General features: G+C 41.2%; 6 protein-coding genes across 11 annotated transcripts; 5 read left to right on the top strand and 1 right to left on the bottom strand.

Moving 5' to 3' along the window:
* The first annotated feature begins 38,434 nt into the window (after positions 1-38,434).
* Positions 38,435-58,441, top strand: LOC308110450 (uncharacterized protein). Of its 5 annotated transcripts, XM_080464737.1 has the most exons (11): positions 38,451-38,631; positions 39,217-39,402; positions 39,505-39,633; positions 41,172-41,213; positions 42,835-42,914; positions 43,122-43,218; positions 43,325-43,411; positions 45,615-45,668; positions 46,834-47,076; positions 47,808-47,898; positions 57,687-58,441. In XM_080464737.1, exons 1-10 carry the CDS (start codon positions 38,604-38,606, stop codon positions 47,849-47,851), a joined length of 990 nt encoding a protein of 329 aa, XP_080320863.1. In that variant the 5' UTR covers positions 38,451-38,603; the 3' UTR covers positions 47,852-47,898; positions 57,687-58,441. The 5 variants fall into 5 exon arrangements, with proteins under 5 accessions (XP_080320865.1, XP_080320863.1, XP_080320862.1 ...); XM_080464739.1 differs by lacking the exon at positions 45,615-45,668 and having other exon boundaries at positions 38,435-38,631; XM_080464735.1 differs by lacking the exons at positions 47,808-47,898; positions 57,687-58,441 and having other exon boundaries at positions 38,487-38,631; positions 46,834-47,326.
* A 5,911-nt stretch (positions 58,442-64,352) lies between these two features.
* On the top strand, positions 64,353-95,405 carry frem3 (Fras1 related extracellular matrix 3; the record flags this gene model as incomplete). Its single annotated transcript, XM_080463204.1, has 24 exons — positions 64,353-69,372; positions 69,898-69,987; positions 80,927-81,073; positions 82,020-82,250; positions 82,369-82,494; positions 82,633-82,884; positions 86,231-86,380; positions 86,458-86,667; positions 87,289-87,486; positions 87,575-87,739; positions 87,855-88,037; positions 88,136-88,266; positions 89,816-89,974; positions 90,102-90,405; positions 90,489-90,620; positions 90,733-91,064; positions 91,487-91,679; positions 91,768-91,872; positions 92,212-92,339; positions 92,441-92,575; positions 92,695-92,821; positions 92,918-93,105; positions 93,652-93,798; positions 93,876-95,405. The coding sequence occupies 24 exons, from the start codon at positions 64,353-64,355 to the stop codon at positions 94,440-94,442; spliced, it is 9,420 nt and encodes a 3,139-aa protein (XP_080319330.1). The 3' UTR covers positions 94,443-95,405.
* On the bottom strand, positions 94,585-103,501 carry smarca5 (SNF2 related chromatin remodeling ATPase 5). The gene is made up of 24 exons (XM_080463205.1): positions 103,245-103,501; positions 102,041-102,166; positions 101,786-101,952; positions 101,585-101,685; positions 101,379-101,479; positions 101,084-101,263; positions 100,735-100,890; positions 100,488-100,619; positions 100,340-100,408; positions 100,106-100,215; positions 99,787-100,013; positions 99,447-99,568; positions 99,208-99,360; positions 98,403-98,535; positions 97,992-98,140; positions 97,782-97,904; positions 97,567-97,674; positions 97,361-97,474; positions 97,142-97,264; positions 96,916-97,048; positions 96,703-96,821; positions 96,405-96,617; positions 96,191-96,301; positions 94,585-95,888 (listed from the first exon to the last, which is right to left on the bottom strand). Exons 1-24 carry the CDS (start codon positions 103,314-103,316, stop codon positions 95,823-95,825), a joined length of 3,108 nt encoding a protein of 1,035 aa, XP_080319331.1. The 5' UTR covers positions 103,317-103,501; the 3' UTR covers positions 94,585-95,822.
* A 598-nt stretch (positions 103,502-104,099) lies between these two features.
* usp38 (ubiquitin specific peptidase 38) lies at positions 104,100-112,225 on the top strand. The gene is made up of 11 exons (XM_080464817.1): positions 104,100-104,255; positions 105,148-105,838; positions 107,370-107,505; positions 107,746-107,875; positions 108,114-108,215; positions 108,617-108,775; positions 108,948-109,141; positions 109,237-109,330; positions 109,427-109,533; positions 109,773-111,087; positions 111,656-112,225. Exons 2-11 carry the CDS (start codon positions 105,157-105,159, stop codon positions 111,824-111,826), a joined length of 3,090 nt encoding a protein of 1,029 aa, XP_080320943.1. The 5' UTR covers positions 104,100-104,255; positions 105,148-105,156; the 3' UTR covers positions 111,827-112,225.
* A 4,666-nt stretch (positions 112,226-116,891) lies between these two features.
* Positions 116,892-167,837, top strand: gab1 (GRB2-associated binding protein 1). 2 transcript variants are annotated; one of them, XM_080463966.1, is made up of 13 exons: positions 116,892-117,379; positions 117,539-117,668; positions 150,045-150,173; positions 150,818-150,983; positions 154,833-155,061; positions 155,717-156,402; positions 157,813-157,907; positions 158,965-159,265; positions 161,720-161,812; positions 163,300-163,393; positions 164,064-164,187; positions 165,742-165,870; positions 165,958-167,837. In XM_080463966.1, the coding sequence occupies exons 2-13, from the start codon at positions 117,597-117,599 to the stop codon at positions 166,114-166,116; spliced, it is 2,277 nt and encodes a 758-aa protein (XP_080320092.1). In that variant the 5' UTR covers positions 116,892-117,379; positions 117,539-117,596; the 3' UTR covers positions 166,117-167,837. The 2 variants fall into 2 exon arrangements, with proteins under 2 accessions (XP_080320092.1, XP_080320093.1); XM_080463967.1 differs by lacking the exon at positions 161,720-161,812.
* Positions 167,838-172,564: 4,727 nt separating this feature from the next.
* On the top strand, positions 172,565-174,586 carry LOC308109840 (uncharacterized protein; the record flags this gene model as incomplete). The annotated part of the gene is made up of 8 exons (XM_080463647.1): positions 172,565-172,861; positions 172,959-173,029; positions 173,341-173,505; positions 173,620-173,684; positions 173,758-173,835; positions 173,988-174,044; positions 174,123-174,253; positions 174,580-174,586. The coding sequence occupies exons 1-8, from the start codon at positions 172,695-172,697 to the stop codon at positions 174,584-174,586; spliced, it is 741 nt and encodes a 246-aa protein (XP_080319773.1). The 5' UTR covers positions 172,565-172,694.
* Positions 174,587-236,499: the final 61,913 nt, after the last annotated feature.

Here is a 236,499-nt window from a genome sequence, read left to right as displayed (position 1 = left end):
TTGAGTCATTCAATATGTGTCTATGCAAGTAAGACAATAGACTAATGCAAGGGACTACAACCACAGCTCTGCAGCTGCGACAGAGCTGCATGAAGCCTTCAACACTTTGTGTTTCATTTTGTTGCGCAGCAGACAAACTTTTGAAACATCTTGAAATGGTTGAAGTGACAAAGAACAGTTTAGTCAGTTAACTAAAATATGTGTAACGTTCCCCTGTGTCACCTGACCACTACTTTTCACAACATGTGATAAATATTGACTTCCCAAACCAACTGATTCAGGTTAATTTACGCCTGAGGTTAGATACGTACACGGAATTGCAGAAACCCTTGCATCCGTACTCTGCACTCAATTCATTGTTAAGTATTTGCATTTTCTAGAAAATTCAGAATACAGACTTGTGGGGCAGAAAAGAACTATTGGGGAATGTTGGGATTCAGGGTGAAAAATAAATGGCTGAGTTTCTCAAATCATGACTGTGTGACATTTAAAGTATTTAATAGTCTCGCAGACCACTGCTGCCTCCAAATATCTCTCTTTGTCAATATCAGATTAGTATTACCACTTGTCACCAATTTCACTGTTAACATTGATTTTCTTATTCTTCTCTGTAAAAAATAAAATCTTCCTTTCTTTTCTAGTAAGCTAACCATGGATAAATTTAAATAAAGACCATTTCTTTTAAGAAATTGACTTAAATTGAATTAAACATGGTAACACTCATTTGCTTCAATTGTAAATGATGTCAGCATCTAAAGCAGTTAAACACTGCTAAAACAGGTCCAACGACAAAAAAAGCTAAATTGTTGATAACAGCTAAATAACTGAAATGAAACGGTTAAAAATGGCTAAAATAGCTATAATGGCCGAAATGCTATATTTCAATCATATCACATATCATCTCAACTGACTAAGATGGCAAAAACAACTAAAATGGCTCGGAGTGCTGAAACAGCTGAAATGTCTAAAGTGCAAAAATTGCAAAAATGCTCCATGTGCTTACATGGCAGAATATTTTAGAATGGTTAATAATGACAAAATAAATAAATAAATAGATAGATAGATAAATAAATAAATAAATAAATACATTTTATTGCAGTTAAATAAAAAAAAAAGGAACATAAACATTGTAAAAGTGAAGCCTGTTAGATGGTTCCAGATATTTTTTATTTGATGGAACATTGGTAAAAGCAGCCGTGTTGGTCATAAAGGTAACAGACCTCTAAGCTAGTGGGAAGTTTGATTTGGAAATCACACCCTTTGCACATGATGGTAAATGGAATTGACTTATATCCTGCTTTTCCACTGATTAACAGCCCCCAAAGTGGTTTACAATGTTAGTCACATTCAACTATAAAATGGTCATGCAGGACACTCAGTCCATCCACTGGGAGTGCCAATGGTTTTGTCAATACATTATGACTAAACATAAGTATAAGTTATAAAAGAAAAGAAAGAAAAAGTAAACAATCATTTGCAATAATTCTATTCAATGCAGAAATCTCATGATAACCTGCCCGCGAAAGTGCATGTAAACGCAGTGAGTGTGATTGAGCGGTTGCGTTCCCGGCCTCAGACCTTTCTCAGCAGGGTTCATCTCAGACGAATGGGGTCACTGCCCTGTCTGCCACTGTAATGCCCCCACCCATTCCTCAAACCCTCCGTCACAGCGACACATGGACAGACAGGCCGTCTCTCATGGTCTCAAACTCTCGCACATGACCCCCATACATGTGCACAGACCATCGTGCACAAGCAGAACAATATATGCAGACCGTCGCAGGCGTATTATGGCTAAACACTCAAAAACATAAACACCGGCGTCATTATCTTCATACTCCCCTCACAGCCATTTAAAGCACACAACAAATGAGCAAAAGTCAGTGACCATAAACACAGGCTACATGTTTGTTCTTTCTTGTGGGAAAGATCATTTTGTAAATAAATTAAGAAACAAAGGATAAATCAGGACAGTGTAAAACCCAAGTTTATCTTCAGCTAATTATAAAGATACAGAGCAGAACATTGTGGCTGCTGTTCCCATTGTGCCACATTCCACATGCTGATAGCACTATTGGACCACCAAGGATTTTAAGTATACTTACATGACGTGATATGTACAGAGACACTGATAAAACATTTCCACCCTCTTCCCGGTCGAAGAGGCTGTTTTGAATCTTTTTTTTTTTTTTTTAAATGTAACACAACTTTTATTGATGTGCACACTTGTGCAACAGAAAAACTGAGACAAACGTTAAAACACTTCTATTTACAAATCAAATTGCATTCATCTCCACTGTATTGACGTGAATTTAGAAGCCAACGTAAATACGACTTCACGCTAAATACGACCAAAGTGAGACAATATGTTTTTGTATTTTTGCTTCTCCAACTCTTTAATTCAGGGTGATGTTTAAAAAAAAAGCAAAAGTCTATTTGATACAAGTGCCACACATGATTGTGAACCGCAGCATTGTTACATGACTTGAGGCTGGCATGAGCAGGTGCTTGATGTCAGTGCTCATAGATGTACTGTTTGCGGTAATATGCTGTAAATTGCTGTCCCCCCCCCCCCCCACAGCTTTTGGCAGAGGAATATAAAGAAGGAAACGAGGTGACTTGCCAACATCAGGCCACAACTGGAACTAGTAATCCCCAAATACAATGTCTTTGATTAGTAAGGTTGTTACGATTTTACAGGCCAAGACATAGAAGCCATACAGCATGTTTTTTATTAAGATGCTAAATGAACTGAGCCTTTATGTTCTGTTGGCGCACTCGGCCCACCAAAAGAGCTCTCTGAATTCTGATATTCACCAAACTCAGCACGGCATAGTGAGATAAACCAGTAAGCAAATGAGAGGATAGACTGACCGTAAATCATTTGAGTACCAAAGTGCAAGAGTCAAACGAATTTCAACACTTGTCCTTACTGAAGGAAAGAGAACACCCCCCCCCCCCCCCCCCCATTTCAGCCTTTCACAGCCTGCCGCTTACATGCTGTTTCAAAGAGAAGGAGACTGCCAAGTATCACTGCGTACTCCAAATATTTGTGTGGTCATCTGGACAGTGCTGTGCGGTTGGATCACATCAGCTATGTTCAAACACTCTTGAACCTGCTTCATATTCAACACTGCGGCGTTTCAGTGTTGTGCTTTTAGTTTGTTGTTCAATGTGTAAAATGAGGCAGTATTCCAAAAGGACAAGTCTCTCTATTGCCTGACTTCCACCAAAGCAGCATGAACATTTGGTTCAAATTTGGTTGTACTTGTTTAGGCAATAAATTTGGGTTTGATTGCATGCAGATACAATTTATTAAACTTTATATCAGTGTTGCAGAGTTAGTTGAGTACCTACTTTGAAAGTGCTGACATGTTAAGCTTAAGTAGAGGCTATTGTATCTTATCTGCATTATTGGGAAAAATACATTTGTTGTTGATTGCAGATACAAGGTACTTCTTTTATCACTCACTGCAGATACAGTCATTAAGTTCAGATGGAGTTACGTCAGACGGATGACCGAAGATACTCTATAATGAGAATGTAGCCAGTTTCTTAAGGACATGAATTTATGAACTATTGCCAACTGGAAGAAGCAGGAAGAGAACAGCTTAGATAAGCTACAAATATAGAGATAAGAGCTGACTTTTGTTTTTAAAGATATAAGTTATATGAGGCCAATAAAAGCCAGGGCTAAATCCTTTCAGGATTGATGAGTGTGACTACAAGACTTTTGTTGGGTTAATGTTAAAACTTTACTGTCAGTGATGCCACCTAAATTATTGACAATGCAATCCACTCTTGTGTTTACGATTTAACTAATTACCTTTTTCTAGAATGTTTTGTTATCTTGCTTGATTCTTTTCGGAAAGTTTAACTATGATACAAGAGTTAATGTCACTAGATGTATGTAGGTATATACAATGAGCTCAGGAATGCGATTTGATTTGTCTTTTATCATACAAGAGTGAATGAGGTTAGCAAATCTTAAATGCACCCAAGCAACATTTGCTTTCAGAAATTATTTTTGAACTATATGAATAAACCCACCTCATTCCTACCTTATGAAAAACAACTGAAACAGTGCTTGTTCGTTGTTGTTTTATTAAAGCTAATGGTTGCACTGTTGCCATTAAACATGCAGCTTCCAGTTTCTGCCATTATTGTACAAGGCACAAAGTCCCAGCTACAGTGAAAAACGGCAAATGTGAAATAAAAACATGCACATGTGAAGAAAGAATGATAAGAAAATTGGATTCAGTTGAAGTGATGTGGAACAAACATCCCTAAATCACTGTTGGTGAGCAGCAGAGGAAATTAAAGTCATATCTGAGCAAATTTTGCATGTACAATTGTGATACATTACCCTTCGCCAGCAAACTGAGGGCTGTCCAATTTTTGTGGCTGTCTCTGTTATGTGACTCAAACAAGTTGATGACGTTGTCAATAAACCCGGGTATGTTTAAATTTGAATGCTGGAAATGCGTGTTTGTATCAGTGCAATAACGAATTTCCTTCAGAAAGGTTTTGACAACATATTAGAGATTTATATCAACTACTGAAAATGGGTCCTAAATATTTTAATTTTTTCAATGTGGATTCTCGTAGAGTAACTTTAAGCAAAATATTCTAAATCAGCCTACCAATTGAGTGAAACGTTATTGAATAATATGCATCTGATGGTGGCGAGCATCATCAGGGGAGCACCATGAAACAATATTTAAAAAAAAAAAGAAAAGAAAATATAGAATCCTGTTCTCTGCTTTAGAATTTTTGGATTTATATTCAAATTCTAATCATGTCCAGCATCTAATTAGCTCAAATGTTTTTAAAGCTATGCCAATGTTTCCAAAAAGGTTTCTCTACTTACTGGAATTATTGGGTTTTTCTCGTCTAGATTTCTTTTTTTTTTTTCTTTGGTTACTATGTAACTAATGAGACCAACCCAACCCACTGGACGTTAAATATAACTTTGATTTTACAGGGTGAAATCAACGTTATTCTTGTTCTTATACTGACGATGGTCAGTACACAGTTGGTACGATTTCACATTTGCAGCTCACCAAATATCACACAGCGTTTTACAGCTGGATTCTATATTGACACATGGATACATGAAGGAGCCAGTGCAGTATACAGATTATGCCAATGATAATTGTTTAGCAGGTTGTTTGGACTGGCTGTGTGTCACAGTGTGGAGCTCTGGCTAAATATTTACTGGGTGCTGGGGGGGTTTAGAAGGCATGCTTGGCCGAGCTTGTGTCTCTGGTCCAGGAGCAAAGACATGAAGGAGGGGCACGATGCCGAAGTCACTGCCATAGACTGATGTCGTTAGCGATCCAGTGACGTTCACGGCTGACCCTTTTACCATTTAGGGGGCCCTGGACTGATATGAGTGTTATTGACCCAGAGGCCATGTGTGGCATGTTTAGGGTCTGCAGAATATATCCCAGGCTTTAACCTATACAACGGAGCCAATTATAGCCGCGAAAGGCCAAACAATACAATCCATCAGTCAGGTTTCTTGGGTAAACAGGAGTGGGCGACTCATGTTGGGGTGTAAACTCCCAATCCCAGACAAGCTAAGGGTCAGTCAAACTATTTGATTGTCTAATTGGGGGGGGGGGGGGGGGGTGGCTGGACTCTGTGCGTCTGTCTGTGTATGGGAATGAACGGTCAAAACGAGTGTAAAGGAGACTGTGCATGCACATGCGTGAGGATACATATACAAGATATGTGTGAATGAATGTGTGTATGTGGGTATGAGCATGTGGGTGCGATTCACTGCTTAAACACGACAAGTCTCGAGGCACCGAGACACCTAATGAATGTGTGTTTGTTCTTCAGACCCCACACACCTCTGTTTATTTGAACATGGGATAGTGTTCCTGAGCTGTTTTATCCTCCCTGTGTTTGCCACTTAACACATGCACCGCAGCATTGGCCTGTACCGCAGTGTGCATGCCATTAATAAGAGAAAAGTCTCACTCTGCCTGACAGTAATGATAGACAAACAAACTTTATCTTGTAGTTTGTGGACACAGTGTTCTTCTTCATTATTATTCAGTCTTCATTATTGAGCAGGGTTACAATCCAAACAGCTCCGGAGCAGACCGTGCCAAAGGCAACGAGCCAACGGAAGACTGGCGGTCGGTTTAGTGTCAATGATGTGGTGATGTGGGTCAGGGATAGCAGCACCAGCGGTCATTGCACAGTGGCTAAGAACCCGGCCAGACCACCGGGGAGGAGGCCTTCACCTCTTTCCTCAGCCATCAATCACTCATATAGACATAAGCAAAGATAGATACAAGCAAACATAGTCAGAGACTCATCCTCACACCTTGCCATTAAATATCGTTTACATTTATATGTACATCCAGCGAAAGAAAAATACATTCTAATTTATACACACGATGTACAGTGTGTTATTCATGCCACATATTTGATTCTCAAGCAGTGATTGATGCAGCTGTATTCAGTAAGTGACCAGTGTGTAGTTTCTTCATGTGTTCTGCTCTTTATTTTGTTGTCAAAATTACAACTTTATGATTTCAAAAAAACTATCCCTAAAGAACTCAATTTATCTGCTTTTAGGTGTGATGAACAACCTGCTGTTACAGAGAGGAGCAAGATACAATTATCCATGAAATGGTAATGAAAAGGTAACTAACTTTGGTAATTCTTAAAAACAAGGGGAAAGTTCATAATGTACATCAGTTGTACACCTGCCGAGAGCTTTATGGAGTGAGGCTTGCGGGCAGTTTGTCAGAGGTACAACAGTTATGCACACATCTGGGTCAAGGGCTGTAGGTTAACTGTATTATGAAGGATCTCCCTAGTTTGAAAAGATGTTGAACTGTTAAATGTGTATCGTACCACTCTCAATTGTTTTGGCGCATTTTTAAAAGACCGTTTTAGGATGTAGCACTTGACATTTAAAAACTTGTCATATCATCATATTTTTGGTCAAAATTGCTGCATATTATTTATTTGGGGTTAAGTGTATCCATATTTTCAGGTATGTTCTAACAAATGCGAGACATTTTGCTCGTAATATAACATACTAGTGAACACATATATATCTAACTTTGACCCTGGTGTTTCCCATTATAATAAAAGCTCCCTTTGCTCCAAACCTGCACAGCATTAAGTCTGTGATGGTGAAGTGTGTCTTTGACCTTCAGGACCTCAGTGTGTCTTCTGTAGAGGCCTGCTGCTCATCTGGTGTGAGCTTTTTCATGCTGGAATCAAAGCTGACAGTTACTGTTTATGGTTACATGCATAAAATTCACATTCAGAACTAGTGATGAGAGGAATGAGAGTACTGGACATGATGAAGTATTTCTGAAAAAGTACCTTTTATTGCATTTATTGATTCATTGTAATTATTCGTATCAGCTTATATACATTTTCAAATGCTTCATATATATATATAATGTCTTTCAGTAAGTCAAATCTTCAGGAATAGTTTTTATTAATTCACACTTGTACCACACACATATGTAGCACTACACACACACACACACACACACACACACACACACACACACACACACACACACACACACACACACACTGGCTGCTTCCAATATAACACCTCTTTAATTCACACCACCACTTGCCATTCTTTGCTGGTGGTGTGATAGTATTCGCTGAGAGTCATTCCTCCTGAGTCTTTCACTCGCCTGAAACACTCTACTTCAGCGCAAGGCCTTATTGCCCACCCAAAGAGGTTATAGGGATTCTCGCCTGCCCTCTCTCTCCCTAAGTGGGTGGTCCTCTGGGGTATGGCTGAGGCACAGGTGGAGCATTGTAGGGGTGCTCACAAAAATAACCCCCCTCACTCCTCACCAACAACCCCTCTTGCCATCTTTTTTTTGTTGTTGTTGCCACGCCTGTTCTACGAATGGAAAGGTAGAATACATTTTGCAGAATTTTTCACAACAACATTAAGGCACAATTGTTGCCACACACAAACATATATGTCAGAAAGCTAAACATTCATGTGAAAGTCCTGTTTCCATTTTGTTTTTTAAATCAGCCTATCTGATGGCCTTGAAAGTGCCATCAAACAATGTACATCTAAAAAATACTTTGTACAAAAAGTATTTCCGTGCTTTGGTTTTGTAAATAATTACAGTTCAGCTGAATGTGTTTTATAAAGTTTACAAGGTAAGTTCAGGGCACCCTATCTGTTGTTTGGAGCCCTGCAAACCACCAGCAAGATGTTGACATATAGCAGCCCTGGTGTAATGCGCAAGGCATGGATTACTTGGGACCATAATAAACAGCAGCATAAAGAAGGATTTGTGCAGAGTTGGTGCCCTGTGTAGAGTCACTCTGCTCAGACTTCCTTGTTTTAATATCACTGCATCTGTCTCCTGCTTTATGAAATGTAGTTCAATCCACAAGGCAATGCGGGATGCAGCCACACTCACTCTCATCTTATACAGCTGGGCTGTGTGACTTGGCTGGTAAAAGGCTGCCAGCCACCTGCTCATATGTGTTAACAGAGTGATTTATTGTTAAAGGTCTGGACTGCATTGATGAAGATGGACAAAGAACACATGTCTTGGTAAACTTACAGGCCCCGAAATGACAAGATATCAGCGATATAACAGTAAAATAATGAATTTTCACCCTATTGCCATGACATGCATGTGACACATAAACTCATAATAGAGACATATTTGTGCAGAAATGCAGCAGGTGCTCTCCAGAGTGAAATTGCGGTGTTAGTGTGCACAAAGACTTGGCTGTGTGCTCCATCCACCTGCAGTTGGGTAAAGACATGCCAGAATTTCTGATTCAATGAACCATTTATACAAGGTTGGGTAACATGGTTGCATAGGTCTGCATGCTTCCCACCTGTACACCAATGCATTGTGTGAAAAACAAATATAAATAGCTTGGAAACTTTACGCTGAACATTTGATTGCACGAAAGTATCGTGTGGACCGACAAGTTTGGAGTAGCAGCCAAACACTCACTGACAGGTCTTTAAGACAATGATGGGAATGTGGAAGAATAAGCCAACTTCATGTGAGGCTAAGTATCCATTATCAGAGTTCCTATCCTCTGACGTCTCACATAACTTCCTGCTCAGATCTTTGCGAGGGCCAGATGGTTACATTGGCCACTGGGGATTGCAAGAAGCCCAAAGAGACAGTTTTACAATGTGCAATTATGGGACAGATAAACTAAACGCTCAACAAAGCAAGGCATTTCCAGATCCCTGGTTTCTAGACTTTGATAAGCCATCATGCGCCGTTCCTTGGTCAATTTACGGTCTTCAAAATTGAAATACCAGCACTAATGAACACTCTAACTGATGCTTGAGCAGGAGATTTTTGTCTCAGTTTAATGTGGGCATAATACTAAAGATATACTGTAAGGCATGCGTCACCGATCCAACTAGGGAGCCATCAGCGTGTGCTTAAAAAGCTTTGCAAAGCACTCAAAGCCATCTGACTTGTTTTGGGCTTGGTCACATGCCAACTGATGTTAGAGGGGGGATAGAGTTTCTCAACCAATGAGCACGGCACCACATATTGCTACACTCTGAGTTCAGCCTGTTTTCTTCCACATTGACGTTTCACTGGGAGATCAGGCGCCTGCCCTCTGTGTTTTACCCCGGGGAGCAAGAATCCCCCACAAACTGACACTGATACAATCTCCAGGTAATGGCTGCCTGACTGCAAGCCAGAGGGTGTCTGAGGATACCCTCTGTGTGTATGTATGTATGTGCACGTCTGACTCGAGGAGGTACCACCACCACCGGTGTGGTCACAGGGCCAAAGTTCACGCAGAAATGTGTGGCCTGGGGTCGTGAGGTGCTTTGGCCTCGGTTAATGGCGAGGGTAGAGTTTCAACCTCCACCCTCACCCTCACCTTTCTCTCCAGGCTGCTCTGCCACTATCATTTCTCACCATGACATGCATAATGACCTCCACCTTTCGGTCAGGTGACAGTGGCTTCCCAGAGGTGGGGAAAGAACAAAGTGGGACAGGAGGCTCGTAAAAACTAAATAGACGACAGAGGTGGTGTAGATTTGTCGAAATGCTTCATTTATCTTCAAGAACGTTGGTAGGTAATTGTTCCCAAGAGCAGCTGGGTTAACTTATGATGAAAGTCTACTTTAATAGAAAAGCTGTGTTCGCACAATGACTCACTTACTGTACATTCACATAGTTAAAGGCTGCTTTGTGATCTGCTCCTATATCATTGTCATTGATACTGCTGTTGTTCCATACGCTAAGAGAGGATTTTGTACTTTATAGTAGTCAATAAAGTCAGTCAACGAAAGCCCAGTGAGAAGTAGAAAGAATAAAGAGGGGCAGATTAATTAGGTCGAAAATGCTCTGGACACATGTGAAAAGATGAGAGTTAGATGGTCGATGCCAAAGACATGTTTTGGCAATGACTGAATATGGATTTTACTGAGATATAAGGCAGGTGGAAAATGACAGTGGAAGCCAAACTAAATAAGTTTAAAGATGTTAATTGACAGTATAGTGCTGACAGGGTAGTAACAAAAGAGATGGCACACGTGCAGGATGTGGTTAAGTCCAGGAGGCAAAGAGGTTAGCAAAGGAAAGTAGGCACTAAACAAAAGCAGGACAGACAGACTAGAGACGAGGGAAGACACAGAACTGAGTTGCTGCAGTAAAACATTTGTAGATTAGTAAGCTAATTTTAAAAGGTTTAAAACATTTTTGAATGAAGTGAAGGAAGAAAATGGTTAGGTATCACTAACTTACTGAATGGGGGAAGGGGGGGGTACACTGGATAATACTTCACTACAAAGACGAAGAGTAAAACAATGTCAAAAGGTTATCTTGTGGTGATGTCATTATTAACCTTTACCATACAAGTTTTGTATCTTGTCTTGGTGTAAAACAGAGGAGGATGCTGTTTATTCTTGAGTACAGCTGGCTAACTGTTGTTACTTTTCATTTTGAAGGCCCTTGCTTTTGAATTTTGGTGTGAGTGGGTGTGTCCACCAGCTTCACTGTGATGTTTTGGCAAATCAGAGATCAGAGAGGGGGTCTGCAGCCTTTCTTAGAGGCAATGTTCGGGGGGAGCTCCAGGAAAGAAAAGGTCTGGAACCACTGGGCCAACACATATTCTCTAAGATTAGTTTAGCTAAGGGTGAGTGCACACAGAGACAAGATGAGGTACTGACTTGGCCAAAGCCAAGTACGTCAAGAGAGTGCAAGTAAGAAAAAAGTAGAAGAGAAAAAAATTCCCCTTACAACAAGTCAGTTGTTAGAGTTGTAGAGGACGATGGCATGATCTTGTTTAAAGTTTGGGACTTTGTAAAAAAAAACTGCGTATCAAAAGATATGGTGTTGTCACAGCCAGAAGAAAGGTGACAGATAAGATGAACAAAAGAAAAATACAGTAACTTGCCATGTGTGGTTAGGAAAAACATGATCCATAAGGGTGCCTTTTTACAGATGTAGGTCAGCATTCACAGTGATGCCCAATGTCTGAATCTAAAGTCCAGACTTATGGCAAGTGATGAGCTCATTGGTTGAAGCAGATGAACAGGGAAGTATTTGGATTTGGCAAAATAAGAAGTTTGTCAGACAAGGAGGTGTTTGTCAAGCTGAAACCTGTTGCATAGAGTGTGCAGTATTGTAATGCATTAGAAAAGCCGGACTTCAGCAGTATTTAGCATTCATTTAACATTTGTAGAACTCCCATGATACACGTATAAAGATGAGGGCATAAATGGTGAGGGAGAGCAACTAAGTTTGCATGTCAAGCACGTGTGGTAACTGTGGGTATCATATTGATCTCGTCATTACTCCACACCTGCCCGCCAAACATTTTCATTTTGTTGGCTTGTATATATATATATATATATATATATATATATATATATATATATATATTCTTTTGAGCGAAGAAGACAGCTCACCCTGTGTCCACAAACAGTGACTTTCTTTCTTTTGTGGTCTGCCCAAGACATTTATGGTTTTAATCAGTGCATTCTGGACCCAGACAGATGTGATCCTCAGACAGGACAGGCTTCCTCCTCTGGTAGTCAAGACCTGTCTGGAGGATCAGTCTGGCGAGGTCATTCAGAGAGAGAGGAGCTATCGTCTGATCATGTGTTGCTCCTGAAACCAGGATTGAAAAAGCTTTTTCTTTGTTGTTATCGTCATAATTTAAGTTATGGGTAAATGTTGTGGATGTTTTTTCTTTTTGTTTTTTTTTCTGTGTTTGTTATGTTTCTCAGCTTGAGTTTTTCCCGCAGTAATCTTTTTTTTTTTTTTAAGATAATATATTTCATTCCTTGTATATTTGTCTATTAATCTCTGTTGGAGAAATAAAATCCATGGTATCGTTTTATATTAACAACTGATTTGTCGTTGTTTCTAATACAATGTTATGGGTTTTTGTTTTTGTGTTTTGCCTCCTCTGTCTTGCTCGTTCTGTCTCCGTCTCACTGCTGGTGTTTTTCAGAAAAATAACAAGGTCTGGGGCTGTGCGTGTGCATGTGTTTTGCACTGGCTGCATAGGCTGGATGCTCTGACTGCACTGGGCTGGCTTCTTGTGTGGTCCCCCGGCAAACTTTATGATTTATTCAGCTAAAGGCAGAGGAGCACGACCCCCAGTGACCACAGAGAGAGAGCTGCACGTGGGTTTAATGATTTCACCACAAAAATGTCTGCAATGGCTGGGCCTGCATGGAGCTCAGAGCCCCCCCACTGGCTGGATGGTGGGGAGGCACCGAGGGAGAGGAGGAGGAGAGGGGGTAAAAAGAGAGCTGAGCTGACCGTCCTGAGTCAATACAAACTCTTACCACTACACAACTCCTTGCAGGGATTACGAGGGAGGACGAGGATAGACAGAAAGCTACATCCGATCGGCTTGCTTCAAGTGTTTTAAACTCCCGTCTTTCAACACATGCGCTGTGATTCCTTTACGCTTCTTGCTATTCCTTATTACGCATTCTGCTATTTTTCTTTCTCTGTCCCAGCCCCCCCCCCCCCCCAAGCCTTGTTGCCAGTGGGAGATTTCAGAGGCATTATTGAAATGTGGACACTAAGGATGATGTAACCAAGCTTTCAAGAACAGGGAGAGGGGCAGAAATAATAGGTTGAGGGGGGAGGACAAGGTTGGGGTGGAATGGTGGTGGGGGGTAGGGGGGTAGGGTGGGGGTGGGGGGGTATTTGGCATATTTCTCTGTGCTTGTGTCCAGGTCTGCTGGCTCAAGCAAGTGACTGCTGAGGGCCTGGATCTGGATGCTACGCTCAGTGCTGTTTCGCTCTATGTCTGTTTGGCTACAACTCGGCAGAACAAGATGATGTCATTCACAGGGATTTGTGAGCATTCTTGATAAAGAGACAAAATCACAGGGGCGAGCCCAGTTATGCTGCCCAAGTGTGAACAGGTCACAGAGCTGTACCAGTCCTCCGTCCGATTCAGGAAGCCTCAATCCACCTCGCAGCAGAGTGACATTTTGTATTGGATTCTTTGAATATTATGGATATATAAATATGGAAAATGACCATTTAATGTTTGGTTGCAGCAGTGCGAAAGGAAAAGAGTGATGGCTGACTTCCATTGAGCTACTTCAGTTCCACAATCCTAATATTGAAAACCTCAGCGCTTCAGTGCCACCCATGAATTTCCCAATGTATCATATCAGCATTTATAACACATTCATGTGTCAAGCTATTGTTTTTGACTTAGTGCACAACTAAGAATCCGAGGTGAAAACCTCAGTTGCCACCAACGTGTGGTGACTTCTCGCCTGAAACAGATTTCACATCATTGTTTCTGTTGCTTTCTTGCTGTTATAGCAGAAGCTTTTAACCATTAAGAAAAACACCGTAACATTTTAATTCACTATCAAGCAGATCAATTGCCAACAGGGACTACAGCAATAAAGCATGACTGTTAAATCTTTTAGCTGCCAACTTTTCAGGTTTTGTGGTTGTCCTCCTCTTAGGTCATTGCTGTTGCTTTATTGGAGAAGTGACAGAAACGAATCACCATTCATGACATTTCTTCGTGTTTGTCCTGCTGCAGAATATCAATTTAATCAGCTCCAATGTGTGTCTGTGTTTTTGTTAACATGTTTGAAATTAGGTTATTAGTTATAGTTAAAATGTCACATTAAGAATATCCCAGCTTCTTCGCTTAATGTGAGTGCAGTATGGTCGAAAAGATCAGCTGTAAGACACAAGCTAATTTTGTTGGGATTTCAAGAACAGGGATTCTTGTGGCTTTGTGACAAGTATCAAATTGCTCATACAATCATTCATCCCTCCTTCCATATATCCCAAAACCAGCTTTTCAACTTGTGATTGTGGGTGGCTGAATCCAATCATAGCTGAATATGGCCAAAACTGGAGTAAACCCAAGCCAGTTTGTTAGTGAAGTTTCAATACTCACCTGAAAGCGATACAGTCATATTCTGTAATGTATATGTAATTGCCGAACGATTTGTCTGTAAAAAATTTTTTTAATAAAATGTTCTCGGTTGTGTAGTTTAAAAGTTTCATAGAAAATTCAGATAAAAGCAGAGAGTATTTTATCTTTCTCATTTCCTCAAAGTTGAAGCTTTGTTCTACTTGTGCACAGATTACTGCATTCTGTTGAAGCCAAATAGTTTTGATGCAAAATGCCAGCGTCATGCTCTTTAAAGGTTTGCACATGTAAATCTAAGTGCTCCCTTAGAAGCAGACAGAAGCTCCAGTGGGGCAGTATCACTTACATCACAGCAGGTTTTTGTCTGTGTCTGCACGACTGTCTCCCAGTCGTCTGTGCGTGTGTCAAAGAGTGAAACCGTATCAAACCAGGCATCATTACAAACTCATTCCACAACCCCAGGAGGGATTACACAACGGTCAGTGCATAGTGGGTGTGACACAGGCTTCTCCGTCAACCTGAGGCTCAGGGCTCATAGTGAGTAATGAGTCCACCCAGCAGAACCTTAGCACACACCCAGGGCCCAAGGAAATGTATGTGCTCACCATGTCTGGTATGACAACCCCGCTCCGCGACTAGCCAGGAACAGAAACTCATATCTGCTTCTCTGTGTTTGATCCCCAGCAATCCCTCCCACAAAACATATTATGTGGTTTTTATGTGGCGAAGTATGTACCGTTTAATGGCTTATAGCCTCTCATAGCTCGACAGTGGACATATAACTGCACACGCAGACAAACAGACACACATACACTCTTTCGGTCTGCATACTTCCTTCTTCCATGTGTGTCTCTCTATTATTGCATGACACACAACACATGTTCAAACTGCCAAGCGTAGGCAAGAATCAATATGACTCAAAATGCAAAGAAAACATTGACCCAAAATTTACAGCAGTGATGAAGACATTTATTCTCCAAGCAGGGTCTTTGTTGATATTAAAATTGGACATTTGTTTTCTGGCAAAAATGGTGGTAAATTATTTGATGTGCAAGCGGTGCAATTTATTGTTCAGGGAACTAGAGAGTCTATTATAGTTTAGTGGGGATTTCTTGTTGCATGTAGCTCCTGGATTTAGCAACAGGACTTCCATTAATGCAGGAGAAAACTCAATGGATATAGGGAGAAGAAAAAACTGAGTTCCAATAATTTCAAATAATATAATTGGAAAAATCCAGGGAAAAGTGTAGTGCTTATGAACATCCAGGCAATGAAACAGCTCTTGTTGGTCTTTCTTCTCCATCTCACCTCTTGTCGTCCTGGTTTCCTTCTCGCTTCATCCGGTTCCTTGGAAGGAGTTGGTAATACCAATTGGTTCCAAGTGTGACATATCCTCTCTCTTTGGTTCTCTGGCTCTCTCCCCCTGACTCCTACCACCTCCCCCTTTGCTCTCTTGCCACCCTGTTCCTCTGTAAGGAGCGTTTGTTTTGGGCCTTGTCACCACATGCACCGTGTGACTCCAGCCACCATGGTGGTGAACCGTCTCTTGCTAATTACCGCACTCCAGATGAGTCACGGAGGGAGAGAGGCGTTCTCCGCTATTTTTGGCCCCTGACATCAGCCCATAGGAGACTTTCCCCTTCTTGCCCACCCCTCTCCATCCCTCTGATCTCTGGACCTCCTCAACAGATGAAGCGAACATTTCGAAGAGGGCCTCAATCACTAGACCCACTTCTCAGTTTGTCAGCCTGGTGTGAACAGCTGGCTGTTTTAGTTTGTGTCATACACACAAATATTCATACACTGGGTTTGGGCCTCGGTGTCTTATGAGTTATGACAAACGTTATTATGCTCTCTTTCACATTATTTTAGCACATGCTGCCAGAATACGTTGTTGTGTTTTCTTAGATCATGGGTCATTTGGCCATTCAGTGTTTGAACAGCTGTAATGAGGATTCAACAACAATAACTTCACTACTTATATAGACTGTAGAAGGGAGTCATTTTGAGTAGATAACATTTTGTCAGTCAATACTTCATTCTAGTCTTTGTGGTTTAGAATATTTTTAACACCACATTTAAATGCATTGCAGATGTACAATTTCTACAAAAACCCAGTCGTATGTTAATGTCATGTCTACATTGAGCTGTTTCCCAATTCATTTATTCCACATCCACCAGAAGTGATCTGACAAGTGGGAGTGCTTCTTTTCTTAATGTTTATTGGTTGGAGAATGGAAAATACATCCTTAGGGAAGGAGTGCTGGCCATTACAAATTTCCATTTGTCACTAATGGAAATGAGTGCATTTGTCTTATTTTCACAAAGATGCACAGGGAGCAGTAAAAACCGTACTCACGCTGCTTTTCAGCTACTGCAGCATGACCCAAATTAGACCATGTGCCACTGTTGTAATGACTAGCTACGGCCCCAATTTTACCCTTGACAAGATTTAAATAAGGGCCCATTTGCTCTGGCATCAGTGGTGTAGGTAGCAAAGCAACAGGCCGGACATGTGCTTTCAGCCAGAGCAATCTATCATTACCAGTGTAATAAGGGGAACTGATTTTTTTTCTTTCTGTCTTACAATTGAGAGCAAAATGAATGCTTCCACACAAAGTGATAATCATGAAGGCTTGCCAAAGGAGAGGTTGCCAGAAATCCACCATTGCTTTCTTTTCTATGTTTTATCCCAGAGGCTTAGGAGGGCTCATTGTTGGCTGATTACTATCTAATTTAGCACTGACATTTCTGTTCTACTGTAACGTTATCCAAGGTCAGACATCTATGACTATATTTATAGTTTTTAATGAAAGGAACAAGATTGAGAACACAAGTCTCTAAACATGACGGTTCACTAAAGCTTAGTGAGGCTCCCGCTGTGAAACATGCTAAAGAACTGAGACATTGGGTTTAGGATAAAGCATCTCTGTATCAAAGACAGGAAGTGGAGGTGTGTCAAGCATTTATTTGTAATAACCAGGATGCTCTGACTCCAAAAAAGAAAATGTACCAATCACTGAACCCAACACTAGCTACTCCTTGCTGGTTACAAATCAAATTTAATCTACAGGACTATATTTCTTCTTCATATCAATGATTAAATTAAATGCTCCAAAATGCCTGGCAAATTAGATTCTTGTTGAAACGATAACATGACAGAGTTGCTGCACATCTCAAACATCCTGTTCCGTTGATGGAGCTCCTGTGACTGTTGTGTTTATTTGAGTACAGTGAACTTATTGTCATATTTAAGAAAATAGTTTGAGATGAATCGAGATCCATCCATCTATAAAGCTCACCTTTAACCCACTCATGAATATGGTTTCTTCCTAGGGCTATTATATTAGTGTGTTTTTCCCTTTGAATCTGGTTTTAGGTCAGCTCCTGTGTTGGAAATCACTCGTTGTTGTGTGGTCCCTTTCCCATTTTCCGTTGTGTGGTCAAGAGAATTGAGCGCGCCTTGCACAGCGCTACATCGTGCCCAGTCAAGAGAGGAGGGGGGCCTCTCAAAGCAACCAACAGTCATTTGAAGATGAGGTTTGTGGCTAGTTTCCACCCACAATACCAAGCTGTGTCTGATTAGACCTGGGATTTAATTTGAGTAGGGGGCTAAGAGTGGGTTCAGGCCAAGGGGGTCTGTGTGGTGCAGCCATCCTCTCCCAGAGGGTCCTCAGCTCAAGGGCTTGCGTGCTTGACTTTTTCTCAAGAAATACATCCTGATGGTATAAATCAACGTACCTGAAAAAAAACCTGAGATGAATGGGAGTCCTTCATCCTCTCTCTGGTTTCTTTTCCCCAAAATTTAGCAGAGGAAGTCCCTTTCCAAAACTTCAAGCCATGATGTTGAGGACTATACCCCCACACAACATGTGCTCACACACACACACACACACACACACACACACACACACACACACACACACACACACACACACACACACACACACACACACACACACACACACACACACACACACACACACACACACACACACACACACACACACACACACAGGCTCTCCTGATCTGGGTAATCATGATGCAGGTCGACCCTATGACCTAAGTGATGTATTTCTGTGCAGTGTGTCACCTCCCTAAGTGTGCGTTCTGGCTCCAGTCTGGGTCATGCATTGTCAGGAATGTTGATGAAAAATGACAGGCCATTATTACATGCCATGGTTGTCCACCCTTGTCCCTCCCCTACCCCTACCACCACCAATAGAGCAATACTTTTGAAAAATGATCAGGGCTACACGACAAATTTTCAGAGAATAAACCTGACATCCATTTCTTCAGCAGTCATTTCCTCGTGCCTCTTTTATCCTACTTCATTAGGTTTTCATGGACTCAAGTTTCTCTGTGGAGGTCATTGTAGTGCTAATGTTTTGCAGGGTGTGGAACAAAGCAAGAAGCATGTAAAAGAAGCCTGAGTTCCTGAGGGAGGAGACCAAGCAGCTGCAGGCAGCGGGTGTGAAGGTTTAGGTTACCTGCTCGCTGCTTGAACACACTGAATCTTGTCCCCACAACTCAGGACCACCTGGGTAGCTGGTGCTCCTCCTCACGGAGTCATATAGCGTGGACACAAGGAGAGAGAGACATAAAGACATCACACACTCGCACACTACAACCCCCCCCCCCCCCACACACACACACACACACACACACCCACACACGCACGCACACACGCACACACACACACCCATTAGAAGAACCTACGCTTCTTGAGCCTCCACTGACCCATATCTGCTGCTCACTACCCCCAAGGTCTTGGGTGGATGTCAAGAGGTGTGGTGGCTGTCAATGGCGGTTGACCCCGCACCAGTTCTCTGATATCTCCTGTCACACATCACTGCCCAGGAAGCACTTTCCTTTCTTTTCTGGCCTCAACACACTTCATCATGCTGTCTGACTATGACGAGCTTCGAACCACAGACCACTGTCCAGCGTGTGTGCACCTTCATGTATGTGCTGAGTGGCAGTCGTGTCATATGTAGTTTTTGGTCTATACTTTGTTAACTTCTATGTTAACTTTTACAAGTTTTGAAACTGTGATTTAAAAGAAATGACTTAATAGATGCAGTAATGAACTTTTAGCTCATATGTAATACAAGTGTCCAGACGCTGCAACAATATGGATGGATGGACAAAAATTGATAGATGAATGGATGAACAAATGGCAATGAAGACAAGTGCATTACAACATACATTTGTTCAAAATTGTAGTAATACTGTTTTGAATATGAGATCTACCTCGCGATTACTGAATATTACAAAGGCTGTTCCAAATAATAAAGAAGTTTACATCACATTGTTTCAACTGAAACAATCTTTCGATCATGCCGCGCTGGTTAACAAGTGTCTGCAGGCAGCTCCAGAGAATTTGAAATGCTACCTGTATGAAAGTCGCCAAGTGGGCCACACTGCAATTAAGAGCACACTTTACTAAGATAGTGTCCTAAATTGCAAACTCACTTAAATAGAGTGTGCAGTCGGTCGGTGCGTGATTTTCAGGTGATCAACTAAGAATAATATGATGATGGATGATAATTTAGTTAGTTAGTTTTATTTCAGTTGCATTTATACAAAGCAGGAAACAAGAACATTATTACAAAAAATTAACCATCCAGCAACCGAAAAAAGATTTGGCTGAAGCCTGTGGCTTAACAATAAGGGTTTTGCACACATTAGGCTCTGTCTACACAAGAATGGTCAGCTGGAAGCTGTATTGTTTCCTTGTTTGTTTGCTCATGTTCGCCATGGAATGATTGGACGGAGGGCTGAGACCCCACAAGCACAAAATGAAATGTGATCCCATAAATTTGGGAGTGTTGTTGGAGTAAGTTGCGAAACATATCAGTGTGTGACAGCAAATAAATTAGAATTTTGCAAAACCATGAAAAAAAACACAATATGGGAGATGAAGCTTTTACAAACTTAAAGCTGTGGGGGGAAAAATAAGACCGACAGGAGAGATTCAGAAAGACTGGAAGAACCAAGAAGAGGTAGAAAATATCCAAATTAAGCCAATTGCATCAATAATACAAATGCTTTCTCACATTTAAAACCACATTGCACAGTGTGCATTGAAGTATTGGCATAAACTTCTCCCAGTTATTTGAAAGTGAAAGTGGGTTTGTCAACCAGAATTTGGCCATAATGTTTTTCCAAAATTGGAGTCGGAAGCAAGAGGTTTGCCGAACTCTAAGTAGTGACCATCAGTCTCTTATAATAATAATAATGTAATTACTGTGTTTGACTATGAGCTTTAAAATTGAATCGAGGTCAGTTACAGTCAGTTCTTACTTCATGTTTTATGGTTTCAGACAGATTTGATTTAAAAAAAATGTTTTTGCAGTCCTACAGTATATTTTTGATTGGACTATTTATTTTATTTTATTTTAGTTTGAGGATCCCTATTAGTCTCTGCCAATGCAGAGACTAATCTTTCTGGGGTCCAGACTATGCATAAAATAGTAATGCATCATTTATTTTTCTCTCTCCTATAAGTTTCTAAATATGTCAACACTGAGCAAAGGTCAAGGTAATTAATAGTTATAGGCATGCTTAGTTATAATTAAGAAAAGTGGAACACCACAAAGATAGTATCTGTTCATACTATGGTCCATTTATAGCATATGTGTACATATGAATTACCTTATTTCAGTCAGCCATAATTTCCACTCATTTAAAAGAACAAGTAAGACAGAGCGAGCTGAGAATAGCTCTTGTCTTAATATCTGGAAGCATTTAGATGTTGTTTTTGCTCAGCAAACACTTCAAAGTGGAAAGAGTGGTGTGGTTTACCACAAGGGAATAAATATGGTTTCTGATCATCTCACTAATTACCCGCTGCAGAGTAAATATGAGTAAAAAGAGTAAAGAGAAAAACATGGGGAGCCACCCTGGTGTAAATGTTAGCTGTTACACACGAATGTGGTCCTCCGATGCTTTATAATTCAAAGTAGTGTGTGCGAGTATGGTTTGTGGGTTACTACACACCATAAGTGTTCATAAGGCTGCTGCAGTCCCATTTTCCAGCATTATCATCACTGCCATGGCCTGCCTTTCTTGTTGACTAATGCCTTGTTTGACAGAGTTAAGCAAAGGCTGCCATTTCTGGTTCTTCACATTGTATCTGCAACAAGGCTTCTGGACATGTATTCATAGGTGACTCCTACACAATTTTAACTTTTGTGTTTCAGATGATTTTAGTCTAAAGCTGGTTCCAGTAAGACAGTTTCTGTTGCTGACCCATGATGCTTCACATTCACATTCACACAGACATAAACGCACACACATTGCAACTCTGCAACGATCTGTCGGCACTTGGTCACATATCTTGAATTTTCCTGCCAAACTCCAGCTAATGTTGTTCTTGACCACAGTCCAGTTTGGAACATGTGGACTGCGGCTCGACATCCACTTGCGCGTAGGTCAGGATCACGGGGTCAGGATCACGATGTGCCTCTCGTGCACCTTCCTCTCTCTGCAATGTAATGTAAACAGCTTCAAGTGTTTTACACTGGGTTGCTTCCTGCTGCAATGTGTGTGGCATGCTGCGGACGTCAGCTGATGAGACACAAAGTGAGTCTGTTTGCGCAGTTATAAATACACGGACTGTGAATGGAAGCAGCCAAACTACCAAGGACTGTTTTGATTTTGCTGTCGGAGTGTGGCATGGAAAACCTTACAGAAATTGATGATGACATGAAGCTGACAATGATGTGAAAATCTTTTTTGGATAACTTATTGTTTCTTTGAACATAGACGCCAACACTGAACATGTGTTGCGACACGTTTTCCAGGCAGATTGATGGAATCAACCATGTAGAGTCAGAGTCCTGACAGGAGAAAAACTGGTGTTTCTCTTCATTAAATGGACTTCAGGCTTCATTGGATTTCAGTCTTGCTCACTTCCTTTTTACATTTTAACTATAAATGCTTAAGTGACGTAGTACAGGTCATGTTTGGCACAGTCTATTGCACCAGAAAGTCAGCCAAGAAGGCTCTATGAGAAGCATCACCTGCACTAATCTCCTTTGTTTCAGTCATCAAGCTTTCACTGAAGCAAGATAAATTGTCTTCCGTCAGTCAACAGTCAATACATGAACCTGATTTTACCAGATCTTAATAAAAGTGCAGTGTATCAATGTGCAATAAAGCACTGTGATCTGTGAAGCAGTATGCAAAAGACCTGAGCAACAATCAGAATATTATATTTCATATTATATTTACTTGGATGATGACTATTTTTGGGCCATCGGGGGATCCCTGCATTAAATAACCAGCATGACTCAGTACAAACCATTGCATGGGTTTAGAAATATTTACAGAAATAATTGACTTTGAGCAAAGTTTACCATACGATCCACAGATGCAAGTTAAATCTGTATCATGCAAAGAAGAAGCCACATGTAAACACTATTCCAAATTACGACAGCTCTTTATGTGCCAAATCTCATTAGAAATGGACAGAACCATTATATGTGGTCAGAGAATCACAATTTCAAGTTCTTTTTGAAACCACAGACACTACTCCCTGCAGACTAAAAAGAAAAGGCATTAGTGCCGATGGCGTGAGCAGCTTATAAATCTGGAAAAGCACTACCAATGCAGAAAAGTATACAAAGGTTTTAGATCAACATATGCCCTCATCCAAACATTTCTTGAAGCTAAGGTAATGTTCTGTTATTATTCACATCTTGCACATAATCCCAACCTATTTGAAAATGTGGCTGTAGTTATAATATATAAACATAAATATAGGATAAGTGGTGCTCACCAAACATGCTACTCAAAGCAACTCATTCTTACAAACAACATATAACATAATAGAAATGTGCCAAAACTGTTTCACCAATTAAAATGATTAGATTATATTTGAAGACCAGAAGACACCTTTGACGTTATTTCTCAATTAAAATCAGCCTTCCCTCTTAGTTTCCAGGGGGTCAGTGCAGGATTACAAATATCTGGGAGTGCACACTGACCACAAACAGGAAGGGCCAAAGCCATCTGTATTTTTGAGGCGGCTGAGGTCCTTCAACATCTGCCGCACTACGCTGAAGGTGCTCTGTCAGTCTGTGGTGGCGAGTGCTATCCTCAGTGCTGTTGCATGCTGGGGCAGCAGGCTCAGGGTCACAGACACAGGAAATCCTTCCTTCCTGTGGATATCAGACTGTGTAACTCTGCTTTGCAAATAGTGGTGTTTTTTACAGTCACGCCCTTCTCCAAGTATGTATTGTATTATATTTATTCACTGTTTAAACCTTGTACATGATATTTACTTATTTAATATTTTACACTTTCTTACTTGATATTTTAATATTCCATTGATATTCTATTCTGTGTCCACCTCTTAAATCCTACATTTGCTGAGCCTTGACTTTGGTTTATCTCTATACAAACGTCCTTTATTCTCTGTATTCTCTTAATAATACATCAACGAAGCAGAAATATAAACTCAAGTGGGACTCAAAACCTATAAAATATCTTGGAATTTGGATCATCCAGATGATGAAAAAGATGTCTGAAACTGATTTTCATCAAATTAATTACTGTTTTCGCAAGGATATAATACAATTGTATGTGCTAGAAAGGGATTGTTTGCTGTATCTCTTCTTGTCATTTATATTGTCCTTGGAATAAAAAGGTCATTGTGGACACAAAATTCCGATAGGGAACAGATTTGTCAGACAATACACATTGGAAGAGGACAGAAAAGTTGATTCTCTGAGTTAGATTTAGAGCTGGGAAATGCACAAGCAAATGTTTAATTGGGGCTGCGAAATGTTACTTATAAGCAAACATTAAAAAAAGAAGAAAAAAAAAGGCTTCCGCTAACAGTGAAGCTAATAGTCCAGCGAGACACAGAAACATCAGCTACACCTTACCAACTGATTACTTCATAATAGAACTACTACATTACTGCCAAATGTGGCGGTGTTACATTAATTAAGTTACACGTTGCAAAACATAAAAAACATAAAACATATCTTCATGCTAAAACATCAGTTGAAAGGTTGCATGCAATAAAATTTAAAGATAACACGGCTTTTCCCCAAAGGTTTTTATTTGACGTTTGACTAAAAAGATCTTTCCACAACTGAGATTCACATCATTGTTACACTCGTTAAACTGACTTTATCCTTAAAGAAACCACTTACATTAAAGCATAAAGCAAAGATCATCGATAAATTTATACTCAAGCAGTGATGCTTCAATCTGGCAGAACAATTAGACCCCAAAAATGCCAAGTTTATAAGACCACCTCACATTCAGGTCTGTACCGTTGCACTTTGTGTAACTGAAACATCTAAGATATTTTCGACATTTAATTTTACTTCATGACAAGGAAAGCAATTCATCATATTGGTTGTCTTAACTTAATTTTTATTTTATTTTTTTAAAGTAGCTCGCCTCAATGTCATGTTTATCTTTTAACCAAAACTGCCAAAACTCACATTAGTGCCATGATCAATAGCATCTTTGATTTGGAGTCAGCAAAGCCTTAAAACTCAGTGAAGTGTATCTGTGGCGAGACAAAGGCAGAGCAAAGGGAGAAAGTGGCAGAGAGCACAGTGCCGTGACCCGGAGGTCATTGGCAGTAGATAATCTGGTATGAGAACAACTGATAGCCTGTCAGTAATGATGGGGCCCAATGCTGGAGAAGAAAAAGGAGGCAAGCCCTGGAAGAAAGAAAGAAACCTACTGAGAACTCCCCTATGTTTTTTGTCATCTGTGTGCCAAATTAGGGGCGAGAGGGTAGAGGAAAGTGGGGGGGGGGGGCAAGGAGAGCGAAAGAGAGAGTGCAGATGGACCACACCGACTGACTAGTTGGACTAATGTGGACGTTTTCTCTCCAGGGTCAGATATTTACTCTTAATTAGCTGGAGGAATGCGACGCATGAGAGCGGAACAGATACGTTACCGTTTTGGCCGGAATTTCCTCTCCCTCCATGGCATGTGCTGCTTTAACCTGATTAGGTATGGCACTTATCAGAGGAGATGAAAGCACTCAGGAGATCGGTGATGCGTTGTTGGACACCCGCGCTCTGCCCCCCCCCTTTCCATCATGACTCTCCCCGCGGTCATTACTCGCTGTGCCGTGTGCCATGGTTCAGAGAAGCTGGGTTTGTGATTTACAGTAAGGCCAACACGGTGCCCTCAGGGTGGCGCTTGTTGTGGGGCCCAGATCAAAAGGAGGATTTTTTTTTGAGGGGGGGGGGGGGGGGGGGGGGGGGGTAAACAAGCGAGGAGAATTCCAATAAAAATTATTTTTACTGAAGGAGTTTAAAATGAGATAAACAAGTTTTACAAGGCAGAGAGAAGGGCATGCTGTTGTCAGGAAATGAGACGATTTCCACGAGGTTCGTATGCAAGTATTTCAGTGTACCGAACCTGGTGGCAGCAAGTCAAAGCAGATTTCGCGGTTGCACTCCAGCGCACAGAAAAGCTTGTGGCAGTGCTCGGTCTAGCTTTTCCGCTAATGATGGATTAAGGAGGGTTTAAATGGCAGAAGCTAGTTGGTATTGGCAGACTTGTTGTGGTATAGCTTTAATCGACTACATTTGAGGTTTTCTGGAGAAAAGGACAATTTCAACCTTGGCTGTGGGCAGGGGTCTTTTTCACTCTCTGCGTAATGTTTGAAGCCATTTGGTCTGAATTCACCCAGAGGTGTTTGTTAGGGGATGATTAGAATTACATGAAAAACATATTTCCTTACTTATTCCAATGATGTGTCAGTATGTACATGGCGAGATGTTTTTGATGTTGGACTTATAGATTTATAACACCACCTCCACAGTAATTTGCGGTGCTCACAACATGAAAAGTTTTTAAAAACCAGATGGCAGGAGGCACGAAATGAAAATTCACACGGTCTACATTTGAATACTTGTGTGTTGATTGGATGAACTTCACTCATGAGATTGCTGTTAGCTTGCTGTTAGATGGAAATTATTTTTATTTAAGCCAAACCACTGCGTTTTCTCAATCGAAACAAGTAAGATTGATGAACAACACGAACCAAACTGTGGCCCAGTCACAGCCATAACTTCCGGTGTATCAGCTGCAGCTAACCAGGAATAGCAAATATCTCTTTCATGTATAAAACTGAGCATTCATGTTGCCACAGCTTTCAGAGATGTACAATGTGTACGTCTAACTTGAAAGGAATATCTTTAGATGACTGTTTCATGGATAATTGTATCACATTGAAAAAACTGTGTACTTTGTCCTTTAAAGGATTGTTTATATACAACATGAGACATGAATAGAGCCTTCCCTCATCGCCATTTTGTCCACATTTCTTTCCATTTCCTAGAAACTCATCTATATGCCCCCATCAGTATTCTATGGGGTAGTGTTGATATTAGAAGTGAATAACAAATGAAATTGTTTCTCAAAGAGCCTGTGTGACACCTTTGGGTGTTTAACACTCTCACAGACCGTCGCCACCTGCAATGCTGCTTCCAACTACTCAATATCAACATTCTCCTGTTGTCGTCACTTTTATTGTTGATCTTCTTCTTTGTCTCTCCAACAGAAAATCATCTTTTAATGTTGATGTTTGGCCAATATTTTTGATACACATCGAAACATTGGATGCCAGAAAGCATAAAAGCAGTGAAGTATCCGTATGAATTCTTCATAAATCATAAATGAGCTTTGGGACTTGGAAAGAGCCATTATTTAGTTGTTATATCTTGATGTTTCATACAGAAGAGGCATTCTAAGTTATTTTCATAGCATTAATTGTTTAAGGGAGATTATATTAGTCCCACCAAAGCATGAGGAGTAGCCTCTGAGAAGCATGTCAGAGTTTGTTTGTCTTATTGTAGAGAGATATTTATACATAATTGGTTGTATGACTGAATTATACGAACCATACAGAGGAGACATGACGTGAATATATTACAATTGTAAGAGTAAAATAACTGCTTCATCCCGTGCAGATTCGCGTGATGCTAGAGCTAATCCCAGTTAACTATGGGCGAAGGCAGGATACATCCTGGACAGGTCGTCATTCCATCACAGGACAAACAGACTACCACACACACGGGGCAGATTAGGGTCACCAAGGGAGTACTCGGAGAAAAACCCATGCACACACAGGGAGAACATGCAAACTCCACATAGAAAGGCCTGGTCAATATTTGAACCCAGACCTTCTCACTGGGAGGTGAGGTGAGAGCGCTAACCACTGCCAAGGTCCACAGACACTGGTGTCTCTAATTTGAATATATGTGTGATTGTCAGTGTGTCTGTTTTTGTTGCGATGAACTGATACCTTGTCCATGGTGTACAAGAGTTTTTGCCCAATGTAAGCTCATATCTGCTCCAGCCACTGTAAGCCTAGTTTGGATAAGGTGAGATAGAAGAAAGATTGCAATTGTTAACATGTCATTTCATTTGTGTAAAGCCGTTGTTTGATTAAAATAAAACACCTAGTTTGGAAGCTGTATAGAACACATACATGAATTTTGGCAACGTACAGGAAGCTTTGCGTGTGAAGAAGAGGAATGTGTTGCCCTTCATGTAGAGGAAGGAGCCGGTGGTCTTCTGAATAATGAGATCCTGAATGCAGGCTGACCATATTTTTTTCAGAAAACCTCAATGAAATCAAACACCAGCTGTCACACGAACCACCAGTGAAGTGGAACTGTGTGATTACATGCTTTCCTTATCAGTGTCCATACATCACCTCATCAAGAGAAAAACAAAGGTTCCTAAATATTCCTTTATTGCCTCCAAAAAAAACCCCAGTTCTACTTTGTCTCTTTTTACTGGCCATACGTTTCAGAGAGGGAGTGATGTCAGATTTTACTATTACTGCCGTGTGCCATATGAGAACCATCACTTCTGAATGCAAGACCTACCTCTACTTGTAGCCAGCGGCACATCTGCGCACCTTGTGTGGTGGGCTCTGCCTGTGGTGGGATTTACTTAAGTGTGTGTGTGTGTGCGAAGCAAGCATATACACATTGATATACATTTGCCGACAGACAGCCAGAGGTGGATCCTTGCTCTTGACAACAAAATATTTTGTGTTTTTGTCTTCAGTAAAGAAACTGCATAACTGTACAGTATATCCCCAGCTTCTGATCATATGTAACAAACACGCTGTACCTGAGGGCCAAGGAGACCGTGATTATTATGGGAGCCTCAGACCTGATGGTTGTGCTAATGACCAAAATGGATGTGGTATAATGTGTGTTACAGTAAATGACACTGAGGTCAAAGCCCCTAATTTTCATTTTCTTAGCCCACACAGAGTCTGTTCCCAGCTTCGACTTTTACTACTACTACTACAACTACTACTCTTTCCCACACACACGCACACTGATGGTCTGTATTTGCTCAGGAGTTACTGGAAAAGGCCACACTGAAGTCAGGAAACAGAAGGACATCCAGCTTCACGGCCTCCAGGTCTCATGGTTCCACTGATTGACCTGATGAAGACCAAAGACTTCCAATCAGTGAGAGAGAGAGAGAGAGAGAGAGAGAGAGAGAGAGAGAGAGAGAGAGAGAGAAAGAGAGAGAGAGAAAGAGGGGTACAGTATGTGTGTGGGCACGGTCTGTGTTTTGGTGTGTGTGTGTGTGTGTGTGTGTGTGTGTGTGTGTGTGTGTGTGTGTGTGTGTGTGTGTGTGTGTGTGTGTGTGTGTGTGTGTGCCTGTGAATACAGTTGTGTGTTTATCACCACCTGACCACACACACGGTTTGGATGAACCATTATCATCTGCACATTAAACTCTTGAAAATACTCCAGAGATTCTGGGGCCAAACTCTGTCTTGTCCCTCTCTCCACCTTCCTGCTGTCTTCTTTCTTTAAATCCCACACAAGAAGGTCCACATCAGCGGTCTGTTGAGCATGCATGTGTGTAAAGATACGTACCAGTGAGTAACTATCTCTGACAGAGACAGATGGACTGTTGCCTCGGTCTCATCATGCATCACTCACTGTTGAGTTACATGACTTATTTTAATAACTGCTGAGTCTTCAAACATTAATCACTCAAACACTTCCAGGGATGTATTTTCTTGTACAAAACGGATACCTACGGAGCTATAAAAAAAAAAAAAAAAAAAAAAGAGGCTTTTGAAAGCAATGGAAAATATATAAACAAAGGAAATCCTCACATCTGAGACAACAAAACCGATTCCGTTTGAAAAGTCAGCATTGAAGCTGGAAGCTGAGTTTGCAGCCAGGTGTTTTGCTGTAAGATCAATCTTGTGATTAACAAGGAAATATAACTTTCAATTAGGATGAGCATATCTTAGTCAACATAAAATTTGCAAGTAAAGGACAACACCATTGGCTCAAGAAGATAGGGAATATATAACTTTCACAAGGAACAAAACTTGGGGATGACTTGACTGAGCTCAGTGGGCAGCTTCACATATTGCCGTTGGATTTCAGATGAGACCACACAGGAGTGTAGTGATGAGCACTGTCGCCTCACAGCGAGATCATCCCAGATTGTAGTCTGGGTCAGGGTTCTTTTCTCTGTGAAGTTTGCATGTTCTCTCCTTTCAACCTTAACCCTAACCCTAACCTCACACAGTCCAAAGACATGTGCTTGAGGCAAATTAATGACTCTACACCATCCCCAGGGGTGGATGTGAGTGTGTGTGGTTGCTGTTCATGGTAGACCCTGCCCTCTCCCATGTTCAGGTGGGATCAGATTCAATGCTTTGTGGCCCCCTTTACATGGCGATTGACTTTAAAAAACATTGTTTTAAAATTTTTGTTCCTGAAAGGCTTTTCATTTTAGATCAAAACATTCTGGAAACGATCACAGAAATGGTAGAAAAGAAGTAGTTCTCATGTCAGGTCACAAGTTGGTGCTGTGTTTTTGTAATACAACCATCCTGTAAACATTCAAGCAACTTCTTTCTTCATCATATCTTACCCACTCAGGATCTGGTATAAGAAAGACACGTGTTTTCATGTGACCCAGACGATGTCGTAAATGTACCATCTATTTGAGTCGTCACTGTTAAATTCAAAGGCAAACAGGACGAACAGCACAAAGGATTTACTTGGGCATGTGCAGAACTATTTACTACGACAGAAAAGTTCAGTTTTCCCTGTGTACACAAGGAGATGGAGCATTTTCAAAAATTTGCACTCTGGAAGCATTTTTTTTAAAAAGTTCAGTTTCCAGTGACTGCGAACGCTGTTGTTGGTTGTGTAATTAAATGGACAAAACACAATCAAAGTTTGCTCTTTTCACTCTAAAATAATGTAAGTTTGGTATAGCAGTACAGGGATGGCTGCATGGGGGGATGGATTTTGAAGCTAATGACTAATAGAAAAACAATCTTGACAATCGCAGAAGAAGCCACACAAACAATAGATCCTCACTCTGCAGTAAGTGTGAAAACACATAAAATGTACTTTCTAGCATTTGTTCTCAACCTCGTACTTGCTTTCGGCCCGGAGCAGCTTCCTGCAGTTATAGGATCCTTGAAGAGTGTTGCTGTACTGGAAATGAGCACAATTTCTGTTCACTTTACTCTGTTTGGAAAACCTTACAAAGTTCCCATCTCGGAGTAAGTACTCCCTCCCACTCTCTCACAAAGGCAAACTGAGATACAGAGTGAATGCTCAAACATGGGAAGGAGAATAATTAACCACATATGTTCAAAATCCCATTAAAATAGAAAAGAATAATAACTCCTGAATGTGAAAATTTACAGAAACACATCATGTCAGTGTGTAGCTTAAATGATCTAATGACGAAAACTACCTGGCTACTTGATTAGAAATTTTACATTTTTTTTAAAAGAATGAAGTTACAAGTGACTTGGGAAATGTTATTCAACACGACTTTTAAATGACTTAAAATGAATAAAAACTTTAATCGTGGCAAACTACAATCGCTCCTGTGAGGGGAATGCAATCCTTGGCAGGGATGCAGAACACGGTATAACCCATGTTCTTTTGTGTGGGATAATAAACTCTTTCCAAGCCACCGAGGGCTTATCGGGCCGGCGCTTGACCCCCGATTCCATAGTGCGAAGTGGGCAAGAGTTTTTAATTCCCCCTGGATGGGACATTAGTCCATCACAGGATAGTCCTCAGCTTATGCTGGCACTCATCTATACAGCTGAGTAGCTCAGAGTCACTCATACTAGCGATCGAAATTCATCATCTGTCCATACAAATGTTGGTGCGTGGTTTCACAAGATAAACAAACAACAGCGCCAACTCATGGCCTGGCATGCTAACTCCATTGTTTTCAGCATTCCGACTTTTAGTGAGGGATCTAAAAAGTGCATAAAAATTGCAGTAACTGCCAACAACAGAATCCAAGCTCAGCAAAGCCTTTGAAGGCATCAAGGTAAATTGAGAAAAACATGGATATAACATTATTATGTCGTATTTTGTCATTTTCAGTGTACTCTTTGGTGGTGTGACTTACAAAGCCGTCACTCACTTCAACTCCCTACTACTTTCACTGTGAAGTTGTTATGACTTTGAGAATAAATGCAAAAAGATCTGTCTTAAATCATGTAGTTGCAGTACCAGCTACACTCTCTAGTTGTCTCTTGCTTGCCTAGTTCCTGCATAATCCGAAAACATAGCTGAGGAACTTGAGGCACTATTTTAGTCTTGTCTGTACCACACACAAACATTTCCGCCCCAGCTCTTTATTTTATTTTTTTACAATATTACACCAGTGCTTGGCAGTTATAGTGCGATTGTTGCCAGCAGGCAACACCTTTTCTCCTCTTTCTCATGCCTAATACCTATTTATATGGAAGTTTCTGACGTTTCACTTCCCCATCAAACGAGGCAACAAAGCCAATACTGTAAGCTGCTTTCATTCATCAAGCACACCGGCATCAGCTGAGTTATAAATCCACCCAATAGTCTGTGGGTGGTATGGACTGTGTTCACTGGGTGGTCATATTTGGGAAATGTGAAGTCCAATAAAGGTGTATAATTTGGAGGGCATTTTCATCCAGCCTGCACCAGATGTACACAGAATGTCCTGAGGTAAGCAGTTGTTGCAACACTACATGGATATATTTACAGGCATTGTCTTCATATTCCCTTTGGCACGTAAGTCTTAAATTTAATGAATTCTCTTGGGGAATTGTTCACAAACGCAGCTCGGTTTTTCTCAGAAAATTTCCATTTGGCAAAAGATTTGCTGTGTTGCCTGAGCTCCGGAGGAAGTTGATCTCGTGCCACAATGACTCGGTTTTTCTTTTGGCCTCTTGCAGCAAACACCGTGGAAGAGTATCTCGGGTTATCAGTGCTGGTGTCACTGTATGTGAGCAGCTCGGGGATCAGAGAGACCTCCGGAGAGAAATGAGTGACAGAGGGCAGCGAGGAAGGAAAAAAGGAGCGAATGAGTGCTCGGGCTTCTTGACCTTTTAGCATAAGAAGTCTTCTAAGTTCAAACTCCAGTGATTACAAGCTGTGCTGGTATTTAACCCCCCCCCCCCCCCCCCCCCCCCCCTCCTCGCCCTCCCCCATTCACCCCAGGCTCGTGTGAGTTGTGTGCACGAGTGTGACTTCAATATAAAAGTACATACCACATGAACCATGTGTGTGTGTGTGTGTGTGTGTGTGTGTGTGTGTGTGTGTGTGTGTGTGTGTGTGTGTGTGTGTGTGTGTGTGTGTGTGTGTCAGGGTTTAGTAGGGTAGGTGGGCAGGGTCAGGGGTTGCTTGGTGGGGTTCTGGAGCCAGTGGGCCTTTTTTCATTGTTCAGGCCAGAGGAGCCAAAGGGGGGCAATGAGTATTGATGCTGATGGTATTGCCTGCTTACGGCAGGGGGTTAGCAATAAGTGTGTGTGTGTGTGGGTGTGTGTGTGTGTAGTCTCGCTTCAGGAGGAACTCACAAGGGGCTGGAGAAGGAAAGTAATTACAGATGATATAGGACCAAAGAGAGGAAATTGATTAAAGAAAATGGGTGACCAGGAAGTGAGCAGGGATCTTTGTTTCCCCTTCAATTAAACTGAAATGTCTCAGTGGTCTCTCTTTGGGCTGCACATGGTGGAGCTGGACTGTGAGGGAAATGGGCTGAACGTGGGGGGTTCTTTCTCCACGGGGGGAAGTAGTTGGGGGATACAGAGGTGATGTTGATGGATGGATGTGCTCGCAGCCGTCTCTGTAGAGGCAGACACTCATGATACGCTCAGTGCGGGACTATAACCACTGCAGGTATCTGAGGAACAGCGTTCCACTGCCTGAAGTGCTGTAAGGTCCAGTTGCTCAAGTAGGTCATGTAGCTATTGCTTAGATTTTTTAGCTTTGCTATATTGATATTCAAAAGGAAGAAGAAAAAAAAAACACAAGCAGTTGGATGATTGTACACTTTTTAAACATCTCTTGGAGCTATGGGTCATAATAATGTATACACTAAGTAGTTAAGCTCGACACCCCATTTATTACCAACACTTTAGATTTTACTTCCCCATAACATGACTTTATATCATTCTTTCCTTCAAATTTTGTGACAGCCTGATAAAAATTGTGGCATGCTCCCTTTATTAAATCTGTGGAAATACTAACAGTTGGAAAATTGGTGAACAGTGTTGTATAATTCTTTCATTTTTGTTTTAAAATGAAAGAACGTAAAAGAAAAATAAGTGCATCCAAAAACCAAATCCAGAATAATGTTTGCAAAAACCTGTCACTTTTTTGGCTGCACAGTTTCCACAGCCTTCAGTGAACATCATTACACAGAGTCATGCTTCTAGTATGACTCTCATACCGATCATGCTCTTTTGTTTACAAAATAGTCGTAGCTGTTTGCATTCATGGCTGCCATCTGTTGATCAATTCTGGATCACACTGTGTTACATTAACTATCTGTTAAACACAAATATTGTCTGTTAATACTAATAATAGCTCATTTTCAATGTGATAATAATTAATACTATAATATTGGGATAGTATTTTTTAAGTACTTCAATAGCAAAAGGTTCATAACATGATTGACTACGTGCATTTCAGACCCAGGCCTTCACTAGTGCAGGTCTGACTCAATCCAACCCTCAATAACTTTTTTATGGCTACAAAAACCATGTTACCATGCAGAAATGCAGTATAAAAAGTCTTTGGATCACAGATAAGATAGCATGTAGCCAGAATAAATACCTTTACTGATGAAAAAAAATCCAAGTTCAGGTCTCTCCTTCTGCTTTAGCTGCATAAAATAGCGGCTGCTTTCCCCCTAAACTTCTGGGGGTCGAGGACGGTGACAAACGTCAGCTTTTTGTGGTCTTGAAAACAAAGTAATGGCAAATAACATAATCCTGAATCCTGACATTGAGTTTGAAGTGAGCACAGATAAAATGCACCGGACGTCCGGGGTCGAGTGCTGCGGTGCGTTCAAAGACCTCTGGGAAAAGTTTCTCTTGAAAATAGATTTGGCAATAAATCTGCAACTAAATGTCTTTGTCTTCTCTTTTAGTCATTGTAGGTTGACAAACCTGCTATTAAATCAACACAACTATATTCCATGCAACTTGCTACAGATGCGGTGAGCCAGCGCTGGAGCGTGAACTCTCTGACGATCCAATCAGAGGGCTTGAATATGCTGACGTCACCCTAGGCCTTCTGGAAGGCTCTGGAAGCAGCGCAGGCAGGGGAGAAGCTATGAGAGGAAGCAGACAGACAGTTTGGAATTATTTTATAAGTATTCATGGACAGAATATAATCAACATCAGTCTGTGATTCTGATCTTTTTCTTAGGTCTGCAAAGAAGGCCTGGCAGGCCCTGACAGCCCACCACTGAGTCAGAGGGTTACCAATCTACAAAAAACTACATCTCGGAATTATGGGAAATTGGGTGAAGACGTTCACGTCACATGTGAAAAATCTTCATGACTGATATTGCAATATGAACAGCTTACATATCTGGAAATGTACCATCATTACTGAGAAGTACAACACAGACAACATCAGCTTTGTCTCACCTGCCATTTTAAAGAGAAATGTAAAATGTTGTCTTTATTTCCAGTGTGAACCAGTGTGGGTTCATTAGTTTGTTTTAATCGTTGATCCTATTTTCTAACTTTCTACACATCATCCCAGACATGTTTAATTGCGGTTCACTAACCTACACACAAAATGTCAATAAAGATGTTTTTGACAGATATTTTTCTTTGTTGGAACAATGAAAGTATATTCATTCCCCACATTTGTAGGAAACACGCAGCTGGTAGGATATGTAGCAGAGATCAGTATGTGTGATGTGCACATAAACCTTTTTTCTGAGTCTCAGAAAACTGCTTATTTTGCAATTAACGCTTGATTGATGAACTGAATGATTGATGTCTAAAGAAAGAAGACACATTGGCCGTCTAAACAAATGTTTAATTTCACAAACAGAAAGAAGAAACATAGTTTTCTCGCACGACTGTAGGAGCCCAGTCTTCAACCATCATCTCTCCAGAGTGAATCAACATGGTTGCGTTGCTCATTCTGACACCGACAACGCGACCATGCTGATCCCACAAGTGTTCAATCATGTTGAGGTCAAGACGGCTGGCAGGCTCCATCATCTCCACTATCAAATTCTGGAGGTAGTCTATGATAAACCACACTCTGTCAGGGCAAACATTGGCATCTTCAAGAATGGAGGGTTGTTGTTTTTTTGTTCCAGACTGTGGAGATATGGGATTACCACCGGTTGAAGAATTTCATTACGATATCTCTCTGAATTACTTGACTGCCAGAGACTTGGTAAAGAAATGCAGTTTGTCATTGGCAGAGGAGTTTGCCAGTGTCAATGGCAAATCTTTCATGGGTAAATTTCACATGCTGAACTCTGATAAACGCATGTTTCTCAACAAGAGCTACATTTTTGTCTCCCTATATATTAAGGAGCTGAACAGGCTTTCCAGTAATATAACATTTAATGTCAATAACCATTGTTACATTTCAGAAATAATCTACCAAAAACCTTACTGTCTGTGCATTTTAATCATTCTAATGTCAGGTAAATGTCAAGCCTGGACAAAAAACAAACCAGCATGGAGGTTTGGAAACCTCCGTGAAACTAGTTTTTGATGTTATGATGAAAACAAGACTAATGTACTGATGGAGTAGATTGTATTCCTCTGAATGTAAATTTCAGTCAGAACTGAAACACACTTGAAAAGTGTCCTCAACCAAATCTCTCTCTCTCTCTCTCTCTCTCTCTCTCTCTCTCTCTCTCTCTCTCTCTCTCTGCACTGTAGGTATACAGTATGAATAGTTTTACAAGGCCAAGGGAGAAATAACAGTGAAGGGAGGTGGGGGTGGTATTGGGATTCGTGTGTGTGTGTGTTGGAGGGGAGTGGGGGTAAAGAAAGAGAAAACAGGTTGTCAGTGTGGTTGAACAGCAAAATAGCATTTTCTCCCTCGGGCTCAGCCTCCACAGATGTTTCATTCAGGCCCCATGGCAGGGCCACTCTAAAAAGTGCTCCAGTCCGACACAATTCAGCCCCTTTGTGCGCTGAAGGAGAGAAGCTCAGCCCACTGTTTACTGCTCATCCCCCCCCCCCATCGAACCCCCCTACCCACCTCTTGTCCAACCCCCCCCCCCCCTCATGTTAGCAGGCGGAACAATTGGGGAGGGCCTTGCCCAGAGCCGGGGCGGTGTGGCAGGTCAACAGAATGGGCTGTGAATCCTGTGCCTCTGAATCCTCCGGGTGGGTGGTCCAGCGCTCTCCCCTCTGTGTGTCTCTCTCTCACACACATACACAGGGAAACACACCCTCTCCTCTCCTCTCCTCTCCTCTCCTCTCCTCTCCTCTCCTCTCCTCTCCTCTCCTCTCCTCTCGGTGATTAGCTCATCTGCAGGGACCCGGCCTGATGCTCCTGCCCGGGCTCTGTGATGTGGCGATAGGTGGCCCGGAGAGGAAGCCATGTGTGGCCAACTTTTCCCCGTCACTGCGGCTGGGTACCGAAAGAGACCCAGTTGAGCTTGTCAGCAGGAGGGGCCTGCAGTGGCCCACGTGGAGCCTGCCAGCAACTGGGTGGCAGTTAACACTAATCCTGCTGCTGATTACCATTGGCATTGGGAAATAAACAGTAATAAATGAACCTACAGGGCTGAGCTCACATACACTCTTACAACAGTTCTACCCACACAAGCCATGCAGACACGCCTGAATTGTGATAATCACACAGATTTTGAGGAATAAGAATCTGATGAGAAATTCCCACTATTCTGATAACCTTGTAGTTACACTCTCACTTACAGAACTTGGTTATTATTTTTCAATTCACTAGGTTGTATATTTTAAAGGCATTTCGAAACCAAAGCAGTATTATTTGTCAATGAAAATAATGAAAACCCTGACACAGTGGAGTGTTTCACATTTGAATTCAGTCGCAATTTTTTTATTATAATTATGAATTATAATTTGATGATGGCATTTCTAAGTGCATCACAATCTAAAAATGTCATTTTCAAAATACAACATGCGCATATTATGTCTCCATGTTACATGACAACACTATTTTGGATCTTTAGCATCCTCAGCAAACTGTAGAACAACTTATATATATGACTCATACATTTTATGCAGCTTTTGTTTTTCTTATCTGTCAAATAAATGTATTTAGTTTCCTTCAACAGGAAAAGACGACAACTGTTTGCCTTTACTCACAGCGACATCTAGTGAGCATAAAACAGAACTGACAGCAAAAAGAGGAATAAAGAAAACTGTTTTGCAACAATGTGAGTTTTTGAGAATAAGACTCGTAATCTTGTGGTTTTTTTCGTTCTTTTTTTTTTTTTTTTTTTTTAACTTAAAATTAAGAGATATGAAAATCCCAATAGGAATATGAAAAATGTATTCTCACTGTTGGTGACACTGGAACAATTAAGTCATATTTATTCAACATGATGCTAAACCACAACAGTTGCATGTTGTCAGAAATAAGCATCTCTTTTTTGATGTTGCTTTGCAGTGAGATGGAGTAATCACCCAGCAGGTTCCCTTCTCACTCTGTTTGTGCAACACTTTGTTCTACAGCATCATGCTGTGGTCACAGGCATTGATCCTCTTCCCCCCCCCCCCCCCCCCCCCTTTTGTCTCTTTTACAGACATGCGTTGGTCATTATCTGAGAAACTCAGCATATGAATGCATCAACTTTGAACAAAGAGCTTAACATTAATATTTTATTATATATACATACATATATAGTTTAGGCTTGTAGGCTTCCCTCACCTGCTGTATTCAGAAACAGTTGCAATGCCGCCGATTTCCTTCTTTATCTCCGGTAAGACAATCTGTCTTTTATAAAAGTTTTTGCTAATGATATGTTATTGTCATTTTACAAATGGCTTTGCAAATTTTCAGGGTTATTTTTTGTTTGTTTGTTTTAACTGATAAATAACTTGTTTTGTATGTTTTTATTGACGAGTTCAACATGAACACACATTAATTATTGCCTGAAGTGAATGTCAGCATCACAAAAACAGGGCCACACATTTATAGAATCAAAGGATGACAGTTAGCGGCTATTTTAACTCATATGGGTTTATAATGGCTCTGGCTTGTTATGTTGACACAAAAGTTAACACTTTCATAAATGTAATGTGTAGTCAAGCGTGTAAGAATTAGAAGTTATGCCCGTGTACATTTCTGTACAAAGAAATGTGATTTTGGCTTATTTTCAGTTGTCTGCTTTGTTAAATTACAAAAATGATTAGTTAGCCTAACAGCTCATGAACTGGGCGCCATACATCTGCCAGGAGAACAATTTTAGGGTGGGACATTAAACACAAGAGATTAGACTCTGAGATTGTATCTCTGTACTTCTTGTATTGTGGTTTTCATCGGAAACTTCTGTCATTTCTTGCAGTTCTGCTCGTAGCATCTGCGGTCAGCGCTGACGAGGCTGCCACAGATGAAGGGCTTATCGCAACTCCAGTCAACAATAATGAATCCTCCTTCACCACCACTGCCACGGCCAACTTCAGCACCACTGTCACCATCTCATATAGTTCTAGTGGCACGAACGTCACCAACAGCACCATCCTACTGTCGGGTTAGATACTTACCTCACTCTTTTTTTTTTCTTTTTGGAGAAGCATGTATTGGGAAGTCTATTTTGAACCATTGATTGTACATGTCAACACTTCTGCTTCAGATAATGTAACGTCTACACAGAGTAATGCAACTGAAACTGTGACGCCTATGAAGATGGCGACCACATCGAAACCTGCTGTTGTTTCTGAAGTCACAAAGCCGACCACCAAAGGAAGGAACGATGGCCAGAGTAAGTTAGAATTCCATTTTAGAACATACACATAGGGCCTTGGTAAACATATACACCTGGCGGCATGATGATGGAGCAGTTAGCACATTTGCGAGAGCATGTGGGTCTTGTTGGCCAAACATATAATCATACGGTTGACAAATTCAACACTTGTACTCATGTATCAAGGTGTCCTTGCACAGAACAATGAACCCTGAGGTGCTTGGATCCTGCGCGGTAGCCATGTGTGAATGTGTGCATGAATGACTTTGTGTGATCATCTAAAGCAAGTTGAGAGTGCTGATGTAGTACACATTCTCAAAATGAGTAAAGGCTCGGCCATTTACACATTTTCAAGACTCTAAGTTGCCTTTGTGTGTGATTGTGTGACTTCATGTGTCATCACCACATCCTGAATCAAGTGTTTCATCACAAGATCAAAAGATTATGGATAACATCACTTGTTGAAATGCTTAAACTGAATATTGCGTGGTGGGTGGGGGCTAGAGTTGACGAGTGGTGTCGTTCCTCTTTTTGGCCTTTTGGTTTGTTGTACCTCTGGTAGATTGACCAGCTTGTGGGTGTGGCGGGCTCTTGGACTGCCTGGACCCACATGGACATGCATCAGCCTGCTAATAGCCTAATAAATACCTAAATCAATGCTATGCTTAACCACATCATACAGCCTCAGTCCTCCAACTCTACACCAGGGGTGTGAAAGTCATTTTCACCGAGGGCCACATCAGCATAATGGTTGCCCTCAAAGGGCCACATGTAACTGTAAGACTCCGCCCCGTGCTGTGTGTCAGAATGCTGACGTATATTTTACTCTTTGACAACCGACACGCCTCATAACAGAAAAGACCTGCCGGTTTTTCTCCTTGAAGCACAAACAAGTATTCGCCATCCCATCATTCATGAAACAGCTTTCCATCTGCGTCAATCTTTCTCTTCCTGGACATTTTGGGATTATTCCTATTTCTCTGTAGCCTATGTTGTTCATCCCTTCCACGCATTTTCTTAGTTTCCTCCTTCAATCGCTGTAGAGTAGCACTGCTTTCAGTTGCCAAGAAGTGCCTGGTGAAGGTCACAGGCTTCACAAAAACAATTTTCTATAGAACGAGACAATGGACAGATGATGGATAATGATCAATGGGCATATAGCATTAGCAAGAGGTCAAGACGTGACACTGAGGTGTCTAAAGAAAGAAAACAAAGGAAGGAAATTGCCTTCACAGTTTAAAGATTAACTGAACAGATGTACTTAGGCGCAGTGTCTCGTGAAGCTGCTTTCAGCATAAAAGAAATATGACTGTAACAATAACAATCTTGCTTGTCTGCTGGACATAACAGTGTGATACCACATATCAGGCCATATCAGAGCTTTTAATTGTCTGCTGAACACGAACGTTCACTGAAGGGTCCAGGCACAACCGCACGAACCTGAGTAGGAATTTATGCCGAGCACAGAAACCTCTATTGTGCTTTTAGCTGTTACAGTCGTTTACATGGAATAACGTAAAATACTGTGGATTGAGCGGCTTTGACATGTTTTTCAGGAACAACTGTTCAGCCAAAAACCGGAGGAAGTAACGATATTGGTGAGTTACATTTACTTCCACTTCAACAAACCTCCATTACATCCAACAGCCAATGGCACCGACATCTGATCAGCATGGAAGAGGGAGGGCTGCATCTGTTTGATAGGAAAACAGTATTATCCGGACTATTAGGATTTTACATAGACCTCTAGGGATGATGGCAGGTAAAAACTTTGTTTTTGCATGTTTTTAGAGTAGCACTTTTGCAGCCAAAACTTCAGCACATGTCCATCCATCCACCTATTCACAGTCAGAGTCTTTTCAGTTTTTTCCAGAAAACTCAGACAGTCTAAACTCATTTTCTGCTGATCCATAATTAAATTATGTGCAGTAGAGTGACCATTATCTGATTTCCAAAGGAGAGGACACTTGGCTCAGCCTCAAGATATCAAGATGACACTAAAGATTTATACTGAAGCCTTATATATTAATATGCACAAAGTATACTTCCCATGTGGAAAATGTATGGATAGAAAATGTCATAACCAAATAATTGAGTCTAAAACCAGAGATACGTCCATGTAGGCTTTTCAGAGGTTGCTTAACAGGCTTGATCACCTCTAAAATGGTATTTTTGGCAATTAATGGAATGGAATAATGCCCTTTCTGTAAATAAAATCAGTAGAGAGCCAAATAATAGCTGTTTTGTCAAATATTTATTGGACCTTAAGCTACAGTGTGACAAGTATAAGCTAAATAAACTCACTTACAATGACTGAAAATAGTTGTTAACTTAAATCAATGGTTCCACTTGTGTATGGATACTGTAAGCCACTTACATGAGAATGTCTTTTTAAGTTGAGCTATATCAGGATGGATAATAGAGAAATGCATGTGCCGTAGAAACCTCCGGGTCGACTGCTAAAAGGCTGCTCTTGAGAGTGTGGAAAAAGGATTCAGTGCCTAGGTTTGACCTATGGCTGCGTGAACTGGCAAACACACTGTACCTGGAAAGACTCGGGTATGATAGAGATGACAGAGGCAGTGTTTTTGACCAGATATGGGACCCTATGTTTAAATTTCTTCAACAAAGTTACTGATGTGAATGACTGACCTTGCTGTTTCCATCATTAAGTATACTTTTAGTTTTATTTATTCATTTTTTTCTCTCTTAAATGATGTATGTTTACTAATTAGTAGCATATTATTTCATTGCTGTCCGGACTGTGGAACCTCTGGTTCTTTGATTTGTTTTTTTTTCAAGGGGAGGGAGGGGTTGGTTTGTGTTTATGCATTTTTCTATTTTCATACTGATGGGTTTGTTTTTTTGGTGGGGTGAAAATCAATAAATATGTCAAATTTTTAAAAACAACAACAACAACAAAAACCCTCTGGGTCCTCTGCAAGCCCCGAAGCAGGTAGAAAAATTTCCCCCGAGATCTGCAGTGACCTCAAGGTTTTTAAGTGTAAGTCAGCAAAAATAATAATATACTTGATCTCATACGGTTTGACTCAATTATTGATGGCATACTGTTCCTGGGTAAATGATCCTAATGCTACCTGGTTAAGACAAACCGACACAGAGCGGTTTGATTAGGGCTTTGCCCCTTTGCCAGCTGTTATGTTTTGTAAAGTTTGTCACAATGAGGAAGTTTTGATTTCATTTGTATGTCCCCGCCAGGTATCATCATACTTGTCGTCATCATTCTTGCAGCCGTTGCCTTTGCAGGGGCTTGCTATCTGGCACGAAAGAGAAGCAGAGTAAGTTGGAATGTTTTTCCCTTCACCTTCCCCTTTGCTTCACAATTGGACATGTCGGGTTACCACAGATAGCTTAGCAATAAAGCGGGAATCAAAAAGGTACTATCTAGAAAGTGGTTTGGCATCTCAATGTACTTACTGTTTGTGGTTGTGGTTCTTACCAATAAAACTGTGTTTTCTAGTCATCATAATGTTTTATTTCCACAGAACTACTCTGTTGATTTCACTTCTCGGCCTGATGAAACCAACATCCCTCTCAGTGCTGTAGAGCCCGAGGCGCTGGCTGATACTTTACCTTATAATGGTTTGTCCGCCATTGTTGACTCACTATAAAGACAAAACATATCCCTAGTAAATAAATATTCCTCTATATGTTGATTGACATTTCTTCATCCTTTGGTACTTCTTAGGTTTGCAAACCTTTGAAAGTGCAGAAACTTCTGCAAATGAGCTGCAGGAACCAGAAGAGAAACCTGAACCGCAGGAGGAGCAGAAAGGTAAGTTTACTTACTGTCTTGGTGGACTGACTGTTTCAAAGGGAGCAAATGAAGTCTTTGTGGTATAATTGCAGGGTATTTTCCTTCCTGTTTCTTCATATCAGTTAAACTGAGTAAAAGGAAGCAAAGTTTGTATCAACTCTCGACTCTATACAACACATCTCACTGAGATGTAGTGATTGTGACAAAGCCCAGAAGAAAGATTAAGGTGTAATTCACTGTAGACTTCAACATATTTATAAGAATGTGGACAAAACTTAAAACTGCAGCATTCTTATCATAAATAAAAGACAAGAGGATTTCTCATTACTTTAGACTTTTGTTTACAAAAGCCCAATTGACAGTGGCTTAAAAAAACAAAACAAAAACCTGCCTGTGTCCTTGAATTAGGTGTAATAAGTTAATAGCTTATATTAGAGTTGTTTAAATGTCTTAAAATTAAAGGGCATTTACAGATCACGAGAGAATTACCTGCAATACTCGTGTTTCCCACTTGAGGGGAATGAAAGCCAAGTTAACAAATGGGAAGGAGCCTTAAGTTATCCATGATACATCTTACCCTTAATAGTTCATTCGGGGGCCGAAACATGTTATTTTGTTATAAGAACACATGAATTTCAAGTTAATTGGTGAAAATAGATGTGAATGTGATTGTTTCACTGAGTTTGCTTTGTGATGAACTGCGACCCTTCCAGGGTGACGTCTGCCTTCACCCATATTCCGTTGATATTGGCTCGAGCACCCCACAATGCTGAATTGAATTGATAGGTATAGAAGATGGACGGACCAATGATCAGCTCTAAGCTTGAAGCAGATTAACAGGTTTTTCTCGCTCAGCAGTGAGATTAAACACTCTGTGGTGTCACAATGTAAAATGACAAGCTCAGTCAAAATGTGAAAGTGTCTCCCAGAAACAAGCATCACAGGTCAAACCAGCAACTCAGAAAATGTAAAGCAACTTTTGCTTTGTGAAAAACTATAAGAAGGTTTGTAAAAAAAAATTGTTTTTAAATGCATTGTCCATAAGTAAGAACAGCAATTCTGGTTTAAAAAAGAAATCTTTACTTCAATTACAGTGAAGTGCTTTTTTTTTTTTTTTTTTTACACATAGGGAGGTTGCACCATCACTTTGATCTGTCAGGTGATTTCCACCTCCATCTGGAAAGGAAGTTTAACAAAATCTTCCTTTCCCGGGAGCCATGAAGACCTTACACACGTTCACAAATCAAAACTCAATATATCAGTCAAATGAAACAGACCAAGAAGCATCCATTTGTTTGTAAAAGTGTGCACTAATCAGAATTCTTTTATTGTAACTTCATGGGTGCTTCATTGTTTTCCCTTTCTTCAGAATAGAAAAACATGTCCACCCATCCATCTATCCATCCATATTCTATACAAGTGACTCTAATTCAGGGTTGCAGGATGTTGGAGCCATTTCCTTCTGACTGCATGAAGATGGGGAAAACCCTAAACAGTTTGCCCTTCAAACAAACTCTCTTGCAACAGTGTGTCTGACATAAGATCACAATAACGTACATATTTATTAATCTGACCAGAATCAAGTTTACTCTTTGAGTCAATTACTTTATTTTGCTGTGCTCAGTTTTAGGGATTGTATGAGTATCATTAGAAAAAAAAATAATTATAATGTTGTCAAGCCAGAGATACCCTATTCACAGATGTGGATGGAACATGCCGGTTTTTCAAACATGGTGTAAATCATTCATTATACCATAATTCTGTGTATCAAAAAAACATGTAATAAATTAACAGAGTTTACTTACTCACAAATATTAAGAAGAAAAAACTGTACATAGTGTTTTCGAAAACAAATATGCAAAGTTCTTCATGAAAAAGCTGGGTCAAAAAAATGTCATTTAAAAAAGTAGAAATACAATATTAGAATTGATTAGAATATGGTTAATTTGAAGGCAAATTTAAATAACTGTTTTAGGAGCTCTTGAAAAGTGAGCTAAGAAGAGTCTCACTTCCTCTGGACCCTGATAATGGTCCTTTCAGGTGATAGCCCTATTTACACAACAATGAAAACAAGTGTAACTCAAACGTTTTCTCCACTTTTGAGACGTCTGTTTACACAACACTGGTGTTCGAATCCACTGCTACCGTGACTTTGTCATACCGACTCCCACTATGGAACTTTTGAACTTTTGTTTCACACTCGCAAATTTCCTCTCCGCAGAGACCGCCGGAGGCTCTGAGGCGCCATTACTGAACATGTGCATCTCCCCCCATGGTAAATAGTTCCTTCTGCTTATGCGCCGGTAACAAACATGGCGGCCTCCATCGTGGCATGACTCCCAGTCCGTATTCTAGTTTTCCAGGCGATATTGGTAGTTTTAAAGTTGAAACTCACCCCTAATAGCATCCAGTCTGTCATCTGCCCATTTTGGGTAATCTCAATTTTGTTAGCACTTATAGCGTATTGTTCTCTGCACATGTACAAAAGCCAGCAACAGCACCCCCTTGTGGCCTGGCATACTAACTGCATCATTGCGAGTGTGTCGCTGCAGTGTAAACACAATACAGGACATTGCAATTATCTAAAGCCATCAAAACGTAGATTTCTTTGGTAACATTAGAACGAGCTCGACAGACTAAACATTTTCTTTCTGTAGGGTTTAACCTGAGTATTTAACACACAAGCATGACGCCTTTATCTATCTTCTCACTCAACTCTGGGGGGGGGGGAGGAAGTGAACTATTTCCATCTTCAGTTGGAGAAATGTTTTTGGTGTCCTCTGAAACATGACAACAGGTCTAGTTTCCTGTGTCATTATGCAGAAGAATTAACTAAGAGTCAGTTCAAGAGTCCACCTGTGATACAGAGTCCAGTCATCTGTCATAAAAGTGGCAGACATGATGTTTCTCTGAAGACTGGAATGATGCCTGAGGAGTCATCTCAGTCGCTGCAGGATTGTGTCTCGACAACAGCCATCGCCCTTCTCCCCTTCATCTCCGCTTTCCCTCCGCCTAAAAACTGGGTCAGATAATGACGGGCTGCCCTACTTTCCCACAGCCTCCAACAGCTGCACGGCTGCGGCTCATTAGAAACTGGTCAGTAATCAGCCGCCTCATTACCAACATGGTGGCCCCCTGAAATGCCCTCACCAGTGTGAAATCCCTCCTGAGAACGAACCACTTCAGACTATGTGATTGGAAGTGCTGTCGGTATGGTACCTGAAAGCACAACATACTACCAAATATTAAAATCCACAGTGTCACGCAGGGTAAAGATGATGGAGAAACCATATTACACAATCAATTGCAACCGTTCTTGTTGCAAGTTCCTGTTGTAAGGATGCTTTTGCATTTTGTTTCCTTACAAACTAACACCCGAAGAAAGAGAATTACTCTCCTTGAGAAACAGTGCTGTGGTTTGCTTTTGTGTCCCCCCACAGCTGAGTCTGAGAAATCTGTCGCAGACCCCCCCGCTGAGTCTGCAGCTCCACCTCCAGACGGCATGGAGGACGAACCAAAAGCGGACGTTGCTGAGCAGCAGGAGAGCCCTCCTGCACCTGTGGAGACCAGCATGGAGGACAAAACTGATGACGAAGGCATCGTCTCCAACAAGACTTCAGTGGAGTCGCTGAAGGAGACAAATGAGAATAACAGCAACAGCGCTGAGTTCAGTCAGAGGAGAGGTGGATACCCCCCCCCCCCAACACACACACACCCTTTCTCCATTGAGGGCTATCCTTGTAGCGAGGCAGCTATGGCTCAGTTGGTAGTGTTGGTTGTCTCTCAGTCGGAAAGTTGCACTTAGATCCTTCGTATGTCAAAATGTCCTTGAGCAAGACACTGAATCCCAAATTGCTCCCGGCGGATGGGCTAAGCGCCTTGCAGGGCGGCCGCCTCCGTTGGTGTGTGAATGCGACTAACATTGTAAAGCACTATTGGGGCTGTTAAATCAATTTAAAAGTACTATAATATAAGTGAAGTCCGTTTACCATACAACCAGAGCCCAGAGGTCAAAGTGAAGTGATTTGGGCCTCGTTGATTGTTTCTCATTGGAGGTGCATCAGGCAGAGAGGACCTGGAGGAGAGGTTATGTCTCTCAGTTGGCCCATTACAACTCAGGGTCTCACCAAGGGAGCGAGAAAAATTTGCAAAGGAGAGGAATGTCCGAGGTCCTTTGCTCTCCATACGGCCTCCACTGCTCCAGGCGGACCAAGAAAAGAAGATTGATGAATCGTCACCCTGGCTGCAGCTTGTTTAAGCACTGTCTAACTTTGCATTTATTATAACTAAAGAATTTTAAATGTGTCAGTTTTCTTGAGTCTCTGTGATCGTTTATAGTTTTATTTCTGACTTCTGACCATCACCTAAATGTACACCTACACGCTAAGTCCCTGCCTGTTTGCCTTGTAAACAGATTTAAAGATGAGGGACATCCTTTGGGAAGTTTCTCTCAAGTAGGAAGACATTATCCTCATCCTGAAACTCGGCTGTTCCTCAGAGACCCGGTAAGACCGTGACTCACAAACTCTCCTCTGCAGTTGCTGTGCTCGTCAGCCAGCTCAGGTGTTGATAAAATAACAGCTCAGACCAAAACCTGCCAGTCAACATGATATGTATGACCAGTGGCTGTTTAACAACTTCCTGCCCTGAATTGACATATCGAAAATAGAGAGGTCATAGCTATTAAGTCTATATTTATAAAATGTGCTTGTCCTAAATCGGTAGATCACCTTGACACCCAGAGGTTTTTAAATGCACACTGTGGAAACAGGAGCCTTAATGCAATACAGTTTTATTTCATACAGTACTGACAAGATCTAGTTCTTGAAAAAACAGCAGTTTCTTCACTTTTAAAACCCTCTTTTCTCTGAAAAAGCCCCACGTCTACTGACTCCATTCCCTTATCCTTCTGATCCCTGCTGCTCTATTGTCCACTGACGGATGGGATTCTTCCCACACGAGTAGTAACACGGGTCCTCTCACTCTAATCATCATGTGCTTCAGGATGGAAGTCGCACATCTGCACCTGTGCGCCCTCTCCCTCCCTATCAGCTCAGAAACACTCGCGGCTGCAGCCCGAGGCCCGAGGAATTCAGGCCGCTCTTAACAGCTGATGATAAGCTCATATCTGAGAGGAAAACCTCTCAGGAGCTTCGTGTTTGCGGTCACAGATCATCTCCATTCTCACCAAAACAGCGACTCCAAAAATGCCAGGCATCTTCAGCTCGGAAATGGTGCGAATAAAGGCCATTTGTTCACTTTCTGGTTTAATTCTTCAGCATATCTATAAGTGAGGGCAATCAGTAGACACCTTGTAAAATGTATGTGGAATTCGATTCATTTAGATTTCCAATACTCAAACCTGTAACCAGAGTCACAGTTGGCAAAGAAAATACAAAAAATTTGATCTGTAAACAAAAGTGACTTTTTAATTCTATTCTTCCCAGAGGTGCTTTTCATGCAATAAAATCTCGGAACATTTTCTATGATAAATGATCTACTCTCTCGCATATATAATATTCTAATGTGTGTGTGTGTGTGTGTGTGTGTGTGTGTGTGTGTGTGTGTGTGTGTGTGTGTGTGTGTGTGTGTGTGTGTGTGTGTGTGTGTGTGTGTGTTTGTGTGTGAAGTTTGGCTCATGAGAGGATTCAGCACACCACATAAAAAAAAAGCGACAATCAAAAAGACCAAAAATTACACAAAAGACGAAATGCATACGATGACAGTGTGTTTAGTAATTGTTCCAAGCATCTTGGAAAATTAGAACAAACATCCTGCATTAATCGTCCTGTCTTCACTATAAACCCACAAGTTTGTGGGGTAAAGATTAGATTTGCTCGCGAAAGTACAGGCAAATCAGCTGTGGGCTGCTGTCTTCTGTGCTTTGGTTCTACTGTATATCTACCATTGACGTTTATCAGGAAACTCTTGACACCTCAGTATGTTTTGCTGGATCGAAGCTATAAAATTGCATCGCTTCAGGTCCTAAACTCAGTAAATAGCATTGTTTAACAAAACAACAAGTATAATCAAATTGCTATGTTGTGTAAAACTGTCAAAGAGCAAAGGAAAGGCTCTCAGCTCCACCTCATTGTCATTCAGTGTTTTACCATTTTGTGTAAAAGTGTACACCTCCGTGTGGCATCTTTTTATTCTCATATTGATTATGGATTATTTGTTGAGATGACCTTACGATGAATTACAACCTCCACTAGGCATGGTAATTATAATGAGAGAAAATGTAGAAAATTAAAGAAAATGTATTAAGGAATCGAGCCAAGCTGCTTCACAAAATCAATCAATGTCTTTATGATTGTTTATGTAACAAAGTAAATGAGGTAATTTTGTAGTTGGGATTTTGTAATGTAAAACTGAGTAATGTTATGATCGATGTGGGGATGTGGCTGCATGTGAGCAGGGCAAATCAACCTGTCAGAATTATTTTGGGCCTGACTGAACATGAGCAGGTACAGAAGATATATTGGCTGCATTATATTGTAACATCATTTTTGTGGTACAAAAAAAACTAATTAACACTTTGAAAACATTTAAGGACGCCACGTTGCCCGAGGCTGGATTCGTGCAGTCGTTCTTTTCAAAGAACCTTAATTCACGTTGTTGTTTTCTGGGTTTTCAACTGGAAAATCATTCTATTTGACATTTACCAAAGATGACCTCATGAGGAAATGAGTTTAATGGACATTTTGTTATGAAATAAGTATATAAAGATTAAAAAAATTAATCATGACGGGAAGGATTCTTAAAGCAAAATCCAAATCAACAACTTTAATCTCATGTTAAACAATAGTTGTACCAAACCTATAGTTAATCTGTCAGATCAGGTTTCCATTATTGGAAGTGAGGATGCACTGGGTGTAAACTTTAGTTCTTCTGAAATAACTTAAAAAGTACACATAATTGTTTAAAAAGGTGGGCCTCCTGTAAAAATCTCCAATCATTCTTGGTATCCGAAGAGATTAAATGTTCACTTAGTTATTGTAAAAAACACTGAGACCAGATCAAAGAGACTTTAGAAGATTGCTCAGACGATAGTAAAAATATTCTGTGGTTCCCGTCAACATGAGTCAGAATATGAGTGAGAACACATTGAACATGAGCCGTTAAACCGTGAATTATTCCGTCTGGAAACGAAAAAAATAAAAAATAAACAACAGGAAAAAGAAAAAGTGAGCACTTCACTCATTCCCACCTGGTTTGTGGAGTGATGAGCAAGCTGGAGTTGAAAGAAGATAATGGATACGAGCTGACAGGTCATAAAGTAAAGCAGCATAATTAGACCCGGGCCTTCGCTGTGTTATTTTCCAGTCAGAGCACAGCTTTCATGTTTGATGGTTAATGTTGGAGGAAGTGGCCTGGGATGAATATTTCACAGAGAAAAGGTGATTTTACTGTGCTGGACCAGGCAGCGAGTCGCTCTCACTGGTGTATTGCTGGTTCAGAGACAGGTCATGGGGACGAGGAGAGTTGAGGACATGTGGTTTGTCTGTCCTGAGAATTTCTATGTGGCTTTAGAAACATAATTTGTACCGTAGAGAGTAAATAGTATTACAAATGCTCAATGTCTTTAGAGATTGCCCTCGTGCTCTTATTTAGACGACGGAGCCTTCCTTTTTTAATACCATCTTCATGCAGACTAGCGTCGCACAATCCAGCTTACACCAGGCAACATCCTGGATAGGTCGGAGGTCTAATTTAAAGTGTGAACGCTGTAATTTATCGTGGGCCAAATCACAATGGTGCATATGCTGAACGCAGGATCTCTATCTCAGTAATGACAGTGAAGGGAAGCTTCCTGCTGGCGAGGTTTGATGTGGCTCACACTGGCAGGTTGGTCATTACACCTGGGCAGCTCGACAGACGGGAGGGAGGGGCAGACGGGAAACACAGACTGAAGGAGAAAACAGCTGGCGGAGGCCAGGTCTGCCTCTTTCCTCTGCACACTTCCCACCAAGCGCCGGCACATTATGGCCGAGAAACAAACAAAAAAAAGTCAATCTTGTAATGGTACAGTCATGAAAATAGCTTTCAGAGTGGTATCATTACAATGTGTTTGAGTGGTAAATTGAAACGTACAGTGTCCTGCTACGTTTGGATGATGATGTTTGACTAAATGGTTTTACTCCTTTCCCTGTTCTACATGGAGAAACATCACTCGTCCACTGACTTTATACAACTACTCCCAAACCTCTAATGCTCAACGCTCAGTGTGAGAGCAAAAAAAAAAAACTTATCTCTAAAGGTGATGACAGTGAATAGAGGTTCTTCGATAGCACTATACTAGATCATGTAGGTGTTGAGAGCAGACGGGTGCATGACAAGATACCAGTGCCTGATTAAAATGGCAGATCAGTTGGTGTCACTCGGCATCTGGGGAGACAGATCGTCAAGGGACAATGGGTGTCGTATTATTCAGATACTTTCTCACAATAAATATAGACAAGTGGTGATCAACCAGCATGACTTTCAGTAGCATGAACGTGCAGGAAACTCATTTACTAATCCATAAAACAAGTGCTTCACAGATGATACAGTCGTAACATTTTAGGACTTCAACTACTCAAGACATTTTGATTTGAAGAGAAGGTGTAATGACCAAACATGAACCCAATTTAACTTTTTGTGGCTCTTTTGCATTTTCAGCCTCATCTCAAATCATTAAATACAATGAAATTGAATTAAAACAGTGAACTTTTCATATGTTTTAGATTTTGTTTTTATGTCAGGTCTTCTCTGATTTATTGTTAATGGTTGTAGTATTTTAACACATTTAATAACATCAAGGTTTTTTCTTCTTCTTGTTCAACCAAATGTATTAATTATCACAGCAATTTTAGCTGACAAAACAATTAACCCTGAATGATATTAAGAAGATTTGGGGGTTTCAGTTGCAGAAATCACATTTATGTTGAATCAATTAAAAGAAACGTCGCTGTTGTTGGTGCAACTTGTTCCTGCAAGAGGTCAAGTTTAACAATGTTTGGATTGTCTCTCTAAAGGTTTAGTGTTTAAGTGAAGATATTTACTGATCATTCCTGACAGTGATGAAATGTAAAGAGAGTAAATATGTGGTGTTTGGCCTTTGACTTTGGGGGATGCCATTTGCTTTCACACCTTGTAAAATGCACCGGAAAACACCCATTTGAACAGCTTTGATGAGTCCGTTCCGAAAGCGAGTTTTTTGTGAGGTGGAAAAGGATCGAACGGTGACAAATGAGGCCAAGCTGCCGAGCCTCACCGTGTGTTGATGGGTCCTCATACTCATACGTGTTCACTTTCTGGGGGTCCGCGCTCTTCCTGCTCTAGATCGCTGACTTGCAGAGGTTCTCGGTTGAGGTCCTTCCCAAAGGTCACGGGTCAGACAGTCCTAATTAAAGGGTCCGCAGTGACTGCAGGAGAATAATGTGGCCTCAACGTCAGAGTCAGCCGGCTCACATTCTTCGCCTGTCACTGAGCAAGTCTCTGCAGAAGCAGGATGCACAGCGGCCGCTGTGATGTGTCGTCCAAACCGGGGTACATTTCAACCGAGACCGCCGCACATGACAGAACCTGAACAAAGTGAAAACACTATTTGCGGGAAACGTGCAGAGAAAAATGATTAGCAGTCGATATCCGGGCTTAAATATCACTAAGTTGTTTATCTTCATCGTAGATACACGTCTTCAGGTCTTTTCATTTGCAAAGTTTTGTTTGTTTTTTTTATTTCCGACACGTTGCCAGGCCTTGACCTTCACTATTTACACTACACACTTTTGACAACAAGCGTGTCAGATTTTCAGAATGCCTCCGTCCTCTGACAGGTGACTCGACAAAACATTTACAGAGCCGATTTTAGTAGCGTATGTTTCACTCCTTTACACCGTGCTACTGTCTTTCAACAAAGGAAAGGGGGCTCAGGGCGAACATAGTGTAAACAATTTGTAGAGAACACAGAAATAGATTTACTCTGTTCTCTCTCTGAGGGGTCAGGGTGGTTATTTGTGAGCAATCATACCTTTGACATTTTGTGATCCGTGATTGGGCTGTGGGTAGTCTGCCTAGTTACTAAGGGCCTGAACGCGGCTACTGTGTAGTGGCTTTGTGTGCATCATGGAACTTTGTAATGTCACAGTTTCCACTGGATGTAAAATGTTACGAGGGACTTTGGTGATAGAGTATTTAGTCATATTTACGTCACACGTAAGAAGATGAGAATTTTTATATTGGCTTCCATTTTATAATACATTTTTATTTGTTGGTTGTTGGTTATTTGACCCAGAAGTTTATTTATTTATTTATTTGTTTCAGAGCCTGTACAAAGAAAAAAAAAAAAGAAAAGAAACAAGAGAAACAAGAGAGAGACACTCATCCAAATGAGTAATCTCGAGATCACTCGGCACACAGTTGCAACCTGCGATGAAACACTGCAACTCCTTGTTTCTGGGAAGCGACATTATTTTAAATTAAGATTTCAGAGCACCGAGGCAACGAGAAAGCAACATTACTTAGTGAGTTAAGACCTGAAACACTTTGTTAATGCAGCTATGTGTGGGTGAACAATACTGCACAAAAGTTAACCTCTGAAATTAAAATAACTTCTGTGGGATGCATGTATTCACTATTTACATTTATAAATAGCAGAGGCATAAGCTCACGAGTGTGTTTGCCGAATGACATCATGTACTGTACCTGGAACCTCATATCCAATGATTTTTTTTCATGCATCCCTAATTATAAGAGTGAAAATTGTTCAGGTGTACATTAACTTCAGCATAAGGTACAAATGGAAAGTTTTTTTTTTTGTTTTTTTTTTAACCAAATCTTAACCTGTTTCCAGAATGCTGCTAATAAGGTGGAGAAAAAGATCTGGACGTCTTTTTACCACAATGCCAGCCACAGTAAAACTACATCTCAAGTAGTGGATTGGAATTTCAACTGCTGAATTTTAACAAAATAAAAACAAAACTTAACTACAGTTCCAGGAGTAATCATTTCATTTTCAAAGTATTAAATTTGGTTTCAATTTGCTAAAATCCAGTTTCATTGAAATCCAATCTAATCCAAATGATGTTATTCAAATTCAGTTTCTGGAAGTACTTCATAAAATATTTGCAAATACTTCACCTGAGGCTTTTGCAAATGAGCTCACTGTATTGAATCCTGTTTCTGATGTTTTTCAGGTGTTTCTAAACTAAGTCTCGAAAATGTTTGTTGTCTCTAAATGAGAGTCAGTTTCAGGCCGTTGCTGCATCTTGAAACGATCCTGGTAACTACGACTGTTGGAAAACCTATTTCAGACGATACAGTATAATGTCAGACAGCAATCTAAAACCAGATAGCAATGTGTCCCGTAGTTACCTCAGCGTTTCAGTTTGAAATTATAAAAAGAGCAATAGTAAGGCTTCCAAAGTCTCAGTCTGCGCTGCAAAGATCAACACTTTCATGTCTAAAGTCCACGGCACGGTTTCCTCTGCCACTGTCCTCTCCGGGCCGGCTCAAGCATTCCTGCCTCGGCTTTGTGCAGTTGGCAGAGCTGCTGTGATCAGGAGGCCTGCTGACAGACAGACGTTCATCCACCTGCTGGTATCGCCTCCGGCATCGGCTCCACATTCCTCAGGCAGTGTCAAACTGTCAGAGTCGCACCGCGGCTTTATTACATCTCCGTCTGTCATCGGTCACACACAGTTTAAAGTGACCTGAGTCGGAGTCTTACATGATCCTGAAGGGCAGATCCTAAGGATGTTCAAATTTTACTGTCCTTTCATGTGATTGGAGCTTCTGTTTGGACACATGTTGAAACATCCATGTGAATATATCAAACTTGATGAGTTTATTCACCCTTTTTGTTCAAAGGGGCTCCAAACAATACTGTTTCTTTGATTGAGCAAGAAAAATGTGACATATTGATTCAGATTTTATTCTTTAGGCATTCTAATAACATTAGTAGAGCTCTGAAGGAGCACAAAATTAAAAAGATAACAGATTGTACAACAATCTCAAATGACGTCGTTGCAGTGTATTGTTGATTTTGAGTTTTTCTCTGAATCTATTTCACAATGACTGATTCTGCCCTTTGTCTTCCGTGTTGTCCTGTAGATTTGCTTCCATTACGTCACCAGTGTAAATGTGGAGACGCTATGGTCAGTTTCATGAAATGTTAAAGTATACTGTGGGTCAGTTGGTGGGTTTACTTTACTTGTTAATCACAATGTTTACACGCCAACTTAAAAGTACAAATAATTCTTTTAGTCTGGCTAAATCTGGACTGATTTACTCCTGCATATACACTGGGCAATATATGTTTCCTGGGCATGTGTTTGAGCTCCACTCCAAATCCTGACCCAGAGGTCGAACGTGTCAAAAGGTAAACAGAAAGCGACTTTTAGAAAACATGGCGAAAACTAAGTTTTTGTGTCTGTACGGATACAAACACACACTTCATGCTGTGATACCGTACGTCAGCAAGATATGGCCCAATACTGACCAGTTAAGAGTGCATATCAGCCCTGGTTGTTGTGAAAGCAGCATGATTTTACCAATAAAACGATTACACCTCCTTTAATGTGTATCAAAACAAACACAACAGTAATCCAGGTTAGTTACAACTGTAGCTCTACTAAACTGTGAATGTAAATTGCCCTCTATCGATGTGTTGAAGTGTCCTACTGAACCCCACGTTGTTCCTAGTGACGTGTGAGCACTTTGTAAGGTGGTTCTTTCGCCATTTGTACGTGTATGAATGAGTGATTGTGACAATGAGTGCAGTGAAATGTTTAAAAGGAATGAAATGAGGTTAGGATGAGTTATGATGAGTTATGAAATGACGAGCGAGGAGACACTTGGTTTTACAGGAGCCCCGGTGTTGCCTGGGAGGAGTCCGTACATTACAAACTGGTGGCAGGGAACAAAAGACTGAGTGCAGCGAACACCAAAGATTAGACCATCAAACAACTGCAGTTCTGTGTGAGGTATACTGAAACATATCTCTCTTCCTGTGAGTATTAGGATATAATAGCACATCACTCTGACAGTGACACTGGACCAGATCAAACGTTTTCTGAAATTAAAATGAATGAAACTTTTACTTAAAAAGACAAGACATCTAAACTCTCTAACTCCATCATCTGGGCTACTTTAAGTTGAACTCAATACAGTGTGACTTCCGTTCCTGCCTTTCTTAAATTTTGGAATTCGTCCTTCTTTTGTGCTGGCGTTCTTTCAACTGATCTACCCATTGTTTCAACCTGAATCGTAAATTCTCATTTGGTCTGCAGTGTAAAAAAAAAAATCCCTTTCCAGGAAACTTAACCTCAAAGTAATCAATCTGTCAGATCTGAGGCATTTTATCACTCCATTTGTTCTTACTTCTGTTTGTGAGCCCGCCCCCTTGTCGTGTCAGTGGCCCAATAAAACCATCACAAAACACAAACAACAAGAGAAGGTCATTTTCTGAAGTGACAACTAATAGAGTGTCTCGCTGCAATGCACAAGAAGCGTCAAATCTCATTATAGGTACGGTTCAAGTGGATTTTGTTAAACTCCTTGCACAAACACACAGAGTTCGTGAAGTGTCCTGAGCAATCTCAGTATTCGCTGGAAAACATGTTGAAACTTCTGTTTGAGAAAGAGGGGATCTTTGCACAACATTCAGATGAGCACTTTCATCCAAGCCGACCCTGATCAGGAAGATCTCCCCGCAGTGACCGGCTGGTATCCACAGGTCTCTTTCTGTCCCTGTGACTCAGCTCTGATCTTTGTGAAAGCTCACCTGCAGCCTGACACTCAAAAGTCACATTTCTCGTCTTGAAATCAAACGAATTAAAATTTGATTGGAGTTATGATTGAAATGTGAAAAGTAAAAAAAAAACAAAAAAACAAAACAGTGTGAAGGATCCGGCTGTGTCTTTGCGATATTGAAATGGCAGGGGGAACAAAAAGTGCTGCTTTAAACATGTTGAAAGGATCAACATTATTATTATTATTCATCATTTTGCGCGTTCATTTTGTCTGATATTTTTTATAAATGCAAAGATGACGTGCCGTGTCTTGTAGCCATTTCCTGGTTAGGCGTAAATCACATCAATAGATGTGGAGTCGGATTATGTCAGTTTTCTTCTCCCTCAAACAGATGTTTCTCCGCAGAGGTCAGAGGTCATGGCAAAGGCCATATAAATGTGACCAAAGCAGAAGTTACCAGAGGAAAAAGCAGGTGATTGGAGGACATGTGACTGAGAGAGGATACAGTCTTTTCATTGCTCTCTGATTTTTTATTTATTTTTTTCTTGCTCTCTTTCAGACTGAAGCAGAGAAACGAAAGTGATCGCAGTGGACAAGGACACGTCTCTTTAAAATCCAGTTCATTGCTGCCACCATGATAAAAAACAAAAAAAAAGCTTGTAACGAGAGCTCTTTTAAGTTTGCACGTCAGCTGAAACAATGTTTTGCTCATATTATTAGTGACAGTTTTGATGATAAGGTAGAAATGTTCATATAATAATACATAAGCGTAAATCCCAAGAAACGGCAGGGACTGTCATTTCCCTAAGATCCCTTTAAACATGGGCTTCAAATGGGCTTTATCCTCCAGCTGTTTTCTGCTACTGTGATCCTGGAGACCCATTGCCTCGGTTAAATATCACCTTGCTTCAACACATTGTCAATACATCCATTCAAATGAACGGCTCATCATTAAACTCTCCACAAGTCTGATAAAGACACATTCTTTTAAATCCGTAATGGGTTAGCAGAAAGAATTCTAATGCCGATATGTCTGGTGGTCTTCACTCTTTCACGTGTGAAAATGTAATGAAGATGCAATTATTTTATAGCATATTAATTCACCACTTTAGGAGTTGATGATGCTGCATAACTTTTGTAGATGTTGCATTTTCCTGATAGTTTTGCTTATTATTTTTGGTTTGATTTGTGATGATTTTGTTTTGCTGCTCTGCATTTTGCCTGCTCCCTCCCAGAGTCCCAACAGCAACTTGTGACTTTTGCACCATTTTGTTCCAGATGTCCATCCCGATGCAAATAAATTTATTTGAACTGAATCAGATGTGTTTTTCTTTTCAAGACAGTTCTCTTGATACAAATGGTTCTTTTTCAGGCCATCCACCACTTGTTTGACGTACAATTACAAACAAAATGTGAAAAAAAACAGTGCAAACAAAAATCCTCTTGAAACATCAAGGTAAAGTGTGTAAGAGGTGAACTATTGCTTCTGATTAAATAACAAGAATATTGGCAGAGGAATTATTATTACTACTACTACTATTATTATTATTAATAATAATAATAATAATAATGATGATGATGATGATAATAATAATAATAGAAACTACACAAAGAAAAGCATAGCCATTTTTTTCTTCTTTAGCACAATCCACATAGTCAGCTCTGTTTCTCATCCCACAAATGCATGACCCTTACAAGATGGCGCAATGCAAAAAGGAAATAAACAGGTGTTCCAATGGTTTAAGATTTATTGCATTGTCACAACAAAGACAAATGTCCTTACTTACTGGGCGCATACAGAGTTATGTTTGTGAGAAATTCAACACGCAGTAAAGATCAATTATAAACACGGTTTATTTTGAGCGCAACACTGAAGAACCAGCTTGTATGTATATGTACACGTTTCCTGTTTAATGAGGCTTAGAACATTTTTATAATTTCCATCTAGAGAGATGAGTTGCCCAGTGTTTGGGGCCGGCCCAAATGCTATATCCAGCCTGTTTCCATGGGCTTCCGTTCCCCTTTACAGACAAGTGATAGCATCAGCCTATATCAATCTGCCCACAGGATGCTATAATCCACCATTAAGCAGATGAAATGTTGCACTGAGCCAGTGGTGGGGCTGTGACGGCAGGAGCGGTTCTAAAATGTGTGCCTGTGCCCCTCAAACCTGACCGCAGTCATGGACACCCTGCACCAAACCACCCGGTGCAGCAGAACACAAACCTCTTCCTCTTCGGAACTGGATCCAAATGTCTCCGGTCTCAGTATCCTCTATTTATATGCAGTGTATATTTACAACAGGCCGGATGATTAGGATGCTAACCAGAACTGCGAGAGCAAAGAGAATGCAGGGGCAATTTTCTTTGACTATTCTAAGAAGACAAGGAGTTTACCAGGGCTGAGTCACCCCTCTGATGTTTTCTCAGAGTCTGTCAGAGGTTCTTTATCAAGCCGTTTATCGCAGGTTGATCCTTAATAGGTTGATTCTGCAAGGCTGCAGTCGCCGTCACAAGTAGCTCCACAACTCGTACAAACTGAATAAAATATGATGGTCGGCTGGACCAAGTAATTTGATGTTTATATGACAGTGTATTACAATTAGTAGTGAATGGATGTCTTTATTAGTACTGTGTGTACTGCGTTTAAGGTTCTAGCAGCTGTTTGCTTCCGGAACGCTGAAATAGCTGAAGGTCTGGCGCTCTGCGGCTCTTTAAAGCTCAAATACATGCATGCACATACACTTTGACAGTGATGTGTCAACAAGTGCCTTGCACAGCTGGAATGAGCAGGTCACCTGTCCTGTGAAAGACTGAGATGTTCTGGAGTGATAAGTATTGTGGCCAGAGTGTGATGAATGATCACCAAAACCTGGGCTTTCACAAAGGACAGCCATCCATTAAAGATCTTGTCGTTGCGTTTAAGTCAGGACTTGTAATGATTTAGGCTCCGTTGACCTCTTTTCCAACAACTGGATTCCACACTGAAATGTTAGATTATAAGTATAAGTATTAAAACTTAATTGTTCATATTTTGATCCTATTTGTTAAATTTTGAAGTGAAATTAAAAAACAAAAATCATCTGAATCTGAAGGATTAAGTCCAGGATGAAATAATCCCTGGACTCCTGATTTGTACCAAATGGTGGCAGTCACTAGTAATTTATTTTACGAGTAGTGTGATTACTTTATGAAATACTAAAGAACATAGTGACTTGTAAAAATAGCTTTCACCTTTCTTCAGATTGTCTCAGTATAGAACTAGGTATAGTCCTGTGGCGAGACGAACACAGTTCAGCTGATGTGATTTTAATTTATTTGAATCATTATTAACATCCCATATTTTCACAGCTGTTCCAGACAGAAACACTGTCACACTCAGGTAAGCTGTACTTTAATTTCCATACATCAAAGGTGCTCTGATAGCAGGCTGACACTAACTACTGGGAGCAATACAGAGACAGCAGCTTCTCAACCGTTACCCTATACAACCCAAGCAGCAAGTCATGAGTTTGCCAGTTGTAACTGTGTTACCAGGTGTAGAAAAAGTAATCAGTCATTACAGGATGGTGACTTTCCCTGAAGAACTGTGGAAACTCTTGAAGGGGAGAGTGAAACGTCTAATTGCTCGAATAATTTTAATCAGAACCCCAAACCGACTCATGAAGGTAACTGACAATGTTATATCTGTATGACTTTTATTTTAGGACTATCATGAATTTCAATTTCTCGCCACACAAACTGACATGGGGGCCCGGATTAGGCCTGACGTTCCTTGAGTTTGACACTTAAAGGAAGCAGGGCTGGGGACATTCAAAATAAAGACAAATGTGTCGTCAAAAATGAAACCAGTGTGCTTGCTGAAAGAGGGAAGATCTGAGTCTTCCTGTCTTCTGAATGTTGAGCTGTTCAGAATGGCATTGTTATCTATCTATCATGAGGTCATTAGTGGCAGCTGTCATCGTGGGCTTCCTCCTGGATGAAGAGTTAATCCTGGGCAGCAGAGCCTGGCCACCACCCAGCTTCTTTCTGTGTTTACCTTAGACACCCATTAAAGACATGTCATATCATTAATGCCTAGAGAAAGGCAAGTCGATGGCTTAATGGAGGTCATGCTGAAGCTGGAAGAAGCGACGCATTTAGAAGCGAAGTTCCACAAGGTTTGGCAGAAGAAGAAGAAGAAAAAGGACTTTCATTTGTCAAGTTCTGTCAACACCAATCAGGATCTCTTTGAAACGTCTGATTGATAAGTTACAGTTTTAGCTCATGAGTGCATTTTCCTGTCCTCGTTTCAGTATGGGAAGAATGTGTAAAATCCAGGAGTAACCGGGTATAAAAAGCTTACTGTGTTTGTTTCTATAGTTACACCCCTTGGTGAGTGTGTGTGCCCCATTTTTATTCTTGGCTGGTCGAGTGAGGAGGTCAAGATTTATTTCGAGGACGCAATGAAAAGTGTGATACAGAATGCCTGGATGCATATGGTATCTCTGCTATTTGGCCCACGCTTACAGGAAGGTTGCTGAGAGGTTCACAGCGTTGTCTTGGAAGTATTGCCATCCCCAATAAACTCAGGCATTTTGACACAATAAATTATCTAAATTACTAAAAGTATAACAAGGACTTAAACTGCCTTCAAATTAATTGGGTGTCTCTCTGAGAACAAATCTGCTCTGTCTTGCTATAAAATATCCATGACATCCGAGCCAATCAAACAATACGAAAAAATTTAGAGGCAAAATACTGGCAAAATGTTCAGGCGATACGCACATATCACTTCATCAACTGTGTCGGGCTCAACTCAAAAGATGATCCATAAAAGGCTACTAGGTATTTTTATCTTAACATGACCTTGTGCAGCATACTGAGTACACATTCTCACATTCTCACTGCATCCAGTCTGACTGCTTGATCTTTCTCTGCTGAGCTTTTTTAGTGACACTGCAGAAAAAAAACATCTTGCTGAAATGGAATTTGTACTTTACCAACCCATACTGGTATAGAGCTTTTTTCATTCCAGCTATGGCGTATACATCGGCAGTGGAAAACAATAACATTTGCCCACATTCAATTGCTGCACCCGGTTAAAAAATAGATGAGGGGAGTTTCCCAGATAAATTTCACTCGGCTGTCAGTCACCATTACAAACTAATGCCTTGCTACCGATCCTTGTCAAAAAATAAAGAAAAGGCAAATTGTAGTCCAGACCCTAATATTAGAAGATACATTTGATTCTATTTTGGTGTCCATGTGTTATTGATATAATTTTGTTCGATTGCATGTTCTTGAAAAAATACTCTCTTGAGGTTGAATTCGACAAAAAATATATTTAAAAAAATCTGTTTATAGAGGAAGAAATTTCAATTTCACTATTCAAATATTTTTCTAATAAGCATTTTTGTATTTTTGTCTCTGTCTCTATATATACACACACACACACATACACACACACACACACACATTGCACTAAAAGAAATGCAAGATGTGAACTCTTGACCCTAATGTGTTGAAGATATGTTTACTTTTAAACACCATTACAATCCATCCAAATATACAATTAAATATTCTGCACAATAGCCCAAAATTACAGAAGTTTTACCATCCCCTGTTAAAATTAAGTAAAAATCCATATTTAAAAATGTTCATTATGCAGTCCTATTGTCCTACAATACAATGTGTCATTTATAAACAAGGACACAAAATGTGTCTCAATAACAATAACAATGTGTCTGTATTAAAATGGATGCTGCTATTTGCAGTAGTTTTCTGTGCATTGTTATTATGTAAAGCATGGTTTTCCACATATGTTCATGTTTTTTAAGAAAGATGCTAAATCAAAAGGGACAAACACTAATAAGATATGCAAAAATATCAACAAAAACGACCTATTCCATAACCAATTATCAACATTTTCCCCCTGGTATTGAAGTACTTTATTGATTTTCTGAATTATTAAGTTAATCAGTATAAGATCCACATGCTATGGAGTGAGGACAAAATAAATGTGATAGTACTGCTAGAACCGAATATTAAGCAGTGATGAAAATGATTTCCTGCATTGGAGTGGAGTTACCGGTTGAAATTGTTGAAAAAACGACAAATGTGTGAAGAAGCTACGTGAGCTGTGTTGTGTTTACTTTGTGTGCGACACCGTACACACACCTGTCCTGCCAGCTGATACCAGGTTGTTGTCTCTCACTGCAGGACTGACGGTCAGTCCGGTGCCGCCATGTCACGACCTCAGAGGCGCTCAGACACGTGAAGAGAAAACACAAAGCTCTCCACACAACGGAATTTCACAAAGGTTATTGTGTCTGTGGTGATAATGAGCCTTTTCTTTTTATTTGTTTGTTTAAAGTGGTTTTATTGTCAGATATGTACATTTTATCTTTCACCGTGAGGGGATTAATAAATGAATTATCTAATTTTTATCATTGAACATTGTAGAATATTATCCCCATACAGTGTGAATTTGAACAATTTGACCTACACACAGACTTTTAATGTGCTGTAATTAATGACCGCTTTCCATATTCAGACAGTTCCCATCCTTAAGGACTTTGAATTTCAAATTGTTTGTGGAAATATCTGGATAAGAGTTTATCATACTTAAATAATTGAACCAATTAGAAGATAGCAGTGTTATTTGGTGCCATTTAGTAAAGGAAATTAGTCTTTGTGCTAAAAAAAGATACATTACAGTAATATGTGAAAAGACTACACTATACTAGTAATATATACTATAAGTGTTTCGTGCACAAAGAAATGTAAAAAAGCATTTCCAGTAGTGATTTTAAATGCCAATAACCTTAATGTTGCAGTTAAAACTCTTAAATTGATCATTTGACAGATTTTTCTTCTTCCACTTCTACCTTTTTCCAGTGAAGGAGAGGAGCAGGGTAAGTGTTGGTTAGAGCACTTTCACAGTTTTGTCCAATGGCCTGTCTTAAATTAGCTCTGGGGGCTGGAGGCTCCCTCCCTGCACTGACAGAAGGAGGAGTCTGTGCCTGTCACTGTCTACTGTTTCATTATTACCTGCACAGCCCTGCAGCATTCACCACACTTGTGTCTCTGTGGCCACACAGAAACAGAGACGCTGAGGACAGATCCAGGCCCCCAGTCATCACAGAAAACTTTTCTTTTTTGATATTTTTGCCTCGTTCAGGACAGTGATCTTGATTGCCACAGCTGACTTGTTGAATATATTTGCAAGGCAACTAGCAGGGGACATGGCTGGTTGTCTGCAATTTTTGAAGGAGTTGGCATTTTTGAGATGCCTGCTTGCAACTTTTTTTCTCAGCTCCAGTTTAGCATTGGGTAATGCAGAACCTTTTGATCCGGATCACCTATTTTACCACAAGTCTGGACCTAATGAAGATGACATCATCATTGCCAACAATGGGATCAGGGTACCATTTGGGAGGTCTGTGTTTCTGGACCCTGTGAATGATCTGGTGACAGAAGTGCAGCCAGGTGACCGCTGCCACATTACAGTTCTGGACAATGACCCGTTGTCCCAGAAACCTGGGATGTTGACCCCAAAAAAGTTCCCCTGTTCATTTGGAGCAGATGAAGTGAAATACACTCATTTTGGATCTCGGAGTCCAAGCAAGGATCGTGTGAAGCTGCAACTTCGGTATGACTCTCACACAGACACAGTCATCGTCCCTTTCATGCTGGAGGTGGAGGTGGTTTTCCAGCAGCTTGAAATCCTCACCAGGAATATGCCTCTCAATGTTGAAAAGCTCAATGGAGACAGCAACCCCATTGACAAAAAGGCTCTGGAGTTTTCTTATGAGGATGGCGTCACACAGTGTAAGATTGCCACTCTGGTTGGCGCTGGCGGTCTCCCCAGGTATGGCACTCTTTTGAATAACCCCTCCAATGGCCAAATGGTTGACTGTGATGAGTTTGTGAAACAAGGCATCCGCTACAAGCACAATGCTGAAACCAAGTCACCAAACAGAGATTATATCCCGATGATGGTTGAGCTGCAGGATAATGACGGCAACACAATAATGCAGGAACACTTTCAGATGATGGTCAGAATCAAAGAAGGTGCAGAGAATAGTGCTCCAAAACCCAGCTTTGTAGCGATGATGATGATGGAGGTTGATCAGTTTGTGATGACAGCCATCACAGGTGATATGCTAGCTGCCGAAGATGTTGAGTCTGATCCAGATGATTTAATCTTCAATATCACTGCACCACTAAACCCTCAACAGGGTTATATCATCAGTACAGATGACCAAAACCTTCCCATCACTTCTTTTTATCAGAGAGACATCAGAGATCTTAAAATAGCGTACAAGCCTCCTGCCGAAGACTCAGAGCACGAGAGGATTTTCCAGCTCGAGTTTGAAATTGTAGATACTGATGGTTCCGTGTCGGATACATTCGCTTTTATGATTGTGGTGAAGCCTATGAATACCTTGGCCCCAGTCGCGACCAAAAATACAGGGCAACTACTGTTTGAAGGGCAATCCCGAGCTCTCTCCAGCTCCCAGAATTTGGAGATTAGTGATGAGGATAACCTGGAAGATGTGAAAATCACAGTTGTAGATGGTTTGAAGCATGGGCAGCTTACTGTGCTCGGCACACGCAGGAAATTCTTTACACCCGCAGACCTGGACGCCGGCATTGTTGTGTACCAGCATGACGGCAGTGACACGTACAGTGACAACATTATTTTCAGAATGACTGATGGGCGTAATGAAGTGGAATTTTTGTTCCCCATCACTATTGCTCCCACTGATGATGAGCCTCCTATTATTAACGCCAACACGGGCCTGGTTCTGTTCAAGAATGAAATTATGCAGATCTCTCCTTTCATCCTGAGTGCCACAGATATCGATTCAGAAGACTCCACTATCAAGTTTGTCATGGAAGTGCCGTACTCCACTGTAGGGGAACTCCTGCTGAGACAAGTAGAGCAACCTTCCGATCCGTCCCTCTGGAAATTCAGCGAGACAGATGAGATGTTTGAGCAGGTGGTGACTGAGTGGTTTCAGCAGGATATTCTGGATGGAAAGCTATTCTATCGTCACATTGGACCTCATAGCACCACAACTGTGGTTGATCATTTTGTCTTCCGGGTCCATGATGATAATGACCCTCCAAATCAATCTGGCGAACATATGTTCACCATCAAAATCCACCCTGTCGATGATCTACCGCCAGAACTTTTAACAGGCACCACTCTTCATATGACTGTCCAGGAGTATGAGCTCACATACTTTAGAAAGAAATTTTTGTGTTATACTGATCTAGATTCAGATGACAGAGACCTGAAATATACCATCACTAAGCCCCCAACCGATACTGATGAGAACAATCCAGTCCCCTTGGGTGAAATTGTATTGACTGACAGCCCTGATACTGTAATTACAGAGTTTACTCAAGCCCAGGTTAATCACCACAAAGTAGCTTACAAGCCCCCGGACCAGGAACTGGGCATCACTCCAAAAGTGGCTCAGTTCACATTCATTGTGGAGGACACAGCTGGAAACACAGCAGATGGACTCTTCACCATTTTCCTACAGCCAGTTGACAACAAACCCCCTATTATCACCAATACAGGCTTCAGTGTGATGGAAAGAAGTACATATATTATTACCAGGAAGGAGCTTCATGCCACTGATACAGATACAGATGATGAAAATATAATTTTCACAGTGACCCAGATTCCTCGGTATGGGCTGCTGCAGTATTTGGGAATCGACATGCCAAACGATGAAACATTTGTACTTGAGGACATTGCAAATGGCCGCCTAACGTACATTCATGGAGGTGAGGAGTCACTCACTGATTTAATCAAAATTACTGTAAGTGACGGTTTCCACGAGGTTCCCATTAACATCAAGATCACCATTGATCCCGTTGATGATGAAGTTCCAACAATTATGCTCCCGGCCGGCGTGCTCGGAGCCTCTATCGACGTGTTGGAAAATGGAGCGACGGAGATTACAAGCAATGTCATTCAGGGGCGTGATGAAGACACAGATGACCTCATGCTCACTTTCATTGTTGAAGAACCACCTCGACTTGGTGAAATTCTTGTTAACGGTGCTCCTGCTGAGAGATTCACCCAAGAGGACATCATTAACGGGGTTGTGGTGTACGCACACACGTCCGGTGAAATTGGCCCAATTAAAGAACACGACTCGTTCAACCTCACTCTTTCCGACATGTCAGAGCAGTGGGTCATTGGGGGCAACAGGGTCCAAGGTGTGACAGTTCACGTCACCATCCTTCCTGTTGATAGTATTCCACCTGTTGTCAGTGTCACAGGGCAATTTGTTGTACAGGAAGGGGAGAAGAATGTCATTACTCCTGGCCACATTCAAGCTGAAGATGTTGACACCAACAATGATGAAATTCTGTGCACCATCATTGTCCAGCCAACATCTGGCTATGTGGAGAACATATCTCCAGCCACTGGTTCTGAGAAATCCAGAACTGGGACAGCTATCACTGCGTTCACTATCAAAGACATTGCCCTTGGTCATATCTACTATGTCCAAAGCATTCACAAAGGGGTTGAACCTATAGAAGATCGATTCACCTTTCGCTGCTCTGATGGTATCAACTTCTCTGAACGCCACTTCTTCCCCATTGTCATCATTCCAACCAATGACGAGAAGCCTGAGATTTATATTCGTGAGTTTATGGTGATGGAGGGCATGAGTCTGGTCATTGACACACCAATTCTAAACGCTGCTGATGCTGACATCCCTGGAGATGAGCTGCACTTTGAGATCATTAAAAACCCCAAGCATGGTACAGTACTCCAACAGCTCAGCACTGGCACTATCCCTGTAGAGAGGTTCAACTTGGAGCAGATCAAAGAAGCATCGAACATTGTCTATGAGCATGATGACTCAGAGACAAAAGAGGACAGCTTCGAGGTCAGACTATCAGATGGGAAACACAAAGTGGATAAAACAATTCTCATCATGGTCATTCCTGTTGATGATGAGACCCCAAGAATGGCAATAAATGATGGCCTTGATGTTGAGATTGGAGAGACAAAAGTCATCAGCAACAGTGTTTTGAAGGCAACAGATCTTGACTCTGAAGACAAAGAACTGACCTATGTTGTGCGATACGGCCCTGGCCAGGGTTACCTTCAGCGCATCAGCAAATACGGTGATGTTTTAGGAAATATCACCCTGGGAATGAATTTCACACAGGATGACATTGACAAACAACTCATCCAGTATGTACACACAGGCCAAGAGGGGATCCGTGATTTGCTGAAATTTGACGTCACTGATGGCATCAATCCACTGATTGACCGCTACTTTTACATCACCATCGGAAGCATTGACATGGTTTTCCCTGATGTTGTCAACAAAGGTGTCACACTCAAAGAAGGTGGAAAAGTCACTCTCACCACGGACCTCCTGAGCACCTCTGACATCAACAGTCCTGATGAATACCTCAGCTTTAGCATCACTAGGGCACCTAGCAGAGGTCACTTAGAGTGTACCGACTATCCAGGTGTTCCCATTTCCACCTTCACTCAACTGCAGCTTGCTGGCAACAAGGTCTATTACATCCACACATCTGACGACGAGATGAAAATGGACAGCTTTGAGTTTGAAGTGACAGATGGTTACAATCCTGTCTTCAGAACCTTCAGAGTGTCCATCACCGATGTAGACAATAAGAAACCTGTTTTGACTATAAGCAAACTATATGTAGAGGAGGGGGAAACCAAGCTCATCACACCATTCGAGTTGACAGCTGAGGATAGAGACACCCCAGACCGCTCTTTGCGCTTCATAATCACCCAGGTACCAGTGCACGGCCAGCTCCTCTTCAACAACACCCAGCCAATCACAACCTTTACCAAGCAGGACCTTAATGAGAACCTAATCACTTATAAGCATGATGGCACTGAGAGCCAGGAAGACAGCTTCTCCTTCACAGTCACAGATGGCACCCATAATGATTTTTACGTCTATCCAAACACTTTGTATGAAACTCGAAAGCCCCAAATGATGACCATACATATCAACACGGTGGACAATGGCGTGCCACAGATTGTGGTGAACAAAGCTGCAGCCTCATTGAAAGTCCTTCAAACGGGACACCTGGGCTTCCTCATCACCAGCAAGGTGCTTCGATCAGAGGATCGAGACAGTCCCCAGAAGGTCCTGAAGTATATTGTGTCTGAGGCTCCTCTGCATGGCTTCCTGATGAACTCTGCACAGGGAAATGACAGCATCAAGACCTTCTCTCAAGGTAAGCTAAGAGCACATTGTTGATTTTATTTTAAAGCTTTCAAAAGGTAACCTGCACAAATCAAACTTTTTACAAAACTACAACCTTAAATTATTATAGTGATGTTGATAACCAGAAATCACTTTCAGTTCAATGTGCCCTTTTTGTTTTTGGTGCATGGCTCACAAAATTCCAGTTTTGGTTCACTCTCAGCTCTATTAGCTTCTACCTGCTGAACAGAAAGGAGCATTTCTTGGCTAAAAAAGGTTACAAAGCTAATTAACGTTATGAAATAAAACATTTCAGAAATAGTATTCTTATTGCAAAGAGTAATGATATGTGATCAAGAATTATACAATTTATTTTGTATCTGGATGTTACAAATGTTTTGATTGTGTCGAGCAGTCTTGAATGTTTGAAAACACGTGTCCTGTGGCTCCTGTCACGTTATACGCAGCCTAAGGGTTGTAACTCAAACCTTGTAAAAACGGTTCAGTCACAGTTAATTCAGCTAACACAGTCTTTCTATATTTGTCACCCCAACAGCTGATATTGACGACATGAAGATCTGTTACGTGCTTTTGGATGGGAGTAACGCCACCAGTGATATCTTCTACTTCACGGTTGAAGACAACGGTAGGAACTTTGTAATATTTCAATACTTGTAGACAGTGGCACAAAAGTGAGGCCCATTATGACGGATGAAACCCTGGCCTGAAGGTTTTTCTGCTTTTTAATGGCTGCTTAAAGTTTAAACTTCCTGCTCTCTGTCAATCACCCAAGTGTTTGCATCACAAAGACTTAAGGCAGTTGGCCATGACTGACACCCAGTTCAGAGGCACCATCACTGCTCGCCCCACTGGAAGGGGTTGCAGGTTTAAAGGACGGGGGTCAAAGGGGACTTAAGCCAAATACTCCATGTGCTTCAGTAAAAGTGAAAGACTACCATATGCTCAAATCTTCATTGTTAATGAACAATAGGGTCCTTTCCCTCAGGGTCCTCTTCAGAACTTTTTAAATGTCACATATCATCTGCTTGGAGTGATACTGTGAAATGTGTATAGATGTGTACAAGAAGATATTCAGTTCATACTTTCTTCCTGTAATCACCTTCAAAAATATGCTTCCTTTTGGCTTTGTTACCAGTCGTCATTGGCTACTCGTCTGTGAGAAGTGAAACGAGACCTGGTTTTCTCAGCTATACGATATGAAGTCCTCCAAAGAGAAAGGGTGTGTTGTTATTGTGACGTCTACAGGTGATTTAAGCCTCACAGAGAAGTGTATGATGGTTGTGGAGGGCAATTCTTATGTTTAGATGCAGAGAGTAGTGAAAGTAGTAGGGTTAGGGTTACTTAACGTTTTGAAGTGGTCAAGCTCAATTCGGATAGTCCCTGCAGAGCATATCCGCTGAGAACCACCTTAACAGAAGAATATTACATATTTAACAGTTAATATAGTGAGACTTAAGTAAATAAATGTATATACTTACATATTACATCTCAATTCAAATGCTGAATGAATTCAGAAAATTTGATCAAATATAAGAAAAAATACAAATTTGCCAACTTTTGTGATTATATCACAAAGACAAACAACAATCATTTTACAGACTGTAATGTTTTAAATATTACTCAAAACATGTCTAAATGTGATTTTTTTGGAATAAAATGTAAATATAAAATTAGGTGAATCAAAGTTTCAGACCTTGGGTCTTGATTGCTTTCAGTAGCCGTGTATTATTGGAATACTGCATCTTTGTGCAAGATGAGCCTCACCCACAATATCTGGTCCAGATAATATTTTAACAATCAATGTTATTTAGTTTAACAAACTCTCCAAAATAAATCAAACATGTGTGGCACAAAGATCAATAATGACATGACATTTAATATATAAATTATTTGGTTTAAGTCCTTCAAATGCTCACCAGTGTAACAAATATAGCAAATGCAAAGCAATAAAATGTGAGCAGGTTGGCCTGTGCTATTTAAGCGTTGTCTATATAATGCAAAACAAGTTTTGGTAATGTAATCAATGCCGCAGGAAAAGCTTAGTCTATAATTATGCTGCATTGAGAGGCTACAGTGGTGATAACACCACCGCCAGGTCAGTTTAGAACGAAAAGATGTGAGTTTGGCCAAATTACATTCTTTTTGCCAGCGAAGCGTCAGTCAGAAGCTGACTGAATGTCTGTAATTATCTCTTTTTGCCAGACTGCTAGAGATGCAGATGGCAATTAATTTTTTTAACAAATACTAACATAACAAAACAAATCTAAATTGATGTAAGAGTACATCAATATTTGGATTTATAGTTCCCACAGTTGTGACTTCATGAGTTGTCTGGAGTCCTGTGCTGCAGGAAGGGAACGCGCGAGCTTCAATTAGCTCACTGGTCTTTCTTCTGTTTGCTTACCCACTTTGTTTAAGCTCCCAGGCTTCTCAGCTGAGCCAGGTGCAGCCGTGCATGCTGGGACCTAAAACAGAACCAAGTTTCTGCATGACCACAGGTCACTCAAGAACAGGACACCACTGTTTCCTATTTAACTCCCAACATTTGTACAATCATTCTGCCTGCATCAACACACAACACTGATATACTGGTTTGTGCTCGCTTCAATTCTCAACGTAGCACATAAATACAATCACCAGCTCAGCGCCTATATCCACATCTGGGAGAAGATTGGACCGATAACAGATTAAAAAGACGGATGAGCAAGGCAATGAATCACTGATCCAGAGTGTTGAAGAGGGGACTCCTGGGGGAAGGGGGCAGTATCCTGGACATGTAGGGGCATGTGAGTGGAGAGCATGCTGATGGTCAGACTATCTGCTAATAAATCTGGGTGTGAGAAACACAACTCAGGTCAGTAGAGATTTGCACTAAAGGTGATTGATTTAAACACCCGTCTCATAAAGCAAACAGTTTTCATTTGAGAATTGATATCACTGAATTGATGTTTCCATCAAAAATTCAAATCAGAATTAGCTCTAAGAATACAGTATGATTAAATATAATAATAGAAAGAAAAAAATCAAAGATTTCATTTCTATATTAAAGTATTTTACACATTTGTTGTTTCCAAACAGAACAAGACCTAATTTTCTCATCAGCGTTCACTTTAGTATTAATATCGAACTAGAAAACTATATTCTTTGAGAATATTATCATTATCGAAAAAAGTCCTTTACATTTGTTAAGAGTACTTTGGGGTCTACCCTTCAGATGGCCCAAGTTTCTCCTCGGAAACACTAAAATGGGAAGCAGCTCAAGGGGTCTTAGCAGCTTTTACAAGATACCTGCCACTACATGTCACTGCAAGGATGCGTCTTCACAAGTAGGTCAGGAATACACATCCGAACCATTAACACATCTCCGTGAAGAAGTGTAGCAGTGTGGCATACTTGTACAACCATGATCGTCTCAAATTTTGTCAGCATACGAGAACCGATGTTGTTATAAGTAACTGGAGATTCGGTGCATCAAGATCCTCATCGAGAATTTTAACATATTGTGTCGGTGTGGATGAGTGACCAGTGTGGGGGATGGGATGTTGGACACGGGATGCCTGCCCACAAGGCCCGGGTGCCGTAAGTGTCTAACACTTGTGTCCAGAGGCTGGGAATGGATGTTTAAAGGACCCTGTGCCCAGTGGTTAAATTCTAAGTGTGAGAATAAAGTTAGTATCACTGAAATTGTATGTTACTGCTGCTATTGTCCCCATTCGTACTAAATGAAGTCAAATAAGATGAAAGGTGAAACATCTGATATAGATGTGTATCTCAAAAATCGGTGAAATATAATTAAATCTCTCAAATTTTTATGACATTTACATTTACTACGAAAGAATAAGAAATATTAAGACTTTTTTTTTTCCTGCTGAATATTTTGATTGTTTTTGCTAAATGCTCATGAAACAACTGTAAAAAGAAGTTTTCACAAGATCAGCGAGATCATTATTTAGAAAGCACTGCCTAAGTGTTGGGAAGCCCAGTTGGCTTTGAGAGCAGCCTGCAGTTCATCTTTGCTGAGGCTTTTATGACTCTCGTCTTCCTCTGGACTCTTTACATGGCTGAGGTGAGGCAAGCTGACTGGAACATTATACAGAGCTTATAATGAGCTGTCTTTGATAATACACCTTAGTTTGTGGCTCCTCACCACTGCTTGTGCACATTTCCATGCCCACATTTGAGTTCAAGTTCCTAGGAACATGATTTGTGTCATAGCTTATATCTAACTTTCAAGTCAGCTGTAATGCCCGTGATTGCACAAAAGAGTCATAAAATAGATGCAGCAAAAATAGTCATTTAGTGAAACAAGAACAGAAAAACCCAGACAACTCATTGTTTTAGGATATTATTTTGCAAGAAGACAAAACAAGTCGCCTTGTTTCCTGGAGTTAGAAATAAAGTTGCATAATATTCTGTATAGGATGTATCTGGGAGATCTCAAGTGTGGCCGTCTGCTTTATTAATGTGACTCACTGACACATTCTTGCAGTGCAGCTGGAGTACCACGCTTAACCCTCTGGTATAACGATGTGGCAATGACCTCAGACGTGAACTTTTGTTTATGTTGGGTCATTTTTTTGTCTCTGCAGGGAATTTCTAGTGGAGATGTATTACCATGTAAAGTGACCAGGTTAGAAACTCCCTGCAGCCATTCAAAGAGAGGTATACTGAAGCAATAAATACTTGCTTACACAAGTGGATACACAGCTCCCATATATTATATATATGATTGTCCATCCAGCATAAGTCCAGGAAGCTAGATGCAATGACTGATGCATAATAGTTTTTATCTAAAGAGCAGTGAACTGTGTATATTTCAGCTCCTAAACTTTTACTGCGTTTACTGGTCTTCGATAAAAGTGCTTTCTTTTTTTTAATCCGCACTCTTCATCAACTATAAAATATTCTTTTCACATAAGCTGTTCTTTTCACTTTGACGTTTCTAGAAGCAACAATATAATCTTCCAGATCTGCAGCGAGATCATAGACCCGGGTAGGTTTAGTGTTATGTGATCATTCAGAGTCGGGTAGAGGAATGCACTTCCTCGGAGACTCTCGACTCCAGAGCCACAGACAGAGCAGGGCCTGGAAGTGAAGTGGTATCCCACGCAGACAGGTGTGTACGTGAGAGGAAAGGCTCCAGGGGGATCCCCTTTCAAAGCCTGTGGTCACCCCACTCCCTGCCCTGCAGAAATCCAACCCAATCTCAGATAGCCTGATAACCCAAAGACTTCCACCCTGGGGGTGCCGGGTCTGGAGGGGCGTCCCCCAAGAGGGTGCAACGATACTGAAGTAGAAGACGGGGGGGGGGGGGGGGGGTTAGGGAAAAAACGCATCAAATAGATAAAAGGAAGAGAACTATGGATAGATTTTTTCAAGTTTCTTCAGTACAGTGTGCGTGCTTGTACAGTAGAACTGCATGCGAGTCGACATGACCATGCTACACCCCGACTTCCTAAGTGTGTTTTGGGATCTTACATGTCATTCATGTCAACAGTCCCCAAAAGATTTACTGACTAATGGTGCCACTTTCGGGCCCCTGGAGAGGCCTCTCAGCCCTCCTCCACCCCAGTTCTCACTTTCCTTCATCTATAAACCCATCAGGTTATTGCTCTTCTTTTTCTTTAAAATGTGCAACCTTTTACCTCCATTTTTCTCTTCTCAGGTTATCCCATATCCTTTTCAATGATCTGCAAAATAATGTTCTTTAAAATACAATCCCTTCTTCTCTTTTCTTCTTTTTTTCTCCCCAATGTTGATTTATGGTGTTTTGGGGGCTGCAGGGGTGGGGACCTATGATGTACGACCACAGCGGTTATTATTATCTGCTCTCATATGGCAAAGCTGTTGCTGCCACTAGCCAAGCTGTCATTGAGTTACTTGTGCTCTGTTCCTTGTCCTTTTTTTTTTTTTTTTTTAGACACTCGAGTGACGTCGCTGCAAGAATGAAAATGTTGGTTTGTTGGCGTTCGTCCACAGTGAAATATCTCAAACATATTCAAAGAGAATAGCATTAGGGTTTATATAGACGCTCATGTTGTAAAAATATGCAGTGTTGGAATTTTTTATGAAAACTCAAGTCATATTGTCCTTCCATCCTTCTATACCACTTTCCCTTGTGCAGGGTTGGGGGCTGCTGGAGCCGATGCCAGCTAAGAATGGGCGAATGCAAAACACACTCTGAACAGGGCATCAGTCCGTCACAGGACAAACACAGAGAATAGAATAGAATAGAATTGAATAGAATAGAATAGAATATGTCTCATTGCCTTTATACAGAAATTACATTGCAAAAGAGTAATTTAAAAGTGTAAAAATTTATATAAAGAAACAGTAAAAACAGGGGCGCCCGGTTGGTAGAGTACTCATCTCCCAATCGGATGGTTGCCCGTTTGATTCCCCTGTCCACATGCCGAAGTGTCCTTGGGCAAGACCCAAACTCCCAGTGGAGTGATAGCGCCTTGCATTGGTGTGTAAATGTGTGAGTGAATGGGTGAATGTGATGAACGATGTAAAGAGGCGCAGCTGAGAGGCGTTTTATATGAGAAGTTCATTTACCATTTAAAACGGGTAAAAACACATGAAGCTGGCGATTGTGGTTTCAGATAAAAGGCCAAAACATTTATAAGACACTCGTCTCCTTTTTGCCATAACTATTTCCAACTTTTGGTGTTTGACAAAATACAGTTTTATATAGTTTTAACCTCCGAAAGAAACTGAAATGGTGAAAAAGAACCTTTCATATCCGCTAAACATCACTGTGTGTATGATACAAACGTGTTATCATAGTGGCACTTCAGTCAGAGCAAACAGCTTTAAATATTTATTCTTTTCAGTTTGGGCAGACAAAATGACATTTGCATGATCATCTGTAACTTTTTTGTTGCACCCTCCATTCTCGCATCATCACTCCTGCATATGTTTTAGTGAAACATAATATTTTTCACCTGTCACATTTGTTATGCTATTGGATTTCCATGTGTGTCTTCAAGCCAAGTGTTGCAAGTAAGAGGATGTAACTCCTGGATGGAGATTATTTGTAACATCCTGCAAAGATCGTCTCAGTGTCCTGAAATGAAGCAGCAATGTGAAACACGTGCTGCAACTGTCTGAAGGGAATGATTACAGATATTAATACATTACATCGTGCAGCATTCCTGACAAAATAGTTCCTGGAAACCACGAGAGGAATCCAGGCTAATCTCTAATAATGTCATTTTTCAAAAATCGGTTAATAAGTAAGTCCATTTCACTTTTGAATTTCAACATGTTTGCTTAACACAATTATTCAATTCCTGTGTAAGTTGTCGAGTTGATATCGGCGGTATTTAAATTGCGAGCATAGCTGCCTTGAACCCCCACAGTATTTATACGAACAGGATGACTGATGAGGAAACACAATAATGGTGATGCTTGTCACTTGATGAGGATATTCTTAGATAGTTGCTCTTCCTTGCATCATGCGGGTGGACGTCAAAGCCTCATATCGACCTTCCTCACCAATGATATCTCCGGACTGACCCACTATCCTGCTGCATCTATGTATGGTGCCGGCAGCGCTGGTGTGTAAATAAAAGCTCGTGAAGAATGTGCTGCCAAAGGACGCTTGTGCTGGGTGAAGTCTGAGGCTATGATGTCTCGTATGTTACTTTCCCGATCGTAGCACTTTGTGTTTTGAAAACATTGTAAGTTGACTTATGTGCTGGTCTCGGTCAGACCCGAGAAAGAAAAACATTAGTATACTTCTTTATTATTCCTTTGCGCTCCAGTGTCAGCACTCAGCATTAATCTCGGTGAAACTAATTTGTTAAATAGCTGCTAACAGGGTCATTCAGAATTATATGTGCCCTATAAAACGTTTCATCCCAGCAGAAATTATGATGATTGTCAGTTTGAAAAGTTACAGGAAACGTGAGCTGAGCCAGGCAGCTACTGCTCAGATTAGATTGATAGTCAGTCTAATATAGTACAAGTGTCATAAAAACGTTGCCATCAGTCAAATTTCAAATCATGTCAGACAACTTCCGCACCCATAGTAATTTTTTTTACAGGCTACTTTTTGTTTGTTTGTCTTCTATTTCTAGTAAAGCTTAACCCCATTCACCTTCCTTTAGAGCTCCGTATCGATGTTACACAGTGAAGTCTAGCCTCCTGACGGGTTCTTGATTTACTGAGTCCCATGTCATCTCCGACCTCAGTGTCTGACAACATGTACAAAAGAAGTAAGAGGAGGAAGATTACCAACTCTTACACTCTTGGGAACAATATAGAGGCAGGCAGGGAGGCAGGCCGTGGTGGCAGATCTGGCCCACCCAGACTGTGGCCTGCTGTCCCTCTCAGTTGTTCTTCCACTGAGCGAACAATGCCGACACAGGGAGGAAGGGGACCAAAGAGGGGGAGGAAGGTTTGTGCAGTACAGCTGTCACTCTCCTCCACATAATCTGGCGGGAAGGGAGGTTTTGGGGCAACGGTACAAAGACTGAGCTAAATCTTTGATGTAGCTCTGCTGGATTTTCCTCCTCTTGAGACTGTTTCTTGGAGACAGTCTGTGGGTAAATTGTGACTGATATTATTCATGATGGAAAACCACACAGGGAAGTCCAGTGCACGGCCTGAGAAAACAATATGAAAGCGCCATTGTAAACAACAAGGACGGGAGTAATTCTAGACAAAAGTAACCATGTGAACTGCTTGTACAGCAAAGTCCAAGCACCTGTTGACCACACAGTACAAAAACCCCACAGAGCAATCAGAGCACTCACAGTTATCTATAATGTCGCTTTGCAGTCGTTCATTCAGAGGTACTTTTTGTCCATTTATCGACAAATATATTGTCAGTTTGAAGGTCATTTTAAAAATTGCTGTTGAACTAAATGTATATTGTACATTATCTGTTTGAAAGTATAAATATATTAGTCTAATGACAAGGTCCAAAGATGGATGGATGGATGGATGGATGGATGGATGGATGGATGGCTGGATGCATGGATGAAAAGTTTTTGGCAAAGTTGTCACATTTCTTTTAACGCGTCATATTATGCCTGCTTAGAGTTCAGATTAAAAGATGATGAGTATTCAAAAAGTTGCATATGTCTAATATATCGTCCTTTCTTTTCATAAAAGTGCAGGTTATTCAGTACAATGTGTTGCAGCAGCCTACGTGTGGCTGTGTTCTTGTCCCATTCATAATAGCCACATTGTTTCCTTGTAGGAGCACAGAAACCGAAAGCTGCCCAATTGCTCGATGCCAAAACAGAAGCAGCTTTTTGTCTTGGCCGTGTTCATTTGATAATCCTTGATGATAGCCACTGACTAAGCTTCTCCACATATCAGCTTCAAATGGGGCCAGCTGCCAGGACACACTTTCTCCCGCACAGAAACGATCTGATAGTTGAAGTTTATCAAGGCTGATTGTTCTCAGTGACTGTACATGAGGCTGGAATGAAGCATTTTCAATGGTCGACATAGGTTTGATTCCTTTCTATCGTGCAAATTGAAAACAAGATTATCAGTCTTACTAGGTACTTTCATTCAGTTGTTTAATTTTGCAGAATACAGCAAGCCTGTCAGTTTTCTGAAACCTTTTCAGCATATGCATTCACACTTGAGGAATATGCGGCGAGCAGAAACAGACGTGATGCGTGTTTCCTGTATTTTTAGCCATTACTGTGGGAAACCTGAGCAGTGAGCATGGCTGAGGCTGACTTTGCTCACTGGGCTTGGCCGCTACAGGTTGGCCGACTTCACAGTAGGAGTGGTTTCATTCATTGCACATAATAAGCAAGAAGTTCTCCAACTTCTTGAACTTGTCTATAGTCATTTTATTAATGGGCAGAAAAGGAAAGATGGTTTTCTGTTTATAGTCATATCATCACATTTTCCAGGTAATCGATTCCATTCCACATACAATGCGATGCAAGCATTATTCCTGAAGATCCACTTCTTGTTATCAGCTCCATCTCAACATGCTTTTGCCTTTTGGTGGAGTGCGGCGTGTCACCGGCTCAGTTTGGCTTTGTTGTTGACATGTGGGTTTGAGGAAGTGGCCCCCGTCCCCCCCTGAATGCCCACACTCAGCCCCATAGTGTTTTCATTCTCCCCAGTCACGGAGCATAAAGAGTGCTGCCGCTTTCTTTTTCACTGAGGCAAATCTCAGCTCACTGCTGGTTTATTGTGAAGACAAGCAGAGGTTCCTTTTCTCTCTGCGCACTGTGCATCGTCGAGCTCACCTTTATATTTCGTCTTCTTTGGGACCTCAAAAAAATTAAAAACAAAGGGCTTTTGTCCGATTAAATTTGTAAACATTTCCTCTCTTCCATGGAGTTCCTTCAGTCCCACAAGTCATCTTAGAGTCAGGTCATCGGGGCCACTATCAGTGTGACCAGCAGTGCAAAACTAAAGGCAGCCGGCCCCTCTGTAACCTCCCCTGATCCACAGAATCCACTGAGCCTGACCCATTTCACATCATAAGTCACAGGTCACCGGGCTCATCACACTGAAGGAAGCGACACTAGGCCGCTGCACTGCTGCTCTTAAAAAAATATTCAGATTATGGCACAGAACCCGGCAACTTGAATGTCTCTGAAGTGGTCAGTATCGGCCTGTGATCAGAAACTGAAGTGACAGTCAGAGGGATTACGTGAGTCATGAGATAGCGTGGATTAAGGATTGGGTCAATACTGGTGGATCAGAGCTGGACAACTTTAAATGCTTTTCGTTAAAGGGTTCAATTTTACTCGGACATATCTCATTCAAAGAATCTGATAGATAGTGCTGAACCCAGCTGATCGAAATTATTTTGATATCAGGATCATTTGTTCACAACAGAAGTTCAATTTATAAAGAGTTAGTTTAGAAAGCATGTCACACTTTGCTTTAGTTCTGAAAAAATTTAAATCATATGGCTCTCTATATACTCAAAACACCCTGCTCATGCTGAAGATACATCAGGGAAAGCAACATGGCTCACATGTGATTAACTGAGGCCAATTCACAAGATATTTTTGGGGGGGGGGGGGGTTAATAGTAGCTTTACCTTCATCCACACCCTGCTGAGCATTGGGATTGTGATAGAACAATGAAAGAGAGTTTCCCTTTACACTTTCACATATGCTTGCTCATGGTGGATTGTTGAGAGTGTAGGGAGTGTTTTGATGTTTTTCCTAAATGGAAAATGCTGTGAGACGTCGTAATACATACAAAACAAATGAAACAACTGAACAGAAAGAAGTGGTGAATGAAAATCAAAAGAAAATTAAAGTCAGGCAGCTCTCCCGGAGGCACGGTGAAGTGGGGTTTAGGGAAGCCCTAGTATTAAGTTATCATGTTTCCAGTCCAAAATTAAAAAGCCTCTTTGATTCCTCTTATCCTTGAGCCTCCAGCGGATTGCAGTTTATATGCCTCACTGAGTCTTAATATGAACAAAATAGATTATTGTGCACTAAAGAGTTTCAAATGAATCTCTGGCATGTCACGTTTCTCCTCTCTCTCTCTCTCTCTCTCTCTCTCTCTCTCTCTCTCTCTCTCTCTCTCTCTCTCTCTCTCTCTCCTTCTCTCTCTCTCAGGTGGAAATAAACTAAAGCCTCAGCCGTTCAGGCTTAACTGGGCCTGGATCTCTTTGGAGAGGGAGTACTACTTAGTGGATGAAGACGCCAAATTCCTGGAGGTGACGCTGAAACGCAGGGGCTACCTGGGAGAAACCTCCTTCGTCAGTAAGTGTTCACCCACATAACGTCTGTCTTACTGATTTAATGTAATTGCTGATTTTTTTCCCCCCATTCATGTTCGTAAGAATCTGCCTCCAGAATACTTCTCTTGCCGGCCTCTCATAAACTGATATGAAGCATGATCACATTACCCTTAAACTGACATTTTAACAATGAAACATTGGCGCCTAAGTCTGTCTCGTTACTCTTTATTGTGTTATTCATCTGCAAATTTAAAGGCCAGACCCGCGATAAAACATGAACATGCCCTTATATTTAAAATATATTCACATTTCCTTTTTGATGCCCCCCCCCCCCCCCCCCCCCACACACACACACACACACGTCTACCACCAGACTAACAGTACAGCCTATCCCTGAAAGTGCAATTCTTGTTGTCGTCTCGTTTGACTGCTGCCACATTTCCTCCCAAAGTGGTTAAATTGACAGCACTTATAACCTTTCCGCGGAAAGGTCACGATGAAATGTCAGCGGTGCTCGCCTGTTTGGCTGCATCACACACTTGCATGCAAACGATTTATAACGGCATCTGTTACTATCCACCCTAATAATAAACATACGAGAGGAATGCTAAATGCAAAAGTTCTAGATGCAAACTTTATCTTTGAAATAATTTTTTCTTTTAATCATAAATATGTCACTTTAGCTGGATCTGCAGCTGATGTGTTCACTGGTCCTGGAGGGCCAGCATGATTTTAATAATGAGCCTCTGCTCTAACACTGCTGATTGGAATTGTTACGGCCGGCTTGTATATCGTAACAAATGAGGAAACAACACATGGTCTAAAACAGAAAGACAACTTTGTTTACCAAGCGTAACTGAAGTAGTAGCGATTGCAATTGAAATAATAAATAAAAACTAATACAACGACTTAAAGAACACTGTAACCCAAAGCTAAAGCTCAAACCACTTGCCTTCCTGTTCACTCAGGTATTGCTACCAAGGATGGCACCGCCGAAACAGAAAAGGACTTCCGTGGTAAATCACAGAAACAGGTCCAGTTTAACCCGGGCCAGACCACGGCAACCTGGAAGGTGAAAATCTTCACAGACCAAGAGTTTGAGACTTCAGAAACCTTCGAGATACAACTGTCAGACCCCGTCATGGCGGCGCTGGAGTTTCCCGACACAGCAACAGTGGAGATTGTGGATCCTGGAGATGGTAGGAATTAGGTAGTTTCAATCTTTTGAAAAAGGTCTTATGATGAAATGTTGCTTTGATTTTCCGAAAGCTATTCAAACGGCACTGATCAGTGTTTTTGTTTTTGTTTTCAATACAGAATCGACCGTCTTCATTCCTCAAGCAGAATATAAGATTGAGGAGGACATTGGAGAGCTCTTGGTGCCAGTCCGCCGATCAGGAGACGCCAGTCAGGAACTCATGGTGGTTTGTTACACTCAGCAAGGTGAGACGAATCTGTATTGGAGCTATGTGCAACAAGACAAACTGAGTATGAACATTCCTATAATGAAAACCAAAGTTTTCTGTATGAATAGAAGTTAAAAGTATCGCCTCTCCTCCCTCTGCTCCCATTACTCCTCAGCCTCGGCCACCGGCACCATACCGAGCACCGTGCTGTCCTACTCTGATTACATCACCCGGCCGGAGGACCACAACAGTGTGCTGCTCTTTGACAAGGACGAGAGAGAGAAGCTGTGCCGCATCATCATCATCGACGACTCCCTGTACGAGGAGGAGGAGAGCTTCAATGTCAGCCTCAGTATGCCCATGGGGGGCCAGGTGGCCGCCAACTTCCCATCAGCCAAAGTCACTATTTTGGCGGACAGCGATGACGGTGAGCAACTATTCACCTGTGAACCAAAATCACCTGCAGCGCTAAATGCTCTGAGTGTGTTCTGCTACAGTGGAAGTGAGATCTGCGTATAAACAGATGGACAAGTCCAATGATGAAGCGGCCACTTGAAATCCAAGTAATTAGACACATTTTATTTTAGTTTCAATCCTGTTTTAAAGTTTTAAATCTACAAACAAGTCACCAATCAACAAGTGTAGGAAGTGTGAAATCATATGTCATTACTTGTGAGCTTTATTGAGAAACAAAAGGAAAGCGAGACGATGTGTCATCAGTCGGTCCTTCTCATTATGTACATTGCATGTCATAATATCAATAATTGTTATTATAAATATTAATATTTTTGTTAACATTATTGATAATAATAAACTTTTTTCCTGCTAATTAATCTTCAGTAAACAGGTTAATGAAATAAAAACACTGAAATGGCATCAGAGAGCGATGGCAGCTCTGCAGCACAAGACATGTGACAAATGTAATTAGTAAAGTGCCAACTTAGTCATAATAATTATAATACATTTTATTTGTATAGCGCTTTTAAAAACACTCAAATACGCTTCACATCATGATAAAATCAGCGAGCATAAAATGGAGAAACGTCATTAAAAAGCAGTCATAAAACTTGGACTTCATTTGTGATATTAATCATTTACTTTTGAAAGTTTGATGATACAGTAACGTATTATTCCCAGATGTGGCGAGCGGAACCCTAACCCTACGTTTAGGACTTAAAGGACCTAATGATCTATTACTTTCTGACTCATTTTTGCTAAACCAATGAACTCCCATTCTTCCTAAAGCTGTATTTGTCTCTGGCCTTTGACTAGGATTTATAGATACAGATAAAAATACAAGTTTAAGAAGAGGAGCACCGTATGTGATAGTTACTGAGCTACAGAAGGTGGCAGGTGTGTGTGATCCTGTTGCTTCGGGTCCCTTTGATGCCCTGCCTTTCCATTTTGGTATCCGTGTGCCATTAATCCCCCGGAGTTGCACAGACAGCAGCATGTTCACCGCAGTAACCCAAACAAAAGCCCTGGACGCTGCGCTCGCCTCAGTGGCTCGACAGTATATTCAGATTCATTGTCTTTACTGATTCTTACATAATCTATTCACTTATCCACCCCACTCTGCCCATTTTGGACATTACATACGAGGTAACAATGGACAGGTGCTGAGTGGAAAAGTGGCAACCCCTGTGGATGTTATCTCTCAGATGAAAGGACTCGTACTCCTGCAGCAACCCACAGTCTTCATTGGCATTCAAGGGAGCTCAGGGGGAAACAGAGGGCATCCTTTTGTCTGCAGGGACCAAAAGGCAGGTGGTGGAGAGACAGGGCCTATTGTGGCACAAATCCAAATGACTGGCATGTTTTTCTTCTCTGGTAGACTACACAAACTGCAGTATCTCACAACTTAAGTGGGAATAAGGTTTTTAAAGCCCAACAACTAAAAGTCTGTCATTTGACAGATTAATTGAATCAATTTCTTACTCTTCCTGTCGTCGTTTTAGGGCCATCAATGTCTTTTGATAGTGCTATTTGCCACACTTTGTCACAGTACAACTGAACTTTACGTATAAATAACCAGTATCCATTCCCGAACATGTGAAAGAAGAAGAGGTCTACGGGTCTACTTCTTGGTGGGTCTCGAAGTAACACCACCCCATAAATCTGGTTCAGTGTCTGTATGTTTGTGTGCATGTGTGTGTGTAGTAAACCCATCTGTCTGCCTGAGTAAACCTGTGGTTTGGACTGTTGCCAGCGTCGGGCCTCCATTGTTACTGTATTCCTCTGACTCTTCCTTCCACTGATCTTAAGGCTGCCATGTTGGCACTGAATTCTCACCCCTCCATCTCCTCCCCTCCCCTCTGGCTACTAAATAGTTGTCTTAGCTGAAAGCCCTGAAAGCGTGCCAGAACCCCCCCACCCTCAGCTGTCCATCACAGTGTCAACATCTGAGCAAGTCTGAGATGTGATCTGACATTTCTGCTCAAATATCAAATATTTGACAAAATAAACTACAGTTTTAACTAAGATTTCTGCCCAGACACCTGACTCACAGATGGCCAAAGTTTTTACTGATGGAATTAACTATGGGACATGTTACTGTTTAGTTCAGTGATTATGTAATAATTTGGTCAAGCAATCATAAACTGTACAATCTGGATTTGTTTTTTAATTTTGCCACAGTACGATACTCGGATACTATTATGTATTATGTATTATATATTCCAGAGGCGGGCCTGCATGTCAGACCTCGGCCTTCACTAGTGCTGGCCTGCCTTCAATTTGCTCTTAAAATGGTCACATTGAAAGAAAACTGTAGTCATATACAAATGATTACGCCTTAATGTTGTTATTTTCCTGTTAGAGGTTGATACGGCAGATCATCGTCTTCTAAAACCCTCCGCCTTCTGTCTCCACAATTAACACATCCACCCGCTCATCTTCTATACCGCTTATATCCTGTTCACTGTAGCTGGGCGCTTAAGCTAATCTCAGCTAACTATGGCCAGGGCATGATACACCCAGGACAGGTCACCAATTATCATAAATTGTCTAAATACCAGACTATGTCAATGCATACCAATCAAACATGCAACACAAGAAGAGAAAATAATTTACATTTTAAGATTTTGTGGACAAAATACTTTGGGCCACCATTTATTTACAATTTCACAAGCTTCTCGGCCACTACATTTTCTCTCCTTTTAACCATGAAGCCGAATACCTGAATCTTATCAGTCAATCTGTAAGAGCACTGACTGAACACCGAGTGATGAAAACATCCTTTATTCACAAGCGAGGACAGATAAACTGACATTGTGCTCCATCTCGCTGAATTCTTGCCCTTTTACCTTTGCAAAGTGGACGCTTGCCTCTCTGTCACTGCCGTTCGACCCCACTGACCAAGAGCCTTATCAGCTCCTCTATCATCAGAACCTGGGAACATACCATCACTTACACATTATTCCGGGTGCAGGTACAAGCACTGGCCTTATTCTTCAGGCGTATGCTCAACCTTTTGGCATAAAGTTCAGACAGAGCTGTCTGGATTTAGATAAGTGGGGGAAGAAGACTGTGGGAGGACAGGATGAGATGGATGACAGCTCTCTTCCTGTGCTGAGACAAAGATGAGAGGGCATTTGCTCAGCTATTTATGCCGATGTCTTTCTGAATGCAAAGTTGGCTAACAAACCCCCCCCCCCCCCCCCCCCCCCCAAAAAAAAAAAAAACATACCAGCTCTGGAAGAACACTTCCACAGGATAGACATCGTGCTGCATCATTTGCTCATTTGCTTTCCCATTATTTTGAACTCACACAGAGCCATCGCTGTACTTCGGGGAGCCTGAGTATGTCGTGGACGAGAGCTCAGGTTATGTTGAGGTGAAGGTCTGGAGGACAGGTACTGACCTGTCCAAGACGGCTACTGTGACTGTTCGCTCCAGGAAGAGCGAGCCTCTTTCTGCAGAAGGTAACACAAACCCCTTTGACTGGAACGTTGTATAAAAATCAATGTGCCGCTAAAAATGTGTCTTCCCTGTCTGCCAGCTGGACTGGACTATGTTGGTATCAGCCGCAACCTGGACTTTGCTCCCGGAGTGACGATGCAGACATTCAGAGTGACCATCCTGGATGACCTGGGTCAGCCCGAGCTCGAGGGGCCGGAGACCTTTGACCTGGTACTCAGGATGCCAATGAATGCTGTGTTGGGAGAACCAAGCAAGACCACCATTACCATCAATGATACCACCACTGACTGTGAGTGTTAAGTGTAAAACTTTAATACATAGGTTAAAGATTTCAAGCGTGCCACATTTATTTGATGACACTCTACACTCAACATTTTATGTAGAATTCACTTTTCTTTGTGAGTTCATTTTAATGCACAGCTATAAATATATTATTTGAATAATTGAATATCAACTATATTAGCATATTACTCTTTTTTGTAGTTGTAAAAACATAAAAATGCATTAAAGTGCAATTCATTCAATATATTAAGTATAAGTGAAGGTGGTTTACACAGATTCCAAAATTTTAGTAATTATTTTTAAAATCACCAAGTGAGTTTGTATCCTTTTTTTTCTCACAACAATTGTAAATATTGGTTTATTTTTTGGTGTATCAAACATAAACACGATACATCATAATATTAGGTTATACACTGTATTTATCAGCAATCATATCACCGTATTAGTGGTGGATTCTTCCTGTTACTGAGTGAAAATATTCCTAAATGTCTTTACAGTAATAATATAGCATACACTGTTTACACACTGGTATGTGTAAATATGAATTTCCAAAGACTGATTGAATTAAAGCTCAAATTAGAATATTAACAGGTTCTCATTATCATCGCTGTTTGTTGTTTTTTTCCAGTGCCAAAGGTTCAGTTTAAAGAAGGAAGCTACAAGGTGGATGAGTCTGACGGAGGGGTAAAAGCCATCGTGTACCGCAGCGGAGACATCAGCCTCGGGTCCACGGTGCGTTGTTACACCCGTCAGGGATCCGCTCAGGTCATGATGGACTACAGCGAGAGGCCAAACACTGACGCTTCAGTCATCACCTTTCTGCCAGGTGAGACATCTTTCTTTTCTTTTTCTCATTCTTGCTTTAACTGTCGATTTACTGTCAACCCATTCTCTACCATGCATTTACTCCCCAGGTGAGACAGAGAAACCGTGTGTCGTGAGCCTGATGGATGACTCCATCCATGAGGACGATGAGGAGTTCCGCCTGATGCTGGGAAACCCCAAGAGCAAGTCTCCATATGGCGCCGCAATCGGTGAACAGAAGGAGACGCTGATCACGGTGACGGATGAGAAAGACAGTATGTGTTCGCTGGAAATTAATAGACATCTGAGTTCAGAACAATACCTTTGAAAATAAACAAAACAGTGAATTTTCAATATTAAGGATCTTATTTTGTTTTTTTCCTGTTTTAGAGCCCATCATCCGTTTCTCTGAGATCAAGTACAGCGTGCGTGAGCCACAGGTGAAAGGCGATGTGGCCATAGTGAAGATTCCTATTCTGCGCGTTGGAGACACCTCGAAGCTCTCGGTGGTGAGAGTGCACACCAAGGACGGCTCTGCAACCTCCGGCGAGGACTACAACCCACTGTCAGAGGGTGAGAACCTGTTTCGGTGGCTTCAAAGGGCGAACGTAACCGAGACTGTTGATGTGAGCTGATGTGCAAAGCCGCTCATTGACCCGTCTGTGTCTAAGATGTGGAGTTCAAGGAGGGCGAGAAGGAGCACTTTGTGGAGCTCGAGATCCTGTACGATGGCGAGCGAGAGATGAGAGAGGCCTTCACTGTGCACATGAAGCCTGATGACAACATGGTGGCTGAAATACAGGTGAGAGCCGGCGCACACATGAGCAGATGCTCATAAACAAATATACAGTAAATCAGCAGCGAGTCTGCAGATGGACACACATGAACATGCGCTCTGTCATGCCGGCCTGCGTTAAAATAGGCTGGCAGCAGCTGGCAATGCTGTCAGCACGCCTGGACCACCGCCTTATAAAAAGCTTTTCCCTCTGGAGTGAGATGCAGCGGGGGGGAATGTCCCAGTCGAGCCAAAGAGAAGACAACCCTATAAACAGAACTGTGACATTCTACCCATATACTCGACATCAGGCATGCGCTGATCACGTGACAGAAATGGGTTATCGTCTCCCAAACTGTTTGCTGCTTATTATAAGGTTAGAATTTGAGTCCGGTGCTTCCAGCGAGTTTGGTTTCCATCTGCATCTCTGTCCAAATGTGCTTATCGTAAAGAACGACGTGATGAATAGATGTGCTTTGGATAATACTGAATCATGTCTGGGAAATTTAGAGACTTTACTAATTTAATAATTCCTTCTTAACAGTTTCTCTGCATCACATTTGAAAAGTCATTAAACTTTTTCATTCTATCATAAGGCTGGGTTTTTGTGGCACACAAACGGTTTCAATCCTGGAGCAGAAGACCCACGTCTCGATTATGAAAGTTCTGCCTCTGCTTGCATTGCTTTTTGTTGTGGGTATTTTTGCCTCCGCCCCGTCACACAATCCATAGACATGAGGCGTAGGTTATTTGGTGACTCCATAATTACTCGTGTGTAATTATTGTTGTGTTTTTCTCAATCTTAGCTCTGTGAGAGATTGGTAAACTGTGTATCCTGACTTTTGCCCATTTTCACTAAGATAGAGTCAAACCTCCATGAAATAAGAAACTGGAAATTTTTAAAGCACATTAAGAAGTTGTGGTATTTAAAGAAGCGGATACACATAAACCTGAGAATAGCATTGCTGCCAGTGCCGATATCCATGAGTCCTGACCCTGAAGGATAGATCAGATGCTTTACAGACTCTAGTTTCCTCCACAGTCCAAAGACCAGGTAGCCAAAGACAGCCAAAGAGGCCAAGTGCTATTTTTTTTTTTTAACATGCTATCATCCATCACAAATACTCAAAACACATGAAAAATAAAAGTCAAAGATTGCTTCTTCAACAAGTAAATGTGGGAGAAAATGTGAAAAAATTACAATTATTTTAACTGTCTTTTAACAATCAGTGCATGTATTTGTTTTATAAATGATTACAATAACATTTCATTTAAAAAATTAAATGGTTATTTTATAGCAAGGAAGAGCTACTTTAATCAGTATGAAGTCCACAAAGAATAAATCCTCATCCCCCTCAACATCTCTAAAAGAAGAGGCAGAAAGTGAAATTAGAATGGCATTTTTTTATGGAATATCTGTCATTGATATCTGGTGCTGATGTGGTTTATCGACCATCCTGAAAGTAGTTACCAGTCTAACAGAATAGATAAAGTGGCCACGTGTGGCTCATATCTGACTCGGTGTTCCTTTTCAAAGATTTTATCCTGGACATCCTTTCTCTCCTCCTTTTGCTAGATGAACAAGGCCATTGTGTACATTGAAGAGATGGACAGTGTAGCAGACGTTACGTTCCCTGCAGTGCCCCATGTGGTTTCCCTGCTCATGTACGACGATACATCTAAAACCAAAGACAAGCCCAACCCACCCAACGGATACCCCGTTGTGTGTGTGACAGTAAGTGAGACGCACACTTCTGCAAAGTCTACCAACATTTTATTAGTCTAAGTTGTAATAATGTGTTGCAAATAACTTTTTGCCAATTAATTAGATTGATCTATTTTCATATTTATTATCTTTACAGGCTTGCAACCCTAAGTACCATGACTTCGATAAGACGGGCTCTATCTGTGCTGCGGAGAACATCAACGACACGCTCACGCAGTACCGCTGGCTGATCAGTGCCCCCACCGGATCCGATGGAGTCACCAGCCCCATGCGGGAGGTGGACACCAACACCTTCTTCACAAACACAAAGTCCATCACGTTGGATTCAATCTATTTCCAGGCTGGCTCCAGGGTTCAGTGTGCAGCCAGAGCTTTCAATGCCAATGGAGATTCTGGCCTGGAGCTGTCCAGTCCCATTTTTATCATCAGTAAAGACGAAGGTGGGTGGAAGTTAGACGTCCGTTTAGAGAGACAAAGAGATATATGTTGGATAACTTGTCCATTTGACTGGAACTCTTTGCAGGTATGTGTCAGCCTCGTGTACAAGGTACAGTTGGAGCTGAACCTTTCTCTGCAAAGATCCGCTACACAGGCCCAGATGATCCAGACTTCCCCAATCTCATCAAACTCACCATCAACATGCCTCACATGGATGGTGAGCAGTGCCTCGTGCTGTACCCTTTAATAAGAAGAACATTACTTTTCCTCTACTTCAGTAAATGCACAAAATACCTCATGTAATGAGACCAAACTTTCCCCCCAAACAGGCATGTTGCCCGTCATCTCCACGAGACCTCTTTCCAACTTCGAGCTCACCCTGAGTCCAGACGGCACGCGCGTGGGAAACCACCGCTGCTCCAACTTGCTGGATTTCAATGAGATCCCGACTGGCTACGGCTTCATCACAGATGCAACAAAGAACCCTGAAATCATCGGGGAAACTTCGCCTTATCAGTACAGCCCCGCCATGCGTTCAACCAACTCCCTGCGCTTCTACAGGAACCTCAACCTCGAGGCCTGTCTGTGGGAGTTCACCAGCTACTACGACATGTCAGAGCTGCTCAATGACTGCGGGGGTTCCATCGGCACAGACGGACAGGTGGGGAAAGAGTTTACAGATCCAGTTAATGTGATCCTGTAAAACACTTGTGTCTGATTAGATTGGTTATGTTTTGTACATAAGTCTGGAACATACTCACAGTGTTTCCCGAAAAATGGTGACGGTATATAACTCATTTAATAGCTTATATTTTTCCTTTAAGTCTAAGTCTAATCAGCAGTTTGTGTATTTCCCGTAGGCTTGTTGCAGAAAACCCTAAAAAACCACAATACAAATGCGTCTTTGAATTAGTTGTGCAAACCTATTCTGTGATTGATAATTTGCAGTAAGTGGAAGTAACAAAGCTTAGTCTTGATGCAGTCATTCATACAGAAAATAAGGGTGTTTAAATGACGCAGCAAAGTAAAAATATGAAGTACCTCATGAAGTAATTGGGCCTATTTTGTTTTCTACTTGTTTAGGTGCTTAACCTGGTCCAGTCCTATGTCACCCTGCGTGTCCCTCTGTTTGTGTCCTACGTTTTCCACTCCCCGGTGGCCGTCGGAGGCTGGCAGCACTTTGACCTGCAGTCGGAGCTCAAACTTACGTTTGTGTACGACACAGCTATTCTGTGGCAGGACGGCATTGGCAGTCCACCTGAAGCAGAACTGCAAGGTATACTTTCACTGATAGCGTTACCTAAAGATCTTCACACAGGGAAAAAAGACTGAAATATCAATTTGTGGTCATTTTATACCCGCAGGAGCCATGTATCCCACCAGCATGCGTATAAACGAGGAGGGCCGTCTCGTGGTCAACTTCAAGACTGAGGCCCGCTTCAGGGGGCAGTTTGTTATGTCTCATCCAGGTATGAGAGTAGCACCAACACACACGTTACACACCCTAAACTCATCCTGTGGGGTCATTCTATACAAGCAGCCTCCTATTAGGTTACCCTGTGGTCCACGTCCCATCTTCATCTATTTCTGGAGCTGCACCTCTGGGGTCTTCCTGTGTGAAAGTGCCAGAGGTCATTTCAGCAAATGTCAAAATGACCCTGCAGCATGTACTGTACAGTTAGGCTGCAGGTGGCACCAAACAATGTGAGAGGTCGCTCTATAAATAAGGAGGTTGACACAGTCGCTGGTGTAGGTTGCACAAAATGTGCCTTTAAAGATTTATGACTGTATACATGTTTGTTTTTTAGGGACCAGCGTGTCATCCATGGTGATGTGTGCTGACCACCCTGGGCTGACGTTCACTCTCGCCCTGGTCAGGACTGAGCCCACGTACAACCAGCCAATGCAGCAGTGGAGTGTTGTCTCAGATTTTGCAGTGAGCCCATTTTTGTTTTTTTATTATATCACTTTAGCAAGCAAGAACGTGGAAGCAGTAAGAAACTGAACCGATTTAAAGTTATTCTGCGTCTCTTCAAGGTGCGAGACTACTCTGGGACCTACACGGTCAAGCTGACCCCTTGTATTGCATCTCCTAATGGGGAGTTCAGTATCCCACCTGTCTGCCACCCACGAGAGCCACTTACATTTGACATGGACATCCGTTTTCAGCAGGTTAGAGTTGCTCTACTGAATGCCAGTCCAAGTCAGTACAAAGAAAATCTTCATTCATCATAATTCTGCATGTTGCTGAAACTATCATCTGCTCTGTGCAAACTTTTTTCTCTGTCCAGGTGAGTGACCCTGTAGCAGCAGAGTTCAGTCTCAACACTCAGATGTTCCTGCTGTCCAAGAAGGAGCTGTGGTTGTCGGATGGCTCCTTGGGTTTTGGAGAAGGCACTGACGCTGCTTTTTCAGAAGGTAGTGCACTTCTGCCATCTAGCGGTGAACAGTAACATCGCAGCTTGTGATCGGGACACACAAAGAGTCTACCATTTCTTCTTCCCTCTTGCCCAGGCTCCATGATTTATGGCCGTGTGATGGTGGATCCTGTCCAAAACCTGGGCGACTCCTTCTCTTGCAGCATTGAGAAGGTTTTCCTCTGCACTGGAGCTGATGGCTACGTTCCCAAGTACAACCCTACAAACATAGAGTATGGCTGCTTGGCAGACGCTCCATCTCTGCTGTACAGGTTCAAGGTTTTGGTAAGACGCCTCACATCCTATTCATCAAATCATCCACATACACACACTCCAATTCACTTTCTAAAGGTTTTCCAACAGCAATTTGCATCTCCATACCTGGAATGACGCCCCAGAAGTGAAAAAAAACCTGTCCTCTCTCTCCCTGGCTTGTTTCAATTTTTAAAAAGTGCGTTGCTTCAACGAGCCAATCAGAAATCAAACCCTATATAGTGTCATCCGGGGTTTAGCCAGTCACAATCAAGGTAGGCCCTCCCTTTGACCCTTCCACAATTAGGTAGCTCTGCTCTAGCACATGGCACAACGAGAGGAAGTACTTCATTCTCTTCCCAAGATGGGCATGTGTGGGCGGGGCCAGTCCAGCTCACACAGACACAGCAGATTCTGAATGTAGCTTCTATGATTCAATATTCAAATGGAGGAAAATTAAGGAAAAGCTGGATTTGGGGCAATAAACTTAGAAAACAATGTTTCTGGACCAACGAGACCATGTGAAAGTGTTGAAAAGCTAAATAATATGACCCTTTTAATATGTTTGTTGTCTTGCAGGACAAAGCCCAGCCGGAGACTCAAGCAGCGGCCTTTGGCGACGTATCTTTCAAAGCCACTCTGGCTTTGGACACACCTGGAGCTCTGTCCCTGATCAGACAACCAGGGTCAGATGGCTTCACCCTGTCTTCCTCTCCACTTTTCCAGGTACAGTAAAAGTCTCCCCTTACAGGAGGTTCATGTCTTATAAAGACAAAAGGAGGATTAACCCTTGTATCCTTCAGGTGGCTGCAGGTCGAGAATGGTTCATCCATGCTATCTACACCGTCCGCTCCAGAGAAAATGCCAACCGCAACATTGGCAAGCGCAGCCTGGAGTACCTCCATCACAGCATCTCCACGTTCGAGCAACCGGACACCTCCAGTGCAGTCTCTCGCCACCGTCGGGCTGCTTCGTCCTTCTCCGGTCCTGCTCTGGCCCAGGACATCGGTGTGGAAAACAACCGGGGCACCAACATCCAGCACATAGCTTTGGACCGAGCTGACCGTCTGGTGGTCAGCCAGCGCCAGCCCTGGTCCCCTAACCGAGACCCTCTCCTGGAGCGCCCCCTGCTGGAGAGTTCAGGAAGAGAGCCTGCCGACTCCACCACCGTGCCCATGCTGGTGGGCATCGCAGGTCTGATCCTCCTCATCTGCATCATCGTCACCATCATCATCCTGCTGCTGCGGCGCAAGAAGCAGGAGAAGAAGACCCAATTCCCTCCCTATGCCACTTCCTCTTCATCCGCCTACAGCGGCTACAGTCACAGCCCAGCGAATATGTGGAGCAGTCCAGACAGCTCAGAGGTCTAAATCTGTCCTCCCCTTGAAAAGACTTTGAAAGTCTTCGCCACCACTGTGCCTTTGATGCCCAACTTGTGTAGCACTGATTGGAGCCCAGTAAAGCCTGCGGACAGAGTAAGGATGTTGGTGCTTAGGGCCGACACAGAGAATGCAACAGCTTTGAGGCTTAATGATCTCTGATGATGCTTAGTTTTTACTGTACTGCAGGTTAGGTGCAGTCTATGCAAATAAAATAAACATACGGTATGTAAAAGCCCCTATGAACGAAACCCACCTCTTTCAGTATGCCAAGTTGTAACATATTGCTCTTTATAGAGTGTTCGCTGATGCATGCGATGTAGTCAATGAAATGAGTAAATAACGACCTTGCTTGGATTTCATGAACAGAAACAATTTTTCTACATTACCACTTAATTTTTTTTTTTTTATGACTGTAAATTCTTCACAATCGTCATTTTGTTGTGTGGAGAGTAAAGCAAAATGGATTGAATGATGGTTGACACTGACCCAATTGATGATGAATTTAAGTAGTTTGTGATGCTTTAAACAACCTGCAGTCTGTGTGCCCACTGCTGATAACAGAACCACTTCAATTCACTGAAAGAGATTGTAAATGTTATTTTAGTCTTTTGAGAATGCCAGAATTTCATTTTTATACATTTTGTGGCTGAAATCAGACGCGAACCTATCTGTGTACATATCGATATAGGGCTATGACAAAAGGTATTATTACTACACCCTGGTGAAACTTGAAAAAAAATAAAAAATAAACTACAAATCATTTGTTGATCGAGTACAGGAAAATAAAGTGCAGCGGAAACAGTTCCTGTACAGGTAACAGGTTATAGAACAATGTGCCAACTGTTGAAACTTGTTTTGGCGTATTCATATTGTGAGGATTTTAAAAAGTTTGGATGTATGTACACTTAAACTGCCAAATATAAAATGTCCTTTTTTGAAAGTGTCTTATTTACCAGAGAGCATGTGGTCTTTTTCTTTATTAAAAAAAAGAGAGGTTTATTTGCAAAGCTCAAAAATGACATTTTCTACTCCACATAAACAGATGTTTTCTTAAAAATAAAAAGGGTACATTTTGTTTCAAGCAATGGAATGTGGTACAACCAACAGGCATAAATACAAACATTTTTATTAAGTACTAGTACAAAAACAAAAGAATACTAGCAACCAAAAACTAAACCAGCATAGCTGCAGTGTTTAGGTAAGTGACAAAAGAAGCACTTTCTAAAACCGAACACAACCAGGTCGGTCCATCGGGGATTTTTACACAGTACGTCGTCGCAGCCTGCAGGGAAAACACAGACACCAGGACTAAAGACACCAGAGCTGGCCGCCGCTCTCAAATGCAGACAGTGCGGGGCGTCGACAGATTCACAACTTGAGCTTTTTTCTGCGTCCCCGGCCGTCTGCGGTGCCCTCCAGCTTTCGTTTCTGGGCCTAGAAAAAGGAGACTTTATTAGAAAAGAATAAGCTGCGACATGAAGGGTACTGGCTACCTGAGCAAGGTTTCACTCCTTAAGAAAATGAGTCCAAAACAAATTTCACCGTCTGTCTTATTGTTCCCTCATTTAAGAATGTTTAAGTTTATACAAAATAATGTGACTAGTTTTTTTTCTATTTCTTTGAGAAGTAACAGAAGGTCTGCTTGTGTGTGGAAATGTGTTTAGCCACCGTTAAACATTAATAATGCTAGGTTTGTTCCAGCAACTTTCAATAAACACATAAAACTTGCAGCCTACCGAGCCACTCTTTGGGCCACGCTTCTTCTTCTCAGCCTTCTCCCGCTCCTCCAGCTCCATGTTCTCTCGTTCGATCAGTGTAATCAGAGTGTTGCATCGCCTCTGGAGCTCCTACACATCAAACAAAACATTAAGAAATCGGGGGGGGGGGAAACAAACAAACATGTATGTATGTAAATATGGTAGAAATGTAATGAAAGAAAGCATGACTCACCATGGCAGTCCTGGATTTGAGGAACCAGTCGAAGCGGAACTGGGGGGAGTTGCGGATGCACTGGCGGAGCTCGTCGTACACGCTCTCCTTATCGAAGCCCAGCTTGTGAAGCATGCAGATGAGGAAACGGTCCTCCTCCTCTGTGTAGTTTTTGCCCTTGTTGGTTCCGTAGGAGATGCGCAGCTGATGGAAGGGAGCCTTGTAGCGACCGATCTGGATGAGGAGACGAGAAAAGCATTGAGTAGGAGAAGATTATGGTGACGGTGAGGTCAGGCATATACCACTGCAGGTCTGGTACCTTTGAGTCCAGAGCTTTCTTGATGCTGATCCTCCTCTGAATCCTGGCTTCTCCTCTTTCTATCTGGGCCATGATCTTCTCAATATCCTGCAGTTCATTGCAGCGCTCCCAGAACACAGCTGGAGGAATAGACGCAAACATTACAGTCACAAAACATGGCAAATAAAATGCTCAGCATTTGTGGATTTTGTGAAAAATCACAAGACTCGTCACCTGAATATTCCATGACTTCCTCTGGAGTTTTCCCTTCCACCTCTCGGGCAATGTTTTCAATGTCATCTCGTCCCCATTTCTCATTGGCTTTGATGAACTGGTTAAAGTCACGTTTGTTCCAGATAGTAAATCCCTGCAATCAGTGTGAAGTTGGTCAATATTCAAAAGTGCTCACTGTCAGTATTCTAATTGTAAACTGGCTGAATTGTGTAAAAAGAATGTCTACTTGTTGCAGAAGGTTCTCCTTCTCCTCCAGCTCCTCCTCCGTGAGCGCCTCGGCCTCATCGATCTTTGCCTGCTCCTCCTTCTGAACCTGGGCCGAGTTGGGCATGTCTGGATTACGGGGAACCTGAACAGAAGCAGCCAGGGATCAACTCTGAGCGATTGATAAAGGCAATAATACCCTGGGAATCACCCTGACAGTGACAAGAGCTCTGGTCCGTACCTTGTATCCTATGGTCTTTCTGTAAAACAGGATTTCCTTCTCTAGAAGCTCGAAAAGACGTGGAGGGAAGAACTGGAAGTCCTGGACGTTCGGCTGTTTGGGAGGACGGGGAGCCTGGGAAACGCACACCGTCGTTACGACATAGTAACTACATGTGCTTTGTTTCTTTACGTCCTGAGAGAGTCTGTAAAGTGATCCGGTCCTACCTTCGGTGCTTTGGGCTCACTGACTCGAAGAGCCTCTCTGAAGTAGGCGTCCACAGCGTAATTGGCTTTCCTTTCTCTCTTGGGTGGCTCAATCCAGTTGGTAATGACCTGAATGAAGAGAGGGAGCCGACAGAAAAAGTAAAGAGACAAAGTTCTCGGGAGGAAAGGAAGAGCTGCGACAAAACCAAAACACTGACGCTGGCTCGTCTCTTTACCTTTTTCTTCTCTCTGTAGTCTTCTCCCTCAAATGTGTAGACGCTGCTGTTCTCGGTGTCCATGGTGAAGTTCCTCAGCGTGCTCTCCCCCAGTGACGACAGCTTCTCCTTCATCTCCATAGTCTAGGACGCAACATTACAAAGTCATTCACAGGCGATAGCAACGGTTGATGTTCAGCGTCGCCGCCGTGCGTCTGGGTTTAAACTCGCCTTCCGCTCCCCTCGCTCCAGGAGGGAATCGATGTCGTCGTCTGTGATCTCGCTCTCTTTGGACGCAAACACGTGTGTGGCACCGTGACGGATGATGGACAGCATCTCGTCCTTACCCAGCTTGTTGGCGCTTGGATCCACGAGTCGTCCTGATGGAGGAGAAATACAGAGGCATGAGCAGGAAGATATACTAAAATACAATTAGATGCATACTCCATTCATTTCTATATACTTTGATTTCTTGTTAAAAGAAAGGCAGTGACGATACTTCCCCTGACCCCGAGATCGCTCCTGTTTCTGCATAAACAATTCCTCTAGCACCCGTCTCACACTTTCCAAATCAGTGAATTGGAGAGTAGCAGACAAGAGAGGAATAGGAGAAGCTTCTACCACCAGTGAGCCACAGCGTACCTTGCTGTATGACGATAGAGTCCAGACGCAGTTTCATCTCTGCCCTCTCCACGATCCTCTCCTCCACCGTGTTCTCGGTGATGAAACGGAAAACGCGCACCTGCTTCTGCTGACCAATCCTGTGAGCTCGATCCTGACATCGAAAAACAATGTTTAAATAAACTGTATTCACCGGCACTTCTTTGTGTCAGCTTCTACTAGTAACTACAGAATCAGTAGATCATTGAGTGGAGGCAACGTCTATAAATACATAAGAGTAGGAAAAGACAATTTCACCTTACAGAAGTAAAGTGACTTTAAAAAAAATATAAAATGACTGTTTCCTGGAATAATGATTTTTATTTAGGTAGTTTTAATTAATCCAAGTCATTTTCTAACATCCATATGTAAACATGTGTACCTTCCAAATAAATAGAATATCATTGAAGAGCTTATTGTTTTATCAGTGACATCTAGGCTCAAAACACTTTATAAAAAGGTTCAAGCATCACTTCAAAAGTTTAAAACAATTAGAATTATCGGCCTTACTTTAGTATAAAAAGGAAAAACACCTGGTCATGAGAAATACATTTACACAGATAATGAAGTATTTAAGCCACAATTATCAAGATAAAATACTTGAAAATATTTTAGTTTACAAGTAATAAACCTTTAATGTAGAAAATTTACACTGTTTGAAATAAGATATATGATCTTGAAAAATTTAATTTCTGTTGAATTGAAGGTTTTTCCCCAGTGCATCTATAAAGATAAATATGTATATTTAACTGACTGTTCCGCTTGACACACAGCAGAAAGAACTCACCATGGCCTGCAGATCCACTTGCGGGTTCCAGTCCGAGTCGTAGAGGATGACGACATCCGCCGTGGCCAGGTTGATACCGAGCCCGCCAGCTCTGGTGCTCAACATGAAGAGGAACTTTGAGCTGTTGGGCTCATTGTACGTATTAATGGAGATCTGTTAAAGCAAAATCAGACCGTTTGGGCTCGGCTCCTGTCAGACATCTCAACCGCCACACATCGGCTGATGCAACAGTGACTCACCTGTCTCTCCTCGTGTGGCGTCTGGCCGTCCAGACGACAGTAGCCATAGTTCCTCCACATGCAGTAGTCCTCCAGGATGTCCAGCACCCTGGTCATCTGGCTGAAGATGAGAACACGGGAACCTACGAAAGAGAGGTGGATGTGACATTTTAGATTACATTGCAGTCCAAGATCATGAGAAATATCTCAATAGCTTTTCGTCAAACAGAATAAAAAAAATTATATATATATATATATATATATATATATATATATATATATAAGCTTGATTGTTTTTTAAGTGCACACATTGAACCAACTTGTTGAATTGATTGAATTTAACTCAAGACGACCCTCTCACCTTGCTCCTTCATCTTGGGCAGCAGCTTGTCCAGCACCACCATCTTGCCACTGTTCACCACCAGGTGGAGGTCGGTGGTGTACGGCGGACCCGGCTCGGCACCGTCAAACAGGTACGGATGGTTGCAGCATTTCCTCAGCTGCATGAGGACGTTGAGTAGACGCATCTTGTCCATTTTGCCCGCCGAGTTCAGGATGTCAATGTCCTTCATGAGAATCTTTGTGTACCTGAGGAGTTGGGGAAAAAAAACACTTTCAGAATCCGGGGTCACGTTGAACTTTATACGTCCAAGACGTGAAGTGGAAATGAAGATACTCACCACTCTCGCTGCATTTTACTCAGCCCCACATACATCTTGATTTCTTTTTTGGGTAGCAGAGTTTTCTCTACATCCGCTTTAATACGACGGAGCAGGAAAGGACGCAGAACCTTGAGAGAAAACAAACAAACAAACAAACGTCATTCCATTCAGTCCTTTCACCCGAATGAGAACAACATCAATTCAAATGTAGATATTTGTTAAGTATTGCCACACACAACAGTCAATACGTACCGTATGAAGACGTTCAACCAACTTCTGATCACCCAAACAGTTGTTCGTGTCAAACCAGGAATCAAAATCCTGAGAGCAAAAACAAAGTTATTCATCAAGTCAAACAACTTCATTGTATCAGATTATATTTTACTTTGGTTTCCATTACCTCTGCCGAGTTGAAAACATCAGGAAGCAGGAAGTTGAGCAGAGCCCACAGCTCGTGGAGGTTGTTTTGCAGCGGCGTTCCAGTCAACAACAAACGATTGGTGGTCTTGAATTCACGGACGATTTCCGAGAGCTGCATTAAAGCCGAGACAAGTGGACCTTTACTAAATTCACCATATTGAAGTAACAACTCTGGGTCTCAGTGTGTACAACTGAGTTTAAATCTGTTAGTTTAGTGGCTCCCAGACCTTTGACTTCTCGTTCTTGATCCTGTGAGCTTCATCAATGACCAGGTATCTCCAGTTGAACTTCTTGAAAACGGCCTTCTCGATGATGAGCATCTCGTAGGATGTGACACACACATCCCACTCTCCCGGCAGCAGCACGTCTCTGATCAGGGCGGTCTGATTGACGCAAAAACAGATTTTTTTTTTTTTTTTTAAAACAAGGACTACAGTATAGCCTCAAACATTGTGTTTTCCCGACAACAGGTCAAACTTGCATATCCACTATAACAAGCACATAATTACTGATGATTAAAACATGAGATCACACTGAAGGCTTCATTTACAGGCATAACATTTTGACACTACGTACCCTCTCGTTTCTGTCTCCGATCAGGCAGACGGCACGAAGCGAGGGCACCCATCGCTTGAACTCATTCATCCAGTTGTAGAGGGTGGATTTGGGCACCAGAACCATGTGAGGACCAGGGATGTTTCTGTAGTGCTTCATGTAACCCAGCAGAGCAATCGTCTGAAGAGTTTTTCCCAGTCCCTGAAGAAGAACAATATTTTTGTGAGGCAGAGGAGCACCACCACATAGAAACAAGAAAATCAATTCATAATCAATTATAGGTTAACTGAAGCTACATCATAGAAAGAATACACACCATTTCATCAGCAAGGATGCCGTTGATTCCATTCTCATACAGAGAAATGAGCCAGTTCAAACCACGGACTTGATAGTCCCTCATCTTCCCGGCTTTTACATCTGCAGAAGAGACAGAAACACAATAAAGTGTCAATATTGCTCTTTAGTTATTCGTTTGTGTTTCAGCCTGCCTTTTGACTCCATATAAAAGAAGAGGTTGCTTACAGGAGGGGGAATCGTCAAAGCGAGTGCACACATTGGTGGTTTTTGTGCTCTCGTTCAGAAGCTCCTCGTCTTCCTCCTGCTCTGTGCGACGATGCCGGTTGCTATCAAACCCACAAAACAACACAACAGTTCAAAATGGGAATTAAGTTCAGAACGACGCCAAAGTTAAAAGAAAAGTGCGTAGTGGAGACTTGTACTCACTCTCCGGCAGAGAGCAGGTTCTGTTTCTCATCTTTCTTCATACGGGGACGTCCCGGCTTCATCTTCAGGGGAGAGGTGGGAGTCTTCTGGGCAGCTGGTTGGATGAAATGAGCAAACAACTCGGTTTGCTTCAACAGATACTCAAATCTGTTCGTCCGGTCTGTTTGCTGCAGGACAAAATAAAGGCGTTTAGCTCATTTATGACAAATAAGAGTAGTGAACCATTTAAATAACTTACAGAAAAAGTGTACTAACCACTTTCTCCTCATAGCCTGGAGTAGATTCTTTAGCTTGAGACGAGGAAGGGGATGATGCATCCTGTCCATCAGGACCGGCATCCGAGGAAGACTCTTTTCCAGCATCGGAAGAGTCCGATTTTTCCTGAGAAAAAATTAAACTCATTTTTAGTTTATATTTCCAACAAAAGCACAAAGGATGAATGAAAGTTTAGGTCTCAATAACGTAACAAGAGTGATGATGACAAAACTAGGCTATCAAATGCTACACATAAGAGCATCTCCTTCATTCTGCATTTTGTTGAAGTGTCTTGAGGAGGGGTCTTGAGGCTGAAGGCATTCTGTTATCATTAGACTTGACATTACACCCGTTTTAAACTCAAAACAACGAATGTGCCGCAAATTATACAATCAACACACAAAGATGAAAAACTGAAACCCTGAACTTTATCCTTAAAGGAGTTTTGGTCAACAAAATATACATTTTATTTCTTTAGAAGCAGGTGGAAGCCAAACATAAAGTTGGAATAGGCACATTTGTTTTCATCTAACTAAAATATGTTTTAATACAATACTGTGTGATATAATCCGAGATTTGTGCTGGAATGTGTTGTATCGCCTACGTTTACGGTTATCCCCATTGCACTTATATGGAGCATATTTCCATAGTAATGTAGCATCAGTTCTTGAGCCCTCCTGCCTCAGAACATTAAAACTGGTTTAATCTGAGAGAAACCGAAGAGGCGCTCGGGTTTCTTCGTGTTTAGTTGGGAAGTGGAGACAAAGTGCAACCGAAGCCATGTTGCATCCCTCCCGGGTAACGAGAGCCATCGCTGCTGTCCCCGTTCACAACAATAGAAGCGGAGGGACCAGCTGAGAGAAAGAGAGAGAGAGAGAGCGATGCCAATAGCGAGGGTCCGGGCGCCTGTGCCCGGAGAGTAAACAAAGAGTAGCGGGAAGTTGTACAGCGGTGCTCGGCGCGGGGCTAGCGGGGCTAAGCTAGTGCTTATGAAACCGAACCGTAACGTCCCCGCGGAGAGACTCCGAACGAGCTAACAACAGGCAAACTGGCTCACACGTCGACAGGGGGCTAAGTTTAACACAGCCGGAATCAAATGACGAGACCGAGTCGGACTCTTGGGCTCGGAGTCGCGGCGCAGAGGGCCGGTTCGTGAGATCTGAACTCCCCGCCGAGAGCAGACAAAGCCCGGTTTGGACGTTACCTCCGCTCCTCCGGCTTCCTCAAGTTCAGCCTGCTCTTCTGGCTGTTCAACGCTGTCGCCCCTTTCAGACATTTTCCTTGATTTTACGTTTTAATTCGGGTGTTTAGTCCGGTTTAAGGTTCCGTAGAAGACCCAGTGGAGACAGTAGAACTTTCTCCCGGGAAAAAGAAAGTATCGGGTTGTTTTTGATGAAAGACTCGCCGGCTGGGAGCACGCAGCACGTTCGCGCTAGCAAGATTCTTCTCGCGCACCCGCGTAGTCAGTATCGTGTTCTATCGCGAGATCTGAAGATGGTGACTTCAGGACTATTGGAAATAGACAATTTTTTTAATTCATTCAGCGACGTAATGGCAACCGTTTAACTAAGATTATGTACATTTTGCTTTTGTCTTAGGAACAGAATTGTCAGTAGTAAATACATTATTTCCTTGAGTATAAATAGAAACACTTGAACAAAACAATAGTTTGAATATCAACAAAGCAATACAGTATTATTGAGAGGAGGAATAAAAAAACAACATTTTAAAAATGCTAATTACAAAAATTATGCATGTATAAAGCTTCTCAAAGAAAATCGCTCCTTTTGATTTTCCGATTATTAACTTTGCGTGTCGAGTTTGACGAGATGAACAAGATGAACGAGGATCAGTGAATGTAACAATGTGCCTACACATATGCCTACACTGATCGTCGAATATAAGAAGACACTTTAGGGGATGCGTGAGAATATTAATTAAAAAATTACTGTATTTATTACTTTCCTCTCTAAAACCTCCACAACATTGCCGGAATAAAATTGAAACATTTTTACTCACACGATGCAGGCAATGTTTAGACGACATCTGCTTCATACCTAGGGGTCCTACGCACAGGAATGACGTAGCTGGAGGGTTAATCAGCTGTTTCGGATCAAATGAACACAAATATTGTTTTTACTCCTTCAAAACCCGCTTAAATCCTACTGACAGCCAGAGGAGTCAAGCTCGGACTGTGTTGACATGCTCTGTTTGGGTAAGCGAACTTATCAGAGGGTGTTAATAGGGCTTTTAGCTGCTTGTATTTCTGCTAAGTCAGTGGTAGCTGCCGTGAGAGGCAGCCGTTAGGCCCGATTGGCCGCTTTGTTCAACATCTGCGGCAGAGACGCCTCATTAGACACTGTCCATCCACCTGTTTTACCGAGGTATACGTTGATTTTTCAGTCAAGGACGTGTTTCAACAGCTGGACGTTTAGAAAGGTTGAATGAAGTTAGCTGTACAGCTAAATGGTTAGCGAGCTAGCTGCTCATCGGCGTCCCCCCATAGAGACAACAAACAGCTTTCAACGTATGTAATGGAATCGGCGTCCTTCCGATAGACTAAGCCTGGCACACACTGCGGGATTTTTTTTTAAATCTTCACAGATCAAGAGACCACACACGATGATCACAAAAGACAGATCGCACAAGGTCTTCCTTTCTGATCTGATAGTGTGTGGTATGATTGCAGAGCTCACCAAACACTAACCGATTCTTCAGCAGAGTATCCGGCTTTGCACTATAGACTTCTATAAAATATATACAACTTTATACAGTATATGTTCTTCACGCTCAATATTCCAAAATCTCGCGTAGTCAAACGTGACTTCGTAAACAAAGACTTTGTTCCCAAGTCTGTTTAGTTCCATAAGAGTTTTATTTGTAATAACGAGGTTAATAATAATGGTCACGTGACGTGATGCCAGTAACGATTATCCTGTAGTGTGTGCCGGGCTTTACCAGAGACTGAGAGTGCAGCATCTCAATACCTGTAAAATACAACTACTCTGAGAAATACTGGGGGAATTTGATAATAACTAGAAAATTCCAGAGTCTGGCTTTTTATGGTGTACTGGCTAATTTTAATATTTTATTTTTCTCAACTGCAGGCCGACATCATGGACAAGATTTTGGAGGGGCTTGTCAGCTCCACTCACTCTGTTCCAGTGAAGAGGGCCATTGTGAAGAAAGTAGTGGAAGCGGCGGAGAAGGAGGTGACTGAGGAGCAGTGTCGGGCTCTGTTTACGCTCACCACGCGCCTCATCTTGCTTGCCGAAGATGCTTTTCAAAAGCAGACCGGCTCCCAGGTTCTTGAGGCTTATGCTCGCTACCACCGCCCAGAGTTTGAGCACTTCTTCACAAAAGACTTTGTGCTCAGTTTGCTCCAGCAGGGCTATGAGCAGCTGGACCGCAAAGACCCAGCCGTCATTGACTACATTCACTGCTGCCTGCGGCTGCTCATCAGCTGCCCGTCGGTGCTGGAGATCTTTGCAGTGATCCAGGTGGAGGTTTTGAGGATGGTGTGTGAACGACCTGAGCCCTCCCTCTGTGCCCGCCTGAGCACTTTGCTGTCTGACTTTGTGCAGTGCATCCCCAGGGAAAAGTCAGGAATTTTGTTCTGCCAGCAGCTGGTGAGGACCATTAGTTATTTCCACTGCTTTGCCAGCCAAGAGCGAGAGTTGAGAGAGTATGTAGGCCAGGTGACGAAGGTGAGCACACTGCTGCAGAACATCTGGAAGGCTGACCCGGCCACATTGTTGCCGTCGCTGCAGGAAGTCTTTGCCATCATATCTTCAACAGGTGAGACCCATTCCTAATTGAGAAAGAGATATGTTCCCAAGCTAGGCTTAGTCTGAGTTTTGTTGGCTGCTCTGGTACGTCTAAAGATTTGTATACTAAATTTCTCAAATATAGAAAATTCAAACGATTCGACGGAATGTGTTAAATACCATAATTTATAATGGTTTATTTTCAAGTTGCCTATTCAAACTGTGTTAAAGTAACATTAATAAAAACATTTATCTATTCATTTAAACAATGCTTCTTGGACATAACTCTTATACCATTGAAAATGTTTTTTTTTTTTTCCTCCCTTATATTTATTTGCCATTACCAAACAGGTTATTTTTAAACCCGCTGTCTGTCATTTTGAGCTTCTGGTGCCAAAAGATGCCAACACTTGTGACTGCAACCGCTGGTAATCACATTTGTCCACAGTTCTCGGACTGAACTCTATCCTCTCAGATGGCGCTGCTGTGTGATCTACCAGCAATCTTCACCTCAACCATACTGAACCTTTGTGGGATCAGCTTGTTGGGATCAGTGTCACAGGGTGGCCGAGCCAATCCAGACAATTAAAAACACAGTTGCATTCACATCTATGGAGTCATTGATTTTCCTGAAATGCATGTTCCCTTCAGATGTGGTACCATTAAATATTCCCAATAGTATAACATTTATTGTCAAGAAGCGTTGATACAACACCTACAAAAAAAAAATCGACCAATTGCAAAATTCCAGAGTTTTTGTGCGTCGTTTTAATCCCAGCTATAGAGTCAGGATATTGTTGGTGTGTCATTCATGGCTTTGACTAAATATCAGCCTCTGCAGTACTTGAGCCCTCAAGAATGAATGAATGAATGACACGACGTCACACAAGACCAGATCTATGGTTAACTCTGTACCAAGGCAGGATTGTCACTGAATGCAATGTCAATGGTGGACATGCACGCTACTGACTGGAGCTCGTGTTTTTATCCAACTCAAAGTCAATCATGCCTTGCTTTGGATTATCGGTACAGTGTTTAATATTGACTTAGCAGATTTGATTTAAAGAATGACCTTGTTTAAAGCACAAAGTTCACAAAGATCTATTGAGTCATTTTAACTTTTTTACATTTTTTTGATGCATCACCCTTTTGTACCGTGTTGCAAATGATAAAACTGTGAAAGAGAACAAAATAATGAAATAGCTGGCAGCTTGTTTTAAATGTCATCGCTCACTGACGGCTTGTGTTGAAAGGTCACTATGCAAGTCTATTTTTTTGTTACGTTGCTTTGGTAAAGTGCGCTTCAATTAAACTTGAGTTCATGCTGGGAAAGGTGCTGTTCAGACTCTTTACAGATACAATACAAAACACTGGTCGGCAGTCTATAAAATATTACAGCAAACAGTTGGAAGAAAGTAGAAGTTGGTTCTGTTCTCCTTCACCTTGAAATTTGTATTTCACTGCTTATTATCAGAGAAAGTACGAAGTTTATGGTCTGTTCTTTTCAGCATTGACAAATTTCCATCAACGCATTTATGTCCTGTGTTAAATAAATTTTGCAGATCCCGCCTTCGACCCATCCATTGCTCTTGCCAGCCTGGTCCAGCACATCCCCGTTCAGATGATCACAGTACTCATCAAAAGTCTCACCACAGACCAGAATGTGAAGGATGCAAGCATGACCAAAGCACTCTGCAGGTTATTTTACACACGGGTTCTTTTGAGAAATGGCTGTTCCCTAGCGTTTTAGATTGAGCACAATACTTACTTTACACCATTTGTCTTTTAAAAAAAAAAAATGGAACCGAACAATTTTTATTTTTTTTGATTCATGCCTCAGGGCCCATAGGGTTGCAGGTTTTACATATGTAAAAATTTATAAAAGGACCAACCTCTTTTGCTTTTTTTTTTTTTTTTTTTTTTTTTTTGCTTGTCTAGGATGATTGACTGGCTGTCTTGGCCTTTGGCTCAACATGTTGACACTTGGATCATCGCTCTCCTGAAAGGACTGGCAGCTGTTCAGAAGTTCACTATCCTCATTGACGTTACTCTGCTTAAGATTGAACTGGTTTGTAATGAGAAGTGCACGCTTCGGTTTATTTCACATCAAAGAAAAGGTTACGTGACGCTAGAAGACGTCATGCCTCAGTAATGATTTTACTGGATTGTAACCATTTTTCTCAAATGTATTTTTGCTTATGCTTGTTTGAAAATGTCTGCTTGAATTTCCAAAGCATTTTATTTTCTTTGACATGTGTGTGTCCACATTATTAATAATTTTTTTTGTTCTCCTTTTTTTCTGTTAGGTTTTCAGTCGTCTGTGGTACCCTATTGTGCGACAGGGGGCGCTAGCTGTGCTCTCCCATATGCTGCTGAGTTTCCAGCATTCTCCCGAGGCCTTCCATTTGGTGAGGGATCTCCTGCCGCCTCACAGCCCATTTCCCTCTCATATGGCCACTTTATTGGTTTTCTCATTTTCGTCTCTTCTCACTTAAATTACTTCAAAGCGGCATAGCCGCCTTCTCCCCAGAACCCAAGGCGCGGCAACACTTTTTCACTAATGACGTGTGAAGCACTTAAATGCCAAGCAATGGCCCTTGAGTTGGCCAATATCATTAGTATCTGAAAACATGAATAGTTTCAAAAATGCTCAGCAAATGAGACCAAACTCTCTGTGGGGTTCCTGTTTTGCAGCTCCCCCTCTGGCTGACCATGCTGTGATTTAGATGAATAATATTAGCTGCACTCTCCACCGTTTTCTGCACTCAAGTTTGATCTTCTGGTTTTTTTTGCCCCCCTTGTGTTCCAGGTTGTTCCACATGTTGTGCATCTAGTGCAATCCTTAAGGACGGATGGCCTCCCCACCAGTAAAGTGTTCTTGTTGCAGTTCACAGAGCTAATACACTGTATGATGTACCAGTACTCTGGTTTCCCCGACCTCTATGATCACATACTTGAAGCCATCAAGGTAAAAATGAAGGAAACGCTTCTTACTTTGGCTGCATGTCGATATCGTAAAGAGAATTTTGTTTGCAAAATGGACCAAGTTCATGGTTCATTTATTAAGAACATCAGAAAATAAACTAATAAGCAGCATTTTTACTAGTTACTGTATTGATTCTTACTCTCCGGTTCTTCAGGATCTCCCAAAACCTGTAGAAGACAAGATCAAGCTGGTGCTGAATCAAAGTGCCTGGACATCTCAGTCCAACTCTTTCGCCTCCGGTCTACTGAGGCAAGCTGGAAAGTCGGAGACGGGCAAGACGGGTCTGGTCAACCTGGGGAACACCTGCTACATGAACAGCATCCTCCAGACGCTTTTCATGGCCACAGAGTGAGTCATTTAGACTGCAAACACATGCCGCACAATATATCCCTGTGGTGTCTTTATCTTGAACACGAGAATCAAACAAACTTGTTTTTCTTCAGTTTCAGGAGACATGTTTTATCGTTACAACTAAATGGTTCCAACACACTAATGAAAAAACTGCAGCTCCTTTTCGCCTTCCTGGCACATACTCAGGTTAGTTTGTGGATAATGGAGAGTATTATTACTGTTATTTGTGGTTGTGGTGTACTGCTTATGACAGTGTGTTGAATGTGTTTCTATGTCCAACAGAGGGCAGCATATGCTCCCAGAAACTTCTTGGAAGCCTCTCGACCTTCCTGGTTTAATGCTGGCTCTCAGCAGGACTGTTCTGAGTACCTCCGATTTCTTCTGGACAGGTACCGTAGACTCCAGTTAACTGAAGGAGTGTAAATGGTGGCTGGCTTCTTAGTAAGAGGATAACTGGTGTCAGCAGAGCAACTCATCCTCCAATCAAATACTTTGAGACCGCTGAAGCACTATAAATACTCTGTGTAGTTGAAGACTATTGTTTTATATGATGTTTTTTGATAGAAAAAAAACTAGTGTGGCTTGTTGTTTCTTCTAATGTTGACTGTGACTTTCTCCTGATTGCAAGGTTACATGAAGAGGAGAAAACACTTCAAGTCCTAGAATCAGCCAAGCCACTTATTGACGCAAGCAGCAAAGAACCCACAAGTCTGACATCTGCCGGGGAACAGGAGGAGTCACATTTGGCACCAGCAGAAACTAAATCTGAGAGCAACGGGCAGACTTTGATCGAAAGAACGTTCGGCGGGAAGCTGGTCACGGGCATCCGCTGTATGCAGTGCAACTTTATCTCGGAGAAAGAAGAGCCCTTTACAGACCTTTCTTTAGCCTTTTGTCCCTCCGCCTCTTCTCCGAATGGTCCTCATCTCCAAGGCACCTCAGAGGAGCCCAAGGTTCTCTGCCAGGGTTCTGTCAATGGTGGCAGCGAAGTTCCTGAGCCTGCGTCGGCAAATGCCCCAACAAGCAATCCCCACTTTGTGCCGGTGACAAACGAGCCTCCTCTCTCTGTGCCTGACCTGGTGAACTACTTCCTGGCTCCCGAGATCCTCGATGGAGACAACGCCTATTTCTGTGAGAAGTGTATGTCCCTGCAGCAGGCGGAGAGGACCATGAAGGTGGTGTCTGCGCCCGAGTACTTAATCCTGACGCTGCTGCGCTTCTCGTATGATGCCAAATGCCATATCCGCAGAAAGATTCTGGAAAATGTCACCATCCCGTCTTTCATGGGGCTGCCTGTGCATGCCTCCTGCATGCCTCGCCGCTGCTCGTCTTGCACCTCCTCTCCTCTGCAAGTGGACTCACCCGAGAGCAGTGAGAATCTCGCCAAAAAACTGAAACCATCACAAACGGATGAGGACGAAGAGGAGAGGGCAAGGATAGATATAGTAGAAGAGATAAATAAAGTGGGAGCGATGTCCATCCAGACGGTGCCCTATGTGCTCAGCTCAGTGGTGATGCATTCAGGCGTCTCGTCTGAAAGTGGCCACTATTACTCTTATGGCCGTAACATCAGCGGGGCAGACGGAACGCAGCATTCAGCCAATCACTTGAGCTTCAAAGAAGACCCGGCCGAACGCACCTGCTCCGCTCTCCCTGTTCCCTCTGAACAAGGTGGCACCATCCCTGGTAGCGGCCCCGAGGCAAGGGATTGGCTGCTGTTCAATGATAGCAGAGTGACTTTCACGTCTTTCCAGTCGGTGCAAAACATTACTAACCGTTTCCCCAAGGACACAGCTTATGTGCTCATGTACAGAAGGCAGGAGTTGCCAGGCCAGGATGTGAATGGGGGAGTGTTGGCTAATGGAATGAGACTCAGTGCTGAGCCTCCCCTGCAAAAAGAACTATTGGACGCCATCATCAAGGACAATAAGCTGTATTTACAGGTAAATGTGACTTCAACACAGCGAACATACGTCCCCCTCACATCGTCATGTCATGCACGCTTTCAAATTAAGCGATTCAGTCAAATTTGATGTGTGGTTTAAAATTGCTTGGATGTCGATGCAGAAACACTGTCCTTACCTTTCATGTTTCACCCACATGTGACTTGAAACATTACTACCAAGAACTCCGGTGTGTGTGAGTCGTTATGAAAGTCGGAATTGCCCTCAGGTGAAAAGTAGTGTAGAGAGTTTTGCAGTTAACTAAAAGCTGTAGTCTATGGCATTTCTTTCCACCGCCTTTGAAGCCAGATCTGAACTCTGCTGTTATGAGACACGAGGTGTAATTTCACGAGTCATTGAGCTGTGCAGTGTTGAGTCGACATTCCGCTGCACTCGCATACGTAACTGAAGTCAATCTCCTCTAGAGGGTGCTGTAATAATGTTAGGTGACAGCTCTGATGCACTGCCAATAGCATGGCTCCTTGAAGATGAATACTTCATGTCAGTGTGCCTGTTTACACTTTGTATAAATTGAAAGTTTTTGCTTCTTTCGTTCTGTGCCCAATAGGAACAGGAGCTCAATGCTCGGACCCAGGCTCTTCAGGCCCCGTCGTCCTCCTGCTCGTTCAGGCCCAACGGCTCAGATGACAATAACCCGCCGGGGAGCTGCGGCCCGTCTGGTGGAGGCGGAGGAGGAGGAGGGGGGGGCTTCAATACCATTAGTAGACTGGTGTTCTGAGAGGTAGAGACGTGCTTCAGGAAATCCGGACGAACTGAGGGAGTCCCGGCCTGATCACCCCGCATACGGATCTCTCGCACCATGTATAGCACTGAAATGACATGAGAACTCACACAGAGCATCAGCACTGATCCTGACCCCATATTGGACTTTCCTTACAAGTCTTATACGTTTTGATGATAAGAGTTTTGCCATCTGATATTGGGTTTTTTGGTTTGTTTGCTTTTTGGTTTGTTTATTCCATTATTTTCTGCTGATCTCAGCATTGTGATCTTCTAGTGAGGCCTCACATCTGAAAATGTGAGGCGAAAAACATTTGATTGTTGCAACTTTTCCTTTCTTGAAAAAAATAAATATCGTCACCCTCTTAAACTAATAGCCAAAGTCATTTTTTCATGTAAAAAAAAAAAAAGAACCAAATGAAGATAGTTGATATTTTATGACATTGACTTAGATTGAGACTAAATGAAAAAGCCTACTTGACACAGGCTGTTATACCATGAGGGTAAAACGTCATTTGTTCAATTAAGGTTAATTTACTAGAGGAGTCCATCATCAACAGCTGGCCGGGGCAAAAGATTAATTTAGGAAGGTGTCGATATGACAAAATATATATAAAGTTATTTTAAAAACTTCCTCGGGATCAAGACGTGTCACAGTATGTAGCCAAGGACACTTTCACATATTTGGGTTTTAGTATTGATCATACTAGATAAACTGGCAACACACCTGCAGAATGTGCTGTGAAACAACTGTAAGAGACTGATTCTTCCCGATTTGTCATACTTCTAAAATATATATATATATCTATATATATATATATACACAGCTTACAAGCTTTGTTTTTTTCTGATTTGCATGAAATGTTTCTTCATGAGCTGAGGAATTGAAAATTTTCTAAGATATTTGAATCTTTTTGACATGTGCTTTGTTTTATAGGTTTACTATCACATGCAATAAATGTACATATGACTTGAAATAACGTTTCTGAATAATTGGAAATTGTGTTTTATATGCATTAACATTTCCCACATGGTCTCACTTCACCAGGTAAGTCGCTTCAGGTGGAGGCCTTTACAGGCAGTTTGTTGGCAAAGGCGTGAGCAGATGTTCGTGAACTAATCTATAAATGTGACAATAAAACCTGACGGGACAAGCGTAAGACATAAAAATGTTAATAAAGGAGATAAAGCAGCAGATGGTTCCTGGAAACTTAAAATGAATTCCTTTGGATGAGAGCCAGTCACCAAGGAGCTCTGTAATGCCAAGTCTGTGACATTTCTCTTGTCAGATATTCTTTGTTCAGCGTTTCTACTGCAGAGCAGACACAGACCACCGAAAGCCATCTGTGGTGCTACGTCTTTCTCTTTTACTTGGTTTTTTTTGGGGATACGAATTGTTTCCTGATGTCCAAAATGTATGTAGATCTAACCATACGCAGGCCATGTTGGCACAAGTGCTAGTTTTCTTCTTTTTTTTTAATAGGGATAAATAAAAAAAAAAGTTATTAAGGACATCAATCCCCCAAAAGACAACTAGGAAATTATATTTTACACAACCTTATTTTATAAAAAAAATTTCATTTTCATTTTTATTGTTTCCCTCATACAAGTCCATAACATAGGAACATATAAATACATTAAAACAAAATTGTAGTAATTTTATAAGGCACAGAGAATAGGTAAGAAAAAGGAAAAATACAAACACAAATGCCAGGAACAGTATTGGAATTGGGTTAAATTGTGGTCATCCTGATGACAGTAATAAAAGTAATTGAACAAAACAAAACGATAGCATTAAACTAACTAAGATAAGATAAGTGATCTGTAGCTAAACTTTTTTCTTTTTCTTTTAATTAACCCTCAACAACCTGCTCCTCCAGTCAGGGATGTTGCACTGTAAATTAAATTTTGATTCATGCATGTCAGATACAGTATATATGTTAAGTATTTCTTTCAAGAGCATTTTATTTGTAAAGGCCTTTTTTTCCCCTCTTTTTTTTTTTTTTTTAAACTAATTGGAAATGTATGTGGTAAAAACTGCTGTAACACCAAAGCTTTCAAATGGAATGAGGGGAAATCAATTACTCTCGATTATTATTCAGCAGCGGCCATTGCAGTTTTTCCCTCCTTGTGTTTATTAAAATGTTCGCTTTCCAGAAGCGTGGAAATCAGAGGAGGGCAGTGGAGTCTGGACAAAAAGATAAAATCCCAGTTTTATATTTACATTTGTTAGTCAACTGAATTGCCTTGCTGTACACTTTATAAACTTTGTTTGTAGTCTGAAAAGCCCCAAAGACCCTCAAGGGAGGGGTGAAGCAGGAGGGAAACTGTCGTAAACCTCACAGTTCTGACAGTTGTAGACTATATATGAAGACCTCAAATAAAAGTATAGAACCCCCACAGGAGCAGCGTCTCGGATCTCAACAGATGTTAACAATAAATCATAATGTGAAAAACCCTTATCCACGTCCAACAAAAAAAAATACTTATAAGAGGGAAGGGTTATTATTACAGATAAACTATTTGTAATAACACTTGAACTGTAATCTACATGGTATTAAAATACTTCATTAACTGGAAACAGCGCACTGTGTGTACAGGCTTAAATTGCTCTCGTGATTTCTTCATCTTCCTCAGAGGTTATGTGTCTGTACAACGACTAAAGTCATTAATCATGGAATAAGCGGGAACATCCTGAGGGGGAAGTGTTCACCATCACAATGGCATTCCGATCAGATTCCTCAGATACCAGAACGACACCATCCGCCCCTGGATTCAGGGGGCAGGTTGAGATGGTCGCCTGATAGCAGAAACACTGACTAAAGTTTAGGATCCAGATCGAGATCACACTGATAAAGGAAAACAATATATATACTTAGCGCACCGAGGCGCAGTGGCACCTCCGGGAAATGTGCTTTTTTGTTCAAATTTAATTACAAGTGTGCAGAGCAGGAGTTGAGTTTTAAAGAGTTTTCTTTTCTACCAGGAGAACATTGGTTTACTTCCCATAGTTCACTGCGCACTCTCCTCTCTCAGCACGCTTCTATGGAGTTTCTCTCTAAGGGAGGAGGGGAGGTGGCGCGGCTCGCGCATGGTGGACAGTGTAGTCTCGTGCAATGATTTGTCCAGACCTCTAAGGAGGTTTCCCGCGGAGGTTCCTCCTTTCTTTCTTTGTCTCTTCACCGGCTGTTTAAAGACACTTTTCCTGGTCACCCAGGGGCGCTTTACCGCCACGGATCCCTGCTTGATTTATCGATCAGGCGTGCAGCGCTCCAACGTGTTTATTGGGATCGTTTGGACTACATGTCCCAGTGTTGGAGCTCTCGAGCTTTCCCAGCACGCCGCCACCTCTCCAGTCACACCACCACCCCACCATTCGCACACTTCGTCAAGCTGCAGAAATACAAAGAGCTCCGCATCCGGTTGCAACCTTCAAAAACTCTCTAAAGGAAGTCACAACAATAAGATCTGAAATAAATAAATTAAAACAGTCGATTTCAAAAGGACACATAAATGTATGCATGTATTTGTTTTTAAATACAAGCAAGATTTAAGTGTACCCATTTGTAGTCTTTATTTAACAGATAATAATAATAATAATAATAATAATAATAATAATAATAATAATAAAGAATATGTTTTATTTATAAGTGCTTTTCAGGGCTTCCAGTGTTGAACATGTTAGAACAAAGTTATTTAATAAAAAAGACAAAAAATAAATAACAACAGAGCAATAATATGAAGAAACATTCAGAGGAACATATTAGGTTTTACACCTGTTCAAAGCAATTAACCATGAACATTTTACAGAACTTTGCAAGTAGTAAGAATATTTTTAAAAACGACATCCTATTGTAGTTTGTTTTTGTAAAGAGCCACTATTCAGTTGGAGGTGTAATCAGAGAGTGAACTGACTTGATCTTGAGCTCTCCGCCAGAGGCTGCATAGTGGTAGCAGTGGTTAGTGCCAGAGAAGGTTGTGGGTACAAATAAAGGCTGGACATTTCTGCGTGGAGTTTCCATGTTCTGCTTGTGTGTGCGTGGGTTTCTTCTGAGTACTCTGGTTTCCTTTCATGCATGTGAGGTTAATTGGTGACCCTAAAATTGTGAGTGTTGAACTGGCCCAGAGTACAGAATTTTGTACCTTACCATGTAAGTGTACAGGTATGACAATAAAGATTTCTTAAATAGTTGTCTGTTTCTCTTTGTTTGCCTTATGAGGGGTGTACCCTGCCCTCGCTGATAAGTAGGTTGGGATCCAGCATCTCGTGTCCCACAATAGGATAAGCACTATAGAAGATGGATGGAGCTTTCCTAGTAACCATGGGCACATTGTTACTAACGCAATGTTGTCTTTTAAAGATCTGAAAGACAACAGTGAGACTTGGTATGATGTATGATCAGTGGCAATGCCGAAAAGACAGGAGGCTGAGCTGGACGTGGCAGAGATGAAGATACTGAGATTTCCCTTGAGAGTGTCCAGGATGGACAGGATTAGGAATGAGAGGAGCAGTCAAAGTGGCACAGTTTAGAGATGCTGGAGATGGAGCTGCCAAGCAGGAGGAGAAGGGGAAGACTTCAGAGAAGATTGATAGATGTAGTAGAGTGATCAGGAGGCTGAGATTGGTGAGATAAAAGAAGATGATCTGCTGTGGCGACACCTGACAGGAACAGCCAGAAAAAGAACAAGAACAAGAACAACAACTTTTTTTTTCAACCAAGCATTCAACCATTTCAAGTCTCAAAGAATCATTCAGGAATCATTCAAATCACCTACGGCTGTTGCAGATTATTTCACTTTCTTTACCACTGCATCCATTACAAACCAGTCCTCCTCACAATATTACATATACTCCCACACCCACTAAAATAACACGTGTCTCACCTGATTTGAATTATTGCTGGCAATAATTTTTATGATTGTTAATTCGTTATGCCTCTTTAACGAAGTTTTATGTTTAATGACGCCACAAGGCTCCATAGTTGATTCTCAGAGCTTTATTGTTGTAGTTCGGACGCTGGGCTTCCGGTTTGTCCGCCGCTCGCTCCGGTCGGCTTCACTCCGCTCCAGAGGAGGGTGAGTTCAGGGAAAGACGGAGCCACCCTGTCAATCACAATTAAGGAACGATGGGAGTAAACTGGTAGCAAAAGCTCAGCGAAACCACCGTGTGTGTTTACGGCCGAGCTGGCTTCCAGTTTGCGGGCGGACGAGCCGAACTATGCGCCGGGTCCGGTGCGGGACGCTCCACACCTCCGACTCCCCCAACTGGGATTAATCGCTTCCACTTTGACGGGAATTGGCATGAGGCGGCGCATATAACAACAACAACAACAAAAAAAGAAACTTTACGTTGCCTGCCGCCTATTTCTCTTTCTTTTTTAAAAAAATTTTTTTACCCCAGTTTGGACCAAACACACAGAAGTGAGCGGCGGTATTTGTTAGGAAAGGTGGAGCCGCGGAGGTTCGTTGTTGATTCGGGATCTTCTCGCTCATTTCGTCTACAACCGGAGGAAATCTGCGGTGTGCGATTCACGGACCTGCCCGTCCGTCGGTGAGTCGACTTTCGAAGCACCGACGATGTCACAGTACAAAAAAAAAGAAGAAGAAACACCTTTATTTGAACTTTTACTCCAGTTTCGGTCGCTCTGTTATGAGCCTGAAGAGTTTTGTTGTGTGTGTGCGTGTGTGCGTGTGTGTGTGTTTGTTTCAGGTACAACAGGACGAAGACACTCCCAAAAACAAACGAAACTCCAGGGAGAGGAGCAGATATGAGTGGGGGGGAGGTGGTGTGTGCAGGCTGGCTCAGAAAGTCTCCTCCTGAAAAGAAGTTGAGACGTTACGTAAGTTCACTTCATGTCCTTCTTTTGTTGTAATAAAAAAAAAAAAAAAAAAAAAAAGTAACCTGCTCGGCTCAGCGTGTCAGCCGTTCCCCCTGGTTAGGCCGCGTCTTGTGGGCATTTGCAATGATCGCCTATCGTCATGGCTTTTTTTTTTTTTTTTTTTCTTTGATTTGCTCGGTGGCTCCTCGGTAGAGGCTCGTGCGTCTTGTTTTTGGAGTTGTCGTTGGCTACTTGGAAAAGTGCATGGATTATCTTTGGGAGTAAATGCAGGGACAGTCTGCCTGTACCAAAGGTGGTCCAAGACTATGCCAAGGGTTAAATGATTTACCAAACCTCCGCAGGAAGCATCATGACTGTAAAAAAAAAAACCAACAAAAAAAAAAACCCCACTTGTGAAGAGTTCAGTACAGTGTTGTTTGCATGGCTCGTTGAGCAGTTTACCTTGACCTGCCACTCATTTGTTGCTTGTGTGTGTTCTTCAGTTGATCTGTTCCTCATTTGCATATGTAACACGTCTTTAAAGCTGGTATAACCAAATGGCTTGAGCAGCTTTATGTAAATCAGTTGATGTCTCGGTTATTGATATTTGGTCGACATGGGTTGGAACTTGAGAGCAGAGATGTTTTGTAGAAACCACAGGTCTAATAACGGAGCATGTTTTCTCACACTCAGTCAATCTTCTTTTTTTTTTTTTTTTTCAACTGTGGCTTTTTATAGAAATATGTCTTAACTGATCCATAACAGTTTGACAAGTGAACTCGTCTGTCTTGGTTGTATATCTTCAATTATTAAAAGGAGGACCATCTTTAAAATATCTATTATTTTGAGAAGAGTAAGCACTTGTAAAATTATCGTACAAGTCAGCTAAACTGCTAAAATTCATCATTAATGGTGGCAGTTCAGCTTTCTGTTAATAGGAACAGAAACTCAGAAATAACATGGTTTCGTATTTTGGGTAATTCCAACCGAGCTTGTTGTTTCTCATGAAACACTAAGTTTAGTGTAAGATTTAATTGTCCTCAGGAGAATATGGTACCAAGGAACTCCTGGGTTATTTTTTGTAATTATAATTTTTTTTTTTAACAGTTTTCTGGACACATAGCATGTTTCTTTTTAGGCCCCTTGGGGCACTTCCTCTCAGATGAATATCCGAACTATAATTTCAGATGTTTACAGCTACTCAGTGATGTTTGTTTTAAACAGCTGTGCTTCGTTTAATATTTGTTGCTTTTTATGATCGGGAACATTTTTAACTAAGAGTTTATGCTCAGCGCTTAACCACCTTTCAACCCGTTGAGATTTTATAGTGTTTTTCGTCTCTAATCCTGGGACAGTTATGTGAGTCAAGAGTGGAGTGGCTGGAATACAAGAGAAACTTTAGCGGGCAGTGGATTTCCAGTACCAGGGTGCACATTGTTTTTTTTTTTTGTTATTGTTTTTAACCAGAGGAGATCTCAAACATTTGGTCCCCAGCATAGTGGTTTGGGGGGACCATTCTAAGGGCTCGTTTACACGACAACGTATCAAGTGAAAACACATAGTTTTTTTTGTCTTCGTTTCAGAGAAGCTTTGCATTTATGCAGCAACTTTTTCAAACCTAGGTCCCGCTACACGGAAACCCTAGAAACGCCGACGCGAATGCAGTTAGCATGCCAGGCCACACGTTGGCACTGTTGGTTGTTTTTTGTAATGAAACCACACGCACAAGCGTGCAGAGAAAAATACGCAATAAACATTAACAATGGCAAGAAGTTGCGTTTCCATTGAGTGCACGGACATTCATATGGATGGACGACGGAGTTGCATTGCTACGTCGGGTGACTGTCGACTATAATTCGACCAAGTCCCAGGAGAACATGGACGGGGACTCATGACACTCTGGAGCCGCCATTGTTGTTATTGTTTACTCACGCATGAGTTAGGCTTCAGGTGTAGAAGAACTACTCACTACGGCCGTGGTGCGCATGTGCAGCAGCATCCGGCATCTGCATGGAGATGGAGATGGAATGTTTTTTTTAAAAAGTTGCGTTTTCCACCTCTGATTTTCTACCTTTTTTTTTCACCTCTGTGGAAACGGCACGTTTTGTAAAAGCTCTACCTTGCGAGCCGTTTTCATGAAGCAACGTTGTCGTGTAAATGAACAATGAAATTGCAACAAAAGTTTTTCGATTTTTCATTTGATGACTTTGTGTGAGCAGAGCCTGGGACCCCGACTCCTGAAATAGTGCATTTCCTCTCTTGTCCATGGAAAGAGGAACTGCAGTTTTGTACCAGTCGAGAAAAGGCCACAATCATGTAAACAATTCCAAATGTGATTTCCTCACAGAGAAATCGGGCAAACTTCTCATTGTGTAATTTAAACAAATTACACAAACGCAATATACCTTATAGTAGCCTGACATAAAAGCACTTCAATGATCCAAAGGTCAGAAAAGGAGGCAAACTGTTGTTAACTACTGCTGGGATCCATGGACAATAAAAAGCGTTATGAGAAGCGTACAACTTTGATCATCCATTCCACGCACAAGTTCTGTACTCACATTTGTATTCATCGCCTTTACATTGTTCACCTATTCTTCCTAAAGTCACACTTCCTTGGATGACACTGCATTTTAGTGCCATTAGCACAGTGGTCAGTGGTTCATGTCTTCATCGCTAGTGGCACACTGTCCTTGTTATTGGAGCTTAATGCAACATCAGTTGCGACGGAAAGTATATTGTTTTAAAGATGGCATTCTCTTGAAGTGTTCCACTTTTGGGCTTTCGTGCGATATCAAAAGTACTTTTCGTCTTACTTTCAATCAGCTTTTTAGCTGGAAAGTTGTGTTTTTGTGTTTTTATTAGTGATCATTATGCTCATAAAATTGCATGACCAGTGTGATTATGGTCCTGAATATTGACTTGTGGTCCAGCCCGTGTCTGCTGAATGATGGTGTGAATGCTTGTGATGGGCTGTTGACCTGTCCAGAGTGTGCACTTTTAAGTTGGATAAAGCAGACGAGAATGTGAACAGATGCACGATGCCGCCATTGTTTCAGAGTTCAAGTTAAGTTCCTGTCCCAGGAGTTTGTCAGCTGTGCTCACCTGGCATCTCCACATTTTAAAGGCTTTTACTGATACTTGAAAATTCTTCTCCCTCTCAGCTGTGATACAAACCAGCAACATCCAGTCATAGACACCTAGAGCATCTATATTTTCAGAGTCATATCTGGGCTAATGGAGTTACAGACAGGAAATCTTTATGTATGACATAATATACAGCAAATGGATGGCAAATGGGACTTCATGGTCCAATGATGCTGAGCTGTACAACATCCAAGTACAGATTACGTTTCATTTCCTCCACCTACCATGCATACTTGAATTATTTCTCAAATTTAAAAAAAAAAAAAAAAAAAAAACTTTTTTGAATGAGCGCATCATCTGGTGACGCACTTCTTTTTTCTTTTCTTTTTTTTCCTCTTTTGCTGCCGGTGCAGGGGATTTCACATGGATGTTGCACAAGATAAAACACAAAGTTTTACATTCACGTATCAGTGTCATTGTGAAATAATTTGAAGTGCTACTTTCAAGTTTGTGTCTTGAGGAGGCCTTTTATTTTCGCTTGGCAGTCTGAACCTATAAACTCACATTATACCGGCTCCATCGTCGGCACGTCGCCTCCTCCTGACCTGCCCTTCGTCGTGTGTTGGCAGGACAAACGTGATGCGTTTGCTGGGGTTCTTCCAAGGGTACAATTTTTATTAGAAAAAAAACAATCGCCTCCTTTTCAGATGCTACCAGGTACTGCTTACTGATTCTTGGCCTCACAAAGGGAAGTGTTGTCTTGCTGACTTTTTTTTTTTTTTTTTTTGTGGATATTATGATATGTTTTTCATGAATCTTAGAAAAAGGAACCAGAGCTTTTAAATCCTGGTCTGAAACAGTTGTTGTCGTCTCTTAGTCATTTCGTTGTGCACAGAGCCTAATTATGAGGTACTCATTACAATCAGGAGTGCTGGAGCATGGAGGCATTAGAAAAACATGTGGGACCTTCCAGGAAAATGGTCAAACAACTACTGGTTTGCCAGTTGTCTCTCATTAGCTTCATTTACATGGTCACTTTTTTGTCAATCTGATTGATTTTCCCAAATAGTTTTTTCTTAATATGAGATCAGATTGTGTCATTTAGAGGAAAGCTTAATGGAATGATACATTTTAATGTCTGGGTTTTTATGCACCTGCAATATAATCTGATACATTCAGTTGTTCAGTATAGGCTGTGGATTATCTTTTTTTTATTTACATAATTGGTCTGGATATAACATGTCTGATTTTAAGAAAACTCCTATTTTTACGAGACTCACAGTAATGGCAGAATTTGCTGTTGTGTAGAAATAATTAAATTTTAGTTTTCAAATTAAATATAACAAAACCACAGTATTAAACAGCTTCTATTTCCATTCATTAATGCTGTTAACCGGACACAGATGCATGCACAAACTCCACAATGCAGCTTTGTTGAACTTCAGTGATGTTTTCCGGCTACTTGTTGTCTCACAAAACTGTCCGACGTGTCCTCAGCATCTGCCTCGCACGAATGTCCTGCCTCGCTGCTTTTGCTTCAGCTGTCTGCTCTTCCCATGGCGCATCATTCTGAAACCCAAAATATGCAAACCCTACAACAAATCCACATTGGTAAACTGATTCAGAATTGTTCGACAGAGGCTGCAACACTTCCTGCATGTTCACATCTCATTCACGGACAGGATGGAAGTCTCAGACCACGCACTTGCTTTCATAGGAATTTTCTCAGCCTGAGTTTGTCTTAACTATGTCCCCCGTGGTTTCCCCATTTCATTGACTCCGCATCTTCCACATAGTTCTCATTTTGCTCTTTCGTTTCTCGCAACTTCAGATTAGTATCTATCAACATCCACTTGTAAAAGAACCCAAAAAAGTGTGAAGATGGATAGCCTCACCAGACCGGGGGTGTGCTTTCACAGGGACTGAAGGACAGGCTGGGAGGGAGTTTGCAAGGTTGCTTTCAGAGCCGTGCTGCCAAACTCTTAATGTGACTGTATATTGTCCCATCACATTATGATCATAAAGAAGAAAGCTATATTGCCTTAAAAAGTGCCCCAAAAATTGGAATGATTATAAAAAACTAAAGTTTGTGTGATTTAAAAAGTTTCAGTCAGGGTATTGATCTGCCCCGAAGCCAGGAGAACTGGGGCTGCTTTAGTTGCATATATATATATATATATATATATATATATCTTCTCCTTCTTCCTCCAAGAAAATATATATATCATCATATTATGTCACCGACTGCACTTTTCACTGCATTTAATTTCCCACCAAAATTGAGAGTTTAATTCGATGTGGAAGGGCTCAAGTCATTGATTCTGGCTATTTCATTAGTTTGATGTGTCGAGAGAAACTGGCAAACAAATAAAAAGTAGTATTAAATGAACTGAACGGCTAAATGCGAAACTAACTATTTTGGTATATAATGCAAAACTATTCATTTAAGTTTTTGAGGTGTTACTTTTTCAATCTGAAGGTTAAATATGTTTTGCCGCTGCAAACAAGTTTTATTTGGAAAGATGGGAAACTGTCTGGTCGTTCGGGTTATCTGTTGGTCACAAATTGACTTCATATTCATCATGTGGAATCACACATGAATGCCATTATTAATATGGCCAGGCAATGTATTTTTGTAGGTGGTTTTCTTTCTTCATGTTGCCATTCCGTTCTTTAATATATACTTCAACTCTGAATTTCATGCCTTTTTAGTAGCACTGCCACAGCTACCTAAACTGTCGTAATCCTTGTCGTTTATTGGCGTGCACCCACGCAAAACAGATTAAGATTTAATTGTGTACTTTGTCCTGCCCTTAAAAGGGCCTCAGCGCTGCAGCACAAGGGTATAGGGCAGACCGGATGATGGAAAATATTGAACCACGAAGGTCCTCCTCTGATGGCAGTAAAGGGAGACATAGGACATGCTTCATGCTGGTCTTGAGGCTTCATAGCTTGGAGAGGGTGATTTTACAGTGCACTCCAAAACCACAGTTAGATTTGACTGGTAGACTGAATCCGCTGTCATTTACTGACAGTGGAAGAGAAAAATGCATACAAGTGTCATCGTGTGGTCCGACAAAAACAAAGGCGCAACTCTTTTGATTAAGTAGAGGATTCGTTAAATCTGCTTAGCAAGTGGAACAGGGAACAAACGCTCACTTTCTGTTCAAACGGCCCCTCCCACATGCTTGAAGCAACAAACAAACAAGTAACCCGAACGGGACGCAACAGAGGGCCACTTGTGCAGCATTAGCATCTTAGGCTAACAAAGAATAATTACTGAAGCGTGTCCACACCACCTCGGCAGCAGCAGCAGCAGCAGCAGCAGCAGCAGCAGCAGCAGCAGCAGCAGCACAGCCCTCCATTTGGAGCAGCGAGACTAGTGTTGTGTGATCTGCCACAGCTTGAAAATGGATTGCATATGCCATTAATTATTTAATGTCCATTACAAACAACAACAAAAAAACCCATTAAATATTAATATTTGGGCTACTACAATAGTTATCCTTACCAGCCCACATGTATCTTTCACACAGACTTTGGTTCTTGTGTTATACATAGGGGGATCAGTTTCATTGTAGTCAAACTGGTAGTTCAGAAATCTTTGGCTGTATGGAGACAGGTTCACAGAGAGGAGCAGCAGTGTGCACAATGTGAGTAAATGATCCTTTACATCACGTGTATCAAACTCATTGTAGTCCAGCAGTCCCAAACAACCTGTTTTCATCTCAACTCTATCTCAGCAGTAACTGCAAAATTATCCCTTACTGGTAGTGCAAACAAATTGAGTACATTGTGAAAATGTTGTCATTTAATACACATAAATACAAAATTGTTTACAGTTACTGATTTCTTACATAAAAACTATGCAATCTCCTTTTAATCTGTATGTTTTCACAAGCTCATCCCCACGGTTTGACTTTGTATTTGCTCTTTTTTGGGCTCATTAGGTTGGAAAATTAGGAACCTCAGTTACGCTTTCCCAAAATAAAAATCAGCCTTTGGTATTTTTATCTTTTCAAAACCCGTACAGGCCGTATTGTAACCGGTGTTTGAGAAGTGACATGCATCTTTTTTTCTGACATTGAGATCCTTTGTGTCTCGCATGGGTGTTTTCATCCTTCTTTTGTCAAAACAAAAGGGGTAGAGATGACTGTGGTACGCCTCCATTATCCTCTGGTTATTTATAGAGTGTAGAAAGCCTGAAGTCGTCGCCTTACAAAGTAAAAGAAGAAAAGAAAACAAAAACACTCAACTGAACCAGAGTGCGGGGCTTTTTGTGGTATATGTTATTAGCAGTTGTAAGTGTGTACTTCATGTGGGATTGGATGTGGACGTTTTCAAGACTGGATTTAATCTCACCAAATCAAAGGCTTTTTTTCCCCTAAGATTGTCTCTCTCGGTCTTTTATTGCAGTAATTGCTCTGCTGTTTGCAAGCTTGTGAAATAGTGACTATAGATCTTAATGTGTTGATGTTGCAGGTCTGTCATTGCCCTCGGAGCAATGCAAACGGTTTGTCAACAAAAGTATATTAGTTCTAACTGCCTGTCAATTTTAGGCATTTGTCTGATGGTTTTCTCATGTACACGCTTTCACTCACCGCAAATGATGGACTGGATATTGACATTTCAAAGCTTTCATGCCGATTCTTGAGAAATGGCTCTCCTTTCCCAAGCACAGTAAATCATGCTTTATATGAGAAAATTGCTGTTTCCAGTTTCAGAATGAAGTAAGGATGGTTGTATAGCTGCTCTTGTCTCCTTCCTTGTCAAAAGCTTTGGTGTTTGTTTGGGGATATTTTTTGATGTTTTTTGCAACTGAATGGGGATTCATATCATCACGATTGGCCAATCATACGCAGAATATTCTTATCAAATCTGTGTGTTGTGCTCATTGTTTGCTTGATGTTCGACACAGATGGACACAAAGACTTTGGTCAGTAGTCTTCCATATTTCTGTCCATTTCTTGGAAAACCTAGCAGTACCAGAATTACCAGATTAGAAGTGAGTAACAAACGGTGGACGTGTTCGAATGGCGGCGTTGTGACGCCTCGACATGTTTAAAGTGCTCACCGACTGTAATGATGCCTCCGATTTTGCCTCTTTCTCAAAATCAACATTAGTTGCATGGTCTACCATCAGTATTGTAGAAAAAAACTTTTACTTGTCTTCTTTGTATTTGGCCAGTATGTTACTTCAGAACCGCGCCCTCTGGTGCATTGAATGCTCTTTTCAACGAGATGGACGCACAAAAGTGACGTCTACACGGTTTGAAGTCCACACATTTTTAGTTTGTAGAAGAGAAATTAGCTTTCTTTATTGTTAGTGAAGCTGCTTCATCTGTTAAAAACATTTCCAGGCGGCTAAATCGTCTTTTAATACAACACAAGAGAATAAAATATCTACGCTGTATTGGGACACAGCTTGTCCCACAGGTGGCACAGCATACACTGTATATGATGCAGATTCAAAAATTTAAAACCTATGTTGTGTGTGTTTACGTTATGCTCTTGCACCCTTCTCTAAATTAAATCTGCAACCCTTCTGGCGCTTTGACACTGTTGATTGAATTGTGAGGTCAAGGCTAAAACCGAGCATTTTGTAAACAGACGAGTCTTTTTTTTTTTTTGCCTGCTGCAGCTGTTTACTGTTGTGAGTGCCAAGTCCACAGAGCAGCCAGTGGAGTGACTAGAGATGCATGGTTCTCAGGCAACCTCGCTTTATACCGTTTGATACTTGGAACACAGACTGAGCTGTGTGTTCCTTTTGGAAATGGTTTCACTGCAGTTGTAAAATGATCCTTTTGTGCTATTTGTCACTGGGCCAAGTCGACCAGTTTCAAGTGCAGCTATTATTAAATGCAGATGACAGAACCTTGCAAGTATTCTGCAAGGCTACTTTATGCAGGTTGTTTGATGCAATCAGGACGGTTCTCAGGTGTGCAGCAACAATTGAACTGAAAGAAAGTTGTTGCCTCAGATCTGAACTCTCATGCTTGGTTTACATTGTGTCAAGTTTCAACTTGTCAGCTAATGACACCAGGCTGTAAAAATAGTGCATGTCATATGGCTGCTGTCTATTTCTAGAGTGTAGTTGTAGTCTGATGTGGACATAGACCAGGGCATGTAGGAGAGTGCAGATGGCCAAACATGGTGTATACTAAGCAGACAAAGGGGCTGCAGGAGTTCCTGTTCCCATCAGATTGGTGTGTTTGTGTTGTTATGGGGGGGGGGGATAGCTATCACTAGTTCTGCCAAATTTATTATAATGTGCATTCCCTGAATTTTTGCCAAGCGAGGGAAACCTCTGCAGTAGCAATGTTAAAGGACTATACATATGTATGCAGTGAAGTCCAAGCTGTAACACGCCAGAACGGCAATCAATAATTTTGTCATCACTGTTGAGGGAGAGCACAAAGAAAGCAGCCGGGATGAAGAAAAAAAAAAAAATGTGAGTGCTTCTCAAAGCAGCACCATTAGGCAGCCAGTGAGTGCAGCTCTCTGTTCTCTCTGTCTCTCTTTCCGTTCCCAGCGCTTCTTGGCAGGCTCAGACGGCAGGAATGTGAGGCTGCTCTGTGCTCCTCTCTGCTGGTCTGCTGGGGTGTGAGCGGCCCGGTCCCTCTCTGCTGCTGGCCGCTCGCTTCGGCACAAGACGGGCCAGACTCGCACTGCGCTGCACTATTTTGCAATGCAACGCACTGGCCGATTGTTGTTCCTCCAGCACCGAGAGGGAAGAGGAGCCGCTCCCTGGCGCCCCAGCAAGGCATGGCCGCCCCTTCCTGTGTGAGGCGCTGATGGCTACCAGATGGCGGGAGAAGAGGGGAGGAGGGGTCCTGTACTCTCTCTTTTTCTCCCTTCATCTTGAGTTCATATTCTTATTGTTCTTTTTGCGTCTGAGTTACGATTTATGCAAAAAAATAAAAAAAAATTTCATTGTCTATTTAGCCCCAGTAGATAATTATTGTACTAATGAAGGATAAAGTAAAGTGATTGTTAAACTGCTTTTGCTGGCATTCAGACAATCTTATGTATCTCAAAGTGATGCATAATCTGAGACATGAAAGATGTCACTATGACTCACAAGTGATCGGTGACTCACTGAAGAAGAGTATACTTTAAAAGCCTTTCACTGATGCAGACCCTCTTTGAGTCTGCATTTTAGCATTAAGTGTTACTTTTACTCTGGATGCACTCACCACTGATGTCGTTGTATGGAAGTTACAAAAGATCTGTTACGTCACTGGAGTGCAGTTTTCTGGGTTTTATTTTTGTCTTACACAGAATCAAGCATACACTCATAAAACCCAGCTAAAGAAAAATACGTATTAAAATGAATAACACCTTTTTTGTGTCTTTATTGACAGTATATTTGTTCCAGAAGGGACAGGATGAAGCAAAAAGCTTTGAATTTCTATAAAGTTCCTACGTACAATTGAAAGAAATAGTTAATACAAAACAATTTTGTTTAGAAAATGTATTTCATATAAACAAATGTTTTTCATGTTGAAATGACCGAGTAAGTATCTATTAATGCCATCACAACTATTCCACAGTCCAACACCACAAACACGAGTCGCATGCTTTTATCAGTCGCGTATTTATTTATTTATTTTGCTAAAGCAAAGTGATACAGAGTGGAAGGTGATTGTTTTCTTTCACGGCTTGGACCTTTACCAGGGAACACACAACAGTTGTAAACACAGTCTGGAACGCTGATCCTGTTGCGTCTTTAGCTGAATCTCCGCAGAGAGACTACACGATCAAGAAAAATAAAACTTACAGGGGTATGACACTTATAAGTTGCCTCCTTCATAATGATCACACTTTGTCCAAGAGTAGTGTCCATTAATGTTTTCTGTCCGACCAGCAGTTGGCAACAAACTGATCATATCGGTCCAGAGAAGAACGCCAAGACCAATACAGGAGAAAGAAGGGTGTTGTTATTAAAAACGTCTTGAGCTTCCTGTTGATTGATCAATCAGTTGGTTGTCTTAAGAAGTAAAATGAGTTTAATCTCATGATAGCCAGTGTGTTGAGCCACGAACTGGTTTTAATGTGACTGCTTTGAATATAAATGTCTCCTTTTGAGTTGAATCACAGATTGTAGTAAAGTCGGTGAAGTCTTTTTCGATTGCTAACAACTTGAAATCAACCCTGAAACTTGGCATTCGCAGTTCTAATGTATTTAGTATTTTCTGTTGGTCCTTGCTGGAGGGTTCACAAACAACAATGGAATAACAAAATCTGTTTATGTGGCGTTTGTGATTAAGTAAGCGTGACAAAAAGAAGCTGTGTCCTGTGACAGAGGCGCTCAGCAAGAACTTCTTTTGATGTGTGGTCTAATGTGAAACAGAACTTTTGTTTTTTATATTTATTGACCAAAATGTCTCCATTACTGGTATGGCACAACTTCTACTCCTATACTCAAGAATAAAACGTTGACATGAAGAGTTTATTGGGATTATACTAGGTCATGTGTTGCGTGTTTATATATATATTTTTTTGTCAGGCCTTATTGTAATCCCCCCCCCCACTCAGTTTGAGTCATTGGATGGAAATGAGTGTGAGAAAACGCCAATCAGTTTGAGTGAAGAGGTCTGAGGGTCGCTTTTGAAGGTAGAAACGTGTGACAGTATCTGTTCACATTTTATGGTTCACCTGTCATTACACACACACACACACACACACACACACACACACACACACACACACACACACACACACACACACACACACACACACACACACACACACACACACACACACACACACACACACACACACACACACACACACACACAACTGGCACTTGAGGTATTTGGTGCTGTGTGATCTTACCCTAGCCGCTGTGTCTGCAGCCCCTTAATATAGCCCACTGCTGTCATGATATTTTTCCCCCTCTCTTCCCATGCTCTGGTGCTTTGAGCACCAATATATGTGCATGTTTGTCCCCGTGTGTAAAAGGGCCAAGCGAGACAAGGCGATGTTGGGGTGTCATCCTCGAGACTAGATGTGAAATAGTGCTCCAGACCTGTGTAATTTCCCAGGTTACTGTGACTCAGACGGACCTTCAATAAAATGAATCTGATCTCCATCTATCGAACATTGCGTGCGTGTGCACGTGAGTGTGTGCGTGCTACAGTAAGCTTTCCCTTGAAAATAAAATAAGCAAGCGGAAGGCACTTTTGCTGTCAACCGCCGGCCCTGTTTCGGCCACCATCCCTGAATGCATTAGAGTTACTATGGTGCTGTCTGATATCTTTGGCCCGGCCTCAAGCCAGAGGACGTGGCTAAAACTCTCACCCATGTACACACACACACACATACACACGTGGTGCGTGCACACTAACCGAGAGACGGATAGATGCAGCAGAGACCCCCTCTCTCAGTGAGGATTCATTTCTGGACTGATTGGAAGCTGAGAGGCCAGAGGACCCGCTCCCCCCTGTGTGCTTTGCTGGCATTTCTCAGGATTTTGTGTGGCACGCTTCATTTTTGGTTTTTTTAAATGCTTTTCGTTGGTTTTTATCCGAAACCTATGGAATACCATGGCCCTTTAATTATTTCAACTTGGAGAACACAGTAGTGTTCCATATCCGCGGTTGGTAATATTTTGTATTTTACTCTATCAGAAGTTAATACAATCAAAATGTTGTTGCCCATTTAATGTTAAACTGCTGAAAATCAAGATTTCTAAAACTTGTTGTAAAGGGATTTTCTGAGTTGTGTCTTTTATGATGAGCAGATTGCCTTCCAGATGTTAAGTGTAGGTGGCACAATTACAGCTCATATGAGATTCACAGAGCAGTTCTGTCTGACGATACGAGGAGCCCCAGCATCTATGTTGCTGATTATGACTTAACTATCGCAAGTTGTCTTAACTGTTCTTGGGTGCAGTTGGAATTTGGAACTTGTTGAAATGAAATGTCTTCAGAGTTTCTGAGAAGTTAAAATCAAAGATTGTGCTCGTTGGATTTTCTGAAAGATGTATGTGCCAAAGTATATGAACCACTGCATGTTTTGTTTTTTTTATTCTAAATTGATAAGACACAGTTGGCTGGACTGCAATGTTTGTGCTCATGCCAGTAAAGCCTGAAAGGAGAATTGTTTGGGCCTCTCTCGTCAGCGGTCAAGGAACAGCGTGATCATGTGAACCAAGTCTGCCATGCCAAAGGAATGTGTTGAATGCTAACGACGACGCTTTGACAAGTGCATGTGACTCTGCACTGCAGCTGAGATTGGCTAAGTTTAGAGAAGCAAAGGCAGATAGAATGAAAACAGAAGTGGAGAGGGAGCAAACAAGGGGAGAAAAGTATGCACTGGATAAAAGTGCCAAGGTTGTGCAGTAGGAGATCATGCATAACTTTAACCTTTGCTTTATCTGGAAAATTGATATAATAAACAAGACAACAAGGCGCTACTGTGGGAATGAGATAAACTTGTATCCCCAAGTCAGATGAGCTCGTCTTTATCTTGGGTACAGCTTTAGTTCTCATGGCCGAGGGTAGGCTGCCATCTGCACTCACAAACCGTCCTCAGAGTATGCAGATTGAATGGGCCACTGTATGAACAAGGGTAATTAACCACATTCAGTCTGGGAATCGGTTTTAGCAATGACTCCCACTGCTTAAATGAAAGCATAATGATAACTGTGACACTGATGTATAAGGGAAGGGGGATTGCAGTTTTCAACATCAAACAATTGAAACACTGGGATACTTCTTATTGCGATAAGCAGACAAACCAATCAATAAAAGCATTGGAACTAATTTTGTCATTTTCATCATCAGCCTGCCGGTCTTTGGTTTGACTTGCGACCTCGTAAGAAGAAAACAGCTTTCAGAATCCTGATTGCGAAACCGAAAGCTCTTTTTTTTTTTTACTGTCATTCACGTGGTTACAAAATTGATACACACACTCACACTGGACCATAATGGATGTATAACCTCTATTTCCCTGTGTCCTAAGTTTAATGTAGTTTCCTACTCAGTGGGGTAATAGATATTGATTGGTGACCTGGATTTCGCTCTTGCCACCACAAGGCAATGTGAGTGCATTTTACAAGGCTGGAGGAGCAATACTATGAATTATAAGAAAGCCATAAGGATACTTGAGGAAAGTTGGGCTAATATGTGCTGTAGGGATCTCCTTCCATCTGCATTTCTTGTTCTGATTGATTGCATTTTATGCAGTGGCATTGTCAGATATACTATGTGTGCATATTACCTCAATATTTAGTAGAATTGTAGGATTTATAGAGAATCAAAGGATGTAGAGTATAATGTTTAGTGTTCTGATATGTTGGCATTTTAGATATTTTAAAATGACAGTGCTGTTTTGGCTTTTTTTGTTCCTTAGAGCCGTTATTCTCAGAATTCACAACATCACCACATTAAGGGTCCCTTTCTCTGGTTGTTTCCTGCAAAATCCCCTCGGACCATTGTCGATCAATATTATCAGGTTGAGCTTGATTTCATATCATTTAAATAAATCACCCTGCAATTGTCACATGTGGATTTGTTGGAATGGGTTGAAGACAACAGCTTCTGTTACTGTTTGTGATTCTTTTTTTTTTTTTGCTATTGACTGAGAGAATATGAATAATTCAGTTCGGTATTAGCTTTTTTGACCATTTTATCATTATAATATGAACAGTTTAGAATCGCTCTTAAATTTTTTTTGAGAGGTCATCTCTGACTAAATATTCATGGAGAGTGTATGTTTTTCACGCGAAAATAAAACCCTTTCGGCAGAACTTTGCAAGCGGATAAAATAGTAAAATAGTGACTGTACCGGTCAGAATGGTTTACTTTAAAAGTGACAGATCTCGGTGGCTCATCGATAATTTGTGATGTTAACATATCTCAGACGGACCCTCTTCGCCTCTATACAGATAGATAGCTGTAGAAATAGTAAAAATATTTCAGATTAGTTGTTCACAAGCGGTGTTTGGAGTTTAGAATGAGTACACACTCTGAACATGTCTACATGCCTGCATGCACACACCCACGGAAGCAAACCCACGGCTGGAAAGGATTGTTTGTTTTTTTTTTCTTTTGAAAACGGTGACATGTGTTTGGGGTCATTTGCGTAGTCATTGAGTTGGAGAAAAAAACAACAACCTAGCACTGCCACCTTCACCGTCCATGTGCACGAGAGATTCCACACATTCTTTGCTAAATGTGAATCGGCGTTCAGGAAACCCCGCAAACGCGCATGCAGCGCACGATGTCTGAGGTATGCATTCACGCCGCACACTCAGCTAAAAGTGAAGCGGTATCATCTGAATGTGACAGAGTGAGTGGAGGTGTGTAGCAGTTTCAGGGGACTGGCTGAAGGAGGAGGTGTGTCTTTAAGTTGGCCCAGAAACAAGCCTGGGCATGCTCAGGAGCTCAGCCCATAAAACAGGACACCAAACATGGCGAGTGTGGCAACTCGGCGTGCCGTAGTTCTAAACTATGATGTAGCCGATTGAAATATCATTTTACACTGGTGTGTAAATGCACTGCACCGCTCACTCTTTTCCTGCCTTTTGAGTTTTCTATTAGGGAAATATTTTTGTATTTGCACGGACACAAAGACTGCGTGATTTCCTGAGGCTTGCTTCACCCTTATTTCTGCTGAGTAACCAGGCACTGCTCTTCTGAATGCAACCCCAAACACCACGCAGAGGCACATATCAGAGTCCATTTCCTTGTATCAGTGTGCGGCATCTCGAGCCATTTCCGAGTGGACACACTCTAGCAAGAGAGCAGTTAATTAGATCATGTCTGAGGAACCCTCTCACTGGCCACTAAATGTGATTTGGAATAATTTTCATTGGACTGATTGGATTAGACTGCTGCTGCTCACTGCATGGATAAAGATTAGGTTAGGTGCACACATGCAGTGAACTAACACACTATTAACAAGGTACCTGTTATCCTGCTTCTTTTTTTTTTCTTTCTAATATCTAATTGTAATTGAACAGAAAACTTTGATACATAAATATGGCATTCTGTGGCCTTCTTGTGGTGCACTGCACGAGAGAGCCAAATAGCCCAAACGCTCACTCACACTAATACACATGACACCCACACACTCACCCACAGATGCTTTTTGGGCCTGACTGTGGAGAAGTTATCCATTTCATAAGGCAGTGGTCCTGAAGAAAGCAGTGGGACCACCATGAGTCTACCGCTCAACCCACAGCCTGCTGTATAGTGTGAAACTGCTTCACTGAAGACTTCAGAGGCTCTGAAGCAAATGTAAAAATATCCCAGAATGTCTGCTATTAGGTGAAACTCCTCTCACTAACTTGAGTATGTGCAGCAGTGACTAAATAGCCCCGATGTAAAGTGGGATGCCGCGCTATCCCGGCATGTGGGCACAAGGTGTTGAGTGGCGGCTGGTATTTTATTTTTGGTCCTACTTACCTGTGTCGAGCGGGCTGGCCCATTGTAGGTGTTCTGTAGTGTGTCAGTGGTGTGCGGCGGTGGTGCTGCGGTGGGCAGTTGTTGCCAGGGGAGGTGATGTGTTATTTTCAGTCCATTGTGTCTACTTCCTGTGGGTCAGGGGTTATTGGAGCAGGGTGTTGCAGACTTCATGGAGTAAGAGGAGGGGAGGGAAGTCCGCAGTGAAGGCAGGAAAGTGGCCAGACTCACTCGACAACAGTGGCTGGTCAGCAGCTTGCTCACTAGTCGTCTTCTTTAAAGTTTCAATCCTAGTTAAGCCTGGACTCTTCGGAATCAGGTAAAGAGGCACTAAATGCATCTTATTAACTTCATTACTTTTATTTTTTCATAACTGTGATGCTGATCTCATCGGGATAAATATGGAGGAATTGGCTAAATCAGACATCAGTATATGGAGCTCTTTGTGTGGGGCAATACCAAATAAATACCAAATTATACACGTCAAGGACCTGAGGTGGGTAAAGGTTTGAAGAGTTTTGAATGGATTACTCTACAAACGATACCACCTTCATGTTTGTAAATCCGGTTATCAAGTGCAGCTTTCATGTGTCATTGTACTATTAATCGTTTCATTACCCAATGTAAATAAGCTGTGATCTTTTATTTTTAACCCATATGAACGAACCTGCAAAAACAATTTACCTGCACTGCACCTCTGCTAAACGCATGTGTTCACAGACATAACATACCGTGCTAGAACGGATTCCATTTTGGTCGGAAATTGCGCCTATGTGAAGGAAATAGCCAATGGGATCAGGCTGACTGCCAGCTGGTGCAGTGACAGCTCGTGTGTCGGGTGACTTTATGTGTACGTCCAACGGTGTACTCCAGGAAGAACTGTTGAGGATGGTAGGACATAGTCTTCTGCTTTTCACGGATGCTTAGTACAAGGTCAGAGTAAAATGTTTCGAGTCAGTTACTGTGAAACTCCAGTTCTGCTGTCCTCACTTATAGTTCTGGATGTGAGCTTTTCCCCGTCATTTACTTCCATAGAGTAAAACAAACCTCCTTGTCTAGTTTTATGGTTTGTTGATGTTAACTCGGTGTTTTCTGGTACCTTGTTAGGCATATTGTTGCAGGTAAATGCAATTATAGTAGAAGTTCTAAAGTTAGCACCGGCAAGCCCCCCAAACACAACCACAGTGACAAAAGGAGAGAAAACAGGAAATCTTTTTGCTCAGTGTGTGTGTTGGGAACAGATGACCAGGAAGATAAAAAGCGCTAACAAAGTGGAAACTTCCACTAAGGGATGTTATTTTGCTTTGTGTGTGTTTTTCTCTCTCTCTTTTTCCCTGTTTCACAAAGCCCCGTGCTTCCTGAAAAAAAACAAAAACAAACCCTCAGTAAGAGGTAGTTGGTTGAGTTTTGATGAAACAGCCAGCACTGTAAGACTTTCCAACATTTATAGGTAACTGCTTCTGTGCTCCCTCAGTCATACATGATGTGAGGCTGTGTTAATGTTTAAACCTGCCCCATTGGAGTTAATGCTTTACCTTGTGCGTACTGTTTTAAGTCGGAGCCAGCCTGGGAGCTGTTCAGTGAGACCGAGGGGGCTTCTGGACTCCTGCTCCTTGTTCAGCACGTTAATCCATCTGCTGCATCCTCCCTATCTGTGGACAATTTAATGAATGATATGGAACGATGATTTGACTGAGTGTTTCTGTCCCCGCCCTGCAAGGGAGATTTAGTGCAACAGCGACAGCTTTCTTACAGTTGTCTTTACAAGCTGATGGAGTAACAGCGGTACTGTGGTCCTGGTCTGTCAGGACTAGGGGGACACGGTGGGTTGGGAGAACCTCCTTCACAAAGCTTCAGAGAAGCTTGCCGCTGAAAACTTTGGTAAGCTTTGCCTTGTTTTCTATTGTAAACTTTTTATTTTATTTTATTTAATTTTTATTTTTTTTCAGTTTTGTGGACTAAGTCAACCCTTTGAATTCTGTGTATTTTAGTGTTTTAGAGCTGTGAAGGGATTGTGGTTTCACTTCTCAGGCACACCGTTTAGTTTGAATGCAAAACCATGAGACCAAGTAGGACTTTATCTTGTTTTGTGGTAAATCAAGAAAGCCCGTAAAATGAAGAACACCTGATAGTCCTTCCGACAGGCTTTCATGTGAGTGTCGGTCTTTGTGAGCACTGCTCGCAAAGATAGCAGTGTGGCTGCTCGGGTGTGTGTTCCTTGGGCAGTTACTGTAGATTGTTGGGGCTGGGGTCAGATGGCGCCTGGCTGGGTGAGAATTTCACAGCTGCACATGAAAGCAAGAGCGACCTTGGGATGGTAGATTGAAACAGGGAATGACAGATTGTTCAGCTGATGATGGAGGCAAACTGGCCTGTTTTGACGGTACAGTAGAAGCTCCTTGTGGATCAATATGCTGTTGATGTTCATGTGATAAGACGGGCTGCGAGTGATGTGTCATGCACTCACAGGAGGAGCTCTTTGGATAAACACAGCTGCTAAAGTTGTGTATTTGGAAAGGTTCACCCTCTGGCTTTGAAGCAGTAACTTCAGTGAGTAGATTTGGACACACACACACACACACACACACACACACACACACACACACACACACACACACACACACACACACACACACACACACACACACACACACACACACACACACACACACACACACACACACACACACACACACACACACACACACACACACACACACACACACACACACACACACACACACACACACACTCTCTCTTTACATTACCCAGCAGATGTCAGAACCAGTTTATTTCTGGCAAAGAAGGAATGCACAAATGTTACTTCGATAGCATGCCCAGCAGCATTACCAACTGTGTGAGAGGGTCGTATAGAGCCACGTTGTTTGGCCTTACAGCCTGTGTGACTGAACGAACCGGTGCTGATGTATTCTGCACACAACACCATCCGCTTGCTATCTGGTTGGGTCATAATGAACTGTCAAGAAAGTTTTAAAGTTATTTTTGAGGAATCGCTCACATACAAACAACCAGGGTCCACAGTTGTTGTGGGAGAGTGAACAATAACAAGTGGAACACACAGTCTGTTCCTGCAAGTCCTTTTGTGTTTTCTTTAAAAGCACACAAGGCCGTCCATGACAACGAATGAATTTTATCTCATGCAAGGTGAAAGTGACGGCTGTAATAATTTAGCTTTTTTTTTTTTTTTTTTTATCCATTTATTGAATCTTTTATTAGAGCAGAAGTCTACTCTGTCACAGTGTCTGTTACATTATGTTGTGTGACATTGGGCTGTGTATGATTATATATGACATAATGCGCATTACACATTGAATTTGATAGATTTACACTGCCTCATTTTACATTGGGTAGGGTTTGACTATTATATTTCATGTTATGTTGAATTATGTGTTGGGTTGTAAAAGGTAAATGAACATTACTCATGCAGCACATTTTACCGCCTGTGAAATATGATTAAGAACACACTGTGAACCTATGATCCTGGGGTTTAGGTCCATTTAGAGCAGATATGTACTTTCTGTGGAATTCTTGATCTGAGCTTTGGTTGTTCTGGAAGAATTGAGACTTGAGATTCTCACTGTTGTGTTTGTGACCTGAGTGGGAAGCTGGGGCACTTGCATACAAAGGAACGATGCAACGTTTCAGTTTAACAAAGATTTGTTCTTGTTTTCTCTTGGAGAGGAGAGAAATGAAGAGGTTGGCTCTGAGATGGGAGCAGCGCTGTGGACACCGATTGTAATTGACAACTTGCAACCAGTTGGGAGTTGCGATGGTTGTGGTGGGTGTTTCTGAGATGGACGAGGAAGGGTTCAGTAGGACACACACCGGCAAACCTGAGCTCGTGTTGTGGTTGCTTCAGTTTGTTTGCCTGGGTGGTCCTATCTTTAGCTTGGTTCTTGCTCTGTTTTTGTCCATTAATTTCCTCTGCTGTTTCTGTTCTCAGCAAGTATTGTTAATGTAAAGAAAAGGATTTATTTCTTTTTTTTTGTACACAGTGCTTAAGTTTCTGTTCAAAACTAAATGCCAAACATCATACAGTGGATGTGCCTTCACAACTTTGGTGATTTGCTATGTTTTTTTTTGTATTTTCTCACAGAGAAATATCATCAGTATTCTTATTTTTGAAATTTTGGCCACATTGGTCCCTGGTGTGATCACATGCTTGGTCCAGTAAAACAAACTTTGGTGGCAAGCCAGTGAACAGAGCTTGTTTGAAATGCAGGATTTGGTCCATTTATAAACTAACCTTTAAGAGCATTTAATTTGAAATCCAACTGAACTCTGAAGGCAGCTTGAACAAAAAACTGTAAGAGGCCCAAACGTAACATGTGACAGACTTTTTAGAAATGCCGTACCCTCAGAGTTTATTAAAATTGACGAGCATAACAGGAATTTCTGCAGCTGTTTTTTTGCATATCATTAACCGAAGTGGTAAAAAATCCCACTCAAATGATCCACTGTGTTACATTTAGTGCAGCACACAGCATTGTTGTGGATGTTATGTCACTGAATACACATCATAGCAGCTGTCAGACATGAGATTTGTTTACATTTTTGTGTCCAGTGTTAAAAATGCCAGTTTCAACTTTGGTCATGACCAGGGCACCGCGGCCAAGGGTGTACATTAATTTGAAGAGTGTGTTTAGGTGCATGATAACAGTTTAGCACTTTAAAAAGGTGAAAAATCCATTAACTTTTCTTCACTTCACTTTACTCAAATAGAGCAAAGCCTCATTGAAGAGAAATAAAATTATATTTCGTTGCAGAATATAGTGAAAGCAGGTCTGAATTTCCCATCTGCTTCTCTCTCAGAAGTGGTCCGACTGCACTGGCTGGGCTTTAAAGAGTACTTTGAATTACTTGTGTGTACTTCATGCTTGGCTTGGTTTCTTTAAGGCGATCCACTGACGTCACTTGGTTGAAAAAAGCTATTACAGCATAGCACAGTGAACAGCCCGGCTTTACCTCAAACTCGCAGTCTTCAAAGTGTGTAAAAGGTGAAATTCATTACACGGGCTGTTTGTATACTACACTGAAAAGCACAGTGAAGTTGCAAATCAGTGATTACCAACAGCAGCTCAAAACTGTGAATTAGAGAGTGTTATATCAAACGCTATACTGTTATTAACTTCTGCCACTCTCCTCGCTCTCACTGTGGCCAAGCGGGCTCCTTCCATATTGGCAGCCTGGGAGCTTTCACAGCACATTCAAAAAAACACTAATACAAACAGTCGATATTACCTGAGAGAGAGGCCAGTCCCTCCTCTCTCCGACCATTTAAACATCAGAGAGCCTTGCCAAATGTTATATTTCAGAGTTCAGCCAGGCTGAAATGTGCTGGAAGCAAGAGAGGACCTCCAGCCAATGCCCTTTGCCCCGTTTCACATAAAAAAGTAAAAGGGAAGCCAGTTTCTCCTCGGACTGCACCGTCAGAGCTTTTCTTACATTTGAACACACTTTGTTGCTCTTTATTATCTCTCGACTTAAAAGGACCTCCACTCACTGACGCGGTATGTCTGCAGCACGAGGAGAAGTGTTTTGGGGTCAGTGCTGTGCCAAGAGAGAGGTTTCTGTCAAGGACGCGAGCAGAGGAAGCTGTCCATGCTGTGACCTCTTTTTATTGAGAGTGCAGATGGGAAACATAATCATAAAGTCTCTACAGGATACTGGGAAAGGCTCAGATCCAGGGAAGAGGATGGGGCCTTTGAATTCTACTGAAAAGTGAAATGACATTTCTGTAAGATTGTGGGCCATGTATAGATGTTCGATTACCAATTGAAACAGGTGCTGGATGTATCACGCACTACTGCCTTGCATTCTTCATGTAATGTGATTCTCATTCAAGTGTGGTGTTGCTTTGGATGTACTGTGGCCAGAATAGGATTTTTTAAAAGAAAAATATGTGATTATGAAACAAATTTTTTACTTTGAGCTTATGCTTTACCAGCATTGCTGCAAAATACAATAGAATAAATGTCTCTGCTAATGTAAATACTACTTTCTAACCCCCCCCATGTTCCACCCCTTTCTAATATAACGGTGGCAGTTAAGAGGGTCTGGCACAACCTGATTACATAAAACAGGAAGTCAAGTGGGAGGGGTCACATACTACAGCACCCCCCACACATACACACGCTTACACTCTGCAGCACATGATAAAGTCAGAAGGTGCAAAACAACAACAAAAACAGCACCGCACTCGCTGTGAAAAGCAGATATTCTCCAAGAGACAAAATACAAACGGCTATTATGGATGTTCAGTTTGTGAGGTAGGCACACTATTTCTCACACATGCTTAAGAATTGTCTGTTGTGGTCAGTTTGTTAACAATATTAGGGTTTTCTTCCTTTTTTTTTTTTTTAAATTTTTAAGACACCACCCTTTAATCAGGTACTTTGGGTATTCACAGTCTTATTGATGATTATTACTATTGAGGCCACATGTTTGCTGTGCTGAGTTGCATAAAGTGACACGAAAAACCTTTTCCTATTCATGTCCCTGCGGTGCAGGATGGTGGAAGATAATTTGCAGCTTTTGAAATTATGAATCAAAGTTATGCGTTCAATTTACTTTAAAAGAAATGTTGATTATATTCGATTCTGCATATCTTTCAATGTCCCCATATATACAATAATGAAGTCATTTATGAATGAGAGTCTGAAAAGATCATTAATCTTTTACTGTAGATCCAGTCTGAAGTGCATAACGGCAAAAAGTCTCTGCAATGCAAAGTCAAACCTGTACAAATAAATACTCTGCTTCAGTCATTTTGCGCATAAAGACTTCTACATTCCGTATATTATTTTAATACATATGTATTTTACTTATTTTATCCACACTGCATTATACTCCTGGCTTGGTTGGATGCTGATACAAAGTGAGAGAGAAACATGTTTTTCGGTTCCTGTGTAAGTTCAGGACATACAGAAAATTGACAATAATATCAAATCTATTCTCTATTCTAGAGTCAATGATATTCCTCAATTATTTTACAGATTAGAGATTCTTTTGAGACTGATATTTTAGAACCCCTTCCAAGAAGTAGAAAAAGTGAAAACCTCATACAAATTCATAATTAAGCCCAAACTTGGTGTACTGTGCTTGTATACTGTTGAATTAAAAAAAACAACCAATATTAACAGCAGGCTGTCATCAAGCATTTCAGTGGATTTTTTTGTTGGATTGTTGACGGGCTCGGCCGATCGTTTGAATTTGTAAACCGACTCCACCTTTGCAGCTCCCAGTGATGAACTCCTGAGATCAGAAACTTGCCTCTCTCCTCTTTATGTACACGAGTCTGTCTTAGTCCTGCCTTACTACCTTTTTCCTCATACAATGACTGAATTCAGATCAAAAGAGGTTCAAAGAGTCACTTTTAGCAGGTTTCTATATCTGAGAACGGCTCAACTTTATTGGAACGTTTTGTTGCATAAAGAAGTAAATAGAAGTGATATTGTACAAATTCATTTCTGCTGGACATGTGCTCTCCTTTAATCGTTCTGTATTCTCTCTAGGGCATGGTTATTTTCAACAGAATCATCCTGCTGGTGATTGTACTGTGTGATATATTGATGAAGGGCAAAGGAAATTGTTGTGGTACAAAAAAAAAACACCCAAAGAAACTTATTATTCTATTTCAATTCACTAACATGAAGATTACAGCATCATACAATATAGATAATTATCTGCTGGCATTGTCACATTCTAAGTCGGATTACAAATTAAAGGACAGCAACAAATAGGCAGTTCATAGTTCGCACGGTGTTTTCCAATACAGAACGTTGGAGCAAATCACTATTTGTCTGCAGTAGACATGTCTGAGGCCAGTGGTCCATCGCTGGACACCCCTACTTTCCAGCTTACCTCTGTGTGTACCTACATGCGTGGTGTTTTGATCTCTGGAGAGTAAAGTCATTGCCACAGGTGGCGCCAAAGAGAACGAAGCAGCAATCTTTTCGATCGTTATGAGGTTGCCCTACGGGGTCAAGTGCCCACTGATGCACCAGATCGAACTTGCGCTGGATTTATTTAATTCGACTTTACTCTAGCTGTGATGTAAACAGAAACACCCGTCAGCGACTGATGGGAGATGAACTTTGACCGACCACTACCCACCGTCGACAGACGGGGAACCCCGGACATGCACATGTTTAATGGAAGTTCCTTCTCTCTCCAGCAGGCGGAGGGGCTGATGACGTTGGCTGAGAAGCCGCCACTTAGACAAAAGGCCATGCACTCTTACTTGTACGTTGACTGCCCTCCCTTGCGCCCAAAGATGTAAAAATAGCTGTTTAGCAAGAATCCCAGTCATTTCTGAGTAACAAAGACTGATTTATACAAGTTGCAACACTAAGCATAGAGGGGCTTTTGTCCCTCCCCTCCTTCTCCTTCTCCAGACCTCATCACCGTGACCATGAGTGCCAAAATCTCTGACGCTCTTGACACCCCTCTATTAGAACGGCCTTTGTTCAGCACAGTGGTTGGGACCTGGTAGAGGAGGCTAAGGGAACCACGGCGGTCTCCAAAAGTGCGCATTTGTTTACTGTGCTTGAGTCAGACGGAGGTGTCATGGAAATCGTTTGCGTCATCATTTCTGCATCAGTAAATGCACCGACTTGATATTCAGGTATTTACCCCAAATAGCTGAAAATGTCACGGACGACGTCTAAAATTCTTTTACCACCATTCTTTTATCTTTGCACTCATGACCCAAAGAATTAAAAGCTTCAGCATTTGGCAGCGCAAAGGGAGAGACAAATAGGAGTATTTCTGTTTGGAATAGCAGTTTGACCTTTCACTGACTCATCCTTAGTTCTTGAGACATTTTGTAGATCATTTATGTATATTGACATCAAGGGAACTTGTGGTGCAGGTACACAATCAGAAGTTGGTTTTATTTTGTGAATAAGACTCATATAAAAAGTAGTGCATGTTTGCTAATACAGTATGTGTAGACTATCATATGAATTAATCCAACTGAACACAAAGATAACAGCACCCGATCAACCCCCCCCCCCCCTCCCCAACCTGTTTGTGACTTAATTTTTTTAAATGAGACTGCGACAAAGAGTTCTCAGATCAACAGATCAAACAAACTGGTTACAGCTGTATTTTTAATTTCCTGCTGGGGAAAGATGTGAACCAATACAAGAGAGGTGCTTGACGCTGACCATAAAAGGTGTATTTTCTGTGTAGCCGGTATATGAAGACGGCTGTGGAATAAACAGTAGCACGTACTGTTGTCAGTCATTATCTGTATAATCGTGACCTTCTCTCTCCCGCAACTTCACCCCGCGCCCGCACTGAGCCCCGTCACTCTTTTGCTCTTTCCCTTTGCACTGTTTTTTTTTTTTTTTTTTTTCAGACGACCAAACAGACAAGCTTGTCCTAGTCAGGATGAGTCAGTGGTGCAGCTGGGGTGCAGGTCATTTACCCACAGCCCACTCAGATGGGACAGATGGCTCAGCCACTCGCATGCTGCTATGTGTTAACGGTGCATCCAGAGCTAAACTAATGCTAACACTTAGTGCTTGAAGTGGAAAGAGTTCAGCTGATCAAAAAAAAAACTGTGCGAAAGTGAGTAATGTAGGGGTGGAATTGTGAAAAACATACGTCAAGTCGGTCGCATTTACAAACAATATCAACACTGAGATATTTGACCTGTTCTCGGGAGCTTGAAAAGGGAACGTGTCATTATTTGGCTTGTTTTTAAAAGGTTATGTTTTTTGTCACTTTTCACATGTTGCCTCCTCGATACGGTGTATAGATGTGTTGTTTGCTTGTGCCTCATGTCTCAATTCCTACAAAAACATGGCCGGCTACTGCTTTACCATTGGAGTTATGGAGGATGAATATAAGTATGCCGTTTAACAGCCTGAGACGATGGTGCCTTTGCAATTAGTGCACTTAAAAACCTTTTAGGATGCATTAAGCTTTTAAACCGTGAAGCACAATTAGCTTCCTCAATGCAGTGAAATAGTAGTTGGTGGAAGTTGAGTGGCGTCGGTAGGGTGGCTCACTGGCAACTTGATTCACTCATTTAGACCTCTAAACGAGATCAAACCCTTGTAGTGGGAGACTGATTTGGCCACACGGCCTCTTTTTAGCTGCTGCAGGCTAAAACATAGACGTCAGTTCAAGTCCTGCGAAGTCTTTAATCAGTGCACTGCGGTGTCATTTTTTATTCCCACTATTATGGACTTTGGCATTTCTGGGTGAGCAAGGTCTGAGCATTACTTTCCCCAGCCCTCATAAGAAAGTGCTGTAGCTTTTTATGCTTTCCTGAACAATATAACAGAGTGGAGAGATGTAGTAATCTATTGATGCCAGGCTTCACAACATTTTGCTACAAAGAATAACTTGATGCTACAACAACTGGAAAGGAATGGCTGTCCGCTAAATGTTGTTTGCTGGACTTTTCCTTGGCTGATGGCTGACTGTCGCTTCATGTTTGAGGTCAGGAGTAGGGTTTTCCCCTCCTTGGTTTTTTTGGAAAGACAGCCACTTAGGTGCTGTTGTGGTGTTTACAGTTGATAAACTGAGTGCAAACTGCTTGTTAACTCAACAACATTTCACTTTGGAATTACATGTTTCTCTGTATTTAATGAGTCACCGGCCATCTAATCGAACAATTAAACTGTAGTTTGATTTTTCCATATTTTTTCAGTTTTTCAAGCTCATCAACGCAGTTTGTACGGTGTTTAACAGATCTCTTAAGTTTCATTTAAGACACAGGAAGACTTTATGAACTTACGTAACTCCTCCACAATTAGTTCCAATATTTCAGTAGGCTACATCGTAATTGTGTCATTGTTGTAATAGTCCCATGTTTTGATTTTTTATGAAGGAGGGGTGGGCACATCTTGGCAATAGTCTGGATTGCCAACTGGACATTGAACATTGTGGAGGCCTTTATTTCTATGAAAGTCTCTCCCGCCACTTTTGCCTTTTGCATTAGCCCTGTGATGTTGCGTTAGGAGGCATCTGATGACAGTGTGACTCTACTCATTTGGCATCTTCACAATCCCACCCTCCCCTTCCTCTGTCATCATCCTAGCGAGCCCCTCAATGTCCCCTCTGTCTACCACCTCCTCTTCATAGGCTATAAGATCTGGGAGGGCAAACAGAGGGTGACTTCCTGTGTTTCATCCTATCAGAGGACATGCTTTTGAAGCAAAGGGGGGGTGATGGATAAAGAAGGGCTGGTAGGCACAGCTGCCATGCTGGAGGAGCCCTCCCCATCCCAGTCCGGTATCGTCCCATGCTGTCCCATTCCCAGCCCCGGGGCAGCAAACACTGGACTCCAACAAGCTGAAGCGGGCTCTGTGATTGAAAAGGTCAGAATCTGTTGGTGAATGAAGGAAGACTTGAATATATATGCGGGTGTCCTGCAGTCACAGAGCGCTGAAGTCCGTCTCAGACCACATTTTGGTCAATTGAATGCAACACGACTACTATGGAATGTACAAAACAAAAAGCAGGACTGGTCCCCTCATCATATAGATTATGAGCACTGACATGAGGTATGTATGGCAAACAACGACTCAGTGTGTGGCTCAGAAATCCTCCACTGTGGATTTGTGTTATGTTGTGTTCAAAGTGGTGTGTGGTGGTTTGAATGCTCTTGTGATGTTTTCTGTTCAGCTTTTATATGATAAGAACTAACGGCAAACTTTGTTTGAGTCTTATCATTGTCTCTGAAGCTGGGTCTGTCTTGATAATGTAAGCAAGTGACCTATTTTATTCATTCTAGACACAATTGAAGCTGCAGTGTCTGTCTCCAAACACTGGCAGGAGGGAAAGGATGGATCTGATTATATCATAGAGCATGTAACCATCATGACTGAGAGTGCATAGCACATTTTAGGTGGTTAAAATATTCCAAAAACACAATTTCTACATGATGCAAATCATGATGCCTCCTTGCAGTCACAGATTGTTGAGTTGGTTTAACTAACAGAACAGTTCAATTACAACTGTAACAAAGTTAGTCTGTGGTCACTCTGATGTAGATCACTTTTCTCACTGAAAAGCTGTGTGATGCCTCATCTCCCCTAATTCTTTTCAGTCTAAACTCGCCAATATACCATGAGAAAAGGCACACTCCAGACTGATGTTTATATCTCTAATACACTTAAATGGATTGGTATTAAAATGTAGAGAAATCTGATTACAGACCACTACTGCATTATAACTGGGTTACATGCAAATTGGTTCTCCGGTTTCCTGCCTCAATCTGATTCCCACCACTTTCCTTTGGTGTCTTTTTTTTTAGTGCATATAAACATACCCTAACACCCTTGTTGGTGAAGCGCACCACTTCCGTTGACTGTATTGACTTGTTGCTCACGGGCCACGTTTTCTTCTGTGTATCCTTGTATACGTGTGTGCAGTTTGTTCACATGTAGTGCTGAATAGGTGGTAGAAAAGCACAAGTATGCATAATTGTGCATCAGAGAAACTGTGAAAGCCCACAGATGGAGGGAAGACGCTCCAGCTATCACACAGCTTGCCGTCTTTGAGCCACCACCGTCTGTAGGCACGTTGCATGCGGTGGCAGAAATACTGGGGTGCAGATTGTCTAAAAACTAGATTTGAATGATTTGTGAGACCCTCTTTTTTGGTTTTTTTTCCCATAGTGTGATGGTTTTACATCTTTAAAAGGTTTTAGGGTGACTTTTTCTTAATGTGTCCTTAAAGTTTGCAGTTGTGAATAATCTTTTTTTTGGTCATCTTTTTTTATTGTTAGAATAATTACAGAATTATTTCATTTGTAAAATGATTGCACAAATGTATAAATGATAAACAGTTATGCAGTAACCTTAAGCTTCCCCTGCTTTTGGAAGGGGGGAGTATTTTTAAGTAGTATTCTGTGAGACTTTCCTCTTTAATTATGGATAATTAACGTCTTCACTTCAAATGTGATAACTGAATATAAAATGTGGCTTATCAAACTTATGCTCACTCTTTTGATTGAATGTGCTATTGTGATACCTTATGCCAGATGTGGGCGACCCAGGATTAAATCCTGATTATGACAGGAAATGATATCCATCAAAAAAACAAAGTCGACAGAGCAAGTTGATCTGGCATTTTCATTTCTAGTTAAATCTGTGATACTTGCTCGGGTTTTTTTTTCCTGATAGTCTGGCTTTGGTCACGTTCTAAATACATGCTTGCTTGTTAATTGGTGGCTTTAAATGGACTATAATTGTGATTTTTGAGTATAGATAGATTGTCTGTCTCTCTGTTTAAGCCCTGTGATGGATTGGGGATGCATATTGGATAAAATTGATTGATAGTTGGTTTGTCTTCCCACCATAGGTTTTTCGATGTGCAGTAAATTGTATGTTTTATTGTGCGGTAACAGAAATGTGTATGGAAGTTTGTACATATTCAGTTTTCATTCAGCAAAACTTTCAGATAAGCATCACGATTTTAACACTTGGATGATTCATAATGCACATTTGTTATACGAGCGCCCAAGTCTCAATTGAATTTCCATGAAGACATGACTTTCATCCAGTTGATTGATTCAGCAGCAGATAACCTTTTCTCACATTGTCACGATGCCAGAATTGCACCACGAGTCTGAAGTCCAAAAATCACGGTCCATAGAGACAGATAGAGTGCTTGTAATTGCTGCTGCTGTCCAGACCCCCACTATTTTCTCCTTAAATTGCTGATCAAACCAAAATGAACCTCAGGTCAGGTCACTGGTGAATATGCTGGACTATCCACAGGATTATCCATATAGTTTAATCCATGCAATTTGGATTGAAAATCGTATTGTGTGTTTATTTTCTTCTTTAAATTTTTTGTTATTGTCAATGACCATGTACCATTGACGGACATTGTTTTGTTTTGACAATAAGTGTCTTCAAGGTAACTAAGAGATGTTAAAAACAAAACTGTGAAGCCATTTTTTTCTGGCGCAGCCCCGCGCTGTCTCTTGCCTTGAACGTGCATGACTCGCCCAGTTGTCCACACCCTCACCCTGGGCGGGCCCGGCCTCGCTGTAACCCAAGCTCTTGGTCCTTCTGTTCCCCACAGGGTAACTTGACCCACGATCGCTTTGTCACATGCAGGAGTGAGAGAGGTTCCCTCTCCACACCCACTGGCTTTGTCCAGACACCACAACACATTCACATCAGCGCTGTTCTGTTTCATTTTAGCTTTGACTGGTAAATCAAACCTTCAAGATGGCCTTCCTCAAAATATAGATAAAAAAAATGTTTTAAGCTTTAAATGGATGCAGTGAATGTGTTTCAGATTAAGTAAGGCAGACCCTTGTCAATGTGTTGAACCGTGCAGTATTTCGCAGGTGGACTATGTCAGTGCGAGATATGAATCTTCTTCTGATTCTTTCCGTGTGTGTGTTGTGTTTTTGTCTATGTGGTTCCAACAAGGAGTGTGCTGTGCTCGCAGCCTCAGATCCGGGAGCTTAGCAGGTTTACTCTTTCTTCATCTTGTTTGTGAAGGAAAAGGTTTGGTGGTCTTCATGCTGTCTCAGGGTGAGGCTTTGGCCCACAAACAAAGGACACCCTGTGGATGAAAAAATAGCTGAAGGATGGAAGAGAAAAAAAAATAAGAAGCCAAGGCCAGAGCATTGTTATTACGGTCAGAATCTCACCCCCCAAAACAACAACAATACATCTTTAGTTTGCATTCCTCACACACTGTCACATGCTGCACTTTCTGATCTGTCTGATCTCGGTGGTGGTTGCCTCTCTCATTTCAAACAGAACTCAGTTACAATCTGGTTTTCTATCGCCAGACATGTTGTAGGGATCCCAGTTTCACAAAAACTCTTAGTTAATGAAGGTTGTTTGTGGTATAAGCAGCTAGAAGGAAGCGAAACACTTTTCAGTCAAATCCCCTAAATCTTATGACACACTTCTCTCTTACCTCCCAGACAGCTCATGCTTGTGTTTTGTGGAGATCTTATTTTGAGCACTAACAACATAAATGTTCAGCCAAGCTGCCATGACTCAGCAAAATCCGGAGTTCATGGCCCCTTTGTGTCTATAATCAAGTGATTCCTGCTGGATGTGTTTCCTTAAAGCAGGAGTCATTGCAGTGCCAAAAACAGCCCTGATCCCGGCTTTGTGTCGCACACCTGAAGACAAATCTTATCCCCTGTGACCTTTGTCCTTTAAACAAGAAGCAGTGATGTGACAGTTGTGTCTGATATGTAAACAAGGTCTGGAGCAGTGCGTTTGAATAGGGATGGTGAATAATAATGATGTAATTAAAGCGACACCGGAGGGGGGGGGGGGTTTGATCACGCTGATGTCAACATGACCTCAATAATCATCTATTGCTAATATAGTTAATTATGCAGGATAACCAGAGGTGTAAGTGCTCTGTTATTGTTATTATAGTTTATTTGATTATGAGGATTGCATTCATAAACTCTTATGTGCTCAGACTAAAGTCAGATTTTATTGGCTCCCACTCCCCACTCACATCTGTTGTATCTGTGTTTGAACTTCTTTGTCTGCAATTTAGTGCCTTTTTCTCGCAGACAACAAATTGTATTTGGAAAAAAAAAAAAGAGCTAATTGCCTGTTTCTCCTTATAGAATTGGTCAGTCACTCCGGCCCGGGTGCTAGACCAAACTATGTGGCTTTTGTTCTGGTTATCCCAGACACATATTTCTGGTTGCGGGCCTCTTCCCTCTGGCCGTCGCCATTCTTCAGCGAGGCCGGTGCAGCTGGCGGAGAGTGCACACAGAGACACAAGCTATGCTAGGACACATTGGCTAAACTGAGAAAATAAAGCATTTTGGCCAGCCTGTGGTCATCTGGGAATGGAGCCGTCATTGTAAGAACACACACAAAAAACCTTTGGCCTCGTTTCTGTGCTCGCCCTGCAGGCATGGAAGAAGCGGTGGTTTGTTCTGCGCAGTGGCCGTCTGACAGGCGACCCAGACGTGTTGGAGTACTACAAGAATGACCATACAAAGAAGCCCATCCGCGTGATTGATCTCAACTTGTGCGAGCAGGTAAGGTTTCTCCTCACGAGCATTCTGCATATTAAAGTCTCAAGTTGAATGCCTTTTCAATAATACTTCAAAGTCCAGTTTTTAAACAACCACACTTTGTGTCCCACATGCGACATTCATTCATGCACTCGCAGTGTTTGGTTTCACTTGTAACGACATTTCAGACGATTTAGAGTCACTCATGTCAGCACAATAAATAGACATCTGCAAATTTCAAACCTGACATAAGTTTGATTGAACTTGTTGTTTTGATAAAATATTTCAGTGTTTCGTCTATAATCGAACAGATCAGTGGCCTTTGTATTTGTGTTGTTGTCACACACAGCAAAAATACATAAATACTACAAAAAATAATTGACAGAATTTTGTGACACTTCAGCCCAAACATTTTGAGAGCTTTCACTAACACCAAATACTATTAGAAAATCAGATGTTGCTCAGCATGATTGAGCAAATAAGGAAAATTGGGGTTAATTATTTAATAACCTCTTAACAAATCACTATTACACTCTATTTTCCATCCATGAAATTGCTCATTTTATGCTTGACTGGCTGTTAACACTTTGTGATGCTTTGCCCTGCCCGATGTGTTATTAAGCTGTTTTTGTTTTGTTTTTTCAATTTATTTTGTTTGTTCTTGTCAGGTGGATGCTGGGCTGACATTCAGCAAAAAAGACTTGGAGCACAGCTTCATATTCGACATCAAGACCATTGACCGTGTCTTCTACCTGGTGGCTGACACTGAAGAAGAGATGAACAAGTGGGTTCGCCACATCTGCGACATTTGCGGTTTCAATCCCACAGATGAAGGTAAGAGTACGCAGCTCAGGATGTCTCCTCTGAATCACCTGAAAACCAAAAAGCAATTTCTTTTTTAAATTTTTAAGAGGACATATGAGTGCACTCCAGTAATTGTTCAAAAGTGAGGATCACCTGTAAAAAGTTTAATTCTTATCTTTGTATCCAGTGATGTGTTTGCATTTCTTTACAATTGTAACCAACATTTTAACTTTACTTTTAACCATAACCCAAAACAAAGAAGCATTAAATATTCATAATTAACTGTATTGAACATCTTTGTGGAAGTCTTCCCACTCACATGATCTCCTCATATACAGTTCACAACCAGCAATGTTCAGCTCATGAAACTATCTGCTAACCGCAAACTGTCCTCAACGTGGGCATCACATGCAATCACAAGAAACACTTTTATTCACGGCAGTCATGATGAATAAATGACACAGAAATGTGCAATATCCCCCTTTGGATCATCTCACAAGAGAATAGTTTAGACCAGTGTGGGGACTCAAATTAACACAAATGTGTAAGACATGTTTGATTCAACTATGAAAGAGTCAATAAACACTTGCATTGATTGAGTTACATTTTTGTTGGACATGGTCGACATGCTGCTGTATAAAAAAAAATATGAATAAGAATTTGTATAAAAGGGCATGCGCCAACTGTATTTACTGCACGCGGCTACATTTCTCTTACTATTACTAACACCACCGGACAAAATACATCGGCACTGTGATGATTTTTCCTCTCTGATGGGTCTTTTATCTCATATCACTGTTGGACCTTTCAAACGTCTTCATCTGCCTCTTTGAAGGAGTTCGGCAAGCCAGCAGAATGTGCCTCTATTCTGCATAGTTCTCAGTCAAGGTCTAATGACCCTTGTGTTGATCCATGTGTTGGATTGAAGTTCACATTACCCTTGTTCCCAGTACTGGATAATTGTAGCATTGTGTGCCTGCTGGCCTCACTGCCCTTCTCTCATTCTTCCCCTCCTCTCTGGTCTTCATTCCTTCTCGTTTGTATACTCCTATTTCCCACTCGGTCCCTGAGACTAATTAATACTCTTTGCTATTTTGTAGTCATTCCTCAGTAGTTTTCGACCCTCTATAACGTATTCGGTGAGTATTTTTACTGTGATGGGAACTTGGCACCGGTGCTGTTTGGTGCACCACACCACCAAGACTCTCTCAGTGGAAGAAGGTACACTTCAAACCTGGCAACTGACTCACTGGTTATGCTTCTCCAAGGTCGCCGTCTCCACAGTATTGTGACTGCGCCTCCAGCTCTGTCGGTGTTGCAGGGTAACCCTGATAATAACATTCACGGCGACACTTGAACAGAATTAATAGAACTTGCTTTTAAAACCCTGTTGTACAAACTAACAGAGTGTTCAGGGAGAGGCGAGGTATAAAGACGGATAGCCTTCTGAGCCGTCCTTATTACAAAAGAGTATCCTTGGCTCTATGTATCGCACTTGCTCACATATCTCCCACTCCTCTGTCGTGTGTGGCTGGCCACGCTGGAGTGCTCCATAGCAGGACAGATAATAGACGGAGGAACATTAGGAGAGCCGGGGGACTGAATGCGCCCAGAGACAGTGTAGGAGGTATAGATTAGTACATGGAGGGGGGATTTTCCCTTGTATGAATCAGCACTTACAGCTTTGACAAACAAATGGCAAAATGAGAAGGAGGCTGCAGAGGAGAAGACGGGGGCAAATGATTCAATTTGGAGAGAGAGAGTGAGAGAGACGCTGACTTTTAAAAGAAGAGAACTGAAGGGACCTTGCATGAGCCAACACCAAATCAGTTATAGAAGAGAGTGGGAGGAAAGCTGTGAAGAAGGAGGGAAAAAAGTAGAGCAGTGTGGAATGAAAGACATATATTTTACCCAGCATCAGCCAGGTTGGCTCTCAGCAGCTCACAACAAGCCGCTCAACAGAAGGAGCTGAAAAAGACTCGGATATTTGGTCATTTGCAATGTGACAAAGTGGAGACCTTGAATATATTCTATTTCATAAGATGTGTGACTGGCAAAAATCTGTAGTCTCACTGCTCATGGACAGAAAAGGCTCTCAGTTCATTTTCAAATTTGGTGTTGAACATTGAGATGAGTCCCCCGGCTAGCTCAGTTGGTAGAGCATGAGACTCACAATCTCTAGGTAGTGGGTTTGTGTCCCACGCCGGGTGCCACCTTCCCGTGGGCTCACCACCTGCAGGAAGGTTCTTAAATGGTGCATTGTGATCTGGGTGACAGTGCTCAGACTGTCACCCCCGCGACCTGGAAACGGATAAGCGGAAGAAAATGAATGAATGAAAAAACATTGAGATGAGAGAATCTGGACTCTTAATGGTGGCTCTCTCGTTTTGTGAATTCGCAGCAGTGACTGCAGCACACTCTAGCTTGATAACGGCTGTTGGTGCCAGTGTTCCTCACCTCAGAATAATATGTTTAAAAAAAAAAAAAGGAAAAAAAAAAAAGATTTCCCACAGGACCTTTGCTGGAGAACAAAGTAAGGCGGTGGCTTGTTGGATCCCTCCAGGAGGTGATTTCACCTGCAAAGCAACAATTTTGATTTGTGGTGGAGTTTGGCGTCTGAAATCAGCCCTCCAGGTGCCGTATCAGTAGAGCAAACCCTCGTTCATCAGCCGTGTCTGTTCAGGCGTTATTGAGACGTAAAGTTGATGTAATGTCGGTCAAAAGGCTGCCTCTGAACACAGAGTGTAACATTGGAGGTGGGTTGCTAGGAAACAACTTGGGTCCAAGTTTACTCTGCCAGAGTTGACTTTAACATGTCAAGTCCTTTTTTTTAATCACACGCAACATAGTTTACATGCATAATATACACAGTGTGCATTGAAGTGCTTCAAGTACATGTTCGGCACCGAAACAACAGTTTTTATAGGATGGATGAATAAAAATCGAAATATCATCAGTTACTAATATCACCTGGACTGTTTTAACAGGGTGCACTGGCCCCTGCGATGACCGGGGGTTTAGTAGGGGGGGTGCAAATCTGAAAAGAAATCACACATTTTAACAGTAATGCAACTTGATGTGTTTATTCGCAATAACAAACGCAAACATAATGGCGACTATGGAATTAGAACAAAGAATGAGAAGAATGAACAGAAAAAGCAGGAGCTGGAAAATAAAAGCTCAATCAAATGTTGAAAGAAGGATTGAATAAAAATTGAAGCCGGACTGAAATGATCGATTCCTTTAACAAGATAAAAACATAGAGGGCTTCATCGTTTTCTTTGTAATCAAAATATAAAACGGTGATGAAATGAGTGTAAGGAGTCATAGAATGAGGTAAAGACTGCCATACACAGAGACGTTTTCAACCAAAGACAGAGTAAACATTTCTGCTGCCAGTAAATGGCATGATGATTCTCATGGAGGTAAAAGGCTGTAGCAGACAGCGTTTTTATCTATTTCTTTATCAAACCTTTTTGTCTTCACATTAATCATCCAAGAACAACTCAGAGTCTCGGTCATGCTGCGACAATAACATCGAGGATAACGTTATTTTAGCATACTGAAGTTGTTGTAGTGCTAAAACACATTATCAGCTTTATTTAGGAGCTTTTAGACCTTCCAGTTTTCCTCAAAATGTTTTACATGTACTGTCATTTGTTTTGAGTTGAATTTACCTTGCTGGCATTTTTGTTTCTGTGGCTATTTTAATCATCGTCATAATGTTTCCCATCACTCTTGTTGTTTTTCCACAGAAAAAAAGGCATTGTCTTTTCCTCATTTGTCAATGCAGGTCAACGTTGGCTGTGTAAAACTCGTATTTCACACACTAATTAGGACAAACCATAGTTATTCAGTCTTCTCCTTTTCCTCCTCCAGAAGCTGCCAAAGCTGCTCACCAGTCTGCCGCCGGAGGGCTGGTGGTGGACACCCCCCCACATCCAGCTCTGGGTAATATTGTTGGCCCGGCAGCAGCAGTGCTTTCCAGCGTGCCTCCTCCGTACCAGCCGGTCAGCGTGCGACACCTCGACTCTCAGTCCAGTTCAGAGGAGCCCCAGGACTACCTGTGGCTGGCCAACTGCGAGAGCAAAAAGCCCGAACCGAACAGGTGCGCTTGTTAGTGTCCACGTATTCTTACTGTGGTTACATCTTCTATACACTTGGGGGGTGGGGGGGGGGGGGGGTACTGTGAAGCCAGCTTCTGTCTGTACAGTCTACAGACCATTTCTTCCTTCTGTGCATCTCATATGCACTGCCACTCTTGTTCTTGTCTCTGCTGTGTGCTGCCTGTAGCTCAGCGGAGCGTCACTCTCCAGTGGAGGGGGACCAGGAGTATTTGCTCCTGGAGGAGTGTGAGAGCAAGACATTTCCTCCACAGACTAGTGTGTGAGTGGCCGGCTACCCAGCTGGAACTGCCTGCTTGTGTGGAGTGCAACACGTGTGCCGACGAGAAACACAAACACTTGATGCACCACTCAATTTCATATTAACACAGCTTTGAGTTATGGTTGTTACCGCCTGCATGTTTACAAATGACCCAATAGTGACCATGTATGTCAGATATCTACTTGATATCTGCACAGAAACGCTGGTATGGCAGGTGATGCTGGAATATGCTTATTTTACTAACTGCATCTTGCAGTCAGTGGTTTGAAGTTTGTGACCATATGGATTTTTTTCCTCTTTTTTCTTTTAATTCCTCCAAAGCATCATGTTTCTATCATGACTACTAATTTTCGGATTGCTCTGTGTTCCAATTTCAGAACACATGCTGAGTGTTCCAAGTCTACCTCTTCAGAGACAGACCTGAATGACAACCTCCCGTCTCACCGCACGCCTACATCCTCAACTTCTTCAGCGAAGCACACATCGCACAACGGCTTCTTCCCGCAGCACCAGACTCCTGTCTCCACTCCCTCCATCTACGACTCGCCTCCATCACGCGGTGCCTCACTCTCTACTGACAGCGGACTTTATCACCTCCCTCGCAGCTACTCCCAGGACACTGTGCTGCTTCCCAAGTCGGCCTCCTCCCCCCCGGCTCCTCCAGACAGCGGGGATGCCTCTGACCTTTACGTTTTTAACACGCCGTCGCGGAAGCCCTCGATGGAGACGCAATTGCGCAACTTTTCTATCAGTTACGACATCCCGCCCACACCGGGTGCAAACTGCACCTACCAAGTGCCCCGCACGCTGTCGGCGTCGGCGGGGGTCGGAGGCTCGGAGAGCGGGGGGGATGTAGTGCCTCCACCAAGACCACCCAAGCCTTTGCTCAGCTCCACCTCAGGACTCCCTCCGCCCCCTGCTGAGCGCTCACCTACGGACACCTACTGCGTGCCTCGCTCAGCCTCGGAGACGGATGGAAACTACTGTGTGCCTACAAGTGCTGGGAGTAAAGCTTTACGCAGCAACACTATTGGCACTGTTGACAGTTCACGCCTCCGCAAAGGTTTGTCTGAGACACTGCTTCTATAAAGTCTTTTACATGTTTTTAGATTCTTTTGATGGGGGATTTATTCCTGTTACAGGACTCATTATCAATTTGTAATCTTTGTTTACTATTTAATCTTAAACACTTCAAACTGTCAGAGCTCATGGGACTTATATCATCATCATAAATTAAAAGCACCCATGGTAACTGACACTACTGCATTCAAACCCAATATCAAGTACACTTATTACTATTTCCACCTGAAAATGCATTGTTTTACAGGATTAAAGGAATAAGCATGCATTTTAATTCAATCCCGTTAATTTCACAGTCATTCAGTTTGCTGTTTACATATGAGCAGTGTCTCCAGCTCTCATACACTGCTTGATAAAGGGTTTCACCTTCTCGCAGACAGTTTTGAGGCCCTCACAAGGATCATAGTTGCCCATCCGTGGTTCAGGGGAACAGACCCCCAGCACCACATGAAAAAGTTAAAGTATTGTTATTGAATTGATATCCAAGGAAAGCACAACAAAAAAGTATTTTTTTTTTTTGTTTTTGTTGTTTTTTGGGGGGGTTTTCTTTCTACTCCAGTCTTTTAATTGATCGAAACCTTTTCAAATAAAAGTTTGAAATGGGGTTAGGAAGTTGTTTTAGGGATTAATTCTTCATAATTTGTATTCTCCACTTACTCCTCCCTCTTGTGGTGACAGATGTCATTGCACAAGTGTTTGTGCCACTGGTTTTTTGCTTGTGAACATAGTGAGTTTTCCCAATTTCAAATAAAAAAACACCTGTTCTAAATATGTGCCTCGACATGAGGCCATTTCATCTAAAAGGTGCCAGGGAAAACATGATGGAAACATACGGTAAAAAAGGTGGAAAAAATCTCAAGGGAAAAATAATATATTGTAATTAAGAAAATACTGCAGGTCGTCTGACCCAGTTCAGATATAATTATATTTATTTATTTTCACTGTAGGTGCAGTATTCCAGCTCTGTTGGTGTTTATTGTAAATATTGCCACCACTTAGTTTTCCCCTCCTCACACTCTCATTTGTCTTCCAGGCTTTTTGTAGCTCTGTTGTGGTTCTTGCGGTCGTAAGTGAAATGCATTAGCAACATCAGCATCTAATGACAAAACAAAAACAGTGATGATATTGTACACGGTAGAGGTCCTGCACAGAGTTGCTGAGCTACACCCCACTCGAGAAGTGAATCTGCACAGTCATGAAAACATATTTTAATTAGGCCTCTATTGTGCTGTCGCAACAATGGGCTTGAGATATAGTATGAAATAGGAAGCAACGATGAAGGCCATGTGCAGTGGACAGTATATTAACATAAATGAAAATCCCTCGGGTTCAACATGCAAGTCGATACAGGTACAATAAACATGTGCTGCAGTTATGTGTTTGTTTCTTGCAGATTTTGGATCCCAGGACTGCTACGACATTCCCCGATCATTCCCCTCTGACAAAAGCTGCTCCTTTGACTTCAATGAAAGCTTTAACAGCTACTTTGTAAGTGTTATTTCAGGAATCACAGGTGTATAATAATCTTGGACAACAAACTGGGTTGGCTTGGAGCAGAAGGGGAAACAGTGATGATGTGCCACTGGGGTTTTTTTTTTTTTTTTTTTACAATCGGTGTTAGTGTTGGTGACGTGGTTTTCCAGAGAAACGCAAACGGACTTGTAACCTGAATATCCCAATATTCTCTCAGAAGTAATCAACAAAGATTTATTTTTGTGATTTGATGCACAAAACAGTAGCTGGGAATATCATCTTTGTATATTATAGTATTTACATTGTCTTTACGCAGGCTTGTCTTCACACTGTGAAGTGATGAACTTCGACTCTTTTTTTTCTCCCCTGAGTCGGCACTTTTTTCCCGGAACAGAAATACCTTGAGCAGAAAAAGACTTTAGCATTTCCTTTCCTTTTTTCCTGAAAAAAGAGCTGGTGCTGCAGGCTCACCGTCAAACGTTGAAACTTCAAAAAGCACAATTATACGTCTAAGCACTGTTTGCGTTACACTGTGACAATGAATCAGGAGGGAGTTCAGAGTCTCGGTTGGTTTGTTAAAAAAAAAAAAAAAAGTCTTATCAGAAAGCCAAAGTCCTTCATGATATGCTGAGCTGTTCTCTATAGTCCTCAATAATCTATCTATATTTTTGAACTGTGGAAGAAGCCAGAATACCTGGACAACAAACAAACGTCCTGGAGAAAGTCCCCAAACCAGACTTAAACTGGGGATCATTTTGCTGTGTGGTGAAAGTGCTCACCACTACACACACTGAAATGATTTGTAATTTGTCAAACACATTCATGAGAGTGGAGAAGCAAATTTCAATCAATAGTCACTCATAAAGAATTAGTGCTTTGAGCAACGAGGTGTTACTGTGTATTTTATAAATGTCTTTGCTTGGGCCACAGTCAAACGCCTCATCCAGCACGTGTGTACTAATTACTGTCTGCGGCTTATTCTGTTAATGGAGTATAAGCATTTGATCATTTTGAAGTTTGAAATTTATGTTGACCTGCGACTGAAGTTGTCGTCCGCCTTTCTGCTCCACAGAAGAACAAAGGCATGATGCCAGTTGGTAGCCAGTCGACAGAAGAGGTCGATCAGAACTACGTACCCATGAGTGCCAATTCCCCGTCGCATCACCACTCGGGCAGTTTATCAGAGCCAATGCACGAACCCAATTACGTGCCCATGACCCCAAGCACGATGGAGTTCTCCTCACTAGGCAAACAAGTTCCCCCGCCCGTCCACATGGGGTTCCGATCGAGTCCGAAGACCCCTCCTCGCAGGCCGATGATCAGCGACTGCCAGCCTCCGCCCGTGGACCGAAATCTAAAACCTGACCGCAAAGGTGAGACGATGATTGATGGGTACAAATGCATGTGCAGCTGTTACTCGTTCCATAAGTATTCCAACATGTTTGTGGAAGTTTTGCTTTGTGGTCGGTGTGCTAGACTAAATGGTTGCTCCTAACATTGTTCGGTATGCTCAGCATTCACTAATGCAACTACTCACCGTGTTTTGTCTCAACATTCAGCTGCTATTTCACACAGGGCCGCCTCATGATCATAACGCCGTCTGCAAAAAAAAAAATAAAAAATCTGATCCTCACAGCAGGGGTCACTTTTTATTGCTCTTCGTCACTTGTTATTGTGGAAAAATGCTTCCCGAGGTTTGTCTTCCTTGGTTCGTGTGGTGTATTAATCACCACCTTGTCCTTGACCTGCTTATTTCACCTCCTGATGAATTAGTTTACCCCCTGCTACATCCTCTTACACCCAGCACAGTCAGTCCCTTGTGAAAAGCACGTTTGCCTCAAGCTCCTGTGAGCCTCTGTTGACTGTTTTGGAGGGGGCCGCTCGCTGTGCCATGGAGTGACCGAAGCCCGGAGTGGTCACCTCCATCCCCTTTGTTCCATCATCTGAATAGGAGGCTTTGATTAAAAGACCTAATTGCCAGAGGATTTGCAATCTGGACAGATTGAAAGACTAAGTAATGGGCAGAGAGAGTGAAAGAGAGGAAAAGAGAGGAAGCGAATCATCGCGTAAACAAACCAAAAAGGATGGGCCGCTATGGCCTGTGTAGAAAATGGGTCACAGGGTTTCTTTCTCAGTAAAAAGTTTCCCTTTCATTCAGTTCTGGCTGACCATGTCTAGAAGTTGTACAAAATATGTTTATTACTTCAAACCATTTGACTGCTGTGTTACACGCCAGCCTCTTTTAGGACCTCATAAACATTTCTCTAAAAGAAATTCAATTTGTCTCTCAAATAATTTGGAACATTAGACTAGTGGTGTGGTTTTCTGCGAAGATAACAGTAAAAACTGGAAAGTCAGTTTGTGTGCACAATCCTTTTACATTTCTAAGAACCCACATTTGAATAAACACAATTATTAGTTAAAAATACTAGTGTGTTTTAAATGTCTGCTTCTTATTCTTAAACAATTGCAGGTTTAATTTCAAGCCTGTTTTTCATTATTTTGTGATAAATGTGCCTGTAAAATCCACTTTTGATCCATTTTCTATTACCTTGAGAATAGTCAAGCTCTCTTATCTGTTAGAGCAAATGATAAGTGTAGTATATGTTTCAATGGGTTGTTATTGAGATTTTCCTGTAAGGCACCTTTTAGTTATTTAAAAACTGCCGCACCATTCAGATATCATCATCGTGTAGCTCCCATCACGTTTTCCTCCATGAGGCCGTAGACGGAAGCTTCCATCTGGGTAGAAAAAGAAATTGATACAGGGACGAGCACAAAGCATATCCTTGGTTGGTTGAAGTGTTATTTTCAGAGACATGTGAACAAGCAGGTTATTTAGTTCTTGTCTTGAACTATAATGAACTCCATTATGGAGAATGTACCTGGAATCACTGCAATGGTGCCTTCGTGGTATCTGTACCCGTGTTATTTTTGATGTCGACGTTGACACGTTGTACGAAATGGTACGCGATGCTGTCACGTCCACCGCCGTGTTGTCAGACGATATTTAGGTCATTGTTGTAACATGTGAAGTCAGATTGTGTATGTCATGATAATGTGTGAGGTAGCATGTCACTACTACGGTTACCCATAGTCCGTATGGTGGTTGAGCGTGACGAAGGACGATCCCAGGATGTTATTCATTCCCTTTATTCACCAGGAGCCATGAAAAGTTCTTCTTTTCTCACAAATGATCTGAATCTGTGTGAGCTTTAATAATCCTCTGTGTATTCTTCTCTTCACTTTGGTCATCTCGGCTGTTTGTTGTGAAACCTCTGACATGCGCGTCGCAGACAAGCGTCATTTCGTTTAGACCTTTCGGCGATTCCTTCGAAATAAAACTTTCAAAGCTTGAAATTGTGGCACGTTAAAGTTTCCGCTGCAGAGAGCAGCTGTGACCACGGAGTAATTGTAAAGGGAGCTACGCGTCTCACCTCCCGAGTCAACTCTTTTCTGTGCTTCTGGTCTGTGCGCGTCTCCGCATGACATGATTTCTCGCTGTACTCTTTAGCGCTTGTACACAGATCGTCTTGCATGCACAGCTGTGATGTCAGCCTTTGTGTGGGAAGCCGTGGTGCATGGAGTGAGGTGCATGTTGGGCAGTACGGGTCCGCTGTTGTCATGACAATCATCCTCTCCAAATGTGCTGCGCTACAAGGTGATTGGATGTGTGTGAGGGTGTAGTTTGTCTGGTCAGCGAAGTCCCGTCTTTCGCTTTGCATGGCAGAGCCGTTGTCACTGTAGGGCTGAACTGTTGTGATCACCCATAATTTTTTTTTTTTTTTTTTTTTTAATAATAAGCAAAGTCTTCTTTCACCAATCAGGTCAGAGTCCTAAAATAATAAGAGCAAAAGCTGTCGGTTTAGAGCGAACCGACTCTCAAACCGTAGGTGAATTCCCCAGAGGACGACGCAAGGGTAGGTACACCGCACTGAACTGCTCCTGTGTATCTGATTACTTTTCTTCTGCACGAACTCTCCACACTCGTCTTGACCCTTTGCATGTTGTGAGTAGTGTACTGTAGGACTCCTCTTGGTCTTCCAGAGCTGTGACTTCTAAAAAATATGAACTGGATCTCAGAGCTGTTACACTAATCCAGTCGTCTTAACTCCCACCGGTAGAGATGGATGAGGGTGCACCTTGTGCATTTGTTACAGTTTTAAATCTCATAAACAGTCATAACATGCCTTTCAAAGATAAACCGTCACCGCCGCCTTACTTTCATTTCCCCCTCACTTTAATGTGATTCGATAAGAGCAGTCACACAAATAACATACTAACATTTCTTCTCCTGAACACTTCTTTTTATCGTTTTGTTTCCATTTCAACATATTGTGCCTCTAAAACACACATTACTATGCAACATCCACCACAGAGTTATTGTAGCTTAAAACACTCTTATGCCTTTGGAAAGTGGCAGCTGGCTCTTTTGGAGGAAATGGAATGGTGATGCCATCTCATAAAAAAGAGCCACAAATACACAACCAGACCCACACTCCTTGCATACGTACTATATACAGTCTTTATCAACTACCTTCAGCTAAAAGCTTGTCTTTCATTACTAACACCAACTGTTAATAATCTCCTATCAATGCTAAACGTCTACAGAAAGTTTTCATCACAGGCTTTTGTCACCTCACATGAAAGGCTCATTGTTTTGGGGGGGCTTTTATTGGTTCCATAACGAAAAGCCGAATGGTTCACCATTCCACCAATTCTGCAGCTCCTTTATGATCCAATAAGTCCTTTTAAATAAGGTGCATGTCAACAAAGTGCAATTTGGATTGAGCAGTTCTGAAAGTTTAAAAGAAAGCAAGAGGGAGAATGAGCAAACACAGAATAATAAGTCATCAGTCCAGGCTTCCAGGAAATAGTAACTTTTCTATGGCAGTCCCAGCAAACGTCTGATAATTCTCCAAGTAATCCGATGGAGCAGAAGTCACCAAGCATGCAATGTCATTAGTGCCAGATGGTATTAACAGAATGAAGAAATGTTGTAGTTTGCTGCAATAATAAGTAGGAAGGACCATGCTTACAGCTACCCAATGTTTGTTTTTTTACAGTAAATCACTACGTGAGTTAATTGGCTCGAGTTGTTCACTGCCACAATGTCAATAAAAAGAAAGAAAAAAAATCGAATAAATTATCTTGCCATTTTGGGCAAAATTGTTTGAAAAATGCATCCTCTGCAATAATTACAAAAGATGCTCCCAAGATCCCCGAAGTGTCAACTCATAGAGGAAGAAACTTCTTACTCCTCAACTAATTTTTCGTTTTTATTTTTAAAGTCTTGTCTTTCCCACATATATATTTTTTTAAAGGCCGTATTTCAAGTCTTGGCTTCGGTCCGAGCTGATAAGCTTGTATTTCGCCGTGCCTGACTGGTGTGTGTACTGTGCTTTAGGGAAACCTGCTCCACTGGAGATCAAACCACTGCCTGAATGGGAGGAGCCCTGCACACCGGTCCGTTCGCCTGTCACACGGTCGTTCGCTCGGGAGTAAGTATCCAGAAAGTTATCCCCTGTTTTTTTTTTTGTAGTTTTACATTTTGTTAACAACTGAGGGCATGTTCACACTGCTCTGCTCGCTCTATGAGCCTTTTTCTTAAAATCCCAGTATGACTGAAGTAGAGTTACTGTTTCAGGCGACTCATTGTGTCTCACTTCTTATAGAGCAGAGTGGAGTTTGGGGAAGTTTAAACCAACAAACTATGTTCGCTTAATTAGCAGATGTTCTGACAAATATGTGCATTATTGTGCCTGCTCTGTGGATTGGTGACATGAAACACAATTTAAATTAGGTCTCAGGTGTTTGTGTGTGTGTGTGTGTGTTAGTGTGTGTGTGTGCGAGTGTGTGAGCATGCCCTTTCGTAGTGGATATGATTAACTGAAGAAGTAGGCACTAACACCTCATGCATTACTGTAGTCACGCTGTGACCAAAGCTGCTCATACAAGCAGGTGTGGGATCTGCCTCAGAGCCGCATTAAACAGACGGCAGTACGCCGGCTTACTTCAGATGAGGTCTATTTCTCAGCTTAATGCTGCCGGGACACCGCTCTGGCTGCGGTGCTTCGTAGCTGTGGCTGTTGTGTCTGTGTTATATTTTGTGCTCACCAGAGACTGTAATTGCTTGGAAGTCGGTGTGTAAACATTGTGAATGCTGCTCAGTTTCTCTAGGTTTCCAATGCCAACGAGACCCCCGTCAGTGCATAGCACGGCCTCCAGCACTGACTCCGAGGACTCTGCTGAGAATTATGTAGCCATGGTCTCTAATATGCCCACAGATGAACCAGTATGTAACACACAACTATCCTTTGATTTAAGAAGTCGCATGATCACCTTCTTTTTCCCCCCCTCTACTCTCTGAAATGCAGATAATCAAAGCTATGAAAAAAAAAAACCAAACAAACAGATAATTGTGTAATTTTGTTTTTGTGATTTCTGTTTTTCTTCTTTCATTTAATTGAAGTCTACAGAGGCCATTTCACTCAACAAAAGCCAGACTAAATATAAGAGCTGATTTAGGACGAGGTACACAAAGTAATGAGGATCGAACATTAAATGCCACTTCGAATTTTTTTTTTCCTCTTCCTGAGACTATTAAGAAATCCCATTTCCAGCCTCGCTCCTCTTCCTCCTCCACACATTAGTGTGGACAGGTTATTGGTTGCTGCAGATGGACTCCTCACCTCTTCACTTCTTTTCTTTGCAGTTTCCTCTCTTCCCGCCGCTCTGCTTTCATTATTCCGTTTTTGTTCATTTTGCCTTTTCAGGTATTGTCTTCCTTTATTTGAGCATCGTATAAAAGAGTCTCTCCAGAAAAGATTCCTCAAACTGCTACGACAGATTTTCACGCTTGATAAACGAGTCAGATGCTGATGGACGGCGTCTCCTCTCCACTCCACCAACAGGGGCGCTTTTTCTTCCAGTTTGGCTTCTGATTCCACCGTTTTCTTGTTTTCTTGCCGTTAACAGTCGATGTTTTTCCTCAACATTTTACTTTGATATTGTCTGCTGACTTCCTCTTTTTTTCCCCTCCATCACTCGCTTTAATTCTGCTCCTCCTTGTTTCTTATTTCTTTGGCTTCATCTGTTTCCTTTTTCCCTGCGTTTTGTTCTTAACATCTGCTGTTCTCTCTCTCTCTCTCTGTTTTTCCGTTGAAACCACTCCCTTCTTGCTCTGTGTAGAGAGGAGTCTTTCTACTGCACAGTCCCCATCACCCCTGTAAAGAGGGAGGTGGAGGAACTTGACACCATAGAGGAGGTGAGAAGGGGGAGTCAGGTTAGATCTGCATGGCCCGTCCAGCCAGGAGGTTGCAGAGACGATGTAGAGCACTTTGCTGTGCTGATATGAAGTGTCGTCTATAAGCTTGGATACACAGGCTGCTGTGATTTTCGTATTTATTTATTTATTTATTTATTTTTTACATAATGATGTACCATCACCTCCTTTAGGGTTTATCTAGCTTTGTCACCATCCTAGTCCAAATAACTTCACCTCACTTGTAGTTCACAATTAACAAGACTTGTAAGGCCTCTGTGTTGTCACAATATCTAAAAGTATTTAATGCATGTACAAACTCACCCTTGATGTGGAGATTTCATATTCAGAAATTGGAAAAATCTGCAATTTATTGTGAAATCTGACAGCTTTCTGCCTTCCTACCACTTTAATTGATATTGAACTATAAAACAGTCACAAATGATTTAGTTCGACTGTCAGTCAAATCTTTTGGCATCTTAAAGAGTTTTTGGTTATTGTGACAAACATATTTCTGTAACAAAATCCTGCCTGTGTTTCATCATCACTCTGCTATCGATTGACTATTCCCCTTGGCTCACGCAGATCATGAAGCTTGCTGCACCCATGACTGCGGATGGTGGGAGTAGCCCGATGGTGAAGCCAAAGGGAGACAAACAGGTTGAGTACCTGGATTTGGATCTCGAATCCGGCAAGTCTACCCCACCTAGAAAGGTAGGCTTCCCGCCGCCCGGCTTCATTTTGAACCGCCTCCTCTCCCTCTAAAGAAAAGTTAAGAGCAGCTTTGTGTCTCCTTTGCAGATGAAAAGCAACGGGACTGGTATCACCGCGTCGGACGAGCGAGTTGACTACGTGGTCGTGGACCAGCAAAGGACGCAGGCCCTCAAGAGCACCCGGGAGGCCTGGAGCGATGGCCGCCAGTCCACAGAGACAGATACTCCTTCCAAAGGACCCAAGTGACCCTGTCGACGCCACCACCACCACCACCACCACCACCACCCTCCGAACGCCCCAGACCGCTGAGCCTTTAGCACAACTGTAGGCTCTGGGTTGTGCTACGAGTTGGTCCAACTGTGTGTCCACTGCAGCAGGGCGCCACAGTCACTCGATGATCTTTAGTTTACACTGCTGTCGGGCCAAGGAGTGCACTGTGTGTACTGATGTAGAAAGGGGTGTGGGCCAGGAATAAGCTGTATACATTATGGAAGCAGGTGGAATGACGAGACAAGTCTGGTTTGGCTTAAACAGACTCACAAACTTTGAACGTTCACTGCCTCCGATGTCAATGAGATTTGTTTGTTTGTTTGTTTGTTTTTTTTGCTCACCTTTCAATTGCCCATGGGCTGACCCAGAGTTAACATTTCCTTAAATTGTAATGCTGTTTGATGTTTTTTTTTTTTGTTTTTTTTTGGAGTGTCAGTGAAATTTACTCGATAACATGATCACAGTACTTTTTATCAACAGCGCGAGTCGTTAGCACATCAGGCTAACAGTGTTGTTCTTTCCAGTCTTCTTCTGTGTCTTTTCTCGATGTGAAGTTTCAACGGACACAGGTCAGTTTCACAGGAGCTTATCTGAGCTGCATCTGTGTCGAGGGAAAGCTTCACACCAAACCCCCCCCCCCCCCCCCCCCCAAAAAAAAATATTACAGAATAGTTTCGTCCAGATTTCAACTTTGCTTATTCTAATGCAAAAGGCAGTTGAACTAGTTCATTTGAAATGTACTTCTGTGCTTAAGAAAAAAAGAAAAAAACCTTGAACTCACCCAAGATTTAATCCACTGAACATGATCTGATTTCCATTTGTAAGGGAAGATGCTTCAATCTGTTAAAATGGAAGTGCAAAGACTGTACAAAAGTGTTATGTATATAAACAGGAAAAGTGTCCTTTATTTGTATGGAATATCCAGTGTGTTTGACTCGAAGGTATACGGATTCTGCAGGGTAGAATCCCGTACCTGTCTTAGATGGTATCAGGATTTATGATTAATGAATGACTTACTGTGAGTTTTTAAAAGAACGTGACAGCTTTTCTATAAGTTATGCAAAGGTATCAACACTTAGGCTAGAGAGAGAAAATCAGGTACTCTTTATACTAATACAACTTTCCATTTCTAATTTATTTCTCAAGTTATTTCATCGGGTGGATGTCAAGTCCATTTTTAGCTCAGTATTGGTGATTTATATGGAGGAACATCAGCTACGAGTCTGCTAGAATGCTTAGTTTGACAAGCACTGGTCAATTAGTTTCACAAGTTCATTTCTCCTCTCTCTTCCTCATTTCTCTCTCCTCTTAGGCGTAATTTATTTTAAATTGAGCTGGCATACAGTTTTTGGGAAATTGACTGCCCCGTGTAGTCAACTTGACGCATATTTCACAGGCAAACAAAACGTGGTTGGATAGATCGGCTTCACTAACCTGTCAGCTCTCTTTCAGAAATCCCAAAGCACGCGCTCACCGCCAGGTTAAATCATCGCTGTACATACGTCGCCGTCGATTACATTAACATGTGTCTTTTAAAGGATGTGCCTACTAAAGTCATCTTCGTTCTTCTATTCTCGTGGCAGTTTCTTTGTGATACGGACTGCAAAGCTGATGATGCTTTATCTTTTTTAATGAATCCCAACAGAAAATGTAAATTTTAAAAGTGGACTAAATAAAATCCAGCCTCTTATGCCGCTGCTGTGGTCTTTTACTGTGAATCATGTCGGGGAAGTCAAAAGCGCCAGGACGCAGGTCCCGGCCTGGCAGAGCATCACCGCTGATGAAACATGGCGACGGGTGACGTTTATGGGTTCAAGACTTCAGGCTGTCGTTGACTGCAAAAAAAAAAAGAAAAATTGCAACTAAATATTGAAGGCGACAACTTGATTTATGATTATATTAGTCGTCCAATTACTTTTGAATCTCTAAAAAGGTAGAGGTCACTGACACAGTGGTTTGTAAATTTCTACACTGTTCATCTAAATTGGATAAAGCTGATAGTCTGCACTCAAAGCACGTCTTGATTGCTTCTTTTAAAATCCAGTTTGGTCTGAAAACAGCAGGAACGAGTGTCTCTCCTTAATGGCTGGCTGTGGCTCATTTGGTAGCGCCCCTCCGTTTGTTGAAGAGTCTCTGAACAAGACACTGAACCCTGAATTGACTGCTTTCTTCACCAGTCGTCGACTCCAATCTTTGTTTTTCGTGGACCAGCGTAGAGAACAGCTTTGAGAGCTGCAATCACAGAACTAAACCACAGTTCATCTCTTGATTTAAACGTGCTTGAGTCGACCACTAGATGGAGGTGTTGTTTGAAAGACTGACTCCAGAGTCTTTCTGGTTCTGTTCCTCCTCTCCCAGACTCTGCAGTGTCTCGGCTGCCAAAATTGCCTTTTTCCATTTCTTTACCACCAACTTCAGGGGCCGAGCTGCTGCATCCCAGGGAGCTGCACAGGCCAGTTAGGAGCCAGAAATCTATATGTTTGTAATCCTTTTTTTTTTTTTTTTTCCCCCCAAGCCAAGATGTTAATTTGTGGAATTCAGTGAGAAATTTCTCTGGTGTTTTCTTAATATACAGCACCTAATGGGCCACTTCACCCTTGGGCTTATTCAAGAGGTCTTCACAAAGGTGTTGTTTTTTTGTTATAGTAATTACTATAATTTTTTATGTTTTACTAACTGAACCTCATAGCCTTTGTGGGGTTTTTTTTCCATGGTACAAAAAAAAAGAAAAAGCTGCCTGCAACCATGTGCTGCAGTCTTTCATATGAATAAAAGGGGGTTTTAAGCCTTTGAAGCACTTGTTCTCATTGTGGTGTCCAGAGATCATCAGATATTCCTGAGTGGATTTAACATATTATTCTCTTTGTTGAGAAATATACAACAGATTTATATAATCAAAGCAGTTTACCAAGTCAGCAATGCAGTTCTGGCCATAAATTATAAAATAAATGTTGGCGATAACAAACTCTTTCCTGCAGAATTGGTTCAGGCGTTCTGTTATTTCCCACATAACCTCAGTCCCATTTTATCTTTGATACTGATGATGTATGTTTATTTCATCCTGCTACTTAATGAGATTTGTAACAGGACTGACTTATAACTCCCTCTGTTGGCTAATCATCACAGATTTATGGATAGAACACAGGCCCCCAGTTTATTGAAATCCAGCATATGGACTGATTGGCTTCACAGTCGCATCTAATCCCATAAATCTGGAGGTTTACAATTTTGTGTGATACACTCCAGTCCTCCATATACATCTGTCCTTCAGTACACTGGTTGTTTTTAACATTTGATTGACATTTGATGACTGTGCAATTACCCTAATTAAAGCAAATATCATGGTCGCACAGGCATAGTTTTATATTTGCTGCTGTCCTGTGCACCAGATTGTAAACTCTTTGTGGTCAAGTTGACCTTCGACGTTGCCCATGTATTGTCAAGACGTGTCTGATAGGATGACAGGATAGCACAAACTATTTGACAGGCTTGGACTGTTGTTCTGTTTGAAATGCGGATTTCGGCTTTCACATGAGGGGAAGCTTTTGCATACCTAATGTGTGAGAACCATATTGCCGATAATGTCGTCATCCTGGCCAATGCCTTTTCACCTTAGACTCAACCACGAGGGCCTGACGCCATCCCACTCTCTCCATCTCTAACATTTGACAAGGAATCCAACAACTGAATGTCTTGCTGTCATTTCTCTCTTTTATTAGTCTCCTTTCTCCTTGTGTGCAGTCACAACTTCATAAAAGATAGTACTGATTTACAATTCACATATGCAAACTCATTATAAGGCCACTGTCCTTGTCAGTATTAATGAGCGGATCTTGAAGAAATGACGTGCCATTAAAGCCACGACAGCTTTTTGTATTTAGTTCCTGTTAAACAGATGCAGATGTGATTCATCTGAAATTGCATCAAGCAGTTTGTCCTTTTATTCACTTTAAAGCGTCAAGCTGTTCAGTTGGGAGAAAGGCGTCTTTAATCACTCTGGGTGCTATAATGAAGGAGCGCCTGACGTTCGAATATAACTGGAGTCGGCTCTTGTTTGTTTTACATGTGTTCCTCTACCTACGCAAGCCGCAACTGCGTGAAACCTGCTGCGGCCCGGGGAGCCTCGGTGCCGTATCCTTGGCACCGTGTGAGTAATGGGGCAGGCAGAGAGTCTCTCGGCGTCTTAACGGGGCGAGCAGAATAATTATGAGGCGAGCTGAGACGCTGCTCCTGGGCAGCGGGGAACCAGTGAACGTTTTTTTGGGTCAAGCTTGTCCTCTTGGACCTCTGCCTGGACTGACGGGGGCAGTCTCCCAGGTGGCGTAAGGTGCTGCGTGATGGGGCCCGGTTTACAGAGGGATCCTTGTTCAGGCTTAAATGTGGGTGGGAACGGTGACGGGGGGGTGAACTGTGGAGATCAGCATGAACACGCTGTAAAGGGAGGGGAGCTTAATGAGATATTTCCGTGGTGCTCTTGTCAACAAAGTCTGAACAACATGTGTGGTTAATTAACACCATTAGTATGAGTGAAAAGTCAGCACTATAACTTGGGTAAATTATGCAGATGCGTGTCATATTAATGGGGAACACAGCACAAGTATCGAAAAAGAACATTCCTCAAGAGGCATGTTCGACCTAGTAGCCATTTCTGAGCTGGCAGCAGGATTAATTGACACGGCAGTGGAAGCTGTATATGTGTCTTCTGCGGGGTGCAAGATATAATGGACTCTACGCTGGTAATGATCTTCAAGACTGTATATTTAGTTCGTTTCCTTGTTAGAGACCATCTTAACCCTCCAGTTTCTGTGCTGACTTTAGCCAACTTGAGGTTGTTGAGTTAAGATATAACGAAAGGCAGTGAACAACCTGGACAAATCAGCATTCCGTCAGTGGTACACACATTCACAGCTACATGACATTTAGAGACATCAGGTCACCTAACAAGCATGTCCCTATATTGCGGGAGGAAGCCAGCTTACTCTGAGAAAACCTCAGCACAGTGAGGAAATGGTAATTCCTGAGGGAAAATCCTAAATGCAAACATCAGAGTTTATTAACTCCTATGTCACCATGCCATATAGGAAAACCCTTTGTCCTCACACTGGCAATCTCAACTATGAGCCATTAGATGTAAAGGGTATGTTGGATGCCTCTCCTCCTGAGTTTTCAAAGGCGTCACCACAATACTTGAATGGCTAAATATGCTCAGGGGGATGATTGCATTTGTACTTTCGCCAGCTGAGTACTCTCCAAGAACTTGAAAGATGAATGAATGAGTCGAAGCAAGGTGAAGAAACTCTGATGCAGTGAGAAAACAACTCTAATGCATGTCACACTCTGTCTTTTGGTTCCTTTATGGGACTTTTTTCATTCAGCGCAATAAAACAAGTAAAGTGAGCCATTCCTCTTGTTTGTCGTGCACTAGGTTTATTTTGGCAGAACCAACACTTCTACAAATGGACCCCGGTAATGTGGCATTCGCACAGTGGTTCATTTTAATTATGAACATTTATTTGTACTTTTATTTGTGAATGAATATTCATACATGATTAGAAGCAAATCATTAGTGAAAGTGAGATGCATTACTTCTATTGTTCATTTGAGTTCTTATTAATCATGTGGATTTACTATATCATGGCAGTGTTAACATTAGGTGTCAACTTTTGTAATCACGGGGTTCAGGTGAATTATGTTGTTTGGAGGAAGATTCTATGTTCTGGCAGTTCTTGTAAAAAAAGAAAAAGTGAACTAATGAACTAACTACAATGAGAAGAAGCTGCAACAAAATAGCGAAGATAAACCACCAACAATACACAGCTGTACACAAGTCTTTTGTTTGCGTCCCTCCGCCTCACAGGTGAGTTCCACAGTGTGTATCCCTCCGCCTCACAGGTGATATTAATTATCTAATCAACCTCCAGTCACTGGGTTGTTGTTTGTTTTCACAAGACGAAAGAGAAATGTACATCATGCAGAAGAGCGCATCTGAAGGTAATATATTAGTACAGTGATTCATACATTGTGTAGAAAGAGGATTTGTGTTATTTAACAGTTACATGTGGTGTTGTGGCTGCTCTATATTTATGAGGAGGATGCTGTTATTCATGCTGCTGTCTACCAATACATTTCTCGTTTTGAATATTAGCACAGGGAAGGTATTCCAGAAAGGGGGGTTTAACAAACTCTGAGTTTCTCCCTGAACTCGAGTTCAAGCAAATAAGAAAATATATATATTTTTTCAATCTTTCAAAATGAGGTCAAACAATATATGAAAACGGTCAGAAAATCAACTAATAAAAGCCATTAAGACTCTGAGGTTTGGTTTGTGCTTATTGCCCCCTGGCGGTTGTCATACAGTATTGTACACTGCACTGTCTTTGTCAATAAAGACTTTTTGAATTAAAAAAAAAAAAAAAACAACTCTGAGTTTCCGGTTCCACAACGGCTGAGCTGAATCGGTTTAATCAACTCCGAGTATGTGAACCTCGAGTTAGGCGCATGCACAGCCACAATCGAAAGCCATCATCAGTGAAACCACGAGACCACCGGTCACTATGGCAACAGACCGAAAACGATCGAGTTATTTCACCCCGATGGAGCTGGAGGTCCTGATGCAGGCCTACGGTGAATATGAGCACATATTTCGCTGTAAAAGTAACACCGCCGCAGCTGCAAAGGAAAGAGAGGCGACATGGGAGAAAATTACTGCCCGAGTCAACGCGTAAGTTTGAATGAGCTCCTCCATTGTCCTAACATCCAACCTTAAGACCGTTGCACACACGTAGAAATAATATCTGTACAATCTGAATTTCATTCAGGTGCAATCCAACAGGGGAAAGGCGCACTTGGAGGCAGACAAAAATGAAACATAAAAACATCATTCAGAGTGGTAAGGCTTACCTTGCCATGATTTCATCTCACTTTGATTTTAATTTTAGTATATAATTTGACTTTGGCTTAAAGAAAACTAAACAAAACCCACATTCATTCAGTAGTTAGTTCCCAGTAGTAATTTTAACCCTAGCTGTTGTTTGAACTCATCCTCTCCGTTAATGTCCTACTTGGTAGATTAACACAATGTTTACACATTTTTATGATAGTGGAGGCATTTAAAATGAGACGATGCGTACATGAGCACTCAATAAAGTACTATTATATTTTCTTAAAAAAAACAAACAAAACATTTTGAGTTCTGCTCAGCCAACAGAAAGAAAGCAGAGGCCCGGAAAATGGGTGAAGGGCCACTGGCACCACCTCTGATGGAGGGGGAGGAGCTGGGCCTCCCACCGGTGGCTGAAGACATCGCAGAGGGAAGCTCATCCGAGCCGCCGGTCACCCCCCAGGACACAAGTGCCTACATCAAAAGCAAGTATATATATATATATATATATATATACACACACACACACACACACACACACACACACACACACACATGCAAGTATACGCCTATTTATTGCCTTATCCTCCCCTAAACAGTTGTGGACGGTGTCGTCTGCCTCGTCCAGCCTCCAACTTGTGTGAAACTTGAACCCCCTGCAGATGTAAGTATTCCATACTCAGATCTTGCCTTGGATGGTAAAGTATTCTGAAACGGTATCTTTTCCTGCATCACAGGAGGAGGAAGAGGATGATGATTATAATGAAGAAACCCTGTCTGCTGCCTTGGGGAGAGATCCAGAGAGACCCCCAGAAGTACGCCTCAAGATTATGTATCACTGCTGGCAGTTCTCTACTCATTCACATTCCTTATACATTCTGAGTGTAAATTGGAGTTTGACATGTAAACCGAAGCGATGAGCAGAATTAATGGACAAACAACGAGCAAATTCTTGTACCTTCAACAGAATATGGCGGGGCGTCATGGCGACGGTCCATCAACTTCCACAGCACAGCTTGACACAGTGAGAGTTTCAGTCAATAAAATGGTTAAATCTTCATGTTGAACTGTCGGATTTAAATGTTGTCCCTTTGTTTCCCAGTTACCAGTAAAGGAGTTATATAAAGTCAACCTAATGAGGACAATAGCCAAGACCGAAAAGGAAATGGTCTATCTGGATCGCAAGATCAGAAAAACTGACCTTGAAATTCTATTACTGGAACGGCAGTTGAGGTGGGTGCGTTGTCTCAGGTGAAATATGTTACCGGATGAACTGTAATACATATACTAACTGTTGCTTTTATACTTTTAGGGAATAAAGAACACTAAAACAAATATAAATTATCTGTCTTTATTTGACTGTTTATCCAGAAAAGTAATTTCTGGTAATTATGTCAATTCCATCCTGGACATCTGCAGGATGTATGGGATGGTCATCCTGACAGTCATTCACTTGTACAGCAGGGTGTTGCTCCCCTCTAATTACTAATATTATGGAGAACAACACATGTCACAGTGATGTCACATGCCCTCTCTGGGGTGACCCTGACCTTACGCAGGCACTAGAACTGAGATTTGAGAAAGCCTAAGGCCATCTCAACCCATGATCTGGTCCTGCAGTGGGTCACATTAAAGCATTGTTGGGGGTCAGGGTGAAGGGGTCAACTGAGACGGCTGGCCTGGATAACCTCAATACCCCATCAAGTGGCCTTCAAACTCTCCTGTAATTATAAAGGAGACAATAAAATAAAACGGGAGATAAACATTCGTATAAAGCTGTAGCTTCCTTACCACATGAAAATCTGTTGCTCAAGCTACACTCCCAATAGATCCAGGAATCATGTACAGAGCCACTTTGGCTTAATATTTGTAAAGATGCAGGACGCATCACGCATGAGTTGCAGTGTTTTATGTCTACATTTTCATGTACATCCTTCTTAGCATGGTGGGTCATATAACTGCAAATTGGTGCTGTGAAAGGTTTTTCTGTTCACATAGTCCCCTTCATTTTGATGGCAATATGGGTCCCATTCATGCACCCGATCTCATTTTGGACCCCTGCAAAATGATGGCTTAATGACACCGCTGAAGCTGCGGTGGCAGCTGAATGTATATCATTTAAAATATAATACTGTATATGATTTCTCCATTATTCACCTGCAATCCTGTGGAGTTCTTTGATGTTTGTCACCAGTTTGTGTCTGGGGAATGCAACTATCCTCTGCAACAGGAATTTCAGTGCGATAGTGACTTTTCTAACCGCTCTACACACCGTTGTTTTACCATGTTCTGCGTCCCCAATATTGTAAAGAAAACAACCATTTGCAACAAATTTGCTGATGTGTGGCTGTTATTCAGATAACGTCTTTGCTGAAAAGCGGTAGTATTCCAAAAAGTATTGCTCTGGGAATCTGGGCTGGATGTTTCTCCCGCGACATCGCAAGTTATTTCTGCCTCGATGTCGATCGGGTTTGGAAAGAACGGACAATCCATTTCTGTTAGCGTGCTTGAGGTGGGAGGAGACGGGTCGAAACTCAAGGTTTCTACTACAAAACAGCGTGTTCACAGTCTGTTGCCATGGTGATTTACTCAGAATTTAATTTGCCGCTCTTTCTGGAACGGATAAGTCAAGTGTCCCTCATCTTAGGGTTAACATACCCTTTGTGTAGTTCTGTGAGTCTTCACATAAAACACTTTCTGGAAAACCACCTGGTGCAACCTCAGCTGTTGATGTGGGAGTTTTTAAATTGGAGGTGTAGAACATGTGACCTGAGGGTTCAAACTGGCCCTCTGGCGGGTCTGACACGGCCTGCAGTATATGAGTGCGATGTATGACGATGAGACAATGAGAAAAAAAAGTAACTGTTGTTCCTAATTTTATGAGTAGCATTACATGTTCGTGCTACGCCATTGAAAGCAAGTTACATCAAAACCATGAAAGCCATACTGTGTTGGTGAAAATATGGAAACATGCTGAAGACCACAGACCTCCACATCATTGTGAAAATATAAACTTTATCCAGCAGGAGCCTGGGAATAAATACGGGGGCAGAAATGATTTGAGGTCATTTGTCAGGTTTTGAGAGACAAAGTTCAGTCATGACGTTGGTTGTATTTTATGTAACAATTAACAGGGAAAATATGAGCCACTAATCAAGTAACAGACGGAAATGTAGTTTTCCAGTAAGGCCACTGGTGGGTGCTGTTGTTGAAACCTCACACACGTGCTCAGAGAAGAATATACTACAAATATGAACAATGGTGAGTTCATTGACATTAATATAAACTGAATAGGAAGTTGGATTTCTATTACGGGCGACTCTCGACTATAAAACTACCAAGTCCAGAAGTCGTGCCACTCTGGAGGCAGCCATTGTTGTTGTTGTCGATCCTGTAGAGGAGAACTGTTTACTACAGCTGTGGTGCGCATGTACATGAGCAGCATTTAAACAAAAACAAGGGAGGCGTTTTTATAAAGTTGCATTTTCAGTGGCTTTGAGCACTGCTGACGTGTAACCCGATACCCAAAACGCAACGAAAGTTTTCCGTTTTCACTTTTTCAACGTGTGTAAATGTAATTTAATTCTCAGTACTTTTACTTGTACCACAGTTTTAGTTGTTGGCTGATTGCTGTGTCTGATCAGTCACTGGTAAGTTGGCCCTGACTGTTTCTGGAGGTTTCAGGTGCAAGATTTTGCTTCTTATTAAAGTAATTATTAAATGTCGAAGGTTGGTATCAACCATAATTCTATGTAGTTTAGTTGCGATTTACACTGGAGAACACGCAATATAAATATTACCCAGCAAATTCGAGACGCGCGTCTCTGGGGATGAAGGCTTCAGGTGGCCTTTATCTAGGTTTGCTTCACTTTTTATGCTGTCAATATTTCTGTTTGACAGCCGCTTGAACTCCATGCCAACTTACCTGTCTCTATGAATAAGCATCTTCAATCTTGGATATACTTCCAATCAAATGCATCTCATTACAGTATTTCCTGGCAGGCCGTGTCGAGCCATCCAGAGTCCTGTTTACCACATCTGTCGCACTATCTCATCTCGCAGTCCTGGCAGGCGGACTGTCATTCTCTTAACCCTCAACCTGCCCACTCAACCTCTCGTCTTGTCTGCATGCCATCTATCCGTTGGCTTTCCTTTTGTCTCGCCACCTCTCCGGCTTCTCCTCTTTGCTCTCTGTTTCAGACCTCTAATCACATTAGGGGAGAGCCAATGCAGGGGTGAATCTTAAGCAGCCCCCGACATAGCGCCAGTGCCGACTGTTTCCAGGTACACTATTCCCGTTTTCTCTCTGTCCAGACAAAATCAATTCTTCTCCTTGTCCAACTCTTAAGTCAGCCATCCAGCAATATCCTCTTGACGCTTTCCTTCTCAAAGCTTTGAGGTTCAATTTAGAGAGGTGGATAGGTGCAGTGAAAAAACCCCAAAAAAACCAGAGTGGTTTAACACTATAAACAGAGGGATAGGGATTGTTTATCGGCGGGTGTTTGATGCCATTTGAAGCCTGGAAAGAGGCAGAAGTTGGGTTATTTGTATACAAGCGCTTAAATTTAGGGACTCGACGCCCCGGCCTTGTTAGGGAAATGGTCTCCTGTGTGATGAATGAGGCCTGTCTTCTGATTAGGTTCTTCGTATTTTTCCCCAGATCAAAGCAGCCCTCCTCTTCCCTCCTCTCCATCACTCAGCAGCCACGGGGCCTCACCTCCCCGCCTGGGTCCCGTCTTTGACGTTATACTGTGGATCCTACTTCCTGGCAGCGGGCCAAGGGAGGAAAAAAAAAATAGTAAGTGATTCAGAAGCCTCTATCCCCTTGCTCTCTTCTTTTCACCAGAGCTAACTCTAATCAGATTTAGCGTGGGCTTGAGGATTTAGTTTTTGTGTTTGAGTGCAATGTCATCAGCAGAGATTTGGAGCAGTAAAACCATTACAGTATTGGAAAGAGTGGTAATTGTATTTAGAAAGCAGGATTGAATGGGGAATCGTAATTCAGCTTATGATTTGTGTCATTTTCCACTCCACGCTTTCGCTGCATTTATTGCACATTGGCACAGGTCCATTAACTAAGCTGATGATTATTATATTACCAAGGATATAACTGCACAGTTCTATTGCTCCAGATACTAACTTTGCACTATCTAATGAGGTACGATTAATTTTTAATAGCTTAAGGAGTTTGCCTGAAGATAATGCTAAATTTATCCCCCCTGATAATGCACCCGCGTACTTATGCTCAGTCACTCCATTCAGTACTGGACCGAGCGTTGCTCGACATGCCAGTGATTTATGAAGAGGAATTATCTCTCCCATCTCACCTGCACTGACACCCCCCCAGTGAAGATGAACTTAAATGTGCATAGGAAGATATCAATCTTTGCTCAGGCTGCTGCATGATGCCACGGTATTTCCTACCTCCAGAGGTCTCGTTGTCTGAACCTACTGACTCGGATATGGATCGACTGCTTGAGTTGAGTCTGGGATGTATCTGGATATGTTTCTGCTTCTGTCTTCACTTTTTTTGTTTGTGGCATGTCAGCTGTTCATCTGCTGGATGGCTGTCTTACACAGCAGCTTGGAGCTCACCAGCCTGGCAGAGTGTCAGCAGGGCTCGTGTCGCACCATTGTGAGGAAATATCCAAGTCAGGGAATATATTAGGCTATTGAAAATTCATGTCTGTAAGACGTCTGAAGTACAAGCACCTGTTTCTCATAGAGTGAAAAGAAAAAACACTCCAGCTTTAACCTTGGTGTGTTGTGATGTTCTCATTTCAAGCAAAGATTTATAACCATTTCATGCGCTTGAGGGCAATTTGCTGATGTTTTAGGTCACAGTTATGCCGATTACTGAACATATCGGCAGCTGCGAAAAGCTATTCGTGTTTGATCTTTGCTGTCTATCCGCAGTGAGATGATGTTCAGTGATATCACTTACTCTTATAGATTATAGGTCATCAGAGCTGTAATTAGGTAACGGCGCTCTTACGTTGTGATGCCTGTTGACAATCACAACCTCATCAGATGCGAGCTGTGAAGTGTCTTTACCAGGGGTTTGCCGGCGAGGGGGGCACTTGACGGGAAACACGACTCAGTGTGGCTGGCCTCTGTTTTCCCACTGAAAACAGCCATCCATCTGTGTAATAGGCCTTGTCAAAAGTTTCCAGAGAATCAGCAATTCACTTTGTGACTGGGCTGCATTTGCCATAGAAAGGGATTCTGATAAGCTGTAAAAGCCTATTGAGGCAGTGAGCAGGCTATGATGCATAGTTATGTCGTTTGTTTCTTCATTGTCAAGACTTTGAATCATCCACCATATGCTATCTGCACAAATTCTTCCTCCTCAGGGCCCTATCTGATTCTTCCAAATACTGGCATAATATCTTAATCATTAGTGTTCCTTTTCTCAGGGAAAAAAACCCTCATTGAATACCTTCTTGTGTTAACAATTTCATTTTTATTTATTTTTTGCCTCCCCTCGGAGAACCATTATAAATTCTGATATTGATCTACTTCAAAGCTGAGCTGTCATTCTATTGTCAGTTCTTCAGCGTTCTGCTTCATTACAACAGACCTTTCATACCTACAATACCAGGAAAGTTTTCTATATATATATGTGTATATATATATATATATATATATATATATGCTAAAAGGTTTTGAGTGCTGACACGCCAGTGAGGCGACACCCTCCGCATGATTAAGGTATGACTGATACACTCATTACCAGCGAGCTGTAACGTGTGTATGTGTGTGCGAGGCATGCAGGAAGCAAGTAGCTCGGTCTCTCGGTCTACAGTCAACAGTGTGCATAGCGTAGTGCGTAAATGGCAGGTACAAACTGCTCTATACGTACTATAGGCTGTACGACTGTTGGAGGTGCATGTAGTGTCGACAGACGCTGTGCAGAGGTGGGTCACGACAACGTGTAGTCTTTGCATATTGTTTGCATAAGGAGTAAAGTAGTCCTTATGGCATTTAATGAGTGCTTATGTTGGTACTCAATATGGGCAAGTAGCCAAAGGTTGGTACTCATACTTTTGTTGATGTGTCAGTACTTGTATCAGAATTGGTCTCTGTCTCTCTTTTTAGATGTCAGTCTATGGACTAGTTTGACACTTTTCATGATTTGACCTCCATCCAGAAATCCGAACATTTTGAACATAAGGAACCTGATAAAAGACTTCAAATGAGCGGAAGACCTTCTAAATACCATGAAAAAAGATACAAAAAAAAAGCTGTGTAGGGAGATTTGTGTTGCATCAAGTCAGTTGTACTGGTTGAGCAGTACCAAGTTCTTTTGCAAAAGTCACTTTAAATAATGTCACAACTTAATTATGGAATTAAAGGACAAAATCAAACCTCCCTTTTTTGAATTTGTATGAATAATTCCTGATGAGGCCACACGGTTGCGCAGTGGTTAACGCTCTTGCCTCGTAGCGAGAAGACCAGGGTTCAAATACTGGCCAGGCATTTCTTTATTGAGTTTGCATGTTTTCTCATTGTGTGCGTGGGTTTCCTCTGGGTACTCCAGTTTCTTTCCCCAGTCCAAAAAACATGTACGTAAGATTAATTGATGACCCTCAATTACCCCGAGGTGTGAATGTCAGTGTGTGGGTGGTTGTCTGTCTCTGGGTGTTGTGCTGTGATGGACTGGTGTACCCTCCCCTCGCACATAGTGAGCTGGGATTGGCTCCAGCGACCTCCGGCCCTGCACAGGATTGAGTGGTACAGACGATGGATGGATTGATTGTTGGAATTCCTGGTGATGTTATTAAAGCACCTCAATATCAAATCGTTCAGATTCTGGAATGTTGCTGCTTTTGTTTGTCAGTTGTGGCAACTGTTGTATTGATGTCCCACACAGATCACTCCTAGAGGCTCACGTGAGAACTGGTCTGCTGGTCATTCTCATTCAGTTGACTTTAACTCACCGACTGTGCAGCAGATCTTTCAAGCAAGAGTTTATTTCATCGTAGATTCTTTTGATGGTTGTTTTTTGTTGTATCATATTCTCTATTTAATAAGAATTCAGTAATACTTTGAATCCCTAGAATCAGAAATACGGACAAAAGAGGGTGCAACACTCACAATAGGTTTTTATTGATGCCATAATGTGGCCTGCGCACATTGAAAAGAAGACTGGAAAAAAAACTGGAGTCCATACACATGTGGATACACATATTTCCCATATTGATTGCAGTAGCCTTGGAAAAAGTAATAAATAATAATTGTGCACTTACTGTTTCAGGCTGCTTTTTTGTCTCTGGACATATGTGAGCAAAAGTAGCCGGAGCAGAGGGTGTTCAATATCGTATCGCATTCAAATGCTTTGAACCCTTGTGCACTGTGACTCTGACAGAGTGCAGGTCAGAACACAGTCAAATCATATCTGTGCATTATTGCCCTTGGTGTGAACGAAGCTTAATACTTTGCAGACTTCTTGACCTTTGCACCGAGTATAGATATTTATGGTGTTTTTCCACTGAGATTACATGTGGGGAGAAAGTAAAGACAAATGTACTTCTCTGTTGCTTGCTTAAATTGAAAAAACACATCAGGTTGTGCGTCGTGTGATTGTGCTGCTAAGACGGAAACACTCAGTGCAGCATTAAAACACTTCCAAACACACTGATATACTTTTATTGAAGGTGGGTGACAGTGGAGCTCCAGCTGAGAGCAGTAATGTGTCATGTGGATATTTAACTACTATCTAACGATGACTAAATGTGCTCATTTCAAGTAATTAAATACTAAATATGTGCTTTAAACGCACAATCTTATACAAGGAACAAAGGTACATGGCAGGCTGATGTTTTATTCAACTGATGAGAGAACAAAGAGCACAGAGTTGTTTTGATTACAGACGACTTTGCAATAAGCAGTTTTATTTTCGTATTCACATAATTGTGAAATACTATTTATGTCACTGAATAACTTTTAAATTACTTCTTCAGGAACCAGGAAAGTAGCCACATTCTAATAAAAGGAACGTTGCCGTCTTATGTTGGTCATTACAGGAGCTGTGAGAAAGAACTGTCCAATCAAAGACTGATTCACCTGAATTTCACATTCATAACACGCTAAGCTGTACAGATAGACATTGAAAGTTGACGTTCTTTCCAATAAATCTGTGATCAAATAAAATCCAGACCACCGAGCTAATAGAGGGTTCACTTTTATTCACTTCACAGGAATTTTTTGATTAACCGTATGGGATTTATTTGTGCATGCGCCAATGTGTGGTTTAAAGTAGGTCCGGTGATGTGGGCATTTTATGCAGGCTTCTATCCAGCGATCTGAGCCTATAAAAAAAAAGGGGGGGGGGGGGGGGGGGGGGGGGCAGAAAGAAGGGACTACATTAGTTTATTATGTGCAAATAAATTACACCGTGCTGTATGGGGAGCGTTCTGAAGTTATAGGCCTCCACAACAAAAGCAGTTTAACACTTGGCCAATATGAATGTCAGTGAAGCATCAAGACAAGGCTATGTTCAGTGACATTTTATGTGTCCCCAGATTGGCACGCTGAAACGCCTTTTTGAAACTGGAGTCGGTCCAGTTGTTGGTGACAATGACGTTGATTTATTTGAGCAAAGAGGGAAGAAGTGGGACGGGAGGCTGTGTTTCCCTCTGAAGCTTTCCATTTGGTAAATTATGCTTAGGTGTTCACTTTTCTCCACTGACATGAGCCTGAAGCGCAGCGGCATCTGCACTAATGCAGAATGGATAACCCGACACACTTTTGCCAGCGTACAAATAATGCAACACAATCTGTGCCATTACCGAGAAATTATGCATCCCCTGACAAACGGCTGCTCTAATGGCTGTTTACAGTAGGTGTAGGGTTCAGAATAAAGGCAGAAATATTTTTTTTCTTCAGTCTCAGATTGAAGAGAAGTGAATGCTTTTCTCATGAGAAGGCGGAAACTCTATCAGTTTCCTGCTTTTTTTGGTTTATCTTCTAAGATACTGCAATAGTCACAGAGGTGATGTGGAGTTTACCATGACATCGGCAATAAAATAATTGGCTGCAATTAGTATTTAAATGCTGTTTACTCAGTATTCAAAATGTCTTGACATTTTTATTTTGTGTTTTTAACTTAATGTGCTGTTATTATATTTCACAGTCAAATTGTTCATTAAGAAGTTGGACTCCTTTGTGTGTCTTGTAGTAAATATTTTAATAGTTGTAGCAGAGCAAAAGATTAATGTTATATCTTGTTGTTTCTCTGACTGCAGTCTCATCATGAGAAATACCAGTGTTTAGTTTCCCATAGGAACAGAGACAAAAGTGAGTCAGATGTAATAGGTTTGTTCACAGCATTGTTTTTTTTTCTGGCTGGATGATTTGAGCCAGTTAATTTTTAAGTGTTCTCCACTTTGATGGCCTATTGAGGCTTCTTGTTGTTCAACAACATACTTTTAGCTCCAGGTGGAGATTTCCCACTGGTTTCTTTTGTTAGTTTTTTTTTTACAATGGTTTTTGATTTTTAATCCAGATCTGTTGTTTGCTAAACACCTGTTAAAAGCAGAAAAACAAGTCCTATCTTATTTCGTTATCACACATTATTGCTAATTAGAAGTACTTGGTGTTCATTATGAAGCTGTTCGTCTCAGTTATGAAGCAGCAGTTTAAACAAGATATATTTGAGATTAGGCTTCACAGACGGCTAAAATGAGAGCAGAATATAAACACTTTGTTTGGTGGTATGAGTGTCATCTGAGTTAGGGCTCTGTGATTAAATAGACTGATAATAAAATAAAACTTATTTACTTGATGACATGACAGCAAAATGTAAAAATAGCCTGTCTCCATCTGTCTCTTCTTGCTTGTTTGTGAGTTTTGCCCAGTTTTCTATTGTCGGCATAACTTTTATTTGACAGCTCAACAGTGGCGGACAAGATGAGTAGATGTTGGATGGAGCCTAATGAAACAATGACCATCACATTGATCACATCAGAACTTGATGATTTTGCTGGTGAAAAGGGTCATAAAACAAAGTGCCATTCAGCAGAATAAACTGGTGTTTCTGGTAGTTAATGCTGGCTGTAGCAAACATTAGAAATAAAATTGTGTGGTTGTTAATGAAGCTGTCAGATTGTTGACAGGTAACACATTTATCATGAAAGTAATGTTTGTTTGCCTTTGGAGTCCTGTTTCAGTGTATTGTACAAAAACAATGAAGTTTGTTGCCAACAACACTAAGGACTTAAATGTGGTATTTCTCTACTTCCAATTAAAAGTTTTTTTTTGGTATGCAAGTATCTTGAATATCATCCAGTCTCTTTTGAAGTTAAATATGCATAAAATATGAGTTTAAGGGCCTGTCCACAGGAGAATGTTGCTTCATGTTTCTTTGTCATTTTTGGCCGCTCATCCACACGGAAGCCCAAAAAAGGTAAAAAAAAAGAAAAAAAAGAAAACGGGCTCCAGAGTGGGGAAAATTTTCAAACGCCGGCTTGCACTTGAGGTGTGGACGGGCATTGTTACCAACAAATAGACAGAATTAATGCACCAGTTGATTCACCTTCTTAGTTCAGTTTCCAAACAGTGGAAAAAAAACCAGTCCATCACTGGTTAGAGAAGCACTTTGCTGTAGTCACAGATGATTCTCTGTTTTCGGTCCATCCATCTCTCTTCCGCCCCCCCCCCCCCCCCCCCCCCCCCCCTTATTCCACATGGAGTCTCGGTGGCAGTTTGGAGCGCAACAAAGCCAAGACATCCCGTCTCTTACAACATTCTCCAGCTGCTCTGGGAGGAACCAAAACCTCTCTCAGACAAAACAAGAGCTATAATCTCTCCAGTGGGTCCTGTCCAACCTTTGGACTGTTCCAAATTGGCTGTGCCAGGTAACCCTCCAACAGGAGACAACCGAGGGGGCATCCTAATCAGATGCCCAGACTGCCTCGCCTGGCTCCTCCTAATGTGCAGTAGCAGCAGCTCCTCACTCTACCACTACTCTAAAACTTTACCTCTTGTAACTGTAATCTCTTTCATTCTGTCATGACTGAAGGCGAGAATGCGGATGTCGACCAACCAGTGACCAGAGATCTTTGCAGGTCAACTTCCTTTTCACCACAACAGTCGGGTACCAGCATTACTGCAGACATCCACTTAAAACTTCAACCGACTCCTCCATCCATGTAAAACACCTGTTATTGGTCAGTTTGTTATAAGGACATTCACTGCTATCACACCACTAAAAGTTTTCAAATCACATTACATCCTTTGCTATGTTCACCTACAGGTGTCTCACATACGTTACATAACAGTTATTCCACATCAGGCTGCTCTAAAGTGTCGTCATCATGGTGACAACACTTCACTGAAGCCTGTTCCACGTTGGGTGTCTGCTGTGCTGCCAGATACCTGTAAATCATTAGCATCTCATAACCTGCAGTTTGTTGTAAAAGTCTGTGTGAAAGACGATAAAAATCAACGTGACAGAAGTACAGTGCATCCTCGCCGGGCGTGCAGCACATCACTCTGCCAAGCTGTACGTCAAACCGCATCGTTTATAGACGAGCAAGAATGTGCAAATGTGAAGTTTATTGACCAGAAAGTTAAGCTAAAGTTTTTCTTGTTTTTCGTGAATATACAGAGGTTGAAGTCCGGTCAGACCTTGGTGAATTTCTTCTCATCTTGGTCCCATGGTCTGGTTTCTAGGTACGGCCTGAAAAATAGCCTCCAGGTTTTCCTTTTTGCTGCAGTGCTGCTACTTTGTTATGACTGCCTGGTCCCCTCCGTCTCCTCTGGGGCCTTCCCAGGAATTTTACAGCCTGTTTGACCAGCTCTAGCCACTGCCTCCCACAGTTCACACCATTTAAAACCACCTTCTTTGCTGCCTCTTGCTGTCCAGGCGAGTTCTCCTGCTCTCTTTTTCTCTGCACGGACACTTTTTTTCCCTAATTTTTCTTTTCACAAGTTGCCAGGCATGGAGGGTGGTTCAGACTGCTGCGCTGCAGTGACTGCAACTGTTTGCAGGAATCTCTTGATGAAGCTCCAGTAAACAACACCGCGTAGCTGAACAGCAGCTTCGCTGTCTCTTCAGCTCTCTCTTCTTTCGCTGCCTTTTATGTACAGATAAATACAGAAGATGGAGTGGGATGCTGCCAAAAGTGACTGAAGCGTCATTTGACTGAAAAGGTAGGTCACAATGGTGACAATTACTAGACTTGGCTGAGCCAGGGTGAAGCTTTTGTCTGTGCAAAGTACAGACAGTGGCCTATGAAATACAATAGTTGTGATTTGTTTGGATACACAAAGTACATGATGTAATTAGCTTATGTGGGTTAGACAGTCAATAGTTTTACTGGATAGTATTCATTGTCCTTGTGCATACAGGCACTGAAAGCGTTTTAAATTTTTACATTTTACATGAATAAATAGAACTTTTAAAGAGTAATAATAAATATGACTACCCCTTATATTTTCAGTGCGTTTGTAAAAAAAAAAAAAAAGTCAATGCAATTCCTCGGAATAAAAACACTTAGAGCTACAAGAGTGAGACTGACACTCAGAGTGCATGTCTATGTATTTACTTGAAAATGCTGGATTTTGCACACAGCAGGCCTATCCATTTGTCCATCTGTACCTATCCATGTGTAGGCAACTGATTTGGTTTAGTTTACACATGGATGTAGAAGAGTATTTCTTAGGTAATCACGAACCCTTAATGCACAACTCAAGGCTGTGTATTTCATGCAATCTGATGTAGTCTCAGAGCCCCTCCTTCATAAACAGATGAGGGTAATACATTTTGGCATTTTTGTCAATATGTTCTTGCTGCCAGCCTGTTTTGAACACCGAAAAGCAGTCACAAAAAGAGCTGTCAAGATTTTCATCATAATTACACCAGAATGCATATCTTTACATGCATACTTAGACTTGCAGAATACAGTCTGTTCAGGCCAACTGGACCATGTGACTGAGGCTGAAGCTTACGCGGTGTGTGGCTCCAGCGGCTCTCTCTCCGGGAGGAAAAGAGGCTGTCGGAGGTTTGCAAGCCAAGAGCATTTGTTGAGTCGCACAGTCACTATCACATTTAGAGCCCTTCGCTTTTTACATCTTATGCATCCAAATGGCCGTCCAGCTGAGATGAACTGCTCCTTCCAGATGAGCTATAACACATTCAGTGCTCCTCAGAGAGATGGATGGTCACATTTGCACACCAGGCTGTCCATTTTAGAACTGCCAGTCCTCCTCCTTCCTTGATTTCTTTTTAGGATATCGTTTCTTTTTGCCTTTTCCAGAGGGGAGCACCACATAAATTACTAGTCAGGGCAATACCATAATGATAATGTATTATTCACAAATGCCATAGTCAGCAAATTGGGAATAAAACAACAGATTCTTTCTTATGAAGAGGCCAAACTAGTCCACTTTCCAGGCATTTAAGGTGGAAGTTAATTGAAGTCAAATGTTTAAAATGTAATTGTTTGCATCTTCATCTAACCAGACAAGGGTGGACAAATATAAAATGTATGTATATATTCATGTATGATATATTGATAAAACCATATTCATGCGGGTACTAATTGAGCCTCAATATCGTTCATAAACCACATCAATGTCTGATGTATAAACTAGGTTTTCATTGCTGAACAGAAGGAACCAGTGCAGCAGTTTTTCTAACACAATGTTTTGAGTAAGGAGTAAGGAATGAATCAATTGTATTTTTATGTCATGATTTCTTTTAGACATAAGGATGAGAGAGGGGTGAAAAAACAGTGGCCATATCACACCACTGTATCTTTAAATGTAATGCAGAGTGTGAAGATAGGAGACACTGTTGATGAAGTTAGATTGATGACCTTGACAGCAGCCAGTAGGAATTGACTTGTAGCAGCAATGCCAGTCTAATGTAGTTGGATCCATACTTGAGATGACGGGAGAACCATACATGAAACTTTGAGACCAGTCATAGTTATATTGTAACAGTAGCACATGTCAAAGTCTGGGTTACATCTAAATTAGTGAGCAGTGATTCAGAGTTTGCTAAAGAACAAAACTTTATTGCCTTCTTCAACTGTGATTTAGTTGTGCTCCAACAGAGTTTCAGCCAGCCTATTGAAACAAGCTTGTTTGTTAAAAGTAGGTATCGTTAGATCTAATTTGGCAGTAGCTATCTAATGTCATCTGAAGTATAACTGCAGTTCTAAAGATTACATATTTTCCTTTGTTTCCTGCAGCATCCAACATTTTCCTGCACCATTATGAAGGCCAGAGGGAAATATTTATGAAGGAATTAGATTTTTTTTCCGTCACAAACTTGAAAAATGACACTGTTGCAATAAATTGTCAGAGACAAAGTGGCATCTAACTTTCAACATGTGCTACTATTTGTGGTTTTCTTTGTTGTTTCTTCGCTATATGGTTTGGCTCTGAAAAGTTGTGTGATCCCAAGTACTGTGTTGAATTGGAAACCGAGTCATGCCCCCTCGAGTCCTCGGCTCACATTACCAATGACAGACAAATTAATTTGCTGATAGACTGGATTCCCATTGGAAAGCGCTCCTTAACCCACCTCATGACTACAAAACATGTTAATGCAACGACCTGCGAGAGCATGTTGGAGAGTTCATAAACTTGTAGGTGCATGTGGGGGAATATATAAATATATAATGTATAAATAAGATAGCCTTGGTAGGAAAATGTCCCAAGTCAATTAGCACCTCTTTTGCAGTACAATATATTCATCTGTGGCTTTATGGTATGTTGCTTTCTCAGAAAGTGAGGCAATAATAAATCTTGTATATCCTGTCCTTCTGGAAATAAGTAAAGACAATGTTCGGCAAAGTGGACCTGATAGACTGAACTCTGATTTGGGTTTGTTGCACAGTGAACAGGTAGTGTTGCATCTCCAGGGAGAGATGAGGCATGAGAAAATGTGGAGAGATTAGCGTTATGCTGAAAGAGCTGTGAAACCTCTCATTATTCATTCTTCCTCTTGTCAATGTAAAGTATTACTGTCTCTTTCAGTCTTGACACGCTCTTACCAAATCCACACGGGGCCTTTCGTTTAACTGCTGTTCCCTTCACTGTGATGTTAAATGGCTCATTAGTAAGGCTAAGGTGTCATGTACTGAAGGACAAATGTATTGGCTCTGCCGCTTTACCTATGCTGTCTCGTACGTTGAGTATGGCGAAGAGGGATTAGAGCTCCAAAGAGGAGTCAGCTCTGAAACTACTGAAGGGATTTAAAAAATTTTTTTTTGACATTTATAAAAAAAATAATAAAAATTGCTTTTGACAGTCATGTCAGAGGCATCTTTCTGGATGCTGTTTTGAACTGGCAGGCCTTTGATCCTTGAATAAACATGAAGCGTTCATCCTCACTGAACGCGTCTGGAGCTTTGAAACTTCAGGTTAGACAGAGAACATCTGCATGTAAAAACCTTGAATATTTGACATATACTAACCTAGAAAGGATGTATGCATATCTTACTTCGAATGATGGTCTATGAATACAAGGACCGACAGAACCTGGTAGACAAATACAAAATGCACAACTCTATGACTTTCACAATTGTTCCTAAGTCTGTCTTCAATTGGTCAAAGTCCTTGAAACATAGACCGAGTACCAGAATCACTGCAACAGAAATGACAAATAATCATCTTGTTGATTAACAGTACACTTAAAGTGTCACTTTTATCATTCTTCAGAAGCTTTGGTTTTTCTCACTTCTGTCAGTGAGTGTATGAACCATGGTGAATGTTTCATGTATAGAAGCCATGGTGCAAGCATTGTGCAGAGTTGGTTGTTAAGACTTTTTTCCAAAATAAAACATTTTGTGTGAACAAGTTACTTTCTGCAGCTTATTTTTCTTTGTGTATAACCTTCAGTTTACTAATTTGTGTCACGCTTGCTTGGATTATTGCGGAAGAGGTAGTAGAGGTAGAGGTAGTTATTCCAAGAGGGCTGAACCTTCACATTATGGTTCAGTCTGTTCTGACGTCACTGTTTAAGACAGGTTGGTTGTTCCAAACTGTTTTGTATGACCATTTCATCACACATATACATTTTAACCTGCACTCCAGGGGTGACAATGATCATGCAAGGTCATGCAAGGTTCATCTTGTCCAAGCACCCTTGCAATGAGAGTTTAGAGAACTTTAGAAAAGAAGCAACTTTAGAAAAGAAGCAAAGCTGCTTTCCTGACTAAACCTGAGATGCCCACAGATGGTGTAAAAAAGAAAAAGAAAAAGTGTAGCTTTCAACATAGAAACTTTATGGACGAAGGAATTCGCTTTATTTTGCCTTTTCAAAGAGAGGAAGTTTCAAGTGTTTGGCACAGTTTATCTAGTGCTTATAAAGTTTAACTGCAAACAGGATAAACAGATCTTTTCTGCTGTACAAAAATATGTATAAGGTGACGTTTCTGTGTGTGAACAGTACGACAGGGTTTTTCAAGTATATTGCGGTGAATCAAACAGTGACTCTTGAATATGTGCTACAGTATTTTGCCAAATTCTGTCCCAATATGCATCCCAAGCTTGTACACCATAGACATATTGTAGTTATTAATAAAGAGAAGACCTAGAAAGCACTCGGGTAGCTTCAGATCTTCCATCACCGGCGGGACTTCCTCTTTACCATGAAGACTTCTCACAAAGAAGAGACTGCATAGTTACAAGACAAGATTCACACACACTTGTCGCCAAAGGAGAGACTCTCGCACAGTGAAGGAAGGAGTGAAGGGGGCAATATGGAAACACATGCGAGGCAGCAGTTCTGGAGGTTGAAGTGAAGATACAAATTATATGGAATAAAGCACCAGTAGCCAGGGGAGAGGGGTTTCAAGCGGTCGACAGTTCAGCAGAAAAGAAATGTGAGGACATAGACGGGTGGAAAAAGAGGTAATAAAAGCAAGAGGGAGCTCGGGAGCGATTAGGAAATCATTGTACCACTAGTTGTTTATGTAAGATGCTCAAACTTGACTAACACATCTACTTTATCCTTAGCATGGGTTTTCTAGAATTTGAATGCATATTTAATTAGGGTAGTGCAGGTTGCATACATATTACTTTAAGGAAATCTTTTTCATTAATTTGTGAATGAATATGGATCCATGCCCCTGTAAAAACAGATTCTCGCAGTTGCGTCAATTGTGAAGAATGGAAGAGACAGAGGAAAGGCCTTTATTCTGCCAAGTCATTAAACAAAGTGCATCAACTGTGTTTTGGTGCTGGCACACTTATGAACAGAAGTGTGGGGATGTGTGTATGACTGAACGATCACTGTCGGGACCTGCAATGCAAAACACTTTCATTGACATGTTTGTTCTTGAAAATGTATAGTTGTTGCAAAACTTTGCCCACAACACTTTCTTTGCCACCTCCGATTTTCCATCCCATTAGTTCTCACTGGCGCTCCCTCTTTTTGCTTATATACAGCCTAAAGTTCCTCATCGTGTCTGTCTCTATCAGTTCAGAGGAAGAAATGGATTGTCTACTCGCTCCCGCAATCAATTTGTTTCAGCACACGGGGCTTCTCTGTGAAAGTGCCAATGCTGGGAGAACACTTGGTATTCACAAAAAGAAATAATAGGCCACCGTAAATTCTGTAGAGAGGCCCTGTCTGTTTCACTCGTGTTTCGGGAGCTCAGTAGCAGATAGCTCTCGATAGCATCTTCTTTGGCGGCACTAATGCTCCGCTGTGTGTTGCCTTCCGCCTCCGTTTTCATGTCTCTGCAGTGTGTCAACAATAAACATCTGCTGTCTGACACAAAAGAGCTCTTTCAAGCAATGCTCTTTACTGTTATATTCATCTTAAGGTCACAATGGTCTGGATCCAGTCCCAGGTATCTCTTGGCAGACTGGTTACACCCCGGACAGGTATCCACTCCATCACAGGACAAACAGAGTATCATACACACACCTGCAGTATATAGTCAGTGTCATTTAGTTTTTAGATTATTGGAGGAAACTGGGTTGTCTGGAGAAAATCCATACACACATGGTTAGAAAATGCAAGATCTACACCAAAAACGAGACTCGAATCTTGGTTTTTCTCACTGTGAGGCGAGAGCTCTAACCACACATAACTACACGGCGCCCATTTTCCTAACAACACATTACAATGGTCAGTGAGCCTTTATTTCTCTGCAGTGAACTCCCACCAACCATCAGCTACATCACAAGTATTCATATTCCTTCAAATTTGAGCAAACCACCACATGCTGTGACATTTCTGAGGACTCTTAAATGTTTGTTTTTTTTCTTCATTTTTATCCACAACGTGGAAAACAGCGTTGAGGTAGACGCAGCAGTACATTCAAACAGTCATTGAAATTCATTGAGCAGAGGGCTGAAGAACAAGGCTAATTTTTCAAAAGCAGGTTCACAAGCACTGGGTCATTTGTAAAGCCTGTTCAGATGAATACACATGAAATAAATGTTAACTCTGTTGACAGGCTATTAATAAAGGACCCTAGTGTTTGATTTAGAGGCACGGCAAGGGTTTGTGCCAGGAGAGTTGGGGGATGCTATAAGTGGGCACAGGCTTATCTCAGGTTAACTGATGTGTTTTGGGCTCCTTGACACCCTGAGGTTGATTTGGACTCCGTTTTATCAGGAGTGGTACACACAGAGTGGATTATTCAGACAATCCTGGATCAGTGAAACACTGCTGTACTACTGACATTTAGATTAATTATGTCCTCACATATTTATCAGGTTTAGACATCATCTGGTTTGTTGGGCACCTTATTAGGTTAAATGCCACATTGTTCAGTGGGTTTTTTCCCCTCTTTATTTTGTGCTCATGTTTCCTGAATTGCCTTTCAATCAAAAGGGGGAATTGCTGGTAAAATGGTCAACCTGTGTCATAGTTTACTGACTTGAAATCATGGTCATTGAATATGGTTATTTTATAGAGAACTGCCCTTTTTTTACCATAACATGGTGAAACTGCCCTATAAAAGGGTTTTTTCTTAATTTGTTTGGTTTTTACTCGTATGCTTTACCGGCAAAATAAATTAGGACGAATCACAAACACTCACAATCACACCGACAGGCAATTTAGACTTGCCAATTTGATTGAAATGCATACTTTTACCTCTGTGGGAGGAAACTGTAGTTTCTGGAGAAAAAACAGACACACGGAGAGAAAGTGCAAATTCCACACAGAAAAGCTCCCGATCCCAACTGACTCATACTGGGGAAAGTTTACCTAACAAAAGATGAGATATATTAGTATTTTATCTCGTCATTCTCTGCTTTGAATACTGCTGTTGGCGTCTTATTCCTTTGACTCAAACCTAAATATTTCAAATCCAGTTTTCTTTTTCTTGATTGTGTCTAATGGGAAACTTAATTGGGATTTTCCCCCAAAAATCGATTACACCAAAAGTCAGAGCTGCTTTCCTCAATGGATTGTACATGAGGCTCTCAGTGAATACCTCCATTAACCAAGCATTTCTGTTGGTTATTTCACATAGTTGTTTAAAAAAAGCAAGAACATTTTCTGTTTTATTTTTTTTCTTCTGGGGAGGAAAACGATTATTCCTTATAGAGATTTAAAATTCATCGCCAGTGCCAGCCGGGGTCCTTTAAAGATCGTGTTTTCTCCTAAAGAATGACATTGATCAAATGAAAAGTCACCCATCATTGATTCTTCATGCTCTTCTGCATTGGTGAGCTAAAACATCTTATGTGAAGCAGATGACCTGTGCAGATGTCTTTCTGATTGTGTCCACTTGTGATTTGTGTGGTTGTGTCAAAGACATGAGAAGGTTTGGCTGCACAGCCTCTCAGGGTTTTTAACTGCCGTGTTGCTCCTTCAGCCCTCTGCGGTGAAATTAGTGATAGTTTTCATATTTAACTACTGTAATGCACTTACATTTTCAGAAAGATTCCAAACCCTAGGTTTTCATTTAATCTATGTAATACCTAAAGAAAATTCCAAGAGCTCAAAGTGAAAGCAATCAAGTAGAAAAAAACAATATTCTTGGGGCGGAAAAAAAAAAAAGCCTGCAGTAGTGCCTGCAATCAGCAGGTCTCAAACTTAGGCTATTGAAGCAGTGTTGATGCTCGGAGCTGTTAGTTTACAAAGCAAGGGGAAAAGGCTGATGTTTACCTCTTGCTACTCCCAAACGCTGCTCTGTGTAACCTGCTGTGTCTACTGTTTCCCCGCCAACCTGAGAAACCCAGAATGCAGCGCTGCCCATCTGCCGGTGTGCCGTCATGCAGCGCAGCCCACTATGTGAGATTAGAAGATCAAGGGAGCACATGTCTTTCCTCACCCTGCCTGCAACCCCGGGCTGTGTGTGCATCTTGAGTGTGCCAGGTCACTGGGAACATGTTTGATGGTTTGCAGTGAAGTTTAAGAGGAAACGACGCATCATGAAAGAGTCGAACGCCACACATTTCTGAATTAGAAAGGACACGTACTTAGCGAGAGCCATGCTACAATTTATATGATAATGATCCTCTTTTTACTGTGTTATTTCAAGGTAAACATCATTTAAACAGCAGACCATGAAATTAATCTTTAACATTACTGTACATAGCCTGAAGGTATAAGCGGTGGGGGTGAGGTAATGTGATGTACCACATTTCCATTCAGAGGGATGGGAGGCAACCATGAATTTAGTTGGGAGGGGGTGAATAAAGATAAGTTCAAAGCTACGTGGAATGTGCATAGCGTTGCATTACTCTGTCATGGTGGGGAAAGAGATTGCAGGCCCATTCTCACCGGGGGAGTGTGCCAATTATTAGATAATGCTCAGAACAAGGCATGGATTAAAGCTTTGCAAGTCAGGATGCACTTCAAATGAAGATGGTTTGATTAGCATACGCTCAGCTTTTTCAAGCTCCCCAAAAAGTTAGAGGCTGAACAAAGGATTTCCACACTTTTAAAGCTTTGTTTGCAAATCCTCCACAAGAAACACATTGCAAAAATCAAGTTCAGTGTACCCCACCGTCTTTAAACTCCCTAAAGACTTTTGCTGAGTGTTTGTACATATTTACACTGGCTGGAGACAGATGCAGATTATTAGAAAAGGCCAACTGTCTGGACAAGTGTGCCTAAGTAAAGTATTATTATGTTACGATAGGTGCTCTATATTCTTCACGAAGTAAAATGTTTACACATACCACATATGTAAAATATGACTGATGCAGATGCCACATGATGGGATACCTGTTCTTTTATGCACATCTTCTTTGTTTTTTGTAAGTTGAGTTTGTTTTACTAAACAAAGGACTTGAGCAACAAAAGCCACAGACATATCAAACAATATTAAAATCAAGGGGTCTTAAGGTTATCCTGCATCTATGTAATCCAGTGAATGTTCATGTACTAGATCACAGACGGTACACTTGGTGGGGAACCAGTTTAGAGGTGAACATGCACACTCCAGTACTCTTCCTCACACAAGCTGTAAGTGTGGACGGAGTGGAGGGCTCCAGGCCTGGTCAGTGCTGCACATGTTCATGAAGGACAGACAGATGCCGTTGCATTGCTAAGTTCCATGTTATTTAGAGCATATAGCACAATCTAGTCCGGTTTTCTGACAAATATTCGGTATCAGTGGGGTCACTTATTTCACTCTTGGCGAGAAAAAAGAAAACACGCAAAACAGCTGAACGTTTGCACGATTAATTTTTTCTGTGTTATTAGCCCTTTGAAGTCTAAAATGCTCAACCATGTAGGAGGCTTTTGGGCGGCGTGAATCACTGGAGGTACATGCAATGTGTTTTCCTCACAGGCTGGATGGATAAGAACTTATCTGGATAAACAATGGCCAATTGGCCCTAGCATGGCTAGCACCATGAGCAGCACCGGCTGTTATTTATCACAGCTCATTATAATGCTTTATTTCTACTTTTGAGCTGACAGTGCTGCCAATCCGTGGTACCTTTGTGTGAGAACATCTCTTGATTCCCTGCCATTCTATTAAAAAATCAAGTACGGCTGTGAAAAGTGGGCAGACTCCCACACCAGGTGGGGCACCGGCGGGTACAAGTGCATAAATTCGCGGACACGGATAAAAATAGGCATAATGCATAATGGTACGAACATGAACTACCTGCAGAAGAAAACCAAAATAGGTATGAGGTAAACCTGCAAATGTCTATGGAAAGTCTGGAAGCAGACTGTTGTATTCATGTTGTGACAGTAACAGTGCCCAAATTTAGTCCTTTTCAAACTGAAATGTTGACGGTAATCAAAAGCATGTATCTTTATATCACTCATAAAACACCGTTGTTGATCGGGTCTTTCAGTCAACTCTTCCTACAGTGAAACAAAGGACTTCTTTGCCAGTTTGGCTTTCAGAAACACACACTGGCAGTACTTTTGCTCTCGAGATCTCATTATGAGTAAATTTGGGTACCTCACTTTTTTTTCCCTTTTTGTTTTCATCCAAATGACTAATCTAAATAAAATTTTCCCATTTGAGATGTTGAGTATTTTTGGAGGAATCTTGATATTTATGTTGTACTCCAAACAGTACTGTTGAATTTTGGAGCACTGCCATTCTCTTTGTGTAATTTGAGGTAACTGTACTGAAAATGTGTGTGGAAGACAACAGCTGTAGACTCATGGGCTGCAGTTTATCTGCCGTGACATTTGTTGATGTTCTTGCCTCAGGTCTTCTCCTTTCACCACAAAATTGTCAGACTCCCATAAAATGCCATTCCACTAAATGAGATGCATTAGCCTTCTGGGAAACATAGTCGTCATCGGCTCTCTCTTAAAGAGGAGAGATGTGATTAACACATCTTCTCCGGCAGAGCTTAGAGGAGGGGCTGCTTTCATTTTGGCCCGCGGTCAATTAGTCTCTTGAAAGACAATTCGTTATTATCTTTAAGCGTTAAAGGGTGACTATAATGATGATGACATTCAGAGTTCTTGAAAAGAAAATGCCTCAGACTTTGAGTGAAGTCTGAAGTTAAGGTCAAATAAAGCGTTACAATACAAGCTCTCTAAAATTATCTTTCAGCGTTGGCCTCTCTGTCTATAACAGGTTGTCTTGCACTTTGGATACCTGCACTAAATTTGATGTGAGTCTATTCAGTAGCTGTCCAGATGATTACCTGGGGAAAAAAAAAGAAAAAAAAAAAGGATTAATCTTCAAAAAAGCTATTGATCAAAATTAGAAAACTTTGTCTCCTGGAGACTCTGAATGTCTGTAGCAACTTTTAATTATTAATCATGGAATCAGTTCAATCAGGATCAAAACGATGGTTCAATTAACTTATCTCTTATTCCTTTTAGTGGACACTGAATTGGCAGCTTTATTTGAATGACCACATCAATCTTCAGAAAGACATGCTGGATTTCTTTTAGGTCTTGTGGAAACCTGTGCCAGATTATTTTGTCACAGTGACAAATGGGTTTCTGGAACAGGTAGAAATGGTTTGAGGATCTGAAAACCATGAAAGCTCCTAAAATAAACTGGGAAAGTTTGGAAACCATTACATGAGGGGCTCAAAAGGAACAAAATCTCTTTTAACTATTATAAGTGATCTCCACTTGTGGCCCATGTACAACACACTCCGGTCTGATGTAACTTTGCTCTCAGCCTGATATTAAACAACCTTTGTAGTAAATGCAAGAATGATCCTGTCACAGTAAATGTACACACACAGTAAAACTACCACGATGGTGTAGAGTCAATATGGCTTTTATTTGAGGTATGGACTTTTGAAGTTTAATGTTTCGTTACTTTCTGCTCAGACAGACCCAAGGAATAAATACATTTCACAGTTGACGCTACTTAAAAAAGAAACGCAAGCGTTAGACTTGATTTGTCATAATCATGGCAAGAATGACCTTGGTTCGAATCTGAGCTATAGAGTGGCTTTCTGTGGACTTTGCATGTTCATTCTAATGTAAACCTAATGAAAAAGTCTACTGTAAGCTGAATTGTTGCCTCAGAATTTGTGTGACGTCCTATTTGTGTATGCCATAAACTTCTCCAAGGTTGGAGTCTGTAGGTAGGATGAGTGGGCGGCTGCTTGATTGCAGTTTCCTTGCACAAGATTTTTGAATAGATTTCATTCACTGATGCAAAGGCATCTGCTCAAAACTGACAAATGTCAACAATCCTCAAGGTTTTCCACCATTTGAATATTAACTGAAGCTATTTTAATGATGAAATTTTATGGTGGTTCTGGCGTGGTTTAATGACACATCAGTGGAATATTAGAGCTACTGCCTTTGCTCTCTTTAAGGTCTTGGAACCTTATGTTTGCTTAACTGTGCTCCAATTATTGTGTTTTTACATCAACATTAATTGTCCACTAAAGACAAAGAGCACTTGAAGCAAACGTAATGGTCTCACTCCTTTGAGGCAGTGATTTGTTACATATACATAATTATTTATTATACAGTAATAATGGTGAAATGTTACATTTTTTGTTTATAACTGTTATTTGCCAGCTTAAATAATAATGTTCGTGATATCATATGATTGACATGACATAGGCCAGGGTGTGAAATATGCCTGGTAACACTTAGATTCTGCTCTGAATTAAGGTTTGTATACTGTACGCTCAGCTGCAGTTTAATTAAAATAGTTTTTCTTTTGGAAGTATTTTGCCCCACTAAACCCAACTAAGCCCATGTGCGAACATGATGAAGCAGTGCCTTTAATCGAAGTGACAGCCAGCAGCATGTCAGCATCTTATAACGGCCCCCAAGGACAAACAGGCTTTAAGAACAAACAAACATTCGGGCAAACCCACAAAGTGTGCAATTATCAAAACGCATAGAAAAGCAGAAGCACAAACTGTAAGAAGTGTCTTTTAATCCAGACCCAGTGCAAATATTGAAACCGACGCAGAGGGGGAAACTTAGACGTGACAGAGAAAATGTGCTGAAGGAGAAGAGACAATAAGGACAGAGAAATGCACAAGAAGAGAAACACATGCAAATAAGGCAAAAGCTCAGCGAAACAAGCTGCAGGTCGCCAGGGGAGTGATGCATGAAAGGGCTCAACTGGCTTGACTTTGCGTGTGAAGGGATCAGACATCCATGGATGTCTCAAGAGACCAATAAAAGGTGCAGTAAATACAAACTTCACACAGATCAAAGTAACAGTATTTATATTTGCAAAACTTCCTGAGGACAGAAAACAACAACTCTGGAATATGAAAGCGATTCATGTTATTTGCAAATTGCTGGACAGGCTAGAGAAGGAGTACAATTAATGTTCCAACAAAGTTGATTCTGGTGAAAAAAAAAATAATAATAAAAAGACTCACCTCAGGTGTGTACACAGAGCATATGTAAAATGTTCTTTGATTTTTTTTTTCCTCTTAATCTCACTGATCTAATAACCAAGATCATCCAAGAAAAAAAGTCTTTCAAATGTGTGCAAAAATGAAACTTCAAAATAGTTTTCTCTGATTATTAATGAAGCTGATTGAAAGAACTACGACAGGCATTTAATATTTAATCCTGACTCATAAGGACCTTTACTCGTTATTGCCCCAGAAAGCATCAGCATTGTGCCTGCCTGCAAATGGCTGTTACACACTGTTACTACATAAATCTACCTTCATATGTAAAATTTGTGTCAATGAATCTGTTACCCTGTCATCATGACTAGTTTGTTAAAGGTTTTTTTTTTTTTTTTTTTTAATTGGCATCAATGAAGTAACTTCTTTCAAAGCTCAACAGATAGTTTTAGTTGGGTCCTTCGCTGTGCTTCTGAACTGATTTCAACCGAGTGATTATTTGTGATCTTCGTCATTAGTGATGTTCCTGGCGTCTGATTTCTCTGTTGACTAAATAACTCTACGATGTGACGAGTTGGGTTGTCTAAAACAGACACACACACACAAAAAAAAAACCCTCTCACGAAGTGGACAGATTTCAGCAGCATTCATAATTTGGGGTTTTGAACAATGTTCCAACAGAACTATTTTATATCAAACCGTTAATCACACCTGTGACAGTTTGTCACTTTGCATCATGTTTAACTCTGCAGGTTACCATTTTATGTCCCAGTTTTGTGTGTCCAGATCAAACTCATTCCACTGGCAAACGGAATCCTTCAGCTCCCACAAAGTTAAGTGAGTGCACACCTTGCTATGTTATTGTTGGAATGAGCTGCGTTATATTGTCAGACTGGGTGAGATCATACCGTCATCGGACAAACAAAGTCAAATCAACCTCAATGTTGATTTGACTATAATAATATCCAAATATTTGAGTTGAAGGTGGTACTTTCAGTGAAGTATCATTATACCTACTTGCCTGAAAACTAAAGAGCAAAAAATACACATGAAGAAACTTAATTGATTATATATCGCACTCGTGCTGTGGTGCAGTTTATTTAGCACATAACCTGCAAAACAATGCTGCTTTTGTGTGAGGATCCCTTTTCAGTTCCCCAGTGCAGCCTGCTGCATAGAGGGGGACTGCCGTCAAGTTAAGCAGCTCTTTGTACTTGAATAAAATGCTCGTTGGTTTGACTAATCTTTCTGGTGCCGACCAGTGAGGAGGGCCACAGCTCATTTTTAACCCCCATTCTTATTGGTCAGTGTTCATATCTGCTTCCTGTATTTTACCACAGAACACATGTACACAGCTTGGTCGCTAACAGAGGATGGTGTCAGGGGTGTGTGTGACAGTTTTTACAATGTCTTTCGTCTCTTCTCCACATCGTTTCTCTGTCTGCTTATTGCGAAGGCCCTGATGATAGTAGATTCCACTTGTATCTTCCAGAGTAATTTCATTTGACTTATGTATTCCTCTCCTGCATTAAAGTGGTATCTTTCTGTGGCTGTTGTATGCATGGTAGTCGCATCCTAAAGCTTTCGCCGTTGTTGAGGAGTATGGCCATCACATTTCATTGTGTTTTCACTTTTCCTCCCAGTTGACCGAGTCGTCAATTGTTTGCTGATGAGCAAATGCAGGTTTGCTTGATGCAGGTTTTGTTTGCTGGTCAGATTACACACGCTCACATGAAGTGTACACTCCTGTGAAAATGCACCTATAGGAAGATACTTGGAAGCTCAAGATGTTTCTTTCAGTCATTTTTTTGCACTAACAGACACTGCTGAGACGCAGCAATATTGCTGGTGTTAATGTCTCCGTTGAACCAAGAGAAAATTCGAGTCTAAGAACAAGGACAACACGGAAAACTGTCAACTTAATCGTGTATTTTTAACAATGTTCCCAAAATATATTGTTTGATTTAACAATAAAATCTTCATTACCTATATCGGGTTTTATCTTGACATGTGGTACTCTGGAAGTTATAGTTTTGCGTTCCCATTTTAGTGTTTAGACGACTACAATCACACATCTAATTACTCTTTCAGTTCACTGATCCTCTGTTGCTTTTCTTGAAGGTCAGAGTATCACACCGAGCTTCGAGTTTGGTGTGAAAGTGACGATGTGAATCACAATCTCTAGGAGCAGATGCTGCTCCCAGTTTTTCCTCTTTCGGTGAAATGTTTTTTTTTCATTCTCTGTTGTTCTTTTGCTTTCTTTTCTAATTTGGAACATTCTTATTTTTTTTTCAACTCCATCACTTCACTGTTAAACCACGATTTGGAAATGGAAGATACAAACACACCGGTATCTGATTTTAGATGTGATTCATTGTCATAAAATATTTCAAAGTAAATTTACTGGCATGGAATTGTGGGATGTAAGATATTCTATACTTACTATTTTATTTGCAAGGGTATTAAGTATGTGGAATTAATTTAGCTCGGGTGTCTTGTCTCTGACATGTGCTTTGGAGATTGTTTTTAACATTAAATACATATAGAAACAATCTCATTTTTGCAACAATTGTTTATCATGTCAAAGTGTTTTAGATTTCATTTGTTGGGGAGTTTTTATGTAAATACATGTTGGAATAATGTTTTTATGTAATTGAATACAGTAAATGCAAATCCCACCGATAAAATACTTGTTTGATTTGAAGTAAGGATAGTTTCATATATACAGTACTGTCATTTGTATACTACATTTTACTATAAGTCTCTCTTGAATTGGACTAATAGTGTATACATATCAGATTTCAGTCTAATAGCCAGTTGCTTGAACGGTAAAGATTTCCATCTATACAGGACCAGAGAATTTCTTGAATGATGACTAGAGATGTCCCGGCTGTGTCCTCTAAGGACAGTGGACATCTGAGGACAAAGTCTGTCAGTTTAATGGTTGATATAGTGCATCTTGGCAAATTACCCAGCGCAACACAAAAGCCAAGCCGTGCATTTTTGTAGATTATTTTGAGGGAGTTGACTTTCATAAATCTGTGAGTCAATAACTGCTCGAACCTATGACATGTCTCCTTTAACTTCAAAATACACCAAATTCTTCAAAATTTAATCGCTGTCAAATGTATATGAAAAGAGAAGGCAATCATTTGCAAATCGTATAAAGCAATTCTTTTTTTAATTCCCAGTACAACATGCCAAACATCTAAAGAATCCTGAAAGTTCAAGTTACAGCATCATGCAGAAAAAAAGCCACACGCAAACGCCACCAAAACAACTGTCGCTATGGTCAAAGACCAAATGGAAAAGTTTTGTGTGGCCTGATGAAGAAACATTGTGAATCATGTTTCAGGACCATGGACAGCATGCACAGACTAAAGAGGAAAGGAGCAGTCCAGCTTGTAATCAGAAGACATTTCAAAAGCCTTCCTCTCTCATGGTGTGGGGTTGCATTGGTGACCGTGGCGTGGGAAGTTTACACACCACGGCTCCATCAATGTTAAAAAAGTACATTGAAGTTTTAGCACAACATCTGTTTCGTTTTCAAACGATGTCTTGTCCAGTGCATTTTTCAAAAGGACAATGCTACATTAACAATTGCATCCATCAGAACAGCGTGGCTTTACAGTAGAGGAGTCATGGCGTTAAATGTCCTGCCTGAAGACCAGAACTTTTCTCCAAAAGAAACATTTGACACATCTTGAATCTCAACTTTTAACTAAAGCCCAAGACAGTTGAACAGTTCAAGTTCAGCATTAAGTCAAAAAGGGAACACATGGGTCTGCTAAAGCTGGTTTCAAAACTATTAAAAGAGTAGGAGATGATATACATTGGTGATCATTGTCTTACATTGCTTGACATGTTTTGCTGCCATCTGATTCAACATGAGCTAATATTTTCTATGAAATGATGGAAAGTGTTTTAAAATGTGGTGAGTTATTTTCTCTGTGAAATATGGGTTTATGGAATTAGCAATTGTTGCATTCTATCCTCATTTACCTTTAATGCTGTGTCCCTTTTTTCTCTCTCTCTCTCTATCGCTCTCTGTCTCTATTTTTTCAGAATTGATTGATTTTTAGTGGGTAGATTTGCCTCATAGCGAGATGACATTTTCCTTATGCATGGCCTTCCAATATGAACTTTACATGATCTTTTAGTGGTGTCTGAGTAGGGCTGTGCAATAGCAAAAATTACCAGCTCGGATTACATTCTTCGTACTGTACCAGCGTATACTAATCCATTGGAAGTGCTTTATAAAGTATAGATCTATTTACATTGAAGCAAAACATCCCTGTTACATGAACTGTGTGGGTGGCGTGCCCCTGTTCGTATAACCTCTCTGCAGTTTGACCTCTTCAGTGTAAGTACAGCGAGGAAAATGAAAACTCAAAGATCGCCAAACATTTAAGAGCCACATGGCCATTAGTGGACGTTCAGATGCAGATAAAAGGTTAATTGTACCGAAGGCAAACGGCAATGCTGAATCTTATTCCTGACACTCGCTTGCCTGGTTATGGCCAATTTGGGTTCCAATTTAAGATCCATCTTTTGTAACCATCCTGAGTCTCTTAAGAGATGGGCTTTGAAATGACTGTAATTATATCTGATTCTCCAGCTATTTTTAATGATTCACAATTTGCTCCCAGCGTCTATTTTATTTGTTATTTCAGAACACTCGAAAAATCCTCCAAATACATTGCAGCACCACAAGGATGTGGAGATAATAGAAAGAAAGAAGAAGAAAAAAAAAAAAGCAGCTCATGCCGGAGAAGGAACCAAAGAAAAAAGAGGCTGAGAATTGTGTATGAGCTGTTGGAGAGCACAGTGTCTCTGATATAGAAGACAGCTCAGAAAAAAGAAGCAGACACATTGCTGTCTGCTCTCAACGAAACTTAAAACCCAGTGAGGCAGCAGGGGCCTGCTACTAAAACTTTCACCAAACCAAGCTGGTACAAACCAGACAGCAGTTTGAGCTCTTGTAAGGCTCCATAGCGATTGGACTTTAATTGCAACAATTTCAGAGTGAGACCTCAACTGTTTTTCAATACTTTCTGGGGAATTATACTCTTTTGTGCTTTCTATTTTCCTAGTCTATTCTAAAGAAGGAAGAGGTGCCTTAAAACAGCTAATCAGTTGAACTAGTTGTGATTGTTTTTCTTCTTCCTGCTTCTTGCTTTTGAACTGTTCATTTCCTGGCGACAGATATAAAGTGTAAAGGAGTTTTACCTCTTAACAGCTTGCTTTTTCGACTGTTTGTACAGGTTGGTCAAAATGTTGGTACTTGGAGAGCTCCACATTTTCTTCAGTGGCACCCTATATAAACAACAACAACAATGTGCTCCACCTAGATTAACAACTTGGGAAAGAACAAGAAATCATACATTTAAGTTAGTAATGTTATTGCACACCTAAGAGTGTGATTATAGTCATCAGCAGACTTGATGTCTGAAATGAAAGAATTTCAGGAGCTGTATCTCTTTTTTATTAATGATAAGTCTTCAGATAAATATTTCCACAAAACTACCCTTGATATTTTTATATCTTATTTGAGAGGATGTTTACCCACACGGAATAAATTATGGTAGCTCCATAGCACAGAGACCTAATTTCTGTGGTGCGAGTCTGCTTTTCTCAAGAACTCATCTACGAAAGTGAAGAAGCCTTAAACCCACGATGAAGACATTAATAAAACATACGGGGAGTTGGATAAACAGAATTTCTACTTTTATCTCCTATGACTCCACTAGTTGGTGAAAACGTACAATACCAAGGTGGTAATTGTAAGTTTTCTAACACCTCAGTGCTGGATTCAACTTTTGCCATCCACAAACCTTTTTGATTAGCGAATTGTGAGTCGGTTTTTGTTACAACTTTCTTTCCTTCATCTCAGGTGTTACTGTTTTCGCTGTTTGGAGTGAATATACTAGCTTTCTAAAGGCATGAGTCACCTTACGTCCTGTTGTCTGTTCTCTGGCTGTCTCCCACTGCAGCTCGCTCTTTCTTTCCCTGACGACCGGAGCGTATAACTCCTGCATAAACTTGTTCACCTGTCATGAAAAGTGAAGGATTTGATCCGCGTGTGTGTGTGTGTGTGTGTCCCCACCCCCAATGATTGACTTTTACAGCACAGACTAATTAATGTGGTCTCCTGATACTGCTCCAGGCCACCTCCGTGCCGCTGTCGCTGCCACACCACATCCTTCTCGGGGCCTTTTGTAGTGCTGATGTTGACTCTGTTTCCCACAGCTGCCTGAGGCGCAGACGTTAGAGACCAGTTTCCAGGGGAATCTGACAGATTGTTGCAGTCTCCTTGCTGCATCCCCGTCTCCGTCCTCACCTCGATGTATGGCACCCAGTGGGCTTTTACCCTCCTTTTCAACTCGCTGGGTGGTCTGCTGCTCTGACATGTCTAACTCAGTGGAAATGATTCTTCAAGGGCTGAGAAACCCCTCAGAGATGATGCGGTTTTCTTTCATGAGACATCCCACCTCCCGTAAGTGCCACAGACGGCTCGTCAGCAAGCAAAGGAAAGCGACACTGATTCGTCACTTTCAAAGCAGAAAAGTTACAGAGAACTTGGTGGTTTAACCAAAGCTATACTGACCACCCACACTTAGAGGACTGATATGAGCTGTACTAAGGTCTTTCCCCCTTCTTTTGTTATCAAAATGATAATCTATCAAATACCAAATCACAGTATTTATTTTAACACATTGGTTTTCGTCATCAATTTTGATGTGTGCGTGTGTCTTTACATATGATTAAGTTAGTAGTTGATAAGTGTGGCTGTGGGAATAAACGTTAGTAATTTATGGAACATTGACAAGTTTTCACAACAGATGGTTGCAGCATGTAAGATTAATTTCCCACCATCCAATCTCAGATCAAGATTTGCTTAATCATACAGAACTAATTGTCAAAGATATTTTTTCTGACAACTCACAAACATAAAATGGCAACAGATTTAGGTGCACTGTGCAACTGTTCCTCATAAATTTCAAGAATACAGTTATTGTTAAAGTGCCTGTGCTTTCTGTGGTCACAGTGATCTGAGTGTAAACTGGCCCAGACAGAGGAGAAACGTGAGACCACCTTCAATCTCAATATTTGTTCAATGTTAAAAAAAGACAAGTGTACTTGGAAAACAAAGACGCCTCATTATTGCAGATACTTTGATTGCGTAATTCCACTTTATAATTTTTTTGGTAGAGATAACATTGTTTTTTTTTTTTACTTTGAATTTTGAATTTTCAAACTGCTCCCTTCAAAAAATGGCAGTAAATGTTTCAATTTCTTACTTGAGATTTGTTAAATAAACTTCAAAATTTGGACACTAAAATAGAAAGGTTCCTCAGTAGCTATTCATACTCTAAATAACCAAATATATCAACTACACCTGGAAAGCTAGATCTTTTGGAGACTTCAGTGACAGTATATTGCTGCTCGATGCTGATAACCTCTCTTTGTATTGCTTGTTCAATATCGGTGCACCAAGAGCAAAAAAACATTTTTGCAGATGAGTTTCACGGGTTTCAGGTGCAGGAAGACATTTTTTCTGGGGTAGCAAACACGACAGCGTCTATTACGCTGCGCGTTAACTACCCAAACTTTAATTAACTGCAACCACCCAAATGTTAGCATAGAAATTCTGTTAATCTTTTGTAATTCTTTCTAACGATTGAATATTGAACCCATAAATCTCGAGTGGGATGTGAATTTGCTCGTCTTTTAAATTTTTTGTAAGACAATTAATCATCAGTACTTTATTAGAAACTGCTGAATAGGTTTCAAGTGTGTACTTTCAGTTGGAATATTGACATACTAGATATTGCAGCTCCTCTGTTTCTGCTGTATATGATGTTTCCAATCTTTTACATATTGTCTGCTCAGCTTCATCCTTCATATTTGCCTTGTTTGTTCAGACAAGAGGAAATGTAATTGGTGCTTTGTATTAATGACTCATTGAGTGTAGTTTACCTTGTCCTGTTCTTCCTGCCGTGATCATAAAGAACCAATCCTGAAATACACCAACCTGCAATGGGAACAGATTCATACTAATATTCTTCAAAAACGTTTAACAGAAACTACGAAGTATCACAACATGTGTGCTGCAGCCGCCCGCCACATTTAGTGACGGCAAGTTTCTTGACGACAGTCACTGAAATGATGTCACGGTGGTAGACAGGTAAACATGGAAAGTCACTCGGTGTGAAAAGCCGATTATTCCTGGTACACAATACAATAACCACTACTTATTACAATGCAGTATATATCTCCCTCACGTACCCTCACAATAAAGACTTTGTAAATCTTGCCAGTATTGTTTTCTATCTGCTATTGATTAAAGGGCAATTTGAGCAGATACACAAGACATTTACTTTACACTCTAGAAAAATATTTAGCATGCTGTGCATGCTTCATGTTGCACTGAAAGGAATTTGTGGGCTATTTTCTCATGGTGTCTGCTCTCTTTGTAATTATCAATTAGACCTTATTTCCCAAGGGAGCAGTAAGTCATTGTATGTGGTTGAAGACCTTGATTTCGCTGCTGCGGGTGAACAATGCAGTGCCGCTGCTGCAACGCCGAACCGGCAGTCTGGTGTAATGAGCTGCTCGTGTATTACAGATCTTGTTAAATGTATGTTACATTAGCACAGAGTAAAATTCACATCATCGGGGACACAGGGATTAATGGAGGATTCTGGTCATGTTTATGCTCTCTCTGATCAGCCCTGCACTGGGACTAGAGAACCAGATTCAGGTTCTTGATTGAGACGCTCGTAAAAATACAATCAGACAGCAAGGGTTAATTAGATGACATATGATGTATGTTTTATTGTAGCCTCATATAGTTTATCATCTTGTGTCCCACTAGTCATTACTTTTCACATACCTGACTCCCATTAATCTGACAGAGATCTCAGTCTCTTTTCAAAGGGATCCCAGAGGCGCCCTGACTAAAGCTCCGACTCATCACTTTCTTATTTTGAGTAAAACCATCGAGATACATTATCTATGTCAGTCACCAACAATGGTCTTTGCTGTTTTAGTGCAGTGAGCACATGCTTTTGAAAAAGGCTTCCGTTAAGACACTCGTCCATCCATCTTGTGTGCTGCTTTATTAATCTAAGAGTTGTGGGACGTTGAAGCTGATCCCATCTGACTGTGGTCAAAGGCAGGGTGCACTCTGGACGGGTCAGCCGTCCTTCAGACACACACACTCATATTCACAGTGAAAACCCTGGTTTGCACGGAGAAGACATGTAAACTCCATGTAGAAAGCTCCCTAAGCCTCAGACTTGAACCGAGATAATCCTGCTATGATCAGAGTGTTAACCAGGACAACACTGCATGGCCTATGACAGATACAGTTAAAATGAATCAAACTTCACCTCGACAATGTGGCTAAATTTGACTGTACAATATGAGGAGAGTCCAGTGAGTAATATCACTGCTCAATATTGTGATGTTAATTTCACTTTGATTAATAAATGTCTGAACCTATATCGAAGCTGTCAGTTTAAATTTCAGTTCCAAAAGTTGTGGCTCTAAAGAAAAAAATTTGAATTGTGCAAAAGATTTTAGAAGCCCAATACTATGAGTGAGGTTTCACGTTTGACAAGTTGAACACATGTTGAGGTACTCACTGCCGGATCTTGAGGTGCCCAGACTAATGCAAACCGAACAATATCGTTGTTATATATTTAATTTAAATATTCATTTTGATAAAACTTTTAAGATTGGTCAAATGAAATAATCTCTAGTAGATATTAAAGGGTTAAAAGGGCCAGTCCTCCATGTGTCCAGTATTCTTGTATTTTTGCAGTTTGCACAGGTAACTGGGGCTTTTAACGTTACTATGATTAAGTTACATGTCTGTTGTCTGTTGTGCTGCGATACATTGAATTTTGAATAGGATACACTTTAATAGTCAGGACGACCGTTTTTTTGAGTCATTCATATTAAGTTATCTGTTTAACCTTCGGAATGTGGCACCATGCATACATCTGCATGTGACAATACTTGACCCTATAATGAGAATCAACTTGCAGTAGTTTCTGTTTTTTTCTGATAAAATTAATTGGACGTTCCCACAGCTAATTAATTTGTCCAACAGCAAGTGCAGACTGTTTGAAGGAATAACCAGAGCATAATCCTCTAAACTAGTGGAAATTCTCTATTGGCAATATCCGTTTTCATTCCTGATTTAAGAAAGAGAACGCCATGGTGGCCTCCCTGCTTGTGCATAATCAAACTCACAAAAAGAGGGTTTATTATTGGAAAACTGTGGTGCCCAGTGAAAGCTGCAAAGCCTGAGATACTGGCTCATTTCCTCAATGGTGACTCATGTAAGCTCTCTTTGACTTGACAGTGTAATTCTCCAGTGACACTCTAAGAAGTGATTTTAGCTGATTAAAATAGGATTTCAATACAATACAGAGTTTCTTTTTTCTGCCTTTTCGAGTGCTGAGAAGGAAATGAAACTTATTCAATTAAACTGCAAAAATAGGTTCTCCACTATCTATTTATCTCTGGATCTGTCAGAAAATGGCAGAAGCATCGTCAACCTAAGAAAAGACTGACGAAAGCATAGGGTGCGTTGAGAACTGACCAACTTTCCCAGCAATCTCTGAAATTATAGTTGTAAATGAAGACCTGTTCAAGACTGCATCAGTTGCATGTTACTGTTGGATCCGTGTCTGTTAAGTGCAGCTCATCTGCGCTGCTGAAGTGAATATATTTCAATAGGAATCAAAGTTTCTCAACAGGACCTACAACAAAACTGGGAGTAGGAGAACATCTTATATTGGTGAGGGGTCTGGTGCCTGTGGATTTTAGGAAAGCAAATACTTGTTTGATGATCAGAGCCGGTTATATTAACGGATTTTACTCAGTCCAGCCGACATTGTGTTAAGCAGCTGTCCACAGTTACCTCTGTTAAATGAACTTCGACTGACATCGGTATCCTTTCTGCAAAACCCCTCTAACAAAATGAAATGATAGATAAAGCAAACCAAATGGTGCAGAGTCAACAAATAGGCTGCATCGCAGACGGCAGGCCAGAGAAAGTTGTCTAAATATAAGCCTGACAAGACTTATGGCAGTTGAGAGTCCCGAGTGTTGCCATATGTAAACTCTTCACAGCTAATGTTTACAATTACATTGGTAGCAAATTAGAGACTGGTGGCCGGTTTGCATATCAAACGAAGCTGAGGAGGAAGTCTTTGGCGCTTGTTCAGTGAGATATGTTTACTCAGCAAACAACTGTTTAATTGGGAAAATAAATTGGCCAGCTGCTGTGGATCTGAGGCCGTGGACGTTTGCGTGCCTACGTGCGTGCATTTACAGTATTCGGTATGAAGCTCCTGAATAATTATAAGCAACCAGGGGGAAATTAATGGGCCCAGCTTGTTACTGGGCTTTGTCATCATGAGACCACCAGGCACGCAACGCAGCCTGTTGAACAGAACTGTCAGGATTTTCTCTGCATGTGACAGTTGCCATTCTGTGTTCGGACGCCTAATTGATCCTCGCTGAGATTGCCTGCAGAGAAAGCTCCTTCACAAAGTGCTGCAACTGGGGAGAAGTATTGACAAAATGTTGGGGGGACTCAGGTGGAAGTACACATGGTATTGAGCAGGGAAGGCTTCCTCAGGGGCAATCTTGATTCTCGATCAATGTTGCGCTATAGGATGGAATAAATGGGATGCAGCCCGAAGCAGTCCAGCTGCCTCTGTTTATAAGAAGCTGTTGCTTTGACATATCTGTCCCATATGTAGACCAGGCTGAGTAATAAACTGTGTAGGTAAAAGCACTAATGGGCCAACGCTATTGAATGTGGTTATTTACTAGCCCACTGGTGTGTGTGTGTGTGTGTGTGTGTGTGTGTGTGTGTGTGTGTGTGTGTGTGTGTGTGTGTGTGTGTGTGTGTGTGTGTGTGTGTGTGTGTGTGTGTGTGTGTGTGTGTGTGTGTGTGTGTGTGTGTGTGTGTGTGTGTGTGTGTGTGTGTGTGTGTGTGTGTGTGTGTGTTAGAGAGAAATTGGAAAAGACATTCAAGACCGGGGAATTAGAAAAGTAGCTAACTGTGTCTTCAGATTTATTTCATGAGACCCAGATTTTCTCAGCCCGAACAATGATACTGACCTGGATACAAACAACGGTACCGTTTGTAAGATTTACTGGCCAGTGGAACAAAACATACAGGCGCTCTCTCTCCTCAGCTTTTCTCACCTTGAATCTCCCTGTGTTGGTGAAGTCCTTAGCAAGGGAACAGGTCCACTTTGTCAAGGGGATTGCACAGTCTGTCCTGAAGGCTGGACTCCAATGGTGCTGTTTTGACAGGAAAGTGAGTGTATGTCAAGCACTGACAATTTTGAATTGAAGGGGAAAAAAAGAAAGAGCAGAAAGAAATGAATAGTCTGGTTTGTCGTGTTAAAAAAAGAGCATTTTTTTTTGGTTTATCAGATTTGAGTAGTGCATTTTAACTTTAGTGTCCAAAATGTTTAAGTTTAGTTGGAACTCTCACGGCGCTGGTAATCTGTTGATCTGGTAAATGGCAAATTTCACATTTTCTCTAAACTCACAATGGCTATTGACAACTATAGAAAACATGGTCACATTGGTGAAACATTGAAATAGGTACATACCATTTCATTCCACCTTCCATTCCACTGAAATCAATAGTTGAGAATAGCTGTGCTGCATTGGAGAACATGGATTACAGGATGTTGACTGCTGCCTATTTGATCCGACGCATTAGTGTGGCGTTCAATATATATATTAAACTCTTCCTCATCCACACATGGCTCATGTTCAAGGGAAGCAGACGCTGCTCCACAAAAGGTTATTGTTGAGTTCTTCCCGTTTTTTCTTGTTGAGATGGCCCAGTAATTGCAAAATGGTTTTGTGTGTCAGCTTGTATATCTGCATTCAAGGTCTGGGTCTAAATAGAAGAGAAAACCTTGTTTTGCAAGACTCGTGGACAAATCCTGGTTTTATGAAGACTTGAACTTAAATTAAAAAGAGATGGTAAAAACAGAGACTCAAACAACAATTACCATTTTTTAAAAACTAATAGGGAATAGTACAACGCTACCAAACTCCCCAGATGATTTCTCACTGCAAACAGTTTAATACACTCTTCATATTGTCTTCACATTGATCCCCCGCTTCACTGATTTCTCTCTAGTGTTGGGCGGTTTCAAACAAATATGTTCAACTTCTGTAGCTGACTTTTCATCTCTTATTATCACTAAATAGCCATCGATTGCAGAGGCCATTTGACCGACTCAGTCAAGTGGATTCATATCCACTATTTTCTGTTGTTGTTTTTAAATGATAACGTGAACAGACATGTAAAAAATTGAATCCCAATCAAAATTTGGAGTTTAGCATTAACAATCTATATTATGCCTTTTTATTTTAGAAGGTAAAAATTATTGTTTAGCAATATTGCTGTAAATTGTTAAGACTTGTGTGAATGTCGCTTTAGTGGCTCAAAATTTGCAGGTTCACTATTTTCCATTAGTGCAGAAGGCACAATACTTAGAATTTGATCTGAGTGAGTTGTGATGATTATTTCTTTCTGCAGTCACGTGTAAATAAAAATGCTAGTCATGCATCAAGCAGAACCAGTCATAAATGCATCGCTGGAACTGCATGAAGTATTGCAGAACCATGTTATCCAGCCTCAGAAGGCAAGTTTCAGCATTCAACACATACAGTAGAGTGACTAGCAGCCTCTGTATCAGTGCCACTTGTCAGAGCAATCAAGCACCCAGCTGGACTATTATTTGGTGCCACCGAGGTGGTTTCAAAAGTAATAGGATTTCTTGCCCTCCAGAAACAGACTAGTCCTCTGTGTGTGTTTGACCAAGAAGAATGAAGAGGCAAAAGCAAGGGAAGTCCAGGACAATGTGGCGCTTTCTCGTGATTGAAAACAAACTCATTGTTTCCCCCAGACAGAAACGTTTTTCTTCCAAAATCTTTTTTTTTCCTCCTCCCTCGCAGCTCACAGCCTTAGTTTCCTTAATAAGGAGTTATACAACAAATTGCTTATGAACATAAGTGTTGGCATATCTACAGATCCTTTGTCATTTTCATAATCTCTTTCATTTGTGCACAAGCACTCAACTGAAGGAGTCCTTCATTGTCTGAACTTACGAAGCCATTACTAAACAAGTATTCACAACCCCCACGCATGAAGACACAAGCTCTTGGCTTATAAGACACAAATAAATTGCATGTTCATGCTTTGGGGAAAGGCAATTTAGAAACACCATATTGCATAATAAAAGCCTGTCGTACTGGCGTCTATTGAAAATTACAGCTCAATGAAAGCTCTTCTCTGCCACACAGCACCCGTTAAGAATATAATAGAAACAAGTATGGACGATGTGATGTAGTGATGGATGTGACCGGCATACGAAGAGGAAAGTTGTCTCTTTTGGTGCTACGAATCTTTCTAGGCACACACCTCAATGCAACAAACTAGATTTTTTTTCTATTGTAACATAACATTAGATAAAAGCAACCACTGATTATAATGTACTTGAAAATTGACATGTGTCGAAGTAGTTTTCAGTTTAATGACAACAGTTTGGATTTTAAAGAGAGGAGAGAGAAGCTTTTTGTCTTTTTCATAACATCCCATTTTGCTGTTTTTGTTTTTCCAAGTACATTGTGCTCAATAATTGTTGTCCAAATGCATTTCATTATGCAAATGTTTACTTAATTCCTTCTTAAATGAAGCAATAAATAAAGCTGTTTTATCATTTTAAAAAAGCATGACCTTTGCACTATAATCTAGTGTATTTGCTTTACTCTCAAAGACGTCAAAGATGTCTGCTTGGATGCAAGTTTAACCAAGGATGCATTGATTTGAGTTTGTGACCTCAATGAACTCAAGTGGAAATGCAGATGCTCAATCATAAAAGAAATGGTCAAAATATAAAGTTGAAAAAATAACTACAAAAATACTTTGCACACTGATCCAGTTTGTTTCATTATCACACTGGTATTTTAAACATTGTACAAATGCAAATTTTGGTTTTGTTGGCCTGGACATAGTAACCACATTAGTAACCACTGGTGAAGTGAGTGCTCCTCAGGTTGTATTGGACTGGATGAACAGTGATCACTTCTCTTTTTTATATGCCAGAAACAGGTGCACAATAACTCTGGTGTAAAAATTGATTTAAAGTGTAATTTTACTTCTAAGTAGTGGGGGGGGGGGGGGGGGTGCTGCTTTCAGTTGTAACTCTAGAGTCTCATTGTGACCTTTTTTCTGATGACGTGTGTCATTTTCAGAACAGGCGGGTCTGGGTTGTGGGTGTTTTTACACGATATGCTGTGGATGTCAAACTATGAACTCAGTATTGATCAGCATTGTCTTCAGACAGTCATGGATTGATTCATGTGTGTCGCTCAGGGATTGAACAGGTATGACTGACAGACTTGTTGAGGTGTTGCAGTGTGTGTAAGGATCACGTCACGATGTCCCCAGGGTGGTGGAGCTGCAGCTCATTGATCCTGAACTCAATGTGAAACCTAAACTCAAGCTGCTTCTCTTTGCCACTGACAAGAGTCAGTTAAGAGGGCATTTAGGGTGATGGCCAATAGGGGGCAGACTATATAACATACATGACATGCTCCAGGGGGCTGTATTATGTTGCCCATGAAGCTTTCATGGGAGTTCTAGCTGAAGGAAACTGTGGAAAGAGAAAAAAGAGCTTGCAGAGCTACCTGGTAAATCTATTAATCTTGCTTTAAGGACTTGATGGATCGAAGGCATAAATAGTCCTGATTGGTTGGCAAGCTTGTTGGACAGACTTCTTACAGCTTGCTAGGTCGTCTCAGTTACTATGAGAGGATGAGCTGTTCTCAAAATATAGAAAATCGGAAGTTGTTGACAGTATATTGTATTCAAATTATGAATTTTATTGTTTGAGGATGTTAAATTCTGAACATTCATTTATTCCCCCCTCAAATCTAATTGCAGTCTGAAATAAGTGAACCAAAATAGTATTTTTTCTCTGTGCCTTTTCTGAACTTTTTACATTTGTGGCGTTATCTACGCTCTCGTCACTCTCTCGCTCTTACTCGGTGCAAAGAGGCTGCTGTGGAGGCAGCGGACGCATTAAGGTCCAGCAAGGATAACTGAAGTGCCTAAAAAAAATCATCATATACCCCTAAGCTAAAACAGTAGAAACTGAGCTCATCCACTGCTGCTATAAAAGAACAATGTTTTGTCTTTGCTGACAAGTATTTACAGAGAAGCTTAAAAAGAAGCGACCTTTTCATGAATTACTGGTTAAGTATGGATTAACTCATAAAATAAGATTTGGCAGTTTTATTTGTGGTGACAAAGGAAGAGAGAACCTGAGCACAGGGAGAGGGAGATAGTTTTTTTTTGCTTTTTTTGTTTAAATTAACGCCACTCATTCAGCTGATGATCTGCGGTGGTGATCTGCGGAGCCGAGGGGGTGAACAAACGAGGTGCGTGTGAGCATCGGAGCGGAGCATGTGAGGAGGGGAACGAGTTGATGCGGGCGAACAGCTGACATAAGGAGACAATCTCAGCCAAAACCTAGATTGTGGCAGTGGCGCCGGGAACCAAGTGAACGAAGTGCAGCAGATGAGCCGCTTGGCGAAGAGTGGCAGCTCCTGGATAGACAGAAGACGGGTATTAGGCAATGCTCACACAGGTGTAATTTCCGCGACACCAAAAAAACCATGAGTGACCGTGTACCAACCCAGCCCACCCAACAATCTGGCGACGCATCACTGGCAGCCTGGGGTGTAAGAGCTCTGAGCCAAATGAGAAGATGACCTGCAGGTGTGTCTGAGAACCAGCAGTGCATGAGCCCTGCCTATCAACCCGGAGAAGTGGACAAGAGAGAGACAGAGACCTGATTAAATGTACTCGAATTTCTCTCAGGATGTTCTCTGTGGTGAGTCAAGATAGCAGGAGGACATGAAATTTCATATCAAAAATATTGTTTTCTTATTCTGACCAAATGTTCTTCATGTTTTGGCTTTTTGAATGAGTTAAAGAAGTACTGATGAGAATATTGATACAATGCATGATCAGTAAATATCAAGAAATGAAAAGTAAAAAACCCTCCCCTGATTATATAAATGCTTATTGGAAGCAGATCGATTTATTTATTTTTGTGGGCTTGAGTCTTAAATGATTAATGAAATGGGCATGGTACAATAGCTGACAAAGTCCTGCTACTAATTAAAACTTGTGTGCTGGTAGACGTTTGTCCACACTGATGATATTCCTCAGTGAGCCCAGTGACATTGAACACCATTCTGTTAACTTCTGCTCGGAATGCATGTCAGATGTAACGACAAACTGCTGCTTTTCCCTATTTAACTTTTGGTTCATTCACCTAAATTTCATTGGGTCGTGCTGGTATCTTAAAATACGTGTGGTTACCTCCGAGGGAATGGATACTATTCTGTAAGATTTCTAGCATCAGGATGGTGAGTGATTGTCACTTGTACCTCGTTCTAAATAACATGACATGAAGTGCTGCAATATCTTATATGTGATTATTCACCATGATAGCTCCCATGGCCACACCAACACAGAATCGTCTCCATGGTGCTGCAATCACAGCAGCGCCTACTGACGCACTCATGCCTCCGCAGTTTTATGCCCCATTAGGAAGGCCCTGCAGGCAAAGCAAGCACCTTTGTGCCTCAGTCTTATTTTTCTGAGTGCACTCTGATACGGTTGCAGATTCATGGCCCACCTGTCTTTTGGAAGACAATAATGAATAAGAGGATTGTGAAATTTGATGACTTGCCCTTGTAATGCTGTGTGTCCTACAGTGAAATGAGTCTTCCTCTCCATAGAGCGTATTCCTACTCACGATGTGTCAATTTACATTCATTATAGCAGGTGGAATCTCCTGTTGGCTTCCCATTTCACTGCAGTCTTTTCTGAGCCGAGGCCGCCGCAGAAAGTGAACATGCGCGGCTCACTCGAAATTGTTGTCATTTATATGTTGAATGCTGACGGCACCAAGCAGGATATTGGTGTACACGAGAAAAAGCTTAATGAAACTAATAATAAAGTCTCTGAAGCTGTTGCAAGTGTAACTGTAACTGACTTAAAGGCTTTTTTGTAAAGCATTCATATGAAATTCATCACCTAGAAGAGCACGCTTCAGGGTTTGGTGGTTGTCCATTTTCAGATGGTCATATTACAACTAGAGATTGCAGGTTGGCCATCTGAGGACTTCCGTTGGGTGAATGGGAGAGATAGCGGTTGTCATCATTCACTTTCAGTCAGTATGGCTGGCCTCACAACACAACTGTAATCTTTAAACTGCATTTTCTTTTGTTGAGTCACACAAACAATATGTAAGCAAGAACATCCATGTATTCAACTCACACAATCCCACATGGATCTATAATTCCACTTATGGTTTTAATATCGTTAATATTATCAAAGAGACGCCTTGTATGTTCATAATCAAAATAACTCCATTACTAAAGGTTGTAACTCAAATGACTACTTAATGGTTCCAGAGGTTGTTTTTTTTTTTTTTTTAGAAATCCAAAAATTCATCTCTTCTTCAGCATACCCTCTGCCTTTATGCTTTTAGAGAAAATAGGCTCATAAAAATGTCTCTGTAGAGATTGAATAGGAATGCAATGGCTCAAATGGTCACTGTGTCACTTTGGTGCCCTGGGCAAGAGTTTAGCTTGTGGCTTTGCATCGCATCCAATTTCACCATCAGTCAATGAGTCCATACACTTTACACAGAAACAGCATCGCTTCAGGTCATTAGAATTTTCTCTGCCTCAGACACCCAAATAATGCATAAAATAAAAAGTAAATTAAAAAAACAAATGACAATCTACATATACTACATCATGTTAACCGTCTTTGGTTGAGAACATGTCTTCAGGCAGTCCAAGAATTGCAGAGGAGGGAGTGAAATACATCTAAAGTGTATTTCAAGAAAGAAGAGATTATGGGAGTACTAAGGCTTTTGTATGTACTAACAAGCAAAACCAATTGCGGCTTAATTAAAATCAGTTTTAGCACTTAAACTAGACAAATCGACATACAGAACACAGCAAGACTGTTAACACTGGGCAGTTGTTTACCATTGTCTACAGTATGAGTGATTATTCACATGTTGTGTCCTAATTGGTATGCACATAGGACTAATCAATAAGGAATATCGGGAAATAGGTTTGAAAAGGGACGGTCATGTCATATTCAGGGTTAAAGAAAAGAGATGTATGCTCTTCTTTGTCATGTCTTTCAAATGTCAAACAATCTGATACAGTGTAATTCCATCAAGAAGTAAAATATCCCAAACATTGAGATAACAGTAACCTGCTCCTAAAGAATGGAGCAATGCAACAAATAAAATATCCTATTATAAAGTCTGCTATTGAAAGTCAAAGAGAGCCAGGGGAGGAAATGACTCAACACAAAAACAGCAGTATTTCCACTAAATACTGAGCCAATATGCACCTTTTTCATAATCCGGTGAAAAAAACATTGAGGCAAATACTCTTCATGGATTGTCCTTGTTATCTTTCCCGTCGGTCAGACACAAGACTCTGTGCATCCTGTTAGATCAGCTTCCACACGTGTTGCACATGTTCTCAAGTTTGACGCCCTTTTTTCAACAGGCAAAGTTTGAGTAGTTCAATGCTTTTGTAGTCGGTTGGATGTCATCCTTTTTATAGCTTTTCTTTTAATAATTGTATTAGTTGAATTATTTTTCTTTATATTTTGTGCCACAGTCCGGGTGTGATACGCCACCAGGTCGGCCAGATTCTTGTTCTAGACCCAATTCTGAAACATTGGACTGGGTCCATTACAGTTTACATTGTATGAGAGTGACACAAGGGGATCATGTGACAATGAAGGAACACACGCTATTTAATCTGACAGAGCTTGAAACAGGAAAATTCTCTATGATTCTAGTCTGTCCCAGTAGAAAGTTTAAAATAAAATCTCCAGTGTCTGCTTCTACCAGATTTAGTCAGAGAAAAATGTTCAAGAAGAATTACATGGACACTGTTCAGTCTGGGAGATTCACTGGTTACCCTGCTGAACTGCAGCCACGTTACTCAGGGACGTTGTTGTTGTTCTGTTGGTGTATATGTTCACCACAGGACAAATGCAGTAATACAGACGTTATGCGATGTACCAGAAGCATTGTTCTCACTTGTATTGCAGTGTCCACTCTCAGCCCCGTATGAGTCATAAGTGATAAAGCCCAGCAGCATTTATTTTTTTATGTTTTGAAACATGAGATATTTTCATTTCTCTACGTAGTCATAGTAAATGTTGGGTTATAAATATAACAGCAGTTCCTTAAAAGATGGCGAGGAGGAATAACAATATCGGTCCCATTCATTGGCTCTTAAGAGGTTCTGGTAAGATACAGAGCAGGAACAAGGGGAATGCTGAGTGTTTGGCATGAATATGTCCACGTGGGGGAAAGCAAGACTTTGATGATTTGAAGCATTCGCCGATCCAAAAGGCCTGATTTTCAAAACTGTCTTGCTTATAGCTCACAATGGTATGCTGACCCTTCTTCATCAAGCAAAAGTCGCATTCACCGCCTTTTGATGATGACAATCTTGGAGATATTCAATCTTGATGTGCTCATTTCTTCATGGCAAAGAACAGAACAGAAGAGATGTGAAGCTGTGTACTGCTAAGAACAAACCGACTCGGCAGCATATGCTGAGGCCGTTAAGTGCTTTGTGTATCCCTGAAGTAGTGCTTGCTTTGTTCAAATAGAGAGGGAAAAAACTGATTTCAGACTGAGGTGACCATGTGAGACGGAAGACTTGGAAATCGTCACCTTTTTACTTATTGATGAGAGAAAACGGGAATGACATTACGTAGGAGTAAAGAAAAACAGCTTTGTTTAAATAATGTAGAATCTGTTCCTTTAGTGAATTAAAAAGATGTTTATATTAGCAAAACATGCATCTGTTGTGATGTGGGAGATCTTAGACATCTGTATTGTTTAACAAGAATCCTCTGACAAGTCTGTCTTGAAAGGTGTCCTCAAGCCTTTACTCAATTTGTCAGTACTGTTTTAGCCAGCTTATGACATGGCCACAAATAAAAGTATTTTACTGTGTTTTTTATTGGCCACATACAGTTATAGCAGTGTGTGACTGATTGGCATCTCACACAAACCAATCAGTATGCATGGCAGTGCACGCAGCTAAAACTGTAGAAGCAGGCCACATCCTTTATAGATGTCAGGGACTGGCTGCCAAATTGTCCCAGTGGTCCACTATTCCGCTTGTGTTAGGCTCTTCGGCTAATATCATTGAAGCGTTTCTTACATGGGACAGTGAATCTCTCAAGACTGCAGTAACACTGAGTGTAGGTGTTCTCTCCCAATCTAATTTAATTGAAGGTGCCATACAGTCACTTGCACCTGTGATTCTGCACCTCCAGCAAAAAGGGCGTTAAGTGTCCTCTGGGGAGACGCTGTTGTGGGGAATCGACTCGGGAACCATATTAGAAAATTGTTCCAGCATGTTGCTTTTAAAAAGACGGGGCTGAATTGATTGACCATGGCTGACAAAACATGTCTACTTTAAAGGAGAAAATAAGGGCGATGTTGTTAACCACACCCTCGTATTGTCTTAGAAATCCCTAGTATTGGATATTTAATTTGCAGCCAAACTTTGATTGAGACCACAGAATGACTTTTGCTGCAAATATATGCTGAGGTCCAGTTTAACACTGCTCTCACTTGGTCCATTGGACGGTCAATCAAAACTTTACTGACTCCTTGACTACAGTATTATCACTGGCATTGCAAGGGAATTTAGATGAGCTTATTGTTTAACACGTTGACACCCCACTACGTTAATGATCATTTCATTCAAAGCATTTTCAATAACAAACATACCTAGATGCCATACCTATACATAGATTTAGTGGCTTCCTTTGGTTATTGGAAAAACAAATCCACACTGTGAATCATTACATATTTTCTGACCACAGTTCAGGTTTCATGTATCTTGTTCAATAGTACAGATTAGTGAAGGACTGAATCTATTTCAGGATTTCTTGATGTTATGTTTAGCTTGGGTTTCTATCCATTAATTGTAAAACCATTTTTTCACACTCATGTTTTCATAAAGAGAATTGAAGGACAGACCAACAGTGAGCGCCAATGTAAGTGGAGAGCTAGAAATTCACAATGGATGTCGATCAAACCATGAATCAGCAAAGGAACAAAATGGTGACAATAAAATCTCCAGAAGCAATTAAGGCTTTGAAGGAAGAACTTTTGAATCACTTTTCAATTGGCAGAAAGTTTCCATAACTAATACCAAAAATGTATATGATCCATTTCTGGATGCATTTACACAATTTTCAACCGATGTCCTCCTAAGCATACGAACAACATTTTTGAAACATGATTTAAGACGACACTTTATTCATCCCACATGAGTTGCTCCTTTCTCTTTGTGTCCCAGACCCACAAAACCACCGCATAGAAGAAAGCAAATGCTACCACAGTGTAAAATGTCCTCAAACCCTTGTTCGGGTAAGGGGTAGGGATTCAAATCCTGGCATGGGTAGGGATGCAGAAGCTGGTTCGATTCGGGGGTTCTCCATTCTACAGGAAGCTTCAGATCACCAACTTCCAATTCCACTGTAAGAGATCCTGCAAGGAGGGAGGGGGAGGGAGAGGTGGGGGGCAGAGATAGACAGAGAGGTAAAGAGGCAGAGGCTGGTGGGGGGGGAGCGATAGAGAGAAGTAGAGCGGTAGGTAGAGCTAGGTAGAGCAATATACAGTCACTAACAGCCAGTACACCATGCTGCCACTGTGTTTTAATACTCTGCTTGGTCATATTTATTAGTTACCCAGCCTTAATGCTTGATCACTTTGCCAGCAGGATTTATAAGACACTGCCTGAGGGCAGCAATAATGCTGTAATGGTCTTTGATTCTCTTTTATTTGGGCACAAAGCTAATGAAGGAGAATTTTGTCTTCCGTGTGTTTCCTCTGGCTGGGATTCATCTGAGAGAATGGGGCTGCAAGTTCATCTCTACTCTGCAGCAAATTAGTCAATTGATTCAATCTTCAAGCTCTTTTGTTTGCTCTAACCAGTGGTTTAATTTTGAGTAACTTGGACATTTGAGATTGTTTTTTTTTTCCCCTCATCAGAAACCTTATGTAGGTCTTTGCCATCTTACTATGTTTACGCTGCTGTAACTCTGACAAGTTGAAAACCATTAACGTTCATTAATTCTGTCTTTGTCTTAATTAAAATATTGATAAATCAATACCAGCTATTGCATTGAGAAGCAGGAAGGTATTTCCTTTTTTGGGAAATTAAGACTGCATAAAGCTAATTTAGCGTGTTCACTCTGTGGTGAGCACATCCCCATGTTGTACCGTCACACAACATTCACAGACAAACGAACACGCACAACTGTACGCTCCCCTAGGCCGTACTCTCCATCAGTCAGAGTTATGGTTGCTACAGAGTGCCTTCCGGAGCAGCCACAGACTCATCCCCACAGACCTGTCGTATATGGTTCAGTGCCTCATTTTCAATTGTTCTTCAGACCCCCATAAATCACCCTTGAATCTGTGTGTCTGGCTGCTAGTGTGTGTCTGTCTGTTGGTCCTTGTTTTATGCTATTTAAAGGGTTAGAAAACTGTAGGCCCTCTATGGAGACCTAAATTTTGAACTTTGCATACTTTAACAGAAAATAAAGGTTTTAGGGCTACGGGTTCTGCTTGCCTCAGGTTGGCTTGTGGATTAGGGTTAGGTTCTTATTTCTTTTATGGTTAAAGTGGAAGTCAAAGGGCTTGCGAATGCATTATGTATATTATTGTATCTCTCTATATATTTAAGTGTGTGTAGGCGGAATGGTTATTTGGGTTGTGATTTTTTTCCAGTTTGCCAAACATTCATGATAATGTGACTCGAACCACTCACCATGCACTCACCTATTGCTGCTCATTCACAGCTTGTCGTGCATCGAGTCCGATTTGACCCATATGTCAGCCAGTAACGCAAAATTTGCTGATTCGCTGATGCGAAAGTCACTCTGACCAATTTCAATAATCAGCTTCACGGGGCAGTTTCATTGTGAAAATGGTCTGAAAATCAATCATGAGCTTTTGATGGAAAAACTTTTTTTTTAACCTTACATTCACATACATTACATCAAAATTAGTTTTCTACCGTCTACCATTTCTGCTCATTCATATTGGTGACACACTTTAATTCGTAGTCCATCTCGTGGTTACAAATCAGCCTAATTCCTACATTTACTAAATCAGTTTGCTTTTATTTTGATATTCAATATATGTAATCCTTCAAAGTTCTTTTCTGTTCTTTTCTCACTTCATATTGTAGAACCCCAATACTGTGGTGCGAGATTGCAGAGATTACACATCCTATTTCAGAGATGTCTAGTTCCTGGATGAGAAACAGCGGACCATGAAAAGGATCTCATAGGACCAGCTTCTCTGGCACTTTTGAGTGTCATAGGAATCCATGAGGTTGCTGATTGTGTCGCAGCAAGAATATAAATCCTGCTCCTGGCAAAGATGCATTTCAGCACTGAGATTCAGCTTATGTCTTGTTCCCTTATTTCCCATTAAGTCTCCTCTTAAATGTAATCTTTGCCCTCAGCAGTGCTTAGATTTCTTCTTTAAAATAGGTGTCTAACTTCTGGAGCACTGCACTGAATTTTAAACATGACTGCTGGTCATCCTTTGTATCTTGCACACCTCTGACCGCTGCCTTTCTGTCTGCTGCAGAATTCATATGTACATCCAGCACCTCTGCATATATCTCATGGTGTTGTTGTCTTTCTCCTTTTCTTTCTCAAGCTTCTTATCTTATATGTCTTGGGCAAATAACATCTCTTGTGGCCCATGACTGCCCTTTGACCCAAAGCGAAGGCTACACTTGGCTCCCTCAAGCCTCCAAAAGCCCTTAAGACTTTCAACACATGGTGGATTTCTGCCTTTCTCTCAGTAACAGAACTACACCTAAAGTCACAAGTATAACTACAAACCAGATTATTGTTTGTCATGTGTTGGCCAACAGCCTGGCAAGCATTCTGATTTGGCACTTGGGTAGTTTTTTTTTTCCTTTATTAGTTCAGTTGGCTCTGACATCATCCACATACTTTATGTATGTGAGCATAAATCATCCACCCCAGCAAACACTGTTCTCTGAAACCTGCACCTGGTCACCCCGCAGGACAGCCATTATTCTGAGTGAGAAGCTGATTCAGTGTGAAGTTCCACAGCCAATTCCTCCGTTCTCACTTTTTTAAAATGATTCTGCAATTGTTCCTCCTTAAGTTGTCTTTTGGATGTAAATGTTTGTCCCCGGTAAAACATCTGTTCTTGAAGGAAGATGCAAGCTTTACAGAACCTTTTGCTTTTCTTCTAGATGCCAGTGTTTTGCCTTTGCCAATTTAAAAAAAAATATTTTCATCAGCGAAAACACTCATGTGGTGTGATTTTATGTATCTTCTTAATATCCATGTAAAACTCTCCTGGGAAAATAGCAGCGTCCAAAACAATCTGTGACATGAAAAGGTCCCATATCATGTTAATTCTTGCCGTGTGGTATCAAATTCAGCTGTATGAAATGCACATGTTCCCCTAATAGACTGCATTCATGCAACACCAGTTGATTTTAATCCTGCCCAAACATACGTTTGTCTTGTGCAGTGCATACTATATTCAAATCTTTCATCTCTTCAGGAGTCGGCATTTAATTTTGTTTTATGAAAACTTCTTCAGATTGACCAACTATAAATGACCCATTTAATTTTTTACAGCTCTGTGTAATTTTAGATGACCTTCAGTGACTTCCCACTGCCTTTTAGTGTTGACTAAAATTGAAATCACTTCAGCTCAAGTGAGATTAGTTAGGGTACAATTGTGGCAAATGGGTATCAAGAGGGCAGTGTCAGGCTGAGTCATGAAGTGAAACAAAGTCACCATGTGAGTGTTGTACATCAGAAAGCTTCTCAGTGACGGTTATGAGTGAGATGAAAGTGCTGCTCTTTCACTTTCCCCGCCCACGTGTGTTTTGGTCTGTCTGCGAAATAAATGGACAGTCATCAGCTCTTTTTCTCTAACCTACGGGCCACTGTGGCTTCCACTTTGTTGAAGCATGAAGATGCAGTGATAAAATCTTCAACGGTCACTTGTGAAGTTACTTCAGAAAGATTTATGTTTTTTTTTTTTTATTTAGCTGACACATGTTGTGGAAGGAATTATTTGAGGAGAAACTCTGTAGTGGTTTGAAAACCTGTCTGGGCTCAGATGACATTTGAATTATTAAGTGTGAAATGGGAGCGTAAGTGCGTCTGTGCCGTGGAATTGTGAATAGTCAAAATAGCTTTTTTTAATTAAATTTTTTTATCAAAACACCTTAAATCAAATACTTTCAACTGATAAAACTATTTGTTTTGCAGGTTTTATCAGACATAATTGTCAATAATTTTTCATGCTTCTTAAAGGAACACAAACATGACGCATTAACTGCAGTTGAATATTCTTTGAATTCAAGTCTGTGTGATGTGAAATTAAACCCACTTATTTACTGTTTGATCAAGTCATAATGACTCCTTGAAGATTAAACCGGTTTTAGGCTTTTTGTGTTTCTATACAGTGTAGGTAATCACTGTAATTTTTTCCTTTATCTTTGTGCGGTGTGCAATTTAAAGGTATTTTGTGATTAACAGACAGTGGTGTGGTTCCTTATCCATTCTTTTTTTTTTCGTTCATTTTATTTAAGTTGTATCTCCATATCCTTCCCTTCACATTTAGGAGTGTGGTTAACAAAAACAGAGATATATGGCAAGGGGATGCATACATGTGAATCTACATTCCTACGCCCATATCAATGCACGTACACACATGCACAAACATGCTTTCTTATCCATTCTTACTCTTCTCTCAGCAGTTACAGTGTCGTGTATGTTTGGTCATCTTCCTAACTGATGTGTTCACAAATTTTTTTTTTTTTAAATGTGACAACTCAAGAGTGAGGAAATGCGTAACACCTTGTCGTGGTAAGTAAGTGATTGTAATAGGCTGCCAAAGTACAGCAACTATGCTGGGATAATCCTTTACCTGTGTCAATATGACGCTGCCACTGGACTGCACAATCCCTGTCAGTGGAAAAAGCAAAGCACCAAAAATGATGCATGGCCAGGTGACTGGGTTGCAGCTGGTCCTGTCTATCTTACTGTTGGAGAGGGATAATAACAAGCAAGATTGCTGCCAGCAGGCAGTGTTCCTCACAGAGAATCTGCTCACTTTGTGGCAGTGCCGACACACAGTCAGAGTGGATGTTGTCTTCCTGCTGTGGCTTGATGAGAAATAATGCAAATGCTTTTGGCAAGTGTGTCCCAGGATGCAGTGTTTCAGTATGCCTAATAATTCAACTCATAAAGAAATTATGGCTCGCTGAGACTGTGCGTTTTCGTGTGGAGTGGAGACGGGCGCGACGGAGTGATATAAAACTGGATGTATTGTCCAAGTGTACGGGGAAGGTCATAGCCTGGGCACATTGAGGCCTGCCAGCAAAAAAAAAAAGATTTTCAGGTTGAAATTTTAAAAAAAAGATCAATATCTTTCCTTCTGCAAGATCCGCAGATCTTTCCTGGACTCTCTGACTTTCCTAATCATATTTGATCAAGTCCTGGTATGAAGAAAGATGGTAAATCATCAAGTTTTTCCCATTTTCACACGCATGATCATGATGTTATAGAAAATACTAATTGAGGAAATTACTCGGTGTGAAATATTCTACTCAAAGTTTACTAGTTTCTCAGCTTGAACTTGGTTCATTCGGACTTGGATCAAACATTTCAAAATGCTGTAGTTCTGCTTGCAGAGAACACTGATGAACACAGCAAATAGAACAATGATTTAGAGGCCTATATATGTGTGTGGCCCTCTGGATTTTTATTATGGCACTATACTTCCCTATTGATTAAATAACATTTATTTGAGCTACAGTGTAACGTGCATTAAATCCTTGAGTGAAATTACTCAGCGCTCCGTGTCTGCTGTGAAATAAAATCAATGCTCAGTGAGGAGAAATAACCACTGGAGCTAATGGTTGCATTTTTGAAAAAAAAATAAATAAATACAAATAATATTGTAAACCCATTGTCTTCTTTTAATTCACACAAACCTTTTTACAGCATTCACTGTTTTTGTCTGATTTTGCATTTGTGCATCAGGAATACTTGAAGAATAATATCTCACGTTTCTTTCCTCAAGTCCATTTTCTCTAGCGTGTTAGACCAATCATTTCTGTGATTCAGGAAGACTATTTACAATGTTTGACAAATCCGTTAAATAATTGAAAATTGTAAACAGAAAACCAACGCCTCCTGTAGTTTATTTTGTTTGGCTTTGACAAGACAGCAACTTCTGATGGCTTTCATTTTCCTGGTTGGTTGTTTGTATGCATGATGTGAGATGAAGTCCGGCACATATGACATTTATTCCAAGAATAGAATTATACTCGCCAGCCTGGATCCTGTCCAAACGAAAAGTGACCCTCTGCATTTTTGATGAACGTGGCCTTCTTTTCTTTCTGCACAAACATGAACATCCTCTCTTTGATGAGTTTGTGTTTTGCACTTTGAGTCAAAATGTCTATCTCACTATTTGTTTCTTCCCTACCTCTGTCTTCCTGCTGCTGAAGCAAAGACCCTTTTGGGACATGTCATTATTTATGGGGCTCTATCAGCCTTGCACACGTTGATGTGCAATTATGAATCGCACTCCGCCATGATTATATCCTCATTTAATCCGCAACTACCGAGTCTGAGAAAAGATTTTCTATAAACAAAACAATGTCAGGGCAGAAACACCTCAGTCATCCTGATCGTGTTTATGTTATGCTTTTCTTTTATACTATTGTCATCTTGAAATGCGATGGGTCTGGCTAAATTCATAATCAGCTGACAGTAAAGTAAATAAAAGTGCTAAGGGTGGGTGAGTTGTGGAAAAAATAATTATTTAATTTAAAATCATTTACATTTTTTTCTTGTATTTGTTTTAATTTTACTTGTAGAGCTCAAATACATTTTGTCAGTTTTCCAATAAGATTTATTGCTGTTAAGATCAATTTACTAAAATACTTCCATAGTGTAGTAATATGGAAGCATATTGCTATAATAATAGTAATATTTTCATTTTTCCTGATGCAAAAATTAGTAATGAATAAAATAACAAACCAGCAAATCCAGTGAAAAATATTAATACTTTAAGTTGCATTTCACAAATAAAGAACAATCAGTAGGCTTCAACAAATGAATACAAGGAGGACTAACAGATTGGAGCGTCATGCTTCCCTGAGCATTGGCTATGATGACACGGGGAACATCGCAATGTCTCATATTACAACTTGACTTAATAGGCCATTAATGGCCCAGCCCCAGTGATGGCTAAGGTATTGATTTCTATAAAAATCTGGATGTGAGCAGATTTTAAGAACTTGGCTCAATGACTTTCAAGCAGCCTCTAATGGGGTCCTTTAATTTGGCTACCAACAGATATTAACCTTTTAATTCACAAGCTACTTCCTAATGGGATTATCAGGACAGACCAATTTGAGATTGTCAGCTCTCTTTCCATGTAAAGTCTGCGTGTTGTACCTGTTTCTTCCCTTCATGTTTTATTTTGATTCTCAGCTGTGTCTTCTTCGTCGCTGCACACTTCCTGTCCTTCCTGTCTGTCCTCCCTCAGTGCGTCAGATTCCATTAATGTGCTTCAACCCCCCCCCAGTAGATTTAAACCCCTTTCCCTCAGTGTCTCGTTACCAGATCCTCATTGTACTTTTGTGTTGTGACATCCCAGTGCCTCTCCGTGTGTTTCTCATGATTGGATTTACTCGTGTTTGTGGACTTCTGCTTGTGTTTCTGGATCACTCTTTTAGACTCTCCTCAGGATACATTCGCTTTAGTTTTGGAACATAATTCAATAAACTCTTTGAAGTCTGATTTGTTGCATGAGTCTGCTTTTGGGTTTGCCACTGATCCGTGACAGAGATGAACTTCTCGCCTACTTATTTGTTGCTGTCAATTTTATTTTCAGCTATGAAAGCAGTCATTTTATAGAACCAGACACATTTGGATATGAACAGACGTCATGCGCATGAGAATAATGTTTAGTTAGTTGGTGTTTTTATATTGTTTTGCTCCAAGGCCATTTCATCAGTGGCAATTCTTGCATGTAGGAATTAGAGATAAGTAGTGTGATTTGCATCTTATTTACATAGTGTTGATGCGCGGCGAAAAAAATCCATGTCTCAGATGTCAAAGTGTCAAGTGCTAAAAAAAGATACTTTATAGCTGAGCTTCTTGTGAAGTGAAGTGAAACATTCACGCTATGAGGCTTTCCACATGACAACTGTGACATCCCACAGTGACATATTGTCAAAACTCTCTGTACATAGTATATGTGGCATTTGATTTAGCGATTTCATAGTTAAAAGGGCCAGCACACCTAAAAAAGATCAAGTCACACATTACAAATTAAGCCATAAATATATGCTGTCTTTGTTGCCCTTATAATGTGGCTTTGGTTTGATTTACTTGACGTGATTATAGATTTTCCTGCCAGTGTGTGCATCCTTTCTAGTATTAATAGTTTGGGGACAATATTTGTGCAATTTTTTTTCTTTCTCTCTCTTTTTTTTTTTTTTTTTTACATAGACAGAAGGCCAAAAATCTTTAATTGAAGTGAATGAGCATTATTTGCAAGTTCATGTCCTTGAATTACAATCATCTGAAATCACTCAGTTAAACATATTTGAAGCCGAGTTATTAGAGCAGGATCCTCTGCCTCTGCCTGTGGTTGTAACCGTAACTCTGCTGAGGAAAAAGAAACAAATTATAATATTGAAATTTTTTTTTTTTTAACATGTTACAGTGGGGCTATAATAGGTGAACATTCGATGTGCAATAACGTTGTATTGCTGTCGCGTCATGATTTGTGATAAATAAAAATGCGGGAGTGGATAAGTCATATCTCTGGGCTGTGGGATTTGTTCTCCTGGAAACGTGTGCTCCTTTTGTACTAAATTTATACCAGTTGGAAGTGAGCCTTGAACAAAACAAAACAAAACAAAAACTAATTCAAAATCATTTTCATCCTTTTACAAAAGTCCCAAAATGCATGTGTACATTAAGACTGATGGTACACAGACACAGTCTGAGGACCAAATACAAAGACTATTTTTTTATCCATGGTTGACGACAGATTCCCAGACAGTTCTTGAGCATCTGTACTATTTCAGTCCATGAGAAACTATAAATGAGTAGAAAGACAGTTCAGATAGATATAATGTTTTTCTTTTTGTTTCTCTTTCAATCATAGTATCTTAAAGTGGATCTAAACAGCTCTTCAGTTCATGATGACTGGACTCCGTTTCATAAGTTTTTATGATTGGTGGTGTTTGTGACGATAAGCTCCGATTATCACAAGCAGGTAGAAATGTACACTGACCTTTCAGTCTCGCCTCAGCAGTTCCTACCAGGAGCATGTCAAGAGTGAGTAAGTTTTATTGACTCTGCTTTTGTACATTTTTCTTTAATTTTGTGCTTTTTTGTTTGACTTCTGACCCGTGGCCTCCAGATCTGATCTTGATTTCCTCTGTACAACTTCATGTAGTTTCTATGAATGAGGGATTTATTGTCCACAGTCGCTTCAATTGGAAACACAAGTATCGTCTAGAATAGGGACTTATCTTTGGCACAATCAGGACTCTCAATTGCCATGCCCGATGTGACTTGAGTTTGCCAAGTTGTTTTTTTTTTTTTTGTTTTTTTTTTACTTTTCTCGCAGGTATTGTCCTCTCTAAATTCACAACTCTCACTAAGCTCTCTTCACACACTTTTTGACCTTAGCAACACATCTACTTGGTGGGTAGACATCACGGGCCTTAATACTAATTCATCCTCCATAAAGAACAAGAAGAAAGTTTAGACCCTCTATGGGTGATTGGTCAGATATTTCTTGTTTACTTCTGCATTCCACCACAAATCTGGCAGCTGGACTGTGCATTTTGTATTTATGCACTGCCGTGTGCTGTGCACACATGTTCCAGCTCATGATTGACTGTATCAATCCTATTATATTCATGTTTAGCATGTAGGCGCACTACTGTGAGAGCCTGAAGCTCGTTAGCATGTAGCACAGATCAGAGTTTACGTGATGTCCCTGAATGCATCACTCAGGGCTGTCAGCTGCTGCAGTTAAAATTGGACCAACATGGCGGCCCAGACTCTAAATTTCTCTATTATTACTGAAACAGTTCAGCGAAATGCACTTCTGAAAACATTTGTTGTGAGAATTTTTTGGGCAGCTGGCTTATGTCAGCAGTCAAACGTTCTTCTTGTTCATATGGGAGTATGCAGGGGCCTTTAAGCTCCATCCAATTGGCCAAATATGTTGACATGCATGCACAGTGCAAGACGTCTACTGCATTTGTTCATAATGTTATGAAGAATTTGTGATATATTGTGCAGCCCTACTTTGAAGTGAATTGTACATATAATCTTGCTGATAATGATTTAGGAAGTAAACCTAACTTTGGAGTTAATACTCCAAAAAGTAATAGTGAATGGACTGGATTTCAAATGATAAATACACTCTACTTGTATTGCTTTTTTAAAAAAAAATCCTTTAGTCTTTTGAAAATTCTTCTAGCGAGTTGTTTGCAACACATGTCGTGCAGTGCAATGAATGCAGGAGTGATCATATAGCCTTCAATGGTATTGTGTGAGATTGCGTATCAGAATCTTTCACTGTATCACAGGCTCCATCTTTTGAGAAAAAGGGACAACAGGAAGTGGAGAGCCGAGTATTACAGCAGGAATTAAAAAGCAAGGTTTGACCAAAGTAATTGTGGCTTGTGCGATTATGACTTAGGCTTGGATTTGTCTCTAAGTATTCAATCATAATTGTGACTTGAATAGTCTCAGGTTCTCCCAGATTGAACTGGCTGCACCGACTCATCTGTCATCACAAATACTGTAATGAGTGTTTGCTTCATTTTTAGGTAAGATGTATGCAGATAATAGTCTGAGCACTTGATGATATTTAGTATGACCTTGTGCCTCAATGAGGATGAATCTAAGTACATAAAACTGGTAATATAATGTATAATAAGGATTATAATAATAATAATGAAGTGCCTCAGTTGGCTAAACGGCAAAAAGGGAAAGAGTGAAGATCTCTTTCTCATGCAGTTGTCTCTAAGTTGAATGAATAATGCAGGAGATGTGAGGTTTGGGAGGTGGGGAGAGAATGCCAGTTTGGGGTTTAAACACAAAGTATTTGACATCTGAGTGAACACGGACTGACTGTAGATCTCTGCTTTGACAAACATATCCTCCACTTCACCGTGCTTGTGTCGCTTGGAGACAGCCCTCTTAATTTTTGCTCTTCTGGGTGAAATGAAAATCTATGTATAGTTTTTTTCCCCGAGTCTGTACAACTAAAAGGACATACGTGAACTGATGACTGGGGAAACATAATGAATGTTCATGCTTCCATGCAGGAGAACCACCAGATAGTTAAGCAATCAACATTCAGTCGAATTCTGTGACATGTACAAATACAGATCATAGGCTTGGATGATTCTAAATGTGTATGAAGCGGGACAAAGGGAAAGACTGAATTGAATGAGAAAAAAGGGTTCATTCTCATAGCACAGTATGTATGCGATTATGAAAGGATGTTGTGGCTGAGAGAACTCAAATGATTATATTGCATGAGTACCATTGCTGACGGAAAAACAGAGGCACAGCCCTTCTACTTAGATGCTGGACGTGCTCAGACTGTCAGCAGCAGACAGTGAATATATTACAATAAGAGTGAATTTATTGAATATCTGTGGTGTAAAAGCAGCTCATTATCAATGTTCATTGGCTTAAAGGCCCAAGTACCTTGGCAACACCAATGTGATTCACGTGTAAACATATTCTCAACAAGGAGGAAACATGTGACCTATACCAAAGGGATGCTGGTACAGAGCTGAGAGTTTCATCTGTCATACTCCTGTTGTACTTTTGAAGAGCAGTGCGCTGGCATGGTTTGCATCCACCCTCACCCCCCAACCCCTCCTTAATGGTAAATCAATATGAATTTGTTCTGAATGATAAACCTCATCATGTGATGCAACATTCCCGTTCTGATGGGAGTCCTCTCTTCCAGGATGACGGTGCCCTCATCCAAAGGAGACAAGGGCTCTCTGAATGGTTCGATGAATGGTGAAAACGATGTGAATCATGTCCTATGCCCTCCACAATCATCAAATTGCAACACAGTTGAACTCCTGTGGGAAATTTTGAACCGGCATGTCAGACAGTGCTCTCCACTGCCACCATCAAAACATCAAATAAGGGAATATGAATGATGTTCATTCTGCCATTTCAGCTGGTGAATCAATGCAAAGGCACACTGGAGCTCTTTTATTCTCCTGCTTTGCTACTAAAGCCCCCCCCCCCCACCCCCCTTATATTTTGTCTCTTCATACAGTTACAAATGCTCTGGAATTCAACCGTTTCTATCTTAACTCGCCATGAACTCTCATCTGATCTACATGTAAAAACAGTCATTAAACATAAAGTCACCTAATAACACACAACCTTAGCACAATTTTAATATTCCATGTCTTTGTTTAAGATTTATTTGTACCCACTTTCAAAGGTCAAGCAAGATCTTGTTCCTATAAGAAATGGTTCACATTTCACAGCAAAAGCTTCTTTTCAATGGCACTTTCCCAAACTTTGTATTTTATTGGTTGAAGTGGCTTTATCTATGTTAATCATGTTTCATATATTGGAGTCCAGGTTTTCTAACTATGAGTCATTAGTCTACTTTTTCCACCAGCACTGTGCATGTTTTACTTGATATGTTCACTGAAGAGATAAAATATTACAATTGCTCATGTGGTGTTATGCTACGCACACTGTGTTGTCGCTATATTTGTGACTTAGATGTAGATGAGATCACATTTTGACTAAATCAAATATCCTCAACGGGAATTCCTAAAGGTACAGATTTTCTTTATTTTTTTACCCACTGTATGTAAAATATGGAGGTGCTTTGGGTTTTATTTGTTTTTTTGGTAGTAGTCTTTCTAGATATCCATTGTTTTTGCTCAGTGTCTGTGAGGGTGAGCTGAGAGTGGTAAAATATAGATTTGTATTTTCATTATTTATTGCTTTGTTTAAAAGTTTTTCACCTTCATGTTCCATTTGCATCACCAAATGACAACCCTCTGTGCGCATTTTTAATCCTTCCCAAGCTTCCTTGCCCGGCTCCTGCACAGTTGGATGAATGTGCGTCGTCTTGAGTAAATTTCTGGATCATGCTTAAGTGAGTCATCCTTTATAGCTGGACTGCTCTGCTGTGTTTTTTGGCCACAGGCACTGAAAGCCCTGCAGCTCCCCAGATTAGGGATTCATCTCACTAGTGTAATAATCACATGCTGATTTTAACGGATGTTTTTGAAGAGCCAGCCATTCTTAATGAAGACTAAGCCATTGCCTTAAAGCTTTCAATTGAAGTTCAATCCTTGCTCACTTAACAAATTTGCTTCCTCAATTAAAATTCAGATCACTGATACTGTACACTGAACTTTCTTAAATGTAGGCTTTAACTTGCATGTTTAATGTCTGGTGGCTGTATAAGTGGACAGATAAAATGTTTTTTATTCACACGATTCGACGTTCACAATAATTCCATCAATACGTACATGTTCTCCACATATTAAATATTGATTTCTGTCAGATTAGATTAATTGAGAAGTAAAGTTCAGGATGATTCAGTTTGCAAAAGCTTTTTTTAAGAAAGTGCCTATTTGGGTCCCATTTACCAGGGTTACAACAGCTAAGTCATTTCAGCTTACATCATAGACTTTTCTCATTTGTAGGCCAAATGCCCTTCCTCCCACAAACCAGGATATGAATAAAACCTCTAACCTGCACTAAACAAATAAACACTCATGTTGAAACGACTGGGATACAAACCTTTAGGAACTAAAACTAATCAGCACTCAGGAGGAGAGCAGGGAACTTGGGTGCAGGATAAATTGGAAAGGGCAGAATGCAGCCAGGGAGCACCAAGGAGATAGTCCATTACAATCTGGTGTCAGGTTGTGGCTCTGGACTGTTTTATATAGTGACGGAAGTCTGACTGAGTTGCTCCCTGCTGCATGTGAGTCCAATCAGCTGATTTCTGTGAGCCTCAGGCCACATTTACAAAAACTGATATTTCCCCCTCTACAGGACTGTCTCAGAAAATTAGAATATTGTGATAAAGGTCTTTATTTTCTGTAATGCAATTAAAAAAACAAAAATGTCATACATTCTGGATTCATTACACATCAACTGAAATATTGTAAGCCTTTTATTATTTTAATATTGCTGATTATGGCATACAGCTTAAGAAAACTCAAATATCCTATCTCCAAAAAATTAGAATATTTCCTCAGACCAAGTAAAAAAAAAAGATTTATAACAGCAAAACAAAATCAAACATTTGAAAATGTCAATTAATGCACTCAGTACTTGGTTGGGAACCCTTTTGCACGGATTACTGCATCAATGCGGCGTGGCATGGAAGCAATCAGCCTGTGGCATTGCTGAGGTGTTATGGAGGCCCAGGATGCTTCAATAGCGGCCTTTAGCTCCTTTGCATTATTGGGTCTGGTGTCTTTCAGCTTCTTCTTCACAATACCCCACAAATTCTCTATGGGGTTCAGGTCAGGGGAGTTGGCAGGCCAATCGAGGACAGTAATGCCATGGTCAGTACACCAGTTACTGGTGGTTTTGGCACTGTGGGCAGGTGCCAGATCATGCTGGAAAATGAAATCATCATCTCCATTGAGCTTTTCAACAGATGGAAGCATGTAGTGCTCTAAAATCTCTAGGTACACAGCTGCATTGACTCTGGACTTGATGAAACACAGTGGACCAACACCAGCAGCTGACATGGCTCCCCAAACCATTGCTGACTGTGGGAACTTCACACTGGATTTCAAGCAACTTGGATTGTGCTCCTCTCCAGCCTTCCTCCAGACTCTAGCGCCTTGACTTCCAAATGAAATACAAAACTTGCTTTCGTCTGAAAACAGGACTCTGGACCACTCTGCAACTGTCCAGTGCTTCTTTTCCATAGCCCAAGTCAGACGCTTCTTCCGTTGTCTTGAGTTCAGGAGTGGCTTGACCATGG

The sequence above is a fragment of the Lipophrys pholis genome (assembly GCF_963383615.2).
Source record: "Lipophrys pholis genome assembly, chromosome: 5".
Taxonomy (NCBI): Eukaryota; Metazoa; Chordata; class Actinopteri; order Blenniiformes; family Blenniidae; genus Lipophrys; species Lipophrys pholis.
The sequence above is the reverse complement of the archived record's forward strand: the minus strand, read 5'-3'. Positions and strand labels throughout refer to the sequence as shown.

Bases quoted from the DNA above. Each gene is read 5' to 3' on its own strand.
- smarca5 (XM_080463205.1), bottom strand. From the start codon at position 103,316: ATGTCTGAAAGGGGCGACAGCGTTGAACAGCCAGAAGAGCAGGCTGAA. The intron at 102,167-103,244 runs GTAACGTCCAAA...ATTTTTTCTCAG, and splicing joins AGGAAGCCGGAGGAGCGGAG to GAAAAATCGGACTCTTCCGA. The intron at 98,536-99,207 runs GTGAGTTCTTTC...TTTCGATGTCAG, and splicing joins AAGTGGATCTGCAGGCCATG to GATCGAGCTCACAGGATTGG.
- usp38 (XM_080464817.1), top strand. From the start codon at position 105,157: ATGGACAAGATTTTGGAGGGGCTTGTCAGCTCCACTCACTCTGTTCCA. The intron at 108,776-108,947 runs GTAAAAATGAAG...CCGGTTCTTCAG, and splicing joins ACATACTTGAAGCCATCAAG to GATCTCCCAAAACCTGTAGA. The intron at 109,331-109,426 runs GTTAGTTTGTGG...TATGTCCAACAG, and splicing joins CCTTCCTGGCACATACTCAG to AGGGCAGCATATGCTCCCAG.
- LOC308110450 (XM_080464735.1), top strand. From the start codon at position 38,604: ATGCCGCCGATTTCCTTCTTTATCTCCG. The intron at 42,915-43,121 runs GTAAGTTGGAAT...TTATTTCCACAG, and splicing joins TGGCACGAAAGAGAAGCAGA to AACTACTCTGTTGATTTCAC. The intron at 45,669-46,833 runs GTAAATAGTTCC...GTCCCCCCACAG, and splicing joins CATGTGCATCTCCCCCCATG to CTGAGTCTGAGAAATCTGTC.
- gab1 (XM_080463966.1), top strand. From the start codon at position 117,597: ATGAGTGGGGGGGAGGTGGTGTGTGCAGGCTGGCTCAGAAAGTCTCCT. The intron at 117,669-150,044 runs GTAAGTTCACTT...CTCGCCCTGCAG, and splicing joins AAAAGAAGTTGAGACGTTAC to GCATGGAAGAAGCGGTGGTT. The intron at 155,062-155,716 runs GTGCGCTTGTTA...TTCCAATTTCAG, and splicing joins AAAAAGCCCGAACCGAACAG to AACACATGCTGAGTGTTCCA.